The 217073-nt window shown below is 39.5% G+C and overlaps 16 protein-coding genes and 1 long non-coding RNA gene across 28 annotated transcripts; 9 read left to right on the top strand and 8 right to left on the bottom strand.

The window, feature by feature from the left end:
- Positions 1-2447: 2447 nt before the first annotated feature.
- Positions 2448-17948, top strand: Ppcs (phosphopantothenoylcysteine synthetase). Its single transcript, XM_034972887.2, has 7 exons — positions 2448-2808; positions 6825-6966; positions 8668-8896; positions 10334-10548; positions 10839-11024; positions 11853-11955; positions 12584-17948. The coding sequence occupies exons 2-7, from the start codon at positions 6835-6837 to the stop codon at positions 12676-12678; spliced, it is 960 nt and encodes a 319-aa protein (XP_034828778.1). The 5' UTR covers positions 2448-2808; positions 6825-6834; the 3' UTR covers positions 12679-17948.
- Positions 17949-19196: 1248 nt separating this feature from the next.
- LOC117986001 (serine-rich adhesin for platelets-like) lies at positions 19197-30092 on the top strand. Of its 2 annotated transcripts, XM_034972804.2 has the most exons (10): positions 19197-19313; positions 19889-21296; positions 22215-22398; positions 22883-23017; positions 23757-23853; positions 24078-24176; positions 25894-26042; positions 26592-26765; positions 28318-28458; positions 29280-30092. In XM_034972804.2, the coding sequence occupies exons 1-10, from the start codon at positions 19311-19313 to the stop codon at positions 29305-29307; spliced, it is 2418 nt and encodes an 805-aa protein (XP_034828695.1). In that variant the 5' UTR covers positions 19197-19310; the 3' UTR covers positions 29308-30092. The 2 variants fall into 2 exon arrangements, with proteins under 2 accessions (XP_034828695.1, XP_069357439.1); XM_069501338.1 differs by lacking the exons at positions 28318-28458; positions 29280-30092 and having other exon boundaries at positions 25894-26170; positions 26592-26625.
- On the bottom strand, positions 25496-26626 carry LOC138402900 (uncharacterized). Its single transcript, XR_011237235.1, has 2 exons — positions 26502-26626; positions 25496-26158 (listed from the first exon to the last, which is right to left on the bottom strand). It is a non-coding gene; the product is annotated as an uncharacterized lncRNA (long non-coding RNA).
- A 35676-nt stretch (positions 30093-65768) lies between the features above and the next one.
- LOC117985991 (uncharacterized) lies at positions 65769-80463 on the bottom strand. The gene is made up of 8 exons (XM_034972793.2): positions 80325-80463; positions 77094-80123; positions 72869-72972; positions 72272-72477; positions 71497-71782; positions 70983-71120; positions 69939-70200; positions 65769-69425 (listed from the first exon to the last, which is right to left on the bottom strand). Exons 2-8 carry the CDS (start codon positions 79926-79928, stop codon positions 68919-68921), a joined length of 4338 nt encoding a protein of 1445 aa, XP_034828684.1. The 5' UTR covers positions 79929-80123; positions 80325-80463; the 3' UTR covers positions 65769-68918.
- Positions 80464-80881: 418 nt separating this feature from the next.
- On the top strand, positions 80882-93954 carry LOC117985996 (ER membrane protein complex subunit 2-like). The gene is made up of 7 exons (XM_034972798.2): positions 80882-81053; positions 81137-81247; positions 81599-81749; positions 82149-82292; positions 90778-90934; positions 91954-92049; positions 93295-93954. The coding sequence occupies exons 1-7, from the start codon at positions 81017-81019 to the stop codon at positions 93433-93435; spliced, it is 837 nt and encodes a 278-aa protein (XP_034828689.1). The 5' UTR covers positions 80882-81016; the 3' UTR covers positions 93436-93954.
- Positions 93955-95317: 1363 nt separating this feature from the next.
- Positions 95318-101771, bottom strand: LOC117985995 (tRNA (guanine(10)-N2)-methyltransferase homolog). Of its 2 annotated transcripts, none has more exons than XM_069501607.1 (9): positions 101568-101771; positions 101105-101488; positions 100629-100763; positions 99656-99845; positions 98967-99040; positions 97972-98110; positions 97279-97477; positions 95909-96079; positions 95318-95475 (listed from the first exon to the last, which is right to left on the bottom strand). In XM_069501607.1, exons 1-9 carry the CDS (start codon positions 101622-101624, stop codon positions 95349-95351), a joined length of 1476 nt encoding a protein of 491 aa, XP_069357708.1. In that variant the 5' UTR covers positions 101625-101771; the 3' UTR covers positions 95318-95348. The 2 variants fall into 2 exon arrangements, with proteins under 2 accessions (XP_069357708.1, XP_034828688.1); XM_034972797.2 differs by having other exon boundaries at positions 95318-95463; positions 101568-101769.
- Positions 101772-101974: 203 nt separating this feature from the next.
- On the bottom strand, positions 101975-105689 carry LOC117985997 (esterase CG5412). The gene is made up of 4 exons (XM_034972800.2): positions 105152-105689; positions 103988-104185; positions 103091-103231; positions 101975-102217 (listed from the first exon to the last, which is right to left on the bottom strand). The coding sequence occupies exons 1-4, from the start codon at positions 105363-105365 to the stop codon at positions 102045-102047; spliced, it is 726 nt and encodes a 241-aa protein (XP_034828691.1). The 5' UTR covers positions 105366-105689; the 3' UTR covers positions 101975-102044.
- Positions 105690-105998: 309 nt separating this feature from the next.
- Mcm3 (minichromosome maintenance 3) lies at positions 105999-116185 on the top strand. Its single transcript, XM_034972803.2, has 14 exons — positions 105999-106209; positions 106289-106566; positions 107120-107294; positions 107683-107921; positions 109028-109267; positions 109509-109673; positions 110186-110384; positions 110942-111090; positions 111647-111737; positions 112003-112218; positions 112696-112836; positions 113834-113941; positions 114475-114614; positions 115471-116185. The coding sequence occupies exons 1-14, from the start codon at positions 106138-106140 to the stop codon at positions 115670-115672; spliced, it is 2415 nt and encodes an 804-aa protein (XP_034828694.1). The 5' UTR covers positions 105999-106137; the 3' UTR covers positions 115673-116185.
- A 78-nt stretch (positions 116186-116263) lies between these two features.
- ppan (Brix domain-containing protein peter pan) lies at positions 116264-123018 on the bottom strand. Of its 2 annotated transcripts, XM_034972795.2 has the most exons (10): positions 122737-123018; positions 122307-122459; positions 121616-121786; positions 121221-121343; positions 120020-120081; positions 119219-119369; positions 118600-118700; positions 117736-117864; positions 117293-117399; positions 116266-116731 (listed from the first exon to the last, which is right to left on the bottom strand). In XM_034972795.2, exons 1-10 carry the CDS (start codon positions 122920-122922, stop codon positions 116304-116306), a joined length of 1611 nt encoding a protein of 536 aa, XP_034828686.1. In that variant the 5' UTR covers positions 122923-123018; the 3' UTR covers positions 116266-116303. The 2 variants fall into 2 exon arrangements, with proteins under 2 accessions (XP_069357411.1, XP_034828686.1); XM_069501310.1 differs by lacking the exon at positions 121616-121786 and having other exon boundaries at positions 116264-116731.
- A 189-nt stretch (positions 123019-123207) lies between these two features.
- Positions 123208-134129, bottom strand: EloB (elongin B). The gene is made up of 5 exons (XM_034972802.2): positions 134004-134129; positions 133797-133890; positions 132753-132897; positions 131828-131930; positions 123208-130632 (listed from the first exon to the last, which is right to left on the bottom strand). The coding sequence occupies exons 1-5, from the start codon at positions 134004-134006 to the stop codon at positions 130618-130620; spliced, it is 360 nt and encodes a 119-aa protein (XP_034828693.1). The 5' UTR covers positions 134007-134129; the 3' UTR covers positions 123208-130617.
- A 738-nt stretch (positions 134130-134867) lies between these two features.
- Positions 134868-148041, top strand: LOC117985994 (zinc finger protein 121-like). 2 transcript variants are annotated; one of them, XM_034972796.2, is made up of 6 exons: positions 134868-135383; positions 136531-136785; positions 137839-138003; positions 138405-138566; positions 138883-139552; positions 139738-148041. In XM_034972796.2, coding segments are annotated over exons 1-6 (1575 nt in total). In that variant the 5' UTR covers positions 134868-135061; the 3' UTR covers positions 139739-148041. The 2 variants fall into 2 exon arrangements, with proteins under 2 accessions (XP_034828687.1, XP_069357314.1); XM_069501213.1 differs by lacking the exon at positions 139738-148041 and having other exon boundaries at positions 138883-139553.
- A 1202-nt stretch (positions 148042-149243) lies between these two features.
- On the top strand, positions 149244-152306 carry LOC117985998 (uncharacterized). The gene is made up of 2 exons (XM_034972801.2): positions 149244-150641; positions 151928-152306. The coding sequence occupies exons 1-2, from the start codon at positions 150413-150415 to the stop codon at positions 152287-152289; spliced, it is 591 nt and encodes a 196-aa protein (XP_034828692.1). The 5' UTR covers positions 149244-150412; the 3' UTR covers positions 152290-152306.
- Positions 152307-152919: 613 nt separating this feature from the next.
- LOC117985992 (uncharacterized) lies at positions 152920-157936 on the bottom strand. Its single transcript, XM_034972794.2, has 4 exons — positions 156833-157936; positions 156005-156207; positions 155461-155700; positions 152920-155059 (listed from the first exon to the last, which is right to left on the bottom strand). The coding sequence occupies exons 1-4, from the start codon at positions 157801-157803 to the stop codon at positions 153060-153062; spliced, it is 3414 nt and encodes a 1137-aa protein (XP_034828685.1). The 5' UTR covers positions 157804-157936; the 3' UTR covers positions 152920-153059.
- A 242-nt stretch (positions 157937-158178) lies between these two features.
- kud (oligosaccharyltransferase subunit 5 kud) lies at positions 158179-158732 on the top strand. Its single transcript, XM_034972586.2, has 2 exons — positions 158179-158307; positions 158390-158732. The coding sequence occupies exons 1-2, from the start codon at positions 158302-158304 to the stop codon at positions 158627-158629; spliced, it is 246 nt and encodes an 81-aa protein (XP_034828477.1). The 5' UTR covers positions 158179-158301; the 3' UTR covers positions 158630-158732.
- Positions 158733-158965: 233 nt separating this feature from the next.
- On the bottom strand, positions 158966-183820 carry LOC117985707 (cadherin-AgCad1-like). 4 transcript variants are annotated; one of them, XM_069501160.1, is made up of 35 exons: positions 183691-183820; positions 182674-182761; positions 181521-181601; positions 180960-181109; positions 180271-180376; positions 179998-180145; positions 179578-179814; positions 179059-179254; positions 177831-178126; positions 177118-177294; positions 176342-176535; positions 175390-175507; positions 174684-174809; positions 173417-173595; positions 172156-172334; positions 171583-171757; positions 170955-171156; positions 170409-170550; positions 169880-170071; positions 169316-169437; positions 168399-168635; positions 167812-167937; positions 167395-167515; positions 167219-167316; positions 166520-166652; positions 165959-166063; positions 165192-165361; positions 164785-164883; positions 164236-164428; positions 163514-163623; positions 162790-162947; positions 162204-162410; positions 161419-161583; positions 160782-160881; positions 158966-159324 (listed from the first exon to the last, which is right to left on the bottom strand). In XM_069501160.1, exons 2-35 carry the CDS (start codon positions 182741-182743, stop codon positions 159244-159246), a joined length of 5193 nt encoding a protein of 1730 aa, XP_069357261.1. In that variant the 5' UTR covers positions 182744-182761; positions 183691-183820; the 3' UTR covers positions 158966-159243. The 4 variants fall into 4 exon arrangements, with proteins under 4 accessions (XP_069357261.1, XP_069357262.1, XP_069357263.1 ...); XM_069501161.1 differs by having other exon boundaries at positions 183734-183789; XM_069501162.1 differs by lacking the exon at positions 183691-183820 and adding an exon at positions 183629-183648.
- Positions 183821-188184: 4364 nt separating this feature from the next.
- Positions 188185-210860, top strand: Lsd-1 (lipid storage droplet-1). 5 transcript variants are annotated; one of them, XM_034972524.2, is made up of 9 exons: positions 188185-188341; positions 194565-194680; positions 196291-196476; positions 197083-197278; positions 205716-205906; positions 206269-206450; positions 207409-207475; positions 207632-207730; positions 209616-210860. In XM_034972524.2, coding segments are annotated over exons 1-9 (1146 nt in total). In that variant the 5' UTR covers positions 188185-188340; the 3' UTR covers positions 209724-210860. The 5 variants fall into 5 exon arrangements, with proteins under 5 accessions (XP_034828415.1, XP_069357399.1, XP_069357400.1 ...); XM_069501298.1 differs by lacking the exon at positions 188185-188341 and adding an exon at positions 193370-193636; XM_069501299.1 differs by lacking the exon at positions 188185-188341 and adding an exon at positions 193376-193636 and having other exon boundaries at positions 205728-205906.
- A 764-nt stretch (positions 210861-211624) lies between these two features.
- On the top strand, positions 211625-216865 carry Sf3a1 (splicing factor 3a subunit 1). Its single transcript, XM_034972886.2, has 6 exons — positions 211625-211886; positions 212956-213120; positions 213610-214721; positions 215192-215383; positions 215835-215993; positions 216614-216865. Exons 1-6 carry the CDS (start codon positions 211769-211771, stop codon positions 216863-216865), a joined length of 1998 nt encoding a protein of 665 aa, XP_034828777.1. The 5' UTR covers positions 211625-211768.
- Positions 216866-217073: the final 208 nt, after the last annotated feature.

The following is a 217073-nucleotide window of genomic DNA, read 5'->3' as shown; positions in this document are numbered from 1 at the left end:
CTCATCGACATCGTCAACACAGGCATCGCTGTCGCCCTGTTCCCCACTGCTCTAAGGCAAGTATCATAATATCTTGTAAAGCAGAATTTATTACAGCATTTGTGGTGTTTCCAGAATCGTTGTCATCCTGATCTCCACTGCTATCTCTATCAGAGTGATGTAGTTCATCTTCCTCATCGGCATCATCCACACAGAATTCTCCATAATGTTCTCTGAAGTCTGCCAATCTTAGCCACCGTTGTGTGCTATGGTTTCTTATTCTACGAAGAGACCTGGGCCAGCTATAGCTTGATGATGATGATGATTGGGAGTTTAATAACTTGTGTGTGTCTGTTTTCAGAACTCTAGCAGTAGCGTTGACGTTGACTGGGCATCGGATTGGTGCCTTCGCGTCAGTGCAAATCATCAACCAGCTGTTCGAAACTAACTGTGAAGCGGGTTTCTACGCGTATGCTTCTCTATTTGCCTGTAAGCTTTACGAAGTGTTTGTTTGTTTAAATTATTTATTGCTAACACACATCACTATCCCTATTATCACTACCCCATTTTAAAAATCGAAAGTGTGTTTTTTCATTACCATCGAAATGACGTCATTTTGAAGTCAGCCGAAATAAAATATACCATCAACTCGAAACTAAGTCTAGTGCTGACGTCACTAAGCTGGCGGCCACGTGCATTAGCAATTTGTGGGACTTATATCTGCTAGTCTGAAAAAAAACAACTAAATAATGCATTTTTACAGTGTCCACCGTAGTAGCCGCTTTTTGGTCGACGATCGGAAACTGCAACGTGAGCGCGACGATGCAGATGCTACGAAGCTGTAGTTAACAGCACTCTCCGCTGCCAGGAAATAATAATATTATGATCTGCAGGGCGGCTCAGTACCTACTTACTACCTATAATATAGATAGTAGGTACATTTAGATTCTTGTCCCCCGCTCACGTTTCTACCACCGTACAGCAAGACGCCGGGCGAGTTTTCATGGTCCACCCGCAGGTGTTCTACGGAATTCTTCTTCTTCTTCTTCACTCTGGGATGGTTTCCGCACTTAAACGTTTCAGTCTGTTATACATGTGTGTTCTACGGATATCCCTATCCGCATCCGCATCAATTATTGCGGAGCTTTATGGATGCGGATTCATATTTGCAACAAATAACGACCTGCAAACGCCTCGCGCGTGTTTGCTATTGATATCTTCGTGATAAAAAGTTGATGTTACCCAACAGGGGTGTACGGATATTCGCAATCGAATCCGCAAATCGGAACATTCGCATTAATTCGACATCCCGCGTCCGCATCCGCAGATGTCAAAATATTGGCATCCGCAACTTCCCTGGTCCCACCCCTTATCGTCAACAGTTGTTATTCTAAGTCGTCAACATTCCATCTTCGCGTACGAAACGCTTTGCGTCATCATTCCTTATACGCATGGTAGGGTCTGGAATACTCTTCCGAGATCAGTTTCCCGCCAATAAAATTAAAATTATTATCTTTAAACAAGAGTGAAGAGGCACCTTCTAGGCAAACGCCTCCCATCTTAGGCCACATCATCACTTCCCATTGTTCCCATTGTGTCCCATCATCATTCCCGGGTGTGATCGTGGTCAGCGTGCGAGTATAATTTTTTTTTTTAAAGATGTCAATTTTCGAGAGTAGGTACGGTCTATAGGTAATGCTATTAAACCCAATAAATATTTATTGGGTTAGGTGGGACTAATTAGATTTAGCACTATACCTTCGTCTTATTAAATACAAGTAATAAGTTCAAATAACGATTAAGTATACCTGCCTAATGTAAATATACTTTTTGAATTTGTAATAAGTAATAATTTTTTATGAAATAATTCATAAATTGTTTTTTTTTCTCCCTTTGTATTTAAAAATATTTTTCGGTCAAATTCGGTCAAAAATATTTTGAAAACCGCGGGAATTCCTCAGACTAAAAATTCATGCTCTAAGTAAATAGACTGGTTAACCTGTGAATTCTACTGTCTATGGTATAAAATGTAGGCTGTGATTGCATAACCCTTCTGAATGATACTATGCGACTATCGCAATCACTATTAATTTATAGTTAACTGGCTTATGCCTGCGACTTTGTCCACATACATTACACCAATTTCAAACCCCTATTTTTAACCGACTTCAAAAAAGGAGGAGGTTCTCAACTCGTCAGAATCTTTATTTTATTTTAATGTATGTACTCATGATTACTCGTTTGGACCGATATGGGAATTTTTTTTATGGTTTAAAAGATATACTTCCTAATCCTAAGTGGTCCCATGTAATAAATAAATAAATAACTAAAATTATTTTGAAGATCACAATGATTGTAATCTTCTATGAAAGTTACGTATTTGAGACCCAACCTTAGAATCAAGCACTGTCATCAGCTGTCAAGCGTCAGCTGTCGGCGTCGCCGCAGCGAGCCCTGCGGCCTGTCACTTGTCAGTAAATGTCAGTTTTCATGCGAGTGATAGACAATTGTTTAAGATAAAGTTAAGTTTTTATTAATAATTTCAATATCAAAATAAAATTTATGGACTGTCTCTCTTAACCGAAAGTACGACCCACGTTATAATTGCCTCAAGGCAATAAATTCACGGCGGGAACCATCGTTAAGTGAAGTTTTCGTATGCATCGATTTTTCGATAAAAGTCTTATTAGTACTGTCTGGTCATTAAGACCGAGTTGAAGAGAAGTGTAAAGTTCACTCTTCAGAAGTTAAGACACGCCTAGATTGGCTATGTTTTTGAGTTAACACAAGCTTCTAGTGTATTTTTGGAGCTTTTTATCTTGGAAGAAGGTATGTATTAATTCATCATTATAGATAATTAAGTTGAAATACCATCAATTAAGTGCTTTAATTTAGGTCATGTATTTTCCATGGTTTTATTTATCTTAATGCAAAAGTTTTGAAAGGTTTACACATGCAGTACAGTTGACATTTGGCTTCAGCCACCTGTTGATATTGAATCAAAAACAATCTAGGTCCATGGACTTATTATAGGTCTGGAAAATGCATTTATCTCCATCAGAAATCAGCTGTAGAGAATTATTCTTCTCACACGTAAGTACTTCTTTCTTCTTTATCCCATGTAGTGTGGGATAAAGGACAAGAAGAAGAAGCTAATAATATCCCCATGTTGAATAGAATAGAATAGAATAGAATGTTTTTTTATTCATGTAAACTTTTTAAAAGTGCTTATGAATAGTCAGGTAGTTTTAATTTACCACTGGTTCGGAATGCCGTTCCTATCGAGAAGAACCAGCAAGAAACTCGGCGGTTGAAATCACCACCAAAAGGAGTTTGTTCATCAGTGGTGACTGGTTAGTTGGTTATTTAGTAGAATATTCATTTTTTTTTAAATATTCAGATACAAGTTAGCTCTTGACTGCAATCTCACCTGGTAGTAAGTGATCATGCAGTCTAAGATGGAAGCAGGTCAACCTGGAAGGGGTATGGCAGTTTTTGATAAATCCATGCTTTTTTGGTCTCTACACAGCATTATACCAGAACGCTAAATCGCTTGGCGGCACGGTTTTGCCGGTAGGGTGGTAACCAGCCACGGCCGAAGCCTCCCACCAGATGTCCGCCTTCTAATCGGAGGTCGGGGGTTCGATCCCGGACACCTCTAACTTTTTGGAGCTATGTGCTCTTTACTTATTAAATAATAGCTGATGCCCGCGATGTGTCCGCGCTCTGTCCGTGTGGATTTACATTTTTCAAAATCCCGCGGGAACTCTTTGATTTTCCGGGAAATATGTGTTAATTCAGGGTATAATCTATCTCCATTCCAAATTTCATCCAAATCCGTTTAGCCGTTTTTGCATGATTGAGTAACAAACATCCAAAATCCACACTTTCACATTTATAATAGTAGTAAGTAGAATTAGGATTATAATATTATTAGGATTAGGATTAGGGTCACTTGCTTTAACAATGAAGGAAAACATCATGAGGAAAGCAAGCGTGGTAGATTATGGCCAAAACCCTTTTCACTCTGAGAGGAGACCCATGCTCTGTAGTTAGCCGGTGATGGGTTGATCATGATGATGATGATGATGATGTATGTTATAATTGCTATACCAGTTATTGTATGTACAAAGAATTAGGAATCCTCACAAGAACATGGAAGCTACAAAGTAACAACGTTATGTGTGTCAAATATATCTTAACCTAAATCCTATTATCAAAATGACTCATAAGCCAATTTTATTTCACTACTAGCTGCCCCAGCGAACTTCGTACCGCCTAACGATTCAGGATTTTTTTTTAATTTTTCTCTCCGTAAGAACCATCCTCGTACTTCTAGGAATATTATAAAAAAAGAATTAGCGAAATCGGTTCAGCTGTTCTCGAGATTTGCGATGAGCAACACATTTAGTGATTCATTTTTATATTATAGATTTGTTTCCATAGAATAAGTAAAAATTTTGGTATTCTGTACCAAAATGGTAAAGATGTGACTGAGTCTGTCTATCTGTCACAGCAGCTTATTTCAGTAACTACTAGTTAATGTCATCAGCTCCTTAGATTGAGGCTGTAGTTCACCACGCTAGCCAAGTGCAGAGGCTTCACACACCTTTGAGCACATTACATATTACACATTAGGCATGCATGTTTCCTTGCGATGTTTTCCTTCATCAATAAAGCAAGTGATATTTAATTGCTTAAAACGCACATACAAGTAACTCTGAAAAGGTAGAAGTTTGTGCCTGGAATCGAACCTGGGACCACCCGATTAATATGTGATGCTTACAGCTTAACTATCAGGCTATCACTGTTTTTTTACACAGTACTCCAATACATATTGTGTGGACTACACCTGAGCACAGCAAATGGCGCTTGTTCATAGAGCATAAATGGTAATAAGCAGGTTAAAAAGTAGGAAGGTATAACAGGTCTATCTGTTTATTAAGACTACGGTCCGATCCAAATATCGCCGATCTAGATCGAGTGTGTAGCATTGGCCAAGGGACTAGCAATGAAACTATGTTTTTGCCCATTTATTTCCCCAAAAAGTTATCAAAGAAACCTCACAGAAGGTACGAGATTAATAAACCTATATAATGACGTCACATTTGCATGTCACCGAGTTCTATTTTTCCATGATATTTAAAAATTCCGTCACTCTACCTAATTGGGAGCTGGAGTGTTCCTCTTGACCTTTGCGAGTCGCTAGTCAAAGTGTAGGATTTGCATTATACAGAGGGGAACAATCGTGGTAAGTGTGGTTGTATTATCGCTGAGGATGATCTGCCTACGTCAAGAGTTGCGTCATGATCTCTGTGACCTGAGTTTTTCTTCTTTTTCGACGTAAATCCATGGCTAAAGGTCGTGTTTAAAGTTTGAAATTCAAATAATTTATTCAAAATACGTGATAAATTACCCTTTTTAACCGACTTCAAAAAAAGGAGGAGGTTCTCAATTCGTCGGAATCTTTTTTTTTTTATTTTTTTATTTTTATTTTTTATGTATGTTCCCCGATAACTCGAAAACGCCTAGACCGATTTTGAAAATTATTTTTTTTGTTTGAAAGGGTATACTTCAAAGTTGGTCCCATTTCAATTTGGTGAAGATCTGATGAACATCTTCGAAGATAGATACTGGAACTTCTCAACGGATAAGAGTAAATTGCTCGCGATCAGTGTAATAGCTTAGTAAACAGTAGACTTTTAACCAGTCATAGCATAATTCCATGGGGCCACTAAAAATTGTGAAATAAATTTTTTTTACAAAAAAAATAAAAACCGACTTCGTTACACAAACACTAAAAATTGAAAAATAATTTAATTTATTACCGAATATATTATGTATACAAGAGTTAATATAGTTCCATAATAATATTTTTTGGGGTCGGTGCCAATGAGGTGCCATTGTGGAGTCCCATAAATATATGAAGTCTAGACGATTCGCGCAGCTAAAGCTAATCGCCATGTGATCAGATCTCCAAGGGATAAATGGACCAAAGAGGTCACTTACTGGTACCCTAGAGATGGGAAGAGAGCGAGAGGACGGCCACAGAGGAGATGGGAGGATGACCTGCCAAAGGGTTGGCGCAGATTGGCGTTAGATAGGTAAAAATGGAGAAGTCTAGAGGAGGCCTATGTCCAAAGAGGACAACCTGATCTGTAAATTGCTGGTGTTACCAATTTTTAGAATAAATTATATAGGATAGGATAATTAAATAATAGGAAATAAGAAATTAGTAATACGGTTAGTTAGTAATATAAGATGTATAATTATTGTATCAGAGAATAAAGGCTATTTTATTTATTTATTCATTTTATTTTATATTAACTCTTGTATACATAATATATTCGGTAATAAATTAAATTATTTTTCAATTTTTAGTGTTTGTGTAACGAAGTCGGTTTTTATTTTTTTTGTAAAAATTTTTGGTAGTCAGTTGTTGGATCTGTAAGATATAGTGGTGATAATTAACACATAACTTCGAAAAGTTAGAGGCTTAGAATGAGTGGCGGACAACTTAACCACTAGGCTTTCTCAGCTTATCATTCGCTTCAGGCGGCGGCTTTCATTGTTTCAGTGAGTGTTAAATGGCGAATGGTTCCTGGGAAGAGTTCTTCGCGGTGCACCTGCCTCCCACAGACTTTTTTTTAAAAAGAATATTAGCCATGTTAAATGACTAATATTCCCCTTTCCTCTCCAACTAAGCGTAAAGCTTGTGCTAGGAGTAGGTACGACAATAGTGCAACGGGCGGGGTTTGACCGACGACCTTTCGGTTTTCAGTCCACTCCTTTACCAGTTGAGCTATTGAGGCTCTGAATTCATTCGGCGGCTTTCATTGTTTCAGTGAGTGTAAAATGGCGAGTGGTTCCTGGGAAGAGTTCTTCGCGGTGCACCTGCCTCCCACAGACTTCGAGGACAACCGCTCGCTGCTGAAGGAGTTCTGCGAGAGACACGACCAGTACGGAAACAAAATTGTCCTCGTAACTGTAAGTTACATTCGCTAGTACTTGAGTTTTTGCATTCCTCGAAGACGAGTGGCTGATGCTTGTGTTTAAGTCGTATCGGTATAAGTAAGGTACACTAAGGCTGAGATCTATAGAGCGCATTCTGACTTAGCTTAGACTTAAGACAGAGTTAAAACGAGACAGAGCTATATCTCTCACATAAATCTGTCTCGTTTTAACTCAATCTTAAGTCTGAGCAAAGTCAAAGTGCGTTCTATAGATCTCAGCCTCAATGTGTGCGTTTGCGAGTGCTTGCTCGCGACTGATTGATCCGACATGCACGCACACTTACGCATTTGTAAACGTCGTAAACACAAGTAAAGTTCACTCGTCTTCGTCAATTGCAAGAAGTGTATTATTGTACTTGTAACAGTAGAGGTACGTAGAGGTCAGAGCCGCTGGATTCGGGCGGCGCAATACCATGGCGTGTGGAAGTCCCTATAAGAGACCTATGTCCAGCAGTGGACGTCTATCGGTTGATGATGATGATGATGATGATGATGATGACATAATCATCATCATCATCATGCATGCAGGATGAGAAGCAGGCTTTTCTTTGCGGAAGTCCATGATATACAATGAACCAAAAGCTTAATTTGCTATAATCCGCTGAAACAGGTCGAATCTGTGTGGTGTAACATGCAGCATGCGACATAATAATATATATAGCAACATGGTGTCTGGGCGAAACGTGCGTCGAGTGTGTTTTGGGATTTGTGTGGTGCTGCGTGGTGGTGCTTCTTCCTGCATGTTTAGCAGTGGGAGGGCGGGCGGTGCATTTCGCATGCCGCATGTTGCACCATACAGATTCAAACTGTTTCAACGGATTATAGCAAACTAGAGGATGCCTGCGACTTCGTCTGCGTGGATTTCGTTTTTTAAAAATCCCGTGGGAGCTCTTTGATTTTCCGGGATAAAAAGTAGCCTATGTCCTTCCCCGGGATGCAAGCTATCGCTGTACCAAATTTCGTCAAAATCGGTTGAACGGTTGGGCCGTGAAAGGCTAGCAGAAAGACAGACAGACACACTTTCGCATTTATAATATTAAGTATGGACTAGCTTATGCTCGCGACTTCGTCCGCGTGGACTACAAAATTTCAAAACCCTATTTCACCCCCTTAGGAGTTGAATTTTCAAAAATCCTTTCTTAGCGGATGCCTACGTCATAATAGCTATCTGCATGCCAAATTTCAGCCCGATCCGTCCAGTAGTTTGAGCTGTGCGTTGATAGATCAGTCAGTCAGTCAGTCAGTCATTCAGTCAGTCAGTCAGTCAGTCAGTCAGTCAGTCACCTTTTCCTTTTATATATATAGATTAAGCTTTTGGTTCATTGTATAGATGATGACATTGGCGTAACTTATAAAAGCAGTAATAAAAATGTTTGACCAGCTATTGGCCCCGATTCTCTAGTCTCTCTCTAAACTAAATTTAAAATATCTGCATCCTTTTCTTTTTACTAATGCTAAAAAAGGAACGGAACATGACTTTCACATTTAAAGACTCTAAATTTTAGTGCACAATACAAATTTAAACAGTAGGTTCGCGAGTGCGTGCTAAAATCACGGGTTTTACCATCTAAAAATTAAATTTAGAAATGTCAAACTGCTTCTGTCCTTTTCATATTACAATAGTAAGAAGAGGGTGCGAATACTCTAAAATTAGGTTGTGCCAATGTTGTTCCAGTCAGGAGGAACGACGGTCCCCCTGGAGCACAACACGGTGCGGTTCGTGGACAACTTCAGCGCCGGCACGCGCGGCGCCGCCTCCGCCGAGTACTTCCTGGAGCAGGGCTACGCGGTCATCTTCATGCACCGCCAGAAGTCGCTGGAGCCGTTCACGAGGAACTTCAGCGGACAGAAGCTGTTCGACATGCTGGACCTGCAGGAGCGAGGGCCTAACACTACTATCACTGGTGAGAACTTCGTTTCAAGGGCTCCGCATCCGTCCGTTAGTCTGTCAGTGGGCTGTATCTCATGAACCGTAATAACTAGAGAGTTGGAATTTTCACAATGTATTTTGCAGACTAGAGGATTTAGGTTTTTGAATATCCCGTGGGAACTCTGATTTTCTAATTTCCGAGATGCAAGCTACCTCTGTACGAAATCCATACTAGTATTGTACCTTTCACGGCCCAACCGTTCAACTGATTTTGACGAAATTTGGTACAGCGATAGCTCACATCCCGGACAGATAGACAACAAAGTGATCCTATAAGAGTTCCGTTTTTCCTTTTGAGGTACGGAACCCTAAAAATTACGTAAATAAAGGTCGTAATACAAATAATATTGTATTATTATATTATCTCATTGCAGCCAAGCGCAAGTCTATATATAAAATAAAAGCTCCATACAAGTAAGTAGGTAGGAGGTAGTTTGTGACGGACAGCCGTCAAGTACACACGTGCCAGCTCAAGGCTGACGGCCGACAGCGGCATTTAGCTTTGTTTGACTAATCGATGCCACGGACACGAGGGTGCCTGACTATTTGTGGCTCTGACCTTGACATCTAGCACATATGTTTGTCTAGGGCCTAGGCATAGCAACGTTAAATTGAAATTGCTGAACTGAGAAAAAGACAGTTCAGAAATAGAAAGACCGGCCAAGTGCGAGTCACGCTCGCTCACCGAGAGTTCGCACTATAAATCAAAAACTATGATCCCTGAAAATAAATAAAAATCTGTTTTAGAATGTACAAGTAAAGCCCTTTCATATGATACCCCACTTGGTATAGTAATTTTACTTTGAAAGTTGAATATTTGTTCATGACGGTTAAGGAGCGGATTGAATTCCGAAAGGACGCCGGTTCAAACCCCACCCGTTGCACTATTGTCGTACCCACTCCTAGCACAAGCTTTTTGCTTAGTTGGAGGAGAAAGGGGAATATTATTCAATTAACATGGCAAATATTCTAATTAAAAAAGAAATTACTGAGCCAAGAAAAAGACAGTTCAGAAATGTTAAAAAAAACCGGCCAAGAGCAAGTCAGACTCGTGCACCGAGGGTTCCGTATTACAGACGTATATTTTTGACATTGCACGATAAATCAGAAACGATTATGCATAAAAAAGTATTTTTCCTTTCATATTATGATACCCCACTTCGTATCTTACTTTGAAAATTGAAAATACTAATTTTTGTTCATGAAGACATATTATATATTTTTTTGTGATATGACCACAAATTCACGGTTTTCGGATTTATTCCTTAACTGGTGCCATAAGACCTACCAACCTGCCAAATTTTATGATTCTAGGTCAACGGGAAGTACCCTATAGGTTTCTTGAGAAACACGACCAATGACGTAGGTATCGCCTTGGACGAATATTATTCGTGCAAGCTATCATTTGCAGTAAAGCAAGACAGCGTATACGTGCTGGCACCCATCCTGGCGCGATATCAAGCGGCGCACGCGGCGGGGGCCTTGCTGCACGTGTCGTTCACAACAGTGTCGGAGTACTTCTGGCTGCTGCGGGCCGCCTGCGAGGTGTTGGCGCACACCGGAGCGCGCGCGCTGCTGTACCTCGCCGCCGCTGTGTCCGACTTCTATGTTCCCAAGGACAGAGTTGTGAGTATCAGCTCCATATGTCTCTCTCTCTCTTTCTTTCTCTCTCGCTCTCTCTCTCTCTTTCTCTCTCTCTCTAACTCTCTCTAATAAGATATAAGTGCAGTGGCTGGTGTGTTTTGGGTTACTTGACCAAGTGAGTCGGGCCTGCTATTGTTTCTGATAATAAAAAAAGTCACGTCTGTCACTGTCTATGAAAGTTTAATTATTGTCTATGATCTGCTGTGTTTATGTTGGGTTGATCACAAGTTCACAGGGTGTGCTCAGAGAGTTAAAGGATGTAATACTTTCAGCCTACCCACAAGATGCAGTCGGCGAGCGGGCCGCCAGTCATCCAGCTGCACCTGGTGCCCAAGATGCTGGCGCCGCTCGTCAACCTGTGGGTGCCGGAAGCGTACGTGGTCTCCTTCAAGCTGGAGACCGACGAGAACCTGCTCATCCCTAAAGCGCGGGCGGCGCTCGACAAATATAAACACAAGGTATTGTTGTCGCTCTACCCACAATGTTTCTCAGGCATGACTGTCGTCAAGCGCAAGCCCCCATAATAACAGATAAACCTTTATCCCGCCCCAAAAAATACGCGAGGTATGCTCTGCTACCGCTTTCCTCTGCTTACCATAGCTGTTTTGAAATATCACTTAATTTGTTGGTGGTTTAATTGATGGCTACGGCGTTGGTGCAGACATGTTTATTGGTTGAAGGCAGTGGTTATGATCGAATATCTTACGAACTAACAGTAATTATAATGAAATCGTATAAGGTATTGTTTAAATAATATTTCTTAATCTAACCTACTCAGCGGGCGATGGAGAGAGCTATGCTTGGAGTTTCTCTACGTGATCAAATCAGAAATGAGGAGATCCGTAGGAGAACTAGAGTAACCGACATAGCTCAACGGGTTGCGAAGCTGAAGTGGCAACGGGCAGGGCACATAGTTCGTACAACCGATAGACGTTGGGGTCCCAAGGTGCTGGAATGGCGACCTCGCACCGGAAGACGCAGCGTTGGAAGACCCCCCACTAGGTGGACGGACGACATCAGATGAGTCACAGGGAGCCGCTAGATCCAGGCGGCGCAAGACCGTGGCGTGTGGACGTCCCTACAAGAGACCTATGTCCAGCAATGTGGATGTCTAAATTGGTTGGTGATGACGACGATGAATCTAACCTCCATAATTTTTCACCACCTTTCTTCTAACTTGATGCGTTTGCAACCTACATATTACAGTTGAATGCTAATGCTACCATACTCGTCACCACCTCAGAGCATTCAAGAAGTTTGTCGTCATATACCGATGTCGTTTACAGATGGTAGTCGCCAACATATTGCAGACGCGGCACCAGCGGGTGATCCTCGTGACGCCAGACTCCAACCACGAGATAGTGCTCTCGAGAGAAGAAGTGCACGCAGGTATACTGTCTACTCCCAATTAGCAAAATAATGTCATATAAATGGTACAATAACGTTTTTTATTTAACTTTCAGGCATATGTGTAAGTTTTATAAAAGTTTTTTATATGTTTATATTATATGTTTTTGAGGTTTTGGTTATAAAAAACTCGGATTTTTGATTGATTTTTTTTTTAAATTAACAAAATATATTGTTTTTGTATTAAAATTTTATAATTTGTTATAAGTTTTTTTTAAAGATTTTCTGAGAAGGGCTCCAAAATTTTGTAACTTTTTATATCGCAATTTTATTTCCAATGTAACTTAATTTATTATTAATTTGTAACAACAATTTTGGTACATGAAAAATTAAAATAAATATATAAAAGGAAAAGCTGACCTTACCTACTGACTGATTGGATGTATCAACGCACAGCTCAAACTACTGGACAAATTATATAGATAGCTATTATGAAGTAGATACCGGCTAAGAAAGGATTTCTAAAAATTTAATCCCTAAAGGGGTAAAATAAGGGATTTCAAATTTGTGTATCCACGCGGATGAAGTTGCGGGCATAAGCTAGTCTTCTAAAATGCTATTTTTTCAAAAAATCGGTGAAAAGGGTATTATTATCGGTCGCACACTACAGGCATAGATATCGAGGGTCTGATCGTGGCGGACATCGTGCGGCAACACGCCGCGCACAGCGCGCGCACCGCGCCGCCGCCGCGCGCACCGCGCTGAGACTCGCGCGCGCGCCTGCCGAGGCTCTACCTCACCGACTAGGCGCCGCCGAACACACCAAACTAACACCTCTGACAAACAGTGTACTAAAAGTGATTGATCAAGTAACTAAAGTGACAAACACTAAGCTAAAAGTGTACCGCGACACGTCGAGATGGCAATCGGGGTGGGAACGCCCCACATACCCGCACAGCCCCCACGCTAACCCGGTGCGGGCGAGTGCGGGTGTGCGGTTCGTCCCCCGCCTCATACCCCGATTGCTATCATGACTTGTCTATATACTATATTATTATACACTATCTTTAACCAGGGTTATAGATAATAATCATTTCAGTTAGATTGTGTAGGTACCACATAAAATAACCCCAATGTATACACCTTGCAGTCCATTGCGGGGTAGGCATTGTTTTAAACATAAATACATGTTTTTAAAACGTTTTTGTATTGAAAGAACAGTTTTAAATTTGGTTTAAAGTTTAGACGCAAAGTGTTGTGGTTTTTAAAACTGGTTTTCCTATTGACGTGATGACGTGTGATCTAAAACGTATTATTAATGGCGTGAACTTCATAGCTAAATTATTGTGAATATCAGAAGCCTTAAGTAATATTTCAAGTTAACTGACGTTACAAAAAGTCGTAATAGCCTAGTGGTTAAGACGTCCGTCTCCTATTCGGGAGGTCGGAGGTTTCGATACCGGTATGCACCTCTAACGGCGGTTACGCACTCATCCGATCCGAGTCCGTGAAAATACGTTCCTTTTTGTTTGGTATGGGAGCTTATGACATAATATGTCGTAGATAATCAGCTACGCCAAATCGCATACCGAGTCAGAAGTTACATATACTTACATAGTTTATTGAATTCACATATACTAATATTGTTAACATCTAATTGATGGTGCTGAACAATCAAACCATTGAGCAAGTTAAGCGTTCCTAGGGTTGGCGCATTCCTATCCGGCGCCCTCATCGCCAATGCACATCTGCACAGGGTCTGCATCTGTCGACTTTATACGTACATATCACATGCTGTTGTGTAGTTAAATTAAACTCAGATATTGATATAAATTAAAAAAAAAAAAAAAAAAAAAAAATCATTTAATTCGATCATAAAACACGATCATAATTTGTTAGTAATAATACACGCCTTAAAAACTAATGTTAGTAATCTTATAACTATTTACCTAATCCTAATACTATATCTAAGACAGGCCTGATTAGTCAGCACGTGCACCATATGACAATGGTTCAGGTACTGACAATCAAACCTGTCAGCAAATGCCCTCAGGATGCCACTGGAGCTAGCCCGTACCCTGCGCACCAGGGATGTGCACCGTTTACGCTGAAGTATGTTGAGACCGTAGGTAATAATAAAATGCGGTAACCGTGAAAGATGTTTACTCAGAGCCGGCTTATGATCTACCAAACTTATGGGCTAACAATACCAATAAAGAAATCTTACATACTATTGTCTTAATCGTATTGCTTAACTACTTAACAGACATAATTTTGCATCACCTCTCTTTCAATCCGATGTGCAGGCAACCTACTTATATTGAGGAGTTGCATTTTTATGTTACAGCTAATATGAACATGCTACGTTTAAACTGTCAATTCGTACATATTACAACTCCCCTGAAAATGTATGCGGTTACAACAGACAAAACCTATCAGCTTGCGAAGGGGCGTTAGACAGGGGGACGTAATATCTCCAAAACTGTTTGACAGTGCACTGGAAGACCTGTTCAAGACGCTGCACTGGAAAGAACGAGGACTTAACATAAATGCCTATTTTCTTTAATTCACGTCACCTAAGGCTAATCTTTTAAATATATAAAAGGAAAATGACTGACTGACTGATCTATCAACGCACAGCTCAAACTACTGGACGGATCGGATCGGGCTGAAATTTGGCATGCAGATAGCTATTATGACATAGGCATCCGCTAAGAAAGGATTTTTAAAAATTCAACCCCTAAGGGGGTGAAATAGGGGTTTGAAATTTGTGTAGTCCACGCGGACGAAGTCGCGAGCATAAGCTAGTAAATATTAATTGACATATCGTTGATTCAGGATCAAACCGAGAGGTCCCTCACTTTAGTTCACTCTGCTAATGGCAAGTTAAGAGTAACTTCCATGTCAAGTTAGTTAACTTGAAAACATACAAAAAGCGCTCAGAATTTATTATCATAGATAGTTGAATGTAACTTTAAGTTTTAAGAAAAACTGATAGAATATTTTGTATTTAGGGTATGAATATTTTATGTAAACATAGCTTTAAATGTTTGGTGTTATGATAATAATTTTGTATTTATCCTGGGTTTATTATTACTAGTTGTAGTACTCTATCCGCGGACAGAAGTTAGTATAGCGCTCTCTCTGTCATGTAGTCCCATACAAATGATAGAGACAAAAATCTCAGTGGGCGCTCACCATTTTGAGACTCCAACTAAGGTTAAGCAGACTAGTCAATTCACTGCTAGGGATATTGCCATTGATTTGTTCTGTAATAAATTGGAAAATTTAAAACAATAATTGTCAAATCACTTGACTCTCAAATGGGAGATGTCGAGCATTAATTTATGGTTGAATTTATGTTTTCTTACACTATTCTTACACATCTTTTTTCTTTTTTTTCTTACTTTTATGTTTCTTTCATAAACTGTTAGTTCTAAATTCTTACCCCTATAATATAATAACTTGGCACCTAGGATTTGAATAATGTATCTTTTTGTATGATTCTGTTGCTGGTTCAATAAAAAATAGAAAACCTAATCACAACTGAATTTTTGAAAACATCATAATCATTCGAAATTCAATTCGAAAATGTTTTCAAATAAAATTCAAAATTCAATTGGGAAACATAATTTTATTTGTGATTGGTTGGTGATACAAAATTGTTAACGCCCACTGAGATTTTTGTCTCTATCATTTGTATGAGGTTACGTAACAGAGAAAGCGCCATACTAACTTTTTTCCGCGGATAGGGGGTTTTGCTGCAATTTACGTTTTTGAGTAACTAAATTCTCAAAAATTCAATTCAATTCAATTCCAATAAAAATTTAATTGAATTTTTGTGTAAATTTTTTTTTTCTCTCTCTCACACAAAACTCTCACACAAGATCTTGCAGTAAAACTGATATTTAATATTTTATTAAAGTTACTTTTGTCTACAATTTTATTGGTCATTTTAATATTCTAAACTATATCAGTAGTTCCTATTGTTTTACTCAAATAATAGAGGGTGTAACCGCACGCTGGCAAAAACGAAGACAGGTGATAATACTGATGATTACTGATATGATACCATAAAAAAAACGCGAAAATTTAAAAATTCCTATATTTTGTAAAAGTTCACGATATATTGCAAATAAAACATCTGACTGACGCTAGAGGTCAACGAACGTTGCGTAAGTAGACCACTCGGAGTCAATGCCGCGTCGTTGGCGGGGCATTGACCCGAGTTTTGCGCGCTATACATTGCGGATTTGAAAAATATTCACTATATACATCACATACACAATAAATATCACAAACTACAAAATGAGGCAAATGGTTATTTGTATTGGATTGTGTTTAGGTAGTATAACACTGTGGCCGATTCTCTTGAACACAATCTCTAAACTAAACTAAATTGACAGTTCTTAATCTAGTGCTGTCCTTTTCTGTGAGCGACATTATGAAAGGGATAACGATAGATTTAGACGTGTCATTTTAGTCTAGTTTAGAGATTATATACAACGGAAATAGCCCCAATAACGCAAAGTTTTTGCAAGCGTTCTGGTTACACCCTGTATGTTTGTGAATTCTTTTTGCTGTGTATCGAGCTCTTGGATTAAATATATGTAGTTTAGAGGCTAACTATATGTAAAAATATGTAATAATTTAAATTATATGAAAATGAACTTACATGTTTTTGCAAATAGCTCGCATGTTTGTAATCTATGTATATCAAAGGCGTGTGTATCAATCGTCAAGTATTAAGTATATTTTTAAAAGATTACTTATAGAATTATTTATATAAAGAGTAAAGAATAAACATATTTGTTTAAAATATAGCAAAGTTGTGTATTTTTGGAGTTGAAGTGAATCGTGTATGTTTAATAGCCAAATAAGGATATTGATTGGATTCCTGTAAAATTTATTGTTTTTTTAAATAATGTTTGTTTACAAATTCGACGACAGTCCGGCGCTCGGCCTTTCATCGAGGCTATATCATATTGATGTAAGAGAGCTACTTATTTAGAACCCTTATAGTTTCGCCATGTCCGTCCCGTCTGTCCGTTCGTCCTCGGTTAATCTCAGAGACTATTAGTGCTAGAAATCTGTAATTTGGCATGGGTTTAAATATTAATCACGTCGACAAAGTGGTGAAATTTTTTTCTCGTCTACCCCATAGTGTGAGGTATCGTTGAATAGGTCTTTTAAAAGTATTGTGGGTGTGGGAACATCATTTTTCGATTTCTAGATCCGTTTATAAAATATGATGTTTTAAATTGCTCATTTTTATTAGAGTCAAGTGTCGTGTCGTCGTGTCCCTGCCCCCCCCCCCCTTTATCAGCCAAATGGTAGTGAAAAAATTCACAGCAGTAGTATATAATATAATCAATTTTAAAAAGGAAAACTATCATGGCTAAGTAGGGTTCACAGGTTATGGAGTTATATCCTGTTTTTCGAGGTTAAAATAATTGTGACTACGGAACCCTACACTGCGTGTGGCCCGCCACGCACTTGGCCGGTTTTTTTTAATAATATTTCTTTACAAATTCGACGACAGTCCGTCACTCGGCCTTTCATCGAGGCTATATCATATTGATGTAAGAGAGCTACTTATTCTCTATCGTTTTGTCATGATGTGTATAGATAAATATATTGTAACAAAAAAGGTCCCTGTGTCATGTATTTTGTATACCTACTGTTTACGAGTTATTATAAGTATTGATTATTGTACTTTTAAAAGGTCTAAACACCTCCACCTATGATGTTCTATACATTATAACTATTTTAAAATATGACCTACAGAAATAGTGTGAATATAATGTGGTTTTACATACAGACACTGAATTTGGTAGACATGGTGTGGCAGTGGTGTGTCCAAGCCTTTAATTTCTTGTTGTATTGTATTGTATTATATTGTAGAGGGTTGGTGTGTGCTGTACTGTAATGTGTTATGTAACAAACTGGGTATCTCTTGTTGTGATAACGTTCTACACGGATGATGTAGCCTTAGACGAGATTTTAATACACCTGAATATATATTTCGTCATTTTTCAGTGTGTTGTTACTTAATACCCCTTGTAGTTATTCTTCCTCGTCATAACACTCTGGGCAAAGCAATCGTGGTCATGTTATGCGCCTCCCGAGCATTCTAAATAGTTTCTTGCTAGTTCTTCTCGGTATGAAAGGCATTGCGAACCAGTGGTAGATGCATCCGACTATTCGAAAGTACTTGTAAAAGTTTATTTGAATAAAAAAGATTTTTATTTTATTTTATTTATTTTATTCGCCATTTTTCCCTGGTGCCCTCCATCGTGCGCTGCACCACAGGTCTTCACTACAACACGCTACACTATACTTATATTACTTCGTATGGACAGGGCCATTGAACAAACAAAATGGCACCGACTCATTGGTGCTATAGCACCAATGGAACTTCAGTGACGTCTGGATTTCAAACGGGTCGTTCATTAATTTTAAAACTACCTACCTACATTATGTTCATAATAGTTAAGTTACACATACCTACCTAGTAAGTATTAACTACAGAGGAATGTGCAGCGCTCAGACAAGCCGCCAAGCTCAAGCAGCTCAGACAAGCCGCCAAGCTCAAGCAGCTCAGACAAGCTTAGCGCTTACGAGCACGAAGAAACCAATATTGTAAGTGTTTTTTCTTTTTGTGTGGAAAATAAATTAGTATTTAGAGGTAGCGCTGATTTATTTGGTTCCAAAACCGTGAAAAATTTTGTTCGCTTGGGCATATCTTGTTATTTATATCGATGATGCACACCGATGAAGTCACTCTCACGCCGCCGGAGACGTGTCTAAAAAAGTTTAGTATGCATGTGACTTTACTAACGCCGAAAGTAGTCGTAACTACTTATACCAGCTACCTACGCGTCACGAATGTTGAAAAGTTGGCTGAAAGCTGTGAAGAAAGGGTTTCTTCATACTTTCTGCCTTTAAGTAGGAGCGGATACTGGAGTAGGAGACGAACTCCCGCAAATTGCTATTAAGCTGGAACCATGTCTCATCTCATTAACATCGAAATTACCTAGGTATATTTGCCTAAGTAAAAATCAAAGAATTTGTATGTACCTACTACTAGGTCGATGCTAAAAATATACCATCAGCTCGAAACTTCAGTCTAGTGCTGTCGTCACTAAAATGGCCGCAACGCGCATTGGCAATTTGCGGGACTTACGATTAAATATTCAAAGTAAATTTTTTTGTATCCTGTTTAAAAATAAAAAAAATGTTATTGAATGACATTTTCATTCTTAAAGTGTCATAACTCATGGCCTGTCAAAATCTAAGTTAAATATTTGCCAAATAATATAAAAGTACGCGTCCTGGTGGTTACACTCGCTCCAAATGCGGCGTTTTACGTAGTTTTTGTTCTAAATCCCACTAGCATGGTAAGTTACTGTAAAATTATTAAAATCTGCAATCTCACCTGGTGGTAAGTGACGATGTTGTCTAAGATGGAAGCGGGCTAACCTGGAAGGGGTATGGCAGTTTTTAATAAACCCATGCGCCTTTGGTTTCTACACGGCATCGTGCCGGAATGCTAAATCACTTAGCGACACGGCTTTGCCGGTAGGATGGTAACTAGCCACGGCCGGAGCCTCCCACCAGACCAAAGTTATAGCTACCTTATTATAGACTATTATAAAAGCGAATGTTTGTCTGTTTGTTATGTTTTCACGGTTAAACTACTGAACCTGTCTTGGATAACAGAGATTATCATACGTTTTATTCTGAAGAAAACTAAAATTACACCTACCTACGTGGGTAATATGTTATGTCCCTATGTTAATAAACAAGGTATAGGTAACGTTGATCACTCACTAGTCAGACTGACTCAATTACATAGAATAGGTACAATCATTTTGTGTTATCAGTCCCTGACATGGTATAATTACCTATCTACCTTATTATGTCAAAACAGTCGGTAAACAGACCAAAAGTCATCAGTAACCTTACCTAACAGGACGATGAAGTCGAAGACATCGTAGGTGACGTACAATATACGGATTCCCAAAAAAGTGTAACCACATCGGTCGTGTATTCCCTGGACTTCACGGACAGCAGTCCCGAGCGGTACAACTCATCCGGCAAGGAGACTTACATCATAGAGCAGGACGAAAGCGACGACAGCGAAGCCACCTTCCACACGCACATAAACGAAAGCCTCAACAAATTAGCAGAAGCAAAATCTCCAGACATACCGCAACTACTCCATAATGATACCAACAAACCCATACTTGCCAATATCAATACACCTAACTTTACCCACGAATCTACACAAACAAGCAAAACTATTATTGAACTTGCAAAAAATGAAATCGTCGTAGTACATAATCCGACGCAAAGTAAATCTTTAGAAACTCAAACCTCTTATGTATCAATAAAAGAACATAAAACAGTAGAATATAAGATACACCTTGATTGTATATCTAATGAAAATGAAGACACACAAGATGATATAAAGGAAGACAATATCAATGATGTCAGTGATGACTTAAGGCCGGACACTCATAAGAATACGAATAATGAGAATATCAATACAGTTCTTATCCCCGATGCGCAAAGCCCTTCAAACAATACAAACGAACAAACAGCTGCAGAGGTAAACACACGTTCTAATATTCAGGAACCAGACTTGGAAACAACAGGAGTTCACAGCGAACACAACTCTAAAGATAAAATAATATCATTCATAGACGATGAATCAATAGAGAGAGAGGATCAGCAAGAGGTGAGTTACGAAACTACTAGTGAAGTTGAGACATCCAAATATGATTCAGATATCGAAGAAGATTCTCTGATGCTGGAAAGTGAATATCGGAGCAGTAGAAAAAGTAAAGGAGACTACGCCAGCGAAACCAGTGAGGTGCAAAACTCTATAGAAAACGATGTAGAAGAGTTGTACAATAAGTTATCAGACAGCCCTTTTTTGCTGTCCCCAGAAAATTCTATGGAGCCGCGTGCACAAAATTTTGGAACACTCACGCCGCTCACTGAGGAAACTTCACAGAAAAAAAGCTTCTTAGACATCACTACCAGTTCTCAAGTGCTAATAGAGCCCGCTAAAGATACATATTATAATGAAACACTAATTGTTAATGCTGGCCTCAAAGTGAAAATGTTTACGAACAGTGAGATTGTTAGTGAAAATGACAAATTCAGGTTACCCCCGATTCATAACAAAATTAACAAGTCCTGCCCGACTAGCCCACATTTAAACTTTTTGTTTTCGGTGAACACGAACCCGCTGGGCAAAGTGAGGAACTTACCATGTCTGTTAGAAGGTCACAGTGATGGAATGTTCCAGAGATGGGAGGTTGGCGCGCATCAGTTAGCATCTGGCGAAAGTCCACTCATAAGTGGAAGAAGTGGTAAATATTCTACCATTAGAATTCTATTAGGTACTTAGTTCATCCACAGGTCTGGCATATCACTACCCATATTTTAGCGTTTAAACTACCGTGAGTGATTTCCATTATAAATACTATCCGTCCCGGCTTACTCACGTGTGTAGTCGACGTTAGCCCGACTAGTTTCGAACCCATCCGGGGTCCTTTTTCAAGGGAGTCCGTCCGCGCACGCGCCGCGGTTTTGACCGCGGTTTGACAGTCAAAACCGCGGCGCGTGCGCGGACGGATACCCATATTATCACTACCTCACTAGTCACTACCCATATTATAAATGCGAAAGTGTGTTTGTTTGTTGGTTTATTGGTTTGTTCTTCAATCACGTCGCAACGGAGGAATAGATTGACCTGATTGTTTGCATGGGTATTGTTAAAGACCTGGAGAGAGACATAGGTTACTTTTCATCCCGGAAAATCAAAGAGTTCTCATGGGATCTTTAAATCCACGCAGACGAAGTCGCGGGCATCAACTAGTCAACTACAAAAACACTCTACGGCCGTGAATGTCACCGTCATTAGATTAGGAGGTTGGAAATATATCTACTCGTGTGCTTTGACACCTATTTTTAAAACTTTTTTTAAAATTACATCCCTCTCCAGTCATGTCGGATTTTCCGTTCCATCGCTATGACAGTGGGGTCATTGAGTGAGCACCTCCTGATCTCTCTCCGGTCGTGTTAGATTTCCGTCTCATCGACATACGCTTGTGCACTATACTACCTCCCGCGTAGATTACCTACAGATTAGTTACTAATCTCTTTGGAGAAGAGCCGCCGCCGTGAAAGAAATTCGTTCGGGAGAGTGCCTATTAATTTATTACATATCGAGCTATCAGCGCTGACGGATTAGAAGAAAACCAGCCTTAACGAGAATACTCCTACAGATCCTGTCAAGATATCAAGGGAGTCTGTCCACCTACCACCGATCCACGTAGAGGGAGCTATGTACCACAACACCACCAAGCCCACGGGCCTCGTGTCGCCACACCAGTACCCGTCGTCCCTTGACGCGATCAGTATCAGCGACAGGATCAGAGAGCTCAAGACGATGACCTATAGTACAACCCGGTAACCTTAGCCGTAGGAAAAAATATATTATAAGCGGAATTGCGGATTTTGACCAACAGAATTATACAAAAAAAATATCATACGCTACGCAACGTGGTTGCTATTCTAATTTCTAGGAGTCGAAATCTCATTTTCTGAGCAAGTCGTATGCGGAAGGACCTGGGAAACCATCGAATTATACTACTTATCCGAAGAAAACTTTTATTTCTACACATGTAGGATGTATGAAGTCGGGCGAGCATAATAAAAGAAACTAGAAATCAAAGCGTGAAGCTCGCCCGACTTCAACACACATACACGTGTAGAAACAAAAGTTATTTTTACTTTGTAGTGGTTTTTTTTTTGTTAATGGTAGGTAATTAGCTGTGCGAAAATCTACCACGATTTTATGGCAATATCAAATCACTACATTTTTCCGAACCTACCTATACCTATCTGAACAGTTTCACTAGAGCATCTGTACCTACTCGATTTTTTGAATTAGATCAAAGGGTGAGAGCAGAAGCATGTCTCCGTCCAGCAACTCACCTCGCGAGGAGAGCAGGATGTCTAACCTGGCTGAAAGAGGATGCGACAACGCCTGTGTAGATCTGCTCAGGAGGCTGCGGTCCTCGTCGTGGTAAGAACAAGGGAATATTAAAATTGAAGACCATAGTTTGCATTGAAATTCTGCTGGTAAATTGCACGCACTAACTAAATTACATAGAATCATGATCATTATTTATTATGATCAACCCATCGCCAGCTCACTACAGAGCACGTGTCTACTCTCAGAATGAGAAAGGTTTTGGCCATAGTCTACCACACTGGACATATTGTCAGACTTCACACATCTTTGAGAACATTATGGATAAGTCTCAGGCAGGAAGGTTTCCTCATGATTTTTTGCTTTACCTACCGTTAAAGCAAGTGATATTTGATTGCTTAAAACGCACATATAGTTCACGACAGATCGACATGACAATCTGGGTATGTTTAGAGATGCGTGCCCATGGATCAAACCCCCGACCTTCCGAATAGAAAGCAAACTCAAATTCAAATTATTTATTCAGAAATCAGAATAGGTAAAATGTTACGCTTACTGATAGTCAAAATTGTTTATTTGTAAGATGATAGTGGTGATAATTAATACGTATCTAGGTACTTAAAACTAAAACTACGACTGTTCCAAACGCACCTCTGAGAAGAGCCCACAAGAAACTCAGCCGGGCATTCTTTTTACTATCACCACTTTACAAAATCACATAAACTTATTAGAACTAACACAAAGCTGATAAGCAACTCATTCCCAAGCTTTCTTATCATTCAACGAAGCGGACGTCTTATACCACAAGCTATCACGTCTCTTATTGTTTTAGGGTGGAAGTATTAGAGAGCTTAGAGGACATACCGAGAGCACTGGAGAAGTTTTGGTCGGTGTTGACGGTCAATCGAACTGCCGAGTTGTTAAGACAGGTAATAATTAAAAATACACACTGTCAGCGTGTCGCCGTTCTTGGTAGAATTTTCGCCTTATAAGAACTTGGCTTTTGACACACTGGCGTGTCTTGATTGTGCTAGGGGTAGGTACGACAATAGTCCAATGGGTGGAATTTAAACCTTTCGGTTTTCGGTCCGCTCCTTTAACCGTTGAGCTATCGAGGGTCTATGATTAGATTATGATTATTATTATTCTCCAGATGACTGCGCTTGTAGACTCTCCGCGGACGCAGGTCGCTCGCTCAGCTTGCAGCGTCCTCGCACACATACTCAAGAACACCAATTACACCCGGAAACCGGTGAGAGGTTCATCATCATCATCATCAGCCTGTGGACGTCCACTGTTGGACATAGGCCTTCCCTAAAGAGCGCCACCACACCCGGTCCTCAGCCTTCCACATCCAGCCACTTCCCGCCAGCCTCTTTATATCGTCGGTCCATCGTGCTGGAGGGCGTCCCACACTACGCTTTGCTTAAACGCGGTCTCCACTCAAGGACTTTCCGGCTCCAACGGCCATCGCCTCTACGACAGGCATGACCTGCCCACTGCCACTTCAGCTTGCTAATAGTTTGGGATATGTCAGTGACCTTGGTTCTCCTGCGGATCTCCTCATTTCGGATGTTATCCCTCAGGGAAACTCCTAACATAGCCCTCTCCATAGCTCGCTGAGCGACTTTTAATTTGTGAACAAGGCCGTTTGTCAGTGTTCACGTTTCAGCACCATAGGTAAGGACGGTGAGAGGTTCAGTTTACTCTATCTCTCTCGTCTCAAAGTCAAATCATTTATTCTATATACTCAGCATCGCATCGGCAGTTCCTCTGGTGCTGCAAATGTTCATGGGCGGCGGTAATCACTTAACATCATGTGACCCGCCTGCTCGTTTGCTCGCTATCTCTATTATAAAAAAAATACTTAGGTAGCATTGTAAAATTTTGATAGTCGATTGTTGAAATTGTAAGATTAACGATGTAAGGATGATAATTACGTAAACTTAAAACTAAAGCTAAGTACGAGGGTTTCAAAGTGGTTAAAGAATTTTATTCTCAAAAGAAATCAGATGGTATACAAATTTCACTTAAGTAATGAGAAATTATAGTAATAACAAACTTAAGCTAATTTTATCTTTCGGGACATCGCGGTGGTAAACAACAACACGATCGTAAAATATAGCGGGTAGTCTAATGTCCAATAATAATACAGGGCAGGGATGGCAATTACACTTAGCCGGCAAAGTTAGTTATTAGGGTTATTAGTTTCTTAGTTTTAAAACATATTATTTTTCATCTCACTCGCTCGGAAACAATCATTTTGCCCTTTGAAATCTGAGTGGAAAGTGGTAACTTTGGTCCCTAGGGCGCAAAGTACGAGTTGAAATTCGAACGTGACGAACTGTCGTCTATGCGTCTATGGTTGCGTACCTACTTACTTTTTTCTTTTAAATAAAAATACTACGTGATAATGAAACTTTCAGATAAGCGGTCCGTCCTTACTGTCTTTACTATTTATTATTATTTACTAACTTGTTAAAGTGACCCGTAGGAACTTTTATTTTAATTAAATTAAAATATAATCAATTCATTTCTATTTTTCTTTAGGTAATTAAATTAAACAATCTGTTTCAGCTTTATTGAGAAAACAATATAATGAAGTTCATTGAATTATAAAAATGATTTTTTTGTGGTATGAATTTTGAATTTGAATTCTGAACACACCTGAAAAAACTTTATTCATCATTTATTGAATCTTCTTTAATTAGAACCTCCTGTGAGAACCTCCTTTACTGCCTGACTTGTGGCCTAATAATATTGAAACTTCTTATTGAAACCTCCACGGTACTGGCGCCTCTTGTATCAATCATCTAGCGTTTTCCTCGCTGTAGTGAGATGCATAGTTGTGCGTTTCGCACGGGTGCAAATTTATTTGCGCTCGAGTCTTTGAATTCTCGGGACAAAATAACATCTTTGCACCCTTGCATAACAAATAACTATTCGTGTCTTTCTTACACGTGAATCAGGACTTCTACGAAGCGATATCGATGCTGTTGACTAAGACGGGTAGCTTCAGCCGACCGGTGCGGCGCGCGGCCAACGTCGCGCTCGACGACATCGCGTGCGGCCTCGACGTCGCGCACGCCGCCACTGCCATCTGCATCTATGGAGTCGGGTGTGTATATGTTGGACGGGTAGCTTCAGCCGACCGGTGCGGCGCGCGGCCAACGTCGCGCTCGACGACATCGCGTGCGGCCTCGACGTCGCGCACGCCGCCACTGCCATCTGCATCTATGGAGTCGAGTATGTTGAAGGCGAGGACCCCCTTAAAATTGCCAATATCACGTCGACATAGCGTTAAGCGTCTACCACGCGTGACAGATACGCGCATCGCTACTGCCGCAGCGTCAACGCTTTTGCAAACGCATTCTATATATAATAGTTTTAATTATAATTTTAAGTAATCTCTTTTGGCCTTCTGTTATAACTAGATTTAAATTTAAATAATAATTGTGTATTTACGCTGTTGATTACTTTCAAATAATCAAAATAAAAATAAAAATAAAATACAAATATATTATAACAAGAGGAGACTATTCAACGTTAGCGGCGCACCAACATGCGCGAAACGCACCTTAGTATACCTTATCCAGTATCCTTTCCATAAGGTAGATGATACATCACTCGTATGCCGACAATATTTAGCTCAAATTATTATTGACAGACACAAGAGCGCACTAGTGCGTTGTGCGTCAGCGCGGCTGCTGGTGGTGTGCTGTGCGCTGGCTGAAGGCGGCCGACAGATCCTGCGCGCCCGGCCCCCAACCGCTGCAGCAGCGCGAAGACATGTGCTGCGCGCCCTCGCGGAGCTGCTGCAAGACAAGAACATCGACACTAGGTATCTATTATACTGCACAAGAGCGCACTGGTGCGTGCGTTCTGCGTCTAGGACTATTCGCTGTCATGTCACAAATTGTTGCGTCGGCCGGTTCATTCGCCAAACTACTTACTTAATTTAAAAATATACCATATAGGTACCTACACAACACAATAATTGCCGTATCCTTTATTGTGTAGCCAGTTGACTTGTCGAATGCCTAACTATAGTACAAGCCCTAACTCTTTAAAAAAATATTATTTGCCGAATCATGATAGACAAATCCGTAGCAAAAAATAGCACTGAAGAAAAACAGATTTTAAAATAATATTATGTACAGAAAAATAAAGTCATCGGTAAGGTCAAATATTGCACGTAGTCAACACGAGAAAAAGTTGTAGTACCTTGGAACGTTACAAAAAGTATTAACTATAAACATTTTTTTCTTTTGATAACAATTTTTTCAATTTTGTCAACACTAAAAAAATCTCTATTTGAGGAAATGAAACTTCCGATAACCAGTTTACAGTTTTAACCTTTTATCATCTTTATTTTCTCCCAATAAACCAAGCATACCTATACTTTAAGATTTGTTAAGATTCGCTCGTAGCTTTGCTGGTATCTGTAGGTAGTTATAAATTTTAAATAGTAACCTAAGTATATGTATTTTTAGCTTTAAGTTAACTGGTGATCCCGCACTTGCAAACTTTTAAAATGCATGCCGGTTTGCCAGTAATTGGGTGTACACTCTAAATTTTTTCTCTGTGAATTGTAATTGTTATTTTATAATATGTGTACTATCTGTTGGCAAACCAATAAAATAAAATAAAATATGAAAGGAAATGCAGCTGTGATAGCCTAGTGGTTAGGACGTCCGCCTTCTAATCGGAGGTCGGGGGTTCGATCCCGGGCACGCACCTCTAACTTTTCGGAGTTATGTGCGATTTAATTAATTAAATATCACTTGCTTTAACGGTGAAGGAAAACATCGTGAGGAAACCTGCATGCCTGAGAGTTCTCCATAATGTTCTCAAAGGTGTGTGAAGTCTACCAATCCGCACATGGCCAGCGTGGTAGACTATGGCCAAAACCCTTCTCACTCTGAGAGGAGACCCATGCTCTGTAATGAGCCGGCGATGGGTTGATCATGATGATGATAGGAAAGGAAAATGTAACTGACTAACTGATCTATCAATGCACATCTCACACGGCTACAGGTACACGCTACGAGGCTTATTATTTTTTGGCACATCTACACATCGGTCCTAGCCTCAGCTTGCTGGGATGTTTGAATAAGCATTAGGTAAGTATATCTAACACGGAACACCTTATAGTTGTGTGATCTTCACAGAAAATACGCGGAGCGCCTGTACACAATCCTGCGCCCCCTGCCGACGTTCAAGGCGTACTTCCTCACTGTATATCTAACACGGAACACCTTATAGTTGTGTGATCTTCACAGAAAATACGCGGAGCGCCTGTACACAATCCTGCGCCCCCTGCCGACGTTCAAGGCGTACTTCCTCACTGTATATCTAACACGGAACACCTTATAGTTGTGCGATCTTCACAGAAAATACGCGGAGCGCCTGTACACAATCCTGCGCCCCCTGCCGACGTTCAAGGCGTACTTCCTCACGGACGTGGACGTGGAGCTTGCGTCGCGCCACATGAAGAAGTACGATCCTCTCCTCATACACAACCAGAGAGACAGGTGAATCTTTTACATCTAAATATATAAATGGGAAAGGTGACTGAATGACTGACTGACTGACTGATCTATCAACGTACAACTCAAACTACTGGACGGATCGGGCGGAAATTTGGCATGCTATTATGACGTAGGCATCCGCTAAGAAAGGATTTTTGAAAATTCAAGCCCTAAGGGGGTGAAATAGGGGTTTGAAATTTGTGTAGTCCACGCGGACTCACGAGCATAAGCTAGTCTAACGTATATAGTGACGACGTCCCCGGCGCAGTGGTAAGCGCTGTGGTCTTGTTAGTAGGAGGTCCCGGGTTCAATTGCCTGCAGGGGTTTGGAATTTTATAATTTCTAAATTTCTGGTCTGGTCGGGTGGGAGGCTTCGGCCGTGGCTCGTTACCACCCTACCAGCAAAATCATGCCGCTGAGCGATTTAGCGTTCCGGTACGATGCCGTGTAGAAACCAAAGGGGTGCCTAAAAACTATGGGTTTAATAAAAACTGCCATATCCCTTCCAGGTTAGCCCGCATCCATCTTAGATTGCATCATCACTTACCACCAGGTGTGATTGCAGTCATGGGCTAACTTGTATCTGAATAAAATAAATATAGTACGCGACAGGTATAGATGGCAATCGGGGAGAGAACGCCCCGCACACCCGTACAGACCCCGCGCTAATCTGGTGCGGGCGAACGCGGGTGACGTGCGGGTGTGCGCGGCGTCCCCCCGCCTCTTACCCCGATTGCCATCTCAACCCGTCACAGACTATAGTTAATTCATGCCTAGATATCCCATTTCACCAAAAACCCATTTTTGTTTTTTTTTGTTTTCAGCGTGGAGTCACTGTCTATCTTTAGTTGAGGTCCAAGTGTTTGGTCCAGAATCACGGATTGAGATCTGCGTTTATAGCACTAAACTTTCTGATTACCCAATGCTCAAACTTGTAACTATACTATATCCACGGAGAGAAGTTTATATGGGGCTTTCTCTGTTACTTATTCCCATACAAATGACAAAGACAAAAAGTCAGTGGGCGTTAACCATTTTGAGTCACCAACCAATAAAACCTAGCAAACAAGCCTAAGTAGGTTTCCGTACTAACTTGTTTCCGTGGATAGAGTGAGTAGAGTAAGTAGGTTTCCGTACTAACTTGTTTCCGTGGATAGAGTGAGTAGGATGGAAAACATGGGCTGATTTGTGATTTTTTCTTTTACTCTAGACTCTATAGTATAAGCCTATTTAAAGCACAGCGTTACCACAGTTTAACGAAAAGGCTGTGGCGTTACTTATCATAACGAATGACGTGGAAAAACCAAGCCGTTACATTGTAAAGAATATCGTTGTAACGATAAAAATAACGAAGCCTCGATAACTTTATCGACAACACAAAACAATCACAGTTTATATTGTGTCTTGTCAGATTGTTGACCTTATTATCTCCAAAATTGTTGCATCATTTCATAACAATTTTCCGTGAAGTTTGTTGGTAATCAAAACATTACATGAAAAAACTTAAATGCGTAATTTAATTAATAAATAATTAGGTATTTATCATGTAGGTTGAAAGCCTACGTGGTGTAATTTGGTGCGTTATTTTATTGTTATCTATTACGAATTACGATCGAATAAATGATAAATTATGTAACTATCTTTCATTTACTGCGCATCTTTTCCATGTGCTCCATGTGTTCTGCTATATAAGACGTTATATGGCCATTGGACGAAATTAACAAACAATCTGCCGATAAGTTACTTAGCAGGCAACGTTGTTACGGTGATTACGCACTGCACTGCACTTGCGACATGCGTGTGATACCAGTGATTATCTACGTCGTAGATAATCACTGGTAGATTTTAGATAGATTGGTAGATTTTTAGATCGTAGATTCTACGACATACATAATGTCATAAGCTCCCATCCAAACCAAAAATAAACGTATTTTCACGGACTGTGATCGGATGAATGCGTAACCGCCGTTATGTCTCAAAGTCAAAACTTGTCAAAAGTTCCTTGTGTGCTAAGTAACGTATCTACAGATTACAGATATCTACTAAGGTTACTTATTGGTTTTGGCCGATGGTGCACATTTTCAACAGTCAACTCGTTTATAAACATTTTAGTTGCGTCGGACAGCCATCTTTTTTTAGGGTTCCGTACCTCAAAAGAAAAACGGATCACGGAACGGAACAAGATCACTTTGTTATCTGTCTGTCCGTATGTCCATCGTGTCTGTCAAGAAAACCTCTTAGGATACTTCCCGTCAACCTAGAATCATAAAATTTGGTAGGTAGACCTATCTACCTCTGTGGATAAGACCTTATCCACAGATGTTTATCCCGGTCTTATCGCACAAGTAACGGAATAAATCTGAAAACCGCGAATTTGTGGTTACATCACGAAAAAAAAATGTTTCAATATTCTAAAACAGATTTTTATTTATTTTTATGCTAGTTTTTTTTAATTATTGCAGATGTTGTAAGTCTAGAGAAGATTAAAAAAACACTTAGATGACATTGGTGCCATTTTTTTCAAGTCTTGAAATGTAACTACTGAACTCTAACAGTTTAATCTTATCGAAAGTTCAAAATTACTTTTCGAGCACAGTATCGTAATGTAGAATAGCTACTAGATACTTAGTAATTATAGTTAGGTTTTATTTAGTTTATAGGATCATGTTTATGAATGGATCAATGTGACGCGATTGTAATCGTTTGCTTGTGTCAATACGTACCTATCAACCAACGTAGGGACTCTATCGGTGCATCCACACTGGCCCAGTGTGAGTGCAATTGCACGTATAACAACAATGCACGTAACGTAGCATACTATATACGTATGAACATTTGCGATGTTTTAAGTCCAAACGTGTGAGTTTGAATGCGTAGTGTACTAACTACACTCTAGTTGCGCTAGTGTGGAACTGTAGACTACATGGGTCAACCAAATTACTGTATTTAAGTCCTTAGGTACCTACCTAGTACCTAGAGTGTTGTAGTGGATCGTATTGCGACAGAAGTCATAAGTAGGTAGGTGTACTTTAAATATGGTGACTTTGTACTTTGTAGTCGTCTTACAAAAGCGAACTAAGTAGTTAATGTAGGTACCTCCCCAATGGGGTACCAATGTCTTCTTGGCCAAAATTCCTCAGTGCTCGAAGACCAAAGTCTTCGAACAGCGCGTGTTACCAGTGATGACATAAGGATCCGAGACATGGTCGCTAATTATGGGCCTCATAAGAAAGCTCAGAGTCGCTCAGTGGGCGATGGAGAGAGCTGTGCTTGGAGTTTATCTACGTGAAATGAACGTAGTTCGTAAAACCGATAGAAGTTGGGGTCCCAAGGTGCTGGAATGGCGACCTCACACCGGAAGACGCTGCGTTGGAACACCCTCCACTAGGTGGACAGGGACAGACGACAACAGACGAGTCGCAGGGAGCCGCTGGATTCAAGCGGCGCAAGACCGTGGCGTGTAGAAGTCCCTACAAGAGAACCTATGTCCAGCAGTGGACATCTATCAGTTGATGATGATGGTGATGATGACATTGCGGGTTTAAAAAATACTAAATCACTAAAACTACAAAATGGGGCAAATCATGGGGGTGAATGGTTCTGCTGCCATATAAGGCAGGGTCGCCATTTAAGGCGGGGTCTTGGAGGCGTAATGAAACACGGGACGTTGGATTTAATACTGACTTTATTATAGTGGATACATGCCTTATATTCTTACACGCTACAGGTTATTGGTATTGGATTGTGTTTAGGTAGTATAACAATAACGCTCAGTTTTTGCTAGCGTTCTGGTTATACCCTTGTATATATGTACCTATGTACTTGTAGAAGATAAATAGAGTCAACTAGATCTTAGGTATGTACATAGCGCGAGTAGAACACAGATATCTTAGTACACGCGCACTCAACTGTCCTTGTTAGCATACATACGATATTCCCTCATCACCTCATCACCCACCCACATCGCGTAATCTTAATGACAGTGAAAACTCTCTCTGTAGTGTCGATAATAAGTTGACCTTTTATCTCTATTACAATGTGGCAAGGTTGATTATCGCCTGGCAGAGATAACCATTGTTTGATTTATTAAACTTGGTGTCGAAGAGCTGCACTATAGTAGACTTAGTACTTATTAGGTTTTACATAATTACGTTGATAGAATTCGAGCGTCGAAACGCTTCAGCGTTAAAGTAAAATGGAATTCACGTGAACGAAAACATGGACAAAAACTAGTAAGGTATACTTACCTTAGCTGTTAATCTTATGTCAAATGTTAATGTGTTTTTGTACATAAACTGTGTTACAAAGATGCACAGGTAGGTACTTATATCAATAAATTAATACCAATCGGAGTGCATGATTTGATAAAAGTTCTAGACCCGTGCATGATCGCGTCCCGTAGGTGCTACGGACGTGTTATATTTCGTAGCACTTTCGTAGACCGTACTACACCGTTCCATTTATTGCGAATACAAGTCATACAGTCAGGGTTGGCCATTGATGTCGAAGAATGTTTAAATTAAAAAAAAACCGGCCAAGTGCGAGTCAGACTCGCACACTGATGGTTCCGTACTGCAGTCATATTTTATCGACATTTTGCACGATAAATATTTTTCCTTTTGTGGTGCGGAACCCTAAAATCAACAGTTTTTATCTTGTTTTTAAACAAATATATTCTTTTCAATTATTATTTTCAACCGTGCATAAAGAAGCGACGAAGAAGAACAAGAGAAGATATGTTTTTAATTTTTTTAATTAGGTACTTGTACAAAATATCACATGAAAAAATCACATATAAAATATCACATGGACAATATCACATATAACATGGAAAAAAGTCATGGACGGATAGGTACTTACCTATAAAGGTTTTTTTTGGAAATATTGCAAAATTTGGAATATCACAATCCTGTCTTGAAACAACCTTATTAATTAACTGTTATTTTCTTCAAATTTATCAATGAAATGTACCTATTTCAATAGTTATAAAGAGCAACAAATGTAAGCAATATCGCAAAAAATAAGTACCTACCTAAAGCAAAAGAATACAATTAAACTTAACCCTTTCCTGCGGTGGTCGTAAAGACCACTTACCACCGCACGGCACTTTTGACCCGAACACACCCCCTAATCTTATCAAACTATAAGACATTGAACGATAAAAATTATATCTCTAATAACTATCAATATAACACATGCTAATTATATTAACCTAACACAATTTGAACTAATTATTTCGTACCTAATCTTTTTGTGATTAGTAAGAAAGTATAGCTACTTGCAAATTGCAATATAATATTTATGTATATTTAATAATATTACTTATCTATGTTTTGATGACGTAAGACCTAGTTCTTAGAACTCTATGTAAAGTAATGAAATTTTATATTCTGAATTAGAAAAAGAGGCATTTACTTTATATAGGATTTTTCATTGTATTTAATTTCTTTTCATTTTTCTAGAATCTAAAACAGTCTCATCTATTTTGAACAATGTTGTTTCATGATTATTTAATGTTATTTACCTTGAAATCGGATAAGTAGTTTCAGACCACTTTCAGACATACATCCAAACTTACAAACTTTACCTCTTTATAATATTTGTGTAGAATGTAGATAAAATCTCTGTTCTGGCGTTAGGATTAGGAAAGCATGTACGGAAATTAAAAAAATATATATTTTAACACATTTTATTTAATTAGAATTGTTTTAAATAGTTAAGCTTACTTTTAAATATTAATAAGTCGTATTGCTAAAAATACTACATTGATTAAATGTAAGTTTTATAGTAGAAAAACTTCAACTACATGAACGCTGGTAACACTTATATTAACCCAATACCTACGTATACTTAATACAAATTACATAATATATACTATATTTTTCAATACACTAACACAAAATACTTGGATTACATTTTTAAGTACAGATTTACTTCTGTTAGGCAGTGACCTAATATAGGTCAAAAAAGACGAATACCTAAATAAGTTTTCCTAAAATAATAAAATAATTAAGCTATGCATAAACAATCTTTAACAGGATTATACAAATAGATTCATATGCTGTTTAGCACATTTACTCGTACTATGGCATCTCTAAGAAATGCTATTACGCTTGAGCTAAATAGTCATAAAATTAACCTAGGCTAGTGATTCTTCCGTCTTCGCCATGATTAGACCTTTAGCAAGAAATTTCAGCTGCTCCAAGGTAAGGATATCCTAAGTTGATATTGATTTGAACTTGAAAAGATATACTAGGTGTCTTCCAGTCATTTACTTTAGTGTGTAGCTCCAAAAAGTGCTTGTTGAGTTCAAAAATCTGAGTGAAATGAGCTCTACAGTCGGGCGACGAAAGATTCTACGATTTCCGCTCTTCTAAAATCCCAGTCATTTTCGAAAGTTCAACTTTTGTCTGAGTATGCAATAGGCGGCCAGCTGCATATTTTGAAAAAGCACCACGACCTTTTGCGCACGTGATTCCTCTTGACATGCGGTGCACAACCGCACGCCTGCGCGGACAGCAGCAGAATGGTCAAGATTACGAGGAATATGTTCAAAAAACGCATGTTGGATGTCACAATTGTTTCAACAAAGTTCAGGTCAAGAATTGATGTAACAGTAAAACACAAATTGCAATCGCTCGGGTACAAATAGTCCACATACAATAGTGCAGGGTTAGCGCGGTTAGTTGTAACTTGTAAGACTTATCTCGGAGTATGAATGTGAACTGACGATCTCAGTATACATCCCATCTTTATATAGGGGCCGGGGTTATCTTGGCGCGTGTAGTGATAACCACTAACCCACCGAATTGTGATTACTTACTTCGATTACAAGTTCGATGACTGGCCGCCAATGTCATCCGACTCATTGTTGTAGTAAAATTATCTTTCTATAGGTAGGTTATGGAGCCACTAACGTAAGACGCTTGATTAATATTTTAGTTTTGATTTCAGTTGATTAATTAGTGCGTAATTAATATAAAATGTGGTTCACTGACGGTTGCCTCTTTGAGATATCTATTAGGTACTAGTTGTTCGGAGATTAATTCCTAAATCTCACAAGTCTAAGACGGCATATTGTAACAAGTTATTTTGTGCGACGAATTCCTACAAAATGTATGTAAATGTGTGAACTGTCGTTGGCCATGCACCGGTGGCTGTGGTTGGTTGCACGTCTGCGCAGAGCCTAACTAGTACCCTAGGCCTACCTATAGTAGCCTAGGCTAGGCTAACAGAAACATTAGCCGCCACTCGGCGTACTGCGACTCTACTTACTCGATGCAGTTAGTCTGCGCTGGCCCTTAATATTTAGTTGGAGTCTCGGTCCTTCATAAATGAGGAATTGGTGCATCGATGGAATCCCAAAGTTTGGTCCCTCAAAGTTTGTTTGCTGTGTTTGTTGTGGGCTTTTCTCAGAGGGCGCGTAGGCCGTAGAGCCCTCGTAGCTTTAGTTTACGTAGGTAATTTTGTCACTAATTTTATCATGGACGCGTTTGGTACCCTCGTAGCTTTAGTTTTAAGTTTACGTAATTAATTATCACCATTACATCTTACAAATTCAATAATTGACAATCAAAAAAGTGTATAATGAATGGTACCCAATTTGAATATAAATTATTTGACTTTAGTTATCATTGTCACCAATATCAACAATTATTGGGTTTCAAAAAGTGTACCTACAATGGTAGTTGGTACCCATTACTTAGGAATATATCATTGTGGTAGGTACCTAATTTAAATAAACGACTTTTTAGACATAGCGAGCAAGCGAGCAGGCGGGTCACCTGATGTACGATGTTATGTGTATAAATACGAATATTGTAAACTTTATTCTTAAAATTAAGTTCTCATGTAAGTGACTTTGTCTTTATGAGAATTAAACATCTTTAAACCAAAACCTAAGTGATTACCGCCGCCCATGAACATGTGCAGCACCAGAGGAACCGCCGATGCTTTGCCGGCCTTTTAGGACTTTGAATTAGATGTAGGATTTAGGTATACCTACATATTATTATAAGTTCTTAAGTATGGGTTGCCTGGAAGAGATCACTTTAGTGATAGGTCGCCCTTTGTTTTTTAAGTGTATCCTGTATTCTTACTCTCTGTAATTTTGGTAACAATAAAGTTGTTTTAAATTAAATTAAATTATATTGCTTGTACAACAAATATATAGTCTGCGACAGGTTGAGATGGCAATCAGGGCATGAGATGGGGGGACGCCACGCACACCCGCATGTCACCCGCGATCCCCGCACCGGGTTAGCGCGGTGGCTGTGCGGGTGTGCGAGGCGTTCCCTCCCCCATTGCCATCATGACCTATCGCGTACTAAACCTACCAACTCCAATAGGTATCTAAAACTTTAAACCTTTAGGTTAATTTAATTTAATCAGTAACATAGGTTAATTTAAACCTTTTTCAAGACAGAAAGTAGGTAGGTATCCCTTATCTAAATAGTAGATAATGCAAGGTGGTGCTTGGTGGTGGGAGGTATATCTATGTACTTACTTATCTAAAAAATGTATGATGAAATCGCTGTTCAATATAAATCACACGCAATTACGCATTTTAAAACTTTACTAAACGGGGATTTTACCAATTTTTTTCTGGGTTTCCTTAAGGAAAATTACTTATTGGTATAAAATAGTAGGTACTTAAATAGTTCCTACTTAGAGGAAATTCAAAGCTCGTTGGGTTGATCGAATTGGCAAAGGTCGACAGTTTAGAGAGTTCAGAGATGAAAAGTGACGGCTTCTGAAATAAAAGTGAAGCACTCCTTATTATTTTTCCTGGTCTTTGCTTCTGCGGCATTGACGTCTAGGAATCTGTGGAGGAATCTACAGTACCCTATCTGCGGCGAACACTGGACGACTTTTGACTCATCAACTTGGTTCTTTTTAGGACACTAAGGTAGGTACTTCTTTAGAAAACGCAGAAAAACTGTTCGCCTTCAAATATAAGGTTTGCCTACCTACCTGCAGCAAGGTGGTAGAGGTCTAGAGGACAAGGGAGCGGTCGTCATCATCATCATCAACCGCTCTGCTGAGTGCTCAGCAAACAACGTGAAAACATCGTGAGGAAACCTGCATGCCTAAGAATTCCCCATAATGTTTTCAAAGGTGTGTGAAGTCTGCCAATCCGCACTGAGCGAGCGTGGCAAACTATGGCTTAAGTCCTTACCTTCCTGAGAGGAGACCTGTGCTTAGTAGTGGGCCGGCGATAGCTTGATCATGATGGTGATGAAGATATTCATTTGATTCGGATCCAAAGGCGGCTTGTTGGAACACCGTAGAGACGTAAGCTCTCTTTGCGTGTTCTATCGCCTCTATAATGGAGAGTGTAGAGTCTGAAGAGTTGTTTGATCTCATTCCACCCTCCTTTTTAACCGACTTCAAAAAAGGAGGAGGTTCTCAATTCGTCGGAATCTTTTATTTTTATTTTTTTTATTTTTTATGTATGTTCCCCGATTACTCGAAGACGCCTGAACCGATTTTGAAAATTCTTTTTTTGTTTGAAAGGGTATACTTCAAAGTTGGTCCCATTTAAATTTGGTGAAGATCTGATGAACATCTTCGAAGATAGATACTGGAACTCCTCAACGGATAAGAGTAAATTGCTCGCGATCAGTGTAATAGCTTAGTAAACAGTAGATTTTTAACCAGTCATAGCATAATTCCATGGGACCACTAAAAATTATGAAATAAATTTTTTTTTACAAAAAAAATAAAAACCGACTTCGACACACAAACACTAAAAATTGAAAAATAATTTAATTTATTACCGAATATATTATGTATACAAGAGTTAATATAGTTCCATAATAATATTTTTTGGGGTCGGTGCCAATGAGGTGCCATTGTGGAGTCTCATAAAAATATGAAGTCTAGACGATTCGCGCAGCTAAAGCTAATTGGAACCGGCACCAAAAGTATTATTATGGAACTATATTAACTCTTATATACATAATATATTCGGTAATAAATTAAATTATTTTTCAATTTTTAGTGTTTGTGTGTCGAAGTCGGTTTTTATTTTTTTTGTAAAAAAAATTTATTCTACAACCGCACCGCATGCCACTGCAAACAATTCTACCCTCACCATCTGGGTGTCTGGAGCACTTCGACCACCCGTTGTGCCAGATTCTCTCAATCAACTCCCTTCGGCCGTGTTCCTATTAGATTACAACATGGGGTTATTCAAGGGGCAGACCAACAAATTCCTGAAAGGCCGGCAACGCATTGGTGGTTCCTCTGGCACTGCAAATGTTCATGGGCGGCAGTAATCACTTAACATCAAATGACCTGCCTGCTCGTTCACTCGCCATTTTTATTAAAAAAAAAGATATGAAGAATGGTGAATATTTCGAGCCAACACTAATGAGCTTTGGTGGTCTCAGTTCATGACCGGAAACGAGTCAACGGAACGACTAGATTCGGTCAGGTCATGACATCCAAGTGACGCCGATACGTGATAACAGTTCGGGGAAATCGACGTAAGTGCTGAATCAGATAGCAAAATTTCTCTACATCGGAGCTTTGCTTTATCTTTCTTGATCATTCTTGTACAGAAAAAAACCGGCCAACTGCGAGTCAGGCTCGCGTAATGAGGGTTCCTCACTACGCATTGACATTTTGCAGGATAATTCAAAAACTATGATACATAAAAATAAACAAAAATCTGTTTTAGAATGCACAGGTGAAGACCTTTCATATGATACCCACTTGATATAGTTATCTTACTTCAAAAATTGAAAATACTAATTATTAGTTCATGACCACAATTTAATTTTTTTTGTGTGATGTAACCACAAATTCACGGTTTTCATATTTTTCCCCAAATATCAGCTATAAGACCAACGGGAAGTACCCTGTAGGTTTCTTGACAGACCGACAGACAGACAGAAAACAATGTGATCCTATAAGGGTTCCGTTTTTCCTTTTGAGGTACGGTTGCCTGCTAAGTCGATCTTAAAAAAATTATCATTCCGTTGCACTACCCTAAACGGGCTGGCTTACGGAGGTTGCAGCAATTTTCTGATAAAATCCTGCCGTAAAAAGACATGCGAAACCTTTGACAAGTCTTTAAAAACGACAACTTTGCTCGAACCATGGCGAGCAATCGGTGTAGGTTGCATCTTCTTCATATTATGTAGTAGTCCAGTAAATAGAGCATTTAATCTCGCACTCCGATCCAATTTCTTTTTTTTTTAGGTTAAGGGTCACTTACTGACCATAAAATGACAAAATGCTGACAGATCCAGGGGGAGCTTCGATCGCAATCTTGAGGGAAAGTTTTTGGCTGATATCTCGGAAACTATCCACTTTAGGGCAAAAGTTATTCAGACTTCAATCAATCAATCAATCAATTTCTACAATCATTTGTAGAGGATAAAATTTCGCATCTTTTGTTTCCTGTAAACTTTTTGTAAAAATTACCGTTTACGATTTATGGCCGATTGAATGAACCAGTTTTTCTATTTTGGCCGATAACTTTTAAAATATTGGAAAAACCGGTTCATTAATTTGGCCATAAATCGTTAACGGTAATTTTTACAAAAAGTTTACAGGAAACAAAAGATGTGAAATTTTATTCTCTACAATAATGGTCTATATAATTTTTACCCTAAAGTGGATAGTTTTCGAGATATCAGCCAAAAACTTTCCTTCAAGATTGCGATCGAAGCTCCACCTGGATCTGTCAGCATTTTGTGATTTTATGGTCAGTAAGTGACCCTTAACCTAAAAAAAAAAGAAATTGGATCGAAAATTTTGTGCGAGGTTGACCAAAAAAAACGGCTTTATTTACTGTACTATAGACGGAACCTGAAAATCGGTGTAGCCAATAGCCGTGTACGGTGTGTAGGTGCGTGGAAAAAGAAATCCAACGATGGATTGATGATATTTATTTATTTTATTTATTTATTTATAAACAGGATGTTGCATTTAACATTGGAATACTATTTCAATACAAGTAGGTATCGACTGTTACCTAACCCAATTAGATAAACTGTTACTGCCCAAGTTATTTACACTGATCAAGGCTCCCTGGTATCACTGACCTACTTACTGTGTTTATGACTTAGGTGTGATAGCCGACACGAGGTCGCGGGTTTGACTCCGGCGGAGACTCGTCTGGACTCTAAAATTAGGTTGCACTTGCAGTTTTGCACGCATTGCATAGCTTATTACAATTTTCGTAGGGATCTTTGATTTTTACCTTGATTGATGATTTTACCAAGCTTATGTTACTCAGGAATAATGTAGCTTTCTAGTTTCTACTTACTACTTTCTAGTACAGAACCCTCGTTGCGCGAGTCTGACTCGCACTTGGCTGGTTTTTTTTGTTTGTTACCTACTTCTTTACGCGTTAACTGCTCTACCGATTTTTATAAAAAAATTCACAAAGCCTATTTTGAGCTTACGCAGCATATTATACCCTACGCACCTTGCGTTCATATTATACCCTACGCACCTTGCGTTCGTATTATACCCTACGCACCTTGCGTTCATTTTATACCCTACGCACCTTGCGTTCATATTATACCCTACGCACCTTGCGTTCATATTATACCCTACGCACCTTGCGTTCATATTATACCCTACGCACCTTGCGTTCATATTATACCTTACGCACCTTGCGTTTATATTATACCCTACGCACCTTGCGTTCATATTATACCCTACGCACCTTGTGTTCATATTATACCCTACGCACCTTGCGTTCATATTATACCCTACGCACATCACCAACGAACACGAGTACGCCACAGGTCGAGATTGCAATCGGCAAAATACCTACTTTACGCTATTTTTAGCGGCTTATGCAAGAAATTACCCAAAAGCTAGCTTTCGTTTAGTGATGACTGTGATGAGATGACTGATGGTCACTGACTCAGCTAATCACCCCGCATATCGAACGACACGGCCGGCTGGCTAATTTAGCTCTATTTCTAGGTACCTAACAAACTTAATTTAAGTATCCTCAATATTATGAAAAGTAATATCCGCATCCGGATGAATCCAGATTTTGAGTTAAATTTATTTATTTATAATTAAGAAATGTCTTAATTAAACACATCATTCATTTGTCACGCGCCGAAGATAAAAATAATTGCGTCCCACGTAGCGAAGTGTACCGTAAAGTGCGTGCTGAATTAGCGTATCAGTGTTCCGTATATAAAAAAAGGAAATTATTCTTCTTATCTATATATCTATACTATATTATAGAAGTAAACTTTACTTTTTTTATTAAAATCTAAACAATCACAGTAAATAGTTATTTGTTATGCAAGGCTGCAAAGTTGTTATTTTGTCGCGAGAGTTTGTATTGAATTCCGAGCCAGCGAAGGATTCTAAGGTTGAATCACGAGCGAAGCGAGCGGTTCAAAAATATTATGCAACATGGACTGAATTGAAATAGGCATCTATTAGTTGTCTCGATTGTTGAACTTTGATCTCGTTAAAATTAATTTGTACGGAACCCTTAGAAATAATTAAGACATTCGATCAGCAATCACTCATTATTTGAAGCAATAAATTAATGATGAAACTTTTATAGTTCTGATACTCTGTTATCAGTACTATCATTGTGTCTCTTTCAGTGAAAATTTTCGTATCTTTCACAACACAAAACGTATATATAGGTACCTACCTATTAAAATTTGCAGTGAACCGCAAAAAATATGAAATAAGTAGGTACTTACTTATCGAATAAATAAAACAAGAAATTATACTTAACTAGCTGATGCCCGCGACCTCGTCCGCGTGGATATAGGTTTTTAAAAATCCCGCGGGAACTCTTTGATTTTACGGGATAAAAAGTTGCCTATATCCGTCCCCGGGATGTAAGCTAACTCTGTAGGTACAAAATTTCATCAAAATGGGTTAAGCTGTTGGGCCGTGAAAAGCTAGCAGACAGATAAACACACTTTTGCATTCATAATATTAGTGTGAATAACTTTTTGGTTGTGTATGAAAATTTCTGCTGAAAAATGTTTTCTTGCATTGACATTAATAAATAATCCTAATCCTAATAATAATATTATAAATGTGAAAGTGTGGATGTTTGGATGTTTGTTACTCAATCACGCAAAAGCGGCTGAACGGATTTGAATGAAATTTGGAATGGAGATAGATTATACCCTGGATTAACACAAAGGCTACTTTTTATCCCGGAAAATCAAAGAGTTCTCGCGGAATTTTGAAAAACGTAAATCCACGCGGACAAAGTCGCGGGCATCAGCTAGTAAAAAATATTACCCCATCGAATATATTTCGACGTATTGCCCTTTGCTAGCAAAGTAATCGAGACGGATTGATATAATATAAACACGGAATGGATAGTTTAAAAATAAAATATAGATTAGGTACTAATAATTAATTGTTGGGTGTGATTCTATAATTAGCTATACTAATGCTTATTTCTGTTTATGTACTGATAAGGATTTAATTGTTCCGCAATCCGCAATCCGCAGTGACCTAACCTACGCCTCTACCTAGTATAGTACCTATCCATATTAATTTAATTAAAATAAAAATCTTTTTTATTTGAATAAACTTTTACAAGTACTTACGAATAGTCGGATGCATCTACCACTGGTTCGGAATGCCTTTCCTACCGAGAAGAACCAGCAAGAAACTCTGCGGTTGCTCTTTTCAAATATTTGATATAGGTACAAGATTGATAGGTATAATTGTATACCTAAGAGCCGTGATAGCCTAGTGGTTAGTTCGTCCGCATCCTATTCGCGAAGCCGGGGGTTCGGTACCGAGCTTTCCTCCAGTATCATTTTCTTTAGGATGAAGGAAAACATCGTGAGGAAACATGTATGTCTGAGAGTTCTCCATAATGTTCTCAAAGGTATGTGAGGTCTGCAAATCTGCACTTGGCGGACCATGGCCTAATAATTTATCATTACGACCGATTTTGAAGATCAGATCTTTTCGTGACACCAACTCTTCTTCTTCCGTACCTTCTCCCACGCTACGTGGAGTCGGCACAACATGTCTTTTTCTTCCACTCACTTCTGTCATCCGTCAACGTATTATCCAAAGTCCACTCCTTTATCACCATAGTTTATCACGCATATCCTCTTTCACGCAACCTAACCACCTTTTCTTTGTGCAAATTAAAACTACCTGACGATTCAAAAGCACTTGTAAAAAGTTTACTTGAATAAAATATATTATTCTATATTATATTCTTTGGTCGTCCTCTCCTCTTTTTTCCTTCCACATGCATATTTAACATTCTTCTAGTGACATGGCTTTCTTCCCTCCGCATTATATGCCCATAACATGCCAGGAAACGATTTTGGAAGACGTCCACTCCATTTGGATTGATGGACGTATCGTCAGTGGGGACTTTTACCCCTCATCTTTCATCTTTCGTGACACCAACGTAGGTAGGTATGTGATCTGATACATAATATCGAAAATCGAATAATACCTAACGTGAAATTACCTACTCGTATACAAAAATGCCTTTATCACCATTACTTAGATACCACAATAGATAAAAGGCAAGCATTTCTCGGGGATAAGATGTGATAAGAACATCGCGCGATCCATGATGTATTGTTTGGGCAAATGTCAATAATAACATGCCGTATTTATGGATCGATCTCCATCGCGTGTACGCAACAATGTTGAGGCAGTACCTACCTTAGGCTATGTTAGGCTGCATCAGAGGCGGATTAAATGTCGAGAGCGCCCTAGGCAAGCATCTCAAGGGCGCCCCTCTAGCAGCCATCGTTCACCCGCACCGGGTTAGCGCGGGGGCTGTGTGGGTGTGGGGGCGTTTCCTCTTCGATTGCCATCTCGACCTGTCACATACTATGATAATAGTTGCAAAGCTGGTAGTTGGTGATTATACTGAGTGAAGACTTCACACTTTGCTATACCTATTAAAGAAGAGGCGGTCACTCCAAAATTTTGCATAGAAACCCAACTCTACATGATCGCTCGCGCCCCTTCGTAATCTCGCGCCCCTAGGCACGTGCCTTGTTTGCCTTACGTATAATTAGCCAGTGGGCTGCATGATGCATCATCACTTACCTACTGATCAAGTTTGGTGAGTCAAACGTAAGCCTATACCTACATTATAGTTTAAAGAAAACCAGCCAAGTGCGCGGCAGACTCGAGCACTGAGGGTTCCGTACTACAATCGTATTTTATCGACATTTTGCAAGATGAATCATAAATTGTTCTAAAAAAATCTGTTTTAGAATGTACAAGTAAAGCCCTTTCATAATAATATGATACCCCATTTAGTATACCTAGTAATCTTGAAAATACTTAGCAATAGGTATTTGTTCATGAACACATTTTTTAAACTTTTTTCTTGTTACATCACCACAAATTCACGGTTTTTCCCCTCATCTCTGCTATAAGACCTACCTTCCTGCCAAATTTCATGATTCAACGATTTAGGTCAACCCAATAGGTTTCTTGACAGACAGACGCAGACAACAAAGAGAACCTATAAGGGTTCCGTTTTTCCTTTTGAGGAACGGAACCCTAATAACCGATAGAGGTTGGCATCTGAAGGTGTTAGAATGGCGACCTCTCACCGGAAAGCACAGCGTCGGAACTAGGTGGACACATGACATCAAACGAGTCACAGGGAGCCGCTGGATTCAGGAGGCGCAAGACCGTTACGTGTGGAAGACCCTTACCAGAGGTCATATTATCCAGCCGTGTATGTCTATAGGCTGGCGATGATGAATTTATCCGTAATCGGCCGAAATTAATTGATTAAATTAATTTCAGCATCACGCCACCTTATCGCATGACGCAACATTTTGGCACGCCTGAAATAGAAGACTTCAACGTGAGCTCACGTGATATGAGAGACTTACAGCGAAAATATGGATATAAAAAATATCTACGTATAAATCCCGCAAATTTCTATTGTGCTGGAACCATGTCTCATTAACATCGAAATGACGTCATTTTGACGTCAGCCGAAATAAAAATATACCATCAGCTCATACCCATACTACAAGCCATACTATAATAAGTCAATGCATCAGCCCGAAACTTCAGTCTAGTGCTGACGTCACTAAAATGGCGGCCATGCGCTGGCATTAGCCATTTGCGGGGCTTATACCATAAGTTACCATACAAATGGTTCTTGACAACTTCGGAACGTATTTTCACGGACTCGGATCGGATGAGTACGTAACCGCCGTAAAAAGGAGCGAAGCCGCAGATAGTCGCTACTCGCTAGTTGAACACATGAGAACACGCTTAGCTGCTCGCTACGCTCGCGCACGTGGTAGGGTGTGTCACGGCAGTTACGTAAGGGCGGCTACCTGGAGCGGGGGTTGAAGGCAGAAGTCCTTTTTGGTTACGAAAATGATTTAATTAGGACATTCGTGTCAACGTTGGGACACGAAGGCCTTTACTTAACTATATCTTATCTAAATTACAAATACTACTTATGCTAGATTAATGCTACCTTAAAACTAACTCTGTCGATTTTATATCGATTTCCCCTCTACCGTTCTGTGGTCGGTTAGCACCAGAGATCACGTACAGAGGTGGCTGCAGACCTTGATGACTCTATGTGCCGGAACGTGATGAGTTGGCATATTTCCACACGTAGCTGGGCTGCTAGACGACATGTTAGCTCCCCCGGCGATGCCTGGGTTTTATATAGATAGGTAAGGATAGCTGTATCCGTAACACCTCCACCCTCAGTGCGGCGACCATTGTAGTAATTTTAACGGAAATGTCGCCGGAACGTCCTCGGAGGTTTCCACCCTCAGTCTGGAGGGCTGCTGCTGGACTTCGTTCGTGAAGATGAAGCATCTGTAATGGGCTGGTCGAATCGTACCGTTGAAAGTGAAGCCGAATATTGCGGCATACTGGTAGTATTGAAGTAGTTCTTAATTCATGGATAATGGTTGAGCTGCTTTCTCTGAGCCTCCTTAGACAGAGAGATAGGCGTGGATTATCACGTTTCATCTATCTCCTGTAACAGTAGTTGATGTGTTCTCCGGATAAGTTGGTTCCTCAGTGAGTGATATTTTCTGCTCACGCAGTTTTGAAGAACTGACCTTCGGGCATTCAGCCTCAATGTAAATGAAAACCTTAGAATTGGTTGAGATAAAAATGTGCATATGGTACTATAACTACTACGATAGGTATATTAAAAGCAAAGTAGTATAATTGACAGAATGTACTAATTAATTCGAGCTAAATTGATAAAAAAATCTGAACTAAATGTAATGTAAAAAGAAACCTAAGGACTACAACTGCATGAATTCTGTAAAATGATAAGCTAAATGTCTACTCGTTATAACTAGATAGGTAACTATGACTTATTATATACCTACTTACTTTTAGAAAGAACTTTATTTTAAAATTATATTATAATTTTGAATAAGGTGTAGGTAAGTACATTGAGTTATCAATGATCTAACTATTTCTACTTACTTTTGATCTGGGAATGATGTAGGTTCTTGCATATTTTCGGTTCAAGGCACGAAAATTTACAGGAAGTGAGCATTAGGTATACCTACTTTATGCTAAATTTGCTCATTATTCTATAGTCACAATGTGACACAAGTAAGAGCTTTCTTAACTTTTTCCGATTAGTGGTACACCTAGTTTTGCTATAATTTAGAAGAAATAATAAATGCTAAAATGTAAAAGGTCTATAGTAAAGAATGTATATATGTGTTGAAATAGTTATCTAATTGCAAAAACTAATTATTTTAAAGATAATATAGTGTTATAGTTCTTGGTAAAACATAGGAATATAGTAGTCCTATCGGTTGGCTGAAACTTGATCGTGTGAAAAGACAAATTCTATATCTTTGTAATTTAATGTCTGGAAAGAATTGCACATACCTATCTAATTAATTTACTTTATTACCTGTCTTTTAAAACGTGATTTTGTAAAGGGACCGCGAATTTTCCTTCGTGTATATAAATGTATAGTATGGTTTTGGAAATTCGAGGTTTCGTTAGGAATTTTGGAAATAGGATTCTGTACCTTCGTATGCTTAGTGTTAATTTGACTTAAACTCGGCTTTTCCTGTGACTTTGCCTGTAATTTTGATTTTTCCAAATGATTAACGGACCTAGATTTATTTAACGGGGTATCCGCGTTCGTTTCTGAAGCCTTTTTATTAATAATTGTATAATCGTATTCACTTAACTTTAAATTCCATCGCGTAATACGTGGACCTAATTCTTTGACCTTGGGTAAATTTTGAAAATTAGAAATCAAATTAAACTTTTTACCAAAAAGATACGGCCTAAAGTATTTTGTGGCCCAGACTATTGCAAGAAGTTCTTTTTTATTCGTAGGATATTTAGTTTCACTATCATTCAAAGTTCTGGAAGAGTATGCAATAGGCATATCGGCGCCAAGAGGGCCTTGCGTAAGCGTTGCACTTAAAGTGGTTTCTGATGCGTATGTAGTTAAATTTAATTCTTTTCCAAAATCTGTATATGCTAGGATAGGCATATTTTTAACAAGAATTTGACACTGTCTGAAACAATTAACGAATTCTGAATCAAAATTTAATTTCGCTCCTTTCTTCAAGCACGATGTTAAAGGCTTGGTCACACTTGCGAAGTCGGGTATGAATCTTCTGTAAAAGCCAAGGATGCCTAAAAATTCCTTAATCTGCTGGCGATTTTTAGGTAATGGGTAATTTAAAATATGTAAAACATAATGTGGGTTTGGTTTTATACCATCTGGAGAATACATGTGACAGAATGGCGTTTCGCGTTTGAAAAATTCAGATTTATCTAACTGGATTTTTAAATTGAAGTTTCTAAATCGTTCGAACGAATCTCGCAAATTGAGTATGTGTTCCTGTAAGGATGTTGAAAAAATTACAATTTTGTCAAAAAGGGTTGTACAATTTTGTAGGCCTTGAAGGACACTGTCCATAAGATCTTCGGAAATTGTATATGAATTTTGTATGTCTAAAGTCGTAAAGTACAAAGACCTCCCGATTTTATCCAGAAAGTTGGTAAAATCACTCGGATTCTTTTTATCTAATTTATTAAGTTGTCGGAAATCGACAGTTAAATTACCTATATTAGAAAGAAATACATCTGGAAATTCTTTACAAAGGTTAATTAAATTCATTGTCTCCTCTGCATTTAACTGTTCTATGGGCAAACGTGATATTATGAAATCGTAATTCTGCCTATCGTCAGCAACGGTGTCAATTTCATTTTCACACCGGGTCGGCACGTATTGTTGGGAATTAGAATATTGGTCCGATATATTATTATATACAGGAATTTTACGTTCCGGAGTTTCCAGTGTACTGTGTAGATTTAAGTCCACCTGTGGGCAAATTTTTGAATCAGGGTGAGGTTGGCATGGGATATAAGTGCTTGAAGGGTATTGAGGTTCTGAAGGAATGTGTTTTTGGGACATTGAGTATTTTCGTGATCTAGAAGGGAAATTCGTACCACTATAATAATTTCGCTGTGAATAAAAATAATGAGGTCTACGAGTATGCTTATGATAATTTTGAAAAAATTTAGTTCTGTTCTGTAGATGTATTATATTTAATTCTTCTTTGGCAAATTCAAGAGCAGTTTGCAGCGTGGGGGGTCTCATACACCTTACTCTTGACCCTAAAGGTTCTCTTAACCTTTTAAGAACGTTTTAAGGGCTAACTTTTGATAGAGTGTTATTTTTACTTCGACAGTAGTTTTGACAGTTTCGTGTAGCTCTACATACGTAATAAGTGTGCAGAGTAAATTTTGAACTTTTTCGTAAAATATTTGTACTGTATCTGGACCTTGAATTAAATATGATAAGTCTGTTAGTAAGGTTATTTCATCTCGGTAATCGGAAAAACTGTTAACTAATGTATCTTTAATTTTATTCCAATCATCGGAAATTCCGTAGGCTGATATAGTTCTTGCTGCAGATCCGGTAATTTTATTAAGAATTCCGCTAATCAAGGAAAGGTTTGAAAGCTCATACTCTTGACCTGGATTTAAAAATGAGCGCACTAATTGGTCGGCTAAATTAATAAATCTCGTTAAAGTATAAGAATTTCCATCAAAATTCGGTAAAAACTTAAGTGACTTATTTATTCTATCTAACAAATCTACTTGGCTAAGTTCCGTCATTCTTTAAATATTCTAAACTGTCCTACCTAAAGGTATCAAATAATTAAATTACCAAAACTCAATAAAATGAAAGTATCTACTACGCGGGTGAAAATCGTAATAAAAAATCGTATTAGTTATAAAATTATAGTACCCTGCGCAAAAGTTAATATAACAACCAATAAAAAGGATTTCATGTACTTACAAAACCAAAGTCGCTGGCGAGCTTCGATCCATCGATTTCCAGTATGACTCGAAGTCTTCAGCGGCAGCTCCTATGACAGCTGCTCCTCGTAGGTTCTGTAGTCCCGACAAGGAAGTTGACGGCGTTGACCTGATTTTAGGGGATGCACCACGACGACCTTGAACATCCAGGACTATCCTTTAAGACTGCGCCAGTTACGTAAGGGCGGCTACCTGGAGCGGGGGTTGAAGGCAGAAGTCCTTTTTGGTTACGAAAATGATTTAATTAGGACATTCGTGTCGACGTTGGGACACGAAGGCCTTTACTTAACTATATCTTATCTAAATTACAAATACTACTTATGCTAGATTAATGCTACCTTAAAACTAACTCTGTCGATTTTATATCGATTTCCCCTCTACCGTTCTGTGGTCGGTTAGCACCAGAGATCACGTACAGAGGTGGCTGCAGACCTTGATGACTCTATGTGCCGGAACGTGATGAGTTGGCATATTTCCACACGTAGCTGGGCTGCTAGACGACATGTTAGCTCCCCCGGCGATGCCTGGGTTTTATATAGATAGGTAAGGATAGCTGTATCCGTAACACGGCCCATTGGTTTTACAACAATAACAATCAGCGTGCAATAAACATAAATAACAATAGATATCTGTTGACGTAATGCTGTCATCGATGTAGGGTTGCGATGCGATAGCCTGCGCGATACCGTCTTGACGTAGAGCTTTATTGTTGTGCGCACTTTAATGGAAAGTAGAGATAAGGACCAGCCCTTAGAGATATACTACGAAGTACCTATATCCTATAAAACCTCCGCGTGTGCCTGAGTGTTGCGAGTCCCATTCGGATACGTCCGGGGGAAGAGCAGTGTTTTGGCCAGTGTGCAGGGCCGTCTTTACCCGGCGGTTCAAGGGGGGCAAGGCCAAACCACGCGAGTGGAGCTGCGGGCACAGTCAGTGGCGTAACAATAGGGTGACAAGCCGGGCAAAATACCACGGGCCCATGGACTAAGGGCCCCACAGTCCTCGAGCGCCGGGGGCCGAAATAAAAATTCGTGCTCGTTTTATCAAACTGCGAACTAGTTGACGAAACGAAAACGCCAACCAATCACAAACGAAACTGATTCAATGACCAACTGCCACCATGCCCTCCGAAGCACGGGATTGCTGTCGCTTTCAACCCCCGAACCGATACTGAAAAGTTGTTGACTGAAAATTCAAAAAAAATTCGGTTCGATCCTTGATTCAACCCTCTGACCAGTGACCGCATATCTGCAGCAGAATAAGCTAACCTCTAGACCAACAAGGCATGCAACATTTTACACGTGTCATATACTACAATGTATTAACATAATATTATCTACATCAATCATATATTTTAGTGCTAGGTAACGAAGAAATGATGGAATATAATATCGTCCCCGTACCAACGAAGTCATTAAATCAAAAATGATCATACTGAGATACAAGGCTTCAAAGAAGTTTAAAAGAAAAAAATCATAACTTTTTTGATAATAGCTAATTTATAGTCTCATCTCATTGATATCTGAAAAAGTAGGTAAATAAATATTTTAAATATAATTATTTTAACTGGGCTGTACTTTTTAGGGTTCCGTACCTCAAAAGGAAAAACGGAACCCTTATAGGATCACTTTGTTGTCTGTCTGTCTGTCTGTCGGTCTGTCAAGAAACCTACAGGGTACTTCCCTTTGACCTAGAATCATGAAATTTGGCAGGTAGGTAGGTCTTATAGCAGACATTTGGGGAAAAATCTGAAAACCGTGAATTTGTGGTTACATCACACAAAAAAATTAAATTGTGCTCATGAACTAATAATTAGTATTTTCAATTATCATACATAATATGAAACATGTACACACATACATATGAAAGGGCTTTTCCTGTGGATTCTAAAATGAATTTTTATTTATTTTTATGAATCAAAAAATTTGAATTAACGTGCAACAAAAAATACGACTGTACTACGGAACCATCAGTGCGCGAGCCTAACTCGCACTTGGCCGGTTTTTTGTATCGATATCTATAAAAATCCGAGCTAACCGACACATGAAATTAGTAACTATCACAATATAGGGTCAATAAATGCTCGTTCAAAATCATTTCAACTTATTTTATGAGCTTACAAAAGTAGGTATTTTGTTGACCAGTGTAATCATAAAGTAAGTTAATAGTTTCGAAGTTAGTGATTTTTTGGCCGTCTTTTAACTACCTAATTAATATGATAGGAGTTAAACTTGATTTAATTATTTTTGCGGTAGGTAGAGAGAGCAATGCAAACTATCTTGATGTGTCGACCAAGAAATCATTAAAAATGCTAAGTTAGTTTTCGCTTTAATACTTCTTCTTCTTATTTTGCTTTGTGGCTTTCAGTAGTGCCCCACCGAACAATGTCATGTAGTTCGCTTTCATATACAGTGCGACAAACATGGCTCTCTTGGCACTTGAATGACATTGACAGGGGGCGCTGTTGGAGAACAAAGGCCAAAGAATTTGGAAGTACTACTACGTATTCCTATGTCGATGACAAAGGCTTAGAAAATTCAAACAAGAACAAAGGGGACACTTGTCCTTGACGGCAATGTTAGTTCCGATTTTCGCCACGCGCAAAGATAGCCTTGTCGCACTGTAGAGAGTCGAGACACACGGAGTGCGTCAGGCCAAGTTCCGGCCTAGCAATAGCATGCAGTGTGTACATTTACACGAAACGTTGTATATACTGAACCATCTAAAATGAACTAAATTCATTGTAACTAGGTAACTAAATTGTTTTCGTGAGTTTGGAAAAAAATAAGACTGAAAATAACATTTTCAAAATAGGAACAAAAAGTTTAGGTACCTACCTAACTACCTACCTACTTATAGTACGCGATAGCCCGCAAATCCCCCGCGCTAATCCAATGCGGGCAAGCGCGGGTGACGTGCGGGTGTGCGAGGCGTCCCCTCGCTTATCGCCTCATACCCTGATTGCCCTCTTGACCTGTCGCGGACTCTAGGTTCCCTAAACTTTAAGATTCAAAATTGCATGATGCGTTTTCGCGCTAGCTCTAACAAAAACTGTATATACCTATTTAAATTAGGTATAAGTTCCGAAAATTGCTATTGCGCTGGAACCATGTCTCATTAACATCGAAATGACGTCATTTTGACGTCAGCCGAAATAAAAATATACCATCAGCTCGCAACTTCAGCCTAGTGCTGACGTCACTAAAATGGCGGCCACGCGCTTTAGCAATTTGCTGAACATAATAATAGACATAGGAAGTTGCCGAAAAAATGTGAAAAATTCGCTATTTTTGGACTTGGTGACTTTTCTCTCTACGGACACAATAAACGGTCGCAATGTTTGTTTTGTTTAGCGATGAATGGAGCTGACGTAGCCAAACATACGTTATCTATCCATGTTATGTTTACATTTATTTACATTTATCACCAACCATTACTTATGTGAACTGATAAACATCTTATAGAATTCATGACCTTTTTATCACTATAGTAGGTAGGTACCTACGCGACATGTCGAAATGGCAATCGGGGAGGGAACACACCCGCACAGACCCCGCGCTCACCCGGTGGAGGCGAGCGCGGGTGACGTGCGGGTGTGCGGGGCGTTCCTCCGCCTCATACCCCGATTGCTATCTCAACCTGTCGCGGCCTATACAATATACATTACTTACTTACTTTTTATGCCTCTATCGGATATACACATCTCTTACAGATTATTTACGAAATGACTGTGATGTGATACCGAGTATGGTGTATATATACCAATACACCAATACCATACAACCTCGCACAAGAATAGTTCCGTATTATCGCACAAGAAAATATAACATTTTTTAAATTTTATTTAATTTTAATGGCGGCCATTTTGAAATTTTTATTATTTGTTGTTATCGCGATAATAGTCCCTTTACAACCTCTCACACTGCCAAGGGTCACTGGTAGAGAAAGAGATCTCTCATAGAGATAAGCGCTTCCCTGTCCACTTTCCTCTCTTTTTCTCTTTACTGTAAATGTGTTTGGTACAAAAAAAATACGCATTCTGTGAAAATTTCGAATATACCTATTACGGTTCACGAGATATAGGCCGCTGACAGACAGACGGATGGACGGACGGATAGCGTAGGTAAATTTAAGTTTCCAGAAGTTTCCAGGTTTACGTGTTCCACTTTGCCTATCTGAAAATTTACACAAATGGAAACCACAACCAATTCAAAACTCATTTGCGTTAAGAATAACGTAGAAATTTGTTTGCATTTGGAAAAGTGATTTAATTTGAAAACTGATAAATAATTGGTTTTAACTAAATTTTGTTTAAAGGTTATCGTTTATTGTAGATACTGAAAAGTAGGTATAAACTCTACATTTTACGTATGTACCTAAGTGCCTGCCTACAGGCTGGGACGTACAATTTTTTCACAAGCACAAAAGAGAAGGGGTTTGGCCATAGTCTATTACGCTGCCAGAGTGCGGCTTGACAGACTTATCATACCTAAACCTTTGAGAGCATTAGGCATGTCGGTTTCTTCAAGACGTTTTCCTTCACCGGTAAATGAAAATAATTCTTTATTTATAGGTAAAAACCCATGTCAATATCAAGTGATATTGCCTTTTTTTAATTTATTCAGACACAAGTTTGCCATAGACTGCAATCTCACCTGGTGGTAAGTGATGATGCAGTCTAAGTTGGAAGCGGGCTCACCTGGAAAGGTATGTCAGTTTTTTTATTAAACCCACACCCCTTTGGTGTGGCCACACGGCATCGTACCGGAACGCTAAATCGCTTGGCAGCACGGCTTGCCGGTAAGGCGGTAACTAGTCACGGCCGAAGCCTCCCACCAGACCAGACCAGAAATTATAAAATTCGAAACCCCTACCGGGAATCGAACCCGGGACCTCCCACTAATAAGACAACTGCGCTTACCACTGCGCCAGGGAGGTAGTCAAAAACAAAACGCACATAACTCCGAAAAGTGCAAAGTGCCAGTGAAAAATGCCTGGGGTCGAACCCCGTATACCCCGACGTCTCAACCACTACGCCATCACCGGTTCATCTCATGATTACCACAGCAGAATGTTATCACCCTTTTCACCAAATGGGCTTACGTATATATTTTTTTAAAGAATATTAGCCATGTTAAATGACTAATATTGCCCTTTCCTCTCCAACTAAGCGTCAGGCTTGTGCTAGGAGTAGGTACGACAATAGTGCAACGGGCGGGGTTTGAACCGTCGACCTTTCGGTTTTCTGTCCACTCCTTTACCGGTTGAGTTATTGAGGCTCTATATTTATAAGGTTATTCGCCGACTGTCATTCATTTACGCCTATTGTGTAACATTTCGTACGAGTTGAGGTCGCCAACCTGATACGAAGATAAAATGATTATTTTAATAATATTGGCGATAGCTGTGTATGTAAATAACCCTGTTTTATATCCCACTATCACATATAAAACAAAAAATCGACTCGGATGTGGTCTTTCTTGATACTACTATACTACAGACGTACTTACTACCAAGTAGGTACCTAGTTGATAATTATACTTCATGCTTCGTACTCGAGATTATATGAACTAGGTATCCAATCTTAGATGGAGTTTCAGAATAGGAGCCGGAACTAACCCCGGTACTTCGAGTGCGGTTCTATCCAATCAGGGAGCTGCGCCGAAACTTCCTCCGGTGCCTGGTTCTTCGGGAGATCTATTGGAAATACCCATGGCTTAAAACTCTGGACTTAATAGTGAGTTAATGGATATTCTGGGTATAGAACCAACTACAGATAAAAACATGGTAAAGGAAATACAAAAAGAAAGAAAAAATTAGCTCTTAGATTGCAACATTGGACCACTGTGGGTCTAACAAGGGAACAGCGTAAGGAGCTAAATGAAAGATATTTAACTCCTGAAAATTCCAAGCTGATAGATCCACCAATATTAAACGAAGAGCTTAAAGCAGCTCTTTCATATACTTGCTATAGCAAAATGCAATAAAGCAATAGGAAACAAACAAGCTAATACGTGTCTTCGGCTATTAGTTGTTTAGGAGAAGCCATCACGCTGTTATTATCCTCAAAAGAGAGAAATACTACTTTGCTCAAATGCTGCAAGAAGTTTAAACTGTAAGGGTAAGTTCGTTTAATCAGTAATAATAATGCATTATGTCATCCCGATCGAATTTTAGCCTCGCCACAGACATTTAGGGTTTAATCTAAATATATAATAGGAAAAGGTGACTGACTGACTGACTGATCTATCAACGCACAAACTACCTACTCAAACTTCTGGACGGATTGGGCCGTTTGGCATGCAGATAGCTAAGCTAGTGTGACGTAGGCATCCGCTAAGAAAGGATTTTTGAAAATTCAACCCCTAAGGGGGATAGGTTTGAAATTTGTGTAGTCCACGCGGACGGAATACCTCGGAAGATTGCCTTAGAAAAGGCCTTATGGAAGAATCCACCCCCCCCCCCCCCCCCCAACCCACTCCCTGTACAATACGAAAAATTGCAAACTTTAAATGCATTTTTATTGCACTTTTCGATCGAATAAAATTTTTGGTAGTTTATTATCAATTTAGGATCAAATCACTTTTCAAAAAAGCGTACAATAATACCCTTTTCTACATAAGTAGGTAGAAGTCGTTGTGCGCATGTTCTAGCAGCTTCGTTCTTTAGCTGATGTGAGAAGGGCCGATATTGTACAAATAGTTAAATACGTACTTACGGTAGGTACTTGTGACGTGCCCCGTGACCCGCCGATATCTTGATTGCCTCAATCCCCCAGCAAGTCAGTGCGTATTGCGTTTGCATTATTTTATCTTATACTGAACGGGAATTCCAAAAATATTATTAAGTATCTAGGTACTGGCAGGTAGGACTTTCGAGTGTTATAATTATAATACAACTAGCTGATGCCTGCGACTTCGTCCGCGTGGATTTACGTTTTTCAAAATCCCGCGGGAACTCTTTGATTTTCTGGGATAAAAAGTAGCCTATGTGTTAATCCAGGGTATAATCTATCTCCATTCCAAATTTCAGCCAAATCCGTCCAGTAGTTTTTTGCGTGATTGTGTAACAAACATCCACACTTTCACATTTATAATATTATTAGGAATTAGGATTAGGATTAGGTTTGAGTCTTTGGTTTGAGTTACAAAAACTCGATACATTACACCAAAGTGTTACAAGTAAGTCTCCAGCTTAAGAAAAACCGTACATGAATGAACTTATTGTAATTATTTATTGCAGACACTAGTGTCCAGTCCAGTGACCCCGCCGAACTGAGTTTTGGTGTACGGCCCACGTGGTACAACTTAGCTGCTAAACAAACTACACTCTACCTTTTAATCCCAGAGACTAAAATGACACCTAGAAATGTCAAACTTAGAAAATAATGATACCAGCTTAAAATCGTTGATGAAATAATATTTTGTGCATAACGAGTAAATAAAACATACGAAATGTGTAATAACGAGATCAAAAAGTAGCTTATATATGGTTAAACATACTATTTGAAACACTTGAAGAATAATAATTAATAACAAAAAAATAAAATCATTGAAGGAATTTTTCAATAGTATGCAAAACTCATAAATTGAGAATCAGCTCATACTTATTTGATTTGAATTGGAATAATTATTTTCAACACATTTTGTTGTCTCGTTACACATCTCACAAGAATACCTAAAATATTTATCGGTAAGTATCGCTTGCACCACATCACTATTAAAGAGCCGTAAAAAACAGGCAACACACGAAACGTCATTTTTGTCTCTGGGATTAAAAAATAGACTATAATTCTATCTATTTACAAATTATTTTAAAATAAATAACCAATTTATTCTAATAACCGAGTAGGGACCCAAGCCTATTTCGAAAACGTTCGGTATATTTTAATCACCGTACGATATTTTGTTACATAATATAATCGATCGATAATAATAAGTATTAGTTTAAATTAAGGACTGGCAATTAACTACGTCACATTTATAGTTTTGAGTATGAAAACTATGAGTTTGCGTAGGCGATTATTTTCTCAATCTAGAGTCTGTAAAAAGTTCATATCATCATTAATTGTAAAAAAATAGAGCACATAATTTGTGGCACTAACTACTTAGTAGGTTTAAAATACCTCAAAAAAGATGGCGTCTGCAAAACAGGTGATTTGTTTGGCGGTCATTTTTAACGGAAGAGACCTTCAAATAGATCTGAGTTACTTTCAAGTTGCGCCGAAAGAAGATTAATTTTAAAAGCTTTTCATGAAATGAATTCCCTCTATTCAAAAAATACTTAATGCTCCTACCCTCTATAGAACAAACAGTCTTTGAAACCTTTTGTTAGTCAATGTAGACTGTAGACTCTCTGATTTGTGACGTAATCAATGGACGGTTCCTTTAAGACTTAATTTGAACGTTTCAAAATGAGGCCAGGGAACTAAACCTATCCAATTTTACTAAAATAACAAATTTAAAAAAACATTAAACTTTTGTTGTGTTAAAATACGAGATCATTGTTTTACGTTTAAAGAATACAAAAATTAATATACGACATTTAGATATATGTGTGATGAACACAGCTGGTGTGATTCATTTTCAGCGCATACAACTTTTTATATACCATATTATTGTTAAATTCCATACGTTTTTAATCTATTGAACCTAAATATTCATGAATATTTGAAACAATTATTTGCACAAAACTAAAACTAAACCAAATTGACAGTACAAAAAGCAGTCATTTTCACTACTTTTGATTACTATTATGAGAATGCTAATTTTATTTAGTTTAAAGTTTTGTGCACAACAGAATAAAAATTAATCAAAAACAACAAAACTGCATTTACAAATTGCACATTTTGCATATTTATTCTTTAAAAAAATATATAAAACTATAAATTAAAATAGAAACAATGAAAACTTCCTACAATCAATCACAGAACAAAAAAATATTACGTGAAAGTCGTATCATGTAAACGTTGTCACGCACAAATAAGCCCACGTCGTCAACGATTTTATGGCAACGAAAAACATCGAACTTATGTATTAAAATTATGCAAATTAAATTCAAAATGGTTGTAAATGTAAACATAATACACACTTCCAGTGCGTAGTCCTGTGTCTAGATTAAACAATAAAGTCATATTACATACATTATCCGGGCTAAGTGACGAAATGATGGAATCTGTTTTATCGAACGCCTGACCGATAGATTAAATATCGCATGCCCATGCAATTCGCTATGCATACTATGCGAAACGATAGGTAAATCGCTTGGCGTACGGAATACGGATTTAAGATAAGGTAAAAAGCGGATACCTACCACGATTCATACGACGATTTTTTTAAATATTTTAAAATACGACGATTTTTAATATTTTTTATAATTTAAAATCATCGTATATCTTACATATCCGCTATTTCCCTTATACAATATTAGGTCGTTAAACCACGAAATAAGCCTAAAATCACTAGCACTATGGGTTTGTTAGTTGGGTTACATGTAGTAATTTTAAAGTTTCCGAAGAAACCCACTGCACCGGTACTGACCCAACCGGGATTCGTATCAGAGACCTTTTTTTAAAAATATCACTAAGTACTAATATTATAAATCACTACCGATGCGAAACAGAACCGAAACAGATGCGAAAGTGTGTTTGTTTGTTGGTTTATCATTCAATCACGTCGCAACGGATTGACGTGATTTTTTGCATGGGTATAGTTAAATAGCACGAAGAGGGACATATGCTACTTTCTATCCCGGAAAATCAAAGAGTTCCTACGGGATTGTCTAAAACTCAAATCCACGCGGACAAAGTCGCGGGTATCAGCTAGTAATTAATACAATTTCGCTTAGCACGGACAATGGCAAGTAATAAATAAATTGATATCATTCATAGATATATAGATAATAATGCTATTTACATCGTTCGCTACATATGGCGTGTCATACAAAATGACTCTTATTGATTGCTCGATTGCGGTAGAATGACAGCTACAATATCACAATCGCAATCACCTCTGATTGGTTGACGCTCGCTCACTATTGGCTACAATGCATTGTTGCAACAAGAATCGCACAAATTCAGCCAATCACAACAATTGAGATTGTAATAATGATTGATGCCGGTTTTACGAAATCGACCTACCGATTCAAAGCGCCCCACCGAGTGTACCGGGAGTTAAAATTGAATTGGAACTTTGTGTGGAATGGTGCTCGTGTTGACAGATGTCTCATCACTAAAATTTAGTTCGTCATGTGAGCGTACTGCGTACTCACTGCCGCTTTCAGCACCAAAATGGCGACAGAGCGAAATAGAGTGCACTGAGCTCTCACTTTAATCCTAAGTCTCTTAATATCTGTCAAATTACAGATCCCGAGACGGTCAAGTGGCTTGGCGCTAAGCACGCAGATTTTTGCTTGAGTCAAGCATTTACGTGCTTGAAGCGTGATTGATGCGATTTTAAAAAATTTTGCTTGATGCGACGGTCGCGTCGGCTTGGCGGTTGACCAAGCATAGCTCATTCGCACATCAACTGTCAGACGTGGCGGACGTCGACGCTGTGTTATGCGACAACAGAAACTGCGACGAAATTTGGTACTTGGTAATATCCACGCGGACGAAGTCGCAGGCATCATCTCGTATTATAATATTTAAAATTCTTTGTCACGCTGCAACGATGGCCCATGTCACATGTCTAGTCGTTTCATAGCCTACACTTGACGCTGCCAGTGAAGGTGAAGCCACGAGGTTTTGTTACAAGTTGCGAAACTGTCGTGAACTGTGATTGCGAAAGGGCTAGAACCCAGAGCCGTAAAGTCGTAAAACCAGCTTTAAAAAATGTGATAATCAAATTGCTTCAAAACGTAGATAGAGTAATAAAGGTAGATACAGGAACGTTTGCTTTCTCATTCACACTAAAAAGAGAGCACAGATAAAGTTACTAATGTGATAAACAGAGACGCAGCTAACCTATTATTTATCCCTTATCGTGTAACTGGTTTTTTTCAAGAATACATACAAGGAATGCAACTTTAGTTGCAAAACAAACTTTGAGAATTCGTGGCGTAATTGTATTTCTCATTAGTTATTTACTTGTTTTCACATGAAAAACGTTTAATACAAATATTGTTGATCGGTTAATACAAATATTGACTACTAAATAATGGTAATAATTGTCGTGTTATTCATCGTTACGTCGACGCGGTTACACAGTACTTCAATCTACTTTTATTACTCTATCTACGCTTCAAAAACACGTCGCTAATCGCATAAATAGTGTACTTTGTAAATAGTATTATTATATCTATATTTTCAGTAAATAAGTATTAAAAAAACTAAATATATATAATAATAATAAAAAACTGTATACCTATCTGAATAATTTGGGTAAAATCTTTTGATTCTTATTTCTTTAATGGGATATGGAAGACAATTTTAAAGGATATCTTTCTCTTCAATTTTGTCAAAGATTCAAAATTAAATAAGTACCTAATTAAAATTAAAACTAACAATATTAAGAAATAAAAGTAAAAATAAATAATGCTATAGCTAATTAATGTTTAATAATAAGAAAAAAAAATTATTATGGTAAAATAGTAGGTAATATAAAATTAAATTAAGTTCTCAAAACAGAGTTTATCATGTATGGTAATTCTATTGTTTTCATATTATTCACTCTGATTTTGTTTTTTTTACTGACTTCTATGACGATGCATGACTATTTTTTAAACTTAAAAAAATTAAACTTGCTCATTCTTGGGTAAGTATGTATCTAAGTAGATTTTTAATAGATTTTTTAAGATTGTATTTTTGAAATTTAAAATGGTTTATTGTTGTCTGTTTGTTGTTGTAGTAAATCTGTTACTGCATAGAAATAATTCAATTTTGAATACCTAAATCGTCACGTTTACATTCAATATACATTTTTATATCGAAACGAATAATATGAAAACATTTTCATTAAGTATTTATATTAGCATTATTTTTATGGAGACTTATAAAATTGTACTTTACAATCATTTTCAAGCTTTTTCTTATATTCTTTTTTTTGTTTCTAGATTTACGAAGGCATTTAATGGCAGTGACGTACATTTCTTAGAGGCAAAACCTTACCACCACGTAGAGCAAATTTCGTCGACCTATTCGACAATACGGTATTTTACACCAAGCGAGAAAAAAATCGAAAAATGTTAATTTCAGCTTAAAAAGATTTCACTTCGTTATCTGTTCTACAAATATCCAAAACGGATGATAGCTTAGCCGCCATGTTAATTCCGACTGTGACGTCACATGGATTGAAATCGTAATGTATTTTACTAAGAAAACACCGTTACTTACCAATCCGAGTGACGTCATGACAGCTCATGAACCTTATATTAGCCATTTAATATGGCTAATGAGGCCGATTCTCTTGTACACAATCTCTAAACTAAACTAAATTAACAGGTCTAAATCTAGTGCTATCCTTTTCCGCAAGCAACATTATGAAAGGGGTAGCAATAGATTTAGACGTGCCATTTAAGTTTAGTTTAGAGATTGTGTACAACGGAATTAGCCACTGTAGCGCGCCAACGTTATAAAAACATTGGGACGAGCGTGACCTGCCCAAAACAAAAGCGCACATGCATCGTAATTTATTGCCACCGAACGGGTCGGACATTACGTAGTCTGCATTGCTCGAAATCCAAGAAATAACCCGCAAAAACAACCCTTAGGCTATCAACCACTTACAAGATGAGCAAAACGCAACTGGATGGCTACTCGCTTCCTGAAGTATCAAATTACGGGACCGTCGCTAGTTTTTTCGAAGTAATGGAAAAAGCGTCCCCTTCCCAGATAACCACGCCAGGACAGTGTATAAAAGCGAACAGCATCCCTTCAAAATCATCAGTACTCCACTGGTCTTCCGAGCGCCTCTCCCGGAACTACCAAAGCAGTACCCCACTGGTAACCGAGCGTCCCTCCCGGTCCTACCAGCAGTACTCACGAGTATTCCAAGCGCACCTCCCGGAACTACCGAAGAAGTACCTCTCTGGTAACCGAGCGTCCCTCCCGGTCCTACTAGCAGTACTCACAAGTATTCCGAGCGCACCTCCCGGACCTACCGAAGCAGTACCTCACTGGTAACCGAGCGTCCCTCCCGGTCCTACCAGCAATACCTACCTGGTAACCGAGCATCTCTACCGGTCCTACCAACGTAGCCGCCGACCGCCGTCACCGTGTACCTCTCCGGGTCTCATCAGCGAGGTTTCTAGGCTGACCTTGCTCGCATACCTTGTGTGGGCCACACCTACAAAGGACAGCAGCACCTACGAGCCTAACCTCGCCGCGTGTCATAGGAGCACCCCCTTGGCACCCCGAACACAAGTGAGAGTGACATCGAAAGTGATACCAATAAGACTCTGAGCGAAAGTGATTCCAATAGGACTTTAAGTGAAAGTGAAACAAATAAGACTTTTCTGTGAAATCCGAACTAATAGACTAGTCCAAAGTGAAAGTTAACCATTAAGTTTGTTGTATTGTTTCTATTGAATAACTTTTAAGTGTGAACCTCTGTACTGCGAATAAACCATTCATCTGAAATCATCGAGTGTTTTGAATCTGTCCTGCCTGGCGTCACCCTCCCCGGCTCTACCGATCTCAACATCTGGCACCTACTAACGAGGGGCTAGATAGAGAGACTTGGGTGCCCGCAATATTGGCACCCAGCGGAGGCCGCGTTATACCACAATATTCTTTCAAAAAAAAAAACGAACCTATAAAATTAAGTACTCCATAAAAATACACTAATACCACCAACCAAAATATTCATAGACAAATATTAGACTACAGACACTATGGCTAATTCTGTTGTAAGTTTGTAACTATTCTCTAAACTAAATGAACTTTATTTATTGTTTTACTTTTATGTCCATGTTGGTGTACAATAAATTATATTTCATTTCATTCAGTGTGACATGTCTACCTTGAACCTTGTGCTATCCTTTTCCGCATGGAACATTATAATAGGGATAGCAATGCATTTAGGATGCGTTTCCACTGATGCGGAGCTGGGCGGAGTGAAGAGGAGCGGACTATAATTTAGCCAATCGCAGTTTTCAGTCATGCGGCGTAGGGATTTCGAGCACTGTAATTGTCTTCACGGTCCGTTGCGCTCCACTCCGCCCAGCTCCGCGTCAGTGGAAACGCACCCTTAGACCTGTCATTTCAGTTTAGAGGTCGTGTACAAAAGAATAAGCCACATTGTCTATAACTCAAAGCTTGAGCAAAACTTTCGAAATCTTAGTCTCGCTAAAAATTCTGTGAAATAATATTTTTTTGTTTTTTTTAGTAATAAAGGCATATAATAAAGGCAGCTATTATTACTATCATGTATTGCTTTGCTTTAGAAAATTTGTACTCAATACAAACATTTTAGTGTCTTCAACAAGACAAAATGGTAATAACGCGTACTCGACTCGCCATAATTGGCTCTGTATCAACTGTCATGTCAAAAGTACGGTTAACCGTACTTCTTCTTTTTATTCTTTATGGCTTTTAGTCGCGCCACACCACCACAATGCACTTTGCCAATGTCACGTAGAATGAAAGAGCCACATAGGCAGAGTGAACTAGAATGAGGGGGAGTGAGGGTTTGATCATGCTGCTCGATTGCAGTAGAATGACAGCTACAATGTCACGATCGCAATCACCTCTCTGATTCAGAGGCAGATTAAATGTCGAGAGCGCCCTAGGCAAGCATCTCAAGGGCGCCCCTCTAGCAGCCATATTAAAAAAAACTAACTAACTTCGAAAGAATGATGAATCGTGTATAGTCCGCGACATGTTGAGATGGCAATCGGGTTATGAGGCGGCGGGACGCCCCACCTACACGTACGTTCACCCGCACCGGGATAGCGCGGGGGCTGTGTGGCTGTGGGGGCGTTTCCTCTTCGATTGCCATCTCAACCTGTCACATACTATAATAATAATTGCAAAGCTGGTAGTTGGTGATTATACTGAGTGAAGACTTCACACTTTGCTACCTATATTAAAGAAGAGGCGGTCACTCCAAGATTTTGCATAGAAACCCAACTCTACATGATCGCTCGCGCCCCTTCGTAATCTCGCGCCCCTAGGCATGTGCCTTGTTTGCCTTAGGGATAATCCGCCAGTGCTCTGATTGGTTAACTCTCGCTCACTATTGGCTAGAATTCATTGTTGTAACAAGAATCACTAGAGACCTCTCTAGTCTTCTCTCTAGTATTTAGGTATAGAGGAGGAGGAGAGGATCAATGACTTAACCCGTATTTTTGACATGACAGTTGACACAGAGTAAATATGGCGAATCTTTTTCTAAACGTACCTACACGTAATACCGCCATTCGCTTGTACCTTATATATATATAAATATAACAGAAAAATACCTAAAATTGTAAACCGCAAAACCTTTTTATTTTTAAACAAAATACAAAAGTTAAGTAATTATTTACAAAATACATAATATTCCACAGAAATTTAGAACTATACAATAATTATTTATTTCATAGACTCAAGAAAATTAAAGCTAATTTAATAGAGAACAAAGTGACTCTATAAATTAAAAAAAATTACACAGGCTGAATAAGAAACTACTTTCAGACTCCTTAGCTATTCCTCATCAAAGTTGGGGTCCCAAGGTGCTAAAATGTCGACTGAGTTGCAGGGAGCCGCTGGATTCAGGCGACGCAAGACTGTGACGTGTGGCAGTCTTTACAAGAGACCTATGCCCAGCTGTGGACGTCTTTCGGCGATGATAGATACAGTAGCCGGCAGGGAATGGAAATTTAAGAGCCTCAATAGCTCAACCGGTATAGGAGTGGACTGAAAACCGAAAGGTCGACGGTTCAAACCCCGTCCGTTGCACTATTGTCGTACCTACTCCTAGCACAAGCCTGAGGCTTAATTGGAGAGGAAAGGGGGAATATTAGTCATTTAACATGGCTAATATTCTTTATTAAAAAAAAAAAAAAAAAAAAATGTTGTAGAAAGAGATAGTGGTTTCACAGAGCGTTGTCTATGGCGATGAGACTGACAAAACGTCACATAGGTATGAGTGAACTGTGAAAGAGACAACGCTCTACGAAACCGGCTCTCTCTCCTGGCTGGGCAGAGCTGGTAAGTTAATTAACTTTATCTTCTCTTCTAAATATATAAAAGGAAAAGGTGGCTGACTGACTGACTGATCTATCAACGAACAGCTCAAACTACTGGACGGATTAGGCTGAACTTTGGCATGCAGACAGCTATTATGACGTAGGCATCCGCTAAGAAAGGATTTTTGGGGGTTTGAAGATTGTGTAGTCCACGCGGACGAAGTCGCGAGCATAAGCTAGTTTAACAATAAATGGGGCAAGCCTAGTCAGGTGATGACTAACAAGGCAGGCCTAGTCCTAGACCTAGACCTAGGTCTACTTAATTGTTATTAATTATTGTTCTTTATTTGTATTTTTAATATTTTTCTGTGTTCCTTATATAATTTATGTCAGCACTCAGCAACTTAAAGGCAATAAAATTTATGATTTGATTTGATTTGAATTTGAAACCGAAATCTCCAAAGGTCGATGTACAATATTTCTTGCCGACTACTGTATCTCCTTTTAACTCTGTCTTAAATCTGCGCAAAGTCCAGACGCTCTATAGATCTCTCCTCTAAGGTTTCTTTCGTACGAAAGCAATTTTAAAATCAGCCTGTATAAGCGGGGTACCTTTACCGAAATGCCCATTTATTAATTTGACTAAAATACTCATTAGATTTACCGTAACATCACACTAGAGATTTTGTTGATTCACCCCTTAAATAACCCCATGTTGAAATAACCCCATGTTGAAATAACCCCACGTTGAAATAACCCCATGTTGAAATGTAGGGAGCGCTAGAGAAACTGCTCTTAATTTAACTCCTCTTAAATTAATTAAATATCATGACTGACATTGGTACCGATTCTGATGGCAACTAATTAACTAAAGTATTCTCATAATTTTCTTAGTAACGGCATTTAAGCAGTGGTGGTGGCATTTGACGATTCAAAAGCACTTGTAAAAGTTTAATTAAATAAAAAATATTTTGATTGATTGGTTGAAACGAAAATCCCTAGTACAATGTTGCGCTCGCTCGTGGTACGACTGAATTTATTATATTGGTTTTCTATACACCTATTTACAAAATTCGTTAAGTTTTGTTGAGTTAACATCATTTACCTCACAACCTATTGATATTCCAAAATTAAGGGCCTTCGCTGGAAAGTTATAGAGGCGTGCCTGAACTACCACGCTTAATATATTATATTGACTGTTGAGGTTATGCTGGATTAATTTGGATCCGGTGAAAAATATAGTAACTATGCGTTACTTAAAAATAGGACTTTAGAACAGTAAAATAGGGTCTTCGACTGTAGTAATAAAACGATGTGCTATTTTGTATAGCGTCAGTTTATGGGGCTAGAATTCATTACTAAAGAGAATAATTTTAAAAAACCGTGATTTTTATTTATTTTTAACATGAACACGCTGTACGGAAGGTAAATAATGACGTCACAACCCGTAAACGACAATTTTTTCTCAATTTTTGAATTTAATCCATACTAATATTATAAATACGAAAGTGTGTCTGTCTTTTTGACTGATTTTGACGAAATTTGGTACAGTTGCATCCCAGGGAAGGACATAGGCTACTTTTCATCCCGGAAAATCAAAGAGTGCCCACGGATTTTTAAAAACCTAAATCCACGCGGACGATGTCGCGGGCATCATCTAGTTGACAATAATTGTAATTATGTATTTTGGCTTTTTTTTTAACAATTAAAAAGTATTTGTCGTTTACACCTTGTGATGGCAGTAATCGCTTTTGATAGTGACGTTAGACGTTAATAACTAATTATTTTAAAAATAAATAAAAATCATGGTTTGTTTTTAATTATTCTCTTTAATAATGAATTCTAGTCCCATAAACTACCGCTATACAAAAAATCACGTCATTTTATTACTAAGTACAGTCCAAGACCCTATTGCGTACCTAATAAATAGGAATTGGTACGGATTCTGATCGCAACAAAATTTTAGAGTATTCACGTCTTTTTCTTACCAATGTAATTAAAAAAAGACAAACAAACTTAATTTAATTTGGAACTGTGGACATGTTTTTGGTAGAGTAGCACTAAAATTTTGGGTCTTTAATTTAAAATCCATCTGTAGGGTATCGTACCCAAGGGTAAAACGGGACCCTATTACTAAGACTCCACTGTCCGTCCGTCTGTCCGTCTGTCACCAGGCTGTATCTCATGAACCGTGATATTTGAAATTTTCACGATGATGTATTTCAAATACTAAAAAACAGAATAAAGTAAATATTTAAGGCGGCTCCCACACGACAAACGTGATTTTATTGCCGTTTTTATAGATCATGGTACGGAACCTTTCGTGCGCGAGTCCGTCTCGCACTTGGCCGGTTTTCTCATCTTTTTTAGCAAAACACATTAAAAAAAGAAAGATGTAGATACTCTAAATTTAGTTTAGTAAAAAACATCAGAACCGACGCCATTATTCTAATATTTTAACTTTTTATTAAAATAGGAAGTATTTATTATCAAGTAGTTAGTAACCAAAACATAATAATGTCAGTCATACCACGACGTTGAATTGATTTAAACTGTAAAATGCTCTCCGTTACTCATACAGACAATTTACACGAAAACCTTGGTCCTGTATTTACACAATAAAAAATATTCATTTACCTAGATATTTACAACGCGGCGGTTCGGGGTGTCTTTTTAAAAAAATAGTGTCATTTTTGGAAAATATAATTAGTACCCGGGACTAAATAAAACACATAATAGGATCTTGGACTGTAGTAATAAAATGATGTGATTTTTTTGTATAGCGGTAGTTTATAAAAACCTTAATCCACGCGGACAAAGTCGCGCGCATCAGCAAGAGTAATAAACACATAAGGTTCGATCATCAAGGGGCGATGCATGCACAACAGACGGAAACCTTTAAGTGCGGAAACCAGCCCAGAATGAAGAAGAAGAAGGTTCGATCATTCGTAACAATTCGTCTACGCATCAAAAGTGACACTATTAAAAAAAAAGTCATAAGACAAGAAATCTACCCCGAACAGAAAAGCGACGTTCACTTACGCCTCAGTAGCGATGGGTTCCCGCGCGTGGTGAATCTTCACGTGCTTATTATGATTGGACTTATTACTGGAAGTCTTCCCGCAGATGTTGCAGGAGAACGGGCGCGCCCCACTGTGCACTTTCATGTGTTCGGAGAGGTAGTAACTCCTATGGAACGTCTTCCCGCATTCGGGCACTTTGCACACGTACTTCTTCGCCATCTCGTGCTCCCGCACGTGCCTCTGACAGTTGTACTTCCTGATGAACTGACAGCCGCAGTATTTGCACGTGTACGGGCGCACGGACTTGTGCGCGTTCATGTGGGACACGTACTCGGTGTGCCGGATGAAGGCGCCCTTGCACAGGGAGCACTTGTACGGCTTGGCGGAGCGGCCCACGTGGGTCCAGCGGTGCAGCTTGAGGTTCCACTTGGTGGTGAACGACTTGTTGCACACCACGCAGTGGAAGGGCCGCTTGCCGCTGTGCGTCAGCAGGTGCGCGCGCAGGTTCGGCCGCAGGTACATCTGCGAGATAAACTACACTAAAACAAAAATTTAAATCATCCCGGACATGTGGAATAATCTTGTTTGGAGTATTTGAAGCTCATTATGTTGGTAAAATTATAGGCAATAATGTATCTGACATTACGCAATAACGCGTTATAATCTTCGTTAATATCGGTACACGTAATAACGTTTCAAAGTCATAACATATTACCGTCACGGATATCTGTCTTGCCTTTATGACTATCATAACCTTCATTAATATCGATATTGATGTATAACGGTCCAGAGTATACGATAACGGTTTACGAAGTAACATTTCAAAGTAATATTGTTATACAGTGCTCTGTGGTATATAGATGGCATATGAAGAGCTCACCTGCTTGCAGGCGAGGCAAGGCACGTTCTCTATCTCACTTTTGTGACTATCAGACCTATCATTAATATCGGTATACGTAATAACGTTCCATTATATAACGGTATACATATTAACGTTTCAAAATAATATCGTTATAACATGTATGACAAGGTCACCTGCTTGCAGACGGGACAAGGCACATTCTCGATCTTGCCTTTGTGAGTGTCGGCCACGAAGCACTCGTTGTGCGCGCGACGCACGTGGCGCGTGAGCGACGCCGCGTGTACGAACTTGTCGCTGCAGTAGAGGCAGGCCTTGGGCTTGTCGTCGTGCGTCTCCTTGTGCCACAGCAGCTTGGCGCGCGAGTGGAACACGGCACCGCAGTGGTGGCACACAAAGTCGCGCACTTTCGCCTTCTTCTTCAAGTGGTGGCGGTCTCTGGAATACGAACATTCATATTCATGCATAGCCGTGTAGGTTAAGTCCAAACGCACTTACGCTGCCTTGCTCCATACGAACTCATATCCATATCCATCCATACTAATATTATAAATGCGAAAGTGTGTCTGTCTGTCTGTCTGCTAGCTTTTCACGGCCCAACAGTTTAACCAATTTCGATAAAATTTGGTGATAGCTTACATCCCGGGGAAGGATATAATAAGTTGCACACCAAGTTATTGGTTGAATGTCAAGGGCTCAAAATAGATTTAAGACCAAATTGTACCACATTCTGGCAAATAAAAACTATTTCAGTTTCAATTTCAAGGACATAGGCTACTTTTGATCTCGGAAAATTAAAGAGTTCCCACGGGATTTTAAAAAAGCTAAATTCACGCGGACGGAGTCGCGGGCATCATCTAGTAAACTATATTTCAGCGATGCTTAAGTGCACTTGGCTCCATACAAACTCATTAAACTACATTTGACGTAACGCGTCGCGTCACGCAGCGCAGTAAGTGCGTTCCGACATTAAAATTAAATATCACATGCATTAACTGTGAATGAAAACATCGTGAGGAAACATGCATGTCTGAGAGTTCTCCAAAGCTTTATGAGGTCTGCCAATCCGCATTTGACCAGCGTAGTGGACTTTGGCAAAACTCTTCTCATTCTAATGAATTTGACGATGGCAGTCAGACGATTGTAGCTTCATATCATGTCCCCTGAATCTAGGATTGCTCCTTTTCGAAAACATGCTCTCAAAGATGATGATGACATACCTGTGCTGAACCATGTTGGAGTAACGTCTGAAGGTGTCGTCACACTCGGTGCACTTGACGGGCGCACGCCCGGTGTGGATGTTGTGGTGCTCGGACAGCTTCTGCCGCGTGATGAACGCCTTCCCGCACACATCACATCTGTGGACACGGGACATTGTGTTACCTAGTGTCCATCTTCGTTACACGCGTAGCATTCATACGAAAATCCATACTACCATAATAATACGAATTCCAAATTGTTTATAGTTTCTTAATTTGAATTCTTAATTGCACACAAACTCACATTTACATAAACACAGAGAGAAACATGCAAAAGGAAAATAGTAAATTACAATAGTACATTAGGGGAAAAGGCGGTCTTATCGCCAGAGCGATCTCTTCCGGAAAACTTGTGTAAAGTGTACTTCCGTCCATCTGTCGTTGACGAAATTTGGCGATAGCTTGCATTTGCATGTATTTTTCAGCGGACTCGTCTAAAATTGTATCTAATAAAGTTTACTCAATACACACTCACTTATAATTCCTGATGCCGAGATGCGTTTTGAGATGCAGTGCGAGGTTAGCACGCCGGAAGAAGCACTTTCCACACGTCAAACACAGCAGTGGGTGCGTCTTAAGATGCGCGTGGAAGGCAGTATCCGTCACTTGGTCCACTTGGCACGTTGGGCACTTGAAGTCCTTGCGTCTCCTCCTGGTCTCCTGCTTGATGAGCCCAACGATTGGTTTGGTTTCCGCCATAGTGTCGTATACTTGTTGCATTGTGGTCGATATGGCCTCCTTTGAGTCTAATAAGAGATTTTCTGGAAATAACAAAACAATTCATACTAAGTAACAGGATCTCACCCAGACCCAGTCTAAATGCAAATGTGAAAGTGTATTTACTCTGTACAAATTCCTTGAGAAAAGGACACTTCGATCCCGGCAGCAATTATTGCACATCAAACTTTAGAAAGAGATAATTTCATAGGACGTTGAGTGTCGTTGAGACCGAGGAAACGTCACATCCACGACAGAACGAGATTGTAATCGGGGTATGAGGCGGAGGGACACCCCGCACACCCGCACGTCACCCTCGCTCGCCCACACTGGGTTAACGCAGGGGCTATGCGGGGCATCCCCACTCCGATTGCCATCTCAACCAGTATATGTGACACCAACTGAATGACAGAGACAATGCTCTACAATCTTTCTAAAATACAATATGCAATATTCAGGTTTATAGATATCGGTATACCTAAACATATTGTATCGGACTACGACGCTAAGTTCACTACTCAGCAAGTCCTTACCTGACAACACAGCTTCATCAGGTTTTTCCTCCTTCTTGATGGCCCTGGCGGTGACGAGGCGGCTGTACGTGGTCTTGGCGTTGGAGCACGTGGGCGGCGCGTGCACCAGCGCCTTGTGCGCGCGCATCTCCTTCAGGCACGCGAACTTGGTGCCACACTGCGCACAGTTGTACATACGAGTCTTGGGGAAGTGGAGATCGTCTTCTCTGTAAGGTGAAAGGAAATTCTATGATGAAACAGGCTAACGATGATAAGGAAATTGTGAAAAAAAAAACGCTAAGAACGCAAACCATTTTTCAAAACTTTTAAGTTTTGTTTTTTCTTAAAATTCGAAATTCTAAATATATAAAAAGAAAAGGTGACTGACTGACTGACTGATCTATCAACACACAGCTCAAACTACTGGACGGATCGGGCTGAAATTTGTCATGCAGATAGCTATTATGATGTAGACATCCGCTAAGAAAGGATTTTTGAAAATCTCAACCCCTGAGGCAGTAAAATAAGGGTTTGAAATTTGTGTAGTCCAAGGGGATGAAGTCGCGAGCATAAGCTAGTCTTCGATATCAGCTGACATGGGAGGGAAGGTATACTAACATGTGATCAGCCTTCTCATTGGCGTCCACGTCGGAGCCGTCGGAGACCCAGCTCTCGCGCGCCATGAGGTCGTAGGGCTCCGCTGGCGGCACGCTTGAGTACATCTGCAATGTAGCACACAAATACGCTTTATTATTACAGTTATGTTAAATACTAGCTAGTAATCGTAGCTTTAGTTTTAAGTACGTAACTAATTATCACCACTATATCATCTTATAATTTTGACCATCAGTAAGCGTAACATGTTACCAATTCTGAATAAATAATTTGACAGTGATGCAAGTGGGCAGAGTACATAGTTCGAAAAACCGATAGACGATGATGATGATGAACAAAACAAGTGTTGCTCCCCCCCCCCCCCCCCCCCCCCCCCCCGAATTTGTGGTGTTTAAGAATAAAAAATCTAATCCAATTCTAATTCCATGAAAATTTACCTACTTCCATGTGAATGATGAATCTAGATAAGACCCGCAAATTGCTAATGCGCGTGGCCGCCATCTTGGTGACGTCAGCAGTAGACTGAAGTTTCGAGCTGATGGTATATTTTTATTTCGGCTTACGTCAAAATGACGTCATTTCGATCTTAATGAGACATGGTTCCAGCGCAATAGCAATTAGCGGGACTTATACTACTGTTATTATAAATGCGAAAGTGTGCCTGTCTACCTGCTAGCTATTCACGGCCCACAAGTTTAACCGATTGTGACGAGACTTGAGAGGCACAGAGATAGCTTGCACCCCGGGAATGGACATAGGCTACTTTATATTCCGGAAAAACAAAGAGTTCCCACGGGATTTTGAAAAACCTAAATCCACGCGTATGAAGCCGTGGGCATCGTCTAGTTTATCAATAAATCAATATCACGCATTGTTCCGTTTGTTCTACGCGAAATAATAATAAAATGATAAGAACAATGATAATAATTATTACAAAATATTCTTATCAACTTTATTAGTAAATCATGCAATTTCTGCCCTGGGTGTGAGTTTAGAAACCTGCATGTCTGAGAGATCTCCATAACATTCTCAAAAGTGTGTGAAATTTGCCAATCCACACTTGGCCAGCGTGATGGACTATGGCCAAACTTTTCTCATTCTAAGAGGAGACTGTGCCCAGTTTGAAAAGAGCAACCGCCGACTTTCTTGCTGGTTCTTCTCGGTAGTGAAAGTGTTTGTTTTGTAGAAACGGCATTCCAAACCAGTGGTAAATTATTCTGACGATTCAAAAGCACTTGTTAAAGTTAATTTGAATAAAAGTTTATTCTATTCTATTCTTGGTAGTAAAGTAAAAGTAAAGTAAAAATCTTTATAATTCAAATAAACTTTTACAAGTACTTTCGAATAGTCGGATGCATCTATCACCTAGTGAGCCGGCAATAGGTTGATCATGATGATGATTATCTTTTCAGTCGCATTCGTTTAAAAATATTCTCTAAAACTATACCATCACCACCCATATATAAACTAGCTGATGCCCGCGACTTCGTACGCGTGGATTCAGGTTATTAAAAATCCCGTGGGAACTCTTTGATTTCCCGGGATAAAAAGTAGCATATGACCTTTTCCAGGTCTTAAACTATACCCATGCAAAAATTCACGTCGATCCGTTGCTCCGTTGCGACGTGATTGAAGGACAAACCAACAAACCAACAAACAAACACACTTTCACATTTTATAATAGGGGTAGTGATGTGAAAGTGTTTGTTTTTTGGTTTGTCCTTTAATCACGTCGCAACGGAGCAACGGATCAACGTGATTTTTTGCATGGGTGTAATAACTAAAGACCTGGAGAGTGACATAGGCTACTTTTATCCCGGAAAATCAAAGAGTTCCCACGGGATTTTTTAGAACGTAAATCCACGCGGACGAAGTCGCGGGCATCAGCTAATCATTGTATAAGGTGGAATTAAATTAATCAAATCATAACCGATCAAGTATACAACCTTGGCACAAAAACCGCGCGATTTCAAAGTTAATTGTATAATTGGTAACCTCTGATAGTATACTAATAATAATTATTAATAAATTCACAGCATTTCAATTGTTTTGAATGTCTATCTATCTGCAGTGCGACAAGGCTCTCTTGGCACTTAAATGACATTGAAAGGGGGGCCTGGGACAACCCTCCACCTCCCATGGCCCCACCAACCTCTCGGTTATGTGGACCGAATCGCGGGAGGGCGCCCAGTCGGTAGTTGCTCTTGGCATTTTCCCGGGGCGCCTTCTTGACTCCCTACAAATTATTTTGTCTCTACCTTGACAGGGGGAGGACAAAGGTTTAGACTATTCAAACGAACAAACGGGACACTTGACGGCAACGTTAGTTAGCGCCAAGATAGCCATGTCGCACTGTATCGTCAACCCATCGCCCGGCCCACTACTGAGTACGGATCTGCCTCTCAGAATGAGAAAGAAGGTCGTAATTTGTCATACGCTGGCCAACCAAATTCGGATTGGCAGATTTTTTTTTTATTATGGAGAACTCTCAGGCATACAAGATATCGAGAGAAGGTAGGTACATAGTGTACCTACTTTTTAATTTTGTTAATTAGCATGGCGGTCATTTTGAAATTCGCCATCTTGGTTTTTTATTATTTGTTATAACAAAGCAGCAATAGAAATACAAATTTCAAATCTCATCCTATTCATAAGATACAGCCTGCAGACAGACAGACAGACAGACAGACGGACGGACGGGTCCCGTCAGCACCCTTATGGTTGGTACGGAACTCTAAAGATGAGTCACACTCACAGTGGGAATGACTGTATACTTAATGTCGTAGTAAAAGTTCGGGCATCCAATTAATGAATTGGATCAACAAGTATCTCAATTCATTAACCGCAAGTTTATGTCACGGATTTTTGCGACTTTCCAATCGAAAAAACGGGTTCTTCCGTACGCGTCGACGCTCGCGTGAAATATTTCATGATAGGGGGCTTTATAGGCATAACGCATAACTGAGTAGGTTCCTGCCACAGAGAATTCAACTCCTAGAGTACGCATATACAAAGTTTAGCATGAAACAAAATCGTAGAATGTTGGCGGGGGACAGGGGAGAATGCTTTGTTATAGGTGGACTTTTAAAAGTCACGTAATCAAAACAATCGTACCTACTCCTAGCACAAGCCTGACGCTTTATGGGAGAGGAAAGGGGAATATTAGTCATTTAATATGGCTAATATTCTTTAAAAAAAAAATGTGCGGAATGAGGGTACCGAACGGGCGTGAGCCGACTTTTATGCTCAGCAAGTGCCTAAGCTTGGCGAGCGGGGGTGTTCGGCTATTAGGCGTCTATAGGTGGTGGTCTGTGGTTCCTGCAGTAGAGGAGAGGTACGGGAGGGGTGTGATGACGTGAGGCGAGAGCTCAGAGACTCCCCTGCCGTACCGCTCCACTACCGCCGGCCTACTCAGTTAAAGCTGTGATAACCTAGTGGTTAGGACGTCCGCCTTCTAATCAGAGGTCGGGGGTTCGATCCCGGGCACGCACCTTATACTTTTCGGAGTTATATGCGTTTTAAGTAATTAAATATCACTTGCTTCAATAGTGAAGGAAAACATCGTGAGGAAATATGCATGCCTGAGAGTTCTCCATAATATTCTCAAAGGTGTGTGAAGTCTACCAATCCGCACATGGCCGGCGTGGTAGACTATGGCCAAACACTTCTCACTCTGAGAGGGAGACCCGTGCTTTGTAGTGAGCCGGCGATGATCATGATGATGATCGTAAATGCAAAAGGTACCCTAAAAACTGTCACCCTCCCACAACTTGTACCCCCTCTCACAGTTCGTCCGGCGTAATTGGTTGGTGACTCAAAATGGTTAACGCCCAAAGAGTTTTTTGTCTGGGACATGTAACAGAGAAAGGTATATACTAATTTCTCTGTGTGGAGAGGGTATAGTAGTTTTTAATAGGTAAATAACAATCCTAATCCTAATATAATAATTATTATAAATGTGAAAGTGTGGATGTTTGGATGTTTGTTACTCAATCACGCAAAAACTACTGGATTGATTTGGCTGAAATTTGGAATGGAGATAGATTATAACCTGGATTAACACATAGGCTACTTTTTATCTCGGAAAATCAATGAGTTCCCACGGGATTTTTAACAACCTAATTCCACACGGACGAAGTCGCGGGCATCAGCTAGTATACATATAATAATGTGAAAACTAAAAAACCTGTACGAAAATACTAAAAGGAACAATAAAAAAATAACTTACTCCACTCCAAGGGGACTCCATATCTCCATTGCTCTCTTGCCCGCTCAGTTCTCCTCTCGGCGGCATTTTCTCGTCCGTGCAAATGTTCAGTGGAGCCTCACTTTCGCTCCTACTCTCGCTCAAAACATCCACTTTGCTGTCTCTCTCACACCTATCGCCCTCTAATTGCTCCTCCGCACCCATTTCTGAATAGTCGATGCCGTTAGACTCCGCGATTTTGTAGCTTTCGTGAATGAAATTGGGCAACACAAACTCACTCTCCTTCTGGGAAGGCTCCCCCCAAATATACATCCCGTCTCTGTTATTTTCTTTGGAATAATTCGACTCCTTCTCAGCTTCGAAAGCTTCCACCCGATCGGGAGTGAAGTAATCCGCGTAAATATTATCGCCGAAATAATTTTCGTTCATCATCGATACGAACTGCTTGTTCTTGGATGACGCTTCCAACTCCAACAGTTCCCTATGATTCGAGTCATCATCGAAGTCCCCTTCCATGTTGCTGTAACTGATCACGTTGATGGGCCTCAAAGTAGCCATCGGTGCAAGATCTATGCCAGACCTGTCCGCTTCGTTGCTGAAATCATTACTTGAATTGATTTCTTCTTTGACTTGCACCATGATATCTACCGAGGCTGAATACTGGCTGGAATGATTAACATTGGAAGGTGTAACCGGTTCGATATCCATCGATTGCTCTTCCGTGTTCGCGTCAAATTCGTTATCATTGTCATCACTGTCTTTGATTTTCTCAATTGAAACGGTAAGAAGAGTTCCCGAGGACTGGGAGCTGCAATTGCTTTCTTCTTCGTGATGCCTTTTGCTCATCTTAAAGCCTTCCGGTGATTTTGCTCTGGAAGAAGAGGCTACTGGCTCCAGCTCAGATTGACTTGAATTACTTGTACTGGTCGATGGGAATTTAACGTTCTTTATTTGCAAAACCTTCTTTTGTTTTTTGAAGACATTGTTTGTCCTCATAGGGTTGTATTGTCTTGGTTGCTTATTGTCAGTATCGGTGCTACTTATCACACTTCTTTGGTAAGTATGAGGGGGTTCAGGTTTGAGAGATATTGTGATCCGATCGGTAGAATTATCCCCATGTTCAGATAACTCACTGCAGGGTGATATGGAAGGCTTCTCATTGCAAATAAGATCTGGTACGGGACAGCTGTCTGAGAACTCTGTGTCCATTTTGCTGTCAGATTTGGAAGAGTCTTTACCAGATAGATTGCTGGCATTTTGAATCACACAGAATGTGTTGGAAGTTGTACTGTCACTGCTCGATGTGGAGGGTTGGGTTGAATCGTCACACAAACTTTGGTTGTTCTCATCCAAATCTGGTAGAATCCTCTCAGGGCTTATGGGCAGTGCTGTGTACTCCGATTCTCCTGATCCGGTCAGATCCATAATAGTATTGAGCATATTTTTGTGATGCTGCACAGGAACCTCCACCTTTATATTGCTGAGGATTTTAAGACCTTTGTTAGGGCCTGGAGTACTATCCCTTGATGTGGGTCGTTTTTGCTCTAGTTTTTTATTTATATGATTGGATTTACTCAGAGGTGGTTGGTGAGAACTGGTGCTCGGGTGTGGTGTTTCAGAAATGGGCCTTACTTCTATCAAGAGGGTCTTATTTTCATTGGACAAATTAGGTCCTGACTTATCCACTACAGTTTGCAAGTATGTCATGTTCTCACTGAACACTGTTGGGTTACAGGGTTTGGTTATCATAGTCTGGGGTGCTGTATACATGCACGATGTGTTACCAAACTGGTCAACTACCATAAGATTTTGGTACATGGCACTGCTCTGCGCCACATTGGTGACATTCTCCACTGAGCCCAGAACTGTGGGCATAGTTGGTATGAAAGGTTTCTCCAAGTTGTGCACCATCTCTCTGTAAATAATCTGCGAGTTCTGGGTGACCACAGTGGTTCCAGGTGTAAAAGTCCCCGAGGTTAGCTGGTTGAACTGATTAGTTAGTGGTGGTGCCATTAGTTTGGGATCAATTATTTGGCCGCTAGATAAATTGCCAGTCATGATCATGTTGTTTTGTACATTCTTCTGCACAAACTGTGGTGCCGTGGGCATCACTACGTGCAGTTGCTTTGAGGCTGGTGTTACATACTGCACTCCACTCCCAACATTTGTTTTCAAGAGTATATTACTTTGTTTAGGTAAAATTTTTACAAAGTCCCGTTCGTTAGGCCTCCTCGATATGGCGGGCACGACATTGGCATGCTTGGGGACTGGCCCCAAAGGCATGTTATGTGAAAACACACTACTAGAATTGACATTCTGTGCAGTATACTCTGAGCTGCGAGAATATTTGATCTCAGCCTCTTCCTGCTGTTCAGGGTAGAATGGATACCGCTGATCGTAGTTGCAGCTGGGCAAGTGGGAGGTGGATCCATAGGGCTGCTGAGTTTTGTCAGACCTCCCAGTGTACACATCTGAACACTGGTTGGAGTTGGTGTTAAAGGTATTCTCATTTTCGAATGTGATATTGCCAACCCTGATATCCGGTGTGCCGTTCCTACTCGAAAGTGGAGTGGACTTGTTGCGGCTGGGTGTTCTTCTCCAGTACCTATCGTTTTCATTGTTGCGATGAGAACTAGTCCATCGCCCATCATCAGTGGCGGGAGTCCGAGACCTGCTTCGGTAAGACCGCTCCGAATGAGGGGTGGAAGTCCTGCTTCCGTACCCGTTACTCTTGGCGGAGAGGTTGCACAGTGCTTTTATTACTTGGTCCTTCGGATGCGTGTCTAAATGGGACTCCAATGACATGCCACTGTGCAGGTACAGCGTACACACGGGGCATTGCACCCTCGAATCCATGATGGTTTTATAAAAAATATATACAAAAACACTTGTCGCGCAGGCTGGCCTGGCGCGGTGGCGACGCTATGGCCGACGCGCGCTCAGACCGTAGCACCCCGCCGCCCGAGGCCCGTCACGCGCACGTCCGCTGTACACACGCAAGGCGAGTCGCCCACAACACATATCTTCGCTATATCTCCTCGCCTTATCGATCTGTCGGACAAAATAAACCTATGTCAATATAAAACGTGCGAACTCGCATGACCGAATGTCACAAACCCGTTCGACGCACGGCCGAGGGACAAAAGAAAACAAAAGTCCGAGATAAAGGCCATTGATACATAAAAAAGTCGAATACGAAACGAAAGAATGGAATACATTTATTTGTAATGTTCGCATTATAACGGAACTTACCTCTTTACAATGTTTGTCATATATGGTCCATATCATGGACGATTCTTTAGTTGATTCTTTTAACAAGTAAGATAATTATTCTAAAAATATTTCCAAATAGTCGGACATATTGTGATATTGCAGACGTCTCGAATCACAAGTTCACAGAGTAGGTACCTACTTTTGCAAGTTCACTCCACTCCACTCCACTTCACTTCACTTTTCATTTGTAGAGTTACTCTATGTCTATGCTGTCGTGTTTGTTTTCAGTTGTTTTCAGGTTTTCTATTTGGTCTGTTTTTTTCAGCAGCACAGATAAGGAAACTCTATCGATTTCACGTTTTCCGAGGTTTCTGATTGAAGATGGCTGTTGGGTTAGTCTTAAAAATGTGCCCCATGCCGTTCACAAGTCACTATAGATGCCGTTTGGCCAGCTTTAATAATTTTCGTACTTGACTTTTGTTGGGGCTTGTTATCCAATGTACTCTGTGGCTTGTTGTGCTAGAGCCATAGATTATCTACTATATCTAGAGCTGTGCTTGTGCTAGTGTTGTGTCCTTGGATGTGGTTCACGGTTAATTGTTTTAGTCTGTGGTCAAGAGAACAAGAAAATATATCTGAAATCCTTTTTTTACACAAAACAAATCAACTTTATTAAAATTTGTATTTCTTGATTCTTCCATAGTGATTTCACAATTTAGCACAGTTTGATAATGTCTTATAATAATTACGAAGACTTGAGCCGAAACGGTAGGAAATGCAGAGTGAAAACCATTAAAATGAGGTTATGCTAACAGGTCCTATTTTATTAATTTATAATAATTAATTTTCAGAAATAATTGATTTGCTACGACAATGGCGTGAAAACAACGAGAGGAAGGGCGAAGAAGTTTTGACCTTATTTGACACAATCATTCCAGTATTTAAGAAATTAGGCAGTGAGAGTGAGTATTGTCACTATAATCCTATTATAATAAAAAAAAGGCTTTTTTATTTTATAATCCTATTATTTACTGTTTAATCAAAATATATAAAAGGAAAAGTTGACTGACTGACTGATTTATCAATGCACAGCTTGAACTACTGGACGGATCAGGCTGAAATTTAGCATGCAGATAGCTATTATGAAGTACATGTAACTTGTGTTGTGTTATTAACATAGGTTACATTGTATAAAGATCCCTTGTCTACTTTATTTTACTACGAAATTTCTGCTTTCTAGGTCTTTTAGGGCTGGAGGTTGAATAGTCAGTCAGTAAGGACTTTTTTGTATGCATGTTTGTATTGATTTGTAGAGTATGTGATACTGGAGCAAGTGATATACGCGGCTCTGGACTGCCACTACTATGAGACGGCCATGTGGTGGATCATGCTGCTCAACATGGAGTTCCCGGGCAGTCTGCGTGTCATGCGCTACAAAGCTGCCTGCTTGGAGGCTGAGGAGAAGTGAGTTATGAATCAGCCTCTAGAATAGAATAGAATAGAATAGAATGTTTTTTTTATTCATGTAAACTTTTTAAAAGTGCTTATGAATAGTCAGGTTTAATTTACCACTGGTTCGGAATGCCGTTCCTACCGAGAAGAACCAGCAAGAAACTCGGCGGTAACTAGGCTTAGTAAAGTTAACAATTCATTTGTTGGTAATTCTATATGTTTTAAAAAACTACCATTATGTGGAAAGGTGTCAATCCTCAGTAATGACGGATACAGATTAAAGAGAATAGAAAAGAAATATTTTTTATTCAATTAAACATTACAAGCAAATCATCAAATGCATCTACCACTTGTTCAGAATGCCTCTCCTACAGAGAGAGAGGGAAGCTGATTATTTATTTTATTTGATAGATACGATGAAGCACTAGAGCTGCTGGATAATATAATAAAGTCGGACGAGACCAACGCCGCCGCGCGCAAGCGGCGCATCTGCATTTTGAAGGCGCAGGGGCTTATCACTGACGCTATCAAAGAGTTGGTGGATTATTTGAAGAAGTGAGTCATTAATCACTACTTATCTAAATATATAAAAGGAAAAGGTGACTGACTGACTGACTGATCTATCAACGCACAGCTCGAACTACTAGACGGATCGGGCTGAAATTTGGCATACAGAAAGCTATTATGACATAGGCATCCGCTAAGGATTTTTGAAAATTCAAACCCTGAGGGGGTGAAATAGGGGTTAGAAATTTGTGTAATCCACCCGGACGTAGTTGCAAGCATAAGCTAGTTACTTATATAATAATAATTGTTTGGCAGTTTGCAGTTTCTACAGCTTTTACCAATAGACAGTTTGATTTTTCAAGGTTTGTTTGAACTATGATGATCCTTTAATATGTATTAAATTAATAGGTTAATAAATAAATGAATCACCTTGTCATATAAAAATATTTTTCACCCCCAATGCGCAGGTGAAAAATTAAAAAAAATTACAAAAATAAAGAAATTTATTTATATGGTGAGGTAAGGTGGAGAATACTTACCTTTTTCCTTCCAGCGGGCAAATAAGGGGTAGGAGAAGGATGGCCCTCCCCTACAGTATAAGATAAGATTCGGGCGCCAGCCAGCCGGAGGAACGACGCACGGATAGCCGAGCAGAGGCCTGAACCTTTAATCTCAAGGCAGGGATTTCGGGCCTACTCCGTCGTGGACTCTCTCACGAGACGACAAATGTCAGATAAATATGTTGGAGGATCAAAACAATGAAAAATTGTAAAAGTTTTTGAATTATAATATAATTTTCTATTTAAAATAAATTACTATGAATAGCGTCCCTACGTTCCTTGCCTTATCTTAATTCTACGAAATATAGGTACCCTTTACATTATTAAATATTAGACCTAGGGTTATGAAAAATTTGTACTAAAATTAATAAAATATATCGTTCGCCACGCACCGGAGGATATTTTAAAGAGTTCCCTGATTAAGATTTATAAACCGACGCACTAGATCTTCGGATGCAGGCCGATTTGTGTGAAAGGACATTTCAACACCATGTTCTAATCAGGTTCCACAAACACATATTTTTGAAGCAAATCACCTCATAGTGCGATAAATAGGGAAACACAAGGGGAACACATGGGGAACACAGGGGAACAGCGCATTAGCGCTGTTATTTCATAATATCCATATTAAGGTGAAGCCTTCAAGGCCGAAATTACTGCTTTCTAGGCATTTCGCCACAAAACGTCTCATATTTCATAAAAATCCGGAGAGAGCCGAATATCACGTACGAATTTTGGAAGAAAAGTGACAAGCCATTAGTCATGTCAAATGTCTTCCATCAATTACTATAAATTTCGTTTAAAAAAAAAAACAACTGTCAAAACACTGATCTATGGTCTCCTTGAAGATAATAATGGGTAGAGGTTATGTTACCGATGTAAACAAATGCCTGTCAGTGTCAAAATTCTATTGCAAAATAAAAAGGAAAACAATTATAATAAAGGTGTAACGAGACCGTCTAGGTACACGTTACAATTTCCCCTTTCTAGAGAAAAAGAAAAAAAAAAATTTTTTTTTTTTCTTTACCCTTAACAATCCTGTAAGGCAAAAACGAAGGGAACTACCAAACAAAAGAAGAATTAAATATCTAAATTCATTCAAGCCAAAACGACCAAATAATCTTTAATAAATACGGATTGAGAAGCAATCCTTCAAAGCAAAAAAAATTATCTTAAACTAAAATTGCATAGTATTGGCATTCAACTGACCAGACACGTAGCACCAACGCTGTGAAATGGTAAGCCAAACTAGCGAAGAAGAGAAGAAAACTTTCTAAAGAGTGTGTGATTAGAATTGGCATTCTACTGACCAGATCACTAAGCACTAACGCCGTGAAATGATAAACCAATCTAACACAACACTTAGCCTAAACAAAAAGAGTCTAGAGTTAGTCTGCACCCGTTCAACCCGCTGAGGCACCCTCGCCGCGCATTGACGAACTAACCTAGCTAAAGGGTTTTCGGAATGGTCTGCAACTGGACAAAGCACTGGGCACCCTCGCCGCGCAGTGTCGAACCACCCAAAATGATGCACTACAAAAGAGCGACATCCAAAACACCGTCCTGCCTAAGCAAGGACATAGCATACATGTCCACATGTGTGAGACAAGGCTGAATATGAGTACTAAAGACCCATCCAAAAGAAAATATTTACATCCACTTGCCCGTTAAACAGACACAAGCAGGAGGATAGCATGGAGCATGTGCCAACCATGATCCCACAAAAGAGCTGTACATATGTACAAAACTACTTGACTGATTAAAACAGAAACAAGCAGGAGGATAATACGGGGCATGTGCTAAACCGTAATCCCACATAAAAACAACTGTACATATTTACAACAAAATAAGGTAATACGGTGCAAACAAAGACAACCGCAACCAAAAATAAGTATAGGATTGACAAAGGAGCCAAAAATCCTATACAAAATGAGCCCTTATAAAAGAACTACAAAGATAAAAATGTACAATATATACACATAAGGTAGTGCGGGGCAACTGCATAGCCGCAAGCTACAAAAGGATAGGATTGACAAAATAGCCAAAAATCCTATAAAATCAGTAGGACTGACAAGGAGTGTCAAAGAATCCTACTCAAAATGATTAGTCCTTATTGTGTTAGCTTCTGTTTAGTCCTTTTCAAAATAAAATTAATTTTAAGTTTTAATTTTGTCAAATTTTAAGAATATCTTTTATATGGTATCTACCTGTACTATTCTTTGCCAAATCTTTCAATATATAAACAGTATCTGAAATTCTCTTTATTATTTTACATTTAACAAATCTAGGAGCTAATTTAGCTGAAAAGAACGAAGCAGCATTGGATTGCACAAAGTTGCGCCTCCAAACTATGTCTCCAACACAATAAGAAATGACTTTTCTTCCCACATTGTAGTATTTGGCATTACGTCTATATGATTTAGCCAAATTACTAACAGTTTTATCAAAAATATTACTCAAAGTAAGAAGTGCGTCTGAATAATCAGAACGACTACCAATAACTAACTCTGAAGGATCAGAGATAGAATTAAATTTATGTAGGGACCCATCGAGGAAAACTTCCCTACCAAACATAAGAAAATTAGGTGTGTATCCGGTAACTAGATTAATAGTGCCATTAATAGCTGCCTGTATATGGGGCAAATATTTAGACCAGGTTCTATGATCGTTCTCAACATAGCATGCTATACAAGTTTCAATAGTCTTATTAAAGCGTTCAACTGGGTTATTCTGAGGGGTATACAAAGTGTTATAAAATAATTTTGGAATGTTATATTCTTTAGCAAAGTGTTTAAAAGCTCTAGAGGTCATCTGAACTCCATTGTCAAGTATGCAAATCTTCGGAACGCCAAATTTCAAGAAAATTTCCTTTTGTAATAAGTTAATTATTGTTCCAGTAGTTGCTTTACGCATGGGTAAGATCCAACAAAATTTAGAAAAAACATCTACCACGGTAAGTATGTAAACATAACCTGTATAAGATCTCGGCAATGGACCTACAATATCAAGAGACAACATAGTCATGGGACGATCGACCAATTTAGGGTTAGACATGAAACCTAAAGGAGCTGAAGTTGAATGTTTATATGCTTTACACTTATCACATCTATTTATATAATCTTTGACATCTTTGAACATTCTAGGCCAAAAGTAATGCATTCGCAATTTTTCTATGGTTTTATGAATACCAAAATGAACCGAATTTAAATCATCATGATTATTTCTAATAGTTTCTAAAATATTTTCTCTAGGTATTACTATTTTCCAAGCTAAATTTTGATTTAAAATAGATTTAGGCTTAACATATTTATACAAGGTATCATTTTCTACTTTATAAGTTTTAAATTTTGAAGGATGTTTCTGGCATTCTACAAAAATTTTAGAATACCATGGATCATGGATATCCTCTGGACATGATACAATTTCAGCAATTTCTATACGAGATAAAGCATCAGGGACTGTATGACTACTACCTTTTTTGTGAATAATATTAAATTTATACTGTGACAAACGAGTGGACCATCTAGCTAACCTACCAGAGGGGTTAGTTAAATTCATCAACCATTTTAAACTGGCATGATCAGTGACTACTGTAAATTCCGTACCTTCCACGTAGGGTCGAAAATGTTCAATTGATAACAAAACAGCTAAAAGTTCTCTCTCAGTGACGCTATAATTCTGTTCAGCTTTAGATAATAATTTAGAAAAGTAGGCAATAGGATGTTGTTGACCTGAGTCATCGTCTTGCATCAGAACGCTACCAATCGCATAGCCGCTGGCATCACAATGTATAGAGAAGGGTTTTTCGAAATCAGGACATTGCAAAACTGGCGCTGTCATTAAGGCGTTCTTTAAATAATCAAAAGATTGTTGTGCATCATCATTCCATACAAACTTAATCTTAGCATTTCGTTTACCGCTAGTTAATTTCGTTAAGGGAGCCACATAGTGAGAAAAATTTGGAATAAACCTTCTATAATAAGAACACATACCAATAAAACTTCTAACATTTTTAGCAGATTGGGGTTGAGGGTAATTTTTTATGATTTCCAATTTCTCTGGGTCAGTGTGTAATCCGTCTTTATCTACAATATAACCGAGATATTTCAATTTTTCCTTACAAAATTCGGATTTATTTAAGTTAATTGTGAGTCCAGAATCTTTTAATCTTTGATAAACTTTTTCTAAGAGAATTAAATGGCTTTCAAAGTCTTGGGAAACTAGGATAATATCGTCTAGGTAACAAAACAGTTTGTTATCAAACTCGGGTCCAAATAACCGATCAGAAAGTCTCTGTAACTCGGCAGGTGCATTTGTCACACCAAATGGCATCCTAACGAACTCGAATAAACCACGACCGGGGACTACAAAAGCTGTCTTTTCTCTAGAGGATTCTTCTAATAAAATCTGATAAAAAGCCTTAGAGAGATCTATAGAGCTGAGAAATTTAGCATCTCTAAGGTTCACTAGTATCCTAGATATATATGGTAAGGGATAAGAATCACGAACGGTAACTGAATTTAATTTTCTGGAATCTAAGCAAACTCTAAGACTACCATCTTTCTTAGTCACCATGACCAATGGACTACTCCATGGTGATCTAGAGGGTTGAATAATACCTTCTGCCAACATTTTATCAATTTCTACGTTCAAAGCTTTTAATTTAGCAGGACTCAATGAATAATATCGCTGCTTAATGGGTTCGCCGAAAGTTACAATTTTGTGTTGAACTAAGTCTGTTTTCCCTAAACCTTTCTGTTCATAGGAAATGTTTTTGAAAAATTGAGCAATCTTATCTAATCTAAGTTTCTCATCAGTAGATAGACTGGATGCTGGAATAATGGGTGAAATTTCAAAGGGACAATCATTTTCAATGGAGTTGATAACAGAAATCTCTTTTTTTAATTTGGACAAAATATCAAAAGTAAGCCAAAAATCAATTCCAAGGATAACATCACTAGTAAAAGAGGGGATGACCGCGAACTTACATTGTCTGATTCTTTTGGCACACCTAATGGGCAGTACCATGCAGCCAATTACCTTTTGATGTTTCCCATCAGCTGTGGCCGCAGAAAAGGACGAGGGTGTCATATCGAAACCCATTTTTTGGAATAGTAAGTGGGAATTATTTCCTAGAACACTTATTTGGGCTCCGCTGTCCATTAAACCTAAAAACTCTCGGCCTCGCACAGTAAATGCCATGTAAGGACGATTATCAGAATCTTTAAATTGTAAAAGGGAAGCTATTTCATTTATTAAGTTAAGATTATTATTATTTACACTCAAAGGGTTACTGTTACAAAAATATTCAAGATTGTCGACGGTCGTCGTGTACCTATTATTTTCCAATGAAAATTGGCCACGGCGACACCTAGTCAGTTTTTTGACCGCGTTTCCAATGTAGAAATGGCCTCTCTAGGGGGGTGACATTTTGGACAATCCTTAGTTGTTACATCCGGGTGTTTACACCGAAAGCAAAGCTTTCCAGGGTAAATCGGGCAATTTAGAAACATATGATCATTCCCATCACATTTTTTGCATGAGATTTTCTGGCTCTGAAAGACTTTATTATTAAACTTTTTGTTACTACCAGAGGGAACACTAATTTCTTTCTTGGTACTTGTAATAGAAGAAGCACTGTCCTGTAAAGGTTTTAAATTACTCTTATATGACTCAATTTCTTTGCCTAATTGAATTAGCTCATTTAATGACATAATTCCCCGCCCGATTAAATGATAGGAAAACTGGGGGAGCATATTATGCTTAGCAATATCTAGTAAGGTGGTCTCTAACAAAGGGGTTTGTAGTTTTGCAGACATATCCATCAACTCGACTATAAATTCTGACAAACTTTCGGATGGTTTCTGTTTTCTAGTCCTAATTTGATACTCCAACTGATAATTAAAATCTCTGGGGGTGAAATGGTCTAGAAATTCAAGTTTAAATTGTGGCCAATTAATTAAGTATGTTCTCTTAGCACGGAACCATTTAAGAGCGATATCTGTCAAAAGAACAGGTAAGGCATGGAAACACTGTTCATCGGTGAAACCTTTCACCGGCTTTAACTCTTCAATGCGGGTCAAAAATTCCAACGGGCAGGTTTTACCGTTGAACGTTACATTCAATTTGGAAAAATCAAAGCGCTTATTAACATAATAATTACTTATACCTTGATGTGATAAATTACTAGGGTCAATCCTAGATATAGTCGGTGTATCATGATCTAAAGTTATCATGTGGTCGGGGTCAACGGACACATTTTCAGATTTTTCATCCATTTTTGCCTATATTGTATATAACAAAAATGTATATAAGCCTCAAAACAAGCTACGCTTATTAACTACACGAGCACACTTAAATTAGCTATGCTAGGACAAACATCTTAGTATCTAGGCATACAATAAATAGGTTACACGGATACAATACACCTTAAAATATTACAAAAACACTAAGTAAGACAAGAACGACGGCAATTAAAATATTGATCCACCAAACCATGAGAATCAACACGACTAGGATCCCAAAAAAGAATCAGGTCTCTGTTCCAGGGCGACAAATGTCATATAAAAATATTTTTCACCCCCAATGCGCAGGTGAAAAATTAAAAAAAATTACAAAAATAAAGAAATTTATTTATATGGTGAGGTAAGGTGGAGAATACTTACCTTTTTCCTTCCAGCGGGCAAATAAGGGGTAGGAGAAGGATGGCCCTCCCCTACAGTATAAGATAAGATTCGGGCGCCAGCCAGCCGGAGGAACGACGCACGGATAGCCGAGCAGAGGCCTGAACCTTTAATCTCAAGGCAGGGATTTCGGGCCTACTCCGTCGTGGACTCTCTCACGAGACGACAAATGTCAGATAAATATGTTGGAGGATCAAAACAATGAAAAATTGTAAAAGTTTTTGAATTATAATATAATTTTCTATTTAAAATAAATTACTATGAATAGCGTCCCTACGTTCCTTGCCTTATCTTAATTCTACGAAATATAGGTACCCTTTACATTATTAAATATTAGACCTAGGGTTATGAAAAATTTGTACTAAAATTAATAAAATATATCGTTCGCCACGCACCGGAGGATATTTTAAAGAGTTCCCTGATTAAGATTTATAAACCGACGCACTAGATCTTCGGATGCAGGCCGATTTGTGTGAAAGGACATTTCAACACCATGTTCTAATCAGGTTCCACAAACACATATTTTTGAAGCAAATCACCTCATAGTGCGATAAATAGGGAAACACAAGGGGAACACATGGGGAACACAGGGGAACAGCGCATTAGCGCTGTTATTTCATAATATCCATATTAAGGTGAAGCCTTCAAGGCCGAAATTACTGCTTTCTAGGCATTTCGCCACAAAACGTCTCATATTTCATAAAAATCCGGAGAGAGCCGAATATCACGTACGAATTTTGGAAGAAAAGTGACAAGCCATTAGTCATGTCAAATGTCTTCCATCAATTACTATAAATTTCGTTTAAAAAAAAAAACAACTGTCAAAACACTGATCTATGGTCTCCTTGAAGATAATAATGGGTAGAGGTTATGTTACCGATGTAAACAAATGCCTGTCAGTGTCAAAATTCTATTGCAAAATAAAAAGGAAAACAATTATAATAAAGGTGTAACGAGACCGTCTAGGTACACGTTACAACCTCCAACCCTAATATCAAATTTTGAAAAAAATCATTCCTTTAGCAAAAACTTCAAAATGATGTACAGTATGCGGCCGAAAGTAATGTACATCGATCTTTAGAAGGAGATAGCAGATTTGTAGAGCACTGTCTCTGTCGTTGAGACCGACAAAAGTCACACAGGTATGAGTGACAGAGACAACGCACTACAAAGCCGAAATGTTGTTCTAAAGGCTGATGTACATTACTTTCGGCTGCATACTGTATATCATTTTTTTTCACTACAAATTTTCCTTTTGTATGATTAAAGAAGTGCAAATTAACGTTGTAGATTCATGTCAGATATGGAGGCTTGGCAGGAGTTGTCGGAGCTGTACCTGCAGGTGCAGGAGTACTCCAAGGCTGCCTTCTGTGCTGAAGAGCTGATCCTGCACCAGCCACACAACCATCTCATGCACCAGCGCCTTGCTGACATACGCTACACTATGGTGAGACATTCCTAAATATATAAATACTAGAAATAAAAATAAACTTGTAATTCCCGCCTCTAGGCTCAGTAAAGTTAGCAATTCATTTGCTCGTAATTCCATACGTTTCTATAATAAGCTTCCAGAAGACATATTGGAGATGTCTCTCAACAAGTTCAAAGTTTTCATAAAACGTAAACTAATTGAAAAATCCTATTACAATGTAAAGGATTATTTAAATGATAAGCAAGCTTGGGAATGAGTTGCTTAACGACTTTGTGATAGTTCTAAGATCTAGATAAGTTTCAATAAATTTGTAAAGTGGTGATAATAAAAAGAATACCCGGCTGAGTTTGTTGTGGGCTCTTCTCAGACCTGGGCGCGTTTGGAACCCTCGTAGCTTTAGTTTTAAGTTTGCGTTATAATTATCACCACTATATTATCTTACAAATCTAACACTATACCAGACAATCAATAAGAGTAATTTATTACCTATTTTGAATAAATCATTTGACTTTGACTTTGACTTTGACTTTAAACTCAGTCAGATATGGAGGTGTGGTGGTTTCCACATACTGACACTAGATGGCGCTGCTGGTATCTTCAATCGCTCACTATGAAACTTGAATCGCGCAAACGAAGTTTTCGTCTCGGAAGACCTAAATGTAAGTTCCAAGATACAACAATCGGACCAGCTGGATCTCCAGGCATGGAACCAGCCGGGAGGAAGATCTTCCTATTGTTGTGGTCGAGTCCTGACACAGTGCTAAAACTGCATTTAAGAAAGGGACTCTGTTTCTTTATGTGTTTCTGATCGTTACGATCTCGAGAATGGAAACACATAGAAGGATCTTAATGATACCCCATACATCCAAATCTGTTATGCATTTAGAAGTTATGATGGAATAAAGAAATACACATACATACATACCTATTACATGCATACAAATACAAAGAAAAGAAAAATAGGCGAAAAACGTTTGTATCGGGAAGCGCGTAAGAAGTATTCCCTTAAAATTCGTTTTTGTCTTGTATTACAGGGTGGAATAGAAAACATGGAGTTAGCAAAATCATATTACTGCCAAGCATTGAAACTCAACCCAGATAATACAAGAGCGACGCTTGGCTTGTTTTTGGTAAGTTAAACTATTTCAAATTCAAATTGAATTTTATCTTTATAATTAATATATTATAAATATATATAAATAATTTGATTTTTATCTTTATAATTAATATATTAATTTTAATCATAAGTAGAAGTTTAAGCTAGAATAATATTACTTATTAGCCCGTAGGCTAGATGGTAATAGTAATAAAGCTGCCATTTTATAATGGTGCTTTATGGTAGGAAAAAAAAAAAAAAAATTGAAAATTGAATTTTGAACTTCTTCAAATCGTTCACTCTTGACAGAATGGTCGTGGCTATAATTTGGTCACTGCTGCTCGTGCGATCTCCCTCCAGCAACTCCTGTTGTTGGCATTACGTGCACACACGGAGACAGGCGTGTTTGTTGCGGATCGGATTAAGTCTGTCCACGTAGTCGACTCCACTCGACCTTGTACCACGAGGTGTTCGATGGTACCACTCTTCCTTGTAATGTGCCGAAAGAACTTGAGGGTTTGCAGTTGTACTAGTGACGAAAGCCTTTGATTTATTTTATGTTCTTTGAGGATGGAGACGTTTGTACGATGTGCGGCCCATTTTATTCTTAAGAGACGTCTCCAGCACCAGATTACATATCGATTCATTATTATTTATTTCATTACTAGATGATGCCTGCGACTTCGTCCGCTTGGATTTAGGTTTTCAAGAATCCCGTGGGAACTATGTCCTTCCACGGGATGTAAGCTAACTCTACCCATATAAATCGGTTAAATTCTTGAACCGTGAAAAGCTAGCAAATAGACAGACACACATTCGCATTTAATATATTAAAAATATGGATTTAAAGTGTTACTAGCTCGCGACTTCGTCCGCGTGGATCACACAAATTTCAAACCCCCATTTTACCCCCTTAGGGGTTGAATTTTCAAAAATCCTTTCTTAGCGGATGCCTTTGTCATAATAACTATCTGCATGCCCAGTCCGATCCGTCAAGTAGTATAAACTGTGCGTAGATAGATCAGTCAGTCAGTCACCTTTTCCTTTTAGACTAGCTTATGCTCGCGACTTTGTCCGCGTGGACTACACAAATTTCAAACCCCTATTTCACCCCCTTAGGGGTTGAATTTTCAAAAATCCTTTCTTAGCGGATGCCTACGTCATAATAGCTGTCTACATGCCTAATGTCAGCCAGATCTAAATTTCAGCCCGATCCGTCCAGTAGTTTGAGCTGTGTGTTGATAGATCAGTCAGTCAGTCTCCTTTATGTGTGTGTCAGGTAACTAACGCGCTGGTGGGACAGTACAAGAGCTCGGGCGGCGCCAAGCGCGCAGACGCGTGGCGACTGGCGCAGTGGGCGCAGCGCGGCGCGGCGCCCGACCTCTCCGCCGCCATGCTGCACCTCGCCATCACCGACTAAACACCGACCATAACCGGATATTTATTATGTTATCGGGTTATACAAATTATACCATAGATGATGCCCGCGACTTTGTCTACATGGATTTTAAAAATCCCATGGGAACCATTGACTTATATATGACTTCGTATGGACAGGGCTATTGAACAAACAAAATTCGCAAACAAAAAAGCAACTTCAGTGACGTCTGGATTTTAAATGGATCGTTCATTAGTACCTAAGAGGTGGAGCTGATTTATTTGGTTCCAAAACCGTGAAAAATTTTGCTTGCTTGGGCATATCTTATCATTTATATAGATGGTGGGAACTCTTTGATTTTTCGGGATAAATGTCCTTCCCCGGGATGCAAGCTGTACCAAATTTAATTAAAATCGGTTGAACGGATGGGCCGTGAAAAGCTATCAGAAAGACAGATAGACACACTTTCGCATTTATAATGTTAAGTATGGATTATTGTATTATTTAACTTTACAATTGTAAGTAATATATTTCAAGGTTACAATAAAATATTTAAGTAAATCTGGTTTTATTTTGTTAAGAATATATCCATCCATCCGCCTCATCGTTTTGGAGAGCGCGCCACCACAATAGATCTATTAGCTTATTCATTTTGTTCTGTGATTTTACTAGTTTCATTTTTTTTTTTTAATTGTGCTATTTATATTAGTTACTTTATTCTATGGTTTGACTTCCACATTTGTACAGTGCGACAAGGCTATCATGGCCCGTGGCCGTAGACTGATTAAAAAAGCTAGACTAAAGTACTGTGTAACCGCATCTGAGATAGCGATAGCACAGCGTAACGATGAATAACACGACAATTACCATTATTTAGTAGTCAATATTTGTATTAGGTAACCGATATTTGTATTAAACGTTTTTTATGTGAAAACAATTAAATAATAAATGAGAAATACAATGACGCCACGAATTCTTAAAGTTTGTTTTGCAAGTAAAGTTGTATTTCTTGAAAAAACCCGGTTACACGATAAGGGACAAAAAATAGGTTAGCTGCGTCTCTGTTTATCACATTAGTAACTTTATCTGTGCTCTCTTTTTAGTGGGAATGAGAAAGCAAACGTTACTTTGTCTAGATTTTTTACTCAGTCTACGCGCGTAGCGAAAATCGGAACTAACGTTGCCTTCAAGTGTCCCCTTTGTTCTTGTTCGAATAGTCAGCCTTTGTTTGTTTAAATCACAGATATGTCCAGATTTGCAACTAGCGTGGCCCCCTCAGTCCCTCTCGCTCAAGCAGATTTTCTTACTTGTGAAATGTCATTCCTTCTACACTTCACGTTCTTTGTCAAATACTCACGTACAAATACATTGTGACAAACAAAAAAAGGTGGCCACGGTGATAAGGACAAAACATAATCATTTTGTCACGTTCTAACAAGAGCTTAAATGCATTTAGCTATCTCGCTCTAACAGTAAGTGTCACAATAGGGCTACTTCTAACAGTCCTTATTCTGAGGTTTAAATACTTACTCTAAGCTTTGTAGTACTTCCAAATTCTTTGTCTCCAACAGCGCCCCATGTCAATGTCATTCAAGTGACGAGAGCCTTGTTCCATAGAGTAAAGTAACTTGTTCGCACGGTATGTTGCATGTTGCGCTTTGCGCTGCATTCACAGTTCACACCATAGACAGTAAAATTCATTTTAAGAGCTCCCGACACGGTCAAGCACGTAGATTTGCTTTGCTTGATGCGCCCGTCTCGCGGGCATCATCTAAATACATAAAAGGAAAAGGTGACTGACTGACTGATCTATCAACGCACAGCTCAAACTACTGGACGGCTAGCTATTATGACGTAGGCATCCGCTAAGAAAGGATTTTTGAATATTCAACTTCTAAGGGCTAGTAGTAAATAAAACCACAAGTATAGTTAATAACCTATTTATTGGGCTAAAACTAAGTGTTTTTACATTTGCTCAGCTCGATCCAGTACGAGTTGGCTATCAGCTCCTTGGCTCGCTTCTCCTTTCTCTCTCTCCTCGTTAGTTCCCCCACTGTGAAGTACTTTTCCCTGCAACAAAGCCTACTATTACATTTTCAACCATTATTAAAGTTCCAATGACATCACTACAGTATATTGATGTAAAATAGTAAAGTGCCACTTTTATAAGTCGCATCGGCAAAATTCGTTTGCGCAGAAAAGCGCAACCTAATGCCGACTATAATCAAGTCCCGCAAATTGCTAATGTTCGTAGCCGCCATTTTTGTGACGTCAGCACTAGATTGAGGTTTCGAGCTAATGGTATATTTTTACTTAAATATACGTCAAATGACGTCATTTCGATGAGTAACGAGACATGGTTCCAGCGCAATAGCCATTTGCGGAATTTATAAAAGCAAATATACACCAATGGCATACAGTCTTAATTTTTTATTGCTTGCCACAGCACTTGCTCCGAGTTGGACACCAGCCTCAGGCACGGGTGATAAGGCAAGTGCTCTGTGTACAAACTCACCTAAAGTTGTGTTCGGTAGCGTTAGGGTCGACTGTTCTGTCGGGCACGTCTTCGCTGATCTTCTTGTACGTAAGTAACCTGCGCGCGGTCAGCTTCGACAGCACTTGCTCCGAGTTGGACACCAGCCTCAGGCACGGGTGATATGGCAAGTGCTCTTCTTTGTACTCCTCTCTGCACAGTTTGACAAATAAATACCATGGTGTTGTGGGACTGTAGCTGAAGGGTTGATGTAATGAAGAACCAGCTACATATAGTGATGTTTATTTTACACTTTACAATTGATATGTTATGTACAATACAGACGGGCTCGCGAGCTTTATATAATACAATGGTAGAAGATGTTGACGTGACGAGCGGATGATAGGGAATGTGGAATCTTGTAATGTGCGTGACCAGGAGGACTCTCCACTGCGTTCCAAATTTAAATATTGTAGTGTGGCAGCTGCGAAGTTTTCCTAATAGCTGCCAGCCAAGTAACGGTAGAGGTTGCACCTCTACATCACCCCCCTACGGAGTGAGAAACAGAAAAAAAAAAATTAAGTAAGGCAAGTATTATATACATAAGAATGAAGGAAAAGAACCCTAAAACTAGAACATGTATTGATAAAAATGAGAAGGCAAATAGGATTGAAAGTTGCCTCAATGTTGAGTCTTCTGTAGCAGTATCTGGTAATGGTGTAATACCTCAGGTCATTGTGTACACAGTGACTGGGAGGCAGTACTTAAGACCAGAGAAATAAGCAGTGGACCTGTATGCCTATGTGACACGGAAAAAAATAATTACAATAAATGAAGCGTTCGGAGTGCAAAAAGGTTGATGACGGAGGAGACGCATGATGAGCAAATCTTCTTCACGTCGAACCTTGGCAAACTCGCGTCCACACAGACCTGAAGAGAGGTTCTGAGCGCGATAAACTCAGTGAACCTGGAAAAGTGAAAAGGTCGAAGGACTTACGAACGAGTGACATCGTGTCTTAGGCTGCCCAGTGTACTACAGGACACAAATTATAAATACTAAAATCATGGATACAAGAATTTAGACGGGACTCGGGGCACGCGCAACAGAAGCAAATCTTTTAGGTACGACCAAATTAGATTTTAATGAACCGGACCATTCTTATTCCATACGATTTGGTTCGGTCCGGTCCGGTCCAGTTCATTCCATTCAGTGAAATATGAAGTTCCTACTTTAGACGGATCCATCAACGCACAGCTTAAACTACTGGACGCATCGGGCTGAAATTTGGAATGTAGATAGCTATTATAACCGCTATATGTCTGCTAAGAAAGGATTTTTGAAAATTCTACTTAAAATCGTAGTCCATGCCGACAAATCGCAGGCATAAACTAGTAACTTTATACCGCCTTACCTGACTAAAGGGTACCAGCACACTATCCGTCTGCCCAGCTCGAGATGTGAGGCGGCGAAGTTCAGCAGGTCGCTGTAGATGTGGGGCAGGCCGTACTCCACTTTGGCCGGGATGTGGTTGGCTAGATGTTGCTCTGAAAGGGTGTAGTTTTCTCTCTCGATGCCGATTTTCTCTATCGGCTCACGCACTCCGTAAGGCGCTGAAATATCGTATATTCGTATCGCATTGGCAAAATTCATTTGCTCAGAAAAGCGCAAGCTAAAACCGAATGTACAGTACGATTCAAATTTAAATGTGTCTGCGTGAAGCTAGCGTTGCGATCTTGCGCATGGTACACTCGAGAACTAAATCACTTAACGGGCTTAGTATTAGTTAAAAATCAGTAATCAACAACAATAACTATGTATAACAATACAAAGTAACTTCTCAACTCGACTGTACAAACAAACAAGACACGTATAGCGCGAGAGAGACGCATCAAGGAACTGGCGGGAATGTAGGAGCGAGACGAGCGCTGTTACCCTCCCCGCTACCTCCCCGACCTCCCACACCCAAAAGGTGTGTTCTGCGCAACGTCGTGCGCAAACTTCAGGGGCGCATTTACGCTCGAATCGTACTAAACACCAATGAAATATAGACCTTATAGACAAGAAGAAGAATCACAATAAGTGATCGAAATATTATACTACTTACGGTCAGTAATGATGGCGTCGAATTTGAGATCGCTCCTCCACATGGGCAAAGAGAAGTCGCTCACTACGACGTCCAAATACTTCGACTTGGTTCCGTAGCTTTCCATGTTGCCTCTTATACTCTCCTCCTTCGTACGTACCTGACGATACCAATTTTGCAATTTATCTAAATTATAGGTCTCTATCTCTTGATCTTCAGAAACTAAAAGTTCCGAAATTTTGTCGCAATCGGTTTAATGGATGTGCTATGAAAAGCTAGCAGACAGACAGACACTCTTACATATTGTAATAAAGGATGGACTAGAGGATGTCCACGTGGATTTAGGATTTTTTTATATATTTTTTTCTTTAAATTCTTTGATTTTCTGAGACAATAGACTATGTCCGCCCCTAGAATGTAAGCTATTGGTGTACAATATATATACATATATACAACGTTAGTTTTAGTATCGAACACGTGTCGAATATTCTTGCATAAAGAATGTACATACAACATTTCAAAAATATTTAATGAAAATTTACGAAGTTATAAGCTTGTGTGTTGAGTTGTTGTCCTCACAAAAACATGGTCACCCTAGCGGCTGTGAGCGAAAGGGACGGCTGGCGCCGATCGTGCGCGCTCCCGCTTGCACGGCTCGAATCAGCTGGTGTATGCGGTCATTCAACTGCGGTGTTCAAACTTGCAGGATTTTAAAGTATTTTTTGGTCAAAATATAAGCTGTTGTAAAAATGATTCCAATCGATTCTGTTACTTTCAGGTTTTGCTTACACTAAAACTAACGTTGTATAACTACCTATAGATACTTGAAGCAAATACCTTATCGCTACCCTACTTCGACTGCCGAGCGAGAGCGAGAGGTAGGACAGTGTCCAACCTCTTGCTCTAATTTGTTAGTCAAATTGGGACATCGATAAGGACGTATTTGTTTTAAGTAGGTCTCTCATGGGATGTCAAGGGAAATGTACCTCTCGCCTGTATAATACATACATTGTTACCTTTTGGCCGACGCGTGTGGGGCGCGAGCGAGCGTGCAACATCATGAAATCTATGTCCGAGCCCCATACATAGCCTGCAAAAACTCTATTTAATCAAAAAACCATTTCATCATGATCAACCCATTACTGAGTACAGGTCTCTTCTCAAAATGAGAAGGGTTTGGCCATAGTCTACCACACTGAGCTGAGCCAGTGTAAATCTTGTGACTGGTGACTTCAAACACCTTTGGTTCTGGTTACATCTATGTAGCATTTCTCTTATACTTACAATCATGCAATAAATGAATAAATCTAACCCTACACCCTTACATCCTGTTATAGGATGTAGGTAGATAGAAAATGAAAGGTGCGCGGTTGCAGCCGCGCGATGCATGAGTCAGTAGGAATATAGCTAGTAATGAAGTAACTGCGTTTCATTGAGACTACCCAAAACCTATAAATAACACATCCTAATCCTAATATGTAATATTATAAATGTGAAAGTGTGGATGTTTCGATGTTTGTTACTCAATCACGCAAAAACGGCTGAACGGATTTGGAATGGAGATAGATTCTTTGGATTAACACATAGGCTACTTTTTATCCCGGAAAATCAAAGAGTTCCGCGGAATTTTCAAAAACGTAAATCCATGCAACGAAGTCGCGGGCATAAGCTAGTACTGTAATAAGTTTGAATGAAGTATACAAACCTCCGAAATGCGCCGCCGCCACCAACAATGATCCTGAGCCTACAAAGGGGTCGAGTACGGTATGGCCGGGCGCCACTTGAGCCTGATTGGCCATGATGATGGACAGTTGGGCATCCATACTCGTGTTGCCGATGAACTGACGTCTCTTCAGCGAGTGCACTTGAATGAGGTCGCGTTGACCGTCTGCTACCTACAAAAATAATTTAAGCCAGCCATGTCAAACTCAAAGTTGTGGGCCAAATGCATGAAGACTGTAAACAAGGTAGGCCACAAAACTGAATATCTCAACGAAAATAAATGTTAAAGTGTTTGTTTGTTGGTTTGTCCTTCAATCATGTCGCAACAGAGCAATGGATCGACGTGATTTTTCGTATGGGTATAGTTAAAGATCTGGAGAGTGACATAGGCTACTTTTTACTCCGTATAATTAAAAGAGCTCCCATGGGATTTTTAAAAACCTAAGTCCACGCGTTCGAAGTCGCGGGCATCAGCTATCAGCTAGTAATAAATAATCCATTATCTGTCTGTTGATAAAATTCGGTACAGGGATAGCTTACACCTCAGGGATAGCCATAGGCTGATTTTTGCCCTCAAACTTTCCACAAGATTCTTAAAAAATTTATATCCACATAGATGAAAGTGACAGACATCATCTGTTTGATACAGGGATAGCTTGCATCCTGCTGCGCGATTGCGGGAGAATGACAGCTACAATGTCACGATCGCAATTGGTTAATGGCTATAATGCATTGTTGCAACAAGAATCGCACAAATTCAGCCATGATTGGCTCAATTGTTCATCAGAACAATTGAGATTGTAATAATGATTGATGCAGGTTTCAGACAATCGCCCTACTGGATTACATTGGATACTTTTATTCACATGACGTTCCCATGGGATTCTTAATGAGCCTAAATCCACCTGGATGAAGTTGTGGATATCATATTGTAACAATAATTTTCTGTCACATACCCATCTGCCAAAGAACAAATCATGTGGATGCTCAGGCACATTGTTGGGATCCACACCATAAAACTCAAGGTAGGAGAGGGTAACATCGGGGTTTTTCAATTTCACTGGACCCTTCAAAGGTAGGTAGCTAAATTTCTATAACAAACAAAATATGTAGGTATATGTACCTTGAGATCATAAAATAAAATAAGATTGTATAGTAGTTACCTACAGATATTATATTGACCTAAGTATTCTAGGTTGCAATTCAGAATTTTATGGCTTAAAGATGATAATTTTTTAAATAAAGATAGATGTATCAACAATTTTGTTCCAGCAAGTTCTTATTACATAGATTTGATGATCCTATCCACAAACATTCACACATTTCCGGATCACATATGGCTCAATAGTAACGCTACTATAAAATATAAGGTTATAAGGTTATTTTAGAGTTTAAACTATTGTGAGTGAGTTAATAAAAATTATGAACTTACCTCAATTTTTTCAACTTTCTCCCTCATAGTAAAATGCTTACAGAAAGTCTCAACTTCAATTTTAAATGATTTGTCACCATCACTACAGGCTTCTAAAAGTTCGCTGGGACAAATATGCAAATCACTCCTATCATTTGATGTATCTGTACAAATCCAACTGCCTGTGTCATTATTGATGGAACTTTTCAAGTTTTCATGTAAGCGAGCTTCAGTTTTAGCTCTGGCCCAGAGTTCTATGCAGTTTTTTATTAAAACTGAACGTGATGCGATCTTTTTTACGCACTCCTCTGATGGTAATTCTACAACCCAATATGGTTTGCTTATACAAGGCTTTTCTATATATTTTATTGGCATATCAAATAGTGATAGTATGCTTTGTATTTCCTGAAAGAATTTATAACAAATGAACACACAAATACTTAACTTTTGATTAAAATATTTGATAAAGTAATGAAACACTTACAGCGTATCTGAAATCGACATGTTCGTGTGCAAACCACATCAAATATCGACGCCACATGATTAGAAAATGTACCTTTTTACAAACTCAATAACTTAAACATTTATTAGAAAGATAATTTAGTAGAATAATGAAATTTTAAATTAAAAATACGTGCTACATTATACCTAACCTCAATTTTTGTTTACAAAATAGAAACTGCCAAAATCCAAATGTCACTGTCAAATCCACAGACCAATGTCATTTTTTTAATGAAAATCGAGACTCACGCAAAGACCAAAACCCATTCAGCATACGAAAACTAATTTTTAGAGTTCTACTTTTTAAACAAACCAGTGATGAATTTTACTGCTTGCTTTGCAGAGGCTGCTATGGTTTTGTTCTTTAACACCTTTAAAAAAAAGCTCATAATAATTTCAATTAACTTTATTTTAGCCTTATCAATAGGTCTCCACACTTATTTTAACAATAAAATCTAGTCTAGGAATTTCTTCTATTACTCCTCTGCGGTCCCTCTATCAGATCCTGGTATCGATCGTGGAAGAAGTCCAGGTACGCATCTTTGATGGAGCCGGAGCACGCCACATAATGTCCACCAGAATGCTCTGCTACCACTGGCTTTGTGAACAAATTGATGAGTGACTCGCTCATTTCTGTAAATAAAACAAACCCTATTAGAATGAGAAGGGTTTTCAGTGTTCCGCAAACTTTTTGCGTTCAAGGTACACCTACTAAATCAAGCAATTTTAGAGGTACACCAAAGAAAAACCAATGTTATTTTTGTAAAAGAAAACTGTTTTTTTATATGCATAATGCAGGCAATTATGTGCTAGCTCTCCATGAATTTTTCCTGGTCACTTATTGGTAGGTATCTGAAAATGCCATCAGAGATGGATTCTGGACCCAATCCATAAGTTACAGGTCACACTGAGGAAAATAAGAAATCATTTTTTCTACTAATAGCTTCAAAGTGTGTCACTACTCACCATCGATGCCTGCACTTTTTTTTGGAACGGATTTCGTTACTACCATTGGTAGCGTGACTGATCTCTAACGCCAATTTAGCACGAAAGCTTTCAATCTTGTCCGAAGACGTTATATGGGAGCGGTATGCAGGATCGACCGTACCAAAGGGAGATTTCTCCCACCGAGCGGTTGGTTGTGCATAGCGTCAGCTGGGCCGACGCGACGGTTGTGTCTTAAAACTTCTATATATTATAGTCCAGATTGCAGAAAACTCTGTTAGTGAGAGTACTGTCGGCGGTACATTTGTTCGGGACTACGTCATGAAATGTTATCGATTGAATAGCGCCATCTAGTTGCATCTGTGGCAACCGCCACAACGGTTGAAATATTAGAATTACTGTCGGTTAAAGTATTAGAGTCGACGCATTTTAAACTGAGTCGTCGAGTTATGTGTCTGTTTCGCTCGCACTTAACTACGACCTGTAAGTGCGAGCGAAGCAGACAGATAAGTCGACGACTCAGTTTAAAATGCGTCGACTATAGTATCAGTAAGGTTTCACCTTTTGGAATTATGGAGTCGCTTTCTCCATAAACATGGAGGGATCGTAGGTTGATATCTTCATCGTAGAAGGCTTTGTGAACCAAACTCCCTGATCTGAAGCCAGAGGCAAATATTGCAAACTTGAATGTGTATGGTAGGTCTGAAAAAGATAAAACAAATTCAACAAGCTGACTAAGCTTCACATTTTATTTTTTATGTGAAAACAAATTTTCTCAGGGATGATACCTATTCTGTATCAGTAGTACACATATTATAAATGCAAAAGTGTGTTTGTTTGTTGGTTTATTGGGTTTTTGGTTTATTGGTTTGTCCTTCAATCATGTCACAACGGAGCAACCGATTGACGTGATTTTTTGCATAGTATCGTTAAAGACCTGGAGAGTGACATAGGCTACTTTTTATATTGGAAAATCAAAGAGTTCGAACGGGATTTCTAGTAACCTAAATCCACGCGGGCGAAGTCGCAGGCATCAGCTAGTGTTATATAAAATTCAAAGTCCTGACTGACTTATATATCAACACAGCCTAAACCGCTAGTCCTAGAGACATGAAATTTGTAAGTTGTGTTCTTTGTAAGGATTAGGTGTCCACTAAGAAAGGATTTTTCGAAATCCCACCCCTAAGTGGGTTAAATGGGGATTTTAAATTTTCATTATAAGTCCACGCGGACGAAGTCGCGAGCATAAGCTAGTTTGATTTCCATATTATATCTTACACCCGGCTGTACTCACGTGTTTAGTCGACGTTAGCCAGACTAGTTTTGAACCTATCTGGGGTCCTTTTTCAAGGAGTCAGTTCGCGCACGCGTCGCGGTTGAGACTGCGCGCCGCTGCTCGAACAGCCCGTTGTTATTTATTTATACAAAAACTGCTTGCTTAACGAATTAAGAGCTTACATCCTTTTTGCTGCATAGCAGCCAGCAGTCCCACAAGACAGGCCCCTTGCGAGAAGCCCATGAAGCCATCAAACGGGCCGTGCTCTGCCACCACTCGCTCTATGAGCCGCAGCGTGTCTTCAAACCCTATGGCCGGTCCTCCCAGACACTTGCCGCTAAATGTGTTGTCCTCTGCATTAAACCACCATGATCTGGAATCTGAAAACAAAATCACACTTCACAATATCACATCACATCACACTATGTTCGTGTGTGTGTGTGTATGTATGTGTGTTTGTTACTATTTCATGCAAAAACTACTGGATGGATTTGGCTGAAATTTGGAATGTTTATTTGAATAAAAAATATTTCAATTCTACTCTTTTCTAATTTCTTACAATATGGCATAAAGAAAGATATACAAAAAGAAAGTTCTGAAACATCAGCAACAGTTCTTTAAGGCCAGCTGTATATTATCAGAAATTGACAGAAACTTGTCGCATTTACTATGCACGCATCAGAGAGGTAAGCATCAGATAATAAATACCAGTGTGTCAGTGTCCCTTAAAATTTATTTTAACAAATTCTAATAACATACTACTAGCCTTAATTAGATTCCATAACTTATTTTAATTTATTAGAATTCCCCCAAAAGCTATGGATTCTTCCAGCATACAATAATCCTATTTGTTTGTAGTAATCAAAATACTTTTGAGCCAACTAGAAAACAGAACTAACATGATTAGTGTAGCCAATAATAGCTTGAAGAAACTATACAAATGCTTGCATAAAAAAAGCCATATCACACTTACAAATTACATTACGAAAAAGTATGTTGAGAAGCTGTGATAGCCTAGGGGTTAGGACATTCGCCTTCTAATCCAAGGTCGGCGGTTCAATCCTAGGCATGCACCTCTAACTTTTCGGAGTTATGTTCGTTTTAAGTAATTAAATATCACTTGCTTTAACGATGAAGGAAAACATCGTGAGTAAACCTGCATGCCTGAGAGTTCTCCATAATGTTCTCATAGGTGTCTGAAGTCTACCAATCCGCACATGGCCAGCGTGGTAGACTATGGTCAAAATCATTCTCACTCTGAGAGGAGACTCATGCTCTGTAGTGAGCCGGCGATGGGTTTATCATGATGATGATGATGATATTTAGAAGCTTAAAAATCAAAATACCTTCTTCACTCCCACCATCCTCACTAAAAACTTTGTGAGGTGCAGATATGAAAGTTAACTGGGCATATTTAGACACAGCTTTCCTGAACGATCCTATCTTGTTCTTGAACACTGTGCCGTTTTGACGATACGCATGAAAAGCTAAAATTTTGAGTTTTGGCCTATCTTCTCTGTTGTTTGTAGATTGGTTAGTCTCAGGGTTATCTTCAGACATTGTAGAACCTTGTAGTGAATAAGACCTAGGCCATTTACATCTATGAAAAACTGACTGCCAGCGTACGCAAATTATTTTTCTAGCTCTAAATAAAATTAAAACTTTAATTGAATTCACAGACTACAGTGTATTGAATCACAGAGTACTTTTAACATAATGGTATTGGACATTGGTATTGAATTCTAAAAACACTGCTTTTTTAAAATTTGATTTTGACAAAAATTTCAAATTTGACCACAGATTTGACAGACAGCACAATATGACATTCGCAGATCCACAACCCAACCTAATCTATGACCCAACCTAAAGGCCGCCTCCTTGGACCCCGGTGGTGGACCCGTGGACCTTATATTTTACAAAGTACTCTGTGGTGGACCACTTGAGTCTGTTTTTTTTTTTTTTTTTTAATTTATTTTACGGCCCTGGAACTTGAGTCTGTGACTTGAGTGGACCACTGAGCATCGACACAGGAATACACCACGTAGTAGTACATGCAAATTATTTGCCACTGAGTCAACCTAGACTAGTATATAGTGATCTGTGTCTGAGTCAACAGCCAAGCCTAGTTGGCGGGCCATAGAGTATGTGGAGGCCGAAGGGCACCGAAGGGCTTACTTGACAGTTGAGTTGACATGACACTATAATTTGGCGCTAAAGTTATGAATTTTTGACAAACAAACACAAACAGTAAAGTTGTGGTAAAGTTCTTGCTTCTTTGTTTCATCTTTACCCATGAAATATTAAGTAGTATTTAGTAAAAGTAAATTGAACCATGGAAGACGGTGATTTCGATCAACGTTTAAGGGAACTGCAGCGAGAGTACCTGGAATTTTTGGACGATGAAGTAAAGTTCATTTTATAACCTACAATGTCATCAATCAATCTTATTAATTTAAAATTACAATATTTTATATCCTTTCTAGGAGGATCAAGGCATTTATATGCAAAAAGTGAAATCGATGATCGGTGAAGAGAGCAGACGACTTATTGTGAACATAAATGACCTTAGAAGAAAAAATCCTGAGAGAGCAAAAAACTTATTAGAAACCGCCTTCGAAGAGCAGATAGCGTTTCAGAAAGCTTTAAAAGAATACGTATCTTCTATAGACCCTACTTATGCCAAACAGCAAGAGGAGTTCTTTGTTGCTTTCTCAGGAAGTTTTGGCACAAAACATGTTACACCTAGAAGCTTGACATCAAGGTAAGAGACAATCACATATTATGTCTACCTTACGATTTTACTTGTGACGGATTTAGCTTGCGAGAGAATGAGATAGATACAGTGTTTTCTATTATTTGATACTTTATTTACCTTATGGTGATAATGGCCTTATGGCATAGTTCAAGACAGTTAGGGCACTTCTAATAAAACGTCGACGCTTCGACGTCACTGGCAGGCAAATGTTAGTATATTTGATGCTAGGTAGACCTATTTTTCTTTGATTTTGCGTACACCCATAGCCTAATATTTGAAATATGGTCGATTCAGGATCAAACTGAGAATTCCCTCAAGACTAATAGTTCTCTGTAATGTTCTCAAAGGTATGTGAAGCCTACCAATCTGCACATAGCCAGCGTGGTAGATTATGGCCAAACCCCTTCTCACTTTCTGTGAGGAGACCCATGCTCTGTAGTGAGCCGGCGATGGGTTGATCGTGATGATGAATAGTTCACTGATAAGTCCCTCTTGTCAATTTGTTGAAATTGAAAACTTGGATTCTGTATAATTATGAATTTTTCCACTTTTCTTGTAGGTACCTTGGCAACCTGATATGTGTAGAGGGCATCGTGACGAGGGTGTCGCTGGTGAGGCCCAAGGTGGTGCGCAGCGTGCATTACTGTCCTGCCACCAAGAAAGTCATGGAGAGGAAGTACACTGATCTGACTTCCTTTGAGGCTTTCCCCACTTCAGCTATTTATCCTACAAAGGTCAAATATCTACATATATTTTATCAAACAACTTTTGTTAACAAAACAACAACAAAAGTGCTTTTAAATGTTAAGCAAATCTTCTATTAGTTTGAAACATCTCGCCTCTCAAAAAGCACCAGCAAGCAAGTTGCCAAATAATAGAAAAAAGCTGATAAGGGGTATGAGTTTAATAAAACTGCCATATCCCCTCCAACTTAGACTGTATTATTACTTACCACTGGGCTAGATCCACTGGGTCAGGTGGCGCAAGACCGTTGCATGTCCAGCAGTGGACGTCTATCGGTTTATGATGATGATGATGACTTGGTTAGATGGCAATTTAGGGTTAACCTAATACAATCCTCAAAATCTGCTGCTAGGACTTGAAAGACATTTCTCTGTCCAGGATGATGATGGGAATCCTCTAGAGACAGAGTATGGTCTATCCCGTTACAAGGATCACCAAACTCTGACTATCCAAGAGATGCCGGAGCGCGCGCCCGCGGGGCAGCTGCCGCGCAGCGTGGACGTGGTGTGTGATGACGACCTGGTGGACTTGTGCAAGCCGGGGGACAGGGTGCAAGTGGTGGGCAACTACCGCTGCCTGCCCAACAAGCAGGGGAGCTTCACTGCGGGCACCTTCAGGTATATCATATTATGTTCCCTACAAATCCTGAGTCTGGTCTTCCAATGCTGCGCTTTCTGGTGTGGGTGTGTGGTGTTTCTACCACCTTGGGACCACACTGTCTCATCAGGTTTTCAAACTATGTGGCGTGTCCATTGCCACTTAAACTTTGCAACCCATTGAGCTATGTCGGTTGCTCTGGTTCTCCTACAGATCTCCTCATTTCTGATTTGATCACATAGAGACTCCAGCATAGCTCTCTCCATCGCTTGCTGAGTGACTTTGAGCCTTATAAGGCCCATAGTATCAACCCATTGAGCTATGTCGGTTGCTCCGTGGCCCTACCGCGGTTGTTTGACAGCTACAATGTCACGATCGCAATCATCTCTGATTGGTTAATGCTCGCTCACTATTGGCCACAATGCATGGTTGCAACAAGAATCGCACAAATTCAGCCAATCAGAACAATTGAGATTGTAATAATGATTGATGCAGGTTTTAGACAATCGCCCAGCTGGTTCTCCTACAGATCTCCTCATTTCTGATTTGATCACATAGAGACTCCAGCATAGCTCTCTTCATCGCTTGCTGAGTGACTTTGAGCCTTATAAGGCCCATAGTATCAACCCTTTGAGCTATGTCGGTTGCTCTGGTTCTCCTACAGATCTCATTTCTGATTTGATCACATAGAGACACTATATATATCCAAGCATAGCTCTCTCCATCGCTTGCTGAGTGTGGACTCCATTTATAGTGAGTCTTAACAACTGACACAACATATATTTCTGTGCTAGCCTAGTGGTTAGGACTTCCACCTTCTAATCAAATGTCGCGGATTCGATCCCGGGCACCATTAACTTTTCAGAGATAACTCTGAAGTTTAAGTAATTAAATATCACTTGCTTTAACGGTGAAAGAAAACATCGTGAGGAAACCTGCATGCCTGAGAGTTCTCCATAATGTTCTCAAAGGTGTGTGAAGTCTGCCAATCCGCACATGGCCAGCGTGGTAGACTATGGCCGAAACCCTTCTCACTCTGAGAGGAGATCCGTCCTCTGTAGTGAGCCGGCGATGGATTGATCATGATGATATTTCTGTAAGCTTAACACATATTCGTATCTTCCAGAACAATCCTCATAGCGAACAACGTGACACAAATCAACAAGGATATGAACCTGAACCTCACAGTGGAAGACATCAAGCTATGCAAGAACCTGGCCAAGCGGACCACTTTGGACATGTTTGAGCTACTGAGCAAGTCACTGGCGCCGTCTATACACGGCCACGATTATATCAAGAAGGCCATTTTGTGTCTACTGCTGGGCGGCATGGAGAAGATATTGCCTAATGGCACGAGACTTAGAGGGTAAGTCTTGTTTTTAGTGATTTTTAGTGTCAGTTCACTTTGGACATATTTGAGCTACTCAGAAAGTCACTGGCGCCGTCTATACATGGCCACGATTATATCAAGAAGGCCATCTTGTGTCTATCCATCTAAAGATCTATCTCCTTCTAAAGATCGATGTCCATCACTTTTGGTCGCGTACTGTACGCGCGTTTAGAATTCAATTGTAAGTAAAGGTTACATGTCACTATTCGTTCTACAGTGACATCAACATTCTCCTCATCGGCGACCCGTCAGTGGCCAAGTCGCAGCTGCTGCGCTACGTGCTGATGACTGCGCCCCGAGCCATCACCACCACTGGCAGAGGCTCTTCGGGAGTGGGGCTGACGGCCGCTGTCACCACTGACCCGGAGACTGGCGACCGCAGGTCAGCTTGTATGAACACTAGTTATGCCGCGTGGACCTCACTTTCAAACCCCTATTTTACCCCCTAACGGCGGTTACGCACGCATCCGATCCGAGTTAATACGTTTCGTTTTGTATAGTAGCTTATGACATATGTCGTAGATATTTTTTATATCCGTATTTTCACGGATTCGGAAACTTAAATGCGTCTGCGTAAAGTTAGCTTTGCGATCTTACGCTTGGTACGCTCGAGAACTAAATCACTTAACGGGCGGCGGTAGGTTCCACCTCAGCTTAAGCAAGCGATATATAGCGAGAGAGACGCATCAAGGAACTGGCGGGAATGTAGGAGCGAGACGTGCGCTGTTACCCTCCCCGCTACCTCCCTGACCTCCCACACACCCAAAATGAGTGTTCTGCGCAACGTCGTGCGCAAAATGCGTCGTCAGGGGCGCATTTACGTTCGACTCATACTGTACAGTACATAGGTAACCGCAGGCGGGTTTTTGAAATCTTTTCAAATGCCTTGTGCAGGTTAGAGGCAGGCGCGATGGTGCTGGCCGACCGAGGAGTAGTGTGCATAGACGAGTTCGACAAGATGTCGGACATCGACCGCACCGCCATACACGAGGTGATGGAGCAGGGGCGCGTCACCATCGCCAAGGCAGGCGTGCACGCGTCGCTCAACGCGCGCTGCGCAGTGCTGGCCGCCGCCAACCCTGTGTACGGCCGAGTAAGTTATACAGTCACTCTACATATCTCACACCCGGCTTTACGCACGTGTTTTAGTCGACGCTAGCCCGACTAGTTTCGAACCCATCCGGGCTCCTTTTTCAAAGGGAGTCAGTTCGCGCACGCGTCGCAATTGAGACTACCGCTGCCGCATAGCCCGTTGTGAGGGTGGCTGAGGAGAGGGGGGGAGGGCAGCTGCGGATCGTCTCCCGACAGTTCTTGCTGATCTTCATCGCTGGAGCCGTCACCGTAATCCAGCCAAGCAGAGCCAATAGTGTCCTGTCCCACGACTGATGCCATTGTCTTAGCGTCAAAAAGCTATCACATAAAATGGAGCTATGGTAGTAAGCAATGATATATGATGCTTGAGAGTTCCCCATGTTCTCAAGGTGTGTGAAGTCTGCCAATCTGTATTGGGCCAGCGTTGCAGACTATGGCCTAAACTTTTCTCACTTTGAGAGGACATCCGGCTCAGTAGTGGGCTGGTAATGGTTTGATCATGATGATAATACTATCTACATTTACGGGAAATATCATGATGCTTGTTTCTATCCACAGTATGACCAGTACAAAACTCCGATGGAAAACATCGGGCTTCAAGACTCATTACTCTCTCGTTTCGATCTGCTATTTGTGATGCTGGACATCGCAGACGCGGATCATGACAACCTCATAGCAGAGCACGTACTCCGGATGCACAGATATAGGTAACTTCCACTCAACACACTAGATGGCGTTGCGTTATACTCAATCACGCTAGAGAGTTTACGACCGGTACAAAACGCGATGGAAAACATCGGCCTTCAAGACTCGTTACTTTCTCGTTTCGATCTGCTGTTTGTAATGCTGGACATCGCAGACGCGGATCATGACAACTTCATAGCAGAGCACGTACTCCGGATGCACAAATATAGATAACTTTCACTCAACACACTAGATGGCGTTGCATAATACTAAATCACGCTAGAGAGGTTACGACCAGTACGAACCCTGACGGAAAACATCGGCTTTCAAGACTCGTTACACTCTCGTTTCGATCTGCTGTTTGTGATGCTGGACATCGCAGACGCGGATCATGACAACCTCATAGCAGAGCACGTACTCCGGATGCACAGATATAGATAACTTCCACTCAACACACTAGCTAAAAGCTCAATCGCGCTGGAGAGTTTTGAGAATTCTTATCCGTTAATGCGGAACCCTTCGTGTGCGAGTCCGACTCGCACTTGACCGGTTTTTTGAGTTGAATAATAATTTTTTCAGGAATCCGAAAGAGCAAGACGGAGATGTTCTCCCGATGGGCTCTTCAGTTGAGATGTTGTCTACGGAAAACCCTGACAACAATGAAGTAGAGGTAAGAGAAAACACAGACTTTCTAAAATAGCCTTTCAATAACAACTGATTCATTTTAAAATCCTTTGGGAACTCATCCCAGAAACAAACATTGGCTACTTTTATCCGGAAAACCCAAACTTTTTGGGTTACAAGTAACCGGTCTGTGCTGAAATCCGTCTAGAATTGAATCGTGAAAAGGTAAAATACAGACAGGCAGATAGACATAATATGTTCGCATTTATTAGTATGAATGTTCAACTTTTAACCCTTTGATACCCTTTCAGGACACGAAAGAAACAATGTACGAAAAGTACGATCCCCTCCTGCACGGCAAAAGCCGCAGCAAAAAGGACCAGATCCTTTCCTCAAAGTTCATGAGGAAATACATCAACGTAGCGCGCATGATGAAGCCCAAGCTGACGCAAGAAGCCTGTGATACCATCGCGGACGAGTACGCCCGCCTCAGGAACCAGGATATGATGGACAGTGACGTGGCCAGGGTATGTACCTTAGAGTATTTATACTAATAGACAAAAAATATTTATGGTTTTACCTTGTATTTTTAGCACAGAAAATGGCGGCGCTTGTTCATAGTATCAGCTAATCAGCTATCATAACAAAAGATTAGGTTATTTATTTACAAGAAAAACAAGTACTTACGCTGGCACAGCAAATGGCGGATTGTGCAGAAACCCTGTTTTTATAGTTATGTCGAAATGTAGTGTTGTCTCTTACACACTTATGAAAATTTCGATAAGCTTGAGCTAGTTTCCGATCCGCTATTTTGTATAGGACATTAGGGCAACTCTTTATATCTCTATGGTATGTACAGTACAAAGAAAGTTTCCCTGATCTCCTGTGGTTTTGGATTTCCCTGTGCTGCCCCAATAAAAAAGAACACAATGTATAGTGGGGACGATTTGAGGCTCGCTTCGCTCGTTGCCATTTGTGACCAAATACAATTCCTATGGTTCCAGACGCAGCCAGTGACAGCGCGTACATTAGAGACGCTCATCCGCCTGTCGAGCGCGCACGCTAAATGCCGCCTCGACTTCAAAGTGACGCAAGATGACGCACTCGTGGCCATCGAGTTGGTTCACTACGCTTACTTCAAGAAGGTAAGCTTGCTGCGTCAATGCGACTTGAGCCTTAATACAGAGTGTTATTAGAACGCTACCAAAAACTTAGCTTATTTATCCTACCTCAACACAATCCAATACCAATAACCATTTACCTTACCTTGTAGTTTGTTTTAGTGATTTAGTATTCTTCACACCCGCAATGTATATCTTGCAAAACTCGGGGTCTCTACCCATACTTTTAGATGCTACAATGGCACTGATTCTGAGCACAACCTAATTTTAGAGTATTCGCATGCTCTTCTTACTAATGTAATATGAAAAGGACAGACACAGTTTGACAGTTCTAAATTTAATTTTTAGATGGTAAAACCCGTGATTTTAGCGCGCAGTGGCGAACCTACTGTTTAAATTTCTATTGTGCACTACAATTTAGAGTCTTTAAATGTGAAAGTCATGTTCCGTTCCTTTTTTAGCATTAGTAAAAAGAAAAGGATGCAGATACTCTAAATTTAGTTTAGAGAGAGACTGGAGAATCGGGGCCAATTAAGTAGGAAATTTAATAAAATTGCACCATCCGCAGTTCCTGAATCACTATAGTTTAGGAGTGGTGTACCCCTACATCATAAGGTTTGAAGAGTTGGGACTTGGAGTCCAAGCATAAAGTCGTTTGCTTGGTACCTACAACATTAATTCACTATGAACACTTCCTGAACCTTACTTAGGCGGACAGTAACCCTGCAGCATCAGGATTGAAGAGTTGGATCCAGAATTTTTTATGGGACCACCACGGAAACATCCTCTGTTGATTAAAAAAATATTTGCAAATCGGTCCAGAAACCTCGAAAAAATCGGTGTACATACATTAAAGACGCGGCTGAATTGAGAACCACCTCCTTTTTGGAAGTCGGTTAAAAAAAACCACTTGGGTATTTCATAAAACTACGAAAAATCTAAGTTGTTCTTTTTCACTTCCGTCGGCAGTCCACACTGACTCCTTTTTTTTTGGTGTATAATACACAGGATATTTTTCCAGGTGTTGACAAAGGAGAAGAGTCGCAAGCGGCGCGCGTCGTCGGGCGACGAGGCCAACGGCTCTGACGCTGAACCTGCCCAGCCGAGACCCAAGAAAACCAGGCGGACGGTGAGTTGCGTTTTAGGGTTCCGTACCTCAAAAGGAACCCTTATACGATCACTTGGTTGTCTGTCTGTCTGTCGTGACTATTAATTTACTAGCCTCAATAGCTCAACGGGTAAAGGAGTGGACTGAAAACCGAAAGGTCGACGGTTCAAACCTCGCCCGTTGCGCTATTGTCGTACCTGCTCATAGCACAAGCTTGACGCTTAGTTGGAGTGGAAAGGGGAATATTCTTTTGAATCAAAAAAAAATGGGAGAAACAACACCTATATATGGTGCAGTACGCGGCCTAAATTGATGAACATCAATCTTTAGAAGCAGATTTGTAGAGCACTGTCTCGGTCTTAGAAGCCGACAAAACGTCATATGGGTATGAGTGACAGAGACAACGCTCTACAAACCTGAAATGTCATTCTAAAGGCCGATGTTCATCACTTTCGGCCAGGAAACCCGGAGCGAATAAAACAAGTGTTCTGGCGATTCTTTCTCACGTTTTATGCTTGGTTCTGGCTTCATAAGTATTCTGTGCCTGTATTCAGGAAGGCAGCGCGACGCAGGATCCCTACACGTTCTCGTCGGACGAGGAGATCGAGCCCATCCTGCGGGTGGCGCACTCCTCGCAGCCGGAGCCCTCGCAGCGGACCACCAGGTCCTCCCAGAAGCCTATAGACCCTGCCCGGTGAGAACATTATCCATACTAATTACAAGCCTATGCTCGAGACTTCGTCCGCGTGGACTACACAAATTTCAAACCGCTATTTCACCCCCTTAGGGGTTGCATTTTCAAATATCCTTTCTTAGCCGATGCCTACGTCACAGTAGCTATCTGCATGCCGAATTTCAGCCCGATCCGTCCAATAGTTTGCGCTGTGCGTTGATAGATTAGTCAGTCAGTCAGTCACCTTTTCCTTTTTGTATATATAGATAAATGCAAAAGTGTGTCCTATCTGCTAGCTTTCCGTTTTCGTTAGACGAATAATTTGATCTTTACTATCTCACTAGTTTTTAAACATTAGAAAAATAAGAACAGTTTTTCTTATGATTTTCCTGAAATCATTTTCATGCTTCAAACTATAATTGACTCTTTCTCAAGACTCTTAAGGCTCCCCCACACAGCCGCGTTATTATCGGTCGATAATATCGCATGCGTTATTGCGATATCTGTTTTCAGTACATTTTGTATTAGGATGGTCATGTAGTTACACACTGCTGCGATAATACGTCCTACTTCCATTGCGGCGTTATTATCGCACCAGTGTGTAACTACATGACCATCCTAATACAAAATGTACTGAAAACAGATATCGCAATAACGCATGCGATATTATCGACCGATAATAACGCATGTGATATTATCGACCGATAATAACGCGCCTGTGTGGGGGAGCCTTTAAGTTCGATTTGCAAAATTTCCTACTGGGTACTGTGTAAACCATTTCATTGCCCAACTAATTTTCTTACATTTTTTGTAACAAACATTCTGCATATTTTTTCCTTTTTAAAATTACTAAAAAATTAAAAATCCTTTTTTCCAGTCTGGCGCAGTTCAAAGACACGCTGCAGCAAATGTTCCGATCGGAGCGCGTCAGCAACCTGCCGCTGGACCGCATCACGGCACAACTCAACGACAAGTTCTGCCACGAGCCCTTCGACGGCGACGAGATCCACGCGGCGCTGCAGCGCATGACCAACGACAACCAGGTCATGATGGCCGACGATATGGTCTTCCTTATCTAAAAATATAATCATTAAGGGCCTACACAGATTAAAGGCTTTTGTCCGTAGAGGACAAAATCACCGATGCGTAGACAAAATGTCCGTCAAAAACTTTCCACGGACCCAACGCGCACGGTTTGCGATCATTTTTTGAGTTAGTTGATTTAGTATTGATGTATAAGTCCCGCAAATAGCTATTGCGCTGGAACCATGTCTCATTAACATCGAAATGACGGCATTTTGACGTCAGCCGAAATTAAAATATACCATTAGCTCGAAACTTCAGTCTAGTGCTGACGTCACTAAAATGGTGGCTACGCGCATTAGCAATTTGCGGGACTTCAAGACGGCAAGGGACAAGTTATAGTGAACTTTGTGTAGGTACAAATTATAATTAATTACTGTCAAATAATGTTAAAAATCTTATTTTTGTTTCGATGGAAATGAAGCTGGAGATTATTTGTGATAAAACCTCATTTTTACAAAGCCATAGATTGTAAGAATCTTGAATAATTAAAGTGATTTTTGATACAACTTTTTTTACTTCTATTTACCTACAAATATTATTCTATCTACTAAAAAAACAAAAGCCATTTTAAATTTTTATTACATAAAGTGAATTTTTTATTACAAACTGAATTTCTAATTAACATCATTTTTTAGATTTCCCCTTTCCTTTCCCCGTTTTCCCCTGCCTGCTTTTGCCCATTTTCCCCATTTTGTTAAATTTACCCCCAAACACTTTCCTTGTTTTTCCCGATTGATTATTTCTATTAAACTTTTTGTCATCTTGACCTCTGAAATTCTTTCTTTTGTCATCTTTATTCTGAAAACTGTTTCGTCTGTCACCTTTATTTTGGTAATTTCGTTTCCTGTCATCTCGATTTTGGAAGTTTTTTCCGCCATCTTTTTGGTTCTGGAAGTTCCTTTTCGGTCTTTTGTCATTTTGTGGTCTGCTCGCGTCTTTGTTCTGGTATTTCTTTTTGAGCTTTTTGTCTAATCTCATCTTTTTAAAGCCCCTTGCTTCTCCCCCCTCTTCGTCGGATTTTCTCTTTCTTGGTGGATTCTGAGTGAAGAGATCTGAAAAGTGGGGATTTTTATAGTAAAAACTTAATTACTCTTTAGTACACAATATAAACAACTAGGTGACTGAATAAATAATTTGAGTTTGAGTTTTTTGAGTTTGATGATGCCCGCGACTTTATCCGCGTGGATATATGTTTTATAAGTTTTTCAAGAAACCCGTGGTAACAGATTTTCCGGGATAAAAGTCGTCTATGTCCGTCCTTGCGATATAAGCTAACTATGCCAAATGTTAAACTAGGCTAAATGGACGGATCGTGAAAACGTAGCAGACATACAACCCGTCGGAAACATCTGAGAACCTGGCTGAATGACGTCATGCAACGTGCTTGCGTTGGCAACGGTACTGGTACTCGTAGAACATAGTGATTACATACTCTTTGGGTACTGGATAGGCGAAAATGGCGAGTTGCGGGGAAGCTCATTCCAGCGAGGTGCTCTGATATTTCCGGCGGGTTGTACACACTTTCGCCATTGTTATGGATGTTCAGTTTTGTTTCACGTAGAAAGACCGCTGACGTTGAACTTGCGCAGAAGGCGATTCATGGATCTATTTACCGTGTTCGGGCTCCGCGCCGACCTCCTCCCGGTAGTAGTCCGCGTCGTTGTCGTCTTGTTCCATGTCCGACGCGTTCTGAGTCTCGGCGGCCGCCAGCTCCATCAACCTGATATGAATATAAAACATTTTTATTTTATTTTGATACGAGTTAGCCCTTGACTGCGATCCCACCTGGCGGTAAGTGATGATGCAGTCTAAGACGGAAGCTGGCTAACTCAGACTGAAGTTTGAGTTAAAACGAGACAGACTTATGTAGAATAGAATATATTTTATTCAAGTAGACTTGTTTGTCTGTCGTGGAAATCACCGTTTTTTTTTTGTAACAGAGAATATGATGTCTAACAAAAAATATATTATTGTAAATATATTGAGAAGCTACTGTATATCTATTTCCTTTAAATTTCTCTCGTATGTGAGAGATATTTAATGAGTTTAGTCTCACCTCTGGTTCTCTGTCATGTCTTTCTTCTTCTTGATTCCCTCGAGCGCCTTCTGCTTCAACTCTTCTTTTTCCTTCTCTTTGCGTTTCACGTTATCGTCTTGCTGCGCTTTGCGTTTCTCTTTCAAGCGTCTGCAAATTAATAAGACGCCTTATAGTTTAAGGGTCTCTCTATAAAATAATGTTTATGATAGTGTTTTTACTTACACTTCAAGGAAATTTCTAAACATCAGTATCCATATTATAAACTAGCTTATCCCCGCGACTTCGTCCGCGTAGTACACAAATTTCAAACTCCTATTTCATCCCTTTAGGGGTTCAATTTTCAAAAATTCTTAGCGGATGTCTACGTTATAATAGCTATCTGCATGCCAAATTTCAGCCCGATCCATCCAGTAGTTTGAGCTGTGCGTTGATAGATCAGTCAGTCAGTCACCTTTTCATTTTATATATTTAGATGTGAAAGTGTGTTTGTTTGTTGATTTATTGGTTTGTTGGTTTGTCCTTCAACGTCGCAACATAGCAAGGGATTGACGTGATTTTTGCATTGGTATACTAAAAGACCTGTAGAGTGACATAGGCTACTTAATATCCCCGTAAATCTCTACAGGATTTAAAAACCTAAATCTACGCGAAGTCGCGGGCATCAGCTTGTAATAAATAATAATAAAATTTGATTTTGAGGTTTTTAAAATTCCGTGAAAACTCTTTGATTTTCCGGGATAAAAAGTAGCCTATGTCTTTCCCCGGGATGCAAGCTATCTCTGTACCAAATTTCGTCAAAATCGGTTGAACAGATGGGCCGTGAAAACCTAGCAGACAGACAGACACACTTTCGCATTTATAATATTAGTATGGATTACAAACCTCTTTTCCTCTCGTTTCTTCTTGATGAGAGCCTTTTCTTGGTCCGTCTTCTCGACCAGCTCGTGGAACAGAACTTCGCCGTCCATCAGACCGTCTTCCACCTACAATAAATGAATATAGTGATTTCCGCAATTTTTGATGTGTTTAAAATTATTTAGAAATTTCCTCAAAGTGTAAAAAACACTACTATCTGGAAATCTATCTGGAAGGGATCGCTATTTTAGCGATAAGTCCACCTATTGTACTTGCAAATATCTTTGTTATATTTCTATTGTTTTAGTTTTGGTGTACAATAGAACAGAATAGAATAGAATAATGTTTATTGGAGGTATCATATCGGTGGTACATGGTGTAGGCAATATCGTCCTGTACAGCAGTGCAACACCCAAACAGGTAGGCCACTCAGCTTGTGTTGAGACGTCGGGCCCTCAGACACAAACCTCTATAGCAAATATCTGAGGTACCAGACGCTCCAACGCTGATTTGTAGTGGCCGTCTTTTATATTACCCAAACGTCAGTGGCATAGAATATATAAAGTTGGCGAATTGGGTTGGTGGTTGGAGAGACTTTAGACAATAAAGAATATTTTACTTTATCACAAAAATTATAAAATATAACCTTAATGAGTTGCAACACCATCCTGGGTCCCAACTCCACCAGCCTGAGCGCGGACTTGGACTTGGCGGAGGCTCCGCGCGACGCGAGCGCTTGCGGGAGCTCCACTTGGTTGCCGTCGTCCTCGAACTCACTCTCCGACATAAGGGCCGCTCTGAACAACACAATAGGGTCAAGGACTACAGTGATAAAATTATGTGATTTTTTTGTATAGTGGTAGTTTATAGGGCTACAATTCATTGTTAAAGAGAGTAATTCAAAAAACATGATTTTTGTTTTTTCTCTCCATTTATTTATTTTACTCATTTTTATCATATTTTTAAAAGTACAACATACAAGAAAATAACAGAAACAACAAAAAAATTAAAGTAACAGAAACAAGAGAAAGTAAAATACGGAAACAACAAAAAATAAAATAAAATAAACAACAGAAATATAAAGTAACAGAAACAACAAACGATAAAATAACAGAAACGACAAAAAATAAAATAAAACAAACAACTGAAATATAAAATAACAGAAACAACAGAAATATAAAGTAACAGAAACAAAAAAAAGGCATTAATTAAAAATATGATAAAATGGATCCCACTAGCAGCGGGCTAGATTTTTGTTTATTTTTAACATAATTAATTATTACTAACGTCACGCTGTACGGAAAGCAAATAATGACATCACAATGCCTAAACAACAAATATTTTTCGATTTTTTAACATTAAAAATTTTTTCCAGCAAAAAATACTTTGCTGGCTATTTTCTGCCGCGTGAAGAAAGGCGTATTGTCTATATAAAAGTACCACTTACTTGTCAAAGAATTCCGACATGTCCTTACATCGATTGAGGTTTGGAATTTTGCCTTGTACCATCTGAAACATTATTGCACACTTTGTACTCACACTCGAGCATGTTTTTAGATATATTATTATTGTCTTAAGAATAAAAAGGTAACTAAACTAATACATTTTTATAATTACACTGATATTTTGTACATGTAAGTTTTATTAGCTCTTATGACTGCTATCTCACCTGGTGGTAAGTGATGATGCAGTCTAAGATGGAAGCGGGCTAACCTGGAAGGGGTATGGCAGTTTTTATTAATCCCATACCCCTTTGGTTTCAAACGCGCCCAAGTCTGAGATCAGCCCACAACAAACTCAGCCGGGTATCTTTATCTTGTTTTAAAGATACATATTGTTATGTATGTATCTTTAAAACAAGGGTGATTAGGCATCTTCTAGGTAACCACATCCTATCTTAGGCCACATCATCCCCTCTCCTCCTTTGGTGGTCAAGCGTTTGCCAATCTAAATATAAATAAAAGCGAAATACCACTCACTCACTCACTGACTGACTAATCACAAAATCTCAGGAACTATAAAGCATGTATGCTTTATAGTTCCTGAGTTAGTTTAGTGCTTTGTAGTTAACTTGAAATTTGGAAGGTAGGTTCTTTCTAACACCTAGGTGTCAGCTAAGAAACGGTTTTGAAAAATTGTAAGGTTGTATGAAAGTATATTTTTGAAGTTAGAGACATGAAAATTGACATTTAGGTTATTAGCTTCGAAATAATGAAAATCTGTATAATTCAATTTGGGAAATTCCCCCTTAAAAGTGGTAAAATAGGGGGGAAAAGTTTTTATAGAAAAGTACTAGATAACTATTGTTATTTTTAGAAACGTAGGTTCTTTCTAGGGGGTAGGTATCAGATAAGAAAGGATCTAACTAAATTCTCTCCCTAAGGGGGTGAAATGGGGGTTGAAAAGTTATATGAAAATCCTATGTTTTTGAAGAGATATGAAAATTGGCATTTAGGTATTCTGGGTTCCGTAAGACTGAGTGAGTAGATAAGTGAGGCTTTTTGCAGCGGGAAAATTTTAGATCTCATGAGAAACCAGAACTTTTACGCGGAAAAAGTCGCGCGCAACTGCTAGTAATGGATAAAAAATGAAAGTTTTTATAAATGGTGAGTCCTATGTCCGTTCTGTCCTAAAACCCCATATATTACCTTCTTAGTTCCCTTGTTGAGTCCCACGGGGATGGCTCTAATGACGTAGTGCCGCAAGTCTATCAGCTTGCTGGACGGATTGTAGTTCATGAGCACACAGCGTCGGATGTTCTTCAGCTTCACCTGATTATAGTAATGTCAATGTGTAGTATAGACATTTTTGTAAAGTAACCACAATTGGGTATTTCACTACATCAGTACCCTTATTATAAATGTGAAAGTGTGTATGTTTGTTGGTTTGTCCTTTAATCACGTCGCACCGGAGCAACGGATCCACGTGATATTTTGCATGGGTATAGTTTAAGACCTGGTAAGTGACATAGCCTACTTTTTATCCCGGAAAATCAAAGAGTTCCCACAGGATTTTTAAAACCAAAATCCACAGTAAAACTTACTGTAGTGATGTTGATGGTGGGGTACATATTCTGGAACATGGTGGCCATCAGCTTCATGTGCATGCCCTCCCCGGAGAAGCTGTTGAGCACGATCAGCGGCGCGCTGCGGAAGGCGCGCGAGATCACGTACTGCTTGCGTAGCGACGACACCACGTCTCTGGATAGACTGTACTGGAGGACAGGTGGAGTTATGTACAGTACCCCGCAGCGAACATTGTACATCGACCGTTAGAAAGAGTTAGCGGTTTCGTAGAGCTCTACAAAGCCGAAACCTCTTTCTAAAGGTTGATGTACAATATTTCTTGCCGGCTACTGTAAATATGTTATATTACGTGCAACACGTCGTACTTATAGCTACAGTTAATGCTGGCGCTGTGGTGGGCGCTGTCGTCTAAGTGAGAGGGCCGAGGTTCGATTCGCGGAAGGGCCAATTTGGGAATTTATACTTTCTAAATAGATTACCTACCCATTCTCTCCTACCCGCTCCTTTACGACGCCGCATAGAAACCCATTAGGGTACGGGTTTAATGAAACTTACATACCCCTTCTAAGTTAGCCGGCTTCTATCTTACCCTGCATCATCACTTACCACCATGTGAAATGACTAACTTGTTTCTGACTGTCTTATGACAAATAGCCCAACATGTCTACAGAGGTTTTCATTTCAATTATAAGTACAGGTTCTTCTTACATTGTGTATCCGGAAGGTAAGCGTGGGTCCGCGGGGCATCCGTGCCAGCCTCATGTAGGAGCCCAGTTCTGTCTCAGTGAACAGCATCATGTGTGACACGTGCAGGTAGCCCGATATTGACAGGAAATCCTTTATGGTGTTCTTCTTACGCTCCTGAAGCACAAACTTATATGAAACTAACTGATGTCCACGACTTCGTCCGCGTGGAATTAGGTTATTTAAAAATCCAGTGGGAACTCTTTGATTTTTCAGGATGAATCTGAAATGACTAGATCCAGCATTCGATCTATAAATTCATCATGATCAACCCATTGCTGCTCACGACCGAGCACAGGTTTCCACTCAGAATGAGAAAAGTTTAGGTTTAGTTTGTAGTAAACAGAGCATAAGACTGATGTAGGTACCATAAGTTACCTTTTACTATACGTACTTTTAGCTGGGACGCTGTGAAAGGCTCCATAATCTTCCTGAAGTCTTTAGTTAAATCCATAAGATCTTTTGAACATTTTCCGCGATGAATTACAAAGGAATGCGGCGCTTTTACTAAATGTTCGGGCTCGAGGGCGCCTTTAGTGGCTGCGTTTTTCTTGGCACATTTTCCTTTACGCTTTCCCATTGTATTTAATTTTAAATTTCAATATTAAATTTGCTTATTTTAGCAACATGAGTTTTTGAGGTTATATTTTTGTATCCACAGACTAAGTACTTAGTCACTTAACTTTTTTAACTGGCTTTGTGACTCTGCATTCATGGCTTTGTTACGTTCAAATTCAAAACCATAGATTAACAATTTAGTAACAGCTATGCATACACCCTTTTTGTTTTAAATCTTAAACCTAGTTAAATCATAGTTGCATTATTTTAGATTTTTTAGGTACCTAATTTAAAAGAAACAACAAAAGAATTAAAACAACTTTATTTCCTGCTGGCTCTTTCCAGATTTTTATACAGATTAGGAAAAAAAACATGTTAACATTTACTGAAATGTTTTTTTAAAATTTAATTTTAAGCTGAGCTAGCTACACTGTTCATAAGAACTAAATTGCGGTGAACAAATTCCGTTGTTAAGTATAATTATAAGGGTCGAGCATTAATTTGTTAGAATTTGATACTGCAATCTAAATGCGCATTAGAATGTTTTCGTAAACCGGAGACTAAAATTCATTGATTAAAAAAAACCTGCCAAGTGCGAGTCAGGCTCGCGCAATGAGGGTTCCGTACTACAGGCGTATTTTTTCGACATTTTGCACGATAATTCAAAAACTATGATGCATAAAAATAAATAAAAATTTGTTTCAGAATGTACAGGTGAAGACCTTTCATATGATACCCCACTTGATATAGTTCACTTCGAAAGTTAAAAGTACTAATTATTAGTTCATGACCACCATTTAATTTTTTTTTTTGTGTGATCTAACCCTAAATTCACGGTTTTCAGATTTTTCCCCAAATATCAGCTATAAGATCTACCTACTTGCCAAATTTCATGATTCTAGGTCAACGGGAAGTACCCTGTAGGCTTCTTGACAGACAGACAGACAGACAGACAGACAGACAACAAAGTGATCCTATAAGGGTTCCGTTTTTCCTTTTGAGGTACGGAACCCTAAAAATATTTTTAAGACACGGGAACATTCTGCTGTAGTATATAAAAGCCCCTAAATAATTGTTACCCTATTAATAAAAAATTAATATAAGTCCCGCAAATTGCTAACGCGCGTGGTCGCCATTTTAGTGACGTCGGCAATAGACTGAAGTTTCGAGCTGATGGTATAGGTACCTATTTTTATTTCGGCTGTTGTCAAAATGACGTCATTTCGATGTTAATGAGATGCGGGCCTTATAGTTAACTACTTCTGTATCGTGATCAAAAACGAATATTTTAGAGGTTTAACGGACGTCAAAAAGTTGCGTCATTTTATCCTATTTAAAGTGCATTTAAAATATTACCCTTTCCTATTAGTCCATCCTAAAGTATCATCAAATAAATACCATATTTATTTTTGTATAATAAACAAGTTGAACACAATCTCTAAACTAATTGACAGATCGAACTCTTAATATATTGCTATCCCTTTCATAATGCTCCTTGTAGCAATAGATTTAGGCCTGTCAATAGGCTACTTGACTCATATCTAATTTCGTCCAATAAATGATTATTTATTATAGTATTTTGCTTAAGAAAACGAAATATATCAATAACAATTATTAAAAACGCAGGATGGATATATAAATCCAATTTAAAAAAATACAGTTTTTATTTTTATTTGAAACGCAGAAAACGCTGTCAGCCATGATGTGACCTGTCATTAAATATGTAAACAAAGAAATGTCATCCCTATGTCACGCGGGGACTAACGTAGTATCCATATATATAAAATTTAGAGTCCTGACTAACTTATATATCAACGCACAGCCTAAACAGCTGGTCCTAGATACATGAAATTTGGTGGGTGTGTTCTTTGTAGGTAAAGAGAAGGTATCCACTAGGAAAGGATTTTTTGAAATTCCACCCCTGAGTGGGTTAAATGGAGGTTTGAAATTTATGAAGTCCACGCGGGCAATGTCACGTGCATAAGCTAGTTTTTATATATTTCTAAAAACTCATAGTAAACGTAAAAAAATATCGTTTTCTCTTTATAAATTGAATAAGTTATTAAGTAAGACTTACAACAAAGTGATCTTTGCAAAAATAAATTTGGGTTGCAGTCGTTAGTCATATAGGATCCCTTTAAGCAAGTCTTTGCGTGTTACGTATATTTATTTCACTGGGCACTCTAATCCACAACTTTCCTGTGGTCTTTATCGATGCGTTTTTTACTTTCTCGGATGATACAATAACGATAATTACTATATTTTTCATGTAAACTAGTATAGAAGTCATGTTTATTAAACTTTGGGAGGTTATGCTGTTGTTTACAAATGCATGACGTCAGAGCACAGATAATCTATCGGCCAAACATGGCCGACCAGTGTTTTCACCTGTCTAAGAAAAATATATTTTTAAATTAAAGTTTTACGGTTATTAGGGCGCAAAAAAATATAGTGTTAATTTTTTTGATATAATAGGACAAATATTAACCATTTAAGACCAACTTAAAAAAAGTGTCAAGTAGCCTATTTAGTTTAGAGATTTTGTACAGCAAAATTAACCACGTTTCTCAGTAATAGAAATCTTTAAATAAACACGTCCGTCAATTTTCTTTACATTTTACTTTGATTTTACTATTATTTGCAGTTTTAATTAATTTTTGCCTTTCGTGTAGGTACCTACCGTACTATATGCCTATTAAATTTATCTATACCTACCTACTACTAACTTTATTGTACAAAACGTTTTTGACAGAACTTAAAGAATTTTGTCCTTTTACGCAAAAAATGTTATGAAAAGGACAGCAACATTTTTTAGTTCTTTCAATTTAGTTTAAATTATCTTAACGACAATTTGGCAAGTTGTATTCCTTGTTCAGAGAAAGGAGCATTTTTCCAAATTGTACTGTGTTAACGTTAGGGTTGATGCACACTAACTTGTGATTAGTTTGATTAGTTTTAGTCTATATTTTGCTTTGGTCCAGTCAAACACTGTTTCTATTTATAAAAAATTTTATTTGTTCGTAATAGGACTAGTTACAGAATTTTAAACATCGTTTTTTATAATAATTATTATAAATTAATGTTTTGGCCTGATAGCCTGCAGGATATTTTAAGGCGTTCCTTTATGAAAGCTGAAACTAACAAAGAAAAACCAATTTTACCATCATATTAAGTAGGTGAGTTTCATGTGAAAATGTAATATTAATGTCTACCCATATCAACTCAAAATTTTATTTGAAATCAAAGGGCAAGTTGTATTTCAGCTGGATTTATTATGGCGCTCATCTAGCCATTTTGTCGTCAGCAAAAATCGCGAAGATGAAGTAAAAAACTAAATTAAAAAGGATACAACTTAAGAACCAAGTTTCAGCTTTTAGCACGCCTCAAAACCTGCGGGCTGTCGCGCCAATTTTATACAATTCAAAGGATTGATGAGACAGCAACAATGTGATATGATAGGACCGTGAGCGTACCTCGACAGTATAATGTGCACTAACCCTAATTCCAAATAACAAATGATTTTCGGAAGTGTGAATTTATACAAATTAATAATAACAATGGAGAGAAGAGAAATTCATTATGATTTTCCTACTGAATGGTTTAATGCCTGACCTGGCAATGAACGTAGCATACAAAAAAAACGTTAATCTGAAATCACATTAATTGAACCTATATTTTCCTGTCTACGTTATTTTATTCCTATAGAAGATGACGTCTTATAATTAAAAACAGTCGTCTAAGCACAAAGCTGTGAAAGTACTAATGTTCAACAGTTAAAGGTCTATACCCACTACACAGGACCGTACCATTTTGCTAATGAAGCGATAAAGTTGCACTAGCTGCACTGCCGCGCCACTTCGCATGCAAATTCCGGTAGGTATGTGAAAAATCACAAGCTTTCAGAAGACTATTTAACTTATTTTTTTTGAAAAATTTGGTTTACTTTTAAATAAGTTATATAGCTAAAAATGTCATCTTTTCTTTGTTATGTACACGCGCCTTACAAAACTGAAAAATATGGCATCAAAAACAAAAATTCTAAAATATTACATAGTTAGCGGATTATGCATGCACAGCGACGCTTTGATATTGTGTTCTTAAAATCGGTTACTAGGATGGGCACAGTACGTGATGTACAGACCTTTACAGAATTTTACTAAAGACATAAATAGTTAAAAATTAATCACTAGATGTAATCGGGAAAGCTAAGAAATCAACATAATATACAGGTCGATATTTAAATAGAACTTTAAGAGCTCTAAATACTACAAAAAATTTACTTGAAATACATTATAGGTAGCATCGATTCTGTTCTAATATCTATACCAAATTCAAACTAAACTAATGAAGGGACTAAACAATACATCATTCTTTCTCAGAGAACACAACGATCCTTTCCTTTCGTTTTAGTTTAGTTTGAATTTAAAGAAAGAATCGATACAATTTATTTTTTAAAATACAGAACAAAATTGCGGAACCGGCAGGATTCGAACTTGCGTCTTCCTGGAAATCGCACCTGGAGCGCCCTTGACCGCTAGGCCACTTACACTGGCTGCAAGTGAGCCGGTCTAAGGCGTTCGGATCTTGCTGGTCCCGCAAGTTTTGATATGTATTTAAAAATTATCGAAACAAATGTTAATACTCGCTAAGGCAGTCGGATGAAACTAACGATGATCGATAAGTGACATTACTCCTTAGATATAATCGATATAGAGACGCAACACGTAGTTGCAATAAATACAAGTATCACGATATTGGTCCGATTATGCTAAGACACCATACAATATTCAAGGTTTTTACATAATTGACTGTATGGTCATGGATCTTTGCCTGTCCTTTTTTTTTAAATTTATAGCCTAGCGCTTGGCTGCAATCGGAATGCAGCCTAAGATGGAGCGCGCTTGCCTAGAAGATGCCTATTCACTCTTGACTTGAAGGTACTCATATTATAATTGGAAGGGAAACTGATGCTGGAAGGGTGTTCCACATCTAAGTGGTTCTAATCAGAAATGAAGAGGCAAATTTAATTGTCCTAAATAAGGACAAATGAAAAACAACACCATACATATTCAAGTGCACTTCATATATAGGCAAAAATTATGCTTCAGAAATGTTTATATACTTCAAATTAAACTGTAATTTAAATAAAGATTTTTGAGACACTATGTTTTATTATTTACAAATTTTAATCTGTATCCAATGTGGTAACAATGGATTTTACATTGATGCAGATTTTGTATTTCTTTTTTTAGCGACGGCGTCCAACTATGGTGTCTTAACGTAATGGGGCACTTTAAATTAAAAATACCTGTCTCTTTAGTAGTTAACTACAAACCCTTTTGCGTAAAGCGCCACAAAAAATACTACAAAATAATAAAATCAATATCAATTTCATATGGAGGATAAAATTAAACATAAGCAAAACTACTGTTTTAGGGCCCTGGGGAATTTATCAAATTGAAGCTGATTCGTAACGTAATGCATAAAGACTATTGCGCGCAATTTAATTTTTAAAACATAAATGACAATTCTATTGTATGTAAAAAATTTAGTCCGTACAAAATGACTTCTCATGCGCCATTTTAACACGGGTAAACTGTCAAGTCAAAAGTACGGGTCACATTTAAAATAAGCACTGAAATACCATAAAGAAACAGGGCCCAATCACAATGTTAGTAGCATTAATCAACTAAGACAAACATACGCCCCCCGAACCCCAATAACTCACCCACTACATGGGACTAAAGAAACTGATTGACTTACATAGTAACATACAGCACAAATACTAGGTCTTGAATAAAACTTTGCATACATTATGTAGGTTTCTCTTTCTTAAGGTTAAGATATCCAGATTTTAGCTAGTATTAAATAAAAAGATCCAGCCGTAAAGTGTTCAAATAAATTATATTCCGTACAATCAAACAAACTCAAAATTTCATTTCATACATTCGGGTTTAAAAGAGTATTCACATTTTCACTACAAACAAATACATTACCTCGAATCATAAAAAATGTCATAATAATAAAATAACGCGAAATTTTCATAAAAACAAAAGTATAATATTTATATTTCGTCTAAATTAAAATAGCAGGCCATACAAAATGACTGCTAACACGCCATTTTAACTCTATGGACGTTTGTGAACACATCTGTATTCGGTTCGTATCCGTGATTCTTCGAAGTGGCCGTCATACAAATACGTACACATTTGATTCGTATTTTTACGGAATCCGTGATTTCACAGATGAGTGCAAAGACGCCCTATGGGTCAACTGTTAAAAATACGGTTACGGACTAAAATAGTACTTTTGACATGACACCAAAAGTTAAAATGGCGCTTGAGGAGTTAAATTTTACGCGTTATACCTGTAAATTATTTAACATTTAATACTTCTTAAAATATCGCGTGGATAATTAATCAATGACCAATATTTAATTTCTAAGGTAGATTTTTTTATTACCTTTTATGGGGCTTTTGTCCAACACGAATTGCTTTATTTGTTAATATTCAAAGTGTGTATTATTTTTACTAAATTTTGAGTCTAGTGTACTATTGCGACATTTGGTAATTGGAATGGTCCCATATAGTGGATGACAACCCTTAAAATGTAATCGTATCGTACATTTTCTGGACCTGGATGTTTTCTATTTTACAACAAGAGGAGCCGGTGAAAAAACTGTGCGATTGCACGAAATAAAATTTTACAAGAGGCGCAAAAGGTTTTATCGAAATCATAACTTTGGACTCAATTTACATTGAAAGGGAAAGGAAGCGAATTACTAAAATATTACGTAGCATATTGACTTCTATCTCCACCACGTAAAACATAAATTTCTTCAGAGGAAGAAAAATCCCGTGAAGTCGTGGGAATTCCGGCGACTTTTTCATTAGAACAAGAACTTTGTGCTTTACGAGGTGGAGATCAAAATCGTGAACTTTAGACTCTAATCCCAAAGTACAGTTTTAAGCATTTTGCTTGGAAATGACTTCAGCTGCGCGAGTGCGGGAGAATGACAGCTACAATGTCACGATCGCAATCACCTCTGATTGGTTGGCGCTCGCTCACTATTGGCTACAATGCATTGTTGCAACAAGAATCGCACAAATTGAGCCAATCAGAACCATTGAGATTGTAATAATGATTGATGCAGGGTTTACGAAATCGACCTACAGTATTGAGTGACTCAAACTCTTTCGGATTAAAGAAAAAAAGTATTTTAATCAGAAGTGTAATGGGGATCCACACTGCCAATTTATCCCGACAGGTGGCGCATAAGCGAACCGGCCTTCACACAGGGAGCCGGCTATACTGAGCCGTCAAACGCCATAACTTTAATTGTACGAGCGTCCAGGCATCTTTAAATAATTCACGAAACAATCGTATATTCTATCGGTATAAACAATTCTTAGCAAAGCTAACAAAAAAACAAAACAAACAATGTTGACATTGACATTGGCCGGACCTCTTGTGGCGCCCTCTGAGATCAGTTTTGCCTGTGGATCCCCATTGCACGGTTTTATTGGCCAGCTCCTTAATTAATATCAAACACAAGTTATAAAAAATCGTTAACAAAAATAAGTTTATTTGCAAAAATGAATAAATCGTCTGCATCGATCGTTCAGGTAGCATCAGTTCGACGTGAGCTAAGCTCGTTCTCGATACGAGGCTGACAATCGTATCGTGTGGTGTTGAGTCTGTGGAGATATCGCGCCGCTTAGTGTTGGTCCATCTGGAAATATACAGGTTAAAACAAAACAGAAGCTTTGATGTGCTATCTAAATATATAAAAAAAGTACAAAAAAAACGGGCCACCTCCTTTTAGGAAGTCGTTTAAAAAGGAAAAGGTGACTGACTGACTGGCTGGTCTATCAACGCACAGCTGAAACTACTGGGCGGATCGGGCTGAAATTTGGCATGCGAATAGCTATTATAACGTAGGTATCCACTAAGAAAGGATTTTTAAAATTCAACCCCTAAGGGGGTGAAATAGGGGTTTGAAAATAGGGTAGTCCACGCGGACGAAGTCGCGAGCGGAAGCTAGTTTAATATTATACAGAGTTATAGTTTCTTTCTTTTATTCAGATACAAGTCAGCCCTTGACTGCAATCTCACCTAGTGGCAAGTGATGATGCAGTCTAACGGCGATTACGCACTGCACTTCCATCATCCGAGTTCTATCCGTCATCCGTGAGAATACCAGCGATTATCTACGACATATTGTCATAAGCTCCCATACAAAACAAAAAGGTACGTATTTTCACGGACTCGGATCGGATGCAGTGCGTAACCGCTCTAAGATGGTAGCGGACTAATCTGGAAGGGTTATGGAGTTTTTATGAAACCCATACCCCTTTGGTTTCTACCCGGCATCGTACCGGAACGCTAGGTAACTAGCCACGGCTCAAGCCTCCCACCAGACAATTTTTTTTTTAATATCACGTGCTTTAATGGTGACTGAAAACATCGTGAGAAAACCTGCATGCCTGACAGTTCTTTATGAAGGTGTTCCATTCTATTGGCTGTGTAAAATCAGCCAATCTGTACTGGCCCAGCATGACAGACTATAGTCTAACTAATGGGCCGGCGATGGGTTGATCATGATGATGATTATAGTTCTAAAATACTAAAAAAAACAGTTTAGAGGGTTTTTTTGTTTCCATTTTTAAGTCAATTGCAATAATATTTTTTTATTTATTACATCAAGGGCAACATGCAATAAGGTTTTGCAAGCATATTTTTTTTAAATATTTTCAAGCTGTAATTAGGTGTGACAGATGGATAGACTTACATCAACATAAACGTTACTTTTTAACCATTTTGGTATAAAGACAAATAATTTAATGCCACCTAAGTACTCAGATTCTTTGGCGCGAGCGCCGCCCATTGCCTTATTTTAATCAGAGATATAAGAAAAATCAATTTACCTGTTCCTGTCCATTGGTTTCCTGGGACTTCATCACGTCAGGCAGGTCGGGGGGCGACGAGTACGGAGTCAAATCCAGAGCTTCAAATTCACCGTTTTCTTTTCTATAATAAAAATGACTCTAAAGTTCAAGTTTCTTTTAATCTAGTAAAAATAATAATCTATTAAAAATAGATTAGTCTATTAAAAATAATAATAATAATAAGTACTCTGCTTTGCCTTGTTCTTCCATATTTGGCCGGTAATTGCTTTATTTCCGGCCTGGACAGTAATGTACCATTATCAAACCAGTAGCAGTATGTAAGATTACAATGATCTAATCTGTGACAGATATTATAATGTTTATCAATGTGTGCATTTTGAACAGGAACTGATAACATATACACACTGAAGTTCAATAAACTCTGTTGCTATCTGTAATCTGTCTGTCTATTTGTTTCGCTTGCACTTACAGGTTGTAAGTAAGTGCGAGTGAAACAGACAGATAACTCGACAACTCGGTTTAAAATGTGTCAACTCTAATAATTCAAGATGTGTTTCACTCTGACTGGAGCATCTTCAGTATTCTAAAAGATTTGTGTGGTGTTATGTTGGTGTGTTTGCTTGCTTTTCCTGCTGCTTTAGTAGTGGAAGGGCGGCGATGCATATCTCAAACTGCACATTGTGCCACATGGATCTGTCTGTTTTGGCGGTTTTTTTCTTTTCTAATTATATTTATTATAGAAACCCTACAGAATTACTCTTATAGCTGTGTTCTCACTAGATTTCAACATAGGTTTATTTAAGGGGCGGATCAAAATATTCCTGAAGGCAGGCAATGCAGTGGTGGTTCCTCTGGTGCTGCAAATGTTCATGGGTGGCGGTAATCACCTTACATCATGTGACCCACATGGTCATTTGCTTGCTATTATTATTTTTTTAAATACCTTAGTGCAAGTCCAATGGGGGCGGGACATTGAGCCTTGGCTGTGGCTGAAGTGAGCCCATACTCTGCCAGAGTCTTGTCGTCTTCCATCAGCTGGCTGTCTTTGTTAAACAGCATCTGACTGGGCGGAGGCACCTTCAAGATTCCTGGTGAAAAGTTTATTCAGATTTTTAGAACAATGCATAAAATCTGGGAACCCATCTCATTGTTATCCTTGGAAAACCTTAACATTAGGCAAATTAATAGAAGGGCAATGTAGGTATGGTACAGAGGTAATAACTTGTGGGATATTTTTTTATACAGTACTAGAAAATACATGTGACTTCGTCCGCATGGATTTAGTTTTTAAAAATCCCGTGGGAGCTCTTTGTTTTTCCGGGATGCAACCTATCTCTGTACCAAATTTTGTCAAAATCGGTTGAACGGTTGAGCCGTGAAAAGCTAGCAGACAGACAGACAGACACACTTTCACATTTATAATATTAGTATGGATGTTTTTGATACCTTACATAAACTTAATTACATAATTGATTAACCGTCATTCATATATAAATGAAATTATAGACATAGATTTTACACTCATTTATTAGCTAAAATAAAATAAAAAAGTGTTTATGGGGATTACAAATTTTTCAAACATGCATAGGGAAACTTAATATCTAGATACTAATATTAAAAGATAGATACTAATATTGTAAGTTTCTTTGTAGAGGGATAATCTCTAGATTGCTAGAACTACTGAACCGATTTTGATAATTCTTTCTCCAGTAGAAAGCTACATTTTTCTTGAGTAACATAGGCTATATTTTAATTTCAAAAAATTAGAGATCCCTACGCAAATTGTGATAAGCTAGTGTTTTACAAATTGAGAACTTACTTACCCAGATATCATTAACAATTACTAAATGCTTAAGGCCTTTTGCACGTCATTTATGGTATATTTTGTCGCTACTTTTTAAAAACAGCACTCTTATTGCAGTGATCTGCCAGACAATGTCTTACGACTAAAAATAGATTTTACGAATTTCGTGTAAATCGCACTCACCCTCTATCATTTTCTTCAGTTCTAGAACAGTCGTTGTATCCTTGGCGTCTGTGAAGATGGTTAATTTTTTTCGCCTAATCATTAGAAAGACGTCCTAAAACAAAATCCACTTTTAGGTTACAACTTCAACAACTAAACCGCACCCGCCTTGGTGAAAATACTGGAAAAAACGTCTGCTAATGTAGCAAAATTAAATAAAAGACTTACCATTTTGATACTATGATTAAAAACTATAATGTATTTGTTTAATTCTAAATAAATGCTTCTTCAAGCGTAGAAAGCGAAATCAAATATTGAAATTGAATGATTGAATGACAGCTGGGCTGGCGCATAGACATAGAGCTACAGACCACTACAGACGCCAGATTATAAATTACTATTATTATTTATTTATTTATTATTACATCCATTTTGCTATAACCTTTTATTTCTGGTCGGTGGCTATGACGATGATTAACGCAATTTGTATTTATTCCTGAACGATATTTTAGGTAGGCCGTCGATATACGTCAGGTTTCCAATGCCTTCAGGTAGCCTGACCGGAGCCTAATTAATATAAATAGCATTTAGCTATGTATTTATTGAAATTTAATCAAAAAGTTACAATAAACCGTTCAATATCATAATTTTTCCATTATCTGACCAGAGCGAAAAACCGGACGTGTATTTCGTCTCGTACCTACGTGAAGTATGCAGACCGCGCCTTCAGGGAACCGAATCGGCAATAAAACCTGAAATGCCTGACGGTAGCTTACCGCCCTGATGAGCGATAAGGGATACCGGACCGGACGTGTATCATACATTCAAACAAATGTATGGCTCCTATGCCTTTAGGTAGCCTGACCGGACCGTACCGGATGAAAAAACCTGACGTATAATTGCCGGCCTTAACGTTTATATATAAACTATTTATAAATAATTAAACTTAGACACTATTTTTAATTTTATTTATGATTTTGACCAAAATAATTACCTATTCAAAAAATAAGAAATAATATAAAATTATTTATATACAGAAACTCCTGTCACTTGTCAAGCATTTTTAAAATGTTTCAGTTGGTTTCAGTTTCAGAACGTAACATATATTTGGATTTGTATTGTATTCGCTTGAAAGATTTTGTAAAATGAAATGTTTTTGTAGTGCGTTCTTATTTGTTTTTATAATAAGTGATTTCTTAATATAATGTTGACTGTCCTTAACTAAAATATTTAAAGATGTGATTTTATGTTTAACATATCATTAATAACCTCTATATTGTTCTATAATGAATGCCGAGATTTGTGTGAGTTGTTTTAACAAAAAGACCGTTAACGTGACGAATAATCGTCTGGTAACGGAGAGTTGTGGTCATGTAAAGTGTATGGACTGTCTTCTTCATGAGAAAACCGGTTGTGGAGCTTGTATGAGAAATGGTTGTGAGAAAGAAGTGGTGGCAAAGCAGGAGATGCATGAAGCTCAGTATAGTCCAGTAGAGAAGGTTAAGACTTTCACTGTTCCCGTGGAATATGAGGAGCTCTCCCAAGAAGAGCAAGAGCTGTGTACCAAGAAGAAACTGGAAATTGCACACATAAAAATTGAAATGGAAAGTAAGTTACTAATAATTGTTTTTTCGTTACATTTGAAATAATGAGAAAGATATTGAATTGCTCATTGATTGTACACAATTTTTTTTAAGTGTGGTGGTCATCTTAACACAAGATTAATATAAAAAGATGAAACAGTGAACTGCTATGCCTAAAAACTAGATTTTCCATTGGGGGGTTCTCTAAAATGGAGATTCTAAGCTTTTCAGAAAATTTATCTCACTGAAGCTAGGGCAGATCAGCTAGCATTCTACAACACCTGGCAGTAAATATTAAACATGTAGCTTTAGAAAGAGATGGCTCACAGTTTTGTCCTGTGAACATTTTGATAAATCTGGCCTTATTTCTTGTCTACTTTGTAAAGGGAGATTCCCTTTATTGTGCAAAATTTTAGCTCTATAGGTCTACAAGGTGGGCGTTGATGAGACAGGTCAGAGTGAGATATTATTTTTTAACTGACTTTCAAAAAGGAGGTGGTTCTCAATTCACCCCGTTTTTTTCCACCTTTTTATTTTATTTTTATGTATGTTAGGTATTTAATGCCTTAAAAAATAAAATAGCCTTTATTTCAAAGTCTAGAATGTTTTAGTTATGATTAACTCACGGCAAGGACCTCCTCAGTTTCAATCATTCAGCAACTCTCACCATTGCTTACAGTCCTGTGCTACACTCTTAATGTCTCTCCATTTAATGTCATGGTTATCACAAAAAAATCGTTATGATTTTATCACCAAAAACTGTACTGAGTTTAAGGACTACAATACTAGTCTATTCTTCTTTTTTACGCTGTGATAGACATCCGCATCTAATCGGAGGTTAGGGGTTCATTCCGGGCATGCACCTCCAACTTTTCAGAGTTATGTGCATTTTTAAGTAATTAGAATATCACTTGCTTTAACAGCGAAGGAAAACATCAGAAAATCTGCATGCCTGAGAGTTCTCCATAACGGTCTCAAAATAGAATAGAATATATTTTTATTCATGTAAACTTGTCTGCCAATTTGCACTTAGCCAGCATGGTAGAATATGCCCAAAACCATTCTTACTCTGAGAGGAGACCCGTGCTCTATAGTAAGCCCGGCAATAAGTTAATCATGATGATGATGATGATGATTCTTCTTCTTTTTTACAAGTTTATTTTTATTTCTAGGTGGCAAAAAAGCTTACTTTTGTACAGTATGCAAGAAAAAGTTCACAGCTAGAAGCCAAGTATCGTATCATGCATACTGCAACGGACAAAAGAAACCGTACCACTGCCAAGCTTGCAAGCAGAGCTTTGCCTCCCACTCCCACTATAAGTACCACTTGAGAACGCATAGCCAGGAACGTACTTACAGCTGTGATGTCTGTGGCCTGGCCTTCTTCCACCCGTCCAAGCTCAAGAGGCATGCGCTCAAACATACCAGTGTGTTATTAATTCTTAAATTACTTGATAGCCTAGTGGTTATAAATCGTCGGTCCAATCACGAATGGGTGTATCCAACAAATAAGTATTAGTTTTTTAATTAACTCCACCATCGTAATCTATAAGACTAGCTTAGACTAGACTAGACAAAAGAGGACTGGTTGTCAATCTACAGTGATCCTATAAACTGTATAATAGTTTTACATATAAATTTACGACAGTGCATCATAGTACACTTTATTACAATTTTCTATGGTAAAATTTGTAAAATTCAGATATGCCCCTTCGTGATTTGACTGACGAAATTACTTTTTCATTAGTACCCAACAGGAAATATTGGCCTTCAAACTCTGTTTCATAGAACTGTTTGTCTGTCAGTCAAAATACCTATGGTGATGTTTTGTTGGTCTCAACATCTGAGACAATTCTCTACAAAACCATTATCTCTAAAAAGTTTGATGTACAATATTTCTTGCTGAGTACTGATTTTGATAACAATGTCATAGTGATCTCATACAAAAACAAGATTCTGAGTTCAATCATTTCATAAATTGCTTTGGAGGTTGAGTACTCCAAAATTACAGCTAAAGAGTGACTGAATCACTTCTCATTGACTGATACGTGATTGGCAGAAATGTATTATTGCAGCAAGAATACTATAAATTCAGCCAATCACAACCATTCAGACTGTAGCAATGATTGATACAGCTTTTCTGCAATCAACCAGCTGGTGTATTCTGTTAGGATAGTTTTAATAGGACTAGTCACTTACCAGCAAAGCTATAGGTACTATCTGTTTCATGTTGTTATATTGTGTTCAAAGCTAAAACCTACTTTAAGCTAGCTTTCCAGACAGGATGGATAGATGGATGTTTCAGATTTCTCTGATTTGGTGCCCGTGTCGGCGATAATGTTTGTTGGGCAACCGAAATTGACATTTTAATTACTCAAATCATTTGATAGAATTGCAGGCTCCAATGCATAATAATATGTAAAGTCCATTTTGCCATTTTAAAGTGGCCTTAACTTTTCTTCATTTATTATACTTTTCAGAAGAAAAAAAATACACATGCAAGGAATGTGACAAGGCTTTCAACAACCTAACTGCTCTACGCAAACACAACCTGATGCATACGGAGGAGCGTCCGTACGAGTGCGCTACGTGTAGACGACGGTTTCGAGACAGCTCTAACTATAAGAAGCATCTTAACAAACATAGTATGTATACAAATCAAATCAAATAATTTATTCAAAATAGGTAATAAATTACACTTTTTGATTGTCGGTTGTTGGATTTGGAACTGTAAGAACTCTTTGATTTTCAGAGACAAAATATTTTATTCTGATTTGGATTTTTCCGTTTTTGTGCTGTAGGACATTGCGACCTGCCAATGCCTGATTCTAGGTCAGCGGGAAGTACCCTGTAGGTTCTGATTCCCTTGATGAATCTTAACAGACACAACAACTAATTGATCCTTTAAGGGGGTCCTTTCTTTCTGGAGATACAGAACCCTAAAAAACAGGACTACATGTTTTGTGTGCACAATAGTAATGGCTTGCATGACATTGGTGCTCACCCCTGCGCCAGAGAAGTTGTCGACCTCGACGTACTGTTGCAGAGCGGCAATGCCACACCTGCGGGGAAGAGTTCGAGGCGGGGGAAGGCGCGGAGGCGCACGTCTGTGCGGGCGCCGCGGGTCCGCGCCCGCACCCGTGCCCGCGTTGCCGGAAATCCTTCCACTCCAAGAAAGACATGCGCAGGCATGCCGCCACGCACTCAGGTATTTATACAATACTACAAGATGCCCGCGACTTCGTCCTCGTGAATTTAAAATTTTAAAATTCCAGGGAAACTTTAATTTCATAATAAATGGATTAAAGTCCAACTCTAGGATGGAACTAAATCTGTACCTAGTAGATGAGGTCCGCATCGTCCATGTGGATTTAGGTGTTCTAAAAACCCCATGGAAAGTTTTCTTCCTTTCCCTTCCCCTTTACCAAATTTCATCAAAATTAGTTAAACAGATGTGCCATGAAAAGCTAGCGGACAGACAGACACATACTTTCGCATTTATAATATCAGTATTTAAATTACAGATTCCAAACCATTCCGCTGTAAATTATGTCCTGAAGAGCGTCGTTTTAGACGAAAGGACAACTTAGAAAGGCACGTGAGAAATGCGCACCCAGACTGCTCGCCGTCCGCCGCGCTAGAGTGCGACATGTCGGCCCTCCAGAGCATAACAGATGCTGGCACCGAAATCTACGAGAAATCCGAGAAAATCCGACTCGAAATACTCAACCCCCTCCCACCGCTACCTCAAGAAGTCATCAAAAAACACATCGAAGACGGAAACGAAGAACCGGACAGTAAAATCAGTGAAAGTGTAATAGAAGAGAAGATTAGTGAAACCGGTAAAGCCAGTGAATGTGTAGTGGACAAAAAGTCAATAATCGAAGCGAATAACGCGCGCGAAAGTGTAATAGTCGAAAAGAGGAATACAGACAGTGAAAAAAAAGTGCCAAGCCCCGAGAACGAGTATGTTCACAAAATCCGTAAAGCCATAATTCCCCTACCACCCATAGATCCGGAGAAGTTCAGAAGTGTTCAAAGGGGGCATTTACCTGGCAGTGTTACTATAGCGCCGATTAAAAATATGGAGATCTATAAGAAGATCTTGTACGAGAAGGTGGAAAAAGACACGACAGAGGTGATACAGAATCCGAAGATGCACTGGAGGAGGAAAATGGAGCAGGATATCAATTAGTGAGTATTTTAATTGATTGCAATTCTAATATAGCTTGACGAGTCGCAGAAGCAGAAGTGGTACCTAATAGTTGAGGTATGTAGCTTGAAGAATCAATCAACAGTGTTGGGGTCCAGATCATGATGATGATGATGATGTGATCTTAAAAATACATATTATCCTCAAAAAACATCCCTTTTTTCAGGTATGTAAAGAAAAGGCTGATATGGATAGCAAAGCGATCCGGACTGGTACATTGGTAATGTTTTATATATGCACTTATTTCTTAAGGTATTTGTCTATAATCTTTTGTATAGTCTATAGATAATGTAAACTATTGTTTATTTACGATAGTGACAATGCAGGCTGGCTCCTTTTTTATTATTTAATTTATTTTTTAAATGATTTCTAATGAAAAGAATTTTAGCTTTTGCTATACATTGTGATGTTTAAGTTGTCTTTCAAAAGCGAACCAGTTAACTATTATTATCCACTTGCTTATGCTTGCGACTTCGTCCGCGTGGACTACACAAATTTCAAACCTCTATTTCACACCCTTAGGGGTTGAATTTTCAAAAATCCTTTCTTAGCAGATGCCTATGTTATAATAGCTATAGCGAAACCAATAATTAATCTATGAGCTATCTGCATGCCAAATTTCAGCCCGATCCATCCAGTAGTTTGAGCTGTGCATTGATAGATCAGTCAGTTAGTCAGTCAGTCACATTTTCCTTTATATTATTAATCCATGATTAATAAAAAAAATATTAGCATTGCAATAAATAGTTACCAAAAAATATTTGTTTGAATTAACTACTAAAATATTCGGATTCCAAGAGCTAATCCAAGAGTGAATCACTGCGATGAAATACCTTGCGAGCTGGCCCACGTGCTGCAACCGTGCCTTCGCTATAAGGTATTTTTAGGGTTCTGTACCTCAAAAGGAAAAAACTGGCCAAGTGCGAGTCAGACTCGCGCACCGCTCGTTCCGTACTCGGGTATTTTTTGCAACATTGTGCACGATAAATCAAAAACATTACATTAAAATAAATAAAAATCTGTTTTAGAATGTACAGGTAAAGCCCTTTCATATACTTTGAAAGCTGAAAATACTAATTGTTCATGAACACATTTTAATTTTTTTTGTGTGATGTAACCACAAATTCACAGTTTTCGGATTTTTCCCCTTACGTGTGCTAAAATAGAATAGAATAGAATATGTTTTATTCATCAAGTAGACTTTTTATAATAGTCGGGTAGTTTTAATTTATCACTGGTTTGGAATGCCGTTCCTACCGAGAAGAACCAGCAAGAAACTCGGCGGTTGCTCTTTTTAATTAAGAGCTATAAGACCTACCTACCTGCCAAATTTCTTTAATAATTTTATTTCTACTGGAAAGTAGACAATTGGATACATTAATTGCCTCACTTTTGTAAAACGACTAAAACATCACTGTTATGTTATGTATTTAATTATGTACCTACAAGGTCGAAAGTATTTATTCATAAAATTAATTAAGCTTTATTATTTTCAAAATCAAATGGATCAAATGAAAATCAATTGTAATAAAGAAGTATAGTACGCGACAGGTAGAGATGGCAATCGGGGCGTTCCCCCGCCTCATACCCCGATTGCCATCTCGACTAATTTATATAAAATACATAATGTATTTTATACACATGCATTTATAAATTTTAAGATATTCTTTGCACATTGGCAGCGGGTGGCAGAGCGAGATGGCTTCTTATACAGTTGATATTAATAATCGAACTATCTGTAATCTGTCGATAAGTTACTTAGCAACGTTGTTATTCGTTAAAAAAGACCTTACAGTTTTTTACAAATAATAAGGGCGTAACGGTGATTATGCACTGCACTTCCGTCATCTGAGTTCTATCCGTCATCTGTGAGAATACCAACGATTATCTACTTATGTCATAAGCTCCCATACACAACAAAAAGGAACGTATTTTCACGGACTCGGATCGGATGAGTGCGTAACCGCCGTAAGAGTGAAGTCACACCGCTTTTTCATCCGGCCAATGGGCTGCGGATCGAAAAACTTTTTCTATTAAACTTACCTGAGTAAAATATATTTTTTTCTTCTCAAAATATGTTTGATAGTATTAGGCTGGTCCTGTAATACCTTGTAAAACAACAATTATTATAATTATTGCAATGGAATTTATTGCTAGAAATCTTGTAAAGGTTTTATTATTAGACTTAACTGAGAGCTTTTTGTTTCTTTTAAACAGTTGCGAAATTGTGACCGAAATAACAGACCGGGGGCAGGGTTGGTATTGGTCCTTCGAACCGGATATATCGGTGCGTAAGGAAAGCACATAGCCACTCCCTCCCGCTCCCCGGCGCACATCTCTAGTGAGTGAGTAAATAAATACGCATCTGTTTAGGGAAGACGAAAATCATTAGTACCGATACCCCCAAATGTTGGGGTTACATCAATAAAATGTTCCTGTCAAGTTATCACATGGATGTTACCATAAGTATAGCAAGATAACTATAGTTGGGCCAGTATGAACGTGCGAACAGAGTCATAAATCATTACGATCATAGGGTTGTGAGAATACCGCAGATGTCGTTATCGATAAAGGGATGCCGTTCGACGCAGGTAGCTGGTAGCTAATTTTGTATTGTTTCCCTCGCTCTTTATAACCTGTTATCGACTACCGACAAATCCTTTTTTTACAGTTACACAAAACACAAGAGAGTTCCATAAGACCTGTAAGTGCGAGCGAGAGGTATAACAGAAATGATTTATGATCCCGTTCGCACGTTCATAATGGCCCAACTATAATAATTATGTGTATTATGAATATTGGCAATGTTTGAAAGACTGTTTCTGAATTATCTATAAAATATCTAATTGAATTAAGTTAATTTGTTTTCAGTACGGAAATATAAATAATTTTGGGCATTATCAAGCTTTGGTCTGCCAAAAATTGTGATAAATTAAATAGTGGTCTACTTCATCAAATAAATAATTTAGCGTTGAAAATATCTTTGCCGTTTTTAGCGGAAGACTCATCAGCATTTATAGTCGCTTCTGAATTGTGATTTTTTTTACCTTCTAGTTTTTACCTGGAAATTCGTAAATGAATTTAGGTTTCGAAGCAAATCGTCCCATTCGCATCTCGTCCTATTCGCAGCTCGTCCCATTCGCTGTTCGTCCCTTTCGTAACTCGTCCCATTCGCTGCTTGTCCCTTTCGTAACTCGTCCCATTCGCTGCTCGTCCCTTTCGTAACTCGTCCCATTCGCTGTTCGTCCCTTTCGTAACTCGTCCCATTCGCTGCTCGTCCCTTTCGTATCTCGTCCCATTCGTAACTCTCCCTCGAGTTGCGAATGGCACTTGCTTCGAAACCATTTACTTAAAATACTTAAACCTCTTTGATTGAAACTGAAAAAGCATATGTGACGTCATCATAAATTCAATATGGCGGATACTAAAACGCACGCAATTCGTGAATAACGCCGACTATATGTTAGTGTGTATATAGACTGATCGTGATCTCTATCTCACATTGATCTCAACGATTCTAGCGCTACTTTCTAAAAATATTAGAGCCAATAGAAAACATTTTTTTAAACTTTTGTTTGAATTACTTGAAATAACTTATAGTGCGCGCAAAACAAGTTGTCCAATCTGAAGTTGCAACATGGTGGTTTGCACAATCACAGGTCATAGACTAAGGAATAAGAATTAAATACTCAATCCCAGCTAGACCTGTTTGTTTTCGTACAATGTGCACACCGTGTGAGTCAATCCGAACACGATGTGTGTGACTCACACGCCTCGTGTTCGGATTGGACTACATGTTTTGTGCGCACTGTTTGATCACTCGTTTTATAGATGTCAAACATGTATGGCTGTATTGTGAAAAGCCAAACAAACGCTTGAAATGAGACCCGGCGCCAAAGTTTGACAGCTACATGCAATGTGACGATCGCAATCACCTCTGATTGGCTGATGGGCACCAGTTGCAGCAAGAATACAACATTTAGCCTATCACCTACAGTACCCGGCAGAAAATATTGCACATTGAAAGAAAGAGATTTCGGCTTTGTAGAGCGTCGTCCGACGATGGCACTCATACCATGTGACCATTTTGTTGGTCTCAAACTCTCAACGACAGAGACAAAAACTATCTCTTTCTAAAGTTCGATATGTATATCCAATATTTGCTGCCGGGGCGGGTACTGTACACGATTGCGATTGGCGCAAAATGATAATGTGACAACATAAGTGAACGTCACTATTTCAATTCATAGATGAATGATAAATATTTTACAAAGAATTACGACTGCACGGATGTGGGACTGTTGACGGAGAACAAGTCTCTCACCGTTTATAGGTTCGCCCTAGTCCTGTGCGATACGGTTCTCAGTCATCCATTTTTGTCCTCCGCGGACAACAGTCCCTCGTCTACGCAGGCCATTATAAGCATACCGTGAATTTCCTGCAATACCCGGCAGAAAAATTATATATCGAACTTTAGAAAGAGATACCGGAAGCTTTTTAAGACATTTCAGGGGTGGTGACAAAATAATACTCGCTAATACTTTATTCTGTTGCGTCTATTGAACGCTTAAGCGATCCGATTCCGACTGGCAACAATTTATAGTCAGCGTACAATATATGTTCGAACGTCAAACCCTCTACAGCTTCGGCTTCGCGTCTTAGTCTCAATGATAGAGACAACGCTATACAAAACCTAAGCTGCCGCTTGTCTTTTTCTAAAGCTCTATGCGTTAACTTTCCTGCCGGGGACTGTAGTCTGTACGTCCACGCCACCTGTCGCGTTGGTCGATATGTTTACTCAAATCAACTTTTCGAAACGATGCTCCATTGAAATGTCATGCCAAAGATTGGTTCCGTCGGAAAGGGATTGTTTTAATGGTAACTGTAACTTACAGTACTATAGTTCTTGCATTTCACGGAGGCGAGTGGCTCATGCTTGTGTTTAAGTCGTATCGGTATACGTAAGGTAAAGTAAATGTGTGCGTTTGCGAGCGCTTGCTCGCTACTGATGGTCCGACATGCACGCACACTAATGTCCGTGTATACGACGTAACCACAAGTAAAGTTCACTCGCCTTCGTGAATTGCAAGAACTGTACCACTTTAATAAGTCGTATCGCCAAAATTCGTTTGCGCAGATAAGCCCCAACCCGCCGACTAAATCCGAATGTATAGTACGTGGCTGAAAGTAATGTACATCGGCCTTTAGAATGTCATTTCGGCTTTGTAGGGCGTTGTCTCTGTCACTCAAACCTATATGACGTTTTGTCGGTCTCAATGACAGGGAGAACGCTCTGCTATCTCCTTTTTTAAAGTATTTTTTTTTCCATGTAAATTGTAAATAAATGTGTAACACTTTGAAAAAATGTCGGTACTATCGTAAAATAGCGCGCCATTGCATAGCTGATTGTAATTGGACTTTTATAATTCTAAGACTCTATTGTACATACAATTTTGCAATTAAGAATAATCTAATCTAATCTATTCTAAATGTCGATGTACATTACTTTCTGCCGCGTACTGTACACCAATGAAATACAGACATACATACAAAACATGGCGCGTAAGCAGCAACCAATAGCGGACGGGCTAAGATTGGCCGAGATAATATTTTCGCGCCATTCAAAAATACGATTTCTGCGCAGGTACATGGGTAACTTCTAAAAGTGGTAGTACTGTTTGTTATATGAACGAGGTTTTCGAAGAAGTTGGTAGTTTTAGCGTTTAAACTACCCTGAGTGATTTCCATTCTAAATAATATCTGTCCCGGCTTTACTCACGTGTTTAGTCGACGTTAGTCAAAACCGCGGCACGTGCGCGAACAGACTCCCTTAAAAAGGACCCCGTATGGGTTCGAAACTAGTCGGGCTAACGTCGACTAAACACGTGAGGACAGCCGGGACAGATATTATTTAAGTTGGTAGTTGTAGTTTGATTTGTATATTTTGGACAAAGAGCTTCAAAGGTGCACTGTATAGCATGTAGATTTTATTTGTATGTATAGAGAGATTGCATTTGGCAGTTTTAATGGCCGAAATTATAATCTACTGGCTGATGCGCGCGACTTCGTACGCGTGGATTTAGGTTTTTAAAAATCCCGTGGGAACTCTTTGATTTTCCGGGGCAAAAAGTAGCCTATGCCCCTCACCAGGTCTTAAACTATACCCATGCAAAATGTCACGTCGATCCGTTGCGATATGATTGAAGGACAAACCAACAAACAAACACGCTTTCACATTTATAATAGGGTAGTGATATGTAATCTGTTTATAAGTTACTTAGTAAATGTTGTTATCTGTTACTTATCGACAGATTACAGATAGATTGATTAATTTCGGCCGTTATAGTTAATACCCAATTATCAATTTTGTATTAATAGTCTGTACTTATATTATTTTGTTATTGGTTTTTGTATAATTTACCTACTACATATACCTGTAACGTATAACTTATTCAGATAATATAAAGCTGGCTTTAGATTCACGACAAGAACATCTGAGAAATCTCTGTGAGACATGATGCCGAAACCTGCGGGGTGATTACGTATCTCGCGACAGGCGTAAATCTAGCAATCATTGCTGTCAAAACAGCGCCTAGAGAGAGAGCAATAGCCACAAAGCAAAATAAGAAGAAGAAAAAGAGAGACAGCAAATGAACTCAACCCTCCACCTCCCATGGCCCCACCATCCTCTCGGTTATGTGGGCCGAATCGCGGGAGGGCGCCCGTTCGGTACTTACTCTTGGCATTTCCGGGTCGCCTTCTTGACTCCCTACAAATTATTTTTGTCTCTTCCTTGTCCCTTATGCTCACTCTCCCCCCTTGGGGGCTAGACGTCATTGACGACACAGCAAATGAACTGTCACATTGTTACTGCTGTCGCTACTGCCCCGCCGGCTTGTCTGCAAGGCGCTTTAGTTTTTCGGCCGCGAGGCACGAATCCATTGTCCCGCGATATAAATATTCCACTAGATGCGGCTCTTCATAGTAACTACATGTTCCAAAGAACATCGGTGTCCGTACTCCTCACAATCGTGATCCTCTGTTATTTTTTCATAACGCAAAATTTTATTAAGTACTAGCTGATGCCCGCGACTTCGTACGCGTGGATTTAGGTTTTTAAAAATCCTGTTGGAACTCTTCAATTTTCAACAAAAAGTAGCCTATGTCCTTCCCCGGGATGCAAGCTATCTCTGTACCAAATTTCGTCAAAATCGGTTGAACGGTTGAGCCGTGAAAAGCTAGCAGACAGACAGACACACTTTCGCATTTATAATATTAGTATGGATTCAATCAAATTGAGTAGGTAACTACAACTTACCTATATAGTCTGCTTATCGACGACCTCCCTGGTTCGATTCCTGGCAGAGGTTTATAATTTCTAAATTTCTGGTCTGGTCTGGTCTGGTAGGAGACTTCGGTCGTAGCTAGTTACCACCCTACCGGCGACCGTGCCGCCAAGCAATTTAGTGTTCGGGTACGATGCTGTATAGAAATCGATCAGGTTATGGGTTTAATGAAACCTCTTCCATGTTAAACTGCATCATCACTTATCATCAGATCACATCGCAGTCAAGGTAAAGTAAAGAATAAAAAACCGGCAACTTGTAAGTAAAAAATAAAAAACCGGCCAAGTGCGAGTCAGGCTCGCGCAACGAGGCTTGCGTACTACAGTCGTATTTTTTAGACATTTTGCACGATAATTCAAAAACTATCATGCATAAAAATAAATAAAAATCTGTTTTAGAATACACAGGTGAAGACCTTTTATATGATACCCCACTTGATATAGTTATCTTACTTCGAAAATTGAAATTACAAATTGTTAGTACCTACATGACCACAATTATTTTTTGTGTGATGTAACCACAAATTCACGGTTTTGACATTTTCCCCCTAATGTCAGCTATAAGACCTACCTACTATTAAAATAAAAACCACTTTGGTATTTACTTTAGAAGGCTTTTATTCACTGTTCACATATTAATTCTTAGTTATAAGAGCACAAGACCAAACTTCTTTTTCTACGCGCCATTTCAGAGTGAGGTTTCGCATAGATGCGCTACTCCGCAAAGCACGCCACAGATAATACAATCACCTAGTTTTTATGCCGTCTAACACTACCTCTAAGTTAACGGGAAGTACCCTGTAGGTTTCTTGGAAGCCGACAGACAGACAGACAACAAAGTGATCCTATAAGGGTTCCGTTTTTCCTTTTGAGGTACGGAACCCTAAAAAGCGGATTCCGATTGACAGGAGCGTGGACGCCAATGGTCATTGGAACAGGTTGTTTCTATGAAGCGCCGCATCTAGTGAAACATGTCGCTGATTATCTTGGACATAGCTACCACTTACCAGCGAATCGTGAATACCATCCACACTCACGTTTCTTCTCGAATGTTTTCGGTTAGAGTCTGGGGCACGCTGAACTATGCAATACTTTTATACAAATAAACTTCATTTCTAAGACAAATCTCTTTTTTTTTGCCTGATGGGTAGTACGCGCAATAAATTGTCCAATCTGAACACGAGGCGTATGACTGAGAATTGTACACAATACATAAAAAGATCTTAGCCGGACTTTTGCCCTATCCGCGGAATGAAGTTAAGTTAAAGTAGAAACACGCCAGCTTATTTTGAATGCACTATACAGTTGTATAGCGCTCTCTCTGTTACAAATCTCATACAAATGATAGAGGCAAAAATCTCAGTGGGCGCTAACCATTTTGAGACACCAACCAATCACAAACGAAATTATGTTTTATAACTGAATTTCGAATGTTTTTCTTTGATTTATTTTCCTAGTAATTTTCAAGAAATTTAATAGAACTGTACATACATTTTAACACCACTTGAATACAAAAGAAAAATATACATATTTATAAGTATTCGATTTTTTTTCGAAATGAATTTCGAATGTTGTTTGAAGACATGTTTGTGATGGTTAGCGCTCACTGAGAATTTTGCCTCTCATTTGTATGGAATACGTTACAGAGAGAGCGCGCTATACTAAGTAGTGCATTCAAAATAAGCTGGCGTGTTGCCACTTGAACTTAACTTCAAACCGCCGATAGGGCAAACGTCCGACTAAGATCTGTTTATGTATGTACAAGCATAACAGAAAGAATGTCATACTACCTTCATTTCGTGGATAGGGTATAGTTTATGACCTCTTTAACCGCTATGTTGGAACTTCAGATTGGACTACTTGTTTTGCGCGCACTGTAACCTACTACCTACTATGGCTTATGTCTTTCCTCACAAGCGGCGTCGGGGTCATGTATTAGAATTAGATTTACAATAATGTAAGTAATACGTCACAACTTACAGCCCAACGTATGGTTTGGGTGTTCGCCAATTTTTCCTAAACTAATAACTGCTTAGGTAATAAACAGAGCCGGATTTGAACCTCAAATATTTCATCATCTTCATGATCGACCCGTCGCCGGCTCACTACTGAGAACGAGTCTGCTCAGAATGAGAAAGGTTTGGTCACTATGGGCACTTGTCAGGAGTTATGTGCGTTTTAAGCAATTAATTAATGTCATTTGTTTTAACGGTGGAGGAAAACATCGTGAGGAAACCTGCATGCCTGAGAGTTCTTCATAATGTTATCAAAGATGTGTATTCTGCCGATCCGCACTTGGCCAGCGTGGTGGACTACGGCTAAACCTTAGTGTATACGAGGGATCAGAGTGAGAAGGGTTTGGCCATAGTCTACCACGCTGGTCATGTGATTGATAGACTTCACACACCTTTGAGAACATTATGGAGAATTCTCAGGCATGCAGTGGCCCTACCGCGGTTGTTTGACAGCTACAATGTCACGATCGCAATCATCTCTGATTGGTTAATGTTCGCTCACTATTGGCCACAATGCATTGTTGCAAGAAGAATCACACAAATTCAGCCAATTAGAACAATTGAGATTGTAATAATGATTGATGCAGGTTTTAGACAATTGCCCTTCAGGTTTCCTCACGATGTTTTCCTTCACCGTTCAAGCAAGTGACATTTAATTACTTAAAACGCACATAACTCCGAAAAGTTAGAGGTGCGTGCCCGGGATCGAACCCCCGACCTCCGATTAGAAGGCGGACGTCCTAACCACTAGGCTGTCACAGCTGTTTGATGATGATGAAGAACAATAATTATTCTAGGAATATTTATTGTTTGTAGATACAGTTCATCCCTGTGAACCGATAGAATCAATCACTGCAGTTAGTTACGTAAAGAGACGTCACCTCCGCGTCTAGCAGTTGCTTTGTTTCATTGTCAATGTTATTACAGTTTACACTTCGTACCTACCTGCTAGTACATTTTACTTACAAAGACTGCCATTTTTATTTTTTGATATTTAAAGTCAGTTTAAAATAAGGGACCGTTAGTTAACTTGATTTATTTTAAATGTGTGGATAAATAAAAATATGGCTGTGTCAACTTCTATGGTAAAGTTTAAAGAGTTAAGATAAAAAGCAACCTTTATAATCTCTATTCACTTCAAAAGTGAACTTATGGATCTCACACTCACTTAATCTTTCAATTCCCCGCGAAATATCTCCTTAAATTAAAACTTCCTACTTCCGGCAGAGTTTAGTTATTGCTTCTGGGTACCTATTCGTGAACAGGAGGCTAGAATAACCTATAAGTAACGTCTAATATCAAAAATCTTCGCCTAGACCCAGAGACCTCAGAACGTAAGCTCTCTGAATCTTTCTATTTGCCTTGCTGTGATTCCTTCTTTTTCCCTGCCCTGCCCTGTGATTCCTTCTTTCTTCCCTTCCCTGCCCTGTGATTTCTTCTTCCCTGCCCTGCGTAGCCCTGTGATATTTTTTAACCAAAATATGGAAGACATTGTAGCCTCCGTTACTGAACTGTACAAGCAGAAGGATTGGAAGGCAATAGTAGAGTCGTACCGGGAGCATCCAGACAGAAACAAGCTGCTATGGGTGTTCCCCACGGAAGACAACTTTCAGTTCATTGCAAAGTGTATGGAAGAACTGAAGTGCAGTGAGATCCTGAGTGTGGGCTGCGGCAGTGGTCTCCTTGAATGGATTATTACGGAAGCTATAGGTAAGAAAAATGTTATTTTTATACATAGGTACAGACGCATAAAAACCGGCCAAGTGCGAGTCAGACTCGCGCACTGAGGGTTCCATACTACAATCGTATTTTATCGATATTTTGCACGATAAACCAAAAACTATTATGCCTAAAAATAAGTAAAAATCTGTTTTAGAATGTACAGGTAAAGCCCTTTCAGCCTGTACGGGAGCGGTGTGCAGGCTCGACCGTACCAAAGGGGAGATCTCCCACCGAGCGGTTGGTTGTGCTCGGTAGCGCCAGCTGGGCCGACGGTTATGTCTTGAAACTTCTATATATAGTCCAGATTGCAGAAAACTCCGTTAGTGCGATTGCTATCGGCGGTACATTTGTTCGGGACTACGTCATCGATTGAACAGCGCCATCTAGTTTCTATTGTGGTAACCGCCACATCACTCCCCTCCGAGACGAACGCGTAGTGTGAAGCAGTGAAGAGAGGTGGCGTTGTAGCGTGAAGGCGTGTGAAGGAAGGGCAATGGCTGCCAACCAACCAGAGAAGCGGTAGACCAGGACGCTTGTAGCTGGTGATGGAGTGCAGGGCCATTGTGCCCCGAAGCTGTGGCTACATCCGTCTTACAGGCCTCGATGTGCTTGCTGTTGCTGCATGTAGACTTGGAGTTTGGAGGAGACGTCGGCTTGCGGTGTGTGATCCAAAGGTGTTGCGGTGTATGCGATCACCCTTGATCACGTTGAGTGCGCAGTGCGGAGTGCGGCGGTGTGCGGTTGATCTTCGATGACGTCGGCTGTTCTAGTGTGCGATCAACTCTTGTATCAACGTCGGCTGTTGTAGTGTGCGACCACTCTTGATCACGTCGGGGTCACCAATGTACGGGAGCGGTGTGCAGGCTCGACCGTACCAAAGGGGAGATCTCCCACCGAGCGGTTGGTTGTGCTCGGTAGCGCCAGCTGGGCCGACGGTTATGTCTTGAAACTTCTATATATAGTCCAGATTGCAGAAAACTCCGTTAGTGCGATTGCTATCGGCGGTACATTTGTTCGGGACTACGTCATCGATTGAACAGCGCCATCTAGTTTCTATTGTGGTAACCGCCACAATATGATACCCCACTTGGTATAGCAATCTTACTTTGAAAGTCGAAAATAGCAATAAGTATATGTTCATGAACACATTTTAATTTTTTTAGTCGGTACCAGCTACCTATGTGTTTAATGTAATTTAGTTTGAGCTGTGCGTTGATAGATCAGTCAGCCAGTCACCTTTTATATATTTAGATGATTCATTTTAATCCTTTCAGGTTACCCAGTATCAGGATTAGAAGTAGACGGTGCTTGGTGGCAGTGCAGATACGCGCCCCCTACATTCATACCCCTACAGTTCACCGCGCCAGAATTGGGCAAAGCCATAATCGCTATGTTGCAAAATTGCAACAACACCGCTCTACTTTTCTGTTACTTCAACAATGGGCCAGCTTTCAAACAGTATGTTGAACTTTTTTCGGGGAAGATGATGATTATTATCGGGCCTGGCTATGGGAAAGGGGTCCATACAGATCCTAGGCCTTTTGGAGACGTTCCTGAGAACTGGAAGCTTTTTAGCTGGCAAGAAGTCGCGTCTACTAGAGATTTTATAGCTGTTTACTGTAAAATTACGAGTTAGTGTTGAATTAAAGTTATGTAAGGTTATACCTATTTTATTAGAATCTCCGGATGCGTTGTTTAAAAAACACAATTTTCTTGTGCAGTAGGTACGCGGCAGAAAATAATGTACATCGACCTTTAGAATAACTTTTCGGCTTTGTAGGGCGTTGTCTCTGTCACTCATACCTATATGTTTTGTCGGTCTCAACGACAGAGACAATGCTCTACAAATCTGCTATCTCCTAAAAGGTCGATATACATTACACTACATTATTTTCTGCCGCGTACCTACTGTAGCTTTACTATATCTACATGTTATAACTTACAGCTAGGTGAAGCAGTGATTAAGACTTGGGATCTAGGAATTAAGCTAGTAGTCTGCCTTCTATCTGGGAAGTCGGAGATTCGATCCTGAGCACGCACATGTAACTTTACGGAGTTACGTGCGTTTTAAGAAATTAAAATACTTTGCTTGCTTTATCGGTGAAGGAAAATATTGCGAGGAAACCTGCGTGGCTGGAGTTATCCATAATGTTTTCAAAGTTATGTAAAGTCTGCCAATTTGATCAGCTACACTCAAAATTCCCTTAAGGCGCTTCTGGGTCTATAAGAATTGACCGACAGGCCAAGGGACAAGAAAACTCCAAAATAACAAATGATAATTAACAGTCTTTTATTGTAATCAATATCATTAAAAACTTAAATGTAAGTACCTAAGTATAAAATATTTAATAACTATTTACTTGCAATTGTATCTACATAACTAATTAAAATAACAATTTCAACAAATCAATTCTTCATCAGTTCAATATTTTTGACGTTAATTTTATTAGTTGACGGTCTTACAGACGTGTTCATCATGGGATCCTTTTTACCCTGGATGTAATTTTGGCAGTCGTCGCTATCTATTGGAACTACATCTAAATTATCCTTCTGGTTTATTACAGGCACTTCGGTTACCATCCTATTCATTTCGTTTACAGGTAACTCGGTGGGAATATTATTCGCTGGGATGTCGTTTTCCAGAAAGTGAAAGTCATTATGCATCAAACACAATGATTCGAGAGAAAAATTCATATCGAATCGTGGCAGTAATTTGGTGTCGTCCGAATTATCGTCGATTTCTATAACATCATTCTGCTGGTCCGGCTCCTCTGGCAAAACCACGCTGGATAGATCTAAGTGAGTGGGGTACTGTTCCGGTATGATATTGTCTATCATGTACTGATCTATCAGAGGCGGATTGGCCGCAGTGTTATTTAACGCCATCGTGTAAAACGCGTCGGATTTCACTTCGTTCTTAATCTCATTCATATTTTTATGAATATCTTCTAAGGGAGGTGATGCTTTATATTCTCGGCTAATAGCTTGGTTGTTCAGTAAATTCGCGTTGCACATTCGTTCTAAGCTTGGCGATTGTGTGTTCTGTTTGATAGTGGTCTCCAGTTTGATGTAACTTGGATCATTAGTTTGTATCTTCTGGGGCGGGGGAAGCATCGTCATGGGCGTCACGTTCATTTGCTGGTTGAATGAGAATATTTGGGGGTTGTCGTTTATTTCGTTATCTACAGGCGTTGTAGCAGAATCTTGCGTGTACGCCATTATGGTGTTTGGAGATTCACTCAACGCAGGTTCGGGCGGTAGTTGCATGAACTGCGTTGTAATCAAATTGTTGAAAGTCACTGGACCTCCCAGACCATACCTTTCGTTGTCCTCCAGTTGTTTAAACGCCATTTTCTGTTGCGAATGGAACATGTTAACCTGATCTGGACCCTTTAATATCAAATTGCTTTTTACCGATATTTTGGGCTTCTTCCGTGGAACGCCATCTATTTCGTTAGAAATATGGATCGGGGAATGTCTGGAAGACGGCACGGGGAGGATCATTGGTTTTATGATTGGGCCTATGACTTTGGTCATGGGGAACGATATTTTATCGACTGCTCTCAAAGTGATATTGTTGCGTACTGCAATCGACGCCGGTGGTAATCGAATAGGGAAATTGCTCATAATATTGTTGCTTATACTGTTACTGACTGGAGAATGAGTTACGGCTAGTGAATTTACATTACTGCTTTGCAGTAAATTTTGATCTAAAGAAACTGATGGGAGAAAATGAATATTAGCTTGTGAAGAGTCGAAGGTCATTTGCAAGGGATGTTGCGCGGTGTACTGGTGCCTTTCCTGTATATTAAAATTTGCGGAAATCAAGCAGTCGGAATTGTTGTCGTCTTTACTCAAATCTGTTACAATTTCGGGGTTAAAGTTCGCCTGCTGGTTATTATCAGAGGAATTTGTGCAATAGTTTTTGGGGTACTCCTGAGGCATCGTATCAGGTAAACTATCACAGTCGTATACTTCTATAGGGATTGTATTAACAGTTTTTGGACTACCCTCAACATTTTGTTCAGTAGAGTTGTTCTGTACTTCTTCTGGTTTATCAGAATTCTTGCTCGGTATTGTCCAACTAGGTTTATTAGTTTTCAATTTAGTCATTTCCAGTAGTAAGTTATGGCTCTCTTTATCTCTGTGTGTGTTTAAATGTATGGAGTATTTGTCTTTGCTAACAGATTTGAAGGGGCAATATGGGCAGCAATGTACGTCATCGGAGGTTAATTCGGGGTGTTTCGAGAGCATGTGTGCCGCGTATCTTGTGGACTGGATGGCTGTGTACGGGCAGTACTTGCATTTGTAAGCATTGTCTTGGGAGTGCTGCTTCTTGTGGCGACGTAGCGCGTTGTGGTCGCCTGAGCGGTACTCGCACTGATCGCAGGCGTAGGGTTTGTCGCCTAAAACACCGAAATGGAATTGATGTATCCTGCATATTTCACAAAGAAACTGCAAACAACTGCACATGCAAACTGTGGCACCAACTCCATTCTGAGGTATACTAGATTTCAACATGGAATTACTCTACTAGAGCCTCAATAGCCCAACGGGTAAAGGAGTGGACTGAAAACCAAAAGGTTGACGATTCAAACCCCGCCCGTTGCACTATTGTCGTACCTACTCCTAGCACAAGCTTTACGCTTAGTTGGAGAGGAAAGAGGAATATTAGTCATTTAAAATGGCTAATATTCTTTAAAAAAAAAGGGGCGGATCAACAAAATCCGTTAAACAGATTTTGGCGAGATTTGGCACTAATTTTTTCAAATCTACCTATGGTATCATAAGTCAAAAAAGTTCTTACCAGTATGTGACCTCATATGCAGCTTGAGCTCTTCCTTCCTGGCCGCGGTGTAGTCACACTCGCAGCACTTGAAGGGCTTCACCTTCTCGTGCACAGTGGCCACATGGGTGCGCAGCTGGCGCGCATTGCTGCACTGCTTCTGGCACACGTCGCACTCGATCGGAGGGCCGTTGCGGCGGTGGTACAGCGTGTGTTTGGACAGTTGGTTCGCGTTTTTGAACTTTTTTGGACATACTGTACCTGTAATCCAATTTAGTAATAGAAGCATTTTTTTAAACCCTGTACTACTTTTAGACTCCCTCAGCCAAAAAGTGCATCTTCTAGTCCTACTAATGTGAAAGTGTGGATGTTTGGATGTTTGTTACTCAATCACGCAAAAACGGCTGAACGGATTTGGATGAAATTTGGAATGGAGATAGATTATACCCTGGATTAACACATTTTTATGCGGGAAATTAAAGAGTTCCCGCGGGATTTTGAAAAATGTAAATCCACGCGGACGAAGTCGCGGGCATCAGCTAGTATAAAATAAAAATGGTCTCACATGAATAAGCTTTATATGTCCCATGGGATTTCATGTGAACACGCAGCCTGTACCGCAGGGACGTCTTGTACCCGCAAACCTCACACGTGGGCAGCTCCAGATCTATCTTGTGCAGCTTCCACAGGTGTATGTGCAGCTGCTCCATGGTCACAAACCTTTCTGAACACTCTGGGCATGTGATGTCTCCATCTTTATGGCACTTCCTGAAATTATTATTCAAACAAGTTTCTTATAAAGTCTATTTGAATATATTATTAACTATTCCTTATTCAAATAGCACAGATTTCCTCTATTCATTCACCACTATTTTTAACCGACTTCAAAAAAAGGAGGAGGTTATCAATTCGTCGGAATCTTTTTTTTAATACTATTTATTACATTTGAGAAGCTGGCAAACAAAACTGGACTAAACCAACAAATTAATTTCAGTAAAATTTACAGAAATGTAAAAACTAACTATGACCTCATTCTTAAGATCTTTAGTCTTCGACTAATCCAATTTTGTTTGAAAACACACTTTTTGAGTCTATTTTTAACCCTGACCCCATTTTACTTAAAACTAACAGCATTCAATGTAACTGAATCAAGAGTCAAGAACATATGAACAAAAAAATGTTTTAAAAGATGATATTTAAATCTGTTTCAGTTTGCCAGCTTCTGATTTAACTTTCTAAAAAAAATTTGCAATGCAATCTTCTAAGACACTAAGAATAAAGTTGTCATTAAAATACACTAAAATTCTTGGATACTTGGTTCTACCCACACAAAGCCAGACTGGGTCACTAGTAATTTATTAAAATGCATATGAAACAACAGTTTATTAAATACCTATGATACAATACATTTATTTCCTCCTTAAAGTGTATATGGCAATTACCAACTAAGCATATATACTTTTTTTCTATTGTCTCCTCAACTTTTCTAGTTTCATTTCTGTTTGGATAAGGTGTCAACCTTCCTCTATCTGGCTTCATAGGAATGTGTGGGACTTCTTGGCTCTCTTTAGTCTGTGGCGAGGATACTGAGGATAAATTCTTATCTATGGCTGGTATCCGAGGATGTATGGAGGATATCAAATCAGGAGTAACACTTGACATTTGTATCAAGTTACAAGTGGTGTTAGATGTTGATGTATTTGAGACATTGGCGTATTGAGTAGAGACGTCATTAGTGTAAACTATATTTATGCTAGCTTCCTGTATAACTTCTTTTGGATCAATTTTCTCGAAGTTGGGCATGCTCATTTTGTTCAGTTCATCCATGGAAATAAACGCTACACCTTTTGGTAGCTGCTTGTTATTGGCATTTACAATGTCAGGGACTATTTCTATTAGCTGTGGTATTTTTACTTCAGCGAGCTCTGGCTGCGGTGGCGGAGGCTCGTTGACAGTTATTTCCTTTTTTAACTTAGCATCTTTAAGGGCTATTTGTACAAGACTTTTTACCATTTTCTTAACATCTTTTATACCCATCTTATGGTGATTGCGGAGATGTGTCCGCAGAGTTTCCTCCGCATCGAACACGCTCGTACACCCAGGACACGGGATCTGTATGTTGTCTGCTAGTCCATTACGTTTTGCCAACTCAGGATGCACAGTAAATAGGTGAAATTTTATATCGTCCTCAGCGAATGCCATGAAAGGACACGCCTCGCATTTGAAGAAGGCGGTAGACCCGACAGACTTGGCCTCGTAGGACATTACTTTTTCTTTTGCTAGAGCTGGTTTTGAGTCCATATTTTCTTGTCCGTTTTGAGCGACTACCCTGTTCATGTTCATGATGTAACATTGGGAGGACATCGCTTCATGGAAGAAAAAAGTATGTTTTAACTCCTCATGATATTTAAGCGAGGGAATTCGATAATTTCAGCTGAAATTTGCAAAACAAAATGTAAACCACAGACCAATATAATAACATATAGGATAATGATAAAAAGAAATTAAAAAAAAAAAATGTAAACACGATTGCGGACATAAAAATCTGTCACTGTCACTTCTAAAGTGTCAATCAAACGTCAATTGCAACCACACAGCCATAGACTAGGAAATATAGAGTGGCGTATTATTCATTCATTTCATTCACTAGCTCCGACATGGCTCCAACAGTGGACTATTTGGTGAGAGTTGGGACCAACTCCAACCTAACTGGATTAGCATAGACAATAAACTATTTCGTTGACATTTCAGATGACGTGTTATTAAACTATTCGTCTGTGTTGTTTACCAATTTTTTGGTTAAAGACCGGCGCTGGATTTTTAGCAAAAACATTAATTTGTTGCCTTTAAAATATAATAAAAATGAGTGTAAGTACGATTTAGATACTGAACTCTATATTTTGTATAATTTTACAGAGTTTTATATTGATTTTGTCATGTATTTTTCTAGTTGGAAATTGAATCGATGGTGCGGTACGCGTCACCAATAAACCCGGCTGTGTTTCCTCACCTGACGATGCTTCTGCTCGGTATTGGAATATTCTTTACCGCGTGGTTCTTTGTATACGAAGTCACGAGCACGAAGATGTCAAGGGACCTATTCAAGGAACTTCTGTTATCACTAGTGGCCGCTTTATTTTCTGGGTTTGGTATTCTATTCTTGTTGTTATGGGTGGGTATTTACGTCTGATAGTGTCTTTGTGTTTAATGAATGTATCATTCCTTGTTGAAAATGTCTAATTAATTTTGTATATTTTAAGAATAATTATTTAAATGAAACTCCACATATTTTATTTCATGTTTTATTACCCTATAATTTTATTTGTTTTTAAAAATATTCATTAATTTTCAAATTGTTAAATCATCATTCCTGCTCACCTTGAGTAAGTCCTGCCCATAAATATTGATTGGGACATCATGCACTCATGCTCCACTTGGTGCAACCATGTTGAGCACTCTTAATAAGTAGTTACATAGCGAAACAACTTTAAGATGAGCCTACCTAATAAAATGTAGGTACGACTAGATTAAAAGAAAAGCTTAAAGTTTTGTAATAGTTTTATAATAATATACAAATTTTCAATAATACATATTTACATTTTCATACTATTTTTTTTTTAATAAAAAATATTAGCCATGTTAAATGACAAATATTCCCCTTTCCTCTCCAATTAAGCGTCAGGCTTGTGCTAGGAGTAGGTACGACAATAGTGCAACGGGCGGGGTTTGAACCGTCTACCTTTCGGTTTTCAATCCACTCCTATACCGGTTGAGCTATTGAGGCTCGAATTAAAAATACATTGGCTATAATCTTGACTGATTATTTGCGAACCCTGGAGTAAATGGTGTAGACTTGAAGCCGAAGCTATTGGAGTGAGAAGCGACCTAGAAAAGAAAAAAGAACATATAGGAAAGTCAACAAGTTCTAACAGAAAGCCCAAATATATATTATACTTTCAAGATGAAATCTGAAAAATGACAGACTTTCGTACAAACTTTTATACCCTATTTAACTAAATGATGTAAATTGAAACTGCCGTACAGTACGCGGCAGAAAATAATATCAACCTTTAGAATGAGATTTGATTTCAGCTCTGTCTCTATCACTCATACCTATGTGACGTTTTGTCTGTCTCAACGACAGAAACAATGCTTTATGAAACCGCTCTTCTCGATCTCTTTCTAGACGGCTCCACCAAACTTCAGATATGAAAACAGCATTAATAGCCTACCAAGGGTATGTTTCATCACTATTAAGATATGGGATTATCCTGTGGGGAAATTCGGTATTTGCTAATAAAGTTTTTATAAAACAAAAAGCATGTCTGAGAGCATTATGTGGACTGCAACCATTGGATACCTGTAAGCCTTTATTTAAGAAACATCATATTCTTACCTTACCCTGTCAATATTTATATGAATTGCTATTACTAGTAAAGAAAAACCCAAACTATTTTAAAACTTATGCTGAGTTGGGTGAGGTGAGATCTCGTAGAGCTCAGAGAAGGAACAAACTAGTTGTGCCTCCTAAAAGACTACAGATGTTTGAAAAGAGTACACACTATATGGCAATAACTGTGTACAATAAACTTCCTGACAACTACAAAAACACTACTATAAATAATTTCAAGAGGAAAACTCATGAGCTGCTTATAAATAAATGTTATTACAACATCTCGGAATTTTTGATTGATGAGCTCAAATAATTTGTCTAAAATAATATCTAAATAATGTAAATCTGATGACTTAGATTAGATGACTGAAATAAATTATGGTCTTTGTAGTGCAATAGTTAGGTATCCCCTCTGTATGACATGTAAAAATTTAAATGACTGTTATTATTTCTATTTTTTTTCTCTTGTTTTTGTATGACTTAATTAATTTACTTTCTGAATATTATATAATTTTAAAGATTTTGTAATTTATATGTACTTACATGTTTTTAAAAATTTAAATGTAATGTAATACTTAAATATTCATACACCAATATTCTAAGGTAGAATGCATAAGGCTCGCCAACTAATTTTATAACCATGTTATGTCACCTGCATTCTTATGAATAAATTTATTATTTATTTATTTATTTAAAGGTCGATGTACATTACTTTCAGCCGCGTACTGCAAATGGAGATACACGAAACCAACAGAACTCAAGGCATAGCCTCTATCTGCTGTTCACTTTAACTTGTCCCTGGCTGTCATGTGGACTGTTGACATCATTGCTTTGTGTGCTTTATTCCTTAGAACTTAAGGAGATATTATTGTGTAAACTGCAAAGGTGTTAACATGAAGGCAAGGAACAAGTTATAGTGCACACTGAACACCCTGTAGCTCGATCTCACCTCTGCTGGAACTGAGTCGCCGCCCTCAGGAGGGAAGTAGTCTTTGCTGAACTGTGGTAAGTCCTCGATACCTATCAGATCAGAGTCATCCGATGCCTCGCTGTGGAAATAAAATTAAAATAGTAAGTATAAAAGGTTGCGAAGCTGAATTGGGAATGGGCAGGGCACATAGTTTGTAAAACCGATAGACGTTGGGGTCCCAAGGTGCTAGAATGGTGACCTCGCACCGGAAGACGCAGTGTTGGAAGACCCCCCACTAGGTGGACGAACGACATCAGACGAGTCGCAGGGAGCCGGGATTCAGACGGCGCAATACCTTGGCGTGTGGAAATCCCTACAAGAGACCTATGTCCAGCTGTGGACATCTATCGGTTGATGATGATGAAGTATATCAATTAAAAGTCTACCATTCCATTCCTGCCTTGGATGCATATGTATACTATCTCTATGATTCCGGCCAATAAACTGACGTCGATCGACTCTCATATTATACCAATGTACTCTGTGGACCGACTGACGACTCAGATCGGTTGATTTGATATGACTGACGTAAAAAAAGCAATAAAGCCGTAGATAATAAATATCACTGATAAAACCCATTGAACATTTTAAACTTATTTAAGTATGTTGTACCTACCTGATTGCATCAAAATCAGGCGCATTGATGGCCTCGTTCCAGATGGGGTTGGAGCCTTCCTTAGCGTGTTTGTTGGTGCCGGGTGCCTTCAGTCCCACACGGTTCAGCCCTGACTCCTGCGACCCGAACTTGGGGATCGACAGCGCTTCCAGGCGACGATTTAGACTGTAGAATAGAAAGACATAGGTAGCTTAGTTTTTTATTCAGATACAAGTTAGCCCTTGATTGCAATCTCACCTGGTGATAAGTAATGATGCAGTCTAAGATGGAAGCGGGCTAATCTGGAAGGGGTATCAGGTATGGCAGTTTTTTTAAACCCATGCCCCTTTTGGTTTCTATACGGCATCGTACCTACTCCGGTACGATGCCGTATAGAAACGGCGCGGCGTGCCGCCAAGCGATTAAGCGTTCCGACGCTAAATCGCTTGGCGGCACGGCTTTGCCGGTATGGTGATAACTAGCCACGGCCGAAGCCTACGTAAGTATTTTCATTTTGTATTTCATGGAAATATCACAATATTATTGAATTAAAATTGTTATATGAACGCTTGTGGAGCCATCTAGGCGCCACAACTATCTTCAATCACTAACTATGAAGTCTGAATCGCGCAAACGAAAGTTATCACCAGGAACACTATATATACAAGTTGCAAGGTACAACGGTCGAATCAGCTGGCCGCTGGGTCCTCGGGCATAACAAAAGTCTGGATTTTTCTATTGCTACGATTGAGTTAATGTCACCCGCTCCCGTGGCTCCGCTGGCTGAATGCTGCAGAATAGCTCACACTCTAGTCCTGCAGATGAAGGTGGCGAGCAGCACGAGGCACAGCAAGCCCAGCACGGCGGACAGGCCGGCCAGCACGTACACGGCGATGCGGCTCGAGTCCACGTTGATCTCCGGACTGGAGCCGGTCACGAAGTCCCGCAGCACCAGCAGCTCCGTGTTGAGGGTCGTCTGGATCGCGCGGAGGGTCTGCGTGTCACTGCGGAGACTGGGAAACAAGTTCAACTTTAATCTGGATTCGATCTACAAGTTCTGAACTATCTGCTATCTTTTTTTCTGGCAAGTGATTGTGCTGTTAGAGTGGGCTGTTCATCTTGAAAACGATCCCTAACCAGTTCGTTGGAGAGCTTAGAGCACCGCAGAGATGTAAGCTCCCTTTGCGTGTTCTGTTGCCTTTATAATGGAGACTGCTCTGAAGAGTTTCCTCTCCTCATCCTCTGATGCTGCAAATGTTCATGGGCGGCGGTAATCACTTAGGTGACCTACCTGCTCGTTTGCTCGTTACTTTTTTTTTAATGTTGGCATCAGAAGCCCTACAGCAGATCCAACGTGGGTATCTTTGACAAAGATCACTTCCTCATACTCACTCCTCGATGACTTCGGTAGATACGGGCACGTTGTCGCGTATGAAGTGCGCGCGCACCTCGATGACGTCATCCAGCGTCGCGCCCGACGTGTCCGTGGCGGGCACCACCTGGTCGATGTTGCACGTCATGTTGAAGCCCGCGCTGAAGGTCTGCGCGATCTGTGGTGAAACGAAAAACTGACTGACTGACTTTTTTTAAAATTAGTGCTTGGCTACTATACCTGCTGCCAAGTGATGATGAAGCCTAAGAGGGACTGCGCTTGCCTAGAAGATACCTATACACTCTTGACTTGAAGGTACCCGTATTAAAAGTGGAAAAAAAACTGGTGCTGGACGTTCCATACATTAATATGTTTATGAGGTAACGGCTATGACCGTATAGATATTTTGGAAATTCGTAGAATGACTACGGTCACTCCACACGGAAAAATTTCCAGTTCTGGCAACAATCATTACCGCTATTAAGTATAAATGCGAAAGTGTTTGTTGGTTTGTCCTTCAATTACGTCGCAACAGAGCAATGGATCGACTTGATTTTGCATGGATATAGTTTAAGATCTGGAGAGTGACACAGGCTACTTTCTATCAAAGAGTTCCCACGGGATTTTTAAAAACCTAAATCCACGCGTACGAAGTCGCAGGCATCAGCTAGTGACACATAAAATTGTGCTATTTGTGGGTGCAATGAGATAGAAGAATAATTTGCTCGCGATTTTGCTACTCACGAAGTTTGCGTGTGCCTCCACTTGAGTCAAAGCGTTCACGAACACGAAGAAGACTCTGTTCTGCGATGATATGAGATAGATCTTCACTGCTGCAGTGTCGTTCCCACCATCTGCAATTATACGCAAATACTTAGCTCATATTGTATCATGCGCAGAGCATTCTAGATATATGTAGGTAGGTAGGTACATTTTAAAAATATTTATCTAGCCAAATCAATCCAAAAAGTGTATTGTTAAGCTTGACCGAAGATTTTCCTCCGAGCGGGTGTCGTACTCGGGGCCCAGCGGGGCTAACGCTTCCTTAGCGTGATTCAGGTTTCATATTTTCGTTTCAGATACCTGTGTTGCCATCTAGTAAGATCTTTGTAAGTTTCAAGTTGCTTAGCGCGGAGATCTCCACCAGACCAGACATCACCCCCGTGCGCGACGGCGAATCTATCGCCCGCAGCGCGGGGAACACAACCAGCCACGAGGCCCCAAGCCAAGATGGCGGGCCCTAGCCGGCAAAATTCCGGCTAGAAGACCAACACCGGGGTAACGTGAATACCCCGCGCCCTACCCGGGTAAGGAGGCTACGCCTCGAGGCCCGTACCCCCGCTTGGCCTTCGGCCAACCGGAGAAGACCCTGTCGTCTTCGTACCGCGTGATTGCTGTGTGATACTTTCTTACGTCGAGAAGCGTCATCTAGTGTGATCATGTGGCAAGCGCCATACTACCAATACCTGGGTCAGCCGCAATGACGTTGAACTCGAACATGCCGTGCATGCTGGCAGTGGGCTGCATGTTGAGCGTCAGCACGCCGGTGCCGTTGTTGAGGAGGAACGCAGCGTCACGCACGTTGGCCAGGCTGTCGTCTGCCACCATGGAGGAGGGGTCGATCGTGTAGGTGATTGGTAGACCTTCAGAGTGTACTGCCTGTGGAAATGATTTATTCTTCTTTATTTTTTGTAACATGCTTCATGTGCTGTTACAAAAAATCCATCACCGCTCCATTCTACGTATCACCGACTGCCCTCTATGCAGAGACCGTATGGAGTAACGTTGGCTCTCCAGCAACAACCCCTGAAGTCCTTGCCGACCTGGTTGGTCTGCTTGGACTCTGGGGTGAGCCCGACTAGCTGGAGTGATCCGGCAAAGAACTGCACCAGCGCTCTTAAATAAGTACAACTACTATGTAGAAACTGTACAATAATGTATCAAAATTTTAAGATGGGCCGTGAAAAGCTAGCAGAAAGACACACTTTAGTATTTATAGTGTAAGTATCGATTACCTGTACAGTGAGCAGTTCTCTATTGACACTGTCAAGTGTCGATATCCCAGCGGTGTACAAGCTCCTCGCGAAAATCGGCCGAGGGTTGGCTTCTCTCACCTGCAATACATCACTAGATAGTTACTTATACTTCCTTTTTTTTTTAGGTAAGTAGGAGAAAGTTTGAAATTTCTTTTTGTCATGGAATTCTGTAAAACCGCCGTTTTAGGGCATCTCCGGGCATCTTTTAATGCTTTTTAGTTTATTTTATTTGTACCAAAAACATTTACAAAGAGAAAAAGTGGACAGGGAAGCACTTATCCCTATGAGAGATCTCTATGAGAGAGTTTATTTAGGTGTCATTTACTTTCTCTAATTTTAAGGGTTGGGGGAGAGGCAAACAACAAAATTCTCTTTTCACGACTCACAGCTACAGTGACGGTGAGGACGGAGCTGGGCAGAGCGGTGGTGACATCGCGCGAGTTGCTGGCCGCCACTCGCAGTGTGTGAGTCTCCCTCTCACTCCGGTTCAGCGCTTTGGCCAGTGTCAGCATGTTTGTTGACGCATCTAGTACGAAGTAGCCCTCGTCGTTGCCATCTGTGGCAGAAACAATCATTTCTCGATTAAGTACCTACTCTTTTTGTATAAGAACCTATATCTACCGTTTCAACTTGGACTTGGTTTTATGCAATATTCGGTCAAGGCCATACGTTTACATATTATGTTAAGTTTTAAGTAATTGCGTTCAGTAATTCAGGAGTTATAAGGCTCTGACAGACAGACAGACGGACAAGTGCAATTGCACTCAAGTAGACTCGGAGACCTCGCTTGGCTCCGTCACAAATGGTTGGCGACTGGTGAGGGGAGGGTAACCAAGGACTTCATAATGCTCCAACGGTTCGACGATTTTGAATTTTTTTAGGGTCTGTGGGTTTAATTTAGTATAGCCATTCTTTTGCAAATCCATACTAATATTATAAATGCGAAAGTGTGTCTGTCTGTCTGCTAGCTTTTCACGGCTCAACCGTTCAACCGATTTAGATGAAATTTGGTACAGAGTTAGCTTATATCCCGGGGAAGGACATAGGCTTTTCATCTCGGAAAACTGATGAGTTCCCACGGGATTTTTGAAAACCTAAATCCACGCGTACGAAGTTGAGGGCATCAGCTAGTATTAAATTAATAATTTCTTACCAATGATGCTGTAGTAAACACTGTGGCAATCACCATCGCAACGGTAATTCTTCAAGTCCACGGCATGCGGCAACTTGTGCTCCTCTTCCAGACCGGCTTCTTTCTCTACACGCGGCGAACAAACAAAACCGTGTTGTACAACTAATTAAAATTGGTGGCGACCACGATGGATCAGAGACGATCAAATGTAGGTAGCAAATAAACAAATGAAATGAAATGACGGTCGTTTGTTACAGCGACTCAAAGACCTGCACAGCCAGAAAAAAACCGGTCGAGTGCGAGTTTGGACTCGCACACAAAAGGTTTTGTATGCTACAAGTAACACGTAACACTTTTAATTTATTTGTTTTTTTAACAAATTCACGATTTTTAGATCCTTATTGTTACCTGCCAAACATTATTGTTGATTCCCTTAACAGACACGACAGCCAGATAGACAGACCAAACGAAGTCATCCTATAAGGGTTCCTTTTCCTTTTGAGGTATGGAACCCCAAAAAGAAGCCTAAAACCAACACCCGTAAAGTAATTCTTGATATTTTTATTAAGAGGCAGTTCTCACCTACGAATCCCACATCAGCAGTGTTGGTGCTAAAGGTGGGCTCTCCTTGCGTGGGCACGAACACAGCCTGTAATGTCACCGCTGCAGATAGGGGACCGGGTTCTGTACCGCCGTCGGTAGCACGGATGCCCACCTATATTCAGAACATGAAGTTTATAATATAAGGACGTTATGAAATAATATCACTACAGTTAATTCAAATCTCGCACTTTAGTTCCTTTGCGATCAATGCGTCTTCTATGTGTTTTTTTATTTATTCAGATACAAGTTAGCCCTTGACTACAATCTCACCTGGTGGTAAGTGACGATGCAGTCTATGATGGAAGCAGGCTAACCTGGAAGGGGTATGGCAGTTTTTAATAAACCCATGCTTTTTTGGTTTGTACACGGCATCGTACCGGAACGCTAAATCGCTTGGCGGCACGGTTTGCCGGTAGGATGATAACTAGCCATGGCGGAAGCCTCTCACCAGATCAGACCAAAAATTTAGAAATTATAAAATTCCAAATCCCTGCCAGGAATCGAACCCACTAATAGGACCACAGCGCATACTACTGCGCCAGGGAGATCAGCGATGTTCCTGAATTCATCCCACAGTTTTGACCAATAACTATCTCCTCAAACCTTAAAGTGTACCACACAAATAAAAGACCCGGCTTTGTCAAAACTAAAGGTATTTGAACGATTTTCGGAGCTTACCTGAAATTCTTTAACGTCTTCAGTAAACATTTTTTGGAGCATCAGAATCCCTTGGTTGTCGCCGCTTGCTAACACCTGGAAGTACTCTGACGCCTCATCTACATAAAGATGTTTAATTTATTAGACAAATTAATTGAGAATATTAATTTCATTCCAAAATATTGGATAAAAATTACCATCTCCAAATATATCAAAGGTCACCTGTCCTGCTTCTAAGCCATCTTCATCTGTAGCGTGAATTGAATCCAGAAATTCGCCAGAGATTAAGCCTAGACGTGCGTTGACCATAGCTCGCTCCTGTTATGGGATAGAAAGGTAGATTACGTTACGTTACGTTAGGAACCAAGAACTGGCCAAGTAGCAGAACACGCATAAGATACAGTTCCATAAAATGTGTTTTCAATTTTACAGCTCTTTATACCTAGTTCATTTCAAGGTCCATATTTATGTCCTAACTCCTAGCAGACCCTAGTCTAAATCAGGTGGATATACTCATGTAATACCTACCATTTTTTTTGGATATAGGTATTTGACCTATATCAAGAATTTATGGTATACGGGGGTAGAAAATAAGAAAACAAAGACGTACCTACCCTGGCAAATCGCAAGACGGCACCGTTTAGGGGGAACACAAACACAGGCGCGTGGAAGTTGTATGGCCTAATGACGAGCTGATAGATCTCACTAGAATTTTGCTGTGGATCTCCGTGGTCGTATGCCTGCATCATAATAAGAGTATATTTATAAAATGAGAATATTTTTAAAGAATAAGTAACTAAGGTTAAATATAAATCAAGAATATAAGCGGCCCAAAAAACAACGGATAAAATTTCACGCTGTATAAATCTGGAAAAATAGCGGCTCTAAAGCGGCCTTGTGGGACTCTAAAAAAAACTTACGCGAATGCCAATATCATAGGTTCTCCAGAAGCCTTTCAAGTTGACGAGTGTTTCCGATTCGCCACTGATGTTGTACCTATTGTCAGTGCATACGTCGACAGCGGTGAAGAGGTCGGTAAGGACGATGTCGCGTTGGGTGGATAAGGTGAGGTTGGCCACTTTGTAGCCCACACGTGAGTTGTCTGTGTTAGCCTCGTTGCGATCTAGATTTCACGCTGTATAAATGTGGAAAAATAGCGGCCCCAAATGATAGCCTTGTGGGATTCCAAAAAAAAACTTACGCGAATGCCAATATCGTAGGTTCCCCAGAAGCCTTTCAAGTCGACGAGTGTTTCCAATTCACCACTGACGTTGTACTTATTGTCAGTGTATACGTCGATAGCTGTGAAGAGGTCGGGAAGGACGATGTCGCGATCGGTGAGTAAGGTGAGGTTGGCGACTTCGTAGCTGACGCGTGAGTTGTCTGTGTTTGGCTCGTCGCGGTCGGGGGCGAAGATGTATGGGTCCAATCTGCTGCCCTGAGACAAACGAAATAGAAATATTAGTGGGCATACTGTAACCTTTTCGAATGGTTGAATTAAAACTTTGACGTTGTGACTTTGTGGCAAATATTATAACTAAACAGTGCGACTAAAACATTAAAAATCGGTCAAGTGCGAGAGGCTTCCGTAGCGTCGCACAAGAAAATAACATTTAGACAGACGAAGTGGTCAGAAGAGTTTCTATTTTCTTGAGATACGTAACGGAACGCTAAAAAATAAGTCATGGTAGAATTTTGCAATTTTGATAATGAGCCATATAGTATCCTATAGTAGTTTAACAATTATCTAAATATATAAAAGGAAAAGGTGACTGACTGACTGACTGACTGATCTATCAACGCACATCAAACTACTAGACGGATCGGGCTGAAATTTTGCATGCAGATAGCTACTATGACCTAGGCATCCACTAAGAAAGGATTTTTGAAAATTCAACCCCTAAGGGGGTGAAATAGGGGTTCGAAATTTGTGTAGCCCACGCGGACGAAGTCGCGGGCATAAGCTAGTTTTGAAATAAATCCTATTTTAAAAAATAGAGCTTTTGCTCCCTGACACTAATTTTTTTATCAAAACAGTTGTTCTATTTGGTAGCTTTTCAAATACGTCATCTCTAATTATGTCCGCGTTTCATTTCAAAAAGAAGGTATAAATATTACTTTGCTCAAGTTCTCGGAGACGGACCAGGAGAGGCGGTCACGGGAAGGCAGCTCCGGAGCATTGTCGTTGACATCCAACAGCACTAGTAGCACCTCTGTAGTGTTTTGATTCCTGTTGCCATCTGTAACAGTAAGGGTCTGTATCACAATCTCCAGATAAACTTTATCTAACGGATAAATTTGACATTTTGACAGATGTCCTATACAAAAACTGTCATTAGGTTAAAGTTATTCCTTAGATAACGTTTATCTGGAGGTTGTGAAACAGGCCCTAAGACTTTTAACTTATTCAACATCATCATCATCAACCCATCGCCTTCCCACTGTTGGGTACGGCTCTCCCCTTAAAATTAAAAGGGTTTTAGGCTGGTATTACAGACACGGATTGGCAGACTTTATACACCTTTGAGAAGATTAGGGAGATCTCTCTGGCATGCAGGTTTCCTCGCGATATTTTCTTTCACCGATAAAATAAGTGCTACTGAATTGCTTAAAATGACTTAACCCCAGGTCATTACCGCTAAGTTTTGCTGAGATCTAGAAAATTATTTAGTTGCCACAAACCTCCCTCAGAATAGAAGTTATCAATGAGGTTGAGGAAGATCCGATGCCTGGGCTCGTCTCCGTCTCTGTCCAGGACCTCATCAGTGGTGTAGTCAACGAAGATCCTTCCCGTGTCCAGTTCCACGGAGAAGAAGGTGCGGAGACGAGAGCTGACCGCGTAGTTGATTTGGTAACTGACTGTGTGGTAGATCACTGTAAGAAAATACTTAGATTTTATTAAGACCTAGGTATATTTGAACGCTTATCAGAAATCGTGTCCACGTATAGTAGCTTATAGAATCTAATCTGATCTCTTTATACAGATTATGGCAAAGTAAGTTTCATTGTTGTCGTCATCGTCAACCGATAGACACCCACTGTCATCATCCACACAATCTACATCCACACAATGCAATTTTGCGCCGCCTACATAATATATCCAGCGGCTCTCTGCCAACGCTACGCTTTCCGATGCAAGTCATCATTCTATAGCATCTTGAGACGAGTTCGTCAATCTATGTAGCTTCTCATAAAAGTGAAATTATCTCACCATCTCGATCCAAGTCCTCAGACACAACCACCACCACTTCGTCGTCTTGGGTCGCGTTCTCATACATGTACACCGTGACATTGAACAAGTCCGTGCGCGCCATCGGGCTCTTGTTGTTCGTGTCGATTATTTGGATTGTAATCTGAAAAGCACCATTTGTTTAATGTTGGTCTAAAAAAAATATCTATTGATTTTAAATTTCTCTAGGTCTACACAGCCTAGAGGTCGACCCTATTGCAACTGAAAAACTTCCAGCCAGTCAAAAACTTGACTTGATCGCGGTTTCATCTCGCACTTAAACTTTAAAACGTTTGTTCAAATCAGCTTTGGTACACTAGATTTTAGTAGATACGTGTAGTGCGGCCCATGGCTCACTAGAAGTCGATGTTCAGAGTTTTCTCGTAAGATGCCGTAAGCGATGAAATTTATACGTTGCATCGACGCTTGCATTACAATGTGGCATCGTTTTTGCGATGCGATGTCGTACCGCAGTGTTGTGGCCTCGGCCTAAGAAGTTTTAGTTCAACTAGTAAGTATGAAACTTACATTTCCTTCAGTATCAAAGTAATTGGTATCAGGCGGACAGTCAGCAGGGTCTGCTTCAGTGCACTTGTCGCTGGCTATCACTGTGTAGTAGAGGTTGTCCCGCGGCGGGGTGTCGGCGTCTATCGCGGTGTCCAGGTCCACTTCGATCTGACCGGTGACGAAGTCGATCTTCACTAAATCTTTTGGAGTGTCTTCTCTTGGGCTGGAATTATCATCAACAGTCAAAATGCTGGTTACTAACTATGGGCCTCATAAGAAAGCTCAAAGTCACTCAGCAGGCGATGGAGAGAGCTATGCTTGGAGACTCAGCAGGCAATGGAATGGCGACTTCGAAGAGTCCACACTAAGTGGATAGACGACATCAAACGAGTCGCAGGAACCCGCTGGATTCAGGCGGCGCAAGACCGTGGTGTGAGGAATCCCCTACAAGAGATCTACGTCTTGCAGTGGACGTCTATCGGTTGATGATGATGATAAATTAATGAATGCATGGATTGTAATAATATATGGAATATGGAATGGATAAAAAAGGTTGGGGTTTCTTAAAACTTTAACTTTTAAAAGTGGATGTGACAAAGATGAGGATGATGGTGAAACATAAGACAATACAAATAGGTAAGTAACTTACAATATAGTATAACGGACTTGGTTGTAAAGAGGGCCGTCGATGTCAGTGGCTTGGACTGAGCCAATGATTGTGTTGGATGCGGAGTTCTCGCGGACCCTCAACGTTTGGTTGAGCGTGTTCTCCACCCACTCGGGGGCGTTGTCGTTCATGTCTATGATGGTTATCGTGAACGTTACTGAAAACGACAATCTGCGTTTAACATTTTAAGATTACTGGTTACCTCGAACTGAAGATTTAGGTACCCACTAAGTGCTTGCAATTTTCACATATTTGCCAAAACTTTAAAACACAATTTAAAGACAATATTAAAGTAGGTATAATATAATTTGGGTAGGTATAAGATACTTCCACACGCCACGGTCTTGCGCCGCCTGAATCCAGCGACTCCCTGCGACTCGTCTGATGTCGTCCGTCCACCTAGTGGGGGGGGGGGGTCTTCCAACACTGCGTCTTCCAGTACGAGGTCGCCATTCCAGCACCTTGGGACCCCAACGTCTATCGGTTTTACGAACTATGTGCCCTGCGCATTGCCACTTCGCTTCTCAACCCGTTGAGCTATGTCAGTATACGTACGTTCATCATAATCAGTTCCGATGACAGTGTTCTTGTCCACCACCTTGATGGTGACGTACAGCACTTCGAACTCCTCGAAGTCGATGGTGACGTTGTATCGGATCTCCTTCACCACGAGCCGACCGACGGCCGAGCCGCGGTTGTCAGGGTCGGGGTATGATGTCTCTATGTCCAAACAACTGGAATATAAAATGAAAAGTTTATACTTTTTCTCGGGCTTTTCCACTATTGAAGGTTGACCATTCCGTCATCTCGTCAAAATTATAGTAGGTACTTAGCCCGTTTTTAACCGACTTCCAAAAAGGAGGTGGTTCTCAATTTGGATCGTTTTTTTTTCTTTTATGGTATGTAGGTAGGTACACCGATTTTTTTAAGGTTTCTGGACCGATTTGCAATTTTTTTTAATCAACAGAGGATGTTTCCGTGGTGGTCCCATAAAAATTTCTGGATCCAACTTCTCAATCCTGATGCTGCAGGGTTACTGCCCGCCTAAGTTATTAAGATTCAGGAAGTGTTCATAGTGAGTTAATTTTGTAGGTGGATGGACGACATCAAGCGAGACACAGGGAGCCGCTGGATTCAGGCGGCGCAAGACCGTGGCATGTTGAAGTCCCTACAAATCCAGCAGTGGACATCTATTGGTTGATAATGATGATGATGATGATAATGATGAATTCAAAAAATTAAGTTAACTTTTTTTTTTAATATTACAATAAAACTTAACACTAAGACTCCATGGCCCCAGGGTCTCCACGGCAAACGGCACAAAAATGTAACTCTCTATAAGAGAGGCATACTTGCGCCGCTTGCCGTTTTTAGAAAGAAAGAAAGAAAGAAAGAAAAGACGTTTATTAATACAAATTAACTGTTTAGATGTTTCTGCTGCGGCTCCCGGTCTTGATGCTGTCTTCCTGATATGACACGGGGCCAATGTGTCAACGCAAGTTGCGTCCCACATTAGCGCCCGTCCCCGTTCCCAGGGAACCAGCGTCAATCCATCAGGTCTCTTGCCATCATCCCGACTAATCCCTGCCGGCTCAATGAGCGCAGGAATATTTATGGTGGCAAGAGCTCTTTTAATTGTATCGTTAAGAGAGCCATGCCTAAACAGCCTACCAGAGCTCCTTTGGCAAGAGAGTCCGTGGATTCCAAATTTATCAACCTCTTTTCCACACGGACATCTGTGCTGATGGCACAGTGGTGTTCCCAATCTGAGACCTAGAGCCACACGAAAACTTTCGTTATCTAAAAGTTAACTTACCCCACATATTCAGATGGATCAGTTTCCCTGCCCTGTTTAGTCGCGTAGGAGGAGTCCCAAACGATTTCAAAGTTGAGGTCGGCCGTGGTGTCGGGGTCTGTCGCTGTGATGACCAGCGAGCCCCGCGTCACTATGTATCCTTCTGGCACGTTCTCTTCCACTTGTGGAGTACCTCGAGGCTGGATTACAAATCAAAAGTGATAAAATCTATATCAGTACCCTCATTATGCGAAAGTCTGTTTGTTTGTTGCTTTGTTCGTTTGTCCTTCAATCACGTGGCAACGGAGCAACGGATTGACGTGATTTTTTGCATGGGTATAGTCAAAGACCTGGAGAGTGACATAGGCTACTTTTTTATCCCGGAAATGCAAAGAGTTCTCACGGGATTTTTAAAAACCTAATTTCACACGGACGTAGTCGCGGGCGTCAGCTAGTGCTTAATATATAAAGAAAAAGCTGACTGACTGATCTATCAACGCACAGTTCAAACCACTGACTGGACGGTTCAGACTGAAAGGCATGCAGATAGCTATTCCCTTATAAACTTTATCCCTAAATATATAAAAGGCAAAAGGTGACTGACTGATTGACTGATCTATCAAAGCTCAAGCTGAAATTTCCAATGCAGATAGCTATTATGACGTTGACATCCGCTAAGAAAGGATTTTGAAAATTCATCCCCAAAGGGGGTAAAATAGAGCTTTGAAATTTGTATAGTCCACGTGGACGAAGTCGCGAAAACAAGCTAGTCTAAATATATAAAAGGAAAAGGTGACTGACTTACTGACTAACTGATCTCACATCGCAGAGCTGAAATTTGGCATGCAGAATGCAGATAGCTATTATGACGTAGGCAACCGTTAAGAAAGGATTTTTGAAAATTCGACCCCTTAGTTCCAAACCAAATTACACAAAGGTACCTCAGCTATAGCTGTATCTGAAATATTTTGATCTATAATGTAAAAGCCTGTTAATAAAAAATTAAAAAAAAAGTCAGCATATTAGTCTGGCCATTCAACGAGATAACGCTGCCAGCGTTCTGGGCACCCTGCCTCGTTGCGGTGGTTTAGATGATATTTTCGATTTGTAATTTTTGTTCTAGAATAAGTTTGGTATTTTTGTTTTTTGTATCTTCTTATTGTCCTGAATATTATTTTAAAGTATTAAATAATTCGTTTTAGAGTTTCGATATAAAAAAAGTGACGAATTAATAGTTCCGGCAGTGCTATAGCAGTTACGAGACTTCAGGAAGTCGGTGTAAACTTACCAGTCGAAGACTGGGCGGAGTGTTGTTGATGTCAATAAGTTGTATGACAAGCTGCGATGTCTCCGTGTTGACGACGGGTGGTCCATTGATGCTGCTGGGTATCCCCAGAGTGTCGTGTGCTTGGATCTTGAATATAATATTTGAAAAAAATCTAATTAAATATACTTCATCATGATCAACCCATCTTACTACAGAGCACGGGTCTCCTCTCAGAGTGAGTGAGTCGGCTTTGGCGATAGTCTGCCACGCTGGCTATGTGCGGATTGGTAGACTTCACACACCTTTGCGAACATTTTGGAGAACTCTTAGGCATGCAGGTTTTCTCACGATGTTTTCCTTCACCGTTAAAGCAAGTGATATTTAATTACTTAAAACGCACTTAACTCCGAAAAGTTAGAGTTGCGTGCCCGGGATCGAACCCCCGACCTCCGATTAGAAGGCGGACGTCCTAACCACTAGGCTATCACAGCTTACTTAATCGCAACGGAGCAAGGGATTGACGTGATTTTTTGCATGGGTATACTGATAAAGACCTGGAAAGTGACATAGGCTACTTTTATCCCGGGAAATCAACGAGTTCCCACGGGATTTTTAAAAACCTAAATCCACGCGAACGAAGTCGCGGGCATTAGCTAGTAATGAATAAAAATAGATGTACCATGTTATCATGTTACGGAAGAGAGGATGAAAGAGAATATTCTACTACCTGAACCAGCAGTTCGTTTTGCCTGTGGTAGTCGAAAGCGTCATCGATCAACACGTAGATGTCTCCAGTGCTTTCGTTTATTCTGAAGAATTGCTGTGCGTTGCCTATAAGCGTGTGACTGTGAAAGAAAATAACTAAAATTAATTACATTACAGAACTGGATGGAATCCACAATAACCGATGCCTTTTTGACTATCACGACTGGAGGGTAGTTTCCAATAATCTCATCATCATAAGTAAGTACCTATAGAATAGAAACATTTTAAAGTATTCAAATAAACTTTTAAAAGTGCTTTTTCGTGAAGTAAATCTACAACAGTTTAAGTATAGCCAGCAACTCGGCATCAGTTAGAGTTTTTCTTTTTCAAATAATCTAAATGAAACTAAGGTTTAACAACAAAAACAATATAAAGCAGGCAATAGGAATCAATTTTCCTATTGCCTGCTGCTACGGGTTGCTACACTTCTAAAGAGAGCTTGGATGAATAAAATAATCTTGTGGTCCGGGGTTTTAGGCGTACCGCGTAATAGACAGGCAAACAACTAAAACATGTCCAGGAATGAAAAAATTCGCTCGAAATCCTCGTTGCTGCTTGAAAAGCTTACACCACACTATCACTGACGTCTCTATCAGACAGTGGCGACAACGAAATCTTCCCCGACTGTCTCCTTGAAGGTGATGCTCTGGGAGCTGGTCTTGAAGATCGGCCGCTCCGCTCCGGTCAGAGTCTTGAAGGTGACGGAAAAGCTAACTTACACTACACTATCATCGACGTTTCTATCAGTGGCCCTGACAGTGGCGACAGGGAAACCTTCCCCGACTGGCTCCTCGACGGTGACGTTCTGAGAGCTGGTTGCGAAGATTGGCAGCTCATCGTTCCAGTTGGTCAGGTATACGCGCACTGTGGCTACTCCAGTCAGAGTCTTGAAGGTAACGGAAAATCTAACTTACACGACACTATCATCGACGTCTCTATCAGTGGCCCTGACAGTGGCGACAGGGAAACCTTCCCCGACTGTCTCCTCGAAGGTGACGTTCTGGGAGCTGGTTGCGAAAATCGGCAGCTCATCGTTCCAGTTGATCAGGTTTATGCGCACTGTGGCTACTCCGATCAACGTCGCGTTGCCCAAATCAGTGGCGATTACCTGGAGACAAATGTTATTTTGCTGGATTGCTTAACCCCTATTCATGCAGAAATGTGCATGCTTGAAAAGTAGCTGGTCAAACTTACACCCTTCTTCTTCTTGGGGCTAGATATGCAGGTCCTTGGATTCCCTGTATCACTCTGACCATCTCCGATCCGTTGTGATCACCACCAACATTTCACATTTCAATGTCAATACTTATAATAATTAATAGTGGCTGCCAGGTACAGCAGCACTTTCTTGAATGGAATTAGAGCAGCGTCCTCAGGGTGTATGATGAATTACACTCTAACACAACAACCAAACATTTGTTCAAAACTATACATCTTTTCTCGTTAAAAGGTTCTGTGAAAAATTTGACCCTGTTTATTACCCCCATCTCCTCCCCTCTTCCACTCAAAAAAATCTGAAGCTCGCTAACCTAGAAATGGTACCTATAATTGGCTTTTTTACGTAAATTTATAATAACCACCAAATTTTTAAATTTTGCAGATTTGTGATCCCGAGTTCACAGACAACGAGGCGAAGAAGATTATATTTAATTTACTTGCAAGAAGTACCTATTTGATTCTGAAAATTTACCTGGAGCTCAATTCCGTATCGGAACAGTTCGTCCTCAAAGTCCAGCATGCTGTGGTTAGCGGTGGTCATAAAGAACGTCTGTCGCTGGTAGCCTTGGTCCGGTTGAATGAGGAAGGCGTCTGCTGCTCCTGCAGGATGTACGCTCTCCAGCCGGACGCTGTACCGAGCATTCTCCCCCTGATAACCAAACAAAGCGCTGATAGCCTAGTGGTTAAGACATCCATCCACCTTCTATTCGGGAGATTGCCTTCTAACGTTTTCGGAGTTATGTGGGTTTCAAGCAATTTAATATCACTTGCTTTATTGGTGAAGGAAGACCTGCATGCCTGGATTCTCCATAATGTTCTCAAAGGTGTATGAAGCCGCACTTGGACAGCAGCATAATAGTTTATGGCCTAAATGCTTTTCATTTTGGGACGAGATCAGATTCTCGATTGCGGTAGAATGACAGCTGCAATATCACGATCGCAATCACCTATGATTGGTTGACGCTCGCTCATTATTTGCTACAATGTATTGTTGTAACAAGAATCGCACAAATTTAGCCAATCAGAATAATTGAGATTGTAATAATGATTGATGCAGGTTTTACGAAATCACCTATCGAGCTCTATAGTTGACTGGTGATGGGTTGATGATGATGATGATGATATGTTATACCAATAGCTTATCAAAGAGAAAAAGAACATGCAAATAAGTAGTTGTAGACTTACTGTATCTCTATCATGAAATCCAAATTCTTTATCGAAGTTCAATGTCTGAGGAGTTTCTTCAGGGATACTGATGGTGTACTCCTCGTGAATCGGCAGTGGGGCCTGATCGTTGATGTCGTTGATGATGATGACCACATCTTGTGGCGTGGTGTTGCTCTCATTGTTAGCCTTGTAGGCTATCAGCGTCACGCGGAAGATTTCCCGTTCCAACTCGTCCCTGTCGATTGCCGCTACTTGGAAGTTAGCGCCGTTTCGTCCCTTGTCTATTGTGTCGATTGCGAAGAATTCTTTGTCCTCTGCATGTGATATTAAATAATATATAACGTCATTTTTCAGTTATTATTATTATGTAGTTCTTAGTAGTAGCTTTAGTTTACGTAAATAACTATAATTGTATTGCAAATTCAGCAATAATAGGTACATAATAATACCCCATCTGAATGAATGGTTTGAGTTTGAGTTATGTTGATTTTCCTAGCAAGAGCTTTCCAAGCAGTCGGAGCGAATCATCATCATCATCATCGCTGACCCACTACTTAGTACGGGTCTTGGCCATAGCCCACCACGATGGCCAAGTTCAGATCGACAGACTTCAAACATCTTTGGGAACACTATGGAGAACTTTCAGTCATGCAGGTTTTCTCGCGATGTTATCCTTATGTCGCAAATTGGGGTAGGTACGCAGTTCTCACTTTTCGGAGTTAAGTGCGTTTAAAGACTTGCTGTAACAGCTTGTTAGGAAACCTGCATGTCTGAGAGTTTTCCATAATGTTCTCACTCCCTTACTGTTTAATTTATTATCATTATTTGTTTTTTATTTTAGTTTATTTTGTTTGTTACCTCAGATTGAGGATTGATCTCTAAAGCGTTCAATTCGCTGCAGCGATCAACCCTTAATCTGAGTATAAGTTTATAAGTTAGAATATAAGTTTACATACATAAGTACAATTTAATACGTAGATTATAGTTATTTTTAAGGAGCGCCAGCTCGCCAACAAACTGGCTCACCAGTTTGGCGAGAAAATAATAATGTAAATATTTGGTGTACCTACGATTGTTATATAAAAAAAAAAAAAAAGAATCTACCAGTCAGCACTTGGCCAGCGCGAGACTATGGCCTAAGTCCTTCTGCAGCGGAAATTTCTTCAGCAGACCAATCAGATAAATGACACTGAATATGACACCAGCGGGCGAGCAACGCCCGCTTCTATACAACATCATAAATTACCGTCGGCAGCTCGAAGCGTGTAGTAGATGCGTCCATTGATGCCGGTGTCGGCGTCGATGGCCCGCACGGTGAAGTTCATGGGCGTCTTCTCGTCGAACTGCTCCACGGCGAACACCTCCACCCAGCGCGGCGGCCGGTGCTCCACGTTCTCCACTTGCACCATCATCGTTACTGTGTGGGTGTTTGGGAGCGAATCCTGACCAATTTATTTAAAAGAATAATTCAATGCAAAGTGTCGCTACTAGATGGCATTAACAGTCGCTCCAGTACTGAGTGAACATACATATCACCGTCACTGGTAGCAAGTGAACCGTAGCTTTTGGTGGTCAGAGCGTCGGGTGCGATCCCAGGAGACGCGTGTTCGATTCCTGCCAGTCCGCAATTTTTGATATATTGTATTTAAAATCGTTAACGACATCAGGTGACCCGCCTGCTCGTTTGCTCGGCATTTTTATATATATATAAAATGTAGTTCATGCAGATGAAGTAGGATAACCTAGTAAATAAAAAAAAACTTACAAATGCAGTGACTGTGAAAATGTGTAGCACATTAGCAGTGAAGTCCAAGGAGCGGTTGAGGCCCAGGCTCATGGTCATCCGGTACCACTCGTTGGGGATGTTGTCGCCCTGCACGTAGAAGATCTCGTCGTCGTCCCGCTCGCTGTCGATGCTGAACGTCATGTTGCTGGTGCTGATCCGTCCGTCCGCGTCGCTCACCTCGTACGTGCAGTTCGTGAGGCCGAGGTTGCCCAGTTCCTGTTACAAGAGAACATATCCGTGATGACATCAGCTCACAAGTTATTTACTTGTAATTAAATAGTATGTAATTGACTTTAACGGTTAATCTGCTATATGGCAGGAGTAAACTATTTTAACCGACTTCCAAAAAGGAGGTGGTTCTCAATTCGCCCCATTTATTTTAATTTTATGGATAGTTACAGGAACAACGCAGGAGTCCAGCAGACGTATGATCGGCGCGTTGTCGTCGATGTTGACTATCTGCAGCGTGACCCTGCCCACGACGTCTTCTCCCGGCACGCACACGTCCAACATGTACCGCTGCATGTTTGGGTTCTCGTAGTCCTGTCTGCGAACATAGTAACAAGCAGAAATGGAAAACATTTTTCATGCCACGTACAATCTTAATTCCTTCAAGGCAAGCGAATAGGCATCTTCCATTCACTTGCCTTGAAAGCATAAAATTCTACGTACTTCTGGGTGATGTACAGAAACCATTCGTCATTGACATTACGAAGGGCCGGTCCTAGCATGCTGAACGAGCCGGATAGCACCCGGTCGATGCTGGGTGCCGCAGTACCTGCAATTTAATGTTTAATTACTCTCGAGGTCATAATTGGAGAAATCGGGGCTATGGCGTTGGTGGTGAGCGTGGCGGCCGGAGCTCCGCCTGGGGGTGAGTCCTAGGGCTCGAAGAAATAATTGGAGAGATCGGAGGGCAGAGAGAGAGATACACAGCTGTATTAGTGACGTCTAGCCCCCAAGGGGGGAGAGTGAGCATAAGGGACAAGGAAGAGACAAAATAATTTGTAGGGAGTCAAGAAGGCGCCCCGGGAAAATGCCAAGAGCAAGTACCGAACGGGCGCCCTCCCGCGATTCGGCCCATATAACCGAGAGGTTGGTGGGGCCATGGGAGGTGGAGGGTTGTCCCAGATCGGAGGGCAACGTCTTCCTAAAAGCGCCTCCTGTGCGGCTCAGCTTATGGCGTCTTTTATCAGGGGGACATAAGGTTTTTAAACTGACTTCCAAAAAGGAGGTGGTTCTCAATTCGGGCGGTTTTTTTATGTGTGTAGGGTAGGTACATCGATTTTTTCCAGGTTTCTTATTTTTCACTTTGTAGTGGTTTTGGAAGTCGGTGATTTTAATATTTTTTTTGTACGTACCTTTATAGTTGAGTTTAGCAATCGCAACGTCCCCTTCTATCTCCTCGTCCATGAGAATGATCTGCGTGGATGCTGTGGAGATGTACCGGTCCATACACACGTCCTCTCTCGTGGGAACCGGGAGGAACTGTCTTTGGCTCCATGGCACTCCTGCAATCAAAAATTAAAATCAAAATATGTTTTACTAGCTGATGCCCGTGACTTCGTTCGCGTGGATTTAGGTTTTAAAAATTCCGTGGGAACTCTTTGATTTTTTGGGATAAAAAGTAGCCTATGTCACTCTCCACATGCGAAAAATCACGTCGATCCGTTGCTTCGTTGCGACGTGATTGAAGGACAAACCACAAACCAATGAACTAACAAACGAACACACTTTCGCATTTATAATATTATGGGTAGTGATTATACCTAAATATTAATTAGCAGCGACCGACCGCGGCTTCGCTCGATGAAAAAATGAAAATTCCCGTTAGTCCCTATCCCGTGGGAAGTTCGACCGGCATACTACTTACTGTCCAGGCGTAGGAACTGGGTAATATTTGTAAATTAGTAGTTACCTACCATCAAAATCTATTTCAGGCATGTCGGGCATAGACTCCCTCGGTATAGCAGTCATCCAGGAACACCGCTCCAACTGCAAATCTGAAAACAAACAAAACAATAATTAAACTTGCCTGGAAACCTGTACCCGTAGTACAAAATTTTACGTCTCACCAAACGAAACCAAATTCGAGAGTCGAAATACTTCCGCGTTACAGTAAAATGGACCTAAACAGCCTTGAATTGAAGTCAAATATTCAATGCCACTGATTTTAATTTCGCAATGTTTCCGCTTGGAGCGCTGGCTGTGTAGACAAACTTGAGCTTTAGTATTTCGACTCTCGAATTTGGTTTGGTTTGGTGAGACGTAAAATCTTGTACTACGGGTACAGTTAACAGTACCTACTGTTATCCAGCAACCAAATAACTTAGATAATAGTTGTATAACTTTAAACAACCATAAAAAGCTGTGATAGCTTAGTGGTCAGACACGAACCTCTAACTTTTCGGAGTTACCTAGGTGCATTTTAATTAATTGTTTGTTTAAATTTAATTATAATATAAAATTTAATTTAAAAAAAAATTAGATATTAAAAAAATATTTCTTTGGCTTCCTAAATAAATAATAATAGTAGGTACCTATTTAAAAGATACGGTATACACTTAGTAATCAAATCAAATCAAATCAAATCAAAATCATTTATTTGCACGATTGCAGGTACAATGATGGTGTTACAGTGGTTTATTTACAACTACAATCCGCCATACAGTGGGCATGCAAAAATGGTAGGTACCTATTGCGATGAAAAATGCAAAAGTGGCGCCCCCAGAGCAAGTTTTTTATATCTCTTGCCAAGACTAACTTACCTGCCTACCTATTACATTCTGAGAAGGCAATATCAGATCGATAAGACTAAGCCTACCTACTTATGTCTTTTGGTGGCTCTTCCAACATCAATGCCTTTTACTAACAAAAGTCATAACAACAAATAAACAATCAGTAGCTGTATACATGATTCATCGAAATACACAATATTTAATAAACGAAGTACTTACATATTTAGGTAGATAATAATAGATAAGTATATAAGTAACTATTATATTCTTTATTTCAAGTTTCAACTCGTTACAAGACCTTATTAGGTATAAGAAAAAAAATGGCGCATATTCTTACCTTGTGCAAAGAGCAATGGAATTCCAATAATAAACGCTATCAGAATCATTTCACCTAATCGGACTCCCATCTTTCATTTTCACTTTTCCTGTCGGGAAATCAATCATTCGATTACAAAGAGCTCGGAATTTTTGCATGCCGATGATTTTAAGTAGGTTCTACACACAATATTATGAATGCAAAAGTGTGTTTGTTCGTCTTTCAATCACGCCGCAACGGTCGACGTGACTTTTTGCATGAATTATATAAATAGGTAAAACAAATAAATAACATATTTTTAATCAAGTAAACTTTTACAAGTATTTTTGAATCGTCAGATGTACCTATCTACCACTGGTTTGGAATGCCTTTACTACTGAAAAGAACCAGCAAGAAAGAAATTCGGCGGTTGCTCTTTTCAAAGATTTCATATGTATAGTATTATGTAATGTACCTATAAAAAAGTATTAAAAAAATAAGGACCTGGAGAGGCAAAATCAAAGAGTTCCCACGGGTTTTTGAAAGACGAAGCCGTGGGCATCAGCAAGTGCCTAACTGCCTACTCACATAATATAATATTATGATTAATTTTTCAGAAATTTAGGTTAAAAAAATACTTCAGTGTGTACTTTCCTATAGATATTGAACCCATATATGCGTACCTACAAAAAGAAAAAAATAGGTAAGTACTGCCTAAGTGTTCTAATTTATTAAGCCCATAGGTAAATATTTAGAGCCTCAATAGCTCAACCGGTAAAGGATTGGACTGAAAACCGAAAGGTCAACGGCTCAAACCCCGCCCGTTGCACTATTGTCGTACCTACTCCTAGCACAAGCCTGACGCTTAGTTGGAGAGGAAAGGGGAATATTAGTCATTTAACATGGCTAATATTCTTTAAAAAAAATATATAATAAGATCACAAAATAATTCCTTGAAGTTTCTTGCAGTCACAAGAAAAATTGTGGATAGGTATACCTATTTGTTTGCAATTGGAATTTTGAATACGAATTTGCTTTGGTATATTTTTTGAGAAGTACCTCTTATAGTAAAAATTACGATTATTGTCAAACTACGACGCACTTAGTAAACTGATCTTTTAATCCACTCTTAATTTCATTATTTCACCACAGCACTGAAACTCGACTAAAACATTTCTTCCCCGATATGACACACGGCTGATAAGATTATGAGTGATTGGTTCGTTATAATATAGATTAAAAGGCAATTTAATCAAGTACGCGTATTACCCATCAAATACAAGCTTTTGTTTCTGGCTGGTTCTGAAACTTTTCTATTGGCTTGAGAGAGTCAAAAGAGCTTAAACGCTCGCGTCCAAGGGTGCTCGTTAAATTATTATAATGCTGTAAGTTTGCAAACAGTGAGAGAAGGGCTGGCTCATTTTTTGCGCAGAGGAACAGCCTGGCTGTCCAGTGCGGAAATGCAGCCAGTATATTCTTGGCACCATTCCACGCGAGCATTTTGTAGATACAGTAAGTAATTAGATAAGGCTGTTTTATGCTAACTATGCTACCTATTCACTAGGACCAATTCGACACGTCAAATACGGAGATTAGTAGGTAAATACAGCGCTCCGTTACCATTGATTCACTAAGCTGTGTAGAAACTAACTAGAAACGGACTCCCTGCATAATGTTCTCAAATGTGTGTGAAATCTGCCAATCCGCACTTGGTCCGCTTGGTAGACTATGGTCAAACCCTTCTCATTCTGAGAGGAGACACGTGATCCGTAGTGTGCCGACAGTGGGTTGGTCGGTTCAGTAATGATTAACAAAAAACGTATAACAAATGATCACTTCACCAAAAAAACAATTAAACCACAAACGTCATATTATTCCGCAAACATATAATTTTACAAAAAAAACATTTGGCAAATATTCTATTAACAAATGTTTTACTTTGCAAATGTGCTGAATGTTAAAATATTAGTAAATTATAGTTTCACCAAATAATTCATTTTCCGAATTGGCGATTTTACAAAATCGCGAATTCAAAGTGGAGGAGAGGGAAGAGACCCCCACTATGTGATGGAGGCCAGGACGACGGAGTTCCGCTTTGCTAGCTTGAAAAGCTAGAGGTGTATATGTGTACCTGGGATCGAACCCCTAACCTCCGAATTGGAGTCGGACGACTTAACCACTAGGCTATCACAGCTTCTCTCCCTATTCCTATCTCTCCATAGCCTGTCCCAATCGCTTGTCCCATATTTTTATTTTGATAACCACCCACATATCTTCCGGGCATGCACTCCCCTGTGGCCCGCGTGGCCCGCGTGGCCCGCTTGCCAGTTTATGGTGGATAGTGATGGTTATCAACTGCCGTTTCCCGCCTTCCTTCCTTTCGTTATAGAACAGCATATTACAGAAGGTTCACTCCACAAACACGGTGTAAGAAATCTTAACTAATGGCATATACCTTGACGACTTCCTTGGCGCAGTGGGTAAGCGCTGTGGTCTTATTAGTGGGAGGTCCCGGGTTCGATTCCTGGCAGGGATTTTATAATTTCTAAATTTCTGGTATGGTCTGGTGGTTCAGCCTTACCAGCCAGCCAGCCAAGCGTTTTAGCGTTCCGGTACGATGCCGTGTAGAAACCAAAGGGGTATGGGTTTAATACAAACTGTAGCCCGAATCTATCTTAGACTGTATCATCACTTACCACCAGGTGAGATTGCAGGCGAGGGATAACTTGTATTTGCATTATAAATACTATCTGTCCCAGCTTTACTCACGTCTGTAGTCGACGTTAGCCCGACTAGTTTCGAACCCATACGGGGTCCTTTTTCAAGGGAGTCCGTCCGCGCACGCGCCGCGGTTTCGGTAATTTAAACGCTAAAACTTGTATTTGAATTAATAAATAAAAAAAAATATATATATTTTATTAATTTGAGGCTGTGGCTAAACTTGAAGGGGACTTCAAGGACAGGACCGACAGTGGTAATTAATTTATTTCTAAAGCATTTTAAAGTATGTAATCTTATCAATATTGAAAGTGCCATTATAATCGGTGAACCCAGATAATTATCATATTTTCTGTCATTGTTTTTGGTTTTGTCTCTACCTAATACTTATTAACATGTAGGTACCAACTGCCATCATGTTGCTTAAAATCGTTATCGTTTTCGTCTCGTCGTTAATCGTCGAAAAGTAGGTAGTTTTTGAATTATCACCAAAAACATGGGAATTTAAAAATTGAGATTTCTACAAAAGTAGGTAGGTAGGCTAAGTAGGAAAATGGTAGGAAGACCAAACCAAAAACTAAGTACCTAACTAAAAAGCTTGTTTCTATGAAGCAAGCAATACTTTTTTTAAACATCAGTTTAATTGATGATTTCAAGATTCCCACTTTAATTGGGGCGATAAACAAAAACCGGCCAAGTGCGAGTCAGGCTCGCGCAATGAGGGTTCCGTACTACAGTCGTATTTTTTCGTCATTTTGCACGATAATTCAAAAACTATGATGCATAATAAAAATAAATAAAAATCTGTTTTAGAATGTACAGGTGAAGACCTTTCATATGATACCCCACTTGATATAGTCACTCACTTCGAAAGTTGAAAATACTAATTATTAGTTCATGACCTCAATTTTTTTTTGTGTGGACTAACCCTAAATTCACGGTTTTCAGATTTTTCCCCAAATGTCAGCTATAAGATCTACCTACCTGCCAAATTTCATGATTCTAGGTCAACGGGAAGTACCCTGTAGGTTTCTTGACAGACAGACGGACAGACAGACAACAAAGTGATCCTATAAGGGTTCCGTTTTTCCTTTTGAGGTACGGAACCCTAAAAATTACTTTCGATTTTTAGCAAAAGAATGGCAGTGTAAGTGGATAACTATGTAGCTAGGCTTTTGCCCGCAACACCGGCCGCAGTAGATGATATGATGTAATTTGTAGCGTATGTAGCCTACTTCTGGATAAACTCACTTAGCTTTCTAATTTCTAATGGTGAAAGTATTTCAGTTAAAATCAGTTAAGTAGTTTTAGAATACTTTTCGATTACGAACAAATCTTTCATCCTTATAACATTAGTAGCCTACATACCAAAATAAAAAGAAAAGTCCGAACTCCCGAATCATCATCTCCCAGCCCAAGCCACCAAGCCGTCGGTTCCGTAGCCGAATGGCAAAAAACGGAACCCTTTTAAAGAGGAAAAGTGGTTTTAGTTTTTGAAGTTTACGTACCTACCCATCTTGTTTATTGGTTTCTAGTTATAAATTTATAATGTTCTATTGGTCTTGGGTCGTAATAACGAGCGCAAGCGGAGTGTAAACATAAGTGACTTATCAATATCATTAGTTTATAGTTTAGTTTACTTATCGCTTCATTCTTTTCTCGGACGGACTTTGCCGAGAGTTAACGACATATTTTATTCAATAATCACTCACATAGGAGCGATTGGGACTTTGCAATTTATGCTTTACCGAAAGCGTGTGATAGCCTAGTAGTTAAAATGTCGCACTTCTATTCGGGAGTCTGGTGATCGATCCCAGGTTACCTCCTCTAACTTTTCGGAGTTTAGCAACTATTAATTTACAGGAGTAAAGTAGGAATGAGCGTTTTAAGCAATTAAGTATCATCACTTGCTTAAACAGTAACATAGTGAGGAAACCTGCAAGCCTGAGATAAAAAACTCACATACTCACTTACATACACCCTGAAAACATTTCAAACTAATTTTAAATGCTTACATTATATCAAAAATTGCGGACCGGCGGGAATCGAACCTGCGTCTCCTGGGATCGCGCCCGTCGCTCTGATCACTAACCTACTACGCTTCCTGCTGCCAGTGACTATGTTCACTCAGTACTGAAGCGACTGTTAATGCCATCTAGTAGCGACACTTTGCAGTTATCGAAACTACTTTCAAAGGCCCATATTACAATGCAGCTATTTGAACGAGAAATGGCATATTTGCTTTTTTAGGGTTCCGTACCTCAAAAGGAAAAACGGAACCCTAATAGGATTACTTTGTTGTCTGTCTGTCTGTCAAGAAACCTACAGGGTACTTCCTGTTGACCTAGAATCATGAAATTTGGCAGGTAGGTAGGTAGTACGGTACGGAACCCTCATTGCACGAGCCTGACTCGCACTTGGCCGGTTTTTATAGTGTTTTACCTACACTTCAAGGAAATTTCTAAATAATTTTAAACTACTTTTTGCTGTCGCCTAAAACACAGGTATATACCTAGCTTAGGGACAGTCGGTATTTCTGTATACTTAACAAAATTGGTATGTTATTATAAGCATGTATTTTGTACTTTTAGATATTATGCAGACTATGTATTTGTAACCTATGTATGTTTTTGATCAATAAAAAATAATTTTAATTTAATTTAATTTAAATTCGCCAAGCGAATAACCTCTGTAAATAACGATTCAAAAAACCTTCGTGTGCGACTCTGACTTGCTCTTGACGGGTACAGTTTTTTGGGCCGTCGCGTCGTCGCTTCGTGTAAAAAAAGTCCGTGTCGCTCGTAAGCATCTGCGTGGTATCTAGCGCATGCAGAGGCAGTGGTCGAGCGCTACCCGGCTCAGTCAGTATCAGTTGACCGTTAGAAAGGGGTGTTAGAGCGGCTGCTGTCTCCACTCACCACTCACCACCACCACTCACCACTCACCACCAACTACCAACGTGCCTACATACACGCCAGTCACAAAATCACAAGTAAGTGCAATTTTACATTTTTTCCTTCCCGTACGATTTTACTCAATATAATTTTATTAAAAAACACGACTGCATTCCCATGATGATTTTTTTTTTCAAATTTATAGCCAGTGTCACTCGTGATGACTCGTTACAATCCTACTAGGATTCTAACGGTACCCCATCCATCCAAATCTTTTGAGGCATTTTGAAGTTATTGTGGAATAGAATAAAGAAACACCCTGAAAACATTAGGTACCTACCCTCCTTTTTTGGGCAGTTAGTAAAAATGAGGTGCTTCCTGAATCCTGTTTTTTATATGCATACTAGCTAATGCTCGCGACTTCATCCGCGTGGAATACGCAAATTACAAACCCCTATTTTACCCCCTTAGGGGTTCAATTTCCAAAAAATCTTCCTTAGCGGATGCCTACGTCATAATGGCTATCTGCATTCTGCATGCCAAATTTCAGCCCGATGCGTCCAGTATTTTGATAGATCAGTCATTCAGTTAGTCAGTCAGTCAGTCAGTCACCTTTTCTTTTTATATGTATATTTAGAAGTACCTAATATTGCTTGCTCAGATACCTAACCGATATTGTTGCATATATTCTAAACTTTTTTACCGTTTACCATGGTTGCAGTGATTAACCGCCGTTTTTACCACGTTTTTACCCGACATGTAGGTACTTTACCCGACTTTAAAGAAAAGAAGGCTTAGCAGCTATGTAAATTTAGTAATAGGTATCGTTTGTTCAGTAATACCTATCTGTAGTCACGCCTGTAATTCACTGCCACATTTTCAGCGGCTACCGCCATCCAGACGATTAAAAAATAAAAATAACTGAACGGATAGCTACTTCTCTTTATTATAAGTTTAGTAAGTATAGTACGCGACAGCTTGACATGGCAATCGGGGAGGGAGCGCCCCGCACACCCGTACAGCTCCCGCGCTAACCCGGTGCGGGCGAACGCGGGTGACATGCGGGTGCGCGGGGTGTCCCCCCGCCTCCCCCGATTGCTAACCTAATTCCACGCGGACGAAGTCGCGGGCACCAGCTTTAAATTAAATTATTATTTATTGATCAAACAGAGGTACAATTATACATACTTTACTTACGAGAACGAATACATGCTTATACATAATAACAAAGCCAATTTGTAAAGTAGGTAGGTATACAGAAAAATCGACTGTCCCTAAGCTAGGTATACACCTGTGTTTTAGGCGACAGCACTCTCCTTAAAATTGATGGTTCATTTTATATTCAAAAGAAAAGGAATCTGCATGTAAGGTAGATATTATAAAATTTAACATGTTTACTATAACTATTAGAACTATAACTATTAGTGTGCGTGTATGTGTGAGTGTATATGTGTGTGTGTGTGTGTGTGTGTGTGTTAGCTAGTTTGTACCTAAATATTTTATTTTTTTGCCAGTTTTACTGTTTAAATTGTATTGCACCATATCCATAGTCCATAAGTCCATAGGTCTACCACGCAGGCAGCACGCCATCACGCACGAGTCACGGTTAGGAAGCGTTTGGTGAAACACGATGTTTTTATTGTGTGACCAGTGGTCAAGATAAAGTCCTGATAACGGTGTGGTCCGGGTCGAGGGTCACTTTTTCATTTTTCATTATATAAGTAGTTACTTCAATTCAATTTTGCAAAGATTGAACACTATAGTGTTATAATACTTTAATGATTGTTGATAATGATAATTGAGCCTCAATAGCTCAACAGGTAAAGGAGTGGACTGAAAACCGAAAGGTCGACGGTTCAAACCCCGCCCGTTGCACTATTGTCGTACCTACTCCTAGCACAAGCTTTACGCTTAGTTGGAGGGGAAAGGGGAATATTAGTCATTTAACACGGCTAAATTAAAAAATATTGTCTGTTCCCATTGGATTATAAGTCCAGCAAATTGCTAATGCGTGTGGCCGCCATTTTAGTGACTTCAGCACTAGACTGAAGTTTCGAGCTGATGGTATATTCTTATTTCGGCTGACGTCAAAATGACGTTTCAATTTGCGGGACTTATACAACGTGGGGTTATTCAAGGGGCGGTCCAACAAATTCCTGAAAGGCCGCCAACGCATTGGTGGTTCGTTTGGTACTGGGGCGGCGGTAATCACTTAACATCAGGTGACCCCCGTGACCCGCCTTCGAGCTCGTTTGCTCGCTATTTTTATAAAAAAAAAAACAGCACTAGCTATACCTAATGCCCACAACAGATTAGATATAGCTAATGCTGTTTTTTTTTTCAACCTACATTTCACGCCCTTAGGGGGGATTTTATCCTAAGTAAGATCCTACCCCGTAGACAGAACCTAGGTACGTTTCAAATTTCAAGTTAAAATAACAATAATTAAAACTTTCCTGTACAAACTTTTCTTCCCCTATTATACCACCCGGGATTTTCCAAATTGACTTAAGTAAGTAGGTACAAGGTATACAGATTTTTATTATATTTAAAGCTAATAAATAACCTAAATGTCCCAGGCTCCCAGCTCCTTCCACTCCAACCTTTGCTCAAAAGATTCTCAAGATTAATTTCTCAAGTTTCGTGAAGTGAAAGTGCTTCCGTTTTTAGGGTTCCGTAGTAAACAAGGAACCCTTATAGTTTCGCCATGTCCGTCCGTCTGTCCGTCCGTCCTCGGTTAATCTTAGTGAGACTATTAGTGCTAGAAATCTGTAATTTGATTAATCACGCCGACAAAGTGCTGAAATGAAATTTTGATAAATATTTTTTTAGGGTAGCTCCCCTACATGTAAAGTGGGGATGGATTTTTTTTCTCGTCTACCCCCTAGTGTGGGGTATCATTGAATAGGTCTTTTAAAAACACTGTGGGTGTGGGAACATCATTTTTCGATTTCTAGATCCGTTTGTAAAATATGATGTTTTAAAGTGCTAATTTTTATTAGAGTCAAGGGGGGGACACCCCCTCTATCAAAGTACTTGTAAAAGTTTATTTGAATATAAAAAAGATTTTTATTTTATTTATTTTATTTTATCAGCCAAATGGTAGTAGGTAGGTATACGTGAAAGAATCTACAGCAGAAGTATACATATAATCAATTTTAAAAGAAAACTATCATGGCTAAGTAGGGTTCACAGGTTAAGGAGTTATTTCTGTTTTTCGAGGATTGTGACTACGGAACCCTACACTGCGATGTTGCATTGCTACAGCATAGGGCGCGGTTCCGGGTCGCGTGTTTGTTTGTTAGTAAATAGTTTGCGGCAAATTCCGTCACCCGTCTTATGTCCACTTGCATCATGCATGACATGCGGTTAATTGATGAGTTTGTATGCCACTGCATACCATACAAGGTTCTTTTTATTATTTTAATTTAGAATATAATATAATAAAAAAAATCTTTGTATACCGTTGGCTTCCTATGAAATATTTCAATTTAAAAAAAAAAATAGTTACAGTTTGATTTTGAGATTTAATTACTTACCTGAAATGGGAAAAAGGAACCCTAATAGGATCACTTTATTGTCTGTCTGTGTGTTTGTCCGTCTGTCCATCGTGTCTGTCAAGAGTTAAAACCCTACTGTTTATTAAGCTATTACACTGATCGCGAGTAATTTACTGTTATTCATTGAGGAGTTCCGTTCTCCATCTCCGAAGATATTCATCAGATCTTTACCAAATTTATGAAAAGGGACCACCTCTGAAGTATGTCCTACAAAACAAAAAAAGAATCATCAAAATAGGTTCATAATTGACGGAGTAATCGCGTAACAAACATACAAAAAATTAAAAAAAAAACATACAGTCGAATTGAGAACCTCCTCCTTTTTTTGAAGTCAGTTAAAAAATAAAATAAAATAAACTCTTCTGTCACTTTAACCACCTTATTTAACTTAGTTACTTATTTTGAGCTAACTTTTAAATTTTTGATATTGTGGAACGTAACCTATTGATAATACATATTTAAAAAATCTAGTTATCTGCCCTTGTAGATTAATAATTTTAATTAGTTTAAAGATCCTAAGTCATTTCTCGGTATAAATGTTTACGTAATATTTATTAAAAGCGATGCCCTCATTTTTATAATTAGTAACAAAATAAAAACTTGTCAAGTGTGAGTCGGGTTCGCGCTCGAAGGGTTCCGTACTATCGTACAAGAAATATAATATGTAACTTTTTTTTTTTTGTGATGTAGGTACCTAACTACTAATTCACAGTTTTCGAACTTGTCCCTTTACTTGTACTATAAGATATTGCTAAAGTACGCGACAGGTCGAGATGGCTATCGGAGAGGGAAACGCCCCGCACACCCGCACAACCCTCGCGCTAATCCGGTGCAGGCGAGAGCGGGTGAAATGTGGGTATGAGGGGCGTCCCTCGAAGCAACCAAAACTGGATCAAAACTTATAGGATACTTCTCGTTAACTTAAGCAGGGCAACGTGTCTATCCTTTCGCAACTCGGAATCACTGCTCGACTCTCCTCCATATGTTACCAACGATTACTCTCATATTTTCGGCCACATCATACTGCCGCGGCGGGGGGACGACAGCTTAGAAAAGCTCATAGTGACGGGCAACACTGAGGGCAGAAGACCGAGAGGCCGCTCACCAACTAGGTGGTCCGACCAGCTAAAGGAGTCTAGCAGGTGTGGATTTCATCACATTGTAAAAATGGCCACCGACAGAAGCCGATGGAAACAGATAAGCCATTCGAGGGCAGTTTGCCAGGACCACGATCTTCAGCAATGAAGGAACGACCGGAGAGAGAGAAGCAGGACAAGAAAGGCAGGCAGGTATATTACGCGACAGGTTGAGATAGCAATCGGGATATGTCCCGATTGCCATCTCAACCTGTTATCAACGAAATAGGTTTTGATTCCCGTGACGGGTTAATAATTAATACGAAAGACAGACAGACAACGAAGTGATCCTACAAGGGTTCTTTATTTCCTTTTGAGTTATGGAACCCTAAAAATATCGATTTACGTTCCAAAGGAGATAGATAACCTCTCCTCACCTTTGCAGAGTACCTAAGTAGGTATTCTTAACGGAGGCTACGGAATCAGTTCACATCATGGTAATGCAGTGTAAACATATTGGCTAAAATTATATTAAAAAAAAAGTGGCTAGTACACCAACTAAACGCGCGTTTCCCACTAAGTGTAACATTCTTGTGTAAAAAAGTTTGCAACGCTCAAGCTATCATGACGGTGGGCAATTATAGAAAGGATATCGTAGAAACCGATTCTGCAGCCATCAGTAAAAGGGCAACAGGATCAATCGCTAAAAAGGCTGAAGCGTACTTACAGGCCGTCAAGCAGAGCCGGAAGCCGAAAGGTTAGTCAATTTTGCTGAAAAGTTTCAAATCTATTTGCCTCTTTACGCATTAATTTGAAACAAAAAAAAAATACAGAAACGCCAAAACCTCGGCTAAGCCTAGCAATCCAGAGAGGAATTTTTGTAACTATTATTACCTGTAAATATTAAAAAATATATAGGTATATTGTGTATACTACTAAAAATAATGAGGGTGATAATAGTAGGTAAGTATAGTTAACTATCTAAGTAAATAACTCGATACTTTATAAGACCGTAAATTAATTATGTACTTTCAATTTCTTTTGACCTGCAATTTGATCCTGCTTGGCCGTATCATGATAAATTAATATTAACGCTTTGCAAAATAAAAAATAGTTATGTATATTTTCTTATGTATTTATTTACTTATCTTATTTATAATGTTTATTGTGTTTTTTAACATCATATATCAAATTTCGGATCGATAGATCGTCCATCTTTCTAAGTTAATTTTAATCGTTTAAGCGATCGTTAACGCAATTATCATTAGTTTTTAGAACATAAAACGGCGAAGGAAAACATTGTAAGGGAACTTGAATACTTGAGAGTTCTTTTTCTATTATATTCTGCTAGCTGATGCCCGTAACTTCGTCCGCGTGGAATTAGGTTTTTTAAAAATCCCGTGGGGGGAACTATTTTATTTTCCGGGATAAAAGTAGCCTATGTCACTCTCCAGGTCTTTATCTATACCCATGCAAAAAATCACGTCAACCCGTTGCACCGTTGCGACGTGATTGAAGGACAAACCAACAAACAAACGCACTTTCACATATTTTATAATAAGGGTATACTGATAATAAGGGCACTGATTCAATTCCACTCCTCTCTGCTCTACTCTATTCCATTCCGATCCTTTCCATTCTATTCTATTAATTTAGTGGAGTGAAGGAAACGTTTTTGTGTGCAGTGACTGCAGTCCAGAAGCCAGGTCTGCCGCGGCTGGAGGCGCTGGAGCGGGTCGCCAACATACCGATAGTGGAGTCAGGCATTGAAGTCACTGAGAAGATTTACACTAAGATCAGGGTAACTATGTAAATTAATTTTTTCTGCCAAAAAGAATTCTTCGAATTAGCTCATATTATATCGATATAATTGTTCCAACATGGTTCCAACATCAAATTATTTTAATTCTTTAAACTAAGGTTGAGATCTAGAGCACACTTTGATTTTGCTTAGACTTACGGTTGAGTTAAAACTTAAAACGAAACAGGTTTATGTGAGAGATATAGCTCTGTCTTGTTTTAACTCTGTCTTAGTCTAAGATAAGTCAGAGTGCGCTCTATAGATCTCAGCCTGAGTCCTCACGCTAAGCTATTTGGCAGTCATTGATCCGATCTGTGCAATCCGCGCATAGATAGAAAGAATTTTGAAAATCGGTTCAAATTTGAAGGAGTTATGCAGTAAAATCGATAAAAAATTGATCCTGTATCCCGACAAATCCCTAATTGTTTTCAGGATAAAAACTACCCTATAGTATGTTAACCTGGAGTATCAGCTACCACTGTACTAAATTTCATTTAAATCCGTTCAGTCGTTTTCGCGTGATGCGCGCACATACAGACAGACAAAAAATCCAAAAAAAATGTTTTGGGGTATGTATATCGATAATGTTTTCTTCAATTAAAATTTTCAAAATATATTTAACTAGCTGATGCTCGCGACTTCGTTTGCGTGGAATTAGGTTTTTTAAAAATCCCGTGGGAACTCTTTGATTTTCCGGGATAAAAAGTAGCCTATGTCAATCCAGGTCTTAATCTACACCCACGCAAAAAATCACGACAATCCATTGCACTGTTGCGACGTGATTGAAGGACAAACCAACAAACCAATAAATAAAAACACTTTCGCATTTATAATAAGGGTAGGTACTGATGCACAGAATTCGTCAAGTTACAGTTTTATTATAATTTATAAGTATAGATTCTGATAGGCAGCCGCTGCCTGTCTGGCTGCCACAACTAGGCTGCCTAGTGCATAGGAACTCCAATCCTGAAAATGCTATGCAAATGTCAGCTATAAGATGAACCTACCTGCCAAATTTCATGATTCTAGGTCAACGGGAAAACCCTAAAAATGACGATATTGGAGTCAGCGAATAACTATTAATGACTCATTAATGAGGAGTTTCATTGTTTTTAGGGTTCCGTACCTCAAAAGGAAAAACGGAACCCTTATAGGATCACTTTGTTGTCTGTCTGTCTGTCTGTCGGTCTGACAGGGTACCTCCCGTTGACCTAGAATCATGAAATTTTTCTGACATTTGGGGAAAAAATCTGAAAACTGAATTTGTGGTTACATCACACAAAAAAAAATTGTGGTCATGAACTAATAATTAGTATTTTCAATTTTCTAAGTAAGATACTGAGTAAGGTACTACACCTGTGCATTCTAAAACAGATTTTTATTTATTTTTATGTATCATTGTTTTTGAATTATCCTGCAAAATGTCGAAAAAATACGACTGTAGTACGGAACCCTCATTGCGCGAGCCTGACTCGCACTTGGCCAGTTTTTGATACTTTTCGCAAAGGCAAATAAGACAAGTAGTTATACCTAAGTAATATAGCCACTAAGATACTGAATAGCCATGATATTTGCGGAACACATTTCACGAACAAAATTCTATATTTCAGGAATCAAACCCGATCATACGTTGGTACCTATCCCTGGGAGAGAGGTCGTTCGCCACGGGAGTGCAGCTGGCTCTGCCCGCTGTGCATCTGCTGGAGACGCCCATCCACCAGCTTGACAAGTTCCTGTGTATGTCGCTAGATGTCGTCGAGAGAAGGGTGCCGTCTATTCACTTGCCACCCCAAGATGTGAGTCGAACGGTTTCAGTCTCTGGGAGGAAAGTCTATGTTACACTCCAGATTGGATTATCCTTCAATCACGCCGCAACAGAACAACGAATCAATGTGATATTTCGATCTGCATTGTTATATACCTAGGCTACTTCTTACCCCGAAATCAACGATTTCGTGCGGGATTTTTTAATCTTGATTCACGGGCATCCTCTAAATAAACTACAAAAACAAATTGTTGCAATGTTACCTATCATGGCCCGAAGTGCAACAATAAGAACAACAAGCTGCGCCAGATCCTTCTTTCCACGCACATGCAAACTGTGGAACTAACTCCCATCGGCGATGTTCCCACTAGATTACAACATGGGGTTATTTCAAGGGGCGCGGCGGACCAACAAATTCCTAAAAGGCCGGCAACGCATCGGCGGTTCCTCTGGTGCTGCAAATGTTCATGGGCGGCGTTAATCACTGAACATCAGGTGACACGCCTGCTCGTTTGCACGCTGTCTCTATTAAAAAAATTAAAAAAAAACTAGTACCAGACTGTAGTTTCGTTTAAAAAAGAGTCGCACAGTTCTGAATTGGATTCCAACGGTCAACCTTCCTAATGTCCTCACTCAGTCTGCCCATCGTCAGATGTACTCGGAGACGCGGCGCTTCGTGCTGCGCCGGGCCGACTCCGTCAAGCAACTGGGGACTGCGGTGCTGGACTCCAGGGTTACGGCGGTGACCGCCAGCGCGCTGGACAGGGCGCTCTCCACGGCCGACAAGTACGTCGACAAGTACCTGCCGCCCGATTACCAGGATGCTGCCGATGGTAAGACTGCTTTGGTTATATTGGAAAATATTTATTTTTTATTCGACTACGTGATGGTCGGGTAAATGTGCAATCTTGATCAACCCATCGCCGGCTCACTACTGAGCACTGGTTTCATTCTTAGAAAGAGAAGAGTTTGACCATAGTCTACCATGCTGGTCAAGTGCGGATTGGCGGACTTCACACACCTTTGAGAACATTATGGAAAACTTTCAGACATGCAGGTTTCCTCACGATGATATTTAATTGCTCAAAACGCACAGATCTCCGAAAAGAGGGCTCTTTTCTGGAGATGCGGGGCGTTGCGCGTCACGTGGTGCGTTGCGGCTTGCCCGGTATCGAACCTTGGACCCCCCAAATCTAGGATACTTATTTCTCAACAACTATGGCTATCATTGCTCGGTTATAATTAGGTAGATACCTGTTGAGTTTTATTGTATATTAGTTTTTAATTTTACGGATCATTAAAATGAAACCATTTTACTTGGCGTCCAATAGACCACAGACAACTTTATTTTTCTTAAATATCTTAAACTAACTCTTTACTCTATTACCATAGATTCGCTTAGATAGACTAGATATTTTTAAAGGCAAAGGAAATAAATTAATTTCTATCACACTCCCCTAATTTTGTTTCCTTTGTCTTTTACACAATTTTCTTTTTTAACACAAAAACAATTTTTTTCTTTTATACTAAGTTACACAGAAATTACTTATTCAAAATTTTAACAATGTTGGTTTTTTCACTTATTTATTAAATGACAATTATATAAACAAAAAGTTGTTTTATTTTCCTTATACATAGTTTTTAGTTTAGTTACTACATTTACTAAGTTATTACTTATTACTAAAACATTCTTAAGATAAAGTTATACAATTTTAGATTAAAACAAAAGTTATATAGAATTCCTACTTTGAATTAAGTTTTAAGCAATATTTTTAAATTTTAAACACAGAATTTAATTTATACAACAATCTTATTAGCATGATAATTAAATTTGATTCTGGTTAGTACTTTAGTAAAAATGTCAGCTGTTTGTTCACTAGTTGGACAATATTTTATCATCAGATCACTGTTTTTCACTTTTTCATGGATAAATTTGAATCGAACGTCTATGTGTTTGGAACGTCTATTTATAACTCCATTCTCAATTAGTCTAATTGCACTTTGATTGTCTATAAACACTGTCACTTTAACACTAGTTAAGTCCAAGAGTTCTTGAATCACTGATTTTAAGTATAATAGTTCTTTGCAACATTCAGCTGCGGCAATGTATTCAGCCTCAGTGCTAGAAAGTGCTACTATAGGTTGACGTCTCGTGCACCATGTTACTGGGCAGTTGCTCAGGAATATTATATATCCCGTTGTGCTTCTCCTTGTTTCAGAATCTCCAGCATAGTCTGAGTCACAATATGCTGTTAGTTCGATATCTTGTTTCTCTTTCTTGTAAATAAGACCTTTCTCTTTAGATCCTTTGAGATATTTCAATATCTGTTTCAAATTGTGTACATCTTGATCGGTTGGGTTTTCTACTTTTCTGCTGCAGTAGTTAACAGCAAAACTTATGTCGGGTCTAGTTTTATTTGAAATGTATGTTAAACTTCCGAGTAGTTCTCTGTAAGGAAATTTAGTGTTCTTTGGTGATTCTATTACTTTACTCGATTCTATTGGTATCTGTGATATTTTTGTTTCCATCATATTATAATCGTTTAAGAGGTTTTCTATAAAATTTTCTTGTTTTAAGTTTAACTCATCTTCCTTTTGTATTATTTCCATACCAAGGTACTTTTTGGGTTGTTATCTACTTTAGTTATAAATCTGTTTCCTATTTTTCTTATTATTGTGTCTATTTCTTTTTCATCTTTCCCAATTACTATTCCATCATCTACATGGATGCCTAAAAATATTGAATTTTCCTCATTTTTGAAAATACATGGTTCTGTTTTAAGTTGTAATAAACCTTGACTGTTCAAATAATTTGTAAATGTTTTATTCCACTTAAGAGGAGCTTGTTTCATGCCATACAGGGCTTTCTCTAATTTGCATATACCGTTAATATTCATTCCCTCAGGTGGATACATATAGATTTCTTCATTGTCCAATCTGCCATATAAAAATGCAGTTTTAATATCAAATGTTTTGATTTTTAAATTGTTTAGAGCAGCAATTGCTAAAATCATTCTTAAAGGACTACTGTTTATTACTGGACTGAAAATCTCATTATAGTCAATTCCCTCTCTTTGCTCAAATCCTCTGATCACAAGACGAGCTTTGTATGTGCCATCATCTTTAATCTTTAATACCCATTTATTACTTAGAATCTTTTTTCCTTTAGTCTCTTCTTCACTTACAATTTTCCAAACTTCATTTTTAATCAAAGAATTCTTTTCATCTTCAATAGCCTCTTGCCATTTATGTTTGTCTTTACCACTAATTGCTTCACTATATGTAATCATAACATAATCTTCATATCTTTGCGGTGGTTTTCGTTGTCTTTTACCTTTTGAACTTTCTGTATTGTCATCATCCTGATTTGTATCTGTTATGTCATCGGGTATATTTATTTCTTCTTCATTTGTTTTTGGTTCTTCTTCATATATTTTTTGGATTTCATTGTCTGTTTGTGTCTGTGTTGTTTCATTGTTCTTAGTGTTTTCTTCATTCATAACTTCTTCTATTTCTTTTTCCATATTTTCTTTATTTTGTAATGAGCTATGAGTTAATTCAACTATATCTTCATCATTTTCTAGGTTATTACTTTTTACTTCTTTTTTGCTTTGAACAAATTTGACATCTCTTCTTATTATTATTTCTCTGTTTTCAGAATTCCAGAGTCTATATCCAGTCGGAGCGTATCCAATCATTATAAGTTTTTCACTTCTCTCGTCTAATTTTTTAGGGGTTTTAATATTTTTGTATAGACTTCTGAACCGAATATTTGAATATTTGTCACATTTGGTTTTTTATTTGACCACATTTCTATTGGAGTTAGTGTTTGATTATCTCGTGGAGTTCTGTTTAACAAGTAGGTTGCTGACAGTACAGCTTCGCCCCACATTTCAAATTCTAGGTTAGATTCATATAGCATAGCTCGTGCTTTCTCCATCAAGGTGCGGTTAAAACGTTCAGCTTTGCCGTTAAGTTGTGGACTGTAGGGTATTGTATAGTCTATTTTTATACCTTTGTTTTTACACCATTCTTTCAGGTTATTACTAGAATATTCTCCACCACCATCGCAGCGTATGATGCTGATTTTTTGGTTTGTGTGTCTTTCCATTTCTTGAACGTATTGTTTTAAATACATAAATACTTCACTTTTATTAGATAATAGATAGACTTGAGTATAATTTGTATAGTCATCAATAAATGTTAATATATATTTCTTTTCATCCCACGTTATGGGTGAAATCGGCCCACACACATCTGTGTGTATTGTATGTAATTTTCTTTCAGATTTTTGTCTAGTATGAAATGGTATTCTTGTTTGTTTTGCCTTCATACATATGTCACAAGTAGAGGTAAGTGTATCTATTTCCTGACTTGTTATATTTATGCCATTTACTGATTTAATAATATTTTTCAATGTTTCTTTTCCAGGATGGCCATATCTACGGTGCCACTCTTCAGCTGTTTCTTTTTTATATGAAATCAAGACATTTTCTTCAGTATTTGTGTTGATATTTATGTTATATAAACCTTTAATATTTTTTTCGCCTTGTAGTATTATTTCATCGTCCTTTTTAATAATAACATTATCTTTTGTGAATATGACAACTCCGTCTTTCTCCGTTATAGCATTAACTGACAGTAAGTTTTTTTCAAGTTTTGGAACATAAAGCACATCATCAAAGTTGCAGTTTTTAGTTTCTATTGTGCCTATATTACTTGCTGTTATTGTGTTATTCTTTTCTGCGGTTTTTATTTCTATTTCACATTGTTTTTTATTATGTAATATTAAGTCGTTATTTGTCATGTGACTGGTACAGCCTGAATCGATTATGAAATTTTCATTGACGGCCAGAAAAGATACTTGTTTCTTTTTCCAGAAGCAATCTTTTTCTTGATGATTGTTCTTCTTACAGACAGTGCAAAAAGGTTTCTTGTTTTTATGAAAGCAGTCTTTTTCTAAGTGATTATTTTTATGACAAAATTTGCAAGATTTGAACTTTCTATTGTTATTGTTTTTATTATAGGCTTTAAATGCAACATTTTCAGTATTATTCGTGTTTGACAAGCGCTTTTCTTCAGCTAATATTCTTGAAATTAAATTGTTAATAGTTTTGTCAGAGGTTATAGTTGATTCCCATGCTGTTATGAAGCTATTGTACTGCTCAGGTAATGTGGACAGAATTTTTGAAATGAGCATGTTTTCATTTATTTGTTCACCAAGACAATTCAGTTGGTATGCTATGTTTTCAAGCGAGCTAATATGGAAGGTCATATCATGTTGTTTGTTATAAGAATATTGGAAGAATTCTTGTAAAGTATTACATTTTTGTTGGTCACTTTTCTTTTCGAAGATAAAGCATAGCTTGTTATACATTTGAGATGCAGTACTGCATGATAGTAATAATGGTAGGTGTTTACGGTCAACTGTACTGGTGATAATTTTTTTAGCTTGGGCATCTTTTTTTATTTCTTCTTTGGAGGTGTACGTTTTGTCTGTCGGATCAAGTGTGATTTCATACAAATCAGTACTTCGGAGATGAATATCTATTTGAAATTTCCATAAGGTAAACGTTTTTTCATTTGTAAGCCTTTGTATACGAGAAATTTCGTCTTTTTCCTCCATTTTGGTTTTCACGAGTTTTCACAACTCACAACTTTTTCTTACACAGTTTTATGTTTATTATTTTTACGGTATAGGTGTTTTATTATTTATTTTTACGTTTATCGGAACCACTGGTCTGCTACCATGTTGAGTTTTATTGTATATTAGTTTTTAATTTTACGGATCATTAAAATGAAACCATTTTACTTGGCGTCCAATAGACCACAGACAACTTTATTTTTCTTAAATATCTTAAACTAACTCTTTACTCTATTACCATAGATTCGCTTAGATAGACTAGATATTTTTAAAGGCAAAGGAAATAAATTAATTTCTATCAATACCTACTAATTACGAATCGTAGTAAATAATTCCAATAATGATGTCAGACACATAAACCACAAAACGTTATCGACAGACAACCTTTCATGTAATTTGCTATATTAATATGTCAAATCGATACTGATCCCTGAACTTTGATGATCTGAGCCTTCGTCTGGGCGATGTCTAATTGTGATAGGGCCTATCACTCCTCCACTGTACTCTTCAGTAGGTTTGCCTAATTACTCATTATTGTATGTAGGTAGTAGGTACTTACCTAATTGATAAACTTAGAACTACTGAACCGATTTTATTAATTTTTCCACCATTGTCGTACCTACTCCTAGCACAAGCTTTACGCTTAATTGGAGGGGAAAGGGGAATATTAGCATGATACACTTGGCTAATATTCTTTAACATCAGGGGACCCGCCTGCTAGTTTGCTCGGAATTTTTATTTGAAAGAAAAAGTAGTTTGATGAGAATCTACTTTTTTCAAATTAAAATTCCCTACCCTATCCTATTTTTAGGGTTCCGTACCTCAAAAGGAAAAAGGAATCCTTGTAGGATAACTTCGTTATCAGTACTCTGTCTGTCTGTCTATCGTGTCTGTCAAGGAAAACCTATAAGGTACTTCCCGTTGACCTAGAATCATGAAATTTGGCAATATAAATCTTATAGTAGGTACAAGTAAAGGAAAAAATCCGAAAACCGTGAATTTGTGGTTACATCACAAGAAAAAATATGTGTTTATGAACAACTAGCTGATCCCCGCGGCTTCGCCCGCGTAGATTTAGGTTTTTAAAGATCCCGTATAGCCTATGTCACTCAGGAATAATGTAGCTTTCTACTGGTGAAAGAATTTTTAAAATCGGTTCAGTAGTTCTAAAGATTACCCCCTACAAACAAACTTAACGACATTACCTCTTTATATAATACAACGGGCCGTGCAGCAGAAATCGTAATATTTTAATTTCGCCATAACTTCAAAACCAAACGTCCAATTTTAATCATTCAAAGACCAAATATTATCTCCATAAACTGTTCTTAGTGATGAAATCATTTATTTTGATAAGGATTAATAGCATGAGTAAAATAAACGCGTTTAAATGTAGTCCAAAAAAAATTCAAGATTTTTAAATAAAAAAATGGTTGCTGTGCCTCACTCGACATAGATGGGTATAGTGTGTCGCGGACTTTTTTGTAGATATTTATAAGATCTACAATTAATTAGAACATTTTATGGTTCTATCTTTTATAGTTTAGGCAGCGTACGCAAAATAAGTAACTTTTCTGGTTGATTTTTTACACCTTGTGTCCGAAAAACCCAAATATCTTACGGAACCCTATTTTTTTCCAAAACAAAATATAGCCTATGTTACTCGTGGATAATGTAGCTTTCGAATGGTGAAAGAATTTTTAAAATCGGTCCAGTAGTTTTTGAGCCTATTCAGTACAAACAAACAAACAAACAAAGTTTTCCTCTTTATAATATTAGTGTAGATAAAGGATTTACAACTTTCAAAGTTAGATTAACATACCAAGTGGCGTATCATAATATGAAAGGGCTTTCTAAAACAGATTTTGATTTATTTTAATGCATATAATAGGCCTACTTAGTTATTGATGAATCGTGCGAAATGTAAAATACGACGAATAAATGAAAAATACGACTGTAGTACGAAACCCTTGGCGAGGGAGTCGGACTTGCACTTGGCTGGTTTTTTTTATTCAGACACAAGTTGCCCTTGACTGTAATCTCACCTGGTGGTAGGTGACGATGCAGTCTAATATGGAAGCGGGTTAATCTGGAAGTGGTTTGGAAGTTTTATTAAACCCATATTCCTTAGTTTCTACATGGTGTCGTAATTCGTACCAGAACGCTAAATCGCTTGGGCGGTACGGTTTTGCCGGTAGGGTGGTAAATAGCCACAGCCAAAGCCTCCCACCTGTGCAGACCAGAGAAAATTTAGAAATTACAAAATTCCAAATTTCCTCTGCCGGGAATTGGGTATTTGCCTGTGTCAAAAATAAATTATTTCTCAGTGATTATTAAATAGAGGGTCTTCCAAAATGTGTAAAATCCACGCCCTTTGATAGTTTTAAAATATGTATAACCATTTTAAATTATCGTTTAAACTAAAAAAAGCACGTCAAATGATTGTGACGTCACATTTCAATATTTCATAGTAGCTCGCATACCTTGTTTTGACGTTTGATAAAAAGTTACCTACTGATTTGACTAGTTGTTAAATACCAAATTAAGCCTCAATAGAGCCTCAATAGCTCAACCGGTAAAGGAGTGGACTGAAAACTGAAAGGTCGACGGTTCAAACCCCGCCCGTTGCACTATTGTCGTACCTACTCCTAGCACAAGCCTGACGCTTAGTTGGAGAGGAAAGGGGAATATTAGTCATTTGACATGGCTAATATTCTTTTTAAAAAAAATGAACCCAAGAACCTCCCATTAATATGAGCACAACGTTCACCACTACGCTGCGGTAGGGGGAGGTCGTTAAATCCGGTGTCGTATCGAGTTATTGACTGCAATTTACCGTAATAAGCATTATCTCGGACCTCGGGTTATCGCCAGTTGGAATGACAAACGACAATAACAAATCACGCGTTTTGCTGGACTTTGCGTCCGCTCAAGCATGGGACGCTATTCTTTGCTACCTATGTATATCTTACGATCCTATCAGCTAACTCAATTAACTCGAAATCGAACCCAGTTAAATAGCTCAATGCATATTTTTCATAATGACCTGCCAGTAAACAGGCTCTTACTTAACTAATGCCTACCCTGGCTTCAAAGTTCAAACCCTGTGCACGCCACTGGACATACCTAAATATTAAATTAATGTAAGTAAATCTCTATTTGTATTCTACGGTCTACAGTTTATGAACAAGTCAATGTAATTAGGCACGTACCCGAAAAGAAAAAACCGGTCAAGTGCGGCTACAGTCGCTCATTCATCATTTTGCACGATAAATCAAAAACTTATTTTACACTATTATGATACACCACGGCCCTCTTGTGTATAGTACTTAGTCTTAACTTTAAAAGTTCAAAATACTAATCATTTGTTCATGAACCCATTTTAAATTTTTTTGGACTCAAAAACCCTGCGCCTATGATATATCCAACCATTTGCACCCGAATTTCCTATCACTGGTATAAATATAACTAGGTATTCCATTTTAATCGTGCGCCTTGTACAGCTGGCGCCCTCTAGTGGGTGCACGATTGGGTATTGATTGCACCCAGGTCGGTTGCTCAGGTTGCTCGGTACGGAACACTAAAAAGATAGTGTTAGCGATTGCAGCTTTAAAACTTTACCATAGTGGTGATCATAGTGACTGGCGCGGACGTGGTGGACAGCAAGGACGAGTCGGGGCGCGCGCGCGCGGCGCAGGCGGTGGAGCACGGCGTGCGGCTGCGCAAGAAGCTGCAGCGAAGACTGACGCGCCAGGCGCTGGCCGAAGCTAAGGCCATCAAGGAGCAGATACACGTGCTGGTCTATGTTGCGGAGTTGGTGAGGGATTCTCGTTTAAATATCTTTTTATTTCTCCATCTATTCTGGACGGTTGGATAATATAATCCTTGTTCTCCAGTAGTAGCTATTTATTGCCGGTTCTGGCGCACTTGCGTGAGACAAAACATACAAAACGTCCATGAGTGCAAGGGAGATAGCGCTCTACAAAAGTGTTTGAAAAAAAATCCTCAAGACCGGTATAAGAAGATCTCTGTAATTGGCTTTATTTCGTAATTCATAATTTCGCTGTCATGGAATTTGAATGTTTAAATACTGTAAGGTTAAGTACGAAGAACCAAACTAATGCTGGCTTTCCTCGTGGCTGGCTGGTCTTAACACAGATTTTTATTGTCTTGGTACAGGTGGCAACAGACCCAGTTCTCGCGTGGGCTAAAGCGAAGGAGCTGTACGCGTCCCTGAGCCGGCCTGAGCCGGAGAACCAAGCTCGCCCTGCAACTCTGGAGGAACTGCTGGTGCTGCTGTCCAGGGAAAGTGCCAGGAAGATCGTCCACCTCATTAACTACACACATACGGACCTACCCAAGTATGATCCATCATCATCTCAACATCATCTTCTTCTTCTAAAAATATAAAAGTAAAAGCTAACTGACTGACTGATCTATCAACAACACACAGCTCAAACTACTGGATCGTGCATGCAGATAGCTATTATGACATAGACATCCGCTATGAAAGGATTTTTATCTAACCCCTAAGGGAGTAAAATAGGGGTTGGAAATTTGTGTAGTACGCACGTACTAAGCTAATCAGCCTAAGTATATAAACTTCCGAGGGCTTATCACCTTACATGGTCCTCTGCCTTCCTCATGCATCCACTTTCCGTCATCTACTTAACATCGCCGGTCCAATGGGCTAGGGGTGTCGTCGCAACTCGCACAGTACGCTCGGAACGTGGTCTCCACTCCAGGACATGTCTGCTACAGCATATAAGGACTCTGCCACTGTTTGTACCTTGGGCTGTTGGTTAGGCGCTGGTAAGTTTCGAACCTTCGTTCTTCTTGGCTGTCGCAATTGGTTTTGTGGAATCTTGAGTTTTCCTTTATTAACTTGTGTGTTGAAATCGATGTAATGTAAAAGTCCGTTAACGTTACGTGTTGAATTTAATCTCAAGCTTGTTAGTCCGTTTCCTGCCTAATGTCAGGCAGTCACATTATATGTCATATCACTGTCACTGTCAATGTCTTTAGAGTAGACCACAGACCCAGTGCCTTGTCTATGATCTATTTGTTTATAGTTGTGTTTACAACAGCCACAGACATGACCTATGCTAATACAAAAATTATTTTCGTGAAAACTTCTTGGCTCCATTGATATTTGATACACATAATATGTAGTTACTAATGTCTGAAGAGTTGAAGACTGAAGATAATGTACTGGCATTGTGTTTTATCTCTTTCTTGACTGCATCACTTTTCGGTGTAGGACCTGTAGGTGTTAGAAAAATAAGTAAATAATACTAGTTAATTTGTATTTTGTTGCAGCAATATCCGCCAAGGACTATCCATGGTGACGAGGCATCTCTCCACAGCTGCGGATGCTCTGCTCAAGGTAATAACTACATACTAAAAAAAGTGCATGCAGACATGTTTCCACATTTCTTTTCCATTCCATTCTTTAATCTATTTTCTGAAAAACATCTGGGCTAACCATAGATAAAAGACTACTTCTGTAATCTGTGGGGCTAACAATCCTTGATGTTTGCAGACTTTGCCCGTGGAGAGCGCGATCACGGAAGTGCGTGGCTTGCGCAACAGACTTCAGGAATTGCTGAAACAGCTGCAAGCTACCTCCAAGACCTATATGGTATGAAAACGTATTTTCGTATATTATTTCCATGCATAAGAACTATCTACGGCTTTCCTTGAAATTACATGTACAGCGCCATCTATGAGGCTTTTAAGGAACACGCCCGAGAAAGTTCTTCAATTGGCGAACTAAACAATGCAGTTTAGTTCACCACTGAGGACGTTTCTAGGCCTTACTGGTTTCTGGTTCCGGGTTCTGGTTGCCTTATGAAACGCAATTTAAATAGAATAGGATTCTCAAGGTCAACACATTACAATAAGTACAGACCTATTACCACTTTTATAGGTCGCATCGGAAAAATTCGTTTGCGCACGACTAATACTACCGAATGTACATTAAGTACCTAATCTAAATCTAATCTAAATCAGCCTGTGCTGTCCCACGTCTGGGCAAAGGCCTCCCTCCGATCCTTCCACAATTTTCTATTTCGTGCCTCTTCAGGCCACGTAACTGTAAATTTTTCTAATTCATCACGCCAACGTCGCCTCGGCCGACCACGCTGGCGTTGATGATTCTGGGGCGTCCAAAAAGAAGCAGATTTTGCCCATAACTCATCTGGCATACGGCACACATGACCTGCCCAGTCCCATTTGAGTAAAGCGGCTGCAAGGCCAACGTCAGCTACTCGCGTTTTGGAACGTATAGCAGAATTCCTTACGCGATCTGCTAGTTTTATACCTAATATGCTGCGTTCCATGGCTCTTTGGCAAACCTTGAGCCTGGACTTTTGAGAGTTTGTCAAGGACCAAGTCTGAGCACCATACGTGAGAGTTGGCAGAATGCACATGTCCATGAGCTTTCGCTTAAGATGTAATGGAAAGTTGCCTTTAAACAGTTCTTTCAATGACCAAAAGCTTCTCCAGGCATTTTCGATACGCCTTGTGATTTCTTTATCTTGGCGAGCCTGAAAAGAAACTATTTGGCCAAGGTAAATATATTCCTGGACATATTCAATTCTGTCCCCTCTCACTTCTATCCTCCGCTTGGTGCTATTTGTCATAAGCTTGGTTTTTGACATGTTCATATTCAGCCCAACCTCAAGGCTTACCGAGTTTAGATCATTCAGCATCTGTTCCAGTTCCGCCGCCGATGATGAAAAAAAGATAATGTCATCAGCGAAACGGAGGTTTGTTAGCCTACGCCCACCGATTTCAACGCCCCTTTCCTTATTATTAAGTACCTACATTATATTATTATACAGTGCGACAACTGACAAGGCTCTCTTGGCACTTGAATGACATTGACAGGTGGGCGCTGTTGGAGGACAAAGGCTTAGTAGAATATTCAAAGAAGAACAAAGGGGACACTTGACGGCAACGTTAGTTCCGATTTTCGCCACGCGCCAAGATAGCCTTGTCGCACTGTAACATAATAATGGAATATAGACCAATAAGCTATACGTTAAGATTTTAAAACAAGAACAACAGAGACTCGTGCTTCCTCGCTCATGATTCGCGCGTACCAAACATGGCACGTATGCAACAACCAATAGCGGACGGACGCGCGCTATGTGCGCGCTATGATTGGCTGAGATATTTTCGCGTCCTTCAAAAATAATTAATGATTAAACGAACTTACCTGTACGTGAACTTATCTTATACGAAGTGCTATGTCCGAAAAATAAGTAACGTCTAGATATTATTTAACACAATGTAGTAACACATAGGGTTCACCACTTCAGCACTGTAGTTAAGAGTTTTTCTTTTATTTTTATTACCCCCCGATTGGACTACCTCACTCGCCTCACGGCCGCCGCTCTGCTGCTTTTCATTTAGTTTAGATGATTGCGATGTTTCCGCAACATTCTGGGTTACTAATTCTCCGCAGTGCAGAATTCTGCGTAATTCTATACAGTGTCTGTAGCATAATGTTTGTGTTTCAGGAGCACCTCGCCATGCTGGTGGCGGGCAATGAGGAGAGAGAGAAGATCGCGCCGCGCTCTGTCTACGAGCAGAGGGACGACCTGGCGACCTTCAACGGCGTCAACTAGACCATAGATTATAGATACGTCGAACCATCTCGAACTGTTGTAGAGTCTGTCTTATGAAAGCTAAGTGAAAAATTGCGGCAAAATAATTAAAAAACCGGCTAAGTGCGAGTCAGACTCGCGCACCGAGGATTCCGTACTACGTATTTTTTCGCCATGTTTGTAATAAATTAAAAACTATTAATTAGTAGGTAAAAAGAAATTAAAATCTGTTTAAGAATATACAGTTAAAACCATTTCATATGATACCCCACTTGGTATAGTTATCTTATTTTGAAAATTAAAAATACTAATTATTATAATTGTTCAAGAACACATTTTAATTTTTTATTTGTGAAGTAACCACAAATTCGTGGTTTCGGATTTTTCCTTTACTTGTGCTGCAAGATCTACCTACCTGACAGACAGACACGACAGACAGATAGACGGACAGACAGACAGACAACGAAGTGCTCCTATAAGGGTTCGACTTTTATCCTGTTGAGGTATGGAACCCTAAAAATTAAAACGATTTTATGATTCTTTCCAGTTTTAAAACGCAAATATGTCACTCTCAGCTTTCATAAGAGGACAGATACCTACCTATTCGACTATTCGTCACTTATTACCTAATTAATTAAGTACATTAATATAAATACAATAATAATTATTAATAGTCTATACCTATTACCTAATCACCCTAATCAATATTCCTTTGTTAATTTGACGGTTGTAATTTTAAAATAAAGAACGGTAGGTATTTGCGTTAACTAATTAAAACAAACTACCGTTCTCAGAGTCGCTTAATCGTTACTTAAGTTTAGTTTAAACGAGACAGAGCTAATATATCTCAAATAAATCTGTCTCGTTTTAACTCAATCTTAAGTAGGTAACGATTAGCGACTCTGAGTGCGGCTGTATGCTAGACTGGATAAACCTAATTACTACCTAATCATTTATACCTACCTGCTTGTATGTTTTTTAAAGTATACCTATAATTACCTACCTACCCAATGACATGCTTATTAGAATGTCATTGTACCTACCTATCTAAGTAAACCCTTATTTTTTTAGGAAAGTAAGTATACTTATGCACAATTTTATGTTAATAATAAAATGTTACCTATTTATTTTTTAACTGAATAAATATACGCAGAATTAATCAAAGCTGCAGTGTTTTTATTTTTCTCTCTGGGATACCTTATAGTAAATACTTACCTACCGTATACTGACGACGACGCGGCATTGATTCCGAGTGGTCTACTTACGGAACGTTCGTTGACCTCTAGGTTCTAGCGTCAGTCAGATGTTTTATTTGCAGAAATTTTACAAAATAAGGACTAGCTGATGCCCGCGATTTCGTCCGCAAGGAATTAGGTTTTTTAAAAATCCCGTGGGAACTCTTTGATTTTCCGGGATAAAAAGTAGCCCATGCCACTCTCCAGGTCTTTATCTATAGTCTATACCCATGCAAAAAAACACGTCAATCCGTTGTACAGTTGCGAAGTGATGGAAGGACAAACCAACCAACAAACAAACACACTTTTGCATATATAACAAGGGTACCTACTGATATAATAAGGGTACTGATCTATTTATTCCGCGTTTTTTTTTTGTGGTCTCATATCACTGATCATCAGTAGTTACTATCACTTGTCTTCGTTTTTGCCAGCGTTCTGGTTACATCCTGTGATCCTGTATTTTATTGCTATTTGTTATTTGAACTGTAATAGCCTATTCGTGCAGCCCCGATTCGTGACATCACTCATCACTTGGAAGTTGGATTTGGACCTGGACCATAGAGTAAAGGTTTGGACTAATGGACTATTGATAATCTATTTTGGTTATCTGTTTAGGTTATTCATCTGTGGGACTGTCAATGTCAACGTCAAATATCTAACCTAAATTTGACATTTGAAGTTTGTTATCTGTGGTTTGTTATCGCGGTCGCGTTCTTTCTAGGATTTATTAGTTTTCATCGATTTTTTCTAATTCATCAAGAATTTTAATGCCATTGGTGTAAAAATTAAGTTACGTGTGCATAGTTGGTAGTAAATTGAAGGGCTATAATGCCTTCCATCGATGTGTTGGCCCCGCCGGGGCAGACTCTCGAGGATGTGCCGGAGGAGCCCCAAGCGCCTCCACCGCCTGTTATTGGCATCATATACCCACCACCAGAAGTCAGAAGTATCCTTTAAATTATACAACGTAGGTAATTTGAGAAAAATACTTGAATACTTGAAAAAATAAAACTATAAGTCACAACCTGTGCTCGTAGATCATTATTCATAAAGATTTCTGTAACATCTGTCTGTCTGTGACAAGATGATTTTAGTGCAAAATAAATAATGTTTACTTTAATAAGCTCTATGTTAAGACCAATGAGAAATGCCTTCATAGTTCAGTTGTTAAAAAGATGGGCTGAAATGTGTACGATCATTGGTTAAAATCTAACATGCTGGACTATTGATGCCTTCCACAAAAAGACAACTAAAATGATAGATTCTGGATTCTGTCATTTTAATCTTTATTGTTTTTAAGAAATGTGAAGTCTGCCAATCTGAACTTGGTTAATGTGGTGAATTATAGCTTAAACCTTCTCATTCTTAGAGGAACCCATGCTCGCTGGGCTGTCAAAGGGTTGAGATGATGATAACTTTAGTCAATTGTTGAATCAATTAATATTGTCAAACAATATCAACAATATATACAATGAATATATCATTGTATTCTACTTTCATTGTCATTCTTCTATTTTGTTTTTGTTTTTAGGGGTTCATATCTCAAGAGAAAAAGGGACCTTTATAGTAAATTGTGGTAACGAACTAATAATTAGTATTTTCAATTTTCGAAGTAAAATAACTATATCAAGTGGGGTATCATATAAAAGGTCTTCACCTGTGCATTCTAAAACAGATTTTTATTCATTTTTATGCATCATAGTTTTTGAATTATCATGCAAAATGTTGAAAAAATACGACTGTAGTACGTAACCCTTGTTGCGCGAGCCTGACTCGCACTTGGCTGGTTTTTAAAGTGGAAACTGAAGTGTCCGCAACCAAATAATATGTTTACTAAATCACATCATAGATGGCACTGTCCGTCATTGACTTGTTCAGCTTATGCAGCAAACATAATAATATTATACTGAAGTATTATTTCTTGTAAGAGTGTCAAGCGCAAGTCTGACTCTCACAAGAAGTTGGTTTTTGTTTTTTTTTTCACTAGAATAGATTTCCTTAACCGTCGCACATAGATATTGTTGACAAGACAGCAAGCTTCGTAGCTCGCAACGGGCCGGAGTTCGAGGCGCGCATTCGGCAGAATGAGCTCGGCAACCCCAAGTTCAACTTCCTCAACTCTGGGGACCCCTACCATGCGTACTATCAGCATAAAGTTAAAGAGATCAGAGAAGGGAAAGGTAAGTCCCAGAAGTGGATACTTTGAAGATTTCTTTTGTGTTTTATTTATTACTAAGAGGCCTGTTACCTTCTGTATATGATATGAAATTCAAAGTCCTGACTGACTGACTTATATATCAACGCACAGTTTAAACGGTGCTATGACAAGATCTGTTAAAAAGAATGCTTTGAATTAATACAATTTATCATTATTTGATTTTCAACTTTAAATAAACTAAATTCTTTTGTTGTAAGAAGAAAGTAGGTAAAATTACACCAAATTTGTGTGAATACGTTGTATGAATGTAAGTATGAATATTTTGTGTAAATGTTTTGTATGAAAGGTTAACTAACAACAAGTACCTACCTATTTGATTTTTTTAAAGTCTGATCTTTGTTCGCCCTAGCTTAGACTACGATCTATTTGGGCTGCAAATTGCAAACACACAATTGCAAACAACACAAATTGCATAAATGTGTCTGGAATTGTAATGTCCAATGTTTGGCAGGAACAGACACAATCGTACCCAGCCCGGCTGGGCCTCCTCTACAGCGGCCCGGCCTGGCGCCAGCCCAAGCTGCGAGGCAGCAGGAACTCCTCAAAGCTGCAGCTCCCATAGAGCCCCCTCCTCCGCGCGACCCCCCGCCGGACTTCGAGTTCATCGCCGACCCCCCATCCATATCGGCACTAGAGCTCGACATCGTCAAACTAACCGCTCAGTTCGTAGCTAGGAACGGACGACAGTTCTTAACTGATTTAATGAAGAAAGAAGAACGAAACCATCAGTTCGATTTCCTCCGCCCGCAGCACTCTTTGTTTCAATACTTCACACGACTTTTGGAACAGTATACAAAAGTTTTGCTTCCACCTAAAGAATTAGTCTCGAAATTGAGTGGAGAGATTCGCAGCGGAGTTCTAGAGCAAGCTCGCAGCAGAGCAGCGTGGCACTCCCACCAGGCGAGGCGCAAGGCTGCTGATGAGGCGAGGATCGAGAAGGAAAGGTTGGCGTATGCGTCTATCGATTGGCACGACTTTGTAGTTGTGGAGACAGTGGACTACCCTGCGGGAGAGCCGGGTGATTTCCCTCCACCGACGACACCTCTAGAGGTCGGCGCGAGAGTGCTCGCTCAGGAGCGTGGAGAGGATATCGTACAAGCGAATGAAGAAGACGATACAGAGATGCAGCTGGAATCCGATACTGAGTCAGATTCGGATGAGGATCTAGCGGAGATGGAGGATAGGACTCAACAGCAGCAAAGACCTGACGATAATCGTGTTCAGGACATGGAGGAAGACAGCTCGTCGTCCGAGGACGAAGGGCCTCCGGAGCCGCCGAGGATATCTAGCGAGGAAGCACCGCTGCCTCCTCGACCAGATCGCGTGGTCGTTAAGAAGTACGATCCTAAACGCGCGCGGCCTCAGCAGACCCCTGCGAGCGAGGAATGGCTCGTGTCTCCGATCACTGGGGAGAAGATCCCCGCTAATAAGGTCGCGGATCACGTGAGGATAGGGCTGCTGGATCCGCGCTGGTTGGAGCAGAGGGACCGGGCCGCGGCGGAGAGGTCCGACCGCGACGAGGCGCTCGCCCCGGGCGCTGCTATTGAAGCCTCACTCAAACAGGTCTGCTATTATATTCTATCAACTTTTGACTGTGACTTTTTGTTACAGTAATTCTGTGCAATTTCTGGCATATATAATATGTCAAATTGGTGACGCTAAAATCCAAATTTACTTGCCAATAAGATCAAAAATCCTCTACGTACTGGGACTGATGCCTTAACATGCTCTCCGAGGCATGAGTTAACCTTTAAATTAATGAATAAGCGAATAATCGTCGTCTAGGTTAGGGGCTATAGTGACTACAAGTGTTTGCATCTAGTCACTACACAAAAAAAAGCAGGTAACATACATTGCCTAAAAAACCTGTAGTAATCCGCAACTACGTGTGTAAGTCAGGCTCTGGATATATAAGGATAGCTCAGTTGCATTGCCCAAAAAATACTGTAGTAATCTGAAACCATAATGTACAAAAAAGCAGTCCCAATTACATTGCCCGAAAATCCTATAGTAATGGCATCATTTTTGTGCAGCTCGCCGAGCGTCGTACGGATATCTTCGGCGTGGGTGACGAAGAGACGGCCATCGGTAAGAAGATCGGCGAAGAGGAGAAGCGGCGCGACGAGCGCGTGACGTGGGACGGACACACGTCCAGCGTGGAGGCCGCCACGCGCGCCGCCAGGGCGCACATCACCCTGGAGGACCAGATCCAGCAGATACACAAGGTAGGTAAACACCTGCAGATCTTCTTCAAGCTTTTTGCCGGAAACACCTACAGATTTCCTTTAAGCCTTTTCCTACATATCTTCTTCTGTCCTAGGTTTCTTCGTAATCGTCACACTCCCTCATTTATAGACTCTGTGACTTGGCTAGTACAAGAAGTATTGAAGTAGATTTTTGGCAGTTCTGAGTTATATGTATTACATACCTGACTCATCTCCTATAGGTAGACCTATATTTATAGTACTATTGATTTGTTACAAAAATGTTTGTGTTGATTTCTAAAATTCCTCATAACCTCAAGAATAGAAATTCAAAAGTAATAATTATGATGAAAATACGATTTTTTAACAACTTTTAGACTGTGGAGTATAGACTAGACTTATGAAGTTCTGGTACCATGCCACAAAATATTAGTTGTAGAGTATGCACATCTAAAAATCGGTAATCTCGTAGGTGAAGGGCCTGCTGCCGGATGAAGAGAAGGAGAAGATCGGGCCCAAGCCGGTGCTGGCCTCCGGGCGCGGCTCCGCCACGCAGCGCGCGCCGCCCGCGCCGCCGCGCGCCGCGTCCCAGCCGCAGCCGGTGCTGTTGCAGCCCATTCCGCCGCTCATGGTCAGTGTTTTAGTAATATCGAAAAATCGATTCTTTCTTCTTTCTTTCTTTCTATTTATTTACCATTAGCTGATGCCCGCGACTTCGTCCGCGTGGATTTACATTTTTCAAAATCCCGCGGGACCTCTTTGATTTTCCGGGATAAAAAGTAGCCTATGTGTTTGTAGCGTGTTATGAAATGAAATACTTGTTCTTAAGGTCTTTAGAGTTTATTTTTAGTATTAACACTTGGATTATCTTAGTATTTAATTATTACAAGGGAGCTTGGCGTACATTCATTTCATAGGTGGTAATGTCGTTTACATTCACTTGACAGATATAAAAAGCATGACTTTGACAATTTGTCTTTTGTCTATTAGTTATCTCTGCTACAGTGTAAATCCAGGGTATAATCTATCTCCATTCCAAATTTCATTCAAATCCGTTCAGCCGTTTTTGGGTGATTGAGTAACAAACATCCACACATTTATAATATAAGTAGCATAATTGCCGTCAATTTAAATACTTGTCATACACGGAGGAGACCATGGCGCCGGCACGCGGCGTTCTTTCAACGCTCTACCTCAATGCGGTTGGTCATTTACACGCGATAAAGTGGAATGTTGTGATGGTTTCTGCAGGTGATACCCCCCATGGCGCCGAGACCCCCTCTGATACCGACGCCCGTGGGAGCGCCCTTCGGGTTCCCGGTGCCGGGGGTGCCGGGTGGCGTGGCGGGGGTGCCGCTGCCGCCTCCGCCGGAGGACGACGAGCCCGCGTCCAAGAGGGCGCGCACCGAGGACGCGTTGGAGCCCGAGAAGGCCTGGCTCGCGGCGCACCCGGGCATAGCGCCGCTGCAGGTGAGGCTTCAACCTTTCGCCGATCAATCCTGAATCGCCCTAACGAAATGTTATTGGATGTCATGTGCTCCGAGAAGTCATCATCATCATGATCAACCCATCGCCCGCCCACTGCGGAGGACAGAACTGTCAGAATGAGGGTTTTAGAGTAGTATACCACGCTGGCTCAGTGCGGATTGGCAGACGTCACACAGCTTTAGTTCAGCTCGTAGCTTTAGTTTTAAGTTCGTGTGATAATTAC

This window comes from Maniola hyperantus, chromosome 10, assembly GCF_902806685.2.
Source record: "Maniola hyperantus chromosome 10, iAphHyp1.2, whole genome shotgun sequence".
Lineage (NCBI taxonomy): Eukaryota > Metazoa > Arthropoda > Insecta > Lepidoptera > Nymphalidae > Maniola > Maniola hyperantus.
This window is presented reverse-complemented; position numbering and strand designations above follow the sequence as displayed.

What these genes read in the sequence shown, in the direction of transcription:
- Ppcs (XM_034972887.2), top strand. Translation starts at nt 6,835, where the DNA reads ATGGCGAGTGGTTCCTGGGAAGAGTTCTTCGCGGTGCACCTGCCTCCC. An exon ending in GCCTAACACTACTATCACTG is followed by an intron (nt 8,897 to 10,333) that starts GTGAGAACTTCG and finishes TATCATTTGCAG; the next exon opens with TAAAGCAAGACAGCGTATAC. An exon ending in ATGTTCCCAAGGACAGAGTT is followed by an intron (nt 10,549 to 10,838) that starts GTGAGTATCAGC and finishes TAATACTTTCAG; the next exon opens with CCTACCCACAAGATGCAGTC.
- LOC117986001 (XM_034972804.2), top strand. An exon ending in ACTCATAAGTGGAAGAAGTG is followed by an intron (nt 21,297 to 22,214) that starts GTAAATATTCTA and finishes ATACTCCTACAG; the next exon opens with ATCCTGTCAAGATATCAAGG. An exon ending in CTGCCGAGTTGTTAAGACAG is followed by an intron (nt 23,854 to 24,077) that starts GTAATAATTAAA and finishes ATTATTCTCCAG; the next exon opens with ATGACTGCGCTTGTAGACTC.
- LOC117985991 (XM_034972793.2), bottom strand. Translation starts at nt 79,928, where the DNA reads ATGGATTCGAGGGTGCAATGCCCCGTGTGTACGCTGTACCTGCACAGT. An exon ending in TGGAGTCCCCTTGGAGTGGA is followed by an intron (nt 72,973 to 77,093) that starts GTAAGTTATTTT and finishes GCTACATTGCAG; the next exon opens with ATGTACTCAAGCGTGCCGCC. An exon ending in CTTGTCCCGTCTGCAAGCAG is followed by an intron (nt 69,426 to 69,938) that starts GTGACCTTGTCA and finishes TTTATCTCGCAG; the next exon opens with ATGTACCTGCGGCCGAACCT.
- LOC117985996 (XM_034972798.2), top strand. Translation starts at nt 81,017, where the DNA reads ATGTCTTATAATAATTACGAAGACTTGAGCCGAAACG. An exon ending in TGCTTGGAGGCTGAGGAGAA is followed by an intron (nt 81,750 to 82,148) that starts GTGAGTTATGAA and finishes TTTATTTGATAG; the next exon opens with ATACGATGAAGCACTAGAGC. An exon ending in CTGACATACGCTACACTATG is followed by an intron (nt 90,935 to 91,953) that starts GTGAGACATTCC and finishes CTTGTATTACAG; the next exon opens with GGTGGAATAGAAAACATGGA.
- LOC117985995 (XM_069501607.1), bottom strand. Translation starts at nt 101,624, where the DNA reads ATGTGGCGTCGATATTTGATGTGGTTTGCACACGAACATGTCGATTTC. An exon ending in ATGTCGATTTCAGATACGCT is followed by an intron (nt 101,489 to 101,567) that starts GTAAGTGTTTCA and finishes AAATTCTTTCAG; the next exon opens with GAAATACAAAGCATACTATC. An exon ending in CGACGCCATCATTACTGACC is followed by an intron (nt 97,478 to 97,971) that starts GTAAGTAGTATA and finishes ACGATATTTCAG; the next exon opens with CGCCTTACGGAGTGCGTGAG.
- LOC117985997 (XM_034972800.2), bottom strand. Translation starts at nt 105,365, where the DNA reads ATGTCTGAAGATAACCCTGAGACTAACCAATCTACAAACAACAGAGAA. An exon ending in TGCTATGCAGCAAAAAGGAT is followed by an intron (nt 103,232 to 103,987) that starts GTAAGCTCTTAA and finishes TATCTTTTTCAG; the next exon opens with ACCTACCATACACATTCAAG. An exon ending in CGACTCCATAATTCCAAAAG is followed by an intron (nt 102,218 to 103,090) that starts GTGAAACCTTAC and finishes TTTTATTTACAG; the next exon opens with AAATGAGCGAGTCACTCATC.
- Mcm3 (XM_034972803.2), top strand. Translation starts at nt 106,138, where the DNA reads ATGGAAGACGGTGATTTCGATCAACGTTTAAGGGAACTGCAGCGAGAG. An exon ending in AATGGCACGAGACTTAGAGG is followed by an intron (nt 109,268 to 109,508) that starts GTAAGTCTTGTT and finishes TTCGTTCTACAG; the next exon opens with TGACATCAACATTCTCCTCA. An exon ending in AAGCCTATAGACCCTGCCCG is followed by an intron (nt 114,615 to 115,470) that starts GTGAGAACATTA and finishes CCTTTTTTCCAG; the next exon opens with TCTGGCGCAGTTCAAAGACA.
- ppan (XM_034972795.2), bottom strand. Translation starts at nt 122,922, where the DNA reads ATGGGAAAGCGTAAAGGAAAATGTGCCAAGAAAAACGCAGCCACTAAA. An exon ending in TCACAGCGTCCCAGCTAAAA is followed by an intron (nt 122,460 to 122,736) that starts GTACGTATAGTA and finishes TTTGTGCTTCAG; the next exon opens with GAGCGTAAGAAGAACACCAT. An exon ending in AAGAAACGAGAGGAAAAGAG is followed by an intron (nt 117,865 to 118,599) that starts GTTTGTAATCCA and finishes ATTAATTTGCAG; the next exon opens with ACGCTTGAAAGAGAAACGCA.
- EloB (XM_034972802.2), bottom strand. An exon ending in ACTGAAGAAAATGATAGAGG is followed by an intron (nt 132,898 to 133,796) that starts GTGAGTGCGATT and finishes ACTTTTCACCAG; the next exon opens with GAATCTTGAAGGTGCCTCCG. An exon ending in CCCATTGGACTTGCACTAAG is followed by an intron (nt 131,931 to 132,752) that starts GTATTTAAAAAA and finishes TTTTTATTATAG; the next exon opens with AAAAGAAAACGGTGAATTTG.
- LOC117985994 (XM_034972796.2), top strand. Translation starts at nt 135,062, where the DNA reads ATGAATGCCGAGATTTGTGTGAGTTGTTTTAACAAAAAGACCGTTAAC. An exon ending in CATAAAAATTGAAATGGAAA is followed by an intron (nt 135,384 to 136,530) that starts GTAAGTTACTAA and finishes TTTTATTTCTAG; the next exon opens with GTGGCAAAAAAGCTTACTTT. An exon ending in GCATGCCGCCACGCACTCAG is followed by an intron (nt 138,567 to 138,882) that starts GTATTTATACAA and finishes TTTAAATTACAG; the next exon opens with ATTCCAAACCATTCCGCTGT.
- LOC117985998 (XM_034972801.2), top strand. Translation starts at nt 150,413, where the DNA reads ATGGAAGACATTGTAGCCTCCGTTACTGAACTGTACAAGCAGAAGGAT. An exon ending in GATTATTACGGAAGCTATAG is followed by an intron (nt 150,642 to 151,927) that starts GTAAGAAAAATG and finishes TAATCCTTTCAG; the next exon opens with GTTACCCAGTATCAGGATTA.
- LOC117985992 (XM_034972794.2), bottom strand. Translation starts at nt 157,803, where the DNA reads ATGTCCTCCCAATGTTACATCATGAACATGAACAGGGTAGTCGCTCAA. An exon ending in ATAAATGTATTGTATCATAG is followed by an intron (nt 156,208 to 156,832) that starts GTATTTAATAAA and finishes TAATAATTTCAG; the next exon opens with GAAGTGCCATAAAGATGGAG. An exon ending in GACATATAAAGCTTATTCAT is followed by an intron (nt 155,701 to 156,004) that starts GTGAGACCATTT and finishes ATTGGATTACAG; the next exon opens with GTACAGTATGTCCAAAAAAG.
- LOC117985707 (XM_069501160.1), bottom strand. Translation starts at nt 182,743, where the DNA reads ATGGGAGTCCGATTAGGTGAAATGATTCTGATAGCGTTTATTATTGGA. An exon ending in TTTTCACAGTCACTGCATTT is followed by an intron (nt 179,255 to 179,577) that starts GTAAGTTTTTTT and finishes TAAATTGGTCAG; the next exon opens with GATTCGCTCCCAAACACCCA. An exon ending in CGGAACTGATTATGATGAAC is followed by an intron (nt 171,758 to 172,155) that starts GTACGTATACTG and finishes TGTCGTTTTCAG; the next exon opens with TAACGTTCACGATAACCATC.
- Lsd-1 (XM_069501298.1), top strand. Translation starts at nt 193,504, where the DNA reads ATGACGGTGGGCAATTATAGAAAGGATATCGTAGAAACCGATTCTGCA. An exon ending in TTCACTTGCCACCCCAAGAT is followed by an intron (nt 196,477 to 197,082) that starts GTGAGTCGAACG and finishes GTCCTCACTCAG; the next exon opens with TCTGCCCATCGTCAGATGTA. An exon ending in TTACCAGGATGCTGCCGATG is followed by an intron (nt 197,279 to 205,715) that starts GTAAGACTGCTT and finishes ACTTTACCATAG; the next exon opens with TGGTGATCATAGTGACTGGC.
- Sf3a1 (XM_034972886.2), top strand. Translation starts at nt 211,769, where the DNA reads ATGCCTTCCATCGATGTGTTGGCCCCGCCGGGGCAGACTCTCGAGGAT. An exon ending in AGAGATCAGAGAAGGGAAAG is followed by an intron (nt 213,121 to 213,609) that starts GTAAGTCCCAGA and finishes AATGTTTGGCAG; the next exon opens with GAACAGACACAATCGTACCC. An exon ending in AGCCCATTCCGCCGCTCATG is followed by an intron (nt 215,994 to 216,613) that starts GTCAGTGTTTTA and finishes TGGTTTCTGCAG; the next exon opens with GTGATACCCCCCATGGCGCC.